Source organism: Peromyscus californicus, unplaced genomic scaffold, assembly GCF_007827085.1.
Source record: "Peromyscus californicus insignis strain IS unplaced genomic scaffold, ASM782708v3 Scaffold_4__1_contigs__length_199733344, whole genome shotgun sequence".
Taxonomy (NCBI): Eukaryota; Metazoa; Chordata; class Mammalia; order Rodentia; family Cricetidae; genus Peromyscus; species Peromyscus californicus.
In genome coordinates this window covers 74521768-74810125 of record NW_026294562.1, presented here as the reverse complement: position 1 = coordinate 74810125, position 288358 = coordinate 74521768, and the positions used below count along the sequence as shown (strand labels likewise).

Here is a 288358-nt window from a genome sequence, read left to right as displayed (position 1 = left end):
CATGTGTGGTCCAGGGATCAAACTCAGGAGGTCAGGCTTGGCGGCAAGTGCCTTTATCCACTGAGCCATCTTGCTGGCCCCAGGTGTTGATCCTTCTGCTTTGAATCTCAACTACAGATCCAGGCAGGCTCCAGGTCAGGAGCAACTTCACAGCACTCCAGTTTCTTCTCTTTCCTGCCATTACTACCCATCCGTGACTGCAGCCTTCCCTCTCCAGTCTAGAAGACATTTTTTTTTTTTGAGACAGTGTCTCATGTACCCCAGGCTGGCCTCAAATTACCTATGTAGTTGAGGATGACCTTAAACATAGGATGCCCCTGTGTTCTAGTTTGTTTTCTGTTCATGATTAAAAAAAATGGAGATTAAGGATAACCCTGAAGGTCACTGACCTCCATTTGTTAACAGTAGCATGCCAACTAAGCCTTTTCATTTTCACAATCCTCTTCAAGCTGGTGTAGTACCTACTTTTCAGGAGTGGCTCTGTGCAACATTTATTGGCCTCCTGAAATTCATTTAGCCCCCCTTTGAAGATACCTTAAAATTTATGAGCCTGAATGTAGCCATTATAAGACCATTAGTTATGCTCCTTATGAGCTGCCTGTTTTTTCTTTATGGTTCTTAGCTGTTCTTTTGCAGAGCTGCCAGCTTAAGTCATGCTGGGATCAAGAAAAATGGGCCTTGGCGGTTTGTGTTACTGGAGTTGTGTCCATGCCAGTGGATGTCCACATGCTCCAGAAGAGAATTTGACATTGGTGCTGCCGTTGTTGCTGTTATAGCAATGACGACCACCGCTGCTACTGTTTCTGGGATTACCATTTCATAATTGCTTACTACAGCTAGCACAGTGAAGACCCTGGCAGCAAAAGTAGCTACCACAGTTAGTTAATCTTTCGTTCTATTGGGCATGATAAATTTAATTCAATAGTTATATACATTTTGATTGGCTTTGAAAATTATAAATTTATAAACTCAAGTTCCATTTGCTTTTGGGATAACATCTTACAAGGACTCCAATTTGCAGTAAGGCTCGTTAAGGAAGGGAATGGCTCAGTTGCCTTTAGCCTACTGGCTATGGGTGGGATAGGACCTCTGTTGGTCTTTTCTGTGTCGAACACACAGATTGCAAGCCCAGTGACACTTTGAGATCTTTGGCAGCAGTTAACTCTGCAGCTCACACACGATTGAGCCTGTATGATAATGAGTATTCAGAGACAGGTAATTCCTGGGGGGTGCTCACCAACCTAAGACAGAGCACCTATGTGGCCTGGGCAGGTGTCTCCATGACGGGTAAGGTGACCTGCTGACGTCCTACACAACCTAAGTCAGAAGCTCATTTTTTAGTAAAAGGGGGACCTGTAGGATCCTGGCCCCTGTTTTGGGTAACTGTTGCCTTGCTTGCTGACCTTGATCTTGATATCCTCCCTATGCTAATTACCTGCCGGGTTCCACCCTCCTGAATTCTTAAGGGAAGTTCCTGGTCTGCATATCCTGCATAATGGGTGTTAACAGCTTAGATGCAAGATCGTAAAACATCGGTAGCGACCTTCTGCCCTCCAGGGTTCTCCCATTGTGCTGTAAGCCTGTATTTAAAACCTCCTCCCTCCTTCAATAAACAGCATTTGGCATTAAATTTAAAAAAAAGAAGAAGAAGAAGCAATTTGGGGATAAAAGGGATTATTTCATCTTACAAGTTAAAATTCCTTGGCAAAGGAAGCCAAGGCAAAGAACTGAAGTAACAACCACAAAGGAGATCCTTACTAGCTTCTCCCTGGGTCACGCTCAGTTATCATTCTTAAACATCTGGGCAGACCTGCCTAGGGATGACACCGCCCACAGTGGGCTGGACCCTCCCACATCAGTTAGCAATAAAATAAAAATGTCCTACAGATATGCTCATGGACCAAGCTGATAGAGGCAGTTCCTCAGCTGAGGCGCTCTCCTCTCAGGTGTCAAGTTGATAACCAAAATTAGTCACCACCGAGGTTCCACCTCCCAAATGCTGAGATTACAGGTATGTGTCATCATGCCCAATTTATGCAATGCTGGGGATTGAACCCAGGGCTTCATGCATACTAGACAAGCACTCTAACAACTGAGCTACAGCCCCAGCCCCCATGGTGTGTGTGTGTGTGTGTGTGTGTGTGTGTGTGTGTGTGTGTGTGTGTGTGTGTTTAATAAAACAGAGTCTCCGGTAGTCCAGGCCAACTTCAAACTTGCTAAGTAGCCGATGGAATGGTCTTCATTGGCTCATATATTTAAATGCTTGATCATCAGGGAATGGCACTACTTGACAGGGATTAGGAGGTGTGGCCTTGTTGGAGTGGGTGTGGCCTTTTATGAGGAAATGTGTCACTGGGGGGTGGGCTTTGGGGTTTCAAAGGCTCAAACCAGGTACAGTGTTTCTCTCTTCCTGCTGCCTATGGATCTGGATGTAGAGCTCTCAAACAACTTGTCCAGCAACATGTCTGCCAGCATGCTGCCATGCTTCCCACCATGATGACTAAAGATCAAAGCCTCTAAACTGTGAGCCAGTCCCAATTAAATGCTTTTCTTTATAAGAGCTGCCATGGTCATGATGTCTCTTCATATCAATAGGATACTAAGACACCAAGAAAGACCTCAAACTCCTAATTCTATTTCTCACTTCTAAGTGCTGGGATTACAGGTGTGCACGATCACACCTGGCTAGGCAGCTTTTCACAATGTGATCTAGGCAGGGATTTTGTAGAAACAAGAAACAGGGACAATGACCCCTCTAAAGCACCTAATGACATTAACTTTGGTCGAGTAGTGGTGGTGCATACCTTTTATGCCAGAACTGGGAGGCAGAGGCAGATCTACACAGAGAACCCTTGGCTCAGAAAACACACACACACACACACACACACACACACACACACACACACACACCAAAAAATCCGAAACAAAACAAAAAATCGTTTATTTTGAAGGTCTCAGCCATGGAGCCCAGGGAGCAGGCAGGCCAGGCCTTGAGAGGAGAAAGAGGTGGCCCTCTGGCTCCTCTGAAGCTATGCTTCTTTCTCTGCCAGTATTGAAGGCAAGAGAACAAGGGTGTGTGCATGATGCCATCAGGGAGGCACTCACGTCGGCACCACTGGCCATTTCAGAGAGGTGTCTTTTGGGAGAATGACCTCAGCAAAGAAAGCCTGGGAAGTGGTGGCTTCCAGGATCTGGAACCCACTACTGGTAAACAGAGGGCTATAGCAACAGGGGTTGAAAGAACACCAACCATGACACCCTTGCCAGGTGACCTCTAAACATGAGTCACTTGTGAGTTTTCATAACGTTTACACACAAAGGGTAACGATTCAAGGTGTCAGTTCAATGCCAAAGCCAGGGCACAAACATACCCCTCTTCATATTTCCAAATAAAATTTAAGCAAATCCAAACCCAAGTGGAAAGTTAAACTAAACGGAGAATAGCCAGCTCCTGCTCAAGGACCTTAAAAGTGTGTGTGTGTGTGTGTGTGTGTGTGTGATCCCTATACATCTTGGAGTGTAGATTTGACTGACAGCTCATTTCTTCAAAGATGCTGCTACAGTTTGCTGATTAACTCACGGATCATCTGTCTGCCTTGGGCCAGATACCTGCTCCCCCTGAAGACAGCTTTATATAGTACAACAGAATATAGCTCACTAATTTTTACCTGTGGACTAACGTCCATCCTTGTACCAGTATGTCCTCCCATGAATTCCCATTAACATCCTTGCCCTCTCCCCATCCCCACACTCCTCATGGTTCCCATTGAGATGCTTAGTAGTTTATTCTTTGACCATCCCAACAGGCTTTCTTAGAGTTCCAGAGAACAAGGGACTTTAGAGACTACCTACTCAAGTTTTCCAGACAGTAGACAGATACATTATCTTCTTCAGCAACTGACTTTGCTCACTCATTGAGTGGTACTGGGAATGGATGGGTTTCATCAACCTGTCAGAAAATTTGAATACTACTTTTTACCAGGAAAATGAGTATCTACTTTGCTATTTTCAAAACTGGATAAATCCATGCATCATTTAACTGAATCATACCTTTTTTTCATTTTAGTCTGGTATAGTGGCACACACGTTTAATCCCAGTCCTCAGGAGGCAGAGACAGGTGGATCTCTGTGAATTCAAGGCCAGCCTAGACTACAGAGTGAGTTCCAGGACAGCAAGAGCTACACAGTGAGACCCTGTCTCAATTTTTTTCTTTTTCTTTTTAAGATTTAATTTATTTTTAGTTATGTCTGTGTGAGTATTTGCCCACATGTTTGGGAGCCTATGGAGGTCAGAAGAAGGCACTAAGGGACAAATGATGCCATTTTTCTTCCTTTTCCTAGCTAAACATGATGTTAGTGTCTATGGGGGGAGGTTTATTTGTGTTGATTGCTCTGAGACCACCAATAGAGTCTGACTTCAGTTCGGAGGGCAGAGTCCACAGTCAGCTGGCTGGAGTGGACCATAGAGTTTCCTGGGGGACTCAGAGGGAGAGAGAAGGACACACGGAGGAAAAAAAAGGAGGAGCTGAGAGGTTGTACATGCTCTTCGATCCGGGAAGTAGGAAGAGGCATGTGTTGGTAGCTCCGTTGTGCCTTGGATTTATTCCCTAATATTTACTCCTGAGTTTTGTTTTTTAGTAAAATGAAAAAATGAAATAGCATTAAGTCTCTAATCACATCCTAAGCTGAAGGTCAACTTGTTTTTTGACTTGTTCTTCCTCTATAACCTTGTGATTCACACATCATAAATTGTTCCCATTGTTTCGTGATGTGCTCCAAGAATTGAATGGCTGTAAAATGTTTCATGGTATGTCCCAATAATTATCTGACCATAAACCATAACACGCACCTTTTTCATGATCATAAAAATAGCTGCAAAATTTCACTTTTGGTCAGGCAGTGGTGGCACACGCCTTTAATTCCAGCACTCGGGAGGCAGAGCCAGGCAGATCTCTGTGAATTCAAGGCTAGCCTGGTCCACAGAGCGAGATCCAGGACAGGCACCAACACTACACAGAGAAACCCTGTCTCGAAAAACAAAAACAAACAAACAAACAAACAAAAAATTCACTTTCATAATCACTTGCTTGCTTGGTATAAAGATGCTATTCTACCTTTTATCTGGGCCGCTTTCCATAGGAAACTGAAAGTCTGACCTGGCCGTAAATAAAGTTTTGCCTTGCAACATCTTGGTGTTAGCTTCTGGTTTTTGACACCGAAACATTCGGAGGACCCACCAAGAAGCAAGTGAACCACCATCTGGGGTAGGAACTGCCAGGGGATGGCCGCTAACAGAGGCTCCTTGCTCAGCCGCAGCAATTCCTCCCCACTACAGTCCTCGGTCTCCACTGGGTTGCAAGGAAAAAGGTGCCTCTGTGTCCCATCTGTGTGCTGTCTGTGTCATCGGTTCTGAGCTGGCAGCAAGGTTCTAGGTAGGAAGCTGGACAAAGCGATATTTCCTCTGTAGGTTGGTGGTGGGGACATCCTCCGAGACCATCTGGGCACTGGGTCTAATATTCATTTGGTTTTGGGGAATTTGGACTTGGTCGAACTGTTGCTGGTTAACTGGAATTCAGACAGAGCTACCCGGTTTTCTCTCTGACCTGACCTGGATCCCTGAGGGCCACCTGATGACACTAGGAGCCAAAGAACCCAGAGAGGCCCTCACCTTGGTACCCCTTAGCAGGGTTTCAATGCCTAATTTCTCTTGGTCAGACTGGTGGACCTCTGAAACAGAGGGTTCCAATTGTTTACGTTGTTGTCTTGTATTTTCCGTTGTTGTTTTGACTGTTTCTTGTCTTGAGGCTGCATCTGTCATTATGTTTTCTGACTCTGGGTGACTAGATAGACTAATACCCTAGGTTGCTCCTCAAACAGCGGAGCTTTGGGGACACGGGATTTGATGCCAGTATATCGCAGAGTGCAATGCCCAGAGTCACTCTTGAGGCTTGATGGGTAGCTTTGAAGACAAACCCCCCAGGCCCATGCAGAATCCCGAGGGCAGGCCCTGCTTTGGCTGGTGCAGCTGCAGCTCTGATGTGTATCATCTGCAACACTGATGCGCATGTTGCACTGGAACTTCAACCCCAGTGCCACACACTATAGCCACTGACTGCAGCAGTCCTTGAGGGCCCTCAGCTGCTGATCTTACAGCCCTGCACTGACCCTAAAGGTTAGTTTTGTCTTTCTGCTTTGTATACATGAATATATAGTGTGTTCTGGCTAGTCTTCCTTGAATGTGTGAACTTACCATGTGATTTTGTTGTCTGTTGTGTAAGGTTGGTCTTTCTTGAATGTGCAAGCTTGCTGTTTCTTCTGCGGCCAATTGCCTGGGCTTAGAATTTACCTCAGGGATTTCTGGCCACTGGATCTAATGTAATAGGGATTCAAATATCAATTGGGTATGGGTAATGTTAAAGGTGTTTTATGCTATTCTACTTTATTAAAAGGCTGGCCCTGGGATTGGGTTATGGCTCACCCCTTTTCAGACCCAGGCTTGCTTTTAAAGTCTCTATGTCTGGAGTCAAGAGCTGAGACAGGAAAAGAAAAAAAAAAAAGGAGAACAGATAAAGGGATTGTTGGCTTATAAATTTATTGGGTATGGTTAAAAATACTACATCTGTAGCAAAAAGTTAACTTAAAAACTTGTAACATGGGGTTGGTAATTGAAAGTCTGTGCATAGGTAATCTTAAAGGAGCCACGTGGCATGATTCTGTTCTGGGATATAAGCAACACATGACTTGCCACCCTCTTTAGGCAGCCACATGGCTGGTTGCCATCTGTGGTGGTTTGAAAGAAAATAGCCCCCAAAGGGAGTGGCACTATTTGGAGGTGTGGCCTTGTTGGAGGAAGTGTGTCACTGTGGGGGCAGGCTTTGAGGTCTCTTTTCTCAAACTTCAGTCAGTGTGATAGTCAGTCAACTTCCTGTTGCCTCTGAGTCAAGATGTGGGGCTCTCAGCTCCAGCACCACATCTGCCTGCACACCACCATGCTCCCTGCCATGATGATAATAGATTGAACCTCTGAAACTCTAAGTGAGCCCCCACAATTAAATGTTTCTTTTTAAGAGTTGCCATGGTCATGGTGTCTCTTCACAGCCAAAAAAAAAAAAAAAAAAAAAAAAATCTTAACTAAGACATAAGTTTGTACCATGAGTTGATTATTGCTGTGATAGTCCTGACCATGCTTTTGCTTGGAGTAATGTGGACTTTGGTACTTTGGGTTAGGAAAGCAGTGGAATGCTTTAAGCACTGCTTCATGGGGCATATGGGCATGGAAGACAGCGGTGCTGCTGAAGATTTGAAATGTGAGGAGCTGGCTCAAGAGGTTTCAGGGAAGAATTTGAGTATGTTACTTAGAAATCATTCATGCCATATTTTTTGTTGATGGAAGTGGCTGTCTTTTGCTCTTGTCAGAAGAGTCTGCCTGAGGCTAAAGTGAAGAGTTTTGGATTAATTCCATTGGCAGAAGAAATCTCAAAACAGCCCAGTATAGATTCTGTTATGTAGATATTAGTGGTCACTCTAATGAAGATTTATAATGAAGAGGAGCAAGTTGAGCAGGGTAAATTACATAATGTAAATTTTGAGGAGAAAAAGAGCACCAGGAAGTGGAATGGAGCTAAGTCATGTGTTCAAGGAGATAAATGGATTAGAAATGGAATAAAGGGAGTGGTGATCTCAGGACAATATCCCACCCAGTTAAGTTGCCAACTTGTGAAAAGGAACTAAAGAAAAGCTTGGAGCTGCGCAGTGGTGGTGCACACCTTTTAATCCCAGCAGTTGGGAGGCAAAGGTAGGAGGATCTCTGAGTTCAAGGCCAACCTGGTCTAAAGAGCGAGTTTCAGAACAAGCTTAGGCAGCAAAAGACAGAGAGTTGGGGAAGATGTAATTGAATGAGGGGCCATGTTCCAGCCCCAGCAGGCAGCAGAACTTGGCAGCTTTAGTCACATGCTTCTGACTTTAGAGTTAAGGATGGAAGAAATGGGTTATGGAAATTGCCTCAATGCCTAAAGAAAGTCACTGAGGCCAGGCATGTATCAGGGATGTCCCTGAATGGAGGCCTAGTAGAGAGGCCACTATGTGAAGCTGTGAAGGAGAAGTCTTGTAGAGCCTAAGGTGTTCAAGATGCCAGAGTTGTGGGATACCTGCCAACGAGAGCTGCTAACAGGGAGTGGAACCAGCCGCAAGGAAAGAATTGTGTTGCAGTCAACAATGCTGAACAGAGTTGGAGAGCTGAAGAGCATTTCAAAATCAGACATAGAGATACAGTGTTTGGAGTTTGTCCAGCTTGTTTTTTGGTCTTACTTTGGTCCAGTATTTCCTCACTATGCTCCCTTCCCTGTATTTTGGAATGGTAATGTATTTCCTGTGCCATTGTATGTTGGAAGTATGTGATCTGCTTTTTTGTTTTGATTTTTACAGGGGGATTATAGTTAAGAGATTGCCATGCGTCTCAGAAGAGACTTTGGATTTTGGACTTTGAAACAAGTTTGAGACTGTTATAGACTGCAGGGACTTTTGAAGTTGGACTGACTGTGTTTTGTTTGTTTGTTTTCCTTACAATATTGCTATAAGCCTTTGGGGGCCAGGGAAGGGAACGTGGTGGAAATGGTCCTCAAAAGAGCGGCACTATTTAGAGGCGTGGCCTTGTTGGAGGAAGTGTGCCACTGTGGGGGCAGGCTTTGAAGTCTCTTTTCTCAAGCTTCAGTCAGTGTGACAGTCAGTCAACTTCCTGTTGCCTCTGAGTCAAGATGTAGCACTCTCAGCTCCAGCAGCACCACATCTGCCTGCACACCGCCATGCTCCCCGCCATGATGATAATGGACTGAACCTCTGAAACTGTAAGTGAGCCCCGCCCCCCCTCCATTTAAATGTTTCTTTATAAGAGTTGCTGTGGTCATGGTGTCTCTTTACAGCAATTTAAAAAAACCTCACTAAGATATCATTTTTTCTAGGGTTGGGGAAGTTGGATGTCATGGATTCACCACCATCTTGACTAAGGGCAGCCATGTGGTATAGACCAACCAAGGAGACACCAGTTCTCCAAAGACACTTTTACACTGGGAAAGGATTTTGGTTTGATAATTCCTGTCATGTCTTAAAAACCTTAAAAAAAAAAAAGGTTTATAAAAGATATGATTTAGAAACAATGCTTGTTTAATGAGGTATTAAAGTTGCACCTCCATGCATTCAAAAGTATACCTTGCTGGCAGCCAAACTTTGTAACATAAGAATCACCCAGGTGGTATTGATTTTAGAGACAATGGATAATTTGCACTGTTGGAGCTTGGTTTTGCTGTGTGCAGATTATGCTGTGCCCTGAATCTTCTTCACTCTTGATATAAAAAAGGCACTTTATGTTGATATTACAGTAATACACAGTTAAGAGATTTTAAACTTCTTTAAAGGAAATTTTAGAATTTTACAGAAAATTTAAATAAAAAACTATATCTTTTAAGAAACTGCTTTTAAAAATATTTAAGTTTATAAGACTGTGGGACATTTTAAAATTTATAAGCATTTTATTATAATGTCTTTGCTAATATATGATCTTAATAACTAGGTAAATAAAAGGTTAAAAATTAGGGTCACAGCTATAAATACCAAACATTAAACACTAGAGACTGAAGTATTCCTATCTATGATGCAGCAAGATGATGATCTAAACAGTCTGGCAAAAGTCTCTCCTCAGGTCTATGTATGTCTAAGCTGGGCGTGGTGGAGCATGCCTTTAATTCCAGCATTCAGAGGCAGAGGCAGGTGGATCTCTGTGAGTTATAGGCCAGCCTGGTCTACAGAGTGAGTTCCAGAACAGCCAGGGCTACAAAGAGAAACCCTATCTTGAAAAACTAAAAACAAAAAAGTATGTCTAACCTCCTTGTTTTTGTTAACATTGTTAAGTTGTAGCTATTTGGTAAGCTGAGTCATATAAGAAACTTACATTCTGTGATGATGTACTATAAAAGGATCAAAGAAGGTTCTTAATCTTTTTATGGACTATATTTATGAGTTAAAAGTCTTGATACTAAAAGAGCTTCAATTCAGAATTTGTTATTTTTGTTATAAACTGTTAAAGATGATTAAGCTTTAAGAAGTTCAGAACTATACTTGTAGTCATGCTAAGTAGTAATGTAATCAATTGCAGGAAAAAGCTTTATTTTGCTTTTTGTATATGTTTTCAAGTTAAAGCCTAAAGCAAGTAACTAAAAACAAGCAAGGATTGTTTAGCTCAGATATACTTTGTAGCTGAAGTTTTCTCCAGTCCTGCCTGGCCCACAGTCAGGACAAATCTCTCTCACCCTCCAGTCCTGCAGCTGCTCAGACCCAACCAAGTGAACACAGAGAGACTTATATTGCTTACAAACTGTATGGCCGTGGCAGGCTTCTTGCTATCTAGTTCTTATATCTTAAATTAACCAATTTCTATTAATCTATAAGTTGCCATGTGGCTCGTGGCTTACCGGTATCTTAACATCTGCTTCTCATCGTGGCAGCTGGCAGTGTCTCTCTGCCTCCGCCTTCCACTTCCCAGAATTCTCTTCTCTCCTTGTCTCGCCTATACTTCCTGCCTGGCTACTGGCCAATCAGCATTTTATTTATACAGAGCGATATCCACAGCAATACTTGATAGATAATGGTCCTCAGACTTGTCACAGATCTGCTGAATACGGCATTTAAGATGTTTAAACTTACTGTGACAGACAGAGACTCCCAGATCCTAGCAGTGACCCCCAAGGTCTCCAAGAAGATAATGGGCACAGCAACAATGATTCCACCTAGATTGTGGTAACGCTAACCACTGGAAAAGACTTCCCCAGTGCCTCACCTGCTGCTAGGGCCTAGCCCAAACTATGGACAAGCAGGACACTGGAGTGTTGATTGCCCCATTTTGCCAAGACGAAGTAAGGTCAATCCCTCAGGTTCCTCTGCCACAGGGAATGTCTCTCATCTTCTGGACCCTGTGGCTGAAGACTGATGCTGTCCTAGTAAACTTTCTGTTATAATTTATCCTTCTCAGATCTCTGATGGCATTGACAGCTAGGCTAACTGTATCTTTGCTACTTTGGCAACATCAGGCAACCAGCTCTTTCTCCCAAGGCTACAACCACCTTGGTAGTTCATTGGTCAGTCTATTAGTTAGTTAAAGCTAGTAGTCTCTTGTTAAGAAAAGCAGACAGGTTTGCCTTGCTCACAGACTTCATATTAAAGGATAAATAGATTTCAGGTGCAACTTGCCACTGAAGATCCATGCTTTGCACTGACTGTTCTCAGTAACAACTACTCATGTCTCTGATAAATGATTAGATGGGGAAGGAAGGTTTCAAAGTCCATACAAGGTCTGAGGATGTAAAATCTTAAATAATTTCTGAGACCCTCAGAAATTATTTAAGATATATAAATACAGATTCTAAAGGTATATAAAAATAATTTAAGGTATATAAATAACAGGAGATGTTTTAGATTTCTCTTTCTCCTCCTATGTCATTGTTATACTCAGATTTCAAAGGTTCAGAGTTTTAACATTGGTCAATAGAGTTCTGATAAGCTGGTAGGGCCCTGACTACTTCCTATTCAGTCACAAGCTCAAGATTTTAAATTTCCTTTGGTTGTCTTCTAAGTATAGACTTAAAGGTGCCTTTTATTGGGCTAAAAACATCTCTGTCCAATCTATATACCTGTCTCTCTAAACAGGAAAAAAAAAGTTCATGCTTCATAACGCAAAGTCATAGCTTTTGCTATGATTCCAAGGTGTAAATCTGTTCCAGCTTTGTTACAGACACCTGTTAGCTGATTTTTTTTTTACAATGTAGATTTCAGTAAAATGGCAATGCTAGTCTATCTAAAACTTTTATCTCCTTTTGTAAACTAAAAATTCATGTAAGCTTCAGGAAGCTAAGGAAGTCACAAGACTTGGATCCACCTGTCACAGGTCAAATGGACTCCAGATAAGTACATCCTAAGTTTCCTCACCTGTCTGTTCCTGAGGATGGAATCTCTCTCTCTCTCCCCTGGTCTTGGGATTCCTCATGTCCCCCAATTACTAGGACTATGGACCTAGAAGTTCCAAATGTAAGATTTTCCTTTAAGTTCCTAAATTTTAACTTCTGTACCTAGTATATATTTGTCTCAGCATATTTTCACTTGACTGACAGACACCATCCAGGGATCACTTATGGACTGCAAATTGCTGAGTTCTGGTCTTGCTGAAAGCTAATGTGAACCTGTCTAGCTGATGTGATTGCTCCCTGTCTCTTCAGCTGGATTGGCTAACCAGATACTTCTGATAAATGCCCCCATTGCCCAGCCTTAGCCTCCCAGCCTTCCTGGACACTGATGATGCCCTAGTTTCATCAGGAAGTAGTTAAAGGTGAGAGTACATCATCCCTTGCCCCCCTAACTGGATGAAATGCTACACTAAGTCAAAAGGAAACTCCCTGGGATAGGGAACTAAACGGTGACCTATAATGCCAATTGGCATACCAGGAAAGTGGGCCCAGATTTATCAACTGGCAGATTCATTATAGTTCTACAATATGATAGGGCACTTGACTTGCTTTATTCAGAACAAAGAGATATTATATGGTTTAAAAAAATTGTTCCCAGGTGGTAGTGGCACTCACCGTTAATCTTAGCACTTGGGAGGCAGAGGCAAGTGGATCTCTATGAGTTCAAGGCCAGTCAAGTTCAAGGTCATTGAGTTCCATAACAGCCAAGGCTACACAGAAACTGTCTCAAAAAACAACGAAAAATTAATTACTGTTGGTTCTTGCATCATTGATGCCTTAACTAGATGATAATTCCTAGCTGGGTACCATTAAGATGATGGTTATTAGAGCCCTTCATTCTTACTGAGACTTCTAACTTCTAGTTCATCTGATTATTCAAGTGTATTACTACTCAGGAGGAGGTCGGGAACATTGGGGGCTTTTGCTCCGAACTCACTTAACCTAAGCAGTCCCTGTGTCGGATCTCCTCATAATCAGGTTGGGAATAGTAGGATCAGTAGGACTGGGGACTGCTGTACTTGCTCTTGAGCCAACAGATTGACCAAGACAGACGACGATGATGATGATGATGACGACGACGACGAGGACTCTGCATGGCTCTTGAAGAACAATGTTGCTTTTATGCTAATCACTTGGGAGTAGTCAGAAAAAGTTTGAATCTAGTTGGACAGAGAATTAAGGGGAAAAAAACAGTTATATTCAATCTGCCTCTAAATTGGTATGAGTCCCTGTTGTCCTGATCCCAGTGGTTAACTACCCTTCTTAGTGTCTTGGTAAGACCTTATTTTCCTCGCCCTCACTTTTGGACCATATCTTCTGAATGCAATTATAAAATTTGTAAATTAGCGACTCAATACTGCTAAATTAGTGGTTCTGAGGAGCCATTCCCTTTAAATTAATGGTTCTGAGGAGCAATTCCCTTTAAAGGTCATGATCTCTAATTATTTAGAGATATCCCAAACAGAAGTGGGGAATGTTAATGTTAATGGCTGGCTGACTCCATTTTTCTTTCTTTTCCTAACTAAACATAATGTTAGTCTCTAATCATATCCCAAATAGGTCAACTTGGTTTTTTTGACTTGTTCTTCCTCTACAATTTTGTGATTTACACATCATAAATTGTTTCTATTGTTTCATGGTATGTTCTGAGGAGGACTGGCCATAAAAAGTTTCATGATATGTTCCAATAATTATCTGACCATAAACCCATAACATGTACCTTTCCCATGATCATAAAAATAACTACAAAATTCTACTTTTGTAATCACTTGCTTGCCTGGTATAAAGAGGCTACTCTGCCTTGAATCTGGGCCACTTTGGTCTCTTATTATGGGAGACAGAAAGTTTTGCCCAACTGTAAATAAATTTTTGCCTTACAATATCTCAGTGTTAGCTCCTGATTTTTGACACCAAAACAGAAGGCACTGGATTCCCTGGAGCTGGAGTTACAGACAGTTGCGAGCTACCTGAGATGGATTCTGGGAACAAAACTCTGGTCCTCTGCAAAGGCAGCAATCAATTTTAACCACTGAGTCACCTCTCCAGCCCCCAAGGAATGAAAAGTTCCAAGATAGCTTTGCACCCACCCACCTGTATGAATCAAGGTTCTCTAGAAGGAACAGAACTGATAGACTGAATCTACACACACACACACACACACACACACACACACACACACACACACACACATGATCTCAGGATGTGGCCTGGCTATTTGAACAATGGCTATTTCCTAACGGAAAGGCCAAGAATCCAGTATTTCAGTTCCACTAGGATGGATATCATAGCTGATCTTCAGTATAAGTTGGAATCCTGAAGAAGTAGGTTCTAATACCTGAAGCATTTATCTAACTATTCTGATAAAAAATCAGGAGTCAGATATGGAAGTAAAAACCTGGATAATCAGAAAAGCCTCAGAGAAGCCACCAGTGCCTTCCTATTTCTTCCATTCCTCCACCTAAAAAAGGCTGAGCTCCTTTCTCAGCCCCGCCTTACCACTTCCTGTCACCTATCTGTCCTCAGTCCTCCAAAACCTTTATGATTAAAGTTGGTCAGCTAATGGCTAGCTCCACCCTCTGACTCAAAGCAAGCTTCATTATCAGAATGCAATCAAAATATCACACATTTCCCCCTTTTTGTCTAAGTAAAAAGGGAAGGTTTTAACTCTAACACAGTAAAACTATATACAATAAGAACAATTATCAGATAAGAATTACATTCTAGGCTGGGCAGTGGTAGTGCACGCCTTTAATCTCAGCACTCAGGAGGCAGAGCTAGGCAGATCTCTATGAGTTCAAGGCTAGCCTGGTCTACAGAGTGAGTTCCAGGAAAGGCGCCAAAGCTACACCGAGAAACACTGTCTCCAGAACAAAACCAAAAACAAACAAACAAACAAACAAACAAAAGAATTACATTCTAATAGTACATGAGTAAACAGGAAATGCAGAGCAAACAATTTCCAAAACTGAGAAATCATAGAAACATCTGGCCACCTGGACAGTCACCCAAGGTTCCTCTGTAATGTTGGGGCATCCATTTTTGGCCTAAAGGCCTAGCATATCTGACAGACTTTTCTGTGAAGCAGGACTTTTAAAAGACTATCCTGCATTGTCTTGGCAAAGTTTGACAGTCACTTTCTTTTGTGTCCTGCTTGTCCAATTTGGACAGCATACTGTCAGCAGTCAAGGCAAGGGCACTTTCTTTGCCTACATGGCTGGCTTTTGCCATGAAGAAAGCAAATTACATATGGAGTTTCTTCGATGCCCATCATCTTCTCTGAAGTAGGTTGGTGCTGCCATGAACAGACATGTCTTGTTATCATAAAAAGCCTTATGTTATTAAAACATCTTAAATGCCATATTCTGTAGATCTCTGAAGTGTTTGAAGACCATCTATCTAAAATATATCTCTGTTTGACCTTGAAAACATACCTAATGTGACTACAAGTTTGATTATAATGGGTGACTAACTACTAATGCATTTCTTTGCTATCCTAAGTACTTTGAAATAATAACTTTCCAAGACTAAAATTTTACATTACATTGTTAAATGAGCTGCATAGGTATAATACCTTAAACAAGAGTAGAAACATATGTACAATATAACAAAAATAAGCTCAAATTTGTATAAATATACAAAAAGCCTTACCAATGTAAAATATTTAAGACTTGTAGTTGCTTTTTTAGTTTAAAAGCGGAGTCAATAATCTACCCTTTCATCCTATCATTTCTGTATCCCCCTTTTTCTTTTCAGAATGAGATCCCTGAATCTAATCTCCTTTGTTTAGCTTTTTTCCTCACCAATACCAATAAAAACTTGTAACAATCCCCCTAAATGATGACAAATAGGACCATAACCACCTATCCCACCTCTGGGGAATGTGAGTGTCTTATTCTCTAGATTTTTTCCTGCTGTCTAGGGGGTGATGGCACCTTTAGGGGACCCTGATAAAATTGAAATAATGGTCAAGTCCTGGGAAAAATAGCTATATCATTTTTTTTTTTTTGCCAGTCTCTGTGTAATGGGAAAGTGTAGGATGTAGTAGTACATGAGGCTGGATCATTTCAACTAGCTACCTTGAAATTGTGCTGAGCAGTTTGTAATCCAAAGCTGATCTTTGGGTGGTGCTTGTTATCTTAATAGTGGTACCACAATCCAGGTGGTATCATTGTTGTGGGACCCCGTCATCTTTTGGAGGCTTCAAAGGTCACTGTTAGGAATGGTCACAGTTCACTGCAGAAAATGTAAATATTTAAAATGTCATATGCAGCAGATCTCAGAGAGGTTAAAGGACCACAAATTTTTATGTACATCTGAAGTACGCAAACTTAATTCCTAGTTGCCTGATAGAGACTAACCCAAAATCATGTACAGGAATGATTTCTACTTCTGATTATTTCTTGCAATTGAATAAATAACAAAGTTAATTCTGAATCATCTGGAATAAGTTCAGCAGTTTCAATATGTAAAACAACTCTTCCTGCATATCAAGAGTCAGTAACTATATTAAGAGGTTCTGGAAAATCTAATAATACCAAGAGAATATCATGTAATTCCAACTTTTGAACAGAATCATAAGGGCTTTGAGCCACTTTATTCAAATTTCCTGACTTATAACTTGCCTTTCCTGATTTGTTTGCATCAGTATAGAATGTAGGGGCTCCAGAAAATGGTGTCCCCCATACAATATGAGGAAGGACCCAATTAGTTCTTTTTATAAACTGAAGTCTCTTGCTTTTGGATATTTGTTGCTAATCTCTCCCAAGAAATTACTGCAAGCTCTTTGCCAGTGCTCATTTTCTGCCTATAATGAGGCAATTTCAAACATTAGTAAAAGGTACTACAATTTCTGTTGGGTCTATTTCTGCTAATTGACAAAACCTTAATTTTCCTTTCAGAATCAATTCAGAAAACTTTTCTACATAGGTCTTTAATTTTTTTCACTCTGTTTTTGTGGTATAAATATCCATTCTAAGATATTATCTTCTCTCTGCATTAGAATTCCTGTAGGAGAATGCAGAGAAGGTAAAATAACCAGAATACAATCAAGTCAAGGCTCCAAACAATTCACATGTGCATCCTATAATTTCTTTTCTACCAAAGCCAATTCTCTCTCAGCCTCAGCTGATAATTTTTGTGGAGTATTTAAGTCCTTATCACCTTGTAAGACTTGAAATAAATTACTTAGTTCTTCAATTGTTAATCCACTTGTGGCCCATAGCCAGTTAATCTCCCCAGCAACTTTTGAAAATCATTAAGAGTTCATAATTAATCTCTCCTGATTTGTACTTTCTGTGGTTGAACTTTTATAAACCTATTTTTATATCCTAGGTAATTAATAGAATCTCCTCTTTGTATTTTTCAGGAGCAATTTGTAATCCCCAACAAGGCAAAATTCTCTTTACTTCATTAAACATTTTCTCTAAGGTGTCTGCATCAGCTAGTAAGATATTATCCATGTAATGGTAAATTATAGATTGAGGAAACTGATTATGAATTATTTCCAATGGCTGTTGTACAAAATATTGACACAAGGTAGGGTTGTTTAACATTCCTTGTGGAAGAATTTCCCACTGATAATCTTTTAACTGGCTGGGAATTACTATAAGTAGGCACTGTGAAGGCAAAATTTTCTCTATGCTGTTCTTGCAAAGGTATAGTAAAAAAGCAGTCTTTTAAATCAATCACTATAATAGACCATCCTTTAGGTAATAGAGAAGGTAAGGGAATTCTAGGCTGTAAAGAGCCCATTAGCTGAATCACCTTTTTAATAGCTCTTAGATCTGTGACCATTCTCCATTTTTCATATTTCTTTTTAATGACAAATATGAGAGAATTCCAAGGACTGGTCGATTCCTCAATATGTTGAGCATTTAACTGCTCCTGTGCCAGCTGTTCTAATGCCTGTAATTTTTCTGATGTCAAAGGCCATTGTTCCACCCAAACATGTTTGTCAGTTAACCATTTTAAAGGTAGGGCTGTTGTGCCCTGCTTATGTACAACCTGAATGTTCAGTGACTGTTTTTTATAATACCTTTTAACATTTTTCTCAGAAATATATGTTATTTTATGGTTTGTTTCTGAGACTGAAGGAATGCTAGACTGGGTATTCCATTGTTGTAACAAACCCTGTCCCCATAAATTCATTGCTAGGTTAGCTAGATATGGCTTTAATTTCCTACCTGTCCTTCTGGCCCTATACATTCTACCCACCTTGTATTTTGTTTTACCCAAGATGAAGTTCCAATCCCTAAAAGCTGAATATTTACCTCCTGAAGAGGCCAGTTTGGATGCCAAGATTTTGGTGCAAGCATTGTTACATCTGCCCCTATGTCTACCAAACCTTCAATTACAATGCCATGTATTAATATTTTTTATTTTAGTTTTTGATCATTTATAGAAGTTTGCCAAAATATTTGCTTTATGATTTCTCCTGAAATTTTTGTTTTGTCTTATAAATCTGTTCTGTCATCCAGAGCAGTATGGCTTTCCATAACAGGCATTAAGTCTTTTAATTGCTCTATGAAGGAGTTTCCCCAATGCTGACAGGGAATGATTAAACCAAATTTGACATGGGGGCATGAGAGAGGCCCCCTATGGTGTTTCTCAATGGCAAAGGGTTACCTGGTCTGTCCCATGTTGACCTGCATTCATTAGTCTAATGTCAGCCTTTGCCATACCTTCTGCATATTCCAGAAGGCTGAGGCCTTCTGTTTGGATTCTCTCTAGAAAAAATATTATTCATAGGACTATCTTGCCCAAAATCCATTTTCAGATGACCTGGTTTACCACAATTAAAACAACTAACCTTTTTATTTTTCTTAAAATTTTTAGAAGTCACTTCTCCTATCTAAGTATCATCATAAGAGTGAGATCCAATATCAGCTGTATTTCTAACCCATTCATCTAGGGGTGCTGATCTTGCATTTAAAGGTCTGACCAGCTTGCTGTCTTACTTTGGTCCAGTGTTTCCTCAATATGCTCCCTTCCCTATGTTTTGGAATGGTAACATATGTTCTGTGCCACTGTATGTTGAAAGTATGTGATCTGCTTTTTATTTTGATTTTACAGGTGATTACAGTTAAGAGATTGCCATGAGTCTCAGAAGAGACTTTGGACTTTGAAACAAGCTTGAGACTGTTATAGACTATGGGGACTTTTGAAGTTGGACTGAATGCATTTTTGCAATATGATATGGCTACAAGCCTTGGGAGCCAGGGAGTGGAATATTGTGGTTTGAAAAAAATAGCCCCCAAAGGGAGTGGCTTATTAGGAGGTGTGGCTTTGTTGGAGTAGGTATCGCCTTGTTGGAGGAAGTGTGTCACTGTGGGGGTGGGCTTTGAAGTCTCCTATGCTTAAGATACCACCCTGTGTCACAGTCCACTTCCTGTTACCTTTTGATCAAGATGTAGCCAGCACCATGTCTGCCTGCACACTGCCATACTCCCCACCATGATGATAATGGACTGAACCTCTGAACTGTAAGCTGCCACCTCAATTAAATGTTTTCCTTTATAAGAGTTACTATTGAGGGGCCCTGGTCATGCTTGCCTTTAATCCCAGAACTTAGGAGGCAGAGGCAGGTAGAGCTCTGTGAGTTTGAGGCCAGCCTGGTCTACAGAGCTAGTTCCAGGACAGATAGAGCTGTTACACAGAGAAATCCTGTCTTGGAAAACCAAACCAAACCAAACAAACAAACAAACAAACAAACAAAAGGAGTTGCTGTGGCCATGGTGCTTCTTCACAGCAGTAGAAACCCTGACTAAGACAAGTGCTAACTGGGAATGGCATGGGTTTTTGAAACCTCAAAGCCCATCCCCATTGACATACCTCCTCCAATAAGGCCATACCTCCTAATCTTTCCCAAACACTTCTACCAACTGGGGATCAACTATTCAAATATATGAGGCTATGGGGGCCATAAACCACCATAGGTGTACTCAGCTGCTTGAATTTTATATGATTTGTGATGTAATTAAGTTGACAACTATGATTAGCCATCACCCTGGACCAGGCTTTTTCATTTGGGCCACCAACCAGCTTCCAAATCATGACACAGAGACTTATTAGTTTTGAATGCTCAGCCTAGCTTAGGCACGTTTCTAGCTAGTTCTTTTAACTTAAATGAACCTGTTTCTCTTTATCTACCTTGTGCCTTGGGGGTTATTGCCTTTCTTCCTTCTGTATATCTTACTCTCACTCTTCTCTTGTCTGGCTGGCTGGCTGGCTGGCTGGAGGCTGCCTGGCTTCTGGCCCCGGGCGTCTCCCTTGTTCTCTCCTCTCTTCTTCTCTCGTTCTTCCTTCTCTCCTTGAGCCTTGATTTCTCTTCTTGGTCTCTCTGCCTGACAGCCCTACCTATCCCGTCTCTGCCTAGCTATTGACCACTCAGCTCTTTATTAGACCAGTCAGGTGTCTCAGGCAGGCAAGGTGAAACAGATACAACATATCTTTACATAATTAAATACACATCCTTACATTGTTAAACAAATGCAGCATAAACAAAAGTAACACACCTTTACACAGTTAAGGCAATATTCTCTAGCAAAAACAAATGTGACACATCTTTACCTAGTTAAATTTACCTAGTTAAATAATATTCCACAACAGCACCCTCTGACATAGAAGCAGTTGGCATAATTTAAAATTATCTCCCAGTCCATTCCTAGCCACATTAAGTTTTTGGAGAGAATTTTGGTTAATTATCAAATCACAAAATTCCTTCAGCAAAAAAACAAAACAAAACAAAAAAGATAATTGTCTGTGGGGGTCCCTGCAAATGCTTTGGCCAGCAGAGGAATAATCCACATGAGGCAAGAAGGAAATCTCGTTCAACACAACTTAGTTAGCCGGTGTTGGGTCAAATTTCTAGAGTCTGACTCTGAGCAGCTTATGTTTGACATATTTAAATACAGTGTAACTTCAGGGAAAAGTTTCCTCATGACAATCATCCAATAAAACTTCAGGCACGGCTACATTGGAACTCCCTTGCAAAGTACATGCCTTTTGCAAAGTACCTGTGATTTCTTCCATAAGAATGGATTCTACTGACCAGGAAACAATGCTCAGGAATCTGGGATAAACAGTCTGGGAGACTTGGGTGACACCTGACTCTACAGATAGCCGAAGATCGCCAGGTTAACTACATCCAAACCCTGCTTTCTGGGCAGAAACAGGTGTAAACCATTTCCCCTGGAGAGAAGAGCCTGTGAGTTTAATGTTCCTGGTTTCCCGAGGGCCATCTGTGAGCCCGAGGACCTATGCCCTCTACAATTGTCCTAAATAGATACATTTTAAACCTTCAAAATGTGGGGCTGGAGAGATGGCTCAGTGGTTAAGAGTACTGACTGCTCTTCCATATTGGATCCGGGTTCATTTCCCAGCACCCACATGGCAGCTCACAGCTCTCTGTAACTCCTGTTCCAGGGGATCCAACACCCTCATGCAGGCATATACGCAGGCAAAGCACCAATGCAAATGAAATAAAAGTGAAAAAACAAAACCACATTGTTTTAAACCTTCAAAATGTGAAAACATTGTAACTCTTCCACTTTGATTTTTTCCTTATTGTATTTCACCTTAATAATCAAAATATCAGAAAACATAATTGTAAAATAAATGAAGCAGAGTGTGGTGGCTCCCTCCTGAAAACCAAGCAGGTAGATTGGAAGTTTGAAGCTATTCTAAGCTACATAGTGAGGTCTTGTCTCAAAATCTGTAAGTTGGGTATAGTGGTGCACGTGCCTTTAATCCCAGCACTCATTTTATGGACAATTTTAAAGGCCTTGGGGTGACAGAAAGTGTGTGTAAGAGATGCGAACTTAGGTCCCCAAAATAACATCAATTAGTATACAAGATAAATGGCTGCCTTTGGATAACTGTAATCTTTCTGTGATCCACTGGAACTAAAAATCTTTTTTTTTTTTTTCTTTCTTTTCCAAATAGCTAAGGCTTTACCAAAGCTATTTGAAGTCTTGAAGTCTTCAAGTGGACTGATTTAGGAAGGTAGATGAAAGCTCCTTGTGATCTTGATCAACCTTGACTCCTAAGTTAGCCCTTCTGTCCATCCAGCATCTCTAGGAACTCACTGAGTGGTTCAGCAAGCTGGCTTCCCCTTGGGTTCACGGAATCTCTTTAGTTCTGTGAGTCTGAATAAAGAACTGCGACCATCAAGATTGGAGGCCAGGGATTGCCACGTGCTGGCCAGTAGGGGGCGAATCCTGCCTGTGCCGTCCCTTTTCACCTTACCCCTGTGATGGTGGGCTCCATTTTAGACAGTCATCGAAACATTTTGTGTTTTTCACAAAGCAGGTGACCCAGGAGCAAGGACAGGGGCCTCACTGGAATCTCGAGCAGAGGAAGCAAGCCCAGGGTGTGGCGCTGACCCATCAGTCCATCAGAGTCTGATGGGCATCTTTTTCTCTTTCAGACCATGAATAAATGGTATAATCATCCTCAGAGGAACAAAGAGCGGCAGACACATCCCTTCAGCTATCTGACGACTGGAACAATGCCTCCTGTCCCCAAATAGATTTCCTGAGGAATCTCATGCTGGGAAAAGGAGGAGGCTGAAATATGGTGCCAGCCAGAGGGGCACCTTGTCTTCTGGAAGGAAATTTCACACAGTGCTGACAACTTGTCAGACCCCATTGCAGGAGAGACTGGAGCTGAGATGACAATCATGGGTGGAACGACACCTTGACCAGGAGCACTTGGCCGTGTAGACCTCCAGCTTTCTACTTAAACTGTAACCTGATGTTAGCACCTCTGGATATGGACTTGGTAGGGAGTTCACTGGGCCTCTTTGTTCCTTTTCCCATGGTGGCCACATTGACTAAAGCTCCTTTTTCTGCTTTTTGCCATTATTTTGTCTCTTTCAGTGGCCATCTGAGGACTGGTGGCTGAGCCTGGCTTTTGGGGGCTTTCAGGGCCCAGTAACAATGAGGAGTCAGGAATAGGAAGCATCCCGTATATATAACTCACATCTGATCCCGTACAGGTCTGCCAGGACCTCTAGCACAAAATAACGATGAGATTGATCAGTTGCTATAGGTAACATGCTAGAAGCCTCAAAATTTCATAAGAAACACCATGTAAATAACAAAGGTTTGAAGAAGGATTTCTCCATCACTTGGCAACAAGCCAAGGAAATTGAAAGAAAATGTCCTACTTGTTCCTTCTATAACTGCTGTGGGATGTTCTGTATGGCAAATGTGTTGCTGATTAGTCAATAAATAAAACACTGATTGGCCATTGGCTAGGCAGGAAGTGTAGGCGGGACAAGGAGGAGAATAAAGCTGGGAAGTGGAAGGCTGAGTCAGAGAGACACTGCCAGCCACCAGGATGACAAACAGCATGTGAAGATGCCGGTAAGCCACGAGCCATGTGGCAAGGTATAGATTAATGGAAATGGATTAATTTAAGCTGTAAGAACAGTTAGCAAGAAGCCTGCCACGGCCATACAGTTTGTAAGCAATATAAGTCTCTGTGTTTACTTGGTTGGGTCTGAGTGGCTGTGGGACTGGCAGGTGATAGAGATTTGTCCTGACTGTGGGCCAGGCAGGAAAACTTAAGCTACAATAACCAAACTCCATTACCTGCAGGGAGCAATCCAAAAGGTATACAAAAAAAAAAAATGAAATTTGGCAGATGGATGTGTTTCATTTTGCAGAATTTGGAAGATTAAAGTATGTACACGATACTATTGACACCTGTTCAGGATTTTAGTGGGCAACTCCTATGAGTTCTGAAAAGGCTGATTCTGTGATTACACACCTATTAGAAGTTATGGCCATAATGGGAATACCTGTACAAATTAAGACAGACAATGCCCCAATATATGTCTCCAGTAAAATGAGACAGTTTTTTTTTTTTTTTTTTTTTTTGCCTATTACAATATAAAGCATGTTACAGGTATACCACACAATTCCACAGGCCAAGCTGTCATAGAAAGATCCAACTGAACTTTAAATGAGATGCTAAATAAACAGCAACAGGTAACAATGACTCCTAGAAATAGATTGCATAGTGCTTTATTAACCTTGAATTTTCTCAATGCTGATGAGAAAGGAACAACAGCTGCGGAGAGACACTGGACAACAGAAAAGACTCCTGAGCTAAACCAACTGGTTTATTTCAAGGATGTGCTGACCTCGGAATGGAAACCAGGATATTGCTATGTTTGGGAAGGGGTTTTGCTTTTGTTTCTGCAGGAGAAGAAAAGCTATGGATACCAACAAAATTAATAAAAATTCGATCTGAACAGGAGAAACCCCTTGATGAGAAGTAAAAGCTCATCCACGGATGTGACATCTCTACAAGTTGTAAGAAAAACTTAACAAACAAGGGTTGGGGCAGGGTTCTGTTTTCTGTCTTTACAGGATAATAGAAATACCCATCTTCCAGAAATCATAAGGCCTTGGATATCCAAACATCTATAACTAAAGAAAAGAATCTATTGGTATCAGTCTACACAGGGTAAAATCTCACTGCCTAACATCTATATCTCTTTAAGTCTAGAAAAGTTATGGTTCCGACTCAATTATATATCCAAGCTGGCTTTGGAGTTGGAAGTTGGCTCCCTCCTTCTCTAAACCCAAGCATATTGCTAAAAGAAAAAATTAAGAGATTCTGTCTCATATCAGAAGAGCTGTCTGGTGTGGGATAGAAGAAAAAAAAGGGACCATTGTCACCAAGATTCTATTTCTCTCCATGCTTATTCTCGATTTCTCAGAATTCCTTTTTACATGTCATGTTATCTTTAAATCCAAACTTTCCATTTTGATATTAATAATGCTCAAGTTTTCCACAGTAAAAAATAAGTCTTCTCCAATAGCAATTTCTGAAGTCTCCAGAAGGAAGATGGGGCCCCACAACAACTCTACCCAGTCCAGAATGATGCCATTGTACCTAAGAACATTTCTCATGATCAGCTTTGGACTGAAAACTCTTCAGGACAGTTCCAAGATGAGATGATCCATCACACTACACTTTTAGCCAGAATATCAGACAATTTTATCCATTTCTGAGACTAGCTGCGTACTCTATGGATAGCCCTATTAAGGCCTAACAATCTAAGCTTTCTTACAGCACCCCACAGAGATACCGTCACCCCCTAAACAGCAGGAAGTAACTATAAGAGAATGATGCCCCTCTCCCAAATGTTTCATTTTTCTCAGGGTTATGAATGGATGGTTGTAGGGTTAGGGGTGGAACAATAAAATTTGGACTCAGTATTCTTTTTTAGAAAAGAAAAAGGGGAACAGATAGGTATAGGATATTAAGGTAGATTATTGTATTTGCTAGTAAACTAATTCAGTAAAATATCAGCCTTAGATAATTTGCACTGATGTGGATTCTTGTATATTGATACAAATGCAAACTATTTTTATATTCCTATTTAAGATAAATTGTATACTGATACAAATACAGAACTATATTTGTTATAATATACATATATTTCTACTCCTGTTTGAAATATTTTGTATATTGATACAAATGTAAAATTATATTTGTCATACTGTATGTATGTTCTACCTCTGTTTAGGATATTTTGTATATTGATATATATTTAGGATTATTGTCATATTGCATATTGTACTATATATACATTCCTACTTCTGTTATTTTGGTAGAGAAGACTTAGTGAGTTATAATCACTCACGATTGTCATTTCTATCGTTATGTTAGTTAGGTTCTTCAGACTTACAGAAACATATGTCAGATGGATAGGTAGTCTTCAAACACTTCATAGACCTAGAGAATATGGCATTTAAGTGTTTTAATAATTTAGAATTCCATTGACGTGAAACATGATTGCTCCTGACAACACCAATCTGATCCCAAGAGAATGTTGGGCTGCTGAGACATTTCCATTTGGAAGTTTGTCTTTTTCTTGGCACAAAAAATGGCCTATTGGGCAAAGAACTGCCCCTACGAATACTGTCCCTTTGGTGCAAGCAGGACACAAGAAAAAGTGACTATTGAATTCTACCAAGACAGGGTAGGATAGTCTTTCAAAAAAAAAACCTGCTTCTGAAAATGGTCTGACAGATACTCTAGGCCTGTAGCCAATTTGAATGTGCCAGTGATACTGAGACATTCTAGGTGGCTGTCCAGGCTGCCAGCTGTCTCTGTCTACTCTTGCAAGACTCTTGAAAGTTGCTTGCATCCTTCTCCCGTTTCTCAAGGATTATTTTATTCCTTCTCAGGTCTTTGATGGGAGACTAACAGTTATAATTACAATTTTCTTGTATCTTAGCTAGAACATATTAAGTATTAGATTCAGGTTCTTCAAGGTAGAACATCTTTTGGAATGATCTTTGTAATGTGTCATTTACCTATGCTCCAGACTTCTCTGGATTTTAGTATGTGTCTCTTGTTTGATATTGTTTGTGTTGGTTGTAGTTCCATCTTGTCTAGGTCATTATCCCTTATTCCTCCTGGATAATATTTGATAATCATTCCTATTGTATATAGGTTTATATTAGGTTAGAATTTTCTTATTTAGACAAAAAGGGGGAGATGTAGTGGGTAGCTGTTCCAGCTTTGACCTTGAAACACTGCCCCTCGAGTGACAGCAGGTAACTGCCACACCTGCCTATGACCTGTCCCTGGGGCTGACCTGCCCCTGGGACACGGCTGAGAGGGAGCCTCTTAAGGTGCGTATGTGTCTGGCCCTTCTGGGTATCTCATGGTCCTGGAAGCTGGATGGGACACCAAGCCAGAGTTCTCTGCTGGATGGTACCTCATCTCTCCCAGATCCTGTAACCAACCCCTATTGGATGTATGCAAGTTATCCCAGAAATAAACCTCTCTTGATTACCAGATAAATTACGTGGAATTGCCTCATTAATTACAGTAATAACTGTGTTAAAATAATAGACATCTGGAGTTCAGGGCCACCAAGGTAACCAACTTGGGTATTCAGCTGGGACTGCCAAAGGCCCCCCTTGTCAGGAGAGCAAGAGTAAACACCGAAACCTCACCAACATAGCAGCCTGGGTTCCAATCAGCATCATTTTTGATGCAGTTAAGACTACGCTTCCCTGCCTCAGTGCCACTAACCCTGACAGCGGCCTTGTCAAAGCGCAGGCAGGTTCCTTTGTAGGCCGTCCTTTGCATTGCAACTTAACAGCATCCCTGGCCACTAGATGCTGCAAAGTCCCCTTCCTTAAGTCAGTCTAACTCCAGACATTGCCAAATGTGTCCCCTGCTGGGCAAAGTGGCCTCTTAAACTCAAAAGTCATTTCTCCAGCCCTGCAGACTTCTTGAAGACTGAGTCTTGCCATATAGCACAGGCTGGCCTTTGACCTCTTATGGCTCTCCTGCCTTAACCTCCTGAGTGCTGGGATCACAGGCAGGAGCCACTGGACCTGGCTTTCAGTCATTCCATTTTTCACTTCCTTCAAAAACTATCCTGGCACTCTGTGAGATCCAGTCACGCTTTTGGTACAGGTACTGTTTGCTTTGGCAAAGACTAGTCCACCAGGCAGAGGGGAGAGCCTTTGCTAATTAACCTGGAAGTCTCCAGCACAGCTTTGTTCCTACACATTTGCCAGGGAAGTACTCCCAGGGCCTCCAGATTAAAGAGTCCTGTGGCTTGAGGGCGGTTTCCACATTGGAAGATAATAAAACCTACTATTCAATTACTGTCCCTACTTGCTTCCCAGAAGTAGTCCAGAATACAGAAGTGGGGACTCTTTCAGCTGGATTACCCAGGTATCTTTGATACCTACTATATGATAGACGTTACTCTTTTTTTTACAAGGTTTTTTTTTTTTCTCCTTTGAGATTATAATGAACATGGTCACACCACAAGTAAGGTCTGAAGTAGGACAGAGAACCAAACCAGCCTTCAGAGCGTTCTCTGTCCTACTTCAGACCTTACTTGTGGTGTGACCATGTTCATTATAATCTCAAAGGAGAAAAAAAAAACCTTGTAAAAAAAAACAAAAACAACAACAACAAAAAATCTTATTCCATTTTTAATGATAGACATTACTCTTAATTCTGCTAACAGATAGAAGGTCTGAGACTGCGAGGTAGTGATGGGTAAGTCTTATTCTTTGTAGTCAGAAAGTTTTCTTGGTTAGGTGGGAAGATGGGTGACTGTAAAACAATAAATAAACCAGTAGTTCAAAGGCAATGCCTTGGCATGCCAGAACACAATTGGTTAATAGGGGATGGATGTAATTGGGACTTTAGGAGAGGTTTGAAGGAGGGAGAGGAGGGAAGGGTAGGAGAGAGAAGGAGGACTAGGGAAATCTAGTTAAGACTTTGAAGTTGGGGAAGAGGGCCTTCTGCCCAGCAGCCGTATTGAACAAACCTTCAGCTGTATGTCGGAGATTTTCATTCAGCAGTTGTTACGTGGGCTCTGTACCAGGCACTGTACGTGAAGCTAGAAACAACTGAAACTCAGTTCTGGTCAGGTACGGTGGGGCATTACCTGTAATTCCAGAACTGGGAAGGCAGAGGCAGGAGGATCACAGCAGGTTGGAGGCCAGCCTGGTCTCTCTAGTGAATCTCAGGCTAGCCAGAGCTCCATAGGGAGGGCCTGTGTCAAAAACTCAAAACAGAAAACAGGTGAACTGGGCTCCAGTCAAGATGGAAGCACCTCTCTGTTCTCTGCCTTCCTGGATCCTGAAGAAACACTTCAAGATGGACCCTGATCCTAACGAGGAGCCTTGAAGGTCCTGGCCACCCGACTGAACCTGAAGAAGGAGGAAGTTGAGACTTGGTTCTTTTGGCTCAGGAACAAGCAGAAGCAGAAGAAGCGTGTATGCGGGAGCCTCGCCCTTCTAGCTAGCAGATGCTCATTGAACCCCCCCCCCCACACACACACACACGCACACACACACACCTCGGGAGTTCAGGAAGTGCTCCACCCTGCTCAGCCTCCTGTGCCACCACCACAAGGCCCCTTACTGCCCAGGCCTGCAACAAGGATGAAGAAACCAGCCATGCATGGCGGTCCTCCCAGGACCCCAGCACCCCCGGGCTCTTCACATGATTGGAAGCACAGAGGAGGCACACGCTCCCTACCTTCACATCTGGGTCTGAAAGCAGAGGTGGCATGTCACAGGATTCCTGAATCCATAGGGAGGGTGTCCTGTAGACTCCTCAGGGCCACGTCTGGCTGTAGCTTCCGTTTATGTTTTCTGAGTAGGGCTCACATGCCCCAGGTCTTCATCTCTGTGTAGCTGAGGATGACGACCATACCCATTTTGGGTTTTTTGTTTGTTTTTTTTATTTTATTATTTTATTTTATGGTTGTTTGGTTTCTGGCCTGGGATTTGGAGCTTGTACCTCCCAGGTACTATGCTGCCCGACCAGCGTTGTGTTGGAAGATTTTTGGTTGTTTTGCTGTTTTTGTTTGTTTGTTTCCTGTGTGTCATTTTGTTTGGTTTTTTGGTTTTGTTTTGTTTTATTTTTTCCCCGTTCTTTGAGGCAGTTTCATGTACCATCTCGCCCTGGAACTAGTTGTTTTTTTTAATTAATGCTTTTCAACTTGCTTGTTCGGGACATGTTGAGTTTTCATTTCTGTCAATGACAGATTGATAATAACATTATTCATAGAAACAAAAATTTTAAAAAAAGCCAGAAATGAAAAACCGAATCAACCAAACAACAAGCTTAAAATAGCCAGTAAGTAACAGCAACAGAACAAATGCACATGCCCTTCCCAGTCCTCCCCTGAGTCTCTTAGAGTCTGTCCAGTAGGGTAGGTTGCAAACAGGTAATTGCTTCCAATGGGGAGCATTCTGCAGGGAATAGCTGGAGCACAAAGCATATGGAAACACTTGTTTTGTGTGTGTATGTTGGGGGGTGTCGTATGGTTTTCATGGTCCTATGCTCCTGTGCAACCTGATTAATATGCCAGTCAGGTTACCTGAGAACCATACTGTGGCTTTTGGTCAATTTGGATTGGTAAAAAGAACATCTAAAAAGCTCTTCCTCAGGGAAGAGTCATGTTACACGGGCAAACACATTAAGACCCCGGTCTCTGGGGACTAGAGAGGTGGCTCAATGGTTAGGGACACTTGCTGCTCTTGTGAAAGACGTGGCTTTCCTTCCGCACTGAGGCTGGCAACTATCTGTAACTTCAGATCCAGAGCATCCAACACCTTCTTCCAGCCTACAGGCAACTACGTTCATGTGCACGGACCCATACAAGTGCGCAAAAAATCTTAAAAAATCAAACAAAACAAAACCCCCCACTGTCTTCACTAAATTAGGGGCCAAGGAGGAGTGACCATGCAGCAGCGTGTGTGATCAGGAGAATGGACACTGAGCCCTGAGGTTAAGCTTGGGGGTTTTGGGGGGTCCCTTGTTAGTATCATGCTATCCTTTGAACCCCACGACTTGTGAAGCCCAGACACCTGCCTGACAGAAAGCCAGGGTTCAGGCTGATATGATGCTCAGGGGGACTATGTCTTAGCTATGATATTTTGGGCTATTTTCCTCTAAATTCTTTCCCTTGCCACTAGTGCTCTATTTTTAATTTTCTTAAAACAAACAAACTTGTTTTTGTAAAAGCATAGTCACTGTAGCCCCCCCCCAAAAAAAAAACCCCAAACATTGACTGTGCATAGCTGGGAAGAACACTGGTGACATTTGGCATGGTTGTTTTGATGTGGACGTCAGTGTCCACAAGTTAAATGACTTCCCCACAAGGGATGGTAGGTCTCTGAATAACCCTGATCAATGCCATGGGTATACGACGTTGTGGTGGCTCACCATCGCCCCTTTGGCTAATAGAAGAGCCTCCTTTCAGTTTCAGGAAGCCTCTGGTCCTCTACCATCACCCCACATAACTCAGATGGGACTGTTCTTCTGTCTAGCTACCTTTTCTATTGCTGTGAAGTGGCACCATGACCAAGGCAACCTATACAGAAAACATTTAGTTAGGGGCTTGCTTACAGTTTCGGGGAGTGAGTCCATGACCAACAAAGCAGAAGCAAAGCAGTAAGCAGGCAGGCATGGCGGCGCTAAAGCAGTAACTGAGAGCTTATACCTAATCCGAAGGTTGGAGGCAGAGAGAGAGAGAGAGAGAGAGAGAGAGAGAGAGAGAGAGAGAGAGAGAGAGAGAGAGAGAGAGAGAGAGAGACTGGGCCTGGTGTGGGCTTTTGAAATCTCCAAGCCCACCCCCAGTGACTCATCTCCTCAGACAAGGCTAAACCTCCTAATCCTTTCCAAATCAGTTTCACCAACTAGGGACCAAGCTTTCACACATATGAGCTTATGGGGGCCGTTCTCACTCAAACTACCATGCCTTCCCTCCCCAGAGTACTTCTCAGGTGTGGCTAATCAGAGCCCCAGTAGCATTTGTGTGGCTTTTTTGTTTTGTTTTATTTTTGGTTTTTCAAGACAGGGTTTCTCTGTGTTACAGCTCTGACTGTCCTGGAACTCGCTCTGTAGACCCGGCTGGCCTTGAACTCACAGAGATCCACCTGCCTCTGCCTCCCAAGTGCTGGGATTAAAGGCATGTGCCACCACCATTTGGCCAGTTGTGTGGCTTTTGCTGCATCTAGGAGAAGCTGTCTTTTTCTGGAACTCTTCAGCTGGTAATAGCCCAGAACACCCAATGATCAATTATATAGAGAAAAATCTGTTACCAAAAATGGCAACCAGAAGAAAACAGATTCAAGAGGTAAAGAGTAAGCCTGAGACCTCACCGCATAACTTGAACTCCTGGGTCTAACAGGAGTTATGTTATGATGTAACAGGGATGAGTGATATCATAGTCTGTTTTCTGTTGCTATAACAAAATATGGAGTCCAAGCACTTCAAGGCTTTGGAAGCCGAAAGTCTGTGATCAGGCTGTGCCACCCCCTCACCCCCCCACCTCCACCCCCATCCCTGTCACCCAGTAATGTCACAATGTGGTAAAGAAGCAGAAAAGGGAAGCAGCCACATGCAAAAATGGTGGCCTCGCTCTTGTGATATGCTGTCACAGCTAACTTACTCTACCAGGCCAGCATTAATCTCTTCTGAGAACAAGGGCAATGACTGCATGGCTCAATTATCTTATACTAGGCTCGCCCTCCTAAGATTCCACCCCCTTTCGAGATGAACATGCTGGGAACCACGATTCCAGCACACAGATCTTTGAGGACAAACCACACCCCAAAATCATAACAGATGCTACTTACTCCTTTGCAGGGAACTTTGTGTGTGGGGGTGGGGGGGAGAGGGGAAACACAGGCATGCATGCATCCTTTGCTTGGCTTTATGCTGAGTTTCAGTTAAGATGGAAATTCCTGCAGGAATGCATTTCTAATTCTCCTTTTCTTTGCTTTCTGACCCACAAAAATGTTAATCTTTGGTTTGTGTAGCAGGATCAGTTAAGTCTGTAATGCAATTTTCTCCGGCTCTTCATCAGTGCCATTGGCTGTAGGGCCTCTTCTGGCAGGATGATGATGGCAATGTGTGAGAGAGGCCATGGAGGATCTCCGACACAGGGAAACACTTCTGAGACTGGGCCGTCCTCAAATACATCCCATGAGCCCAGGGCACTGGGACACAGGCCATGGCAAAGTGAGTCTTCCCTTATCTGCCTCTGTAGTTACCACCCCAGAGAAGGAGAGGAGCCGCACTGACCCCTGCTCCGGGACTTGTTAGTTGGCCCAGCTCTCCCAACTCCTCCCTGGATACTGATTATAACCAGCAGCATTAAGATGTGTTTAAGTGGGGGCGGGGGCTAGAGAGATGGCTCAGTGGTTAAAATCATTTACTATTCTTTCAAAGGTCTCGACTTTGGTTCCCAAGATCCACGTTGGGTGACACACAACCCCCCTGTAACTCCATCTCCAGGGGACCTAGTGCCTTTTTTTTTCTGGTCTCTGGGAGCACACCTCTCCCCCCCCCCCCCCCAAACATACATACACATAAATAAAAAATAAAAAAATCTTTTCTTAAAGTTATTGTTAAATGGCTCTCATCACTCTGTGCCCTCTACTTTCTCACTTCCTATTCTGCTGGAGTTCTTTTAGACCATAGACTTATCTGGCTGGATCCAAGGAGCTACGTCTTGTGGGATTATATTAGCAATCACATTGAAAGCATGGAGACAAGATGCTCACAGAAACTTGCTATAGAGAGTGCAAGCCTGTCAAGATCAGACACTCCTCAAACCTTCCCGCTCTTCCCATTTTTCTCCTCCCTCCCCTCTCCTCTCTTCTCTTTTGCTTTGCCCATCTCTAGTTTCTGCCCTCTCTCTACCCCTTCCTTCTACCCTCCATAATGGGCATTCCAATCTGTAGTCAACCTCAGGATTTGAGCGCAGCCGATCTGTCAGCCGGCAGACGCCAGAGAGGGGTGGAACCCGGTTAGCCCAGTCATTTCTTTGGATGGGGAGACAAGTCCGAGATCACTGGCCTCCAGTAACAGGCTAGGGCTATTTAGAGCTTCAGGATTAGGAAGGGGAGTGCGGGGGCGCCTGGCTTAGCAGGGGCTGTGGAAGGGGAGAACAAGCCCTGAAGAGCATCTTTGTATGCCTCTTCACTCTTACATCCAAAGCAACTGGCCCATGTGCTCAGCAGCCCGGAAGCTGCTCTCACTGTGGGCATAAGCGATGTCTTTGTTACTGTACCAAATGGGTGGTATTCATTGCTTTTTGAGGACAAGTGTTCTCAGCTTCTCCAAGTTGTTGACTCTTCCCTTGTAATCTCCATGCCTCCCTGCCCCTCCTACTCTTTAGCTGTCTCCTTCCAGGCCGTCCGGGGGCTTTTCTTCCTCTTTCTCTGCTTCAAAGCCAGGCTTCCTCTGCATGGGGTTTCACTCTCTTCTCCCCGGTCTTGTGTTTTGTTTTGTTTGTTTGTTTGCTTGTTTTGTTTTTGTTTTTGTTTTTCCCCAACTTCCTCCCCTGATAAGCTCATCTCCCACATGGCCTCAGTCGGTCACTTGCTCTGCACTGATAGGTTCCAACATTATGCATCTGCTTAGCCTCCCGGACTGCTAAACGGACTGGGCAGACAGTTTTGCCAAGCTCTCCCACAGGTCTCTACGGGCTGAGGCCAACTCAGCACCCTCTGCCTCACAGTGTCTCTTCCCCTGAGGGGCCAGACTTGAACGGGTGGTGCCACCCACTTCTTCAAACTGAGAATAGCATCAAACTCAAGGTCTACCTACAGCAAGCCCAATAACCACACATAAAATGAAGAGTGCCAGCACTTCCCTGTGTGCAACACTCCAGTCTGAGTATCTCTCTCTTTTGCCCTCCCACCACTCCCATAACTCCTGTGGTTCTTCAGACTCCTGACTAGGCTTCCAGCCTTCAGTTTTCCAGCTCCCAAGTTTAGTTACCTATCAGTGCTGATGGTTCTCTCCTTCATCCTTTTAATTTTTTAAGATGTATTTTTTTATTATTTTAACTGGGGTGGGAGTTGTTGTGTGCGGGTGCCTGAGGGGAGACCAGAGTTGTCCACCCTGTGAAGCTGAGATATCAAGGCAGTTGTGAGCCATCCAATATGGGTGCTGGGAACCGATCTCAGATCCTCTGCAAGAGCTGTGCACACTCTTAACCATGGAGCAGTCTCTCTAGCTCCCTACTCCTTCTTAAAACAAATGTAGTCATAGTACTTCAAACGTACAAAGAGACTCAAATCGCTACAAAATGGAGGCAGGCTTGCTCTAAGATTAGTATATGTTAGCTACTCTTAAGTGTTTGATTATTCAGAATTTTGAACATATGCTAAAGAAAACAGAATATTGGGAGCTGGATATGGTTCAGTGGTAGATCGTTTACCTAACAGCTACCTAACAGGCCTTGGGTTCAAGCTCTGAAATGACAAAAACAATAAAGAAGGCAAAATATTCTATATTACAGATTATAGCATTGTTATTCTCTCTCAGCCCCTACAGGCATCAATGATGTAGGCCAGTACTGCCCTGTCCCTATCCAAATCTCCTACTCTCACAAAATATTTGGAAACAAATGCAATATACCTGATCATTTTATTCATAAATATTTTAATATATGTTACTAAAAGATAAGTATTTACCTAAAAGAATGAACAATCATTCCTTAATATCATTAAATACCGCTTTCCAGTTGACTACTTAGAGACAATATTCCTTTTGTATAGGAATATTTCAAATAAAAATGTTAAAATGGCACTCGGGAAGCAGAGGCAGGCGGATGTTTGTGAGTTCGAGGCCAGCCTGGTCTACAGAGCGAGATCCAGGAAAGGCGCAAAACTACACAGAGAAACCCTGTCTCAAAAAAAACGAAAAAAAAAAAATGTTAAAATGCCTTTAATCTCAGCACTTGTTAGACAGAGGCAGGTGGATCTCAGTGAGTTCAAGGCCAGCCTCGAACAGAGTGAGTTCCAGGACAGCCAGAGCTACACACAGAAATCTTGTTTTGAGAGAAACAAAACAAAACAAAAAAAGTTAAAATGCCAGTGAACTATGATTAAATATAATGGCCTCACTTTTTCTCCAGGTGAAAACCTTCAGTTTTCTGGGACTCTCACAAACAAGACTATAAACTTCTCGTATAAAGACAAATCAAACAAAACCATGTCGTAGGCACACTTCATGGCACACACAGTTAAGCCCGGCCCTCGGGAGGCAGAGTCATGTAGATAGATCTCTGTGAGTTCCAGGCCAGCCTGATGGGCATAGTGAGTTCCAGAACAGCAAAGGCTACATAGTGAGACCCTATCTCAAAAACAAAACCAACCAAAGAAACCAACCTGTCGATTCCCATTGTACAACCTGATGGTTTTTTGTTTTGTTTTTTTGTTTTTGTGTTTTTTTGTTTATCAATGGTTTCACCTTACCAGCTGTAACTATCCAGTGAACTTCAGAAATGGCCCTACGACATTATTGTTCAAAACAAAACACAAAACAAAACAACAAAAAAACAGCAACAAAAAGTACCTTAGTAACCCTTTGAAAAGTAACTTCAGGCCGGGCGGTGGTGGCGCACGCCTTTAATCCCAGCACTCGGGAGGCAGAGCCAGGCGGATCTCTGTGAGTTCGAGGCCAGCCCGGGCTACCAAGTGAGTCTCAGGAAAGGCGCAAAGCTACACAGAGAAACCCTGTCTCGAAAAACCAAAAAAAAAAAAAAAAAAAAAAAAAAAAAAGTAACTTCAGAAGCCACCAAAATAGTGTATGTGACTCCTATAAAATAAATATAACTCTCTCAGGCCGGGCGGTGGTGGCGCACGCCTTTGATTCCAGCACTCGGGAGGCAGAGCCAGGTGGATCTCTGTGAGTTCGAGGTCAGCCTGGTCTACAGAGTGAGATCCAGGACAGGCACCAAAACTGTAAAACTGTCTCAAAAAAAACCAAACAAACATACATACATACATACATACATACATAAATAAATAAATATGACTCTCTTGACACTTGGGGTTCCCTAAGCACCTTTTTGTTTTGTTTTGTTTTTTTTAAATCTCTGTGCTGAAATCTATGTTCAAGCCTTTACTTAACGACCTCCTGCTGTGCTTAAGAGCAGTTCACCCTGAAACCCTTCTCCGTGGTGAAGTCAGGAACCTAAGATTCATTTGAGTAGAGCTGTCTGAAGAGAAGCCCCAAGGCTACTCCGGATTCCCACCGTGCCTCCAGCTCTGTCCTGCAGTTGCTGCCAAAAGTGAGGTCATAGGAGGACCGTGCTACAGCAGAGCCAGCATCCTTATAGAAAACAGAGAGGGTGTGCTGGAGAGGCGGCTCAGCAGGTAGGCGCTGCTCTGGCCGGGACCCAGGGGAAACAGCCTGTTTCACCCCGACTTTGGACCTCCAGCCTCTAGAACAGCACCCACTATGGGCTGGCCGTGTTCTGCACCGTACCCAGCTCCGCACTATTGTGGTTCTTTGTTCCGCTAATATGATCTCAGCCCCCATCTGCTCCCGCAACAAAGCAAGAGACCGTCTCTGTTCTCATTACTGTGCCTCCTAGCCTTTCTCCTCGTGCTATTACAGCGTCTGGTGAAAATGTTGAGTGCTCTGAGAAGCTTACATGTCATGTTCGCTCGCCTAATGAGAATGCCTGTGGCATTTCACAGATGAATACCGCCTTTGCTCCTAGGTCCTAATCAATACCTTTCTTCCAATTAATCAGTCTTGAAAAGGCCTTCCTGTTCCGCCCCTCCTGTCTGGATACCCATGCTCACGGCGCTGCAGAGAAAACAAACTGCAGGCTCCTTTGTGCTCTGTGTCTGTGTGTAGCTTCTTCTTTCTGCCAGAAAAGCCCTCCTCAGCTCTCAAACCTCTGACAGCTTAGAGAGAACACGGTGTAATGTCAGTTCCCTTTTCATCGCAGAATGGAGGAAAGAGGATTCCTGCTTATCCCCTTTTGGGAGAAATACTGTCATCCTTTAATTGCTGTCTTGGGAGGGGGGTCGGGGTCTGATTGTATTACTCCTATCGGTAGGTGGTCTTAGAGGTCAGGCCCCAGGCGCTGCCCTTCCTCCATGGTCTGAGTTCAGAATGGTGCTCCTGTGAGTTTACCACCCATGGCCAGGACCCCCTTCTGAGGGAGAGGGTAGTGTGAATCTATCACTCTCTTTATTCCATCCCTCCATCGTGACTGAATGGACAGGTGTTAAATTCCAGCCGTCACTACAGTTTTCGTCAAGAACTGTGTGCAGTCTCCCAGCCAGCCAGAGACTGGTGGCTGAATACATTTGCTGTTGATGTGAATCCTAGAACAAGACAGAGGACTCCCTGCATCATGAACTCTGGCACTGAGTGTGGCCTCTCATTAGACGTGGACTGGGTGCATGGACTTGCAGCTTCCACACCAGCCTGTCCTTCCTTTAATAAGAATAACGGCTGTTTACCATGTCCCTCCCACGAGCCAGGCAAGGGTCTCATGGTAGCCGCCTGTCAATGCCACTCATGAAGTGTTGGCGTCTTCATTCTCTAGAAGGAAACTGGATATGGATACCATGTTAACTGAACCAGAGTAGGAACTCCCATTTCTCACAGTCTGAGCTGGGTCTCTGGCTCACTCTTTGGCAACACAGAACCAGGTATGCCTCTGTGCTAATCGTGAGTTTGTCTGATCTTGGAAAACATGCACAAGCCCAAATATAGTTTCTGTATTCATTGTCTGTAGTGGCATTCCTGCTACAATTCTTTTTTCTTTTTTAAGACAAAGTCTCACGTAGTCAAAGGTGTCTTCAAATTCACTATGTAGCCAAGGATGATCTTGAATTTCTGATGTTCCTGCCTCTATCTCCTGAGTCATGGGATTACAGCTGTGTACTGGCATGCTGAGTTTATGTAGTGGTAGGGAGCAAATCCAGGGCATCGTACATACTGGGCAAGCACTCGGCCATCTGAGCTACATCCTCAGCCTATTCAAATTTTTCCTTACTTGTTGTAGAATAATCTTTTGGTACACTGTGAAGATGGGTCTTTGCCAAGGCGCCTTCTGATTGGTTTAATAAAGAGCTGAATGGCCAATAGCTACACAGGAAGAGGTTAGGTGAGACTTCTGGAGAGAGAGAGCTCCGGGAAGAAGAAAGGGGGGGGGGGTCACCAGCCAGATGCAGAGGGAGCAAGACATACAGGAGGAGAGGTAAAAGCCACGAGCCGCATGGCAGCACGTAGATGAATAGAAATGGGCTAATTTAAGTTATAAGAGCTAGTTAGAAGCAAGCCTAAGCTATAGGCCAAGCTTTCATAATTAACAATAAATCTTTATGTTGTTTGTTTTTTTTTGAGGTGGTAGCCCAAAGAAAAATCTGTCTACACTTTTTTGTTTGTTTGTTTGTTTGTTTTTGTTTTTCAAGACAGGGTTTCTCTGTGTAGCTTTGAAGCCTGTCCTGGAACTCACTCTGTGGACCAGGCTGGCCTCAAACTCACAGAGATCTGCCTGCCTCTGCCTTCCGAGTGCTGGGATTAAAGGAGTGTGCCACCACCGCCCGGCTCTGCCTACACTCATTTATTTGTTTGTTGTATGTGTGTATGTGCTTTTTGGCACACACATGCCAAGGTCCCCATGTGGAGATCACAGGATAATTTATAAGAATTGGTCCTCTCCTTCCACCATTGAGTCTCGGGGACAAAATTCAGGTTTTCAGGCTTAGCAGCAAGCACCTTTACCTGATGAGCCATTATCTTGCTTGGTTGCTTTTTTTTTTTTTTTTTAAAGACAGGGTCTCGTGTACTCCAGACAGCATTTCTTACTACGTATCTCTGGCTAGCTTGGAACTGTGGACCAGGCTGGCCTTGAACTCACAAAAATCTTCCTGGCCCTGCCTCCCAACTGTTGGATTTCAAGGCATGAACTACCATATCCAGGCCCCAAATAAGTCTTTTTTTCTTTTTAAATATGTATTTATTTTTATTTTATGTGTGTGTCTGAGTGTTTTGCCTACATGTATGTATGTGTACTATATGCATGTCTAGTGCCCACTGAGGCTAAAGGAGGGCTCTGGATTTCCTGAAACTGGAGTTACAGAAGGTTGTGAGCCACCATGTAGGTTCTGGGAACAGCCAATGCTCTTAACTGCTGAGCCATCTCTCCAGCCCCACAAATAAATCTTTTTTTTTTTTTTTTTTTAAATTATGGCATAGGGGCTGGTCTCCAGGCCTTACAACCTGATCCAATTATAATTCAACTTCCTATAGACAGTCTGTCTGCATTGGTTAACACTTGTCAAATGACAGGATGCTTGGGGAACACTGAGAACTGTTGAACCACACCACTGAAATTTGAATCCAATGAAATTTGGTCCCAATCTACTGTGCAGAAAGAGCCCTTTTCCTCCGTTGCCTCTGACTGCTTATTTGACCTATGCCCTAGATGTGCTGTTAATAGAAGGTGCTAGAAAGGAAATCTGAGCACGTCAGGACCAGGGCATTCTCTTGCAAGGTTTCACTTCCTTTTTCATTTTCAACACTTTTACTCTTGGCAACATTGCCTAAAAAATTCCCCTCTCTCCTGTCTTTGCATTTCTCTTTTTGTGTGGAGTTAAACAATAAGGTTGCCACATTTGAAAGACATTTATGAAATCTCCTGTTATCTACTCAGAAAGATGACTCTTCAAAAAATGTTAAACCACTAGTTAAGCCTTGCACAGCCCTGGAATTCCAACTACCAGAGAGGCAGAGGTAGGAGAGTTGCAAGTTCAAGGCCTGCCTGGGCTACAGAACAAGTTTAAGATCATTCTTGGTGACTTAGTGAGTTCCTGTCTCCAAATAACAAATAGAGAGCGGTGACCTCGTCAGGGGTGGACCGGTTTTCTCGGCACTCACAGGGCTTTGGGTTTGATCCCCAACACAGTAAACAACAAGAACAAAAACCAATCGGAAAAAAAAAGTTAAGAGAGGGCTGTGGCCAGGCGGTGGTGGCACACACCTTTAATCCCAGCACTCGGGAGGCAGAGGCAGGCAGATCTCTGTGAGTTCGAGGCCAGCCTGGTCTCCAAAACGAGTTCCAGGAAGGGTGCAAAGCTACACAGAGAAACCCTGTCTTGAAAAACAAAAACAAGCAAACAAGCAAACAAACAAAAAGAGGGCTGTGGATCTAGCTCAATGGTAGAGCACTTGCCTAGTAGTCCAAAAATAAATAAATGCATATATGAAACAATAATATTTCTAAATCTACCTGACCACCCGGAGTCTAGGACCTGGTGTTGCCATGCTCCACAAATTCCAGCGAGCACAGTGGTGATAGGAGGGTTTTTCTGTTGTTGATTTATGCAGATATTCGAAAGCAGCCAGTAGTGGACATGTGGAAGTCAGGGGACAGCTTGTAGGAGTTGATTCTCTCCTTCCATCACATGGGTCCTGTAGTTACCAAGTGAGTAAATGCTTTTGGAGGAGAAGCTGGAGAAGGTTGTGGGTGAAAAGAGACCTCAAAGTGTCACTTAATAATGACTCATCCAATTTTGCTGGTTTTCTTGCAGAAAATTCCAAAGAATGCTCACATTTCATGATTTCATTTATCCTCAAAACAATGGTTGGTTCTGATCAGGAAAATAATGCTCAGCTGGCAGTCACCTGACCTATGTGACAATGGGCCACTGTTGCAGGGTGCTACATGAGCGACTGGCTTATTCTGGTTCTGTTGGTTGGCTAGAAATTCGCTGAGGTTCTAGAGGCCACACGGCATGAGCAGAAACAGTCGCTCCCAAACAGACCAGGGCTTGGCGTGGAGGGAAGGAGGAAGCATCTATTTATTCCCAGCCTTTCCCTCCCCATCCTTCCGTTCCCACAACTGTCTCGTTCCTAGGGCTAGAAGTAGGAGCATCTCTGTGGCTTCCCCTTACTATTCTCAGGGCCCATGAGATCTTAGCAAGATCCTTCTGTGCTCTACTTCCTGTCTCCTACATCCTTGACAGGAAATGATCACGTATAATCATATCAAGCCGACTAACTGTGCTTTCTGCAAAGCCTTATACAGAAAGGAAGCTCAAACATGTTCATTACACTCATGGGTTTCCCTTTATGGACATTTTGATTTTCCTTCTAAAGAATGGCTGAGAAATGAGTGAAATGGCTCATTGAGTAAAGGCTCTTACTGCCAAGCCTGATGTTCTGAGTTCAAGTCCTGGGACCTACAAGGTAGAAGGAGAGAACCAAACTATCCTCTAACTTCCATGTGTACCCTCCCAATAGATAAATAAAGCATAATTAAAAATAACCCAGACTAGATGAGGTCCTGGGCATGCAGAGTCCCTGCCTATCATGTAAGAAGCCCTGGGTTCTATCCCTAACATTACATAAGCTAAGCATAGTGGTGTTTGTCTATAATGCCAGGACTACTCAGGTGGTAAAGGCTGGAGCGTCAGGAGTTCTAGCCCAGACTCTCAGCTGCATGAGACCTTTCTCAACACACACACACACACACACACACACACACACACACACACACACACACACCACATACACACACACCACACATACACACAACACACACACACACAACACACATACACACACACCACACATACACACACCACACACATATACACACACACACACACACACACACACACACACACATACTCACACTCACTCACATATGCAAAGATGGAGGAACTGGAGAGATGACTCAGAGGTTAAGAGCACTTAGTGCTCTTCTAGAGGACCCGAGTTTGGATTCCAGTACCCATGTTAGGTGACTCACAAGAGCCTGTAACCCAGGCTCCAGGAGATCCAACCCTTCTGGCCTCTTCAGGCCCCTGCACTCATGTGTATATATACCCACATATAGACACACACATATACACATAATTTTAAAAATAAAAATAAATTATTTTTTAAAAATAGATGAATTATTTAGAGTAGACAATCCTAATTCAGAAGTTTCCTCTGAAAAACTCTGTTAACAACTTTAAGCCAGACATATTTTGGAATGAAAAAGCCCTCCCTGATTTATAGGTAGAGCCCTTAGGATACTAGGCTCCAAGTTCTAGAATCTTGGGTCTTAGAGGCAGGGGAGATCTCCTAAAAAATTTATTCTGAAAAAGCTTCTGGATTATTCCATCAGAAAATACCAGGCCATCTACCCTTTTTTCTAATAAAAAAAAATTGTCCTTAATTTTATTCATGATTGATATTATTATTATTTTAGATCTTACTTTTATTTTTGAGATTATATTTATATCATTTCTCCCTTTCCTTCCTTCATATACCTCTCCATGCTCTCTTTCAAATTCATGACCTCTTTTTCATTAATGATTTTTACATATATATATATATATATATATATATATATATATATATATATATATATATACAGTCCTATGTATAACTGCTGCTGGGTCTGGGTCTGTATATTGTTACTCATATGTATGTTTTCAGGACTGATCATTTGGTATTGGATAACCAATTGGTGTGCTCTTCCCTGGGGAAGACTGTTTCTTCCACTCTCAACATTCCTTAGTTGCCTGTAGTTCTTCGTGCAGGGTGGAGGCCTCAAGGGCTTTTCCTCATTCATTTTGGCCTGTCTCTTGGTGTCCTCCGTTGATCTCTTGTGAGGTGTCCACCAGAGAAGACTACTCAGACATGACTTTAAGCCAATAGAAAGTCGGCTGGCAATTACACTTGGTGTCATTGGGATCCTATTGTAGGCTTGAGCCTTTCTTGGGGTGAGCTTTTAAGCACAAAAACCGTGTTCTGGGTTGGCATACTTCAGTTGACAAGAGCAGTTAGCCAGAAGCAAAACTACAGACGCCAAAAGGCAAGGTTAGTACATTTAGAGACTTTCCCAGGACTGTGGACTTTGATGGATTAGGTCTTTGCTTTTGTTTTGGCAGGTGGTGCTGTCTGCATGCTGAGTTTAAGGGCCTGAGTGGTATTTTCATCATGGAGTCAGTTCTGCTAAGGTCTGAGGACCTGTGACAGTCCTTGGTCAGCTCATGTTCGCGTTGGTGACACTTTATGGATGTGGCTGCTGACATTGGTAGGAGACAACGTCTCACAGCAAACCCCCTGATCCTCTGGCTCTTACAGTCTTTCCACCCTCTCTGGTACAATGTTCCCAGAGCCTCAGGGGTGGGAACTGTATTGTAGATGTCTCCACTGAGATTGGGCTTCATAACTGCATTTTGATTGGCTGTGGTTTTCTGTATCTGTCTCCCTGTGCTACAAAGAGAAGTTTCCTTGATGAGGGGTAAGGACTACACTTACCTGTGGATATAAGGACAAATAATATTTAGAGTGCAGTCAGGGATTATGCTGGTTTAGTAAAATGATGATTGTAGGTACTTCTCCAGGATCCAGGACTTGACTAGCCCTTTTATTCAATCCCAGTGCCAATAGACATGCACCGCAGTGCCAATAGACATGCACCGCAGTGCTCGGCTTTTACACAGGGGCTTGGGATATGATCTCAGGTCCGTAGGCTTGCACAGAAGGCACTTTACCCACTGAGTTATCTCTTCAGCGTGGGTGTGCGCTCGCACCTCTTATATCCCAGGTTAGCCTCCAGCTGGCTCTGTAGCTGAGGATGACCTTGAACTCTCATGCTCCCACTCCTACCTCCTGAATGTTGGGATATGCCATCACCTGTGTTTTGTGAGGTGCTGTGGTTGGAAACCAGGGTTTTGTACATTAGAGCTAAGCAAGCTAGCTCCTGAGTTACATCCTTAGCCCACGCATTCCATTTTCTTCTTAATCTATATGTGGCCTTGGAAAACCTTCTGGCTGACTTGAGGACTGGCAAGAGAGAGAAAGAGGCACATCACAGAACCCACCCAGGACAGCCGTAAGAAGCTGCAGGCCCCGTCATGGATTAGGACATGAGGACATGACGTCTATTACACCCTCTGGAAACACTGCCACTTACTTCTGTCAGGTCCAAAAGTAACGCAAGACAAATGGCTAACTGTGGTTCTATTAGCGTACCAAATGTCCGCTGGCCTCCAGGCCCACTCAGCAGCTATAGCTCCTCTCAGCTTTTCTCATCCTACCCCCTACCCTAAACTTCTCATGGGCTCATGGGCTTCCCTTCCTCCGGTTTCCCGGTCCTTCACAACCCTGCCACTTCAGCCATGCTCCCTCTGGGATTTCTCTCTCTCTCGGCCCCCTCTCTCGTGGTCCTACCCCCACCCCCACGGCCTGGTCCGTCCTGCTGGCCATGTTCAGTCTACTACTTTCTCCTCCTGTTCTAGACTCTTCCAAATGCCTCTGGCTGTACTCTTCCCTCATATCTACAATAAAAAATAAAAAGAAAAACACACCATCCCCTCAACTATACCTTTAATCAGTCATGTCCTCCCTTTATTCTTCTGGTGCTGAAACCCACATTTTTTTTTTTTTTTTTTTTTTTTTTTTTTTTTTTTGGTTTTTCGAGACAGGGTTTCTCTGTGTAGCTTTGCGCCTTTCCTGGGACTCACTTGGTAGTCCAGGCTGGCCTCGAACTCACAGAGATCCGCCTGGCTCTGCCTCCCGAGTGCTGGGATTAAAGGCGTGAGCCACCACCGCCCGGCAGAAACCCACATTTTATACAACTTCCTGTGCACTCAGAATGAAATACGTCTTGACTGTATTTTCAGCTCTGTGGAGGCTGCCAAGGAAATTAAAAGTATTGTTGCCTCCTTCTTCTCATCCCCTTTCTATCTGAACTGACTCTCTCTCATCCAAACCTGTTATTCATTTCACTTCTGCTCAGTACCTGACAGGACATCCTGTTCTGATTCATTGGTGCAAAGGTGTTATTTTTCCCATTCTATCGGAAACTCAATTATCCCTTTCAATCCACTGAAGGGCTTGGAGGAGAGGGACATTTCTGTTTAATGGATCCCTTTCTTGTTAGGTTATAAAGATGACTGCAAATGGGATGCATCCTGCTTTGCTCTTTTGATAATTTGTGAAATTGACGTCAACCCTGTGGCCTATGTGTTTTTTACACCTCCCACCACGATTATGAGTCACATAGAACCTAGAACTGACAATAGGCTGGTGACCTGAAAAAGAAAGCCACAGCTTAATGGCACCATCATTAACCAGACCTTCTGTGGCCTCCTACTTTCTGACTCAACAAAGCTCTTATTTCACTGGTTGAAAGAGGATTCATTTGTCATGGTGCTAGAGATGCTTCTATGCTTGCTTTCTGGGCTCAGTGTTAACCCTTTAATGGAATATTGTACATATTTTTTTTCTTCATGTCCTAAAGAAATATAGGAATAGTTTGATTTTTTTTTAAGGGTGTGTGTGTGTGTGTGTGTGTGTGTGTGTGTGTGTGTGTGCATACAACCCTTTGTCTTACATTTTGTTTTATTTTTTGCTTTGCATTATTTATATTTTGTTTTGTTTTGTTTTCTTATTTTTTTTTTTCTGGAGACAGGGTCTCATTTAGGCACATCAGGTTGGTCTTGAAGTTTCTATGTAGCCAAGGATAAACTTGAACTTCTGATCTTGCCGCCTCCACCTCCCGAGTGCTGAGATTTTAGGCATGTGCTACCTTTCCTAGTTTATCTGGTGCTAGAGATGGAGTCTAGAGCTTTGTGAATGTTAAGCTACATTCTGCTAACAGAGCTATACACCAGCCCATCTTTTCTCATTTTTCTTTTTCTTTTTTTTTTTCTGAGACAGGATCTCTCTGTGTAGCTTTGGAGTCTGTACTGGAACTTGCTCTGTAGACCAGGCTGGCCCCGAACTCACAGAGATCCACCTGCCTCTTATCCACCTGCCTCTGCCTCCCAAGTACTAGGATTAAAGATGTGCGCCACCATCGCCAGGCTCTTTTCTCATTTTAAAGTGACAATGATGTCGTCAAGTGGTGCATGTCTATACTAATACCAACACTGGGGAGCCTAAAACAGGAGCTTTTTAAATTTGAGGCCAGACAGGGCTTCAGAGTGAGACCTTGGCTCATTCTGGCTCACGGTTGGGGTAGAATCCTTCCTAACAGGGAAGGTATTGTTGTAGGAGCAGGACATGGCTCGCTACATGGAGTCCACAGTCAGGAAGCAGAGAGCAATGAATGAGAGCAAATGCTACTGACTTCCTTCTCTCCTCCCTTCTTACTGAGTCTGGGACCCTCAGCTATGGCATAGCATCACCCAAATCCAAGGTGGGTCTTCCCCCTTCAGTTATCCCTCTTCAGAAACACCGTCACAGGCACATCCAGAAGGGTGTCTGAGAGGCAATTCCAAATTCAGTCATATGGACAATGAGGATTAGCTGTCCCTAACTACAAGGATGGGTCAGGGCTGATGGGGAAGAAGCAAAGATTAGGCAAGCTGGCAGAGAGCTGATGGTGGGGTCGTGGGAATTGTGTACTATTGAGATCTGCTTGTTGAAGGGACTGCATTTGGAGATGGGACTCGGAAAAGGCTAGTTGAAATGAAATGAGGTCAGTGGGATGGACTCTGATTCCACATGATTCTTGTCCTTGTAAGCATAGGGGAGGAAGACACACAGAACATGTGAGACCACAGTGGGAAAGGCCCAGCTATAAGCTGGAGAGGGTGGACTCCAAAGAGATCAACCCCACAGACATCTTGATCTTGGCCTTCCGGGCTTCTGAACTTCCAGGAAGTGAATTTTTGTTGTCTCAGCCTCCCAGCCTCCCAACCTGTGGTACTTTGTGATGGAAGTGCCAGCAGGCTAACGAAGTGGGGTCCCAGCCACCTGCTCTGGAGATCAGCTTGACGGGCAGGAGAGGGGCAGAGTTGTTGGTTTGGACATCTGAGTACAGCTTTGAGAGATCTGAGTGAGTCCTCAGATGCAGGCTGGCTAAGGAGAAGGAAGCCCTTTGGAAGACAACTTACAGGAGAGCTGCAGATAACAGGAGCCACATTCACGTCAGCAGGGACAGAGGGAGATGGTTGCAAGTGTTCACAAAGCTGTGATTTGGTTGCAACATACTCTGCTTCCTGAGTGCTGGTGCTCTACTCTTCCTTGGGAATAAACAGGTTTGCAGAAGGAGCCATAAAAAGCTAGGCATGCTGGCACACCCTCCAATCCTAGCACTTGGGAGGGAGAAGCAGGATTATCAGGAATTCAAGGCTAGCCTCTGGTTACATAGTGAGTTTGAAGCCAGCCTGTGCTACGTGAGATCGTCCTTGTCTTTTAAAAAAAGGGGCGGGGGAGGGGGAGGGAGGGATACAAAGAGATAACTGAGCAGGTAAAAGTGTTTGCTGTGCTAGCCTTAGTACCTGAGTTTGGTTTCCAGAGCCACAGGGAAAGGAACTACCCCATAAGGCCATTCTCTGGCCTCTGTATGACATGGCATGTGCATGACCAGCCCCTCGTATCACACATGATGTACACGATTAATAATACAGCTCATTCATTTATTTAAAAGGGTGTAAGAAAGCCATGTATGGTGATGCACACCTTCAATCCCAGTCCTCTAGGGCCATTAGCAGTTTGAACCCTTCGAGTTCAAAGCCAGCCTGATCTACATAGCAAACTTCAGGCCAGCCAGAGCTACACAGTGTGACCCTGTCTCAAATACATAAATAAATAATGAATAGATGAATAAATTTTACAAAGGGTAAGGGAAGTGAAAGGAAATAAAGCCATCTAAAACAGAAGTTGAAAAGCTCCCTTGGAGAAGTGCTCTGCGTTTGTGGGTCCACCCCACTGTGGGTCCACCCCACTGTGTCAACCAGGGACAGCTGACTGTGACCGTACTTAGAAATAGGCTTTTCGCAGAGCGAAAAGGGGCACTACATTGGACGACTAGTGTCTGTGTAAGAAGTCAGTGAGAGGGCCGGAGAAATGGCTTAGCAGTTAGGAGCACTGGCTGCTCTTACAGAAGGGCCTGGGTTTGGTTCCCAGCACCCACATGGTGGCTCACAACTGTGTAATTTCAGTTCCAGAGGATCTGACGGCCTTGGTAGGCACCAAGCACGCATGGGATGCATGTCTGGGCAACGCTTATACACAAAAGATAAAAAACAAAAATAAATGTAAAAAAAAAAAAAAAAAAAGACAACGAGAAAAGGCCACGGGACAACAAAGGTTGGTGTGAGATACCTGCCAGTCAGGGGGCAGGGCAGATTGTGAGGAGCCACCAAAGAGAGAGGAGGGGGTTGTAAAAGGTGAAAGAGCAGGTTCCTATTGTCTCAAGCCACCTGGTTTTTACAGCGCTTTTGACCTGATACCCCTAAGGCATTGATTGCTAAGGGAGTGAACCGGGCCAGGGTCTAGCGGAGTGTTGCTGGATCCTGGGGCGGGAGGCAGTACAGCACATTCACAGAAATGTCAGACCTGTGCTGTGGATTATGCAAATGTGAAGTGTCCAGCACAGGCCCCCAGGAATAGTTCACCCCCTCGGTCTCACTCTTTCATACACATGGAAGTGGAAACTGCTGGCTGAGGTCCCAGGAGGAGAGCTCTTGAGAGACTTCATCAGCACAGAAAGATAACACACAGAGCTTTAGAATTACAGCGTGTGTCCCCAACTGTGGGGTGATTACGTTTCCTCTGGCGCACAGGACCTTCTATACAGTGTTCTCAACCATCTTAATAGCTGCCTGGCCATGTAAATAGGCTCACTGTTGAGAAATTTCCCTTTATGAGGCAGAATTATCATTTAATAACAGTACAGGAAGCTAAGCATTGGAACTGCAATGTTTTCTTTTTAAAAAAATAAATTATGTATGAGTCTCCCCCCTCCGCCCCCCGTGTGTGTGTTTGTGTACATGTACAAATGTGTCCAGGTGCCCGAGGAAGCCAGATGTGTTGGGTCTCCTGGAGCTGGAGTTCCAGCGGGTAGGAAGCCACACAGTGTGGGAGCAGCAAGCTCTTTTTACTGCTGCGTCATCCTCCATCCCTGGCCATGTTCCTGTAAATCTTTCAGAGATGAAGGATGACTTCCTGGTTTCCGTGTTTGGTGGTGGCATGCTGCATGCAGTATTTTCTTACAAAGGGACGGTGTGATTTAGTAAAGAAGAGATGTATAGCTGATTATAAATGAAGCAGCATCGTTCAGAATCTGAGCTCACCAGGAGGCTGGGGGTGTGGTGGGACGTGGGCTGGATCAGATGTTCTGAGGTTTCTAGGAGGTCTGATGTCATCACTGATTTACTCCCTGGAGGCAGGCAGGTAGCCAAAACTTGCTTGGGTCTTCATGAAGCTACATAGATATAGATGACTGCTGGAATTTTCTATCTTCCTTCTGTGGAAAGGGTAAATGAGGAGTCGGTTCCCATAATGAGTTGAATAGGATCCTCCAAAAGGGGCCCATGAATGTCACTTTATTGGTAAATAGGGCTGGGCACAGTGACACACACCGACAATCCTAACATTCTGGAGGAAGACGAAGGCAGTTCTCTGTGAATTCAAGACCAGCCAGGTCTACGTATTGAGTTCTAGGCCAGCCAGAGCTAAAGTGAGATCCTGTCCTTAAAAAAGGGTGGGGTAGGAGGGCTGGAGATAGGGCTGGCGGTTAAAAGCACACCCTGCTCTTATACTGAGCTCAGCCCCCAGCACCCACAGAAGGTGGCTGTCAATTGTCTGTAACTTCAGCCTCAGCGCGAGGGACTGTCATGGAATATTGGTTCACTGTGTGAAGATGTGTCACTGGGTCAGTAGAGATAGGTGGGAGTTCCAGGGAGAGAGGAAGAGGAGGAGGAATCTAGGCGTGAGGAGACACCCTTGAGACACAGGGAGTTGGACATACAGAATGAGAGAAAGGTAAAACGCCACATGGTAAAACATATATTTGACCCGTCCCGCGGGCCAGGTTATTGGGGAGACCCGAGGAGGCACCTCCTGAAAGATCAATGGGGGCGAGAGAGAAAGGAGACCAGGCGCATAAGAGAAGACAGAGTCAGTCTGAGTCGCGTCAAGGTCTCGTTTATTGACTGGGTATTGAGGCTTATAAGCAGGGCTTCAGGCAGGGAGGGGGAGTAGGGGAAGCAAAAGGAGAGAAGAATGGAAAATTCCTAAGGAAGGGTGAGGTCGCTTTGGTCCCAGGCCCCTGCAGCTGGCTGATTAGCACCTACTCCAGGAAGTTGTACAGCCCGCGGTTAGGCCAGGAACCTGTTTTTTGCAAGGTTTGATAAAGTAAGGAAGGTCACACAAAATTCAAGACACAGCTGTCCGGAGTCGGTCTCCAACATATATTAATATAAATGGGTTAATTTAAGTTATAAGAGCTACTGGGACAAGCCTAAAGCTGTAGGCCCAGCTTTCGTAATTAAGAATAAGTCTCTGTGTCGTTATCTGTGAGCTGGCGGTCCCAACAAAAAAATAATGCTACAAAGAATCCAGTTACAACTTCTGGCCTCCATAGGGACATACTTTCTCCTCCCCTAAATACACATAATTTTAAAAAATACACGAAAATAGGAACTTTTTTTTTTTTTTAATAAGGGACATGGAGGGAGAAGAGACACAGGAAGGGCAATGGGAAGCTCATGTGAGGACGAAGACACAGACTGGAACAATCCAAGCTAGGGAGTACATGGAACCAATGAATTCTTCAGAGACTGGCCTCAAATGCAGTCTCTTGGGGCCTCCAGGGGAGAGCCAACCTGGGGGCAATTTTCTCATTTTTGGACTCATTAAAATTGTGAGAGAATAAATGTGTGTTGCTGTTGTTGTTGTTTTAATATATTCATTTGTGGAGGAGGGAGAGAATATTGGGATGGTTCTGAGACTGACAAAGCTTTTCTCAGATTTGGGGTGGGCTTTTAACTGAGAATTGAGGGTGCTGGGTGCTCATAGACAAAATAACCTACAATGAGTTGATGGCCTTTGGGTTCTTGTCTCTTCAACTCAAAGAATGAAATTCATGGACCACAGCTGGTTTTGGAAAGAAGTATTTTTTTATAGGGAGCTAGAGAGAGAGAGAGAGAGAGAGAGAGAGAGAGAGAGAGAGAGAGAGAGAGAGAGAGAGAGAAGACAGAGCCCTTTTACAGCAGGAGGAGTCCCTGGGAGTGGTAACCCCACTGAAGGCCACTACCTTTGAGTGACTAAGACTTTATTGGATGGAGGCATGGACCAGGGCAAGGTACTGGTTAGTCCAGTTTTTATTCCAGGTGTTGGTGCCCCTCAGTTTTAATCATGTCCTTGTGAATGGTTTTCAGGAAATAGGTCCTCCTTTAGAAGAAAAGAAGAATGAAGAAAAGAAGAAAAGACAATGAAGAACCAGACTCCCCTTCCTGGCTTCTCTGGCCTGTGGCTAGAGCAGAACCAAAGATGTTGTGACTTACAAACTTCAGTCATCTCTTGCTTCTTTTCTGGCAAGGAAAAGCTGTCAAAGGCGTGTGCCACCGCCGCCCAGCATCTTAGCCAATTTTTATCTCCTAGTCTCATCAACGGCTTGGGTGGGGGGCGTGTCAAAGAACTACTTACAGGTGTCCTCTCCTACCACGTAGGTTGCAAGACTCAGACTCAGGTAGTTGGGCTTGGAGGCAAGCATGTTTCCCCATTGAGCCATTTCCTTGACCTCTAAATTTAAGTTTTAACACTCTCCCCCAAACTGGAAGTCACCTTCATGGCAGTCCTAGCAAATGAATATTGTCCCTCCAAGCAAGGAAGGCACTGGCACAAAGTCTTTCTACATAGTCACCCATAGGTAATCATCTCCACTGACTGTCGTAGCCAAGTCCAGCACATCTGGAATCTAGTAGAGGTCATAGTCCTTCCTATGGCTGGTATAGCAATTACTGTGCACCTGGCAGTGTCAACTCCTTCTGAAGCACAGAAGTCCAGGCTTACTGTCACAGTCACACCAGTCTCACTGAGCCAAGGTCAAGGTGACGAAAGGACCCTTGTCCGGGCTGTAAGGGAGAGTCGGCTCTTGCCGATTTCAGCTCAGGTGATGGTCAGTTTTCCTTGGGTTGTGGCTATACCATGTCTGTCTTCGAGGCTCACATCTTCTGTCTGAGCATTACTTTCCCTCTGTGTGTCATCTCCTTCTGCTTCTCTTATGTGGATGCATGTGGATGAATGTAACACCCATGTGGATAGTCCAGGGCGCTATATCTAATCACATCTACAGAGACTCCTTTCCATACAGTAACTGACCCCGTTTTATTTGTGCTGCCATGATAAAATGCTCTGACAAAAAAAAAAAAACAAACTCAGGGAGAAAATGCTTATTTTGTCCAGGCTACAGCTCAGCATTACAGGGAAATCAAGGCAAGAACCTGAAGCAGCTAGTCACATTGTGATGGGGCAAGAGAGTGCAGAGAGGTTCCTCCATCTTGTGTTCCTGCTGAAGCCGCTTCCAGGTTTAACTCCAATCTAATCTTGATGGAGAATCCGATGGAAAACTACCCAACTCTATTCTAGGGACCAAAGGTCAGGGTGTCCTAGCTAACTTACCTTAGCCTTTGTTAAAACTGTTTGTTTGTGTGGACCCTCCTCCAGCTAACCATTCACCTTAGCTAACTTATCTCAGCCTTTGTTAAAACTGTTTGTTTGTGTGGACCCTCCTCCAGCTAACCATTCACCTTAGCTGCCTGTTTGTGTGGACCCTCCTCCAGCTAACCATCCACCTTAGCTGCCTGTTTGTGCGGAACCTCCTCAGCCAGCTAAACACTAGCTAACTTTTGCTTCAGTCTGCATACTCTACGAAGCCCTGACTGCAGCTGCCGAGGGAAATGCCCGAATGAGGTCTCTACTCTTCAAAACCTGTGTTCTAGATACTCGGGGCCACACCTAGGTCCCCGAACACTTGGGCCTGGTCCCAGCCAGCTGGAATAAAGACTTTCAATTAGCTATACACTGTGTCTGAGTGGTCATCTCTGGTGGGCTGCCATGGTGGTTTGAAAGAAAGTGGCCCCCAAAGGGAGTGGCACTATTAGGAGGTGTGGCTTTTTTGGAGTAGGTGTGACCTTGTTGAGGAAGTGTGCCACTGTGGAGGTGGGCTTTGAGGTCTCATATATGCTCAAGTCATGCTCAGTGTCTCATACCATTTCCTGTTGCCTGTGAGTCAAGACGTAAGAACTCTCAGCTCCTTCTCCAGCGCTATGTCTGCCTGCATGCTGCCTTGCTTCCTGCCATGATGATAATGGACTGAACCCCCGAACTGTAAGCGAACCACCCCAATTAGATGTTTTCCTTTGTAAGAGTTGCCATGGTCACCGGGCAGTGGTGGCTCACGCCTTTAATCCCAGCACTCAGGAGGCAGAGCCAGGTGGATCTCTGTGAGTTCAAGGCTAGCCTGGTCTACAGAGCAAGATCCAGGACAGGCACCAAAACTACACAGAGAAACCCTATCTCGGGGGAAAAAAAAAAAAAAAGAAAAGAAAAGAAAAAGAAAAAAAAGTTACCATCGTCAAGGTGTCTCTTCACAGCAATAGAAACCCTATAACACAATCACATCCACAGTCAAGAGCAGAGAAAAATGAATGCATACATGTTTAGTGCTCAACTAGCTTTCTTGACTCTTAAGTAGTCCAGTGTCCAAAACCAAGGAATAGTGCTGCTCACTTTCAGGCTTAATCATCCCACATCAACTAATAATCAAGGCAATTCCCTACAGATATGCTCACAGGACAACCTGATCTAGACAATTCCTTATTAAGATTCTCTTCTCTGGTGATTCTAGATTGTGACAAGTTGATAAATAAAACAAGCCATAACAATAACCCAAGTTCTTAGCATCTTTGTGGATGATGGTGGTTCAGCTGACTACAGAGGTTTTGACGGTACATTTATTGAAATATCAGATAAGCAACTTTAAACCACTCAGTAATGGGACTAGACACAGTACTTTCATCTAATTGGTTCTTTTCCTCATATAATTTAGCATTGCTGGGACTGGCCTTACAGTTTAGTTTTTCAGACGACATTCTGAATGGAAACTACTTGTTACCTGAATTCTATTTCCTACCCTTCTGTAATTCTTCTCCCAGTGAGACTTTTCCTAATCCCTACCTTGGAAATACCCTTTCCCACAGGTGGGGACTTGATCTTTGTTTCCCCAAGTATCCTGCAATCTTTATACTATTATTTTTAAATTTTTATTTATTAGTGTGTCTATGGGTGCATATATTGAGTTCAAGAACCAACTTTGTAGAGTTGGTCCTGCCGTTTACTTGTTAGTGTGTCTATGGGTGCATATATCAAGGCGGTTCTTGCCTTCCAGCGTTGTGTGAGCCCTGGGAGGTTGAACTCAAGTCACCAGGTCTGCAAGGCAAGTGCCTTCACCGCTGAGCCATCTTGCCAGCCCTCCTAGACTCTTTAGATGCCTACCACTTCAGGCTTCTTTACCATTGAGCTCTTTCCTGGGGATGAGCAGAGTGACCTTGGACCCCACTGCTGGAGGAGGAGGACAGTGATACCACGCTGCTTCCAGACCTTGGACCCCACTGCTGGAGGAGGAGGACAGTGATACCACGCTGCTTCCAGGCCTGCTTTGTCCTCCATAGCTGTCACCAGGCTCCTGACTCACCCAAGGACAAGCTCACCTTTCCAGAGTATTTCATTTCCTCCTCAGGCAACCTAGTCCAACATCACACATGAAAACGCTTTCCTCCTCTTAATAGTGCTCTTGAATCCACCCATGGAGAACCTATAACCCTAGCATTATTGAATCAAATATTCTTCCCAGCTCTGTTTTCACTATCAGGGCTCCACATGAACCGGAAATAGCTGGTCTGAGTCACTGGGATAAGTGCTGCCGTCCTGGAACACTCAGTTTCCGACCTCTAAATGTATCTCCTAATAGAACTTGTGTGTGTGTGTGTGTGTGTGTGTGTGTGTGTGTGTGTGTGTGTGTTCACCCAGCTATATAATTATTAGTGCATTAGATAACTGCAGGGTAAGTCTGAACTCAGAAAAGGGGAGGGGCTAAAATGATACAGGAGAATGATTAAAGAGAGGAGGAGACACTGAGCAGGAACAAAGGCCTTCTAGGGCCAGAAGCACAGAAAATTGCTCGTGCTGGGACCGGGTTTGTGGCGCCCAGCTCTTTCAAATGGGGAGTAATAGTAATAATACAAAACAATAAACATAGAACCAGATGAAATTGAGACATTTCAAAGCTTTAGCTTTATTCTTCACAGGGCACATCCCCTATCTCTGGGAATCGAGGCTCTGATAATACACGTGGTAGATGAATGCCAAGTTTGCTCTTTTCATTTCCCAATGGTGCATTTTGAACTGACACGTTTGAGTCATATATACATATCTACATGTGTATGTGTATGCACACATAACCGCACACCAGTCTTAAGGATGGATGCTATGTTGAACACAAGGGTAGTCAATTAACTGTTACTCAGGAGGGAGAATAGATGGCCCAAGGTAATCTGACTCATCCCTTATATTCCAGATTACCATGATCACTACAACTTTAATCAATCAGCCTTGTAAGACCTTCAACACAGAGAAGCTGTTCATGGGGATTTCTGTTCATAGTTAAAATGTTAGAGATCTCTCAAAGGATGAATCTTGAAGAAGAAAATTTTAAACATATATCATATATATGTAATGTATAAAACTTGTATAAATATGTATATATTAGAGACAAGATCTTACTATGTAGCCTTGCCTGGTCTGGAACTCTCTGAATAGAACAGTCTGACCTTGAGTTCACAGAGATCCACTTGCCTCTTCCTCCTCAGTGCTGGGGTTTTGTTTTGTAAGATTTATACTTCCTTATTTATTTGTGTGTGTGTGTGTGTGTGTGTGTGTGTGTGTGTGTGTGTGTGTGCGCGCGCGCGCGCGTGTTTCTGACTTCAGTGCTGGGACTCAAATTCAGGTCCTCTAGAAGAGCAGCATACCTCAGCCTCTGAGACATCTCTTCAGCCTCTACATAAAGTAGATTAAAACAAAACAAAACAAAACTATAGGGGGTGGAGAGATGGCTCAGTGGTTAAGAGCACTGGCTGTTCTTCCAGAGGACCTGGGTTCAATTCCCAGCACCCATATGGCAGTTCACAACTGTCTGTTACTCCAGTTCCAGATCTTTTGACACACTCACACAGACATATAAGCAGGCAAAACACCAATGAACATAAAAATAAATTATTACACACACACACACATACACACACACACACATACACACACACACACACACAGCCAGGTGGTAGTTCATGCACTTGGGAGGCAGAGGCAGGCAGATCTCTGAGTGTGAGGTCAGCCTGGTTTACAGAGTGAGTTCCAGGACAGCCAGGCAACACAGAGAAACCCTGTCTCAAAACCACTACCACCCCCCAAAAAAGAAAACTATAAAATTAAAATTTTCTCTTTGAAAATAAGAATGTTTATTGAGGGCCTAGCTTATTGCTCTGTTGACGGAGTGCTTGTCTACTGCGCTCCCACACTCGAAGTCTGGGGTTCAGGTGGGCAGGTACACGTCTAAAAACTCAGCAACGGGAGACACAGGCAGGAGGATCCGAAATTTAAAGCCATTTTCAAGCTGGAGGCCAGTGTGAGAGACATCAGACCCTGTCTTGGAAAACAAAACAAACAAACAATCCCAGTGTACCATCAGCAACCATTAAAAAGTACATTTTTGTAACATCATAGTTTAGGAAGCTCCTTCAAAGATTTTACTTCATTTAATCCCAACAAGAACACTTTCTGTGTGTGAATTTTATGTATTTTTCTTTTCTTTTCTTTTTCTTTTTTTCTTCGATCCAGGCTTTGTGTAGGTTTGCGCCTTTCCTGGAACTCACTCTGTAGCCCAGGCTGGCCTCGAACTCACAGAGATAAGGCATATGCCACCACCGCCGGCGTGAATCATATTTTATTCTCAATTGACAGAGGAGAAACTGACCTTGGTGAGATGTGTTTAAGCACATCTGGCTGGCTAACAAGAGAGAGAGGTGGGCTGGGACTCAGGTGTCGGCGTTGACAGAGGGGAACTGTAGTGGGCAAGCACATCTATTTACCCAGACTGGGCAGAGGGGAGGGTGGAGAACAGGGCAGAGCTACTTGATGCGTTCACCTCAGCTGCCCCTCTCCCTTCCACCCTTCCTCCCCTGTTATTCAGTTCCACTCCTTGTCGGCAGAACAGAAAGTAATTTGCTCCAAATAGATGGGAATCAGCAATAAACAAGGATGGGTGAAACCCTGGGGAGCTGCTTCTGAGCTGGGTCTTGTCCATCTCTGTAGATGGCTCCCAGCTCCTGAGACAGCCAGAAAAACACCCTTTTCAGCTGTTCTTTTAGGAATTGAGCTGTGCTGCAGCCAGAAAATCACAGGGGAGGGAAAGTCCAGACACTGGTCTGCAGCCTTTTTTATAAGGATCCAAATTAAATGGTTTACAGTTCACATTGTGTTCCTGTTCTAAATGAAAATACCTTCCTGAGCCCTTACCAATCCTTCCCTCGGCGTGTGTGTGTGTGCTGAAGAGAAGAGAGATTTGGTTAAGGGCCGAGCAGCCCTCCCAGCCTTTCCTTTCTCTGCAGTACGGACACATTAGGTTTTATAACCGAGAGCAGGAGAAAGACAATGGTTAACAAGAAAACAAATATACAAAATAAGGTGTAAAGAAACCACACAGACAGGACGCTACAGAATTTAAGGATTATACTCATTTTCTTTAAATTATTTTTAACGATATAGAATGGGCTCTTTGGTTGTCTTTAACCCAGCCTGGACTGAATCCCTTCCACCGTAGCTTTATAGATACCATATCCACACAAGCTACACAGGCAAAATGGCGCATGCCTTTGGTCCCAGCCCTGGGGAGGAAAAGCCGGCGGAACTCCAGGTCTGCCTGGTCTATATAGTGAGTTCCAGGCCAGCCAGGACTACACAGCGGTGAGATCCTGTCTCAAGCAGAGAAAAGAAAGGCAGGAAAGACAAGTCTATTGGTCGAGCTTTTCAGCGGCTCCCTGGTTTCCCCCTCATAGTTAAAAAACGCCGCCTTGGAAACCTGGCAAGTCACATTTTGTTCTTCTTTCCCGTCCGCACTAGCAGCCCACCCCCAAGCCTTTGATCCTTCGGTCAGAGCCGTGCAAACACCCCACTCCAGCACAGGCTTATCCCACCCCAACTGCTTCAGTGTGCACATCAGGCTCATGGCAGGATGACTGTCAAATCACCGGGGGAAAGATTGGACAGAAACAGGAGAACCCGGGCCTTTCTAAGAGCTGCTCTCACAAGATGGCCGCGCATTGTGAGATGCTATTATTTTCTTGAAGCAGAAGAAACAACAGGTTCAAAATCAATCCACAGCACAGCTTTTCCGAGGATGTACAGAGCTCCCTAACCAGAGTCATTCCCCCCCTGCTGCTTCCCGAGCACTGCAAAGTATTGTTGGAAAAAAAAAAAAAACAACAAAACCCTGGGCCCGCAGAAGGCATTTTGACAGCTGTTATCGACTTGGGATGGTACCGGCCCTGACAGGCCATCAGTATGTGAGAATTACAGCCAGCAGAGGCAGAGGAAACCGTGCAATCTCTAGCTGAGAGCCGGGGGGAGGGGAGGCTCTGCTCCATCTATTCCATTTAAAAGCTTTGTGTACAGCTTAGAAGGAGCTGTAGCTCTCAAGCATTGTGAGGAATGAATAAAAAGAACTATGTCCTTCAGTTCCCCGTCTGCAAAGGCAAATGGTTCTAAAGCCTTAGGTGATACATTCAGTAAGAATATGTCTTTGTGTGTGCCAGGGAAGTGATACACATATGTACTTAACTAGGGAGGGGTGTGTTTCTTTGAAAAAAAGAAAAAAAAGTGAGCCAGTGCTGAGGACTGAAGCCGGAGCCTTGTATTTGCTAGGCAAAGCGTTCTCTACCCCTGAACTGATTTCCTAACCCATCTTTTTCACTTACAGGATTAAAAAGCCCATGGTTCAAAAATAAAAAAATGCTGGCTAGGGGTCTGGCAGTTGGTTCAGTGTTTGTCTCTCTACACAAGGATCAGGGTTTGACCACTAGCACCCCTTAAAATCGGGTATGCACATATAATCTTTATTTCCAGCACTGGGCAGATGGAGGCAGAAGGATCAGGAATTCAAGACCTGCTTCAGCAACAGTCAGTTTGAGGCTAGCCTGGGCTAAGGAGGCCCCAAGTCAACCATGGCACAACAAACCCCTAAACCACAAAAAAGTAAATATATAACAAAAAAAGAAGTAAGAATCATCTGTCTAATTTAGACAAATCTGAAATAATTCCCGTAAAAGCTATTTAGCAGCTGGAGAGGTAGGTGACCAGTCCAGAGCATGTGATGTTCTTCCAGAAGACTGGAGTCACAACCATCCATAACTCCAGCTCCAGGAGATCCAATACCCTCGTCAGGCCTTCATGGGCATATATATTCATATATTCACACACTCGCACGTATATGTAAATAAAAATAAAGGGACTGGAGAGATGGCTCAGCAGTTAGGAGCACTGGCTGCTCTTGCAGAGGCCCTGGGTTTGGTTCCCAGCACCCACATGGCAGCTCACAACTGTCTGTAACTCCAGTTCCAGTGAATCCAACAGGCCATGCATGTACATGGTGCATATACTTACATGCAAGCAAAGACTCATACAAAAAAAATACATCTTAAAACTAATTTAAGTTAGCTGGGCATGGTGGTGGTGCACGCCTTTAATCTCAGCACTCAGGAGGCAGAGGCAGGCAGATCTCTGTGAGTTAGAGGTTAGCCTGGTCTACAAAGCAATTTCCAGGACAGCTAGGGCTGTAATACAGAGAGAGAATCCCTGTGTTGAAAAAATAAATAAATAAATAAAAAATAAACACATCTTTTTTGAAAAAAGATGCTATCTTTTCTTTGTAATGGGAGAGGAAAAATATTAAACTCAGGAAAATCTGTTTCTCTTGCGAACACACACACACACACACACACACACACACACACACACACACACACACGTTGTGAAGCTGGGGCTGGCAAAATGGTTCAGCAGATAAAGATGCTTGTCCCTAAATTTCATCCCTGGGACCCATAGGATAGACGAAGAGTTGTTCTTTGTCTTCCACATATGCACACGCACAAGCACACAAACACACAATAAAAATGTTATGGGGTGGGGGGTGGAGAGGTGAGAATGAGTCAGCTGTCAAGAGCACTGGCCATGCCAGCCTTGATTGTGCACACCTTTAACCCCAGCACTCAGGAGGCAAAGACTGGCAGATCTCTGGGAGCTCTAGGCCAGCCTGGTCTACATAGTGAGTTCAAGGACAGCTGGGAGTACATAGAGAAACTCTGTCTCAAAAAAAAAAAGCACTGGCTGCTCTTTTTTTCGAGACAGGGTTTCTCTGTGTAGCTTTGCTGCCTGTCCTGTATCTCACTCTGTAGACCAGGCTGGCCTCCAACTCACAGAGATCTGCCTGGCTCCACCTCTCAGTCCTGGGAGCAAAGGTGTGCACCACCACTGCCCAGTGTGCTAGTTAGTTTTAATATCAAGGTGATACAAGCTAGAGTTATCTGAGAGGGGGGAAATCTCAATTGAAAAAAAACGCCACCATAAGATCAGGGTGTCAGCAATCCTGTTGGACATTTTCTTAATTACTGATTCATGTGGAGAGGGCCCAGCCCATTGTGGGTGGGGCCATGCCTGGACTGGTAGTTCTGAGTTCTTTTTTTTTGTTTTTGTTTTTGTTTTTACTTTTGGTGTGTGTGTGTGTGTGTGTGTGTGTGTGTGTGTGTGTGTGTGTGTGTGTGTGTTTTCAAGACAGGGTTTCTCTGTGTAACAGTCCTAGCTGTCCTGGAACTCGGTTTGCAGACCAGGCTGGCCTTGAACTCACAGAGATCTGCCTACCTCTGCTTCCCGAGTGCTGGGATTAAAGGCAGGTACAACCATGCTTGGCTTAATCCTGAATTCTGTAAGAAAGCAGACTGAACAAGCCAGTAGGTAGCATCTCCTGCCTCCTGTTTCCTGCCCTGCTTGAGTTCCTGTCCTGACTTCCTTTGATGATGAACAGTGATGTGGAAATGTGAGCCAAATAAACCCTCTTTTCCTCACCTTGGTCATGTTGGTTCATCACAGCCATAGTAACCCTAAAACAGTGGCTTACAACAACTGTACCTCAAGTTCTAGGAGACCTGACATCCTCTCTGGCTTGAAGGGTGCCAGGAATGCATGTGGTTCACAGACATACATGCAGGCAAAACACCCATATGCCCATATGTGTAAAATAAAATTGTAACAGGGTCCCAGACCTTAGTAGGCCCTTAGACCTTAGCACAACTGACTCCATGGTGTAAGTACCATTCAGACCATAAAACTCTGCACACAGACAACCTCACCTTCCAAAATAAGAACAAAGACGTAGTCCATCAAAGCCCATAGTTCTGGGAAAGTCCACTGGGATTCTGAACACCCAATGCAGTCACTGACCAGCTAAATAAAGACTTTGTATTAGCTTAAATCTGTGTCTGAGCAGTCTTTTCTGGTGGATACCCCACAAGAAAATAAAATTAAAAAAAAAAAAAACTATGAAGCTGGCTGAAATAACTTGACAATTTTATCAGGCCGTACAATAGAAAAGCCAGTACTTACACCTGAAGGATAGATAAGGAAAGGATAAGGAAAGAGAAGAAAAGACAGCCTTTTTTGTTAAACAAGGTGATACCCCCCCCCTTTCAAAAACCAATATGGCAGTCTCTTCATGAAGGACATTCTCCTTTGGGTCTATTTTTTCAAGTTTTTATTTTACTTTTTTAAAATTTTGCTTTTAAGACTCTCTCTGTCTCTCTGTCTCTCTGTCTCTGTCTCTGTCTCTCTGTCTCTCTCTCTCTCTCTCTCTCTCTCTCTCTCTCTCTCTCTCTCTGGTGTAGTGTGTGCATGTACAGGTGCCTGCAGAGGCCAGAAGCATTGGTTCCTTCTGGAGCTGGAACTACAGGAAAGTGGGAGCTGCCTGATGTGGGAGCTGGGAACTGAACTCCAGTCCCCCAGAGGAGCAGTGAATCCTCTTAACTGCTGAACTGTCTCTCCAGCCATATATGCTTTCTGAACAATTCTATATATATCAGAGGGCTACAGAATGGCCCTTAACAACTTCCTACTGTCCTTCAGGAGGTTATGCGCTGTGGGATAATCTTTTTGTACACTGTGAAGATGTGTTTGTGCCAAGGCACCTTCTGATTGGTTTAATAAAGAGCTGAATGGCCAGTAGCTAGGCAGGAGAGGAGAGGCAGGACTTCCGGGGAGAGAAAAGAGGAGATGAATCTAGGTGCACAGAGATGCTATGGAGACTTGGACCAAGTCGGACATACAGAATGGAGTAGAGGTTAAAAACAAAAAACAAAACAAAACAAAAAAACATGGCAAAAGGTAGATTAATAGATGCAGATTAACTTAAATTGTAAGAGCTAGTTGGGGACAAGCCTAAGCTAAAGGCTAAGTTTTCATAATTAATAAGAAGTCTCTGGGTTGATATTTGGGAGTTGGTGGTACGAAGAAAGACCCACTACATTTGGTGCCCAACATGTGGCGTGTAAATCCACAGAGGGCCTGAGAAAGCTGAAAATAAAGAGTTCTGAACACAGAGTCAGATGCTGCTTCTTGGTGATTCGGTCTTTTGGTGCTGGTGGTGGACAGAGGCAGCTCCTTTAAAAGGCCCTGCAGTGGGGCAACTGGCGTGCAGGTTAAATGGCTGCTGCACCAAGGACATAACAGCTTCCCAGAGCTGGGACAGATGGTTAGGTGCAGCTGGGACAGTTAGGAGTGGCTGGGAGCCTCTGGGATGGTTAGGCCAAAGCGGGCAGCCTCTTGGAGGTCAGAGAAATGTAGCAGATGCGCACACACACACACACACACACACACACACACACACACAAATTGTTGCTGAGGAAAGAAAAAAATGGGTACAGATAGTCATTAAAAAAATAAATGAGCCGGGCTGTGGTGGCGCACGCCTTTAATCCCAGCACTCGGGAGGCAGAGCCAGGCGGATCTCTGTGAGTTCCAGGCCAGCCTGGTCTCCAAAGCGAGTTCCAGGAAAGGCGCAAAGCTACACAGAGAAACCCTGTCTCGAAAAACCAAAAGAAAAAATAAAAATAAAAATAAAAAAATAAAAAAAATAAAAATAAATGAGATAAATAAAGATTTTAAAAATAGTCAAGTCTTTTAAAAAAAAGAGTGAAGTATAAGCCATGTATGCTGGTGGCCATTTCAAGGTATCAGCCCACCAGGAGGAAAATCCCTGATGGGTCAGTCTCATGCAAGACCCCAAGACCACAGACCCCAGAGTGTCTTTTGCTTCTGCTGTGCTTTACATGTTTGCTGCTGCTGTCTTTCTCTGGTGTCTGGCATGGTCTGATTGGATATGGGAAGATCCCCACTGCCTGTAATGTAGTGTGTTTATCTCATGGAAACATCTCGTTCTACTGGGCATTTGTATCTGTGGATTATTATGAAGACGATTCCTTCCTTAAGCTGTACTGTCTAATTGATAATAATATTATTATTTTAAATGGAGTTTTGGTGATAAAAAATAAAACAAGGAAGTGTCACACAGCTAGAACATATGAGTTTCTATTGAGGAGCCATATAGACTATGACTTAGGTTAATGATTCAGAAAAATAATTGGGTCCCAGTAGCCCAGCTAGTTTAAATTCTAGTATTAATGTTGGGAGATGTGTTCACAGGTTTCAGGGTGCAACATAGCTGAAACAAAGCTTTGAAAATAACTTAAAGTTATTTGTTAAGTAAAAGTTTTTGTTAAATAGCTTTGAGGTGAAAACCTAAGAAAGCAATCTAAAGTTTTAGAAAAGCACATAGTTGAATGAGGACCTTTAATAAAGGCACATAGTTGAATGAGGAACTTGTTAAGGTCAGGGAACAAGAACAAAGCAGCCCAATTTTTATTAGCTGACATACTTCTTGCTAGGATTGGTTGGTGACCAAAGGTGATGATTAATTAATTCCTTATACTCATTTCTGCCCTCAATATCCTGATATAAGAAACTATTGATGAGTGGGTATGCACCCTAAAGATTTAAAGTAGAGCTGACTGATTCTTCTTCACATATAAAAGTTTAGGTTTGTGATTCCTTTAAGACTCCTTATAAGATTACCTTTCAAATAAGTAACTGCAAAATGCAGCCTGCCAGTAAAAGACCTGACTGAGAAGAATATCTTGCTTGCCTACACAGTTAATCTATAATAAGTTGCTTGGGTATGAATGCAGTGGGTTCTTGGGATAATTTGTTTTTCACCTGTAATACGTAAAATGTTTAATCATGTAAGGGATATGGAAAGCATGCTGGTTTTTACTTGTATTCATTGCAATCATTCACTTGAAAAACATTCTTATATTGCCCAAAAGATTTTGCTGGGGTATATAAGCTGTAGGGAAAGAATAAAGATAGAGTTAAAATGGGTCAGAAGAAAAACATCAAGAAAGAGAGTTAGGAGGAGAACATCAAGAGAATTAGAAGGAGAAGGAAAACATCAAGAGAGAAGAGACATTTCTGGATAGAGATAAGAAAAGAGAATATAGAACACAGAAAGAAGAATACAGAAGAATAAAGAAGGAGACCATCAAGGGAGAGTGTGTGTCTTTTCCCTTTACCCTCTCAGATAAAAAAGTAATAGTATGTGCTGACTCTGTGGGTTTCCCTTTGAGCCCTGCACTGATGGGAGCGATCTGCCAGGCAGCAGTACACGTAAGGATAGGAAATACACAGGGAGACTGAATTCCATATGCTGCTTTGTTGACTGTGAATTTTTCAAATGTCAATGAACAAAGGACAAATGCTGCTGAGAGACTTTGGATTGTAGAAAAAAATGCTAAATTAAACCATTCTATGTATTTTAAGAATTTCTTAACTTCAGAATGGAAGTCAGGAAATATGTTGCATTGGGGGAGAGGTTATGCCTTTGTTTCCAAAGGAAACAAAAAGCTATGGATTTCTTCAAAATTAATAAAGATCAGATTTGATTGGGTACATTCATACCAAGATTCTTGAAAATCTTGGCTGCAAACATGAAGGAAGAAATCAAGAAAAACTACAAGACAGGTGATGTATATGCTGATCCCTTTACTATGAGAACAGCACTGAGACTGGATGAGATATGATAAATCTTGTTAGCTACGGAGTCCTCATGACTTATTATTACATGCCATCCTTTCATATGGCATGGATGGAGATTTATATTATAGTTTGGTTATGCAGTCCAAACAAACTTATAAAGTTGACAGATATCTTTTACCTATTCATACATAGAACAGAAAAAAATCTTTAGCTGATTTGTGCACACTACACTTGTGTTAATGCAGATATGTAAGTTACCTTTAAAAGTTTTGTTTTTTCAGGGGAAAAAAAACACCAGACACCAATGAAGACAAGTAGCCCAGGTGATCCAGCCTCTCAAAATGCCTCTGCTGTAGTTTTCTCAAAATTTTACATCCAGAATAACTTCAAAGCTGCTAGCTGAGATGTTCCAGCCTCACAGATTACTCTAGCCAGGACTTCATATGAGTCCTGTACTTTCCTACACTGAGACAGGACAACAGCTAGCTCCCCTAGGACTTGACCATTATCTCAATTTTCTCAGGGTCTTGTAAAGATGCTGTCACCCCTAGACAACAGGAAGTAATATTAAGAACATGACACCCATATTCTCAAGCAGTGATGTGGGCAGTTTTGGTGAGTCAATGGGTTATGGATGTTTATCATCATTTAGGGGTTTTGGTTGAAAGTTGTTATTGGTCATGGTCAGGGAGGAAACTAAGCAAGAGAGATTAGATTCAAGAATCTCTTTCTGAAGAGAAAAAGGGGAGATAAAGGAATGATAGGATAAAAGGGTAGATTATCAAATCTACTTTTAAACTAAAAAAGCAACTATTAGTCTTAACTATTTTACATTGGTATGTATTTTTGGATATTAATACAAATTTAAGGTTATTTCTGTTACACTGTATATCTGTTTCTACTCTTGTTTAAGGTTTTGTACCTATGCAGCTCATTTAGCAATGTAATGTAAATTTCTAGTCCTTGAAAGTTATTCTTACAAACTATTTAGGATAATTAAGAAATACAGGTTAGTAGTTAGTCATCTAACAATCAAATTTGTGGCCAGTTAGGCATGCTTTCAAGATCAAATAGAGATATATTTTAGATAGATAGATGATCTTCAAACACTTCAGAGACCTACAGAATATGGCATTTAAGATGTTTTAATAACATAAGGCTTTTCATGACAGTGCAACACATCTGCTCTTGGATGCACCAATCTACTTCAGAGAAGATGATGGTCATTGAAGAACCTCCATATAGAATTTGCTTTCTTTGTGGCAAAGTTAGCCACTGGGTAAAGAAACTGCCCTTGCCTCAACTGCTGACAGTATACTGTCCAAGCAGGACACAAAAGAAGGTACATGATAAACTTTGCCAAGACAAGGTAGGACAATCCTTCAAAAGTTCTGCTTCACAGAGAAGTCTATCAGATATTCTAGGCCTGTAGACCAAAGACGGATGCCTCAACATTGCAGAGGAATCTTGGGTGACTGTCCAGGCAGCCAGATGTCTCTGTTGCTTCTATAGTTTTGAAATTTGCTTGCTCTACACTTCCTGTTTAGTCAGGTAATATTTTATCCTTCTCAGGTCTCTGATGCAGTTGAAGAATAGTTATAGTTTTACAATTTTCTTTGTTATCAAATTCAAAAAAGAAACTTACAAAAGAGATATAAAGTTTATAAAGGTTGAGAGATATAAGAGCTTCAGTTGTTTATCTAAAAAATGTTTTAAGGTCTAAAAAGATATTTTTAGGTTGGTAATACAAGTTATGATAGAAAGTGGTTTAAGTATAAAACTTTGGACTCATCAAGATAGGATAGATAATAGAGTAATTTCTCCAAATTTGCCAAATACAAATGGACTGGACATTCTGAATGTAATCCTTACTTGGTAATTGTTCTTATTGTATATGGTTTTATTTTGTTAGAATTAAAATCTTTCCTTTTTATTTAGACAAAAAGGGGAAATGTTGTGGGATATTCAATCATACTGAGAACCCCAAGTTTGCATTTGCATTAATTAAATAAAATTAACCTTGGGTCAGGAGGTGGAGCCAGCAACTAGTTGACAAAAAGTAATCATAGAGAATCAGAGAGCATCTAGAAAACATTAGAGAGACTCACAGGAAGTAGTAGGGAGGGTTTTTGAGTGGCATGGTTTTTTGTTTTTGTTCTTTGCTTTGGTGAATCGGAAGGAAGGATGGATGCTCTCTTTCTGAGACTCCGGCAAAGAGAGGTCAACTAGTTGCCACTCAACCTCTCTGAGTTAGCAGGTTTTCATCCCAGCCTTTGATTCCCGAGTCTTACTGATAAATAGAATGATAGAGATTTAATTGAAAGCTATATTTGGCAGCATTGACATAGCTGGTGCCTTCGGGAACAGAATTCCCACCAGGCCACGGCCTGAGCTCTGGGCAACTGCCAGAGAAGCCGGCCAATAACCTCGGAGCCACATTTGCTGACTGATATAGCAGTAGATTAGGGCAGCCTTGTGTGTTTGTCTGTACGTGTGTCTGTCTTTTCATGTGTAGGCCAGAGGCAGATTTTCCTTCATTGCTTTATGCTTTAATTTTCTGAGGTAGGATCTCTCACCAAACCTGGACCTTACTGATTCGGCTAAACTTGCTGGCCAGAAAACCTCAAGTATCTCCCTGTCTCTGCCTCCCTAGTGTTCCCCTCTGCCAGGCTTTATTCATGGAGGTTTTGATTTGTGTGGAGAAACAGAACCAATAGTATTCATATATATATATATGGCCAGACGTGGCGGCACATGCCTTTAATCCTAGCACTCAGGAGACAGAGGTAGGGGGATCTCTGTGAGTGCAAGGCTAGCCCAGTCTACATAGCAAGTTTCAGCCCAGCCAGAGCTACCTAGTGAGACCTTGTCTCAAATAGGTATATAAAAATATTTGGGGCTAAAGACAGCTCAGTGGTTAAGAGCATTTCCAGAGGACCTGAGTTCAGTCCCCAGAACCCATGCCAGGCAGCTCAAAACCATCTGTAACTCCAGTTTTAAGGAATTTGACTCTCTTTTCTTGATTTCATGGGCACCATATACATGTGACATTCACACAGACACAGGTAAGTAATAGGGGAGGGGCTAACTAGTCTCAGTGGGAGGTCTCCCAGGGAGAGCAGTCTCAGACTATACACACCTGGGAAGAGGAAGCTGTGGCCAATAATAACTATATACTGGTCAATCTTTCATAACATACATGCTCTTACTTGGACTAGAGGAGTTTTGCTATCCCTCTGAGACTCACACAAACATTAGACATTTCCATGGGTCTGAGGCATTGGGGTCCTGGACATGGCTGGGCACATATCAATCAAATACGTTCACTCAGGGATTCCTCTGCTCCCTACACTCTGTCTCTGACTTTCTGGTCCTGATTCAGCCCCCAGTGAATTAGATATAACCATGTACAGTGATGAGGACAACTCCTCTTGGAATAGAAAACACTGTCACACCACCTCAAAGCTGAAATCATCCATCGCAGTTGTCTTGGGCCCTTAACCCTGAACTTCATCCACTCTGACTGCTTATCTAAGTAGGCATATAAGTTTAATTCTAGCACTCAGAGGTTAAGGATTGCTGCAAATTTTCATCCAGTCACAGCTACATAAACCCCCATCTCAAACAAACAAGAGAGAAATCATCAGGCCGCTGATCTAAAAAATTAGCCTCCTGTAAGTAGAAAAATTCTTGTAAAAAACAAAAACAAAAAAACAAAAACAAAACAAAAACTTCTTGCCAGGTGTAGCATCTCACCCCTGTCATCTTAGCACTTAGGAGGCTGAGGCAGGGGGACTGCTGCAATTGTGAGGCACTTGAGGAATATAATGAAATCCAGGGCAGCCTGGCCTATAGAGTAAGACACTGTCTCAAAACCCAAACCAAACAACCAAACAAAACCAATCTCTCCATTAAGCTATTTCTTACATAGAGAGAGAAGAAGACATAAAAGAGCTCTCATGGACACACCTGAACCAGTGCAGACAAAAGGTAGGAAATGACGCTAACGTCAGATTTCACCAGAGGATACCAAAGACTAATCAGACTTCCAAAACCTCAGTGCCAAATAATAACTCATATTGAGAAGCTGGGTTTGTAGCCCATGGGTAGAGTTCTCTGTTATGTGTGAAAGAGGCCTAGGGTTTGATTCTCTTTACCACAAAAACAAACAAACAAAAGGACCTGACCTTGAAGGTCAAAATTCTCAGCAGAGTTGGGTCATTTACCATTTCACTTGGGTAGGATTAAGCCTGTGCACACATTTGTGTACATCTGTTGGTTTCAGTGCTGCAGGGACTCTCTAGTGAGGGTCTTTTTAAATAAGAAAATGTTCGAGGCCAGCCTGGGCTTTTCGAGGCCAGCCTGGGCTACCAAGTGAGTCCCAGGAAAGGCGCAAAGCTACAGAGAAACCCTGTCTCGAAAAACCAAAAAAAAAAGAAAAAAAAAAAAGAAAATGGGGGACTGGAGAGATGGTTCAGCATTTATGAGCACATACCGCTCTTGCAGAGGATATGAATTTGGTCCTGAGTACCCACAATGGGGGAGGGGTACTCATAACCACTCCAGCTCCAGCTTTAGGGGATCTGACACCCTTTCTTGGCCTCTGTGGGCACTGGAGTCACATGCACACCCCCCTCCTCCCTGCACCACACACACAGGGACACAGTTAAAAATAAAAATAGAAGGCAGGGCATGGTGGTACACGCCTTCCATCCCAGCACTCGGTAGGCAGAGGCAGGCATAGAGGCATAGGTGAATCTTTGTGAGTTCAAGGCCAAGCCTGGTCTAGGTATTGAGTTCTAGGAGAGCTAAGACTATATAGTGAGACCCTGTCTCAAAATAAGCCGGGCGGTGGTGGCGAACACCTTTAAATCCCAGCACCCAGGAGGCAGAGGCAGGAGGATCTCTGAGTTTGAGGCCAGCCTGGTCTACAGAGCGAGATCCAGGACAGCCACGGCTGTGTAGAGAAACCCTGTCTTGAAAAGCAAACAAACAAACAAAAAAAACCCCCACCAAAATAAATAAACGAATAAATAAAATATAAACATACAGGTAAAAAAAGATGACGAACATCTAGTGGCCATCACCGTTCAGAACCTGGAACAGCAGCAGGACTTTCCCTTGTGTGACCTGGGTAACAAGCAGGGCAGGAGGATGCTGAATCAGTTGGAGGAGTGATGGAGGTAGGAAAGTAGCCATGGGCCAAGGACTGACAGGTCAGCCAGGGGTTGGGGACACTGCAGGATCCAAGGTGCACCAAGACAAAGTAGGGTAAAGGGAAGTGAGCTGTGGCCGAAGACTTGCCGAGGCCTGCCCCAGAAACAGACACTTTCTCTCTTCACTCACTCTGCTTTGCCTGGCGAGAGCTCTGCCCACCCAGGGACCGGCATGGATTTGGAGCCGAAAGGAGAGGACAGTATGCTTTTGAGTCAGACAGATAACAGGAGTGTCACTTCCCGAGCACTTCCTCTCTCTTAGTGAGTGAGGGTGAAGTCTGGATTTATAGGTAAGCAACCTCATACGATGGTGTTAAAGAGTGGCTGCTGTTTTTAACCAGCCTGTCAAGGCAGTTTTCTAATTAATTTTTTTCAAAACAGTGCTTTTTGACATTAGGGGCACATTAGACTCATTTGGTGGAGTTTGGAAAAAGTACCAGTGCCAGCGCCCTACACTAATTAAAGTCTTCAGTTGGTCTGAGGTCTAGGCATTGATCTGTTTTAGAAACTTCTCAGGTGATTCTAGTAGAGAGCCACAGGGTTGGAACCACTGGTTTAAAACATTTGGAAAAGTTTAATCAACTAATCTTTTTTGAGACATGGTCTCGTGTAGCCTAGGCTAGCTCTGAACTTCTGATCCTCTTCACCTTCATTTCCTGAGTGCTGGAGTTACAGGCGTGCACCATCATGCCGGGTGTAGTCAATTTTAAACAGGATTGTTTAATGTGATTCTTTAATAAATAATGAAATTATTTTCGGGGCCTACTGTCTTCATAGAATTTTCTCAGTATTTGTCTTTGTCAATATATGCCTGAATTCAATGGCGAATCTGCAGTTGATTTAATTGATCTAAGTTTCTGTTGAAACATTTTACTGTCTTTACCTTTGTCCAAGTCACATCATAACGATTTGGCAGGAGAATCCCAACCCCCTTTGGCCCTTCTGTTGTGTTGTCTGGGGCAGCCCATCAGGCACTGAGCTTATGGGGAAAGACTCCAGGACATCTTATTGTCATGAGACTTCTGTTGGTCTGTGGAAATTCAACAATGAAATCAGTGTGGGCTTTGCAATAGTTAGTAATGAGAACTCCTTCCTGTTTCATTTGAGCAAAAGGTTAAAAGTATTACATCCTTTGAGGTACCGGAGGCTTCTTTCTAAAAATACATTCATTGCATATTTATGTGCCTGTGTACCACGTGCATACAGGAGCCTGTGGAGACGTCAGAAGAGGTGTCCAACCACACAGATGGTTGTGAGCTGCCCTGGGAGTTCTGGAAACTGAACCCAGGTCCTCTGCAAGAGCAACAAGTACTCTTGACCCCGGAACCATCTCTCCAGCCCCTAAGGCCTCTTTTTTTAAAAAAAAAAATGCTTTTAAGACATTAAAGAAGATAGGAGAGGAAGAAGACGCATTGACGTACAGAATAGGGAGCCTCAGAGTGCAACTTAAGGTCACGAATTCAACCATTACTTGAGACTAAAATCTCCCCAAGATCACACAGCAGGACAGACCCGAAGACTGGGAGATGGGTCTAGAACTGCAAGCTTTATCCCCAAATCCTTTCTGATTGAGATAGCCACCTGGCCACTTTACTATCTCTGAGTGATGTCCCTTTTCTTTGACTTCATGCACGGACTTCCTGTAGTCAGGCTTCTCAGGCTGTCCTGTACTTCTCCTCACCTGCTAACTCTGGTGTATTTTCTGTTGATACATGCACCACCACTGATGTGTATTTACTAAATAATTGTTGGTGTCCAAGTCCTAATAGGAATCGCCCAAACAGAAGCGGCCTCTGCTCAGCGGACGGCCCACTTGGGATGTAGTCCAGGACCCAGCCTGTTGGGTTGCACTTCTGAGCTCGATTTTGTCTATGCTCAGACTGGGAGGAAATGTTCCCAGGGGAGAAGGGAATGTCAGGTGGGACTTGTCTAGGCTTTTCTAGGAGCTAATGGAAGGAAGGACCGGTTTGCATGTCAGGGAAAATTCGAGAAATGGGCCTCTAGCCCAAGGGCTGCACAGAGGGTGACTAGCCAGTCTAACCAGACTTAAGTCTAGCCCAGCGTCCTCCGCCCCAGGTCACAGTGGGTAGGATGCCCGCAGGACACAGGAGGGGCCAGTGGGAGAGGCGGAGAAGCAGAGGCGGGAGATTGAGAGGGAGGAGCTGCAGGAGCCGAGTTTGAAAGAAGAAAGGCTAGAGATGCAGATGGCGAGGGGGCGGAACCAGATACCCGTGGGCGGGACCAGGGCGGGGCCTAGGCGTCTTTCGGAGAACTACAGAGGGAGGCGGAGTCGGCGGGTCGGGGAAGGAACCTAAGGGGCGGAGCCTAGGGAGAAGCCCGGACAGACTACAGGAGGTGGAGTCGGCGGGCCGGGGGCGGAGCCTGGGCAAGGGCGGTGCCTAGGGGAGAGGGGAGGAACTATTGGAGGTGGAGTTGCACGGGCCAGGGGGAGGAACCTGGGAGGAGGTGGAGTCTAGGGAAGCCAGGATGAACTATAGGAGGTGGAGCCTCAGGGTAGGGGGCGGGGCCTGAGTAGGGGAGCTGCGGGGGGAGGGGGAGAGGCCTCTAGGGCCGCGGCCTCCCAAGCGTGATCTCTACCGGCAGGTCAGGCCCCCGGGGTGCTTCCCCTCCCAGTTCCTCCGGGCCGTGGGTCCTCGGCCTCTCCCCAAGGCGCGGACTCTGGTGGTCGCGGTGGGGGAGGACTCCTGCATCGCTCCCCCGCGGCTGCTGCTGGGGTACCCGGGCCGGGGAGGTGGGGGGGGGGGGGGAACCGCCGCCTCCCGGAGCGCGTGGGGCCGGCATGGAGCTCTTCCAAGCCAAGGACCACTACATCCTGCAGCAGGGCGAGCGCGCACTGTGGTGCAGCCGGCGCGACGGCGGCCTGCAGCTCCGACCGGGTGAGGCGCGCTGCGCGGGCTGGGTGGGGCGCGCGGGCCAGCTGGAGCGCGGGGGGGGGGGGCGCGGCCCGGCCCCCCCCGGAGCAGCGATCGGGAGGCTGGGCCGGCCGCTTGGAGATGTCAGCGCTGGTCCTGAGGGGCGCGGCCGCCGCCTCCTGTGCGGCGGGAAGGGCCGGTCACCCCCTTGAGTGCTCCTCCTCCAGTATCTGGGGCCTGGGGAGTGGGGACCGGGTCCCTTCTGAAGCCCCCCGCAGGCCTCCCCCTGCAGCGGTTTCGTACTGTCCAGCGTGGGAAGTTCTGGGTTCGAATTCCAAGTAGTTCAGTTGAACCCTTGACGGGACGTCCTGTTGACATCCTTGTGTTGTTCCCGGTCCCTTACTAAAAAGTGACTTCATGAGGGTTACCTCACAGCACTTGCCCGAAAACTCCGTGTGTGACTTGCCACTTTCGAGAAGAAACTGTGTTGGATGTCACTTAATCGGTTGGGAGAGGTCAAAGTCTCCAGCCGTCACTCACTTGCTTTAGGAAAGTTTGTTTGCAGTTGGGTTAAGCAGCAGCACCTGTCCTCAGACAGCTGCCGTCGTCGTCTACTTATCTCTCTGGGGAGTTTGGGTAACTTCTCCTTAGTTGGCCATTACTTTTTCTTAACCACTCTAGAGGTTTTTTTTTACTTTAGGAAAGTGGGACTGGGACTCCCGAAAGAGCCACCGCATTGGAAGTTTACCCGTGTTCCTGGAGTGCGTCTAGTGTAACAGCTCCCAAGGGGCTTTTCCGGTCCTCTTGTTACCACTTATGGGATGGTTTCCTAGGACAGGTCCTTTAGTGTGTGAGTCCCAATCACCATGGCAGCCGTAGGAGTAGGGTGAGCAGAGAGGTGTGAGGTCTCAGACAGTGGAGTTGGAACACCCATACGAAAGGCAGTTCTGTGACCTCCCGAGGAACACTTTCCGGCCGAATCTACTGTGCCCTCACGAAGGCCGGCTAAGTTGCTCTGCTCGAGTGGTGAAGAACTTTTTTTCGCCTCCAGAAATATGGTTCTGGTTGTATTTTCTTGCCACTGTATTTTATTTCCTCTTTTCAGAACGGAGACACTACCGTGTCCACAATAAGACTTTTGGTGACTTTGGGATAGTTTGGTGACCTTGGGATAGATGATGTAGGTAGGCTAGTTTCGGCTAGTCTCTTGTTTTCTTCGGTGTCCTAATTTGACTACTCTCCTAGCCTGCCACCCGTGTGAGGTTTAGAGCAGGGAGAATTAGACTGTAAAATTCCCAAGAGCCAATTTCTAGGAGCTGGAATGCATAAATGGATGGAACTTGAAGTCCTTATCAGGTCATCGGAGAGGACAAAATTTCCTGCACGTCGCCAGTTTCCTCAACCAGAAAGCTTACCCCGGGCCTTTTTTGGAATAAGCCATGTGGTTTGGGTTACTCTTTGTCCAAAGTCCATATCAGAAAGCAAACTTAAAACTTTCCCCATAATAAAAAGTTTGTTATAGCCATTGCAATTAAGTTTATCTTATTTATTAGATACACAGCCCAATACCCACAAACATAGACCACAAATCTAGAGGAAGGCAGAGGCCATTACATTTCAGAATTAATAGGCTGTTGTGAGCCTTAGGTGTTCAAGGTGAGCACATGAGCATCCTTGTAGTTACTGAATAGTTTAATCTGTCCAATATTCAAGATTTTACAGCTATTTTAGTAATAATATTTAGTTGGCTTGAATGCCCTTCAGGTCTTTTTACCTATACAGAGTGAGTTCAAATTCTGTTTATTCTATTGAACATTCTTTTCTCTGTTTTTATGGCCAGTTTCGCTGTTGTTTGACGTGACAGGAGTTAAAAGTCTTTAATTTTCCACCTTGGTTATTCAACAACTGAACAGACTGCTGACCAAGTTTGTTTGTTTTTACCACAGGTGGTATTATAGGACCAAACAGTGCTGCGAATTTCGACCTTTTAAAAAATAATTTACTTAACTTTATTTTATGTTCACTGGTGTGAGGGTGTCAGGTCCCCTGGAACTGGAGTTACAGGCGGTTGTGAGCTGCCATGTGTGTGCTGAGTATTGAACCCGGGTCCTCTGGAAGAGCAGCCTGTGCTCTTAACTGCTGAGCCATCTCTCTAGCACGCCCCCCCCCCCCCGCCCCCTTTTTTAAACATGTGGCCACTGAACAACCAGAAACAAAAAGTTTTCTTTTTCTTGGAGTCATCAGAAAAATAAGTGATAATGATATTTAAGGTTAGAATGACCGTTTCCATAGCTTGAAATCCCTGTTACTGCCAGTTCCTCCCTGCCTGGTACATTGTGTGAGACTTACACTCAAGGCCGCCCACCCCATCCTAGCCTGGCCCGAATCCATGGGGCAGAGTTACTGGTCACATTCGTTTTGTTGCTTGATGTTTTCCATACTTTGTAGATACTGCAGTTATAATCCTCCCTTTCTGCATATACCTGTGTCTTCTCCAGTGGATACTATTTCCTCAGCACAAGGCTTTGCTTTACTAATAATCTTGGTGTCTCTGGGCTTAAGAGTGTTTGTAATCCAGGACATACTTTATGATTGAGTTACCTGAATTAAATATAACTTCAAGTTTCCTCACATTTAAATCATTGCCGTAAAAATAAAATGATTTCTTATGTTCATGTTAGGCCCCATTTTGAATCCCCCATCTTGCTATGTACCTCAGGCTAGCCTGAAACTCACTGTGTAGCTGATCTCAAACTCTCTTTTGCCTCTGCCTCCTCCTGGGTTTTGAGATTACAGGTGTGACTTATGATTCCTAGTTGAGTGACTCTCTTTTTAAAGGATTTATAGGCTAGAGTGGTGGTGACCACCTCTAATCTCAGCATTCAGGAGGCAGAGGCAGGTGGATCTCTGTAAGTTCCAGGCTAGCCTGGTCTACATATTGAGTGGCAAGACAGACAGAGCTATGTGATAGAGAGACCCTGTCTCAAAAAACAAACAAAACCAAAACAAACAAAAAAAGATTTATGTAATTGGGTGGAAAATCTTTGTCCAGTTCACTGAAGAGTGAGAACTTACACTTGTGACTTTTTTGTGTGTGATACGATTCCTTATTTTTTTGACAGTTTGAATTTTTTCCAGCTAAAAATTTGAGTATAAATATTTGTCTGTTTTTATTTTCCTAACAGTAGTGAGTAGGCTATATTTTTGTAAGTCATTGGTTTTAGTTATTTCATGTGCACTAACACTGATGTCTGTGTGAGGTTGTCAGATCCCTTGGAACTGGAGTTACAGACAGCTGTGAGCTGCCATGTGGGTACTGATTGAACCCGGGTCCTCTGGAAGAACATCCAGTGCTCCTAACCACTGAGCCAACTCTCTAGTCTCGGTTTTATGGGTTTTTTTTTTTTTTTTTTTTTTTTTTTTTTTTTTTTTTTTTTTTTTTTTAAAGATGCTCATCACTATTGCAAGTTAATGGGCCACCAGAAAAAAAAAAAGCATTTAGGTTGTTTTAACATCTCCCAGGAAAGTGCTGTGTAAATATTCAGTAATCTCCAGAGAGTAGAGTTTAATGTCTGACACTAAGAATTACAGTTTAATCGAAAGGAAACCAGAAGAAGGGAAAAGAGGGGGTGAAGAAGCGGGAGGGTAATGGGACACCTGAGACAGAAAATAGCAAAGAGGTTATGGGGGTGGGTTAGAGGGTACAAGGGAAGACCAGGGGCATGGAGGAGATGAGGGAGGAGGAGAATCAATAGAAACATATTTTGCTTGAAAATGCTGTAAAAAAAACCCACAGAAAATCCAATACTGTGTATGTTAATTAAAAAGTAAATGTGTGTGTGTGTGTATTAAAGGATTGTAGTTTAAGAAATTAAAAAGTAACATACAGTCCACTTTTGGGAAAGTTAGGTAGTTTTTTTCTGTTTAAAATTGCTTCTACTCCTTCGGCTTTGTGTGGTGGGGCAGTGTTATGTAGTTTATTTCTATGTGTGACCTCATTCTATTCTGAGACTGAGTGACTGTGAAAGATCCCGAAGCACCCGATATACACACAGCATTTATAGGCATATAGTCCGTATACAGCGAAATGGTACTTTAAATGCTAAACAGTAGTGAACGATTATTTTTCTTTTTTTTGAGGGGATACTAGCTATCAGAGCTCACACCCAGTTTTCCTGCCCTTCTTACGGTTTTGACAATCTGGTTATTTTTCTTTTTAGAGGGAAGGGGCTTTTACATGTTGCTTTGTACTTGTGGAGGTCAGAGGACAACTCATGGGTCCATTCTTTCCTCTCCCATCTGGATCCTAGGAATCAAACTTAGTTGTCAGGCTTAGTGGCAAGCACCTGGATCATTTTGCCAGCCTGAGATTATTTTTCACTGTCAAATGAAGTTAACTTTTTAAAATGAGAAATTATTACAGAATTGAGATCCACATAGAATACTCACCTCTGGAGGACTGTTGTGTGAAACTGTATTCAGTTTATTTAGTATTTTGTGTCCTGTTGTTTTACTTATTATTATTATTATTTTGAAGCAGGATCTCATTTAGCGCACTCTGGCCCTGAACCCCTAACCCTCCTGCCTCAGTTTCATGAGTTCTGAGATCACAGGCATGAACCACCATGCCTGGCTTCCTAACTGTTTTTATTATTTGTAACCAGGTTTACTAGTGTCTTTAGTCTTTAATTTCTTTGAAAAAAGCACTAATTTTATATCCGGTACTGGTTTTGTGACCCTGTGTAGTGCAGTGTTAACACAGTAGCAGTTGGGCTGGGCGAGTCTTTACATTCTGTGGGTTACCTGCATCGTCGTCATCGTCACCCAAGATTAATAACAGCTTACAGTAGCAGCTTGTACTTGTGGAGCATTTCTGAGCCAGACAGTGTTCTAATTGTCTGTATCTGTTATTCCCTTTTCTTCCCACGGTATCACTCTGGAGGATAATTTTGTTATTAGTCTTCTATTACAGATGAGGAAGTTGAGACAATGAGGAATAATCTGTCCAAATTCCTGGAGAAAGAGGGAGATCCAAGGCTTCTACTCCAGTATATGGCTCCACAGCCGCATCTTCAGTACTGACAATGTTGTTTTATAAACCTCTCTACTGCCAGGCCGGGGTGGTGTACACCTTTAATCCCACCCAGCACTTGGGAGGCAGAGGCAGGTGAATCTCTGTGAGTTTGAGGCCAGCCTGGTCTACAGAGTGAGCTCTAGGAGAGCTCTAGGACAGCTCTAGGGCAATACAGAGAAACCCTGTCTTGAAAAAACAAATAAAACGGAATAAAATAAACCCCTGTACCTTGTTGACTACAAGGTTGTAAGATTTTTGTTTCATGGGCATCTAGAGCATTGTAACCTATAGGAGAATGAGAGGCCCCTCACATGTAAGGCCAGTGCACTCAGGAAAGGTCAGTACAGGCTGCACAGGCTGGTAATGGGGGCTTCTCATTTGTTTCTTGTCCCTGTGTCTGTCTTGCCTCATTTCCTGAAAAATTTGTTTATGTAGCTCTAAGGAACTCCATATTATGTGATAGACTGACAAATAGTCTTTCTGGCCGGCGTCAGTTTTTCAGGTCTTTCTGCTTGGGTTTTTAGAGCATCTGTAGAAGCGGGGGATGGATCATGGGGTAGATCTTGATATGTACTGATGGAAACTGTTTCCTCCAGCGATGAGCAACCTGAAACCCCTCTTAGTCTAGCTTTGCAAGAATCCTAGATCCTATTTCAGGGCAACTTTTCAGAGCACACAGAGCAGAGAGAGAATGGAAGAGAAAAAACTTTTAAGGCATTCGCCTTCAAAAATGGGAGGATTTTTTTTTTTAAACCCCTGATTCCTAAATCCTTGTGTTCTGGCTGGGTCTACCAAAGGAGAGTACCATCAAGCCAGCACATTGAGGAACGAGTGGCATAGGGTGAAAAGATTGACAGGGTAGAGCTGCCGGGTGCCAGACCTAGGTGACCTCAGTGTGGTTTTTCAGGAACCTGGCTATACTAGAGCTCTCCAAGGTGCCTGGCATCATTGGAGCTCACAGCTGGCACAGCTCTAGCATGGAGGAAGAATACATTTGTCTCCAGACCTCTGGTATATGGCCCTCAGAAGGTCATCTGCCAAAGCTATATTGAAATAATTATCGTCCTCTGTTCATCTTATAAAGTTTGAGCATCAGAGACTTGTTGGGAGGATTAAATAGAGGCTAGAAGGACCAAAGACCAGAACACTGTAGAACATTGTAGAACATTGCCTCTGGTGCTGTACTTGTTTCTTATTGACCTTCTTTTCCAGTCAAGGGGGAATCTATCTTAAAAACCTGTGGAGTTCAGTAGATCTGTTTTCTTTTTAAATGAAAATAAGTGGGACACATAGACATCTTTATTTTTCTACCAAAAAGGTTGCTCTTGCTAATTTTCTCTTTGGACTTTATGATGCAGTATGTCTTATGTCTTTGCATTCAGATACTAGACTATTGGAAAAATCAAACCAGTTCAGCTGTATTGTTGATTCATTATGTTCTCATTTTGGTTTGGCTTTATGGGGGTTTCAACATATTAGGTCTTTACAAACTGTGTTGCTATCTCTGTGTGTCTTTTTTATAGACTGTTCTGTTCCTGCTCAGATGTTTTAAAACATAACTCTGAAATCTGGCTTTGCATATACAAGTCTGAAAGGTGACAGTGACATCACAGAGCTTCAATAAATCATGACTTGTTAGCTGATCTAAGTTACAGTCATCGTGTGTCAGCTGGCCATAAATGAGCTGAGAACACTTGAATCAAAGTCTGTTTATCAAAATAGTGGGAAATGTTATTATTTCTGGCTGGTGGTGATATATAAGTAATAATGTACACATGGTGTTTTAAAAGTAAGGCTAAACATTGAGCATCCAGCATTACAGTACTCAGCACACACTGCTAGTGTCTTAATTCAGTTGCATGTTCTGTGGGATGGCTCATTTTGCAGATATTGAGAGATCCTTAAGGAAACTGCTTCCATTCATAAATAAAATAAAATAAAAAACCAGTCATGCTTTTTTTGGTAAAGCTAATTGAGAAATATAGGTGGATTTTAGGTCAGTGTTCCCTTGAATTTTTTTTTTTTTTTCTCCACATGCCTTAAACCTAGAATTTGGGAGGTGGAGGCGGGAATGTTAAAAGTTCAAGGTTATCTTCAGCTACATGAAACCCTGTCTGAAAACACCAAGTCATTAAGTGGAGGGTGATTATGATCAAAATACATTTTATTAAACTCTTAAATAATTAATAAAATTATAGCTGGGTGGTGATGGCATATGCCTTTAATCCCAGCACTCAAGAGACAGAGGCAGATGGATTGCTGTGAGTTGGAGGCCAGCCTGGTCTACTAATGGAATTTTCCCAAGTTCCAGCCCTGAGAAAATTCCTCCCAGAGGCCTGGGGAAGACGCTACAGCAGGCGTGGGGTAGCTGAGGGAAAGGAATCTACATACACCACACTCTTTTGTCCGTTTGCTTTATTCCTTTATGACAAAACTCTGTCTATACAGCTTCAGTTCTGTCCTGAGTCTCAGTTCCTCTTTGTATCCACTTTTCCTGTCCCCTCACAGCCCTGGTAATAACTAAGCCCTTAGGTTTTTGGTCTCATTTTCATCCTCTGTTCCTTCGTCCTCCATCTATTCTTCCTGGCGCCTTACCCCTGGCCCTGATAAACTCTGCAGGAGATCTGCCTTACCCTCTACAGAATCTCTGTCTTCCTCTCTTCTCTCTGGCCATGTGGTTCTGTGTCTGCCTCTGGAGTTCTGCTTTGGTCCTTACTGCACCTGGTTATGCGAAAACCTCCGTTGTTCTCAGTCAATTTCTCTGGAAAGCCACTAGGCCTGAAGGCAAGGGCTGATCTGAGCTTCGTGTATACAAGAAGCAAAGCTATGCATCTACAGCCTGCTTGTCTCCTGGGCTCAATGGGGGAGTTAGTTACCTACTGGTTCAGTAGGTCTGAGAAGCTGAACTGTTTGCCAAATGGTCTAGTAGTATATGGGCCCACAAGAAATTCATAGCAAGGCACAGCTGAATATTAAAACTGTATAACACCAAATATTCTGTGATAAATGGGTTCCCATTTGACAGATCCTTGGTCGGTCAAAGTATAGCTTTAATACACAACTGAGTCTCTATAATATATTCTCTTGGCCTGCAAAAGTCTACAGAACAAGTTCTAGGACAACCAGGGCTACACAAGGAGACCCTGTCTTGAAATCCCCCTCCAAATATATATATATATATATGAGTATAGTGATGGGCTGGAGAGATGGCTCAGAAGTTAAGAGCACCGACTGTTCTTCCAGAGGTCCTGAGTTCAATTCCCAGCAACCACATGGTGGCTCACAACCATCTGTAATGAGATCTGGCACCCTCTTCTGTATATATAATAAATAAATAAATCTTTTTAAAAAAAAGATGAATATAGTGACATACTTCTTTAATCCTAGTACTTGGGAGGCAGAGGGAGGCAGATCTCTCTGAGTTCCAGGCCAGCCAGGGCTACATAATGAGATCCTGTCTTTCATACACACATATATACATATATGTGAGATATTAAAAAAAAAACCCAAAGCTTATTTTGGTTTTAGTTTTTTTTCAAATTTACTCTTACATTTCCTTAACTTAATAGTAAGATACATCAAGATATACTAATTTGTTTAAGGAATTTCATTCTTTTCAAAAAGCATTTCACTTTCTTGTAAGTAATGCTCAGCTTTAAATTTCATAATTTATGCAATACTGTCATATCTCATTTAGACAGTTATAACATCTAACTATAACATTGTTTTTTTCCTTTTTTGTGAGTATAAGATTCCTGATATTTCACATCATTAAACATTTGATTTTATGCCTGATACAAACATTCGTCACCCTACTGTGAGCTCAGGGTACCCATCTTTGCCCGCGAAGGCCTTGGTGGACACACTAAGAGTCTCTGAGGATGGTGGTATGCTAGCCTGCCTTCTCAGGATCATTTCTAGAGCTGTGGCATTTTCCTAACTTTCAAGTACTCTCATTTCTTGAAGAAGTGCCCTCCCATTTAATTTAGCATTATATTTCTTTGGTCTTTTGAATTACATAGTGAAGTCATTTAGTCTTTCAAAAAAGAAAAAATACCGATTAGGGGCTGGAGATGTATGTAGCTCAGTTGGCAGCGTTTGTGTCTAGCATGCACAAAACCCTGGGTTCTGTCCTCAGTACTGCATAAAACCCAGTGTAAAATGGTGGTGCAAGCCTGAAGTCCCAGAACTTGGGAGGTAGAGGCAGGAGGATCAGGAATTCAATGTCATTCTCTGTTAGGGTTTCTATTGCTGTGAAGAGACACCATGACAATGGCAATTCATGTAAAGGAAACCATCTAATTGGGGCTGGCTTACAGTGTCAGAAGTTTAGTCTACTGTTATAAGGCAGGAGATATGGCAGCATGCAGGCAGATGTGGTGGGTGCTGGAGAAGGAGATGAGAGTTCTACATCTTACTACACAGGCAGCAAAAGAAGACTGCCACACTAGGTGTAGCTTGAGCATATGAGACCTCAAAACCCACCCCACAGTAACACACCTCCTCCAACAATGCCACACTTCCTCCAACAAGGCCACACCTACTCCAACAAAGCCACACCTCCTCCAACAAGGCCACACCTCCTCCAATAAGGCCACACCTCCTAATGGTGCAACCCCCTATGGGCCAAGCATTCAAACACATGAGTGTATGGGGGCCATACCTATTCAAACCACCACAATTACCTAGGGAGTTTGTGGATGATATGAAACCTTGTCTCAAACTAAACAAAAGCAAGTATTGATTGGAGACTGTCTACCTAGAATGTGCCAAAGTAAAAAGATGGATAACCCTGCTACCAGACTAGCAGGATGTGTGGTCCAGTGGAGGAGGCACACAGGGGTTCTAGAGACAGATACTAGCATAGAGCCTGGACACAAAATTATGTGCAAAATTTGAGCTGGGTCTTTTTGTTTTGAGACAGGGTGTCATGTGCCCTAGCTGTCCTTGAACTCAGTAGGTGGCAGAGGATAACACTGACTTTCTGGTCCCCTTGTCTCTACCTTCCCAGTGCTAGGGTTGATGTAAAATGGAGTGCTGGGAACACTATGCCTGCCTCATTAATCTGAGTCTTGAGGTTTGAGGTCTAAGTGGTTCTTACCCCTCCCATGTGAAAATCTGTTTCCTTTCTAGTTAAACAGGAAGGAAGGTGTTCCTTGGTTAAGTCCAAGGCCCCTTCAGCTATAAATAGCCAAGATCATATCACCCTATAAAAACGAAAAGATCTTTTGAAGGCACCAGCCTTGTGAGCTGCGGGAATTTAACTTATCAAAAATAATACCTTGTTTTTGTTTCTTGTGATAGGCTCTCTTTAGGTAGCCCTGGCTGGCCTGGAACTCCCTGTGTAGACCAGACTGGTCTTTGACTCACAGAAATGTGCTTCCCAAGTTCTGGGGTCAAAGGCGTGCACCACCATGTCCAGCTGAAATAACGCTTTTTAGGTATAATTCCTTCGTTCTAGTGGGATATCAAAGAGGATGGATGGGGGAGCCTAGGAGAGCAAACAGGGTCTGACTGGCCAGACTGTAAGATGGTGGCGTACCGCTTTCCTATTCTTTTTTTTTTTTTTTTTTTTTAAATTGGAAACCGTTCTTCACGTAAGGCCAGGTGAAACAGTGAATTCAAGATAATGATGGTGGGTTTGGTGGGTTTGAAGGCATAGCTTTGTGTGAGGGCTCGAAGTAGTATACACTGTACATGAAATCTTAGAACAAGATACAAAAGAGTAAATTAGTTTTAAATAAAATTTTCAGGGAAGAAGATGTAGTTATTTAAAAACCAGCTGAGAGAAAGTTTTCATCCATTTAATGTTAGAAGTGCTAGCTAGCTTTATACATCTTTAATAGCTCTGTCTAAAATGAGAAAAGGGAAATAACCAGTGTTCATCTATGTTTTGATTTATCTCTTAGAGTCCTCCCTCTCTCCCTCCCTCCCTCCCTCCCTCCCTCCCGCTGACCTTGAACTCACTGTATAGCCAGGTATAACTCTGACCTTTGATAACCTGTCTCCACCTCCCGAGTACTGGAGTTACAGGAGTACTTCACCTTATTTGGGTTATATAGCACTGAGTATTGAATCCAGGGCTTCATGGGTGCTAGGCAAATTCTCTGCCTGCTGGCCTACATCCCCATGCCTTGTTTTTGGGTGTCTGCTTCCTTTGGTACCTTCCTTAGACCAGCTTTTATGCCAACTCACTATATTAGGTAATACCTGTGCAGTTTGACCTTTACAATTTTCATGTGTTACATGTCCCATGCATCATTCGTGAATCACACTGATAGCATAAAACTAAGCTACTCAAATGGAGTCTTCCCAGGGATCTATAATCACTTAGGCAAGCTAATTCTAAACCTGCCTATATGTCAGAATCACCTAGAGGAGATTAAAAATTATCTCTCTGCTGGGCCCCAACCTTGGCCAGTTAAGCACACCTCTCCGAGGTGAGCCCAGCCATCAGTAGTCTACAAGGCGCCTTGATGATATTAATGAGCAGCCTGGGTTGATAGCTGTTGAGCTTGGTTTTACCCTGGGAAATCACCAGCTGCCAGAACTTCTGAATTGGATGAATTCTTCAGCTTGCTGCCTGGTAGAGAAATCCTTACCATTATGAAGGTTTAGGAAATGTGGCTCAAAGTTTGAACTTTAAGATGGTACCTGAATGAAGTTATTATTTAACCTGTTTTCCTGCCTCATTAAATTCTGAGAATTAAGGCATGACATGCTAACAATTGGAGCTTTCAGTTCCTCATCCCAAAGCTCTTTTCTTCCTCGGTTTGACTTTGCTTTGGTGACTGTCAGAGGAATAATAGCCTTTGTCTTTAGCAGGAAGTGAAACTGGGGTCTGATTAGATATGCAGAAACTCTCTGCCCCCCTTTTAAAGTCACAGATGAAATTTGCCTTTAAGCTGTATAAAACCTGTGGTCTCTTGGTTTGAGGGAGTGCCTTCACTCTGGGACCTTGGAATGAGTGACTCATGCTCTCTGCTGGCACACAGTGCTTAATCACTTGTTTTCTGTGTACCAGGAAGAGAAGGGCATATGAAAATAGAAGCTGTGTGCTACTGCCAGATGGACTTGAAATTAGTGGAAAGGCTGACTTAATGGGTGAATAGCTGAGCTTATTTCAATTACAGGATTTGGCTGTATGGTACTTTATTATTTTACAAATTAAAATTTGACATTATTTCTAAAATGCTATACTTGTGTATTTCTAAACAGCTCTTCTTCTTATGTAACTTTGATAGTATTAAGTTTTAAAACTTATTTGTGAATTTAAAATGTTTCTCTGAATTTGTTTGCCACTAGTTGAAGGACAGGTTAACTATGGTTGGAGCAGTTCAGTTCCATGGGTGTTCTTTGTGGAGGAATAGCACAAGGCAGGACAGCTTTCTCTGCCATTCTAATCCTTTCTGTTCCCAGCCTAGCCATTAAAAATGTCAACAGTGTCAAGTCCTTCGTTGTTGGATATGCCCAGACTAATACCATCTACACACATTATACATTAGGCTTTGCTGATACCAACTTGTTTTATTTCCTGAGTGAAGAATATGATTATAATGTATTTCATGTTTACCCAATATGTGCATATGTATATATGCACAATTCACATACACATATATTTTGTCCATTACGTACTGTACTAAACAATAAATTCCAGCAGCTCCCAAAACCCATGGATCCTCCATTCCCTGGTCAGTTACAGAGTCTGTTCAGGTCTCACTGTTTCCTGTCCCTTAGGCCATTGGTTTGAGAGGTTAGGTGCACTTGCTAGGGATTTTAAGATTCTTTTTTTGCTTAGAGTTTTTAGCGTAATGTTGATCACGTCTCATCATTAATTATTATTTTTATTGAGAGATCAATACTTTTTCTTTCTTTTCTCTTTCTTTTTTTAATTTTTTTTTTTTTTTTTTTTTTTTGAGAAAAAGTCTCATTAGGTAGCCCTGGCTGGCCTGGAATTCTCAGAGATCCTACTGCCTCTGCCTCCCGAGTGCTGAGATTAAAGGTGTGCACCTCCTTGTCTGACTTAATGCTTTTATAAATTTGTTTATTACTATTTCTTAAAGTTTTATTATTTTTATTTTATATGTATGAGTGTTTTGCCTGCATGTATGTGTATGTTCCATGTACATGCCTGGTGCCCTTGGAAGCCAGAAGAGGTTGCCTGATTCCCTGGAACTGGAGTTAAGTATGGTTGTAAGTTGCCATTTGGGTGTTAGGAACCAAACCTGGGCACCCTGCAAGAACAGCAAATGCTCTTGATGCTGAGCCATCAATGATTTATTTTTGAAAGTGCTAGTATAGCAAAGACTATTTTGCTTTGTCCTTAAAAATAATACAGCCTTGGATTGGGGTAATAGTTCAGTGTTACAATATTTGTGTAGCGTATTCGAAGTCCTGGGTCTGATCTCCAGCACTATGCAAAACAAACAAGCACCCTCAAAATGTTAGTTTTGCTGGTAGTTGATGGAAATAACCAATTGTTAGGAGAAATCCATGTTTATCCTTTGTATCTTTTTTATTTATTCATTTAGTTGAGTAATGTTGAATGACCGACCGCCTCTGTCCCAGAGTACTGTCCCAGGTCCCAGGTTCACACAGGTAAACAAAATAGGATTTGAGATTCAATAGCCTTTTATTTGGTTAGCTGAAAGTGTGTATATTTATCACAACTATTAATGTGCTGTTTCTGCCTCGGATGCCTTTAGTGATCGTGTTCTTTCCCCTCCCTGGTGTTTTCTCTGTCTCTCATAGGGTAGCTCAGATGTTGTCAGGTTTCTTTCTGTTGCTGACTAAAAGTGACACTTTGGGGCTGTCTGGGTGGCTCATTGGATAAAGGTGCTTGTGGCCAAGACTGATGACCTAATTTTCATCCTTAGAGTGGTAGGAAAGAACTGATTCCTGCAAGTTGTCCTCTGACCTCCACACAAGATTTTGCCTTTTTTGTTTGTTTTTGAAAACAGGGTTTCTCTCTGTGTAGCCCTGCTGCCCTGGAACTCGCTCTGTAGACCAGGCTAGCCTTGAGATCTGCCTGCCTCTGCCTCCTGAGTACTGGGATTAAAGGCCTGAGCTACCATGCCTGGCCTCTACATCAGATTTTTTAAAAGTAGGTTTAAAATGCCATGTCCTAAGGTCAAATATGGTAAGAGAATAGGTCAGTTAGAGTTACAGAGTAAAACCCTAGGCCAAGAGTATATTTTAGTGGTAGGGTGCTTGCCTAACTTGCTCAAGGCCCTGGTTTGATCCCAGCACCCCCTAAAAACAAACAGACAAACAAAATCATAGGGGGTGGTAGTACATGCCTTCAGTTCCAGCACTCAGACACAGAGGCCAGTGGATCTCATGAGTTTGAGGCCAGCCTAGTGAGACCCTGTCTCGAAAAAGAAACCAAACAAAACAACCCCTGCAGATTCTATTCACATTTCTTTGAGGTTTTATCAAACTGGGACCCAGTATTTATTTTGACATATGTAACTAACATCACCGATCTCCATGTGTCTCCCTTACACAGCTTCCCCTCTTTTTAGGCTGTGCTTCTGGATGCTCCCTTGCTCCCATGGAGGAGAGAGAGGAAGCTGGCAGTCACGCTTGGTTTGCTGTTTGGCTCCCAGTTGGCTTGCTGAGCCTGAGCTGGATGACCAATTGTCGCCAGCGTCAGAACCACAGCTCAGTGTTTCATATGCCGAGGAAATAGAATTCTGGGATAACTCTAGGCATTGTGATAGCTCCACAAAATAGCACTCTAAGAAGGCTTTAGGAATTTTGGCCTTACCCTAAGATTTAAAAATATAAAAGTTTTAAAATTAAAACTTTTTTTTTCTTGTATAGTTATTTTGTTGTAGTTGTTTTTAGACAGGGTCTTGCCATGTAGTCCTGGAACTCACTGTATGGACCAGACTGGCCTTAAACTTGTGGGGAATCCTCTTGCCTCTGCTTCCCAAGTGCTAAGATTACAGGTGCATGCCTCCCCTCTACCTGCTTTCTAAAAAACCTTTTGTAGGTTTGTAAAATTAAAATGTACAGGCAAATTATTGAGCTATGAAATCCCAGAGTCTTAAATATGTATACAGTTCCCAGCTTGAGCTGAAAGTTATTGACTGTATCATGTGACAGACCCTTGAGCACTTTCACATAATTCATTTAATCCTCATGGAAACCTCGTAAGTTAGAAAGAATTCCATTCAAAACAAATCAAACAAACAAAGGAACAGAAACAAACAATGAAGCTGAGAGGTGCTTCAAGGCTGTGGTCGAGCTAGGATCCTTTACCTGGAATACGGCACATCATGTAAGCTGTGGCCATGCCACATCCACATATCTTGACTCTGTCCAGTTTTTGAATGTTAGAGTCAACTCCAAGTCACCTTGGTACGTTCCTGGGTCACCCGGGTCTCTGATTTCAAGCTTGCTCTCTTGTGTGTCCTCTACATTCTTGTCCTAGCATTCTATCTCAACTGCAAATCTAACCTACTTGGAGGAAAAACAACTTCTGGATTTCCTGCCTGCAGTTAGTTGCCTGTGCTCCTAACTTGACCGCGCCTTTCTGCCTTCTGGCCCAACAGTTCTTAAAAGTGTTGAAGAGCCTTCTGTACATTCAGTACATCCAGTAACCTGGTATTTATTAAGAAACTTGTTGGCCTAGCATTCCATGCTACCAAAACATAAAAGAGTTAATCTAGTCAGACTGGCCAACTGCAGGGACCAGTACTAGGAAGGTAGGCCCACTTAAGTGATGCTACAGAGACAGGCCGAATCACTTTTGCCTTTCAGCCCCACTGGGTAATGCAGGCCCTAGGAGCTTCTGTGAGCTTCTGTGGGGTCTGCCCATCTGACTCTGATGCACCTTTCCCTTGCCTGTCTCTTTCAGAGGCTGGTCAGAACCCAAGTATGCCTTTTCTGGTACTTTGGTCTTCCTTACTCTCTCTAAAACTTAGTCCCTTGCAGCTGACCTCCATGCTGGTTAACTCAAATGGCATGGCTTTTTTCCTTCCCTTCTCCATTTACTTCAGCCAGGTAGCTACTGAGATTAGCAACTTGTCTGCCTGGGGGTTTTCTTTTAAACTCTAATAAACTGACCTTCCTTGAATAAACAGGCTTTGCTTGACTTTCAAAAAGAAAGGAAAGAGAGACAGATATAGACAGACAAGATTCAGTTCTTTGGAGGCTGACAAGTGATTTTAAATTTTATTTTGTTTATTTATCTTTAAGTGTGTGTGCCCGCGAGCACACATGTGTGCGTGCGCGTGCAGGTGCCTGTGGAGGCCAGAGACATAGGATTCCCTAGGAATTGGAAGTTGTGAGCTGTTTGGTGTGGATGCTGGGGACTGAGTTTCAGTCCTCTGCAAGACAGTGCCAGTAAGTGCTCTTAACTGCTGAGCCATCTCTCCAGTCCTGATAACAGCTCTTTCTAGGATCCACAGGGTGAAGGGCTTAACCCTAGACAAGGACAGTGGCGTTGGGTATGCAGAGATGTGTAGTGATAATCAAAATTGGAAGGGAGAGAATCGGTGGGTCTTGATGAGAAACAAAGGCATTCTGGATGCCTTGTAGGTTTTGGCGTGGGCAGCTGGAATGCTGATAGTGAGCTCACACCCCATGCAAATATGAGAGTATTACATCAGGGAGTATTTGGTAAGGAGACCTGTGGTGTTGGAGATGTGTTAGAGCTCCGATGGACTGAGAATGGGAAACTGTTCTGATGTTAACCAGCTGGATGATGGTGGCAGTCACTTTACCTGTCAGCCTTGATGGTTATAGCTGAAATAGACCACATGAATTCAGTTTCTGTCAGTTTAAATAGTGAACCTTTCCAATGTGGTTACTTAAATATTATCTGACCGCAGTTCACTCCTTTCCATATTGAGGTCGCCTGTCTAGTTCTGGAGCTACTGTGCCATGCACTGAACCTGCAAAGGTCTCAGCGAGCTTCCTGTTTTTCATGAGTTCCTGTGCAGTCAAGGACTTAGCCAAGTCAATAATTAGATACACTAAACCAAAGCAAGGTGCTGAGGTAGAAATTTGTTACACAAGTATGACCAGTTCTTAGAGTGGGAGGAGTGAGGAATGTGTCTTGAAGACCAGTGACCCTTGTTCTGAGGCTAGAATGAAGAGCAGGCAGAAGTGGGTGGGGAGCATTCCAGACCCATCCTGAAAGAGATGGAGAGTGACTTCAGGCCTGGATGCCGAGAGTGGAGAGGGCTTGAAAGGCTTCCTTCTAATGATTATTTATTTGTTTTGAGGCAGGGTTTCTCTATGTAGCCCTGGCTGTTCTGGAATTCACTCTGTAGACCAGGCTGGCCTGGGACTCAACAGAGATTTCCCTTCCTCTGCCTTGAATCCTGAGATTAAAATGTGCCACCAAGCCCATAACCCCTACCCCCACCATGCACTTAAAAGCCTCTCTAAGGAATTTGGACTTTATTTCCAAGGATGTGGGGTGTAGAAGTAATATGATTGGTCTAGCAGTGTTCGTATTTATCCTTTTGAATGCCTAATATGTTTCTTTCACATTAATGTTAAACCAGGCAAATAGTTTATTTGATGTAAGCAGTACATTTTGATAAACAGAAGTTTACCAGGAGATAGAATAACCCCAAATTTCTATATATCTGCTTGTCTCAAAAATATAAAGCAACGAGGCTGCAGAGAAGGCTCAGCAGTTAAGAGCACTTGCTGTTCTTGCAGAGGATCTGAGTTTGGCTCATAGCACCTGCCTGGAGGCTCACAACTGTCTATAACTTCAGTTTCAGGGAATTGGACTCCCTCTTCAGACCTCTGTGGGCACCAGGCACACATGTGGTAAACATACATACATGCAGGCAAGTACTCATATACATAAAATGAAATCAATAAAGCTTTAAAAATCATATAAAGCAGCCAGGCGGTGGTGGCGCACACCTTTAATCTCAGCACTTGGGAGGCAGAGCCAGGCGGATCCCTGTGAGTTCGAGGCCAGCCTGGGCTACCAAGTGAGTTCCAGGACAGGCACAAAGCTACACAGAAAAACCCTGTCTCAAAAAAAAAACAAACAAACAAAAAAAACAACAAAAAAAAGCACAAAAAAAATCATAGAAAGCAAAAATTATGAAGGAGCAAGTATACAAAGCATGAGATTAAAAAAAAGACCTCAATAATTAATTGGTCAAAACATTTAGTAACTACATAGATTTGAGCAAAATAACTTACAAGGTTGATATAATGACCCTTGTGCAAAAGCATTAGATGTTTTCTAGTTGTTTGAGGTACATGGTGAAAAGTACTTTTTTAATCCCCAAAATAGCTCTTTTATAATTTTTTTTTTTTTTGGTTTTTTCGAGACAGGCTTTCTCTGTGTAGCTTTGCGCCTTTTCCTGGAACTCACTTGGTAGCCCAGGCTGGCCTCGAACTCACAGAGATCCGCCTGCCTCTGCCTCCCGAGTGCTGGGATTAAAGGCGTGTGCCACCACCGCCCGGCTTAATTTTTTAATTAAAATATAATTACAACATTTTCCTCCCATGTACCGTGTAACTGCTTTGTTCCCTCTTGAAATGATGGCCTCTTTTTCTTTGTTTTTTTTTTGTTGTTGTTGTCTGTGTGTGTGTGTGTGTGTGTGTGTGTGTGTGTGTGTGTGTGTGTGTGTGTAAAAGTATATTTACAGCTTGCTTAGTCCAGTTGGTGTTGCTTGTATGCATATGATTTCAGGGCAGACCACTTGGTATTACTGGATGACTAATTAGGAGACTCATCCCTGAGAAAGGCTGTCTCTCCCACTCTTAGCATTCCTAAGTTGCCTGTGGTTCCTTTCCTATGGCTGGGACTCCATGATAGTTCCCTCTTCCGTATTATGTTAGTGTCTATAGTTGTTGTACTGTTTGGGACACGTATTTAGAATGCAGTTAGGAATTAGGCTGGTTTAGTAAAGAGGTGGTAGTACATTCTAAGATCCATGACCTTACTAGCTCTGCGTAGTTGGCTAGTACCAGACATGTATGCCTCCTGTTGAGCATGCCCGAAGTCCAGCTGTTGGTTCCTGCGAAGATATGAATGCCACTATGGCACCCTTAGGTGCCCACTGCCCACTGTGGGCCATAGGTATTCCAGCTGGGTAAGACTGGTTGCTTCCTCCCTTTGGAGGCTTGCATGGTACCTTCTGGTACTGTGAAAGCTAGTCCTCAGGGAGGAGACTTTCAAGTCAGAGCCAGCTCAGGTCCTCCAGGGATTGTGTCTAAAGTGCATGGTGTCTGCAGCAGCAGGACTTCCCTTCAGTGTCTGGGAGGTAACTATGGGCAACAGCCAAACTCACATTGTTTGAGGAGTCTCTTGGACTCCCCTGACCAACAATATGAAAGTTTTCACATGTCTGGTATGGGGTTTTTGTTAGTCTTTGCCTCTTGTGGGGAGCATTGTTAGCCCAAGTGGGACAACTTCATTTAGACCATATATGTATACACACAGCCTTATATGTATTGTATATAATTTTAGGTAAATAAATAACACGATTCATGTGGCTTTTTTCAGACACCCTTAGTGGCTTAGAGCATTAAAAGCAGTTGGCTGTACTGTCTCCTGTATGTGCCAGGCACCCACTCTGTCACTCAGCCATATCCCCAGCCCAAGCGGTACCTTCTGATGTCATGATCTGGTGACTATACAGATATGTGTGTGTTTACCAGAAATAAGCTTAATGAGTGATAACTCCTTCACCCCTCCCATCCCTTGCTCTTGTTTTTAAGAAAGGACCTTGCCGGGCGGTGGTGGCGCACGCCTTTAATCCCAGCACTCGGGAGGCAGAGGCAGGCGGATCTCTGTGAGTTCGAGGCCAGCCTGGTCTCCAAAGCGAGTACCAGGAAAGGCGCAAAGCTACACAGAGAAACCCTGTCTCGAAAAACCAAAAAAAAAAAAAAAAAAAAAAAAAAAAAAAAAAAAAGAAAGGACCTTGCTGTGTAGCCCTGGATAACCTGGTTCCTCTCTGCAGAGCTTAGTCTGATTTTGAACTTACATTAATTCTGTTTCCACCTCCTGCCACCATGCCTGGTTCCTGGTATTTCTCTTTATGTAGTGCTTTTTTCCCTGTTCTATTCTGTTTCACTGCTGTTAGTGTTTATTTCACCACACACAATTGATTTCATGATTTATTGGTGGATCGACACCATTTTTCTTCAAAACACTGAATTTAAAAACGCATGTAGGTCTGGAGAGATAGTGCAGCGGTTGAGGGCGTTTTGCTTTTGTAGAGGAACTGGGTTCAGTTTCCAGCACTCGCATTGTGTGGCTCACAACCTTCTGTAACTCCATCTCGAGAGGATCCAGAGCCCTCTTCTGGATCAGTGGGCACCCTTCTGCTTGTGCATAGATAATTTAAATAAATACTGAAACTAGTCTTAGAACATGCATGCACATAAGCGCACCTAGAACATTTACAAACAGGCTTCCCTGCGCCCTGTGCTGACCTTCCTCCTGCTTCCATGCTGCCCTCGCTGAAGCAGAGGACTTGGATTCCCGTTTTCACTAAGTCAGTGCATTTGATTCACGCATTGGCTTTTCTCGTTCTAGATTTAGCCGTTCATCTTTTTTTTTTTTTCCAGAAAAACATCTCTTTTCCTTCCCAAGGTTAACTTTTCTACCTGTACTTTGGATTTCATCATTTTCTACATTCTTTTTTCCCTTTATTGTGTCCTCTCACTGTTTTTTTGTAGTTTTGAGGCAGAGTCCTGAACTCGCTGCTACCTCTTGAGTACTGAGATCATAGGCATGCCTATTCGATGCCCTGTTAGGGATAAATGAACCCAGGGCCTTGTACGTGCTAGACAGATACTCTTCCAACTGAGCTGGATCCCCAGACCTCAATACAATCTTGAATGTACAACCATTACTCTTTCCTGTCCTTCCACAGTGTCCTTTGAGGTGTTATATATCATTTCCTTTTTTTTTTTTTTTGTTTTTTGTTTTTTGTTTTTTGGTTTTTGGTTTTTGGTTTTTTGAGACAGGTTTCAAGTCCACCGCCAACCCACTTCCTGAGCTCATTTGCCATTTCAAGTCACAATTTTGCAGTAACCTGGACGGTGACTCTGCCCCCAGTCTCTGTTCATGAGACTGTGTTTCTGACACTTGCATATTTGAATGTGTTCATCAAGTCATGGTGTGAACAGTATTGTTCACTGTGGACCTCAGACAGTTGAAAGCACTATTTAACTTTTGGGTGAACATCCATTATGTCAACTGAGATAAAGTCCACAGCTGTAATATTATTTCACTTCTGTCATTATCTGCCTGCCATAGACTCCAGGAAGTTCTGACTCATTGTCCTTTATTTAAGTCTCTCTTTAGCTGACCTCACTTTACTCCCAGTCCTATTCACATTTCCACTAAACCCACTGGTCTTACGTTACCTAAATATTACTCTATTGTTGTTTTAAATATTTATTGTTAATTTATGTGTTGTTTGTGTCTGTATGCACTTGTGGGGGGCGATTGCATGTAGAGACCAGAAGGGGGCCTTTGATGTATCCCTCTTTCTTGGTTGACCTATTTCATTGAGTCAGGGTCTCTCCCTGAACCTGGGCTGTGTTTTCTTAGCTAGGCTGGGAGCCAGCAAACCCTATAGATTCTTCTGTCTCCACCTCTACCCCTGAATTGGAGGCTGAACACCCAGCTTGTTATGTGGGTCCTAGGATTCAAACTGTAGACTTCATGATTGAGCAGCAAGTACTCTTAACCACCTAGTGATCCCTCCTGCCCCTATTTGAACCTAGGCAAATACTCTACCTTTGAATGATAATCCCCTGCCCTACTTCTTTATTTTTGTATCTTCTGAGCCTGAGTCCTTGCAAGTATTTGATAAGTATTTCCCTAACAATGGGACAGATTCCAGAACACATCTTAGATAGTCTCATTTCCTGTCCATAAAGCTCATTATAGTTATGACCTTTGGAGGTCAGAGTGGCTGGGTTAGGGAAACTGTTGGCTATTTCTTCAGCAGGAATATCTGTGTGAGACTCGACATGTGTAATATAGGGCTGACAAGCTCACTATTGGAGTAAAGGTTAAGCATTTAAAAGTAACAGAGATGAAAGCAATTAATCCTTAATTGATACTGGTTAAGAAATGAGTTTTTAAGTCCAAAGATAATGAAAACAGTAAATTTGTATAAACGTTAAAAACAAAGTATCTGTAAAACATATCAAAGATTTGAAGTCCTAAGTAGGCAAAGAACTTGTTATTCAACAAGAAATATAGAACTTGACATTTGCTAGGCAGGAAAAATTAAATAAAGATATAAACAAGAAGGGCAAGGTAGGGAGAAGGTATAAACAAGAAAATCATCATAGAAAAAGAAACACAAGTAGCTACTTTTATAGTTAAATATTTAATCTTACCAACAAAGAAAATAGACTAATTTTTTTTTGCAATGGATGCCATCAAATTAACAAGATTTGAAAATGCTGGTAATTTAAGACAGGCATAAATGTGCACACTTTTAATCTCAGCATTTAGGAGGCAGAGGGAGACAGATCTCTGTGAGTTTGAATCTAGCCTGGACTACATAGTGAGCTCCAGGACAGCCTGGAATACATAGAGACATTTTGTCTCAAAAAAAAAGTGTGTGTGTGTGTGTGTGTGTGTGTGTGTGTGTGTGTGTATGTATGAGATGCATTTATCTAAGTTATTCTAATAGCAATAAAAACTCAGGAGTCAGATATCAGACATTGGGGTAAAAACCTGATAGATCCAAAGAGCGGTGGAGGAGCGATTAGCTGATCCTAACTCTTCACGGTTCCTGGATTGAAAAGAAAGTGAATCTCTCCAAGTCCCTCCCTATATCTTCCTGTGCCCTCCTATCTGAGTCCTCCAAAACCTCTATGGCTAATTCTGGCCAGCCAATTGCTGGTTCTGCCCTCTGATTCCAGGTAAACATTATTGGCAGTCTTAGAGTGTCAATGTGAACAAATATTCCACAACATTTCCTCTTTTTTTTTTCTAAATAAAAAGGAAAGGTTTTTAACTCTAACACAGTAAAACTATACACAATATGAACAATTATCAAATAAGGATTACATTTACAATGCCCAGTCCATTTGTATTTGGCAAGTTCAGAAAATACTCTATTATCTATTCTATCTTGATGAGTCCAAAGTTTTGTGCTGAATTCACTTTCTATCATAACTTGTAATACCAACCTAGAAATAACCCTTTTAGACCTTAAAACATCAACCTTATACACTTTACAATTCTTTTGTGAGTTTCTTTTCTGAATTTGATAACAAGGAAAACTCTATCTAGTCTTCAACCCCATCAGAGACCCGAGAAGGATATAATATTACCTGAGTAAATAGGAAGTACAGAGCAAATAACTTCCAAAATTATAGAAACAGCAGAGACATCTGACTGCCTAGATAGTCACCCAAGTTTCCTCTGCAATGTTGGGGCATCCATCTTCGTCCTACAGGCCTAGAATATCTGACAGACTTTTCTGTGAAGCAGAAATTTTGAAGGACTGTCCTACTTTGTCTTGGCAGAGTTCAGCAGTCACCTTCTTTGGTGTCCTGCTTGTCCAGTTTGGACAGCATGCTGTCAGCAGTCGAGGCAAGGGCAGTTTCTTTACCCAGGGCTAACTTTGTGACAACAAAGCAAACTCCATGTGGAGGTTCTTTGATGCCCATCATCCTTTTTTGAAGTAAATTGGTGCTGCCAGGAGCAGATGTGTCTCACTGTCATGAAAAGCCATATAGTATTAAAACATCATAAATGTTATATTCTGTAGGTCTCTGAAGTGTTTGAAGACCATCTCTCTATCTAAAATATATCTCTGTTTGACCTTGAAAACATATCTAACATGGCCACAAACCTGCCCCAACTCTAACTTTGGAGAGTTCCCTTTTATTGAAGGTTATATCTGATCAAATGAAAGGTATTTGTTAGTCTTATACAAATTTAGATTAGTTTAGATTGAATGGCCATGCTGTTTGATGAACTATTGCCTCTCCTAATCAAGAGGTCTTCTCTTGTTCAAATCTAATTTTTATCAATCTTGATGGTATCCATAGCTTTTCTTCTCTTGTGGAAGCAAAACCAAAACCCCTTCTCCAACATAACACATATCCTGGTTTCCTTTCTGAGGTCAACACATCTTTAAAGTACACAGGCTGATTTAATATTCAGCAGTTTTTTTCTACTATCTATGTCTCTCCATAGCTGTCATTCCTTTCTCATTAGCATTTAAAAATTTTAAAGTTGATAAAGCATTGTGTAATTGATCTCTGGGGGGTCTTTATTACCTTTTTCTGTTTATTAAGCATATCTTCAAGTGTAATTAGATCTTTCCATAACTACTTGTCCTGTAGGATTGTGTGGTATACCTGTAATATACTTTGTGTTGTAATATGCAAAAAACTGTTTAATTTTACTGAAGACATATGCTGGAGCATAATCAGTCTTAATTTGTACAGGTATTCCCATAATAGCCATAGCTTTGAATAAATGTATGATTACAGAATTAGCATTTTCAGAACTTAAAACAGTTACCCATTGAAATCCCAAATATGTATCTATGGTATGATGCACATACTTTAATTTTCCAAACTCTGCAAAATGAAACACATCCATTTGCCAAATTTCATTTCTTTGAGTACCCTTTGGGTTATTTCCTGTAGGTAGTGGAGTTTGGTTATACAAGGAACAAGTAGGACATTTCCTTATAATTTCCTTTGCTTGTTGCCAAGTGATAGAAAAATCTTTCTTTAAACCTTTCTATTAACATGGTGTTTCTTATAAAATTCTGAGGCTTCTAGCACGTTTTCCTACCAATAGCTGATCAATTTTTATCATTACCTTGTGCTAGAGGGCCTGGTAGACCCATGTGGGATCTGATATGTATTATATACAAGGGATGATTTCTATTTCTGATTATTTATTGCAATTGAATAAATAACAAAGTTAATTCTGAATCATCTGGAATAAGTTCAGTGGTTTCAATATGTAAAACAACTCTTCCTGCATATTGAGAGTCAGTAAATATATTAAGAGGTTCTGGAAAATCTAATAATACCATGAGAATAGCATATAATTCTGACTTTTTATTTTTTTTTTATTTTTTTTTTTTTGGTTTTTCGAGACAGGGTTTCTCTGTGTAGCTTTGCGCCTGTCCTGGAACTCACTTGGTAGTCCAGGCTGGCCTCGAACTCACAGAGATCCGCCTGGCTCTGCCTCCCAAGTGCTGGGATTAAAGGCGTGCGCCACCACCGCCCGGCTAATTCTGACTTTTAAACAGAGTCATAAGGACTTAGAGCCACTTTTCTTAAATTTTCTGAGTTATAACTTGCCTTTCCTGATTTTTTTGTATCAGTATAGAATGTAGGGGCTCCAGAAATTGGTGTTCCCCATACAATGTGAGGAAGGACCCAATTAGTTCTTTATATAAACTGAAGTCTCTTGCTTTTGGGTATTTGTTGCTAATCTCTCCCAAGAAATTACTGCAAGCTCTTTGCCAGTGCTCATTTTCTGCCTATAATGAGGCAATTTCAAGCATTAGTAAAAGGTACTACAATTTCTGTTTTGTCTATTCCTGCTAATTGACAAAGTCTTAATTTGCCTTTTAAATCAATTCAGAAACCTTTTCTACATAGGTCTTTAATTTTTTTACTCTTTTTGTGAAGTAAAAATATCCATTCTAAAATATCTTCTTTCTGCATAAGAATTCCCATAGGAGCATGTACAGAAAGTGGTATGACCAGGATACAATCCAGTATGATCTGAATCCAAGCAATCCACACGTGCATCCTGTAATTTCTCTTTAGCCAAAGCCAATTCTCTCTAAGCCTTAGCTGATAATTTTTGTGGACTATTTAAGTTCTTATCACCTTGTAAGGTTTCAAATAAATTACTTAGTTCTTGAGTTGTTAATCCACTTGTGGACCATAGCCAGTTAATATCTCCCAGCAACTTTTGAAAATCATTAAGAGTTCATAATTGATCTCTCCTGATTTATACTTTCTGTGGTTTAATTTTCTGTAAACCTACCTTATTTCCTAGGTAATTAATAGAATCTACTCTTTGTCTTTTTTCAGGAGCAATTTGTAATCCCCAACAAGGCAAAATTTTCTTTATTTCATCAAGCATTTTTTTTCCTAAGGTATCTGTGTCTGAATCAGCTAGTAAGATATTATCCATGTAATGGTAAATTATAGATTGAGGAAACTGATTATGAATTATTTCCAATGGCTGTTGTACAAAATAATTGGCACAAGGTAGGGCTGTTTGACGTTCTTTGTGGAAGAACTTTTCACTGATACCTTTTAACAGGCTGGAAATTACTATAAGTAGGCACTGTGAAGGCAAAAGTAAGGATATAGTAAAAAAGCAGTCTTTTAAATCAATCACTGTAATAGACCATCCTTAAGGTAATAAAGAAGGTAAGGGAATTCCAGGCTGTAAAGAGCCCACTGGCTGGATCACCTTATTAACAGCTCTTGGATCTGTTACCATTCTCCATTTTCCAAATCTCTTTTTAATGACAAATATAGGAGAATTCCAAGAACTGGTCGATTATTTAATATGTTGAATGTTTAGCTGTTTCTGTAACAACTGTTCTAGTGCCTGTAATTTTTCTGATGTCAAAAGATCATTGTTCCACCTAGACAGGTTTGTCAGTTAACTATTTTAAAGGTAGGGCTGTTGGTACCAAGATCAACAGCTGTTGTGCCTTGCTTATGTACAGCCTGAATGGTCAGTGACTATTCTTGATAATACCTTTTAATGTTTATCTTAGAAGTATTCTTTATTTTAAGGTTTGTTTCTGAGATTGGAGGAATGTTAATCTGTGTTCTCCATAGTTGTAACAAATCCTGTCCCCATAAATTCATTGCTATGTTAGCCACATATGGCTTTAATTTCCTACTTGTCCTTCTGGCCCTATACATTCAACTTTGTTTTACCTGAGATACCTATACTTTGTTTTACCTGAGATAAAATTCCAATCTCTAGAAGTTGAATATTTACCTCCTGAAGAGGCCAATCTGCATGCCAAGATTTTGGTGAAATTATTGTTATATCTGCCCCTGTCTCAACCAAATCTTCAATTACAATGCCATTTATTCATATCTTTAGCTTTAGTCTTTGATCATTTATAAAAGTTTCCCAAAATATGGATTTTTGTGGTCTTTCCTGAAAATTTTGTTTTATCTAATGAAGCTGTTCTGTCATCCAGAGCAGTATGGTTTTAAACAATAGGCATTAAGTCTTTTAATTGCTCTGTGGATGAGTTTCTCCAATGCTAACAGGGAATGGTTGAACCAAATTTGATATCTGGGCCTGCGAGAAGCCCCCTAAGGTATTTCCTGATGTTGATCTGCATCATTGGTCCAATGCCATCCTTTGCCACACCTTCTGCATACTCCAGAAGGCCCAGTCTTCTGTTTGGATTATCTCTAGAAAAAAGATTGTTCCTTGGAATGCCTCACCTACAATCGCTTTTCAGATGACCTTGTTTACCACAATTAAAACATCTGACATTTTACTTTTTCTTAAAATTTCTAGAAATTACTTCTCCTATCAAAGCAGCATCGTAAGCATGAGATCCAATATCAGCTGTATTCATCAGTTGGTACTGGTCTTGCCTTTAAAGGCCTAATTATCCTTTTGCATTATGAATTAGCATTTCAAAAATTCAATTAATATTTGTCTAACTTCTGGATCTGATATTATTCTATTTACAGCAGAAGTCAATCTTTGCAAAAATACAGTGAAGGCTTCTTTTGGGCCTTGTACAATTTTAATGACTCAGTCCTCTTTCCTGATTCTTCAACCTTATCCCAAGCTTTCAAATCTGCTGTATGGCATAGAGCCAAGGTGTGATCATCAAATCCAAATTGTCTTTGCAAATCAGCATACTGACCTTTACTGAAAAACTGGCCTTGGGAAATATCAATCCCTCTAGCCCTGTTTCATTGTTCTACGGCCCTAGCTTCCTCTTTCCATCATGTTCTCCATTGTAACTGGTTGTAACTGAGGACCAGCTTCCCATATTGCTGTAGTATATCTTTCCAGTCTTGAGTGATGATTCTGTTCTGAGTTGTCCATTAATTTAACATTTGCTTCACATAGGGTGAATGCATACCATATGAAATGACTGCTTCCTTAAATCTCCTCAACTCTAACATTTTTACAGGAGTTCAGTTAACTTATGAATAACCTTGGGGATGCCTATTGTCTGCTGGTTGTTCTTGTATAGTAACTGGATAAACTAAGGTTGGTGTTCTAATAACCTTGGGCCCCTCCTCTTTAGTTTCATCCTACAATGGTACAGTAGGTTCTGCTCTAAATTCCTCTGTGTGTGAAAATTTTTTTAGTTTCATTAGTAGGTCTTTCTAAGTCAATTTTTCATATTTGTCACAGATATCAAATCACTTTTTAATGATAAAATATGAATTACCAAACTGTTCATAATTATAATCAACATTATGTCAATCCCAGCTAAGCTGGTTATCCCTTTATTTAATTTTTCCATTTTCAAACCATCCATTGTGGAACCATACAGAGTACTCTGCATCATGATATTCACCATTGTTAACGTGGGAAATATATCTAATGTGATATAATATTTATAGAAGTAATTTGATAATGCTTGAGAGCCTTAATTTTTTTAAATGTTATGACTACTAATTTCATTCCAAGGAATCTATCCTAAAGCTATTAAGGATAGAGACAGATGAAATATTTATATAAAACTCATCATTTGTATCACAGTGGTTTTTTTTTGAATTTTTTTTAAATTTATTTTAATTTATTTTGCAATACAATTCAGTTCTACATATCAGCCACGGATTCCCTTGTTCTCCCCCCCTCCCGTCCCCCTCACCTTCCCCCCAACCCCCCCCCCCCCCCCATTCCCATCTCCTCCAGGGCAAAGCCTTCCCCACAGACTGAGGTCAACCTGGTAGACTCAGTCCAGGTAGGTCTAGTCCCCTCCTCCCAGGCCGAGCCAAACAATCCTGCATAGGCCCCAGGTTTCAAACAGCCAACTCATGCAATGAGCACAAGATCTGGTCCCACTGCCTGGATGCCTCCCAAACAGATCAAGCCAATCAACTGTCTCACCCATTCGGAGGGCCTGATCCAGTGGGGACCCCTCAGCCATTGGTTCATAGTTCATGTGTTTCCATTCATTTGGCTATTTGTCCCTGTGCTTTATCCAACCTTGGTCTCAACAATTCTCGCTCATATAAACCCTCCTCATTCTCGCTAATTGGACTCCCAGAGATCCACCCGGGGCCTAGTCCTGGATCTCTGCATCCAGATCCCTCAGTAGTTGGATGAGGTTTCTAGCACAACAATTAGGGTGTTTGGCCATCCCATCACCAGAGTAGGTCAGTTCGGGCTGTCTCTCGACCATTGCCAGCAGTCTGTTGGTATCACAGTGTTTTTATAATAGAATAAAGTTTGATGTTTCAGTGAGGAAGTACTTACTTAAATGGAAAATTATGCCACCATGAGGTCATGATTTTAAGAATGTTTTATTTCTTTAAAAAAGAGTTTTTAAAAGATTTATTTTTAGTTTATGTGTCTTAAGTGTGCCCCACCTGCAGGGCTACAACGGGTACTCGACCACCCTAAGGAGGGAATGTAGGGACAGGAGATACAAGGAAATACACCAAGTCAAGATTCTGATCAAGGTGCAACTTTATTTTTCTCCAGGAGGGTTTATATAGTTCCTGCAGGGTTGGGGGAGCAAGAAGCTGTCATCTGCATAAGGTGGGGCAAGCTAACAGGATGTTTGTATAGGATGTTTACAGGGTGAAAGGGTCAAGGGCTCTGACTTAATGTCCTGTTGCTAGGCGACCTGACTGTAAGATGATCTAGTTCCCTGTCTTATGGGGGTCTGTATTTTTCCACTAATTAGAGATTCTGTCCTTGTCCCTGACATAAGTGTTTTGCTTGCATGTACGTAAGCAAGTACACCATAGTGTACAGTACCTGTGTGTCAGATGCCTTAGTTCCATCTTGTGGGTTCTGGGAACTGAACCCTGGTCCTCTGTATGAGCAGCAAGTGCTCTTAACAGTTTCACCGTTGACCTGGACCAACAGGTCATTCTTCAGGGATAGGTTCCTGAAAGGAAGGACCAGGAGATCAGAAGATAAAGAAGACGGGAAAGTTGAGACCCAGGAGGGGTCTCACAAGCTGTGTCTTATCCGCACAAGGTTATTAAGAAGTACAGCATTACACATACAGTTTGCAGGGAAAGGGGAACAGTAAGTAGAAACTGTCATACAGTGGGTCAAAGCCAGCCAGGTGCTAATCAAGCAATGTTGCACAAAGGGAACACAGACCAAGCATACAGTATCCATAACCCTTTAGGTTAGTGGTTCTCAACATGTGGGTTGCCTAAGACCATTAGAAAACACAGATATTTACATTACAATTCATACCAGTTGCAAAATTTCAGTTATGTTGTAGCACTGAAAATAATTTTATGGTTGGGGGTCACCACAACATGGGAAACTGAATAAAAGGGTTGCAGCTTTAGGAGGGTTGAGAATCATTGCTTTAGAGAGAAGAATTGGGTTCTCGGGATCCAAAGCTTATGCTACCCCAAGGTCCTAGCCCCAGGCCATTACTAGCCTTCCCCAGCAGGTTCCTTTTCCATACTTCAGGGTCTCAAGGAAAGCCAGAGCCAGCCTGGCTTCCACCACACCATCTCTCCAGCCCTAGAAAAAGACTTCAAACAAAAAATTTGTTCTCAGGAAATGTTGCTTTTAAGAGTAGGTAGTTCTGTGTGGCATTCAGTTAATGTGCCATTAACTGAAATGAAATGGAACAGAACCACCTTACCTCTGTGGTCCGTTTCCCTGTCGGCTTTGTAGTGATACTTTGTAATCACACATGGCATTTAAGACTTCCTGTTTCAGTGGTTCCCTGTGTAGTTTCTGAGGTAGGTGTCATGGCAGGTTGCTGAGGTATATAACCAGAGTCAGATGACAGACCTCTTTGGTTTTTTCTTTGGAGAACACAGGCTGTCCATTAGCCCAGGCTGGCCTCAAATTTACTGTGTATCCCAGGTTGGCCTGGAACTGAAGATCCTCTTGCCTTAGCTTAAATGCTAAGATTACAGGCATGCACCACCATTCCTGGCTCTAGACTTTTATTTACTTATTTTATTTTTTTAAATTTTGAGTCACGATCTCAAAACTCTGTTGTCCTGGCTGTCCTGGAACTCACTCTGTAGACCAGGCTGGCCTTGAGCTCACAGAGATCCGCCTGCTTCTGCCTCCCAAGTGTTGTTTAAAGGAGTGTGCCACTACACTTGTTTGTTTGTTTGTGTTTGTGTTTGTTTGTTTTGTTTTTCCCCTGGAGACAGGGTTTCTCTGTAACAGCCCTGGCTGTCCTGGAACTCACTTCATAGACCAGGTTGGACTCAAACTCTCACCTGTTTTGGACTTAATAGAAGTTTTTGAGTCAGAGCTTCGCTAGACTTCTCTTTTGTTTGCAGCCCTGCCTCCTGTCCTGTGGCTGATTCAACTGTTACTTTTCGAAGCATTTTTCTTTCACTTGTAAAATGGGACTCCTGATGTCAACCTTGGAGGGCCGGCAAGATGGCTCAGTGGGTAAAGGCTCTTGCCTCAAACACCTGGCAGCCTGAGTTTGATCCCTGGAACCCACATGGTGGAAGGACAGATCTGACTCCTATGAGTTATTCTCTGACCTCCACATGTGTGCCATGGCATTTGTGCCCCTACTTTCACACACATGCAAAACAAATAAAATAAAAAAGAGTAGAAATGATAATATATATAGGAGCCTTTACAATCTTTTTGTTGTTGTTAGTTTTTACAATAAAAACAATGAAGTTGGAGTGATTGTAGCTTGGTGGTAGCAGCTTGCCCGGCCTGTGTGAAACCCTGGCTTCTACCCCTGGCTCTGCAGAATAGCCACAACCAACCAACAAATCTATTGCTTTTGCTTTCTAGTGAAAATTCAGTAGCAAAGACATTCCAGAAATAACACTCCAGCTATGGAGCTGAAGCTGGAGTATCACCATGAGTTCGAGTCTAGCCATGGCTATATAGGAAGACCCTAACTCAAGAAATTAATACATAATAAAATCAAAATGTAAATGAATTTGAAAACTAAACTGTTAGTGTATAATTACCCTACTAGTAACAGATATTTCAGTAAAATAAAATTTAAGTGCTAATAATTAAAATTCACTTCTTATTAGCAACTGTGCCTCAGCACACATGTGGAGGTCAGAGGGCGGCTTTTGGGAGTTGGCTCTGGCCTTCCACCGTTGGTCCTGGGCGTGAACTGCTTCCGGGGTAAGCACTTCCACTCTCTGAGCTGCCTAGCCCCGCAGGACTGTTCGTTCTTGCTCCTCTTTCCAGCGGTTGAGCTCTTGGAAGCGTCACATCTGTCCCTGTGCTTGCAGCGGGCCCTCACAGCGCAGGTTGGAGAAGAGCTAAATTAGCCCCCCTGTCCTTAGATTTGCTTCTCTTTGGGATGTCCAGAATGGTGTTAGTTTACACGCAAATCACTGTAGCTGTTGTGTGGTTCAGGTGAGGGGCACCGACGCGGTGGTACACAGAAAATAAGCAGCCCTAGAAGTCATGGGTAAGGGAAGTGGCTTTCTGGCCCCCTTTGCCTAGTGTGTGACCCTTTGGGAGGAAGTGGACAGCTCCACGGCCATCTTCAGGCCTTGTCTGTGGGGCCCCGGGGATCTTTCCACTTACCTTCTTCTTAGTGCGGCAGCCTGTTTCCTCCACTGTAGGGCACCAAGGCACTGCCCCCTCAGCGGAGTTCCTCAACCCTTCTTACCCCGTAACTGCCCTGGTATCCAGAGGCCTCAGAGTTAGCGCTTTACCACAAAGTCCTTTATGGTAATATGTTCAGTGGGGGATGTTTAGAACTGCTTTTTGGGGGATGTTGATCCTTTTAAAATATGCTGCAAAAAGATAGTTTAACATTTTCTGGTGAATACGTTCTCACGATTGCTTCTTACTTTATTTTAGCCACAGATCTGCTTCTTGCCTGGAACCCCATTTGTTTGGGCTTGGTAGAAGGAGTTATTGGGAAAATTCAACTTCACTCAGGTATGTTTTTATAAGCTCCTTACACTTATAAAATTTAACATGATTTTCTGTGACATTGTCCTTTTTGAGGTTGTGTTCTATTATGACATTGGTTCCTTTGTCATCATTTGGGGCCTTCTTAAAGCAAGTATATTTCTATTTAAGTTTAATGAAATAAAAATAAACCTTTTGAAAAAAGAAGACACGGTATTACATTTGATTTTGCTCTTTTATTAAAAACAATTCTCACAAAATTCCTACTTGGTGCCAGGGATTGTGCTAACAGGCTTAGCACAATTGTGAGCCCACACTGACCCCTCTACCCTCCCAGAGCTCAGAGTTAGAAGAAAAGACAGAATGCATGACTGAATGGTACATGTGTAGTCCTTGGGCATGGATGTGCATTCTGTTAAGGAATGGTACAGCAAGTTCACAGACATGAGTGGAAGTTGCTGGAACAAAACTGGAAAGGTGGACAGGTGGCAACATGATTGCCTGGCTTTGGGTCAGCTGCCTAGTCCTGAGTCAGTCACTCCTGCCAGGAAAGGGTCTTTTAGTATGTGGTGTGGTACTGTCTGGGACCTCTGTCCAAGGCAGGCAAATGGATGGAAAGTCTAAGTCATTCACCTGGCTCCTGCCTGGGAGAGCAGACACCTCTTCTCCCAAGTGTATGAGTATGCATGCTGCATATATGTGTGTGTGTGTGTGTGTGTGTGTGTGTGTGTGTGTGTGTGTGTGTGTGTGTATGTATATGTATATGTGTAGATGTGGCTATCTCAGGCAGCCAGAAGAGAGCTGATCCTCCTGTAGCTGGCGTTCAGGCAGTTGTGAGCAGGCCCATGTGGGTGCTGGGAACTTGTAGCTAGAGTTTTCCTGCCTGGCCCACAGTCAGGACAAATCTCTCTCACCTGCCAGTCCCACAGCCGCTCAGACCCGACCAAGTAAACACAGAGACTTATATTGATTACAAACTGTATGGCCATAGCAGGCTTCTTGCTAACTGTTCTTACAGCTTAAATTAATCCATTTCCATGAATCTATACCTTGCCACATGGCTCGTGGCTTACCGGCATCTTCACATGCTGTTTCTCATCGTGGCGGCTGGCAGTGTCTCTCTGACTCAGCCTTCCACTTCCCAGCTTTATTCTCCTCCTTGTCCCGCCTACACTTCCTGCCTAGCCAATGGCCAATCAGTGTTTTATTTATTGACTAATTAGCAACACATTTGCCATACAGAACATCCCACAGCAGGAACTGAAAGAGCAGGAAGTATTCTTAACCACTAAGCCATTATTCCAGCTCCTTCATTTGATTTTCAGAGACAGGGTCTCACTCTAGCCCAGGCTGGCCTGGAGCTTGATATCCTTTGCCTGTGCCTGCTGAATGATGGGTTTACAGGCATGTACCATTATACCGGCCTCCTTTGATAGTAACTTTAGTATGACTTATGACTATAGGAGACTCTGAAGTCAGTTAATCTCTGCAACATGCCTGTTGTGGCTTTTGTTTATTTGCTCTCTTTCTTCTCTCTTATGATTATTGTGTGTGTACATGTGTGTATGATGTGTGTGTGTGTGTATGTGTGTGTGTGTGTGTGTGTGTGTGTGTGTGTGTGTGTGTGTGTGTGTGACAGAGAGAGAGAGGGAGAGGGAGGGAGACTGTTGGTGCCTGTGTGCCATAGTGCTCTTTTGGAGGTTGGATTCCTCTTTCCACTGTGGCTTCAGGGGATAGATCTCTGGTCTTCTGACTTGTGTTTACCCACTGAGCCCTCTCGCTGTTCTTTTCTTTGTATGACAGGGTCTCACTTTGTAGCCCAGGTTTATTTTGAACTCATGATGATTCTCCTGCCGTAGCCTCCCAGATGCTGGGATTATAGGTATGAGCCACCAACACAGATATACATATATACATATATACATATATATATATATATATATATATATATATATATATATATGTTTTTTGAGTCAGGGTTTCTCTGTGTAGCTGTGGCTGTTCTGGATCTCGCTCTGTAGCCCAGGCTGGCCTTGAACTCACAGAGATCCACCTGACTCTGCCTCCTGAGTGCTGGGTTTAAAGGTGTGCACCACCACAACCCAGATAGATTTTTTTTTAAGTTTAAAATATAATTATTGAGCATTTAGGCACTAGGTTGATTTTGTGAATTATAAAAACATATTGGTGGAGACAATTTGTAATTTTCTTTTGCTAGATTCTTTGATTATATTTTAAATAGTGTTCTTATTATGAATTTTTTTATGAGACTGCTTATCACAGCTAAATAGTATAAGGCATTCTAAAGTGTACATTTTTATCTCCTGTCCAGATTAAGAAGTGAAACATGACCAGTGACTTAGAGGTATTTTTGCCATTTTTTCCAAGCATGTCCTTCCCTTGAAGGGAATCAGCTCCAGTTTTGCTACTCCCTTGAAAATTATTGCTTTTCTTGGTATAAATTCCTAAATAGTATGTTGCTAAGATTTATATTTTGGAGGTTTTTATTTAAATTTCATTAAATTATTTGTGTTCTCTCTCTCTCTCTCTCTCTCTCTCTCTCTCTCTCGTGTGTGTGTGTGTGTGTGTGTGTGTGTGTGTGTGTGTGTGTGTGTGTGTGTGTGTTTATGTGGGTGGGTGTGCATGCATGTGCATGGGTGTTTGGAGGCCAGAGGTTGAGGTTGGGTGTCTCCCATGTGTTTCTCACTTTATTTTTGGGTGCAGGGAGCTGAACCTGGAGCTGATGGAGTCAGCTGGGCTGACTGGCCCATGGGCTCCAAGAGCCCCCCCAGAACGGGGATTACAGCTACATTACTCCTGGCTTTTGCATGAATGCTGGCGATTTGAATTCAGGCACATAACTGTTGAGCTATCTCCCTCGCCCATGTTCTGGGGTGATCATATTGTGAAAATATCTTTTACATTCTTTGGCAAGTTATTCCTGAACAGCTAATCTCTTGTTTTTAAATCTTTTCTTCTGTTTTTCTTGAGACATGGTCTTACAATGTATCCCTGGCTGGCTTGGAAGTTGCTATGTAGATCAGACTGATCTAGAACTGAGATCCGCCGGCCTCTGCATCTTGAGTGCTGGGATAAAAGGCGTGAGACACTATACTTGGAACTTTTTCTTCTTTGTATTATTTATTTTATTATTATTTTGAGACAGGGTCAAACTATGTGATGCTGGCTAGTCTGGAATTCACTGTGTGAATCAGGCTAGGCTGGCTGAGAATTTAGAGATCCACCTGCCTTTGCCTTTCAAGTGCTGGGATTAAAGGCATGCACTAGCATGCCTGGCAGTTTTATTTATTATTGATTTTTAAAGATGAAGTCTCATATATCCCACATGGGCTTCAAACTTGCTGTGTACCCAGGGGTGACCTTGAACTTCTGTTCTCCCTCCTCCTCCTGAGGGTCAGGATTACATGCATGTGCCACCATGCCGGCCATCTCTTCTTTTTATTGTTGATGTTTTGAGATTTACCTATGCTGATAGATGAAACTAGAGTTCCTTGTTCTTCCTTTATTTGAATATTTCATGATTTGTCTGTCTTCCCCTCACTGGGTTATTTAGTTTTCCTTCCTTTCTTTTTTTTCCCTGTTAGAAATAATATTGCTCTGAGTTTTGTTGTGTATTCTGCTTTTGGTAGGCTTTAGAAATGTCCTTCAGCACAGAGGAGAAGAGCATTTAGTCATTATGTAACCATGCTAAGTATTTTAATAACACTCTCCTACCTGTCCACATTTACATACATATATCTCTAATTCATTTACATACTGACAAGATAATTTCACAGCTGGATGTTCTGAGCTAAAATTCATTTTCTATTATGTAAATGACATGTATGAAACTTCTGAATTATTTTTCTCCAATTTCAGTCACATCTCAGAGCAGTGAATGAATTGCTGAAATCAGTCAGGAGCCCGAGAGTCACGCTCCGTTTGTTAGTATTTTTATTATTATTTATTAGAGATCTCGAGCGTCTGCTTCACTGTTGTGCAGTCAGCCGTCCTAAAGGCTGGCCGACTGGTCTAAGACAGCAGCAGTGCACAGTCCCCCAGGACCCTTCGTGCTGATGATATTCATTGCTCTGTTCCTCTCGTCGTCGGCCCTCGGGGTAGACCGGCAGCAGCATTTGCCTGAGTTGCCACACTGCCTTCATGTAGCCTTTCTGCTTTTCCCCGTGCCTCTCATCTCACAGGGCCTCTCTTCTGGGAGCCTCCTTGCTATTCTGGAGTCCTCTTCTTTCTCCTGAATAGTGGGGCCATCTTTTCAGGGAGCGCCTGGAAGCCAAGAAGATAAATCCCCAGGTCAAGGGCCTTACTTCTTCAGCTGTAAAGCAAGAGCCAGAGGAATTTGCCTCATTATGTGTTTGGGTATTGTGAGTCTCAAGTGAGATAGGCTCTTTTATCAAGACTCTTTTACTTATACAACTCTGCCAGCTTATGGTAAAGGGAAAAATCTATCAGCTTGTGCAAGAAACACTTTTTATAAGAACCCAGCATTCTGAAACCGAATGTGGATGTTATATGGGGTGTGAGCTCTCTCATCAGCATTTCTCTTTGCATATCTCCTTTACCTATTTCTCTTTGATTTTTTTTTTTCCTTTTTGGAGATGGAGGTCTCGTGTAGCCCAGGCTGGCCTCAAACTTCCTATGTAGCCAAGGATAGCCTTGAACTTTTGATCTTCCTGCCTCCCTCCTGAGAGATGAGATGACAGGTGTGCACCACCATACCAAGTTCATTGGTGCTGGGGAGGAGTTCAGTGGTGCTGGGGAGGAGTTCAGGAGTGCTGGGGAGGAGTTCAGGAGTGCTGGGGAGGAGTTCAGGTGGTGCTGGGGAGGAGTTCAGGAGTGCGGGGGAGGAGTTCAGTGGTGCTGGGGAGGAGTTCAGTAGTGCTGGGGAGGAGTTCAGGTGGTGCTGGGGAGGAGTTCAGGTGGTGCTGGGGAGGAGTTCAGTGGTGCTGGGGAGGAGTTCAGGAGTGCTGGGGAGGAGTTCAGGAGTGCTGGGGAGGAGTTCATTGGTGCTGGGGAGGAGTTCATTGGTGCTGGGGAGGAGTTCAGGTGGTGCTGGAGAGGAGTTCAGGTGGTGCTGGGGAGGAGTTCAGTGGTGCTGGGGAGGAGTTCAGGAGTGCTGGGGAGGAGTTCAGTGGTGCTGGGGAGGAGTTCAGTGGTGCTGGGGAGGAGTTCAGGAGTGCTGGGGAGGAGTTCAGGAGTGCTGGGGAGGAGTTCATTGGTGCTGGGGAGGAGTTCATTGGTGCTGGGGAGGAGTTCAGGTGGTGCTGGAGAGGAGTTCAGGAGTGCTGGGGAGGAGTTCAGTGGTGCTGGGGAGGAGTTCAGGTGGTGCTGGGGAGGAGTTCAGTGGTGCTGGGGAGGAGTTCAGGAGTGCTGGGGAGGAGTTCATTGGTGCTGGGGAGGAGTTCAGTGGTGCTGGGGAGGAGTTCAGGTGGTGCTGGGGAGGAGTTCAGGTGGTGCTGGGGAGGAGTTCAGTGGTGCTGGGGAGGAGTTCAGTGGTGCTGGGGAGGAGTTCAGTGGTGCTGGGGAGGAGTTCAGGTGGTGCTGGGGAGGAGTTCAGGAGTGCTGGGGAGGAGTTCAGGAGTGCTGGGGAGGAGTTCATTGGTGCTGGGGAGGAGTTCAGTGGTGCTGGGGAGGAGTTCAGGAGTGCTGGGGAGGAGTTCATTGGTGCTGGGGAGGAGTTCAGGTGGTGCTGGAGAGGAGTTCAGGTGGTGCTGGGGAGGAGTTCAGTGGTGCTGGAGAGGAGTTCAGGAGTGCTGGGGAGGAGTTCAGTGGTGCTGGGGAGGAGTTCAGTGGTGCTGGGGAGGAGTTCAGGAGTGCTGGGGAGGAGTTCAGGAGTGCTGGGGAGGAGTTCATTGGTGCTGGGGAGGAGTTCATTGGTGCTGGGGAGGAGTTCAGGTGGTGCTGGAGAGGAGTTCAGGAGTGCTGGGGAGGAGTTCAGTGGTGCTGGGGAGGAGTTCAGGTGGTGCTGGGGAGGAGTTCAGTGGTGCTGGGGAGGAGTTCAGGAGTGCTGGGGAGGAGTTCATTGGTGCTGGGGAGGAGTTCAGTGGTGCTGGGGAGGAGTTCAGGTGGTGCTGGGGAGGAGTTCAGGTGGTGCTGGGGAGGAGTTCAGTGGTGCTGGGGAGGAGTTCAGTGGTGCTGGGGAGGAGTTCAGTGGTGCTGGGGAGGAGTTCAGGTGGTGCTGGGGAGGAGTTCAGGAGTGCTGGGGAGGAGTTCAGGAGTGCTGGGGAGGAGTTCATTGGTGCTGGGGAGGAGTTCAGTGGTGCTGGGGAGGAGTTCAGGAGTGCTGGGGAGGAGTTCATTGGTGCTGGGGAGGAGTTCAGGTGGTGCTGGAGAGGAGTTCAGGTGGTGCTGGGGAGGAGTTCAGTGGTGCTGGGGAGGAGTTCAGTGGTGCTGGGGAGGAGTTCAGTGGTGCTGGGGAGGAGTTCAGGTGGTGCTGGGGAGGAGTTCAGAGGTGCTGGGGAGGAGTTCAGTGGTGCTGGGGAGGAGTTCAGGTGGTGCTGGGGAGGAGTTCAGGTGGTGCTGGGGAGGAGTTCAGGTGGTGCTGGGGAGGAGTTCAGGTGGTGCTGGGGAGGAGTTCAGGTGGTGCTGGGGAGGAGTTCAGGAGTGCTGGGGAGGAGTTCAGTGGTGCTGGGGAGGAGTTCAGTGGTGCTGGGGAGGAGTTCAGGTGGTGCTGGGGAGGAGTTCAGGTGGTGCTGGGGAGGAGTTCAGTGGTGCTGGGGAGGAGTTCAGTGGTGCTGGGGAGGAGTTCAGGTGGTGCTGGGGAGGAGTTCAGAGGTGCTGGGGAGGAGTTCAGTGGTGCTGGGGAGGAGTTCAGGTGGTGCTGGGGAGGAGTTCAGGTGGTGCTGGGGAGGAGTTCAGGTGGTGCTGGGGAGGAGTTCAGGTGGTGCTGGGGAGGAGTTCAGGTGGTGCTGGGGAGGAGTTCAGGAGTGCTGGGGAGGAGTTCAGGAGTGCTGGGGAGGAGTTCAGTGGTGCTGGGGAGGAGTTCAGTGGTGCTGGGGAGGAGTTCAGGTGGTGCTGGGGAGGAGTTCAGTGGTGCTGGGGAGGAGTTCAGTGGTGCTGGGGAGGAGTTCAGTGGTGCTGGGGAGGAGTTCAGGAGTGCTGGGGAGGAGTTCAGGGGTGCTGGGGAGGAGTTCAGGAGTGCTGGGGAGGAGTTCAGTGGTGCTGGGGAGGAGTTCAGGTGGTGCTGGGGAGGAGTTCAGGTGGTGCTGGGGAGGAGTTCAGTGGTGCTGGGGAGGAGTTCAGTAGTGCTGGGGAGGAGTTCAGTGGTGCTGGGGAGGAGTTCAGGTGGTGCTGGGGAGGAGTTCAGGAGTGCTGGGGAGGAGTTCAGGAGTGCTGGGGAGGAGTCGGGTGGTGCTGGGTATTGAACCCAGGCCTCATGCATCTTAGGCAAGCACTCTGCCAGCCAAGCTCCAGCCCTAGACCCTATTTATATTAGAAAAAGGATTCTGCTCAAAAGATGGCATTCTCATCTTTTAAGCCTACTCTGAGGTTCCCTGTAGTCAGTGGAGACTGACCAGCCATCAAAAAAGACTGGGTAGGGAGTCTGGTTCACATGTCTAGAGAAGAGGCTTATTGGTCCTGCTTGGCCAAGGACCTTCAAAGTCACCTAGTTCAAAGTGCATCACAGGGCCACTTTCCTAAATGAGGGGAGCAATCAGAGAAGCAGGGAGTGATGTTGGCAGACCACCTCAAGTTGGCTTTTTTTTATTTTTGACCATTCAACTCTTTATTAAACCAGTCAGAAGGCGTCTTGGCAAAGATACATCTTCATAGTGTACAAAAAGGTTATTCCACAACATTTCCCCCCTTTTGTGTAAATAAAAAGAAAAGGTTTTAACTGTAACAATAAAACTATATATAATAAGAACAATTTTCAAGTAAGAATTATATTCACAATGTCCAGTTCATACCTATTTGGCAAATTTGAAGAAAGTGCTGTATTATCTATCCTATCTTGGTGATAAATAAAAAGTTTTATGCCTAAACCATTTTTTAAACAAAGGTTATCTTTATTTTTTCATTTAATAACTATATTTATGATTCATTAATTATATTAATTATATTGATTTATTACATTCATGATATTATGTCCTGATACCTCTGTCCATTTGTGGGGCTTTTCTATCACACAAAACAGAAATTCTATACTTAGGAAATTATTGCTCTATATTACTTTCTTCTCCATCTTGAGATAATCTTTCTGTCTCTATAAATTTGCATATTCTATATATTTCATGTAATACAATTATATAGTATTTGTCCTTTTTTTAAAATGTAAAAACATTTTATGTATAACTGCAGGAGAAATAATACACAGATAGCTTGAACATAAAAACAGGTTATAATTCAAAAGTCCAGGGTTATTTGAAACTGGAAAGTATTTTCTCTGTAGAAAATAGTAAAAATGATAACATTTCCCAGTGAACCCTTTTAAGCCAAATAATAGCTGAATTACACATAAAAATAGTGTTGGCTTTTATCAGCACTGGCCAAATTGAAGTTAATGCCTACTGAACTTTGGTCCTCCATGCAGAAGGTCTACACATGTGTGGTTGTCTTGTTTATGTGTAAGCAGTATGAGAACTAGTGATTTAGGACATTTGGAAGAGGGGTGGGGCAGAGAGTGAGCTGGGGAAAGAAACTATAAAAAGGGAAAAGCAGGGCAGAAAAAGTCTCTTGATTGTCCGTCTCTTGTCATGGTCACCTAACAGGTTTGGTTTTGAAAGAAGGGAACCAGGAGAGAAGCAAATGGAGATCTCCTGGGGCCTCTGTTGCCCTTCTGCCCATAGCCTTTTCTTCTCTGTGTTGCTCCGCCCCCAGCTCCTGGCCTCGGAAGGTCCATCCTTCCCTCCCCTTCCCTTACATCCTCTGTCCCCCAGGCCTCACCCCTTCTCTCCCATGTATAGCTGAAGTTCTTGCTCAGAGTTCGACTGACCGGAAGGATCTGTGTTCCTGGTGTGTCAGAACTGAGCTGATACTTTGGGGGCATTTTCCCGAGGGAACGTCTTATCATTGTGGGGTAGGAGATGAGGGATAAAACATCTGTACTTAAGCTGTCGCTCTCTCCTGTTCCCTCCTACTGATCCTCTCCATATTAATGCACGCGTTTTTGTTCTTGCCTGGTGCACTGGGAACATGATTTGATTTGAACAGATGTCATTGTCATTCCAAAAACGGCGTGGGCGAGCTGTGCTGCTGCTCATGATTGTCACTGAACTCTGGACTCTGAGGAATAGAGCAGGCTTTCGTGACTTTCAGAACTATACTTGTTTGCTCGGGCAGTCAGAGCAGAATGTCACAGGTTGGAGGAGGCATTGAACACAGAATTTCATTTTCCTGTAATGCTTGAGACTACTGTGTGGGCAGGGCTCGTTTCTTCCACCCTCTTTCTTTGGCGTATAGATGGCTGTAATCCCTGTCTTGGGCTTCCCTTCCTTTGTACCTTTGTGTGCTTAAATTTTCTTATAATAAAACTAATTGTGGGGCTAGAGAGGTGCCTTAGCAGTTGAGAGCACATACTGCTCTTGCAGAGGGCCTGAGTTAGATTTCCAGCACCCATGTCAGGTAGCTCACAACACCCTGTAACTCCAGTTCCAGGGAAACCAATATTTCTGGCCTTTGGGGGCATTGGCATTCACATGTACATACACATACTGTACATAATTATGCATAACTAAAAATAATAAATCTTTTAAAAAATAGTAAATAAAACCAGTTATACTGGATTAAAGCCCCCCCAATAAATTCATTTTAATGTAATTCCTCTTTAGAGATTATCTCCAAATATGGTCACATCCCAAGGTCAAGACTTCAATATAAGCGATGGCTCAGCCCACAGTAGCAAGAACCTAACGCTCTGTTGAAACACTTATTACGAAGCTTTGCAGAGAGTTCTCTCCAGTCCCAGTGGTCTCTGTTGAGCAGTGACATGTTTTCTGAATGTGACTAACTAAGCAGTGAGGAGGTAGACTAGATGACATGATGGCCTGGGGTTAGGATTCTTCCTGAACCTTGGTTGCCAGATGGCCATTGCCTCCAAAGCAGTTGGACTGGCTAAGTAAGTTCTTGACCATAGAAAGCACTGAGTATAACTAATATTTCTCATTTCCTTTTCCTTCCTTCCTTCCTCCTCCTCCTCCTCCTCCTCCTCCTCTTCCTCTTCTTCACTTGCTTGCATGTGTTAGACTTGTGATTCTCTTGCCTCTGCCTCCTGTGCTGCGATTGTATGGACACGTACCGCCATGTACGCTTTGTTTGGATTTCTTTTTGTTTTCCTTTGAAGAACCTAAGTGATAGCCTACTACAGAACCTCCTAATTTCTACGTACATAGTTGTGAAAAAAAGAGGTAAACTTGGACTGTTCTCTTAAGTTAGTGTTTACTGAAACTGTAGTGACATTAGCAAGTTACCAGAAACTTCACTGTGAGACTGCAAAAGAGTTTTTAGTAGTAAAATATGAAAAAATTTAAAGTATGTTCAGTTGTGTGTTTTTTCCCCTTTGGACAAGGTCTCATTATTGCATCCCTTGGAAGTCTGGAATTTACCATATACTTACTTCATATATGAGTTCAGACTGGCTTTGAACTCATAGTGATCCACCTACTCCTGCCTCTTGAGTACTGGGATTAAAGGTGTGTGTCACCGAGCTCAGCTGTTCTCTCACTTTTACAAGGCCTACCAAAAACTGTCCTATTAGCCTTGGTGGCAAGACAGCATCTATGTAGAGCTGTTGTTTGTCATTTGAATGCTCGCTTCTGATGTGTGCAGGCAAGTGTACCTTCAGGGTTTAATGTACTGCACCTCTGACAGTTTGAATGTCTGGCTTTAGGCTGACCAGTTGAGATTTACTGACAGGAGGAACAGAATATAGAAGGAATGTCGATATGCTTGGCAAGTGGAAGAAAAGTAAAGCACCATGAAAAATATTTTTATTGGAGACCGGAGAGATGGCTAGCCGTTAAGAGTGCTTGCTGCTCTTGCAGAGGACTTGAATTCCCAGCTCACCACTGCCTGTAACTCCAGCTCTAGGGGATTTGATGCCCTCCTCTGTTCTCCCAGGCCACTGTCACACAGAAGGCATACACAGATAGACAAACATACACATCTGTAAAAATTTAAAAACAAGTCTTAAAAACAAAATACTTTTATTCATTGCAGTGTCCAGGTGGAAATAAAAGCTACAGTGAAATTCTTACTATACTTACATGTTAATTATTTGTTTCTTTTTATTTATTTGTCTGCCGCCTTTCTATATGATAAGCTCCAAAAGGATCGGGGCTGGAGTGCTGTGATTTTACTGTGTGTCTCTGTGTGCTGGCTCATAGTAGGGGCTGTTCCAAAATACTAAGCGAGTGCTTTTTGATTTAACAGATATTTATGGTGTGCCTACTGTGTGCCAAGGGCTGGAGGTGACACTAAAGGCTGTGGAAGGACCAAAACTTACAACTTTTAGGATAATAGACTTCAACCAATAGCATATATTAATTACCCAGCCATACAGTTTGTCCTCATAGACATAAGCTCCTGAAATATGGATGCTATGTGCCTGACTGGTTGGAGTTGGGGTCCCAGGATGGAAGGTATCTTTGAGGAAGTAATGTATGACTTAACGTTAGAAAAATGAGTATATAAGACATAGGCTAATGGAAAAGTCAGTGGGAGATAAGAGGCGAGGGATGAGAGGGGAGATGGTACATGGAGAGTAAGCAACTGCGCAAAGAAAATGTAGATGATGGATGTTCCTGTCATTTGTCTTCTGTATAAGATCTGCGATACAGTTATAGCTTCATGCAAGTGTCTATGAAAAGATTGCTTTAGGCTGGAGATTTAAAATGGGTCACAAAAGCTCTTTAAGCTAAAATACACTTTGAAGACCAAGAAGATAAGCTCAGTTAAGGCAAGAATTATCTAAATATAAAAAGTACAAAGATTCATTAGCAAAGATATATAACATCATGAAATATCAGAAATAGTTTGAAAATTGTCTTAATTTGGCAAGTCTCTTTGTTTAGTAACTGAATGAATTACTCCTCATAGTACTGAACAATCACAGACAGAATTCACTAATGTGGATCTCATTCATTAAAATAGTACTCCCCATCTGCTCTTCCCTGGTTTAGAATGGTGAATCCATCTCAGTCATTAAGATGGTAAAATATAGTATGCATGGGATTCTAAAACTGACTGTGTAGTCTTTCTATGGAGGGCTTCCTTGCTATGGGACTAATGACAAGAAATATTCCAAATGCTTTAGCATTGACTAAATTGCCTGTCATTAGCATTGCTTCAGTACTTACATGTACAGCTATTGAAAGCCCCGTTCTCAAGGGCATTAGAGACGGGCGCCTGTGCAGAGCTCTCAACTCCATGGCAACCTGGCTCCTAGGACATCGCTTTAGATAGTGCTTGTCTTAGCCAGTGTTATATTGCTGTGAAGAGATGCCATGACCACAGCACCTCTTATAAAAGAAAGCAGTGTTTAATTTCATCTTGTTTATAGTTTCAGAGGTATACTCCATTTTCTTCATGGTTGGGAGCATGGCAGCAGGCAAGCAGGCATGGTGTTGGAGAGGTAACTGAGAGTTCTGCATCTGGATGCATGGGCAGCAGGAAGAAACACGGGGCCTCTCGTGGGCCTTTGAAACCCCAAAGCCCAACCTCAGTGACATACTTCCTCCAAGGCCACACCTTCTCTAATAAGACAACACTCCTAATCCCTCTTAAACACTGCCACTCCCTAATGACCAAACATTCAAATATATGAGCCTATGGGGGCTGTTTTTTTTTTTCCCCAAGACAGGTTTCTCCTGTGTAGCTCTAGCTGTCCTGGAACTCCCTGTGTAGACAAGGCTGACCTCGAACTCACAGAGATCCTCCTGCCTCTGCCTCCTGAGTGCTGGGATTAAAGGCGTGCGCCACCACCCTGGGCTGTAGGGCCTATTCTTATTCAAACCACCACAGTACTCCAATTTGAATGTGTTTCATATCTGATTGTACCAAGCAGGAATAAATTCTTTATTGTCTACCAATAAGTCACATTATTACAATCTTGTAGGAAAACTGGCTGTGGCGCTCCATACCTGTGATCTCAGTACTCGGAGGGTAGGGAGGAAGATCAGAAATTCAAGGTCGTCATCTACAAAGTTGAATCTGGCTCAGTCAAGGCTGGTCTGGACTACATAAGACCTTGTCCCCAAAACAAACAAACCAAATAATAATAATAATAATAATAATAATAATAGCAATAAACCAAAAATCTGGATAGAGATTGTGATGGAAGTTCCACAGCCATGAGTTTATTAAGATCATTGAGTTATGTATTTACAAGCAGCTGGTTTTTGTTTGCTACTGGCCTGAAACTCGATATGCAGACGAGGCGGGCATCAAACTCACAGAGATCCACCAGCCTCTGCCTCCTGACTGCTGTATTTTTTAAATTTCTTTTAAATTTATTTTCATTTTTAAATTTAAAATTCTTATGCTTTTACTTTGAAAATGTATTTGTTTGTTTTAATTAGTTAATTTGATGCTGTGTTTTTGTATGTGTGTCGTTCATGTGCCTATGCTTGCATGCAAGTGTGCCATAGTCCGTGTAGAGAGGTCAGAGGACAGATCAGGTTTGGGTTTTCTCCTTCCTCCATGTAAGTGGGTTCTGAGATTCAACTGGTCAGGCTTGGTGGCAGGTGCCTTAATCTCTTGAGTCATTTCACTGTTCCCTAAATATATATTATAATATATATTATATAACATATTATATTTATATATTATATATAAATATATAATATATTATAAAATATATAATATAATATAATAAATATAGTGTATCATTTATACCTCATTAAAAGGCCTCAGAATCAGTAAAGCTGGGTGTTAAAGCATTAAACCTTTACTTCCAGCAACTGGGGTACAGAGGCAGGAGGATCATGAGTTCAAGGCTAGCCTGTGCTATATAATGAGTGAGTTACAGGCCAGTGGGGGCTACAGAGATCTTGACTCAAAACAAAACAATCCCTTCCCCTGTTGTGTGGGCATTTGAACTCTGTGGAAGTCAAAGGACAAGCGGTGGGAGCTGGGAGCTGGTACTTCCATTCCACCATGTGGATCCTAGGGTGTTGAACTCAGGTCATCAGGTTTGGTGGCAGCTACCTTCCTTGTTGAACCATCTCCCTGGCCCCTGATTTATTTTAACTAAAAATAAAACCAAGGGCCAGGGGTAGTGGTGCATATCTTTAATTCTAGCACCCAGGAGGCAGAAGTAGGTAGATCTCTGTGAGTTCGAGGCCAGCCTGATCTACATAGTAGGTTCTGGGACAGCCAGGGCCACATGGTGAGAGTCTTTCTCAAAAGCAGACAAACAGCTGCAACAGTAACTCAGGAGCCTGGGGATGTGGCTCACTGGTTAAGAGAACCTACACGGCCGCTCACAGCCGTCCCGAACTCCAGTCCAGGGCGTCTGATGCCCTCTCTGGTCTCCTCAGGCACTACATGCACATGGTGAACAGATACACATGCAGGCAAGACACTCACACCTTGAAAATAAAAACAATAGGGCTGATGAGGTGACTCAGAGAGAACACACACACACACACACACACACACACACACACACACACTTTCCCTCCTCCCGCCCCCCAGTGAAGTGTAAAAATCAGTGTTGGGCAGTGTTTAGCTGCTCCATTCTATTAGTAGCTCTGCTCTGGAAGTAGGCAGCTAATTGATGTTCAGTGATCAGATGATCAGGCCGTTCTTTTTTTTTTTTTTTTTTTTTTTTTTTTTTTTTTTTTTTTTGGTTTATCGAGACAGGGTTTCTCTGTGTAGCTTTGCGCCTGTCCTGGAACTCACTTGGTAGTCCAGGCTGGAACTCACAGAGATCCGCCTGGCTCTGCCTCCCGAGTGCTGGGATTAAAGGCGTGCGCCACCACTGCCCGGCTAAGGCCGTTCTTTTTGTTTCATCTGTCCCTCACGTTCCTCAGGTGTCTAGCCAGGGATGCTGAATGTCCTGTTCTTTTCTTTGCTCCTCTCAGCTTATTCTGTGATTTGATGTGTCAGAGTTTCTTGCCTCCCTTGAGACTGAACTCTGGTCTCCTTGGTGCAGATGGTTGCTCTTCCTCGGGAAAGCAATGCTTGATGCAACCACATGCATGTGACCCACCAATGGCTGCAAGCCCCCAAGAGGCTGCTTACTGTGCACACAGCTTATTTCTTCTTTGAAGGCAGAGCCAGCAAGCTTGCCTCATGATGCACTCTACTTTCATCCATTTTTCTGGCATGAACCCATTTTCCTTGAGCTCATTTTCCTCAGTGAATTCCTTTGGCATTGATAGTAATAGGTTGTTGTATACATCGACAGGATGGCTGCCACCAAGCCCGACCATCTGAATTTGATTCTTGGGGACCCAAGTGGTAGAAGGCGAGAGCTGACTTTCACAAGTTGTCCTCTGACCTCCACACACATGTTGTAACAGGAATGTACCCACACTTACAACACACACATAAATAAGTATGAAAAGATAAAAGATACCTTGGGCTATTGAGATGTTTCAGTGGGTAAAGGAGCTTGCCGCTATGCCTGACAACCAGAGTTAGATTCCTGGGACCTACATGGTGGAAGGTGAGAACTGACTCCACACTGGTTGTCCTCTGACTTCCACATGAGCACTCCACATAACATGAATGTCCGCCTCCCCCACCACACTAAATAAAATGTAAGAAAGTTTAAAAATGACAACTCTGATAATCAGGTTCTACTTCCCAGGTCTACTGAGATGGGGCCCTGCCCCAGCTCTCCTACTCAGAAAGGACTGTGGCCCTGGGATGCTGGGTGTCCCTGCTCATCAGGCTACCTGGCCTGGTGAAAGTGAGTCAGTCATGGTCTTCCTTTTTGAAACTGAAGAGACAGGTCTCTTGATGTCAGAACCATGCTTTGAAGAAGAGTGCTCGTTCTCACCAAACGTCTTTGTTTGCTCTGTGGAATCCCTAGAGTCAGTAGCCATTGTGATCCCCTCCTCTCTCACACTAGTGGTTTTCCCGCCAGGATAGCCAGGTCTGCTCACCTATACTCATTTTCTCTGTCAATCAGATGCTGGGCCTCAGCATTTTCTCCAGAATGCCTTTGCCTTTCTTGTAGTTTGCAGCAAAGACAGGCTGAGAAGTACTCAACTCTTTGAAAGTTCTGCTTTACTTTTTTTTTTCTTAACAATTGTGCCTTTGAGTCATATTTGTCTTCTTAAATTTTACCATAATCAGTCAGGTAGAGTTTAGCAATGACATTTGACTTAGAAATAGCTTCAGCTAAATACCCAGTTTAATTATTCTTCAGTTCTCCCTCTATAGAACAGTAGAGCGTGAACACGCTTCAGCCACGGTCTTTTCCCTCTTCGTAACAAAGCTGGCCTCCTCTCTGTTGTCCAGCAACATGTTCCTTATTTCTATCTAGGACTCCTTAGGATTGCCCTTCCCATATCTTCCCGTGTGTCGACACCTTGCTAGGGATACATAAGCATCCCCTGAGAAGACTGAAGCTCTCTCTTCAGGTTTTCGTTTCTAAGCTGTCAGTGGAATCACCTTTAAAGGGTCATTCATGACAGCGTGTATCTCCAAACTCCTGCTACAGCCATAACCCAGTCCTCCACAGTCACAGGTATCTGCTATAGCAACCTTTGCTTCCTTGTCTACCATCTGTGTGAGCTGGGACTCTAAAGAAACAAAGCAGGGGTAGGGAAGTGAAGGGAGAGGAAAGGTTCACTATGATGTGAACTGGATACAAGCTGGAGGACCAGCAAACCCTGTGGAATGGTTCCAGGTCAGGCACCAGTACCCCAAAACTGGAAGAACCAGTGCTATAAGACCTGGTCCAGACCCCAAAGTTCAAGAACCACTGTACCTATCTCTCAGGGCAGGAGATGACCCAGGGGGTGCATTAATTAGCCTTTCCTCTTTGTTCTGTTCTCTCTAGTCCTCAGCACACATTAGTGAGGGCACTGGTCTGCCGCTTTCAATGCGGATCCCGTCTTGAGACAGCCATGTACACACACCCAGAAATGTACCAGTGTAAGGAGTCTGCCCTGCCAGCCAGCTCCCAAATAATGACATGGAGACTTAGTCATTATGAAAACTAGGCCTTAGCTTAGGCTTGTCTCACTAGCTCTTATAACTTAAATTAACCCATTTATATTAATCCATGTTTTGCCTCATGGCTTTTTACCTTTCTTTCATCTTATACCCCCTGTTTCCTCTCTCTCTGGCTGGCGACTCTGCTTTTCTTCTTTCCAGAGTCCTTTCTGTCCCTGGAAGTCCTGACTAACCTCTTCCTGTCTAGCTATTGGCCATTCAGCCTTTTTATTACACCAATCACAGCAAATACATCTTCACACAGTGTACAAATATCCCACAACATACCAGCTATCACGATATCACTCAATTAAATTGACATATAAAAGTAACTATCAAAGAATCACTTAAAGGTATATCACAGAGGCAGGTGGACCTCTGTGAATTCAAGGCTAGCCTGGTCTACAGAGAGAGTTCCAGTACAGCCAGGACCACACAGAGAAACCCTGTCTCAAAAAAAAAAAAAAAAAGCCAGGTGATGGTGACACACACCTTTAATCCTAGCACTCAGGAGGCAGAGGCAGGCGGGCAGATCATTGTGATTTGCCTGGTCTATAGAGCCAGTTCCAGGACAGCCAGGGCTACACAGAGAAACCCTGTCTCTCAAAACCAAAATACCAAACCAAACCAAAACAAACAACAAAAAAGGTACATCATACAACACTAAAATTAAAAACTGGGTGCCATCGTTAGTGGTGGTGGTTTGTTGCCTGAGTCACAGTTCCACTTTGTTACCCATAACAGCCTGAGGTTGGGGGGTTCTTTTCAGAGAATTCTACTCACATGAGGTTGGGACTCGTGTGTGTGTGACTATGGATACATGTGTGTATGGTGTATGGGTGTGTGTATAACTATGGATGCATGTGTGTATGGTGTATGGGTGTGTGTGTGTGAGAGAGACTATGGATACATGTGTGTATGGTGTATAGGTGTGTATGTGACTATGGATGCATGGGTGTATGGTATGTGTGTGTGTGTGTGTGTGTGTGTGTGTGTGTGTGTGTGTGTGTGTGACTATGGATGCATGTGTATATGGTGTGTGTGTGTGTGTGTGTGTGTGTGTGTGTGTGACTATGGATGCATGTGTGTATCGCAAATTTAATTGGTCTTAATTAAAAACCCGGAGTCAGATATCAGGGTGAAAGCTGAAAGATCAGAGAAGTAGAGCAGCCAGCCACTAGAGAGGATGTTACCTCTACTGAGTCCTCAGACTGAAAGGAGCCGAGTTCCTGTCTCCACCTTACCTTATCACTTCCTCTCTCTGCCCAACCATACCACTTCCTGTTTCCTCCCCCCAAGTACTGGGATTAAAGGCGTGTGCCACCACTGCCTGGCCTCTAGTGGCTAGTTCTACACTCTGATCTCTAGGCAAGCTTTATTTGTTAGTGCACAAACAAAATATCACCACACATGTGTGTGGTATATGGGTGTGTGATTATGAATGCATGTGTGTATGGGTGCCTGTGCAAGTGTGTGTATGTGCCTATGGAGGTTGGAGATGGATGTTAGATGTCTTCCTAGATTGGTCTACTTTCTTTACTGAGGTAAGATGTAGGTGGAGTTTTTCATAAGGACTATTGGTTGGCTCTGTCTCATCAGTCAGCTCCCAAATACAGAGACTTAATATTAATTATAAATGCTCTGCTGATAGCTTAGCGTGCCACTAATTAGCTCTTACAACTTAAATTAACCCATTTCTACTAATCTATGTGCTTCCTCAAGACTTGTTTACCTCATCTATGAACTTCCCATGTTGCTTCTTCCACGTCTGGCTCAAGACTCCTCAGACTCTGCCCTTTTTCTTTCCAGCATTCTCTCTGCCTCAAAAATCCTGCCTAGATATTGGCCAATCAGCTTTTTATTAACAATGAGTGCAACATATTTTCACAATGTACAGAAGGATTATTCCATAGCATTTCCCCCTTTTTGTTTAAATAAAAAGGAAGGTTTTGACTTTAACATAGTAAAATTATATACAACAAAAATAGTTATCAAGTAAGAATTACAGTTACAATATGCAGTCCATTTGTATTTGGCAAATTTAGAGAAAATACTTTATTGTCTATCTTTGTGGGTCTAAAATTTTATACCTAATTTACTTTCTGTCATAACTAAGGAAAACTGTAAGTTTAATTATTTAGTCTTGAACTCTATCAAAGACTCCAAAAGCATGAAATGTTACCTAATGACAGGGACATCTAGCTTCTGTAATGTTGGGGCATTCAACTCTGGCCTACAGGCCTGGTATAGTTGATTGACATTTCTGAGAAGCAGGGAATTTTGAAGGACTGTCCTACCTGACCTTGGCAAAGTTTGGCAGTCGCTTTTATTTTGCATCCTGCTGGTCCAGTTTGGATAGTACCCTGTCAGCAATTGAGGCAAGGGCAGTTTTTTGCCCAAATGGCTAGCTTTTGCCATCAAGAAAGCAAACTCCGTATGGAGGTTCTTCAATGCCCATCATCTTCTCTGAAGTAAATAGATGTTGTAAATAGATGTTATCAGGAGTGCATGTCTCACTGTCAAGAAAAGTCTTATGTTATTAAAACATTTTAAATGTCATATTCTGTAGATCTTTGAAATGTTTGAAGACCATCTATCTATCTATCTATCTATCTATCTATCTATCTATCTAAATATATGTTTAACCTTGAAAACATACCTAATATGACTATAAGTTAGACTATTATAGATGACTATTAATCTGTATTTTTAAATTATACATTACATTTTTAACTGAGCTGTATAAACTCAATGCCCCAAACAAGAGCAGTATAGCAAAAATAACTTTAGATCTGTATTAATAAACCAAAATCCACACCAATGTAAAATATTTAAGACTAGCAGTTGCTGTTTTATTTTAAAAGTAGATTCAATAACCTACCTTATTCTGTTATTTCTATATCCCCTCTTTCCTTTTCAGAACAAGATCCCTGAATCTAATCTCCTTTGTTCAGCTTTTTTCTGACCACTACCAATAACAACTTGTAACCAACCCCCCCTTAAATGATAATAAACATCCATAACCCATCTTTTGGGAATGTGGGCATTGTTCTTTAGACTACTTCCTATTGTTTGTGGGCACTGGTATCTTTAGGGGAACCTTGAGAAAATTAAGATAATTGTTAGTCTTGACTGGAGTGGTTTGTGGGGCTAGATCATCTCAGCCAGCATCCTTGAAGCTGTTCTGGATGCAGAATTTGAGGAGATTGTAACAGAGGCATTTTGAGATGCTGGATCACCTGGACCATCTGTTTTCATTGGTGTCTGGTCCCCTTGTTCTGAAAATACATAAACTTTTAAAGATAACATACAAGTATGGAATATGTGGTGTGTACAAGTCAGTTAAAGATGATTTTTTGTTTTATGTTTGAGCAGGTAAAATACACATTACATATTTTGTAGGGTTTTTTTTTTTTTTAGGTTTATTTCTTTATGTCTGTAGTCAGGATTTTCAGGGGTCTTCCTTAATCAAACCTGATCATCTTTAACCTCATCTATGAATTTCCCATGTTGCTTCTTCCATATCTGGCTCTCGACTCCTCAGACTCTGCCCTCATTCTTCCCAGTGTTCTCTCTGCCACGAAAATCCTTCCTAGCTATCGGCTAGTCAGCTTTTTTATTAACAATGAGTGCAACACATTTTCACAGTGTACAGCAGTAAGGTCTTTTATTGAATCTAGCTAGCTAGTCTAGCTAGCCACTGTGCCCCAGGTCTTTGCCTCCCAATCTCTGGGATTACAGGAGAGCCACTATGCCAGCCTAGCTCTTTCAGAATTTCTTAATTCTGTGTTATGGTGTGTGAAACAGGCTGGGTGGCATGTGCCAGACCTGATGAGCCATCTCTCTGACCCTCTGCCTAGCTTTCTGTGTGGGCTCATGCTTGTAGCGCACACTACCCACTCAGCCATCTTCCTAGCTTCTCTACTGTGTAGCAGAGGCCAGGATGAAGCAGGGTCAGAGTTAGTTAAGAGGAGGTTTTAAACAGATCTAAATGTAGGGTTAATAGAAAATAAAGACGCTTAAGGAGAGTCCATTACCCAGGAGTGTTTGATGTGGGCTTTTCAAAAGAATTAGGATTACGTGTCTGTGTGGTACACACGCAATACTATTTTTCATGACTTCTGAAGTCATGTTTGGAGGGATAGCTAAGGGTTATTTTCTTTTCAGTCTGATGCACTTTAGATGGAGTTACAGCTGATAAGGAAGTGTAGCTCAGGGCTAGAGAGCTGGCCTACCATGAACTATAGCTCCAGACCCTTTTTTACCATTTTTTTTTTAGTACAGAGACATACTAGTGATATATATCTTAGTTTTTTCTATTTCATAATGTCTTTCTTTTCTAAAATAGGCTGCTGTGGTGAAGGCAGAACAGTAAGACAGGGGAATTAATAGGCTGTAGGAGGGAAAGAAGTCTGATCAAAGCCTCTGGCCAGCTGGGAAACAAGAATCCCAGCACAGTTATCTGTTATCAGCATTGGCTGTGAAGGCTGCTGGCAGAGACAAAATTGCTTTTATTTATTTTTTCCTTTGTGGTGTTTGTAGTGTATGTGTATGTACATGTCTGTGTCTCTCACACACAGTAATAATAGTAATACAAAAAGAGAATGATAAAACAGCAATGAACCATGCTTAAGGCCTAAGCCTATATGTCACAAATGAAACTGAACCTTTGTTTACAGTAAAAACATCCTAACTTCTCTACATCCCTGTGGCCCAAGATTTACCCTTCCAGGTTCAATCCCCAGCAATACAGAAAAAAAAGGAAAGTTCTCTAGTCAAAAGAAAAATGATTACTCCTGGAAGCATGGGGATGTAGGAAGGAGCGAAGGTCAGTGGGAAGGGAAATAAGTTGGTAAATATAAATGAATTTGGTTTTATATGGAGTTTAAATTTAATGAAGAATTAAAACACAACAGTAACAGCAACATTAGAGATTTTTTTTTTCAAGACAGGATTTCTCTGTGTAGCTTTGAAGCCTGTCCTGGAACTCGCTCTGTAGACCAGGCTGGCCTCGAACTCACAGAGATCCGCCTGCCTCTGCCTCCCCAGTGCCGGGATTAAAGGTGTGCGCTACCACCGCCCAGCAACATTAGAGAATTTAACAAGGAAAAACAGAAGAGGAGGAGGAGGAGGAAGAAGAAGACAAAATACAAAAAGAATTTTCAAGGTTACTATTCCAAGATCCTTTTGTTCTCTAGGAATTGGTAAAGATTCTAGTTTACATTAGGTTTAATAGATTAAGGTTCATTTCCTACTGTGTAAGGACAAACAGTAATAAAAGATTGTAAAAGCTGTCAGAGTAGGAAAATGAAATAATAGTTAAAGACTTAATTCAAAAGAAGTCAGGAAAGTAAAAGGTATACTTGGAATGGCTGAGAAAAGTAGTAACAAATGATAGATTTTGTCTAGACATTGGAAGTGGCATTTCATATAAAAACCAAAGATTTTTTCACACTGGAAAACCAAAATCTATTTACATGCCACTTTCAAGATAAATCCCTTACATAGCATGGATTATATGTACTGAGAAGCAGAAAGTAAAGAGTCCTGGAAAAGAAACTGCCAGGGTCAGACATGGTGGTGCACACCTTTGATCCTAACACTCGGGAGGAAGGGGCAGAGGTAGAGGTAGGCAGATCTTGAGTTCTGGGCTAGCCTGGTCTACATAGTGTTAGAGACAAATAATAATCTCAGCGTTGCACAAAGGAACATATGAAAAAGCAAAAGTAGCATGGCAGGGCAATTCTTTTTGGGAAAAGGATGCACCAAGACGCATCCAGTTGGCCAAGATGGCTTCTGTCTTCTGGGCCTGACGTAGGTAGGTATTCTTTGTCTCATCCCATTGGCGGGGGCGCGGCTTCACAATTTGACTTGGTTGTCTGGTCAGCACAGAGGAGAAGAGGAAAGTTTCTGCCTTTTACAGAAAACGTTTCTCACAATAGTGAGTTTTAGGCAGGCCAGGACTGCATGCTGAGACCCCCCCGTCTCAAGGGGAAAAGTATGAAAATTAACCTAATGAAAACTGATATAGCTGTGTTAATATCAAAGTAGGTTTAAGGCAAGAAGCATGGAGAGAAAACATTCAAAACCCATAGGATGTTCAAATCACCAGAAGATAATTAGAAGCTGTAGCTGGGTCAGGGGCTGCAGTTCGGTGGCAGACACTTGCCTAGCATGCACAAGGTCCTGAGTTAGCTCTTCAGCACTGGGGGGGACTGTGCATCTGATACAACCTTCAAGTCTATTAAGAGCAGTTAGTCACTTGGTTTACAATCTCCCTTTAGATGTCGGTTTGAAGTGACAGGGAAACAGGTAGATGTTCTTATTCTTAACTTCATAGAGAACAAAGGAAAAGTGAATAGATTTAATCTTTTTTTTTTTCCCTTTACCAGTACATTTCATCCTCTGAAATCACTGGTACAGTGTAGAGACCTTTCCGTGGCTGTCTGAGGTATAAACTGCAGAAGCCCTTCACGCCTTTGAGACTTTGGGCTGGCTATGGTGGCTCTCATGTTCAGTCCCAGCACTTGGGAAGTGGAGGCAGGAGGATCAGAAAGAGTTCAAGGTCATTCTTCGTGGTGAATTCCAGGCCTGTGTGGATTATGTGAAACCTTATCTCAGTAATAACAACATCAACAACAATAATTTGAATCTTTGTATTCAAATTTTATGTTATAAAAGAATAGCTAATCTCCACCCCATCTTTGGATTAGTGTGAGTGTAACTTGTGTGTCTGGTCCTTATAACCACACCACTGTGTGAGTGTTACGGCAGTGTTGTGCTCTCTGTTCCTAGGAGTGGACCTAGGAGAGGTAACTCTGGCCTGAGGAATCTTGCCTCCAGCACTAGGCCATCGGTATAAATAAACAATGGAGATCCAGCAGTATACCTAGTCTATTCATTTTCTTCATGAGTGGTTTTCACCATTTCACATGGACGATTATATGGAGAGATAAATTGGAAAGCATCTGAAAGAGCAGCCGAGTGATGCCTATAAAATCAGTAATTGTTATACTGGTTTTTTTTTTTTTTTTGGTTTTTCGAGACAGGGTTTCTCTGTGTAGCTTTGCGCCTTTCCTGGATCTCGCGCTGTAGACCAGGCTGGCCTCGAACTCACAGAGATCCGCCTGCCTCTGCCTCCCGAGTGCTGGGATTAAAGGCGTGCGCCACCACCGCCCGGCTGTTATACTGTTTTTAAAAAGCCCTCAAACAAAATTGAAAGGACTAGTGCCAAGCAATGGTAATCGTTTACTATCTCTGCTCTTCTCACAGGAGAGAACTAACCGAGTGGAGTTGGAGTTGAGCCGAGGACTTTGCGTAGACTAAGGGATGGCGGTCAAAGTGTGTCAAGAGAACTTTAGTTTTATCTGTAATGTTTAAATCTTCTTACAAAAAGGGACGGGGGAGTATATTGGAGCTGGAGATATGGCTCAGTAGTTCAAAGCACTGGTTGCTCTTGCAGAGGACCTGGGTTTATTTCCCAGAATGCACCTGGTGGCTCCAGTCCTTCCTAACTCCAGTTCTCGGGCTCTTTTTCTTCCCTGTGTCCTACAGTGTAGTGACGCTTTCAGTCTCCAGAGGAGGGCTCTCCACTTGTGTTAGCGTTGCATTCCCTCACATTTGGGCTGATGGAAGTGTTCCTGTTGTTCTAAGAATTGGAGCTAGACTCAGACCGTTCGTTCTTAAGAACGTGCCAGAACGGTCATCCCCTCTTCTTTTCTGTCCCATTCCCAATGCCCTTCTCCACCTCATCCCTACTTCCCCTCTTATCGTTAACCAATCACATTAACTTCCGGCTTAGTTCTCCTCTTGTTTTTGTATAAATGAATCTACGTATGTATATGAGCTTATCACACCTTCTTTTTTTGTTTTTTGTTTTGTTTTGTTTTTCGAGGCAGGTTTCTCTGTGTAGTCTTGGTTGTTCTGGAACTCAGCCAGGCTGGCCTGGAACGCACTTGCCTCTGCCTCCCAAGTGCTGGGATTAAAGGTATGCACTACCACTGCCCAGTCACACCTTCCTTCTTCTATGGAGGGTAGAGCAACAGAGGTTCAATATCTTCCTTTCTGGAGGGGGATGTTCCATCCCCAGTGGACGCCTGCAACAGCAGATAACAGCTGGCACTGTAGCAGCATTAGGATGCTCTGTAGGGCTGTCAGTCTGTAATCCAGCTGAGTATAAATGGGCAGGTAACATATACAGCATGGATGCTCTGGACAGAGGGGTGGTTCAGTGGTAAGACAGGGTGGAATGTCATGTGGTTTCATTACACTATTCAGAATGGCATGCAATTTATTTATTTTTGAGGTGCTAGAGATTAGACCTGGGATCTTGTACTTGCTGGGCAAGTGCTCTACCACTGAGCTATATTCCAGCCTCTTCCTACTTTATTTTAAAATTTATTTATTATTATTTGTGTGTGTGTGTGTGCGCGCGCGCGTGCACGCGCACCACAGTGGAAGTTGGAAGACAACATAAAGGAATCAGCTCCTTCTTCCACCATGGACTCCAGAAATCAAGCAGGCTGTCCGACTTTTGTGGCAAGTGCTTTTACCCACTCAGCTACCTCAGTGGTCCTTACTTAAATTTAAAAAAAGATTTATGTTATTTTTATTTTATATGTGTGTCTCGCCTACATACATGTCTGTTCGCCATGTGCATGCAGTGCCCATGAGGCCAGAAGAGGGTTTGGATCACATGAAACTGGAGTTCTGGATGGTCATTAGCTGCCGTGCAGATGCTGGACCTGGGTTTCTGGACTGCTCAGCTGTCTCTCCAGTCCTCCTGTCTCTACTTTTTTTTTTTTTTTTTTTTGTTTGGTTTTTCGAGACAGGGTTTCTCTGTGTAGCTTTGCGCCTTTCCTGGAACTCACTTGGTAGCCCAGGCTGGCCTCGAACTCACAGAGATCCGCCTGGCTCTGCCTCCCGAGTGCTGGGATTAAAGGCGTGCGCCACCACCGCCCGGCTCTACTTTATTTTGATATAAGAGTCTTTCTGAGATGCCCAGGCCTTACAATCCTCCTGCCTCATCCTCCTGAGCAACTGGAATTACAGACCACCATGTCCACCTTGACGACCTAGAATTGAAAACATCCTAATTGTTTATTTCTGAAATTTTCCGTTTGGTGCTTTTAGACTAGAATTGACCACAAGTGACTAAAACTGTAGAAAGTAGACCCACTGTGAAGAGGAACTGCTGCACTTTTGTGTACTTTGATTTAATAAAATATATCTTATATTATCATAATGGCAGTATGTGTTTCTTAATGACTGGGATATATTCCATAAGCAGTCATCATTGTAGGACTTCTTTGGGACATCATTAGGACACCAACCTCTTGATATAGATCAAATCACTTGACATAGCCTCCTGATTCAGTCCAGAACCGTGATAAATAGGACATAAGTATGACATAAGAGCCTGCTGCCAGCATTATCTTGATGTGATGTTTTATAGAAAACTTAAAAACAGTTTTGTTTTTAGATTATTTTGTTTTATGTTGTAGGCGTTTTGCCTGCCTGTATGTATATGTACCAGATACATGTCTGGTGTCTGTGGAGGTCAGAAGGGGTATCAGATCCTCTGGAACTAGAGTTACAGATAGTTGTAAGCTGCCGTGTGGGTACTGGGAACTGAACCTAGGTCCTGTGCAGAGCAGCAAGTGTGAGAAACAAAGGAAAATGATGGTAGGTCTGGTGATGCTGCTCAGTAAGAGTGTGTGCCTAGTGCACAGAGCCTGGACTCAGGGCTCAGTAAGCTCCGTAGGAGTGAGTGCCTAGTACACAGAGAGTGCCTAGTACACAGAGCCCTGGACTCAGGGCTCAGTAAGCTCCGTAGGAGTGAGTGCCTAGTGCACAGAGCCTGGACTCAGGGCTCAGTAAGCTCCGTAGGAGTGAGTGCCTAGTGCACAGAGCCCTGGACTCAGGGCTCAGTAAGCTCCGTAGGAGTGAGTGCCTAGTGCACAGAGCCCTGGACTCAGGGCTCAGTACCATCCCCCTCAAGCAAATACTCCATAGCAAACTGATGGCAAATGTAACACATTGTATATATTCAAATAAGTCCTGTCCACTGGCGGTACAGTGAGTTCCTTCCTACCAGCATTCCCCATCACTACAAACATGATACAGATCAAATCAAAATGAATGACACATTGAGGTGTGCCATTACATCATGAGGCAGTGGGAATTTCCCAGGTCCAGTATAATTTTATGGAAACCATGTCATTGGATGCATCTCATAGTGTGGCGCATGACTGCGCAGCTACATTACATACATTAGTAGCACAACTGAGCTTTTCACTTAATACACGCAAGATTCATTTCTTACCCTGGACTACTTGGGTGTTTTGCAGGCGTCGTGCGCTGCTTTTCGGTTGGGCTGTGTCCTTTGGCACCAGCACAATTGTGATAGCTCCTGTTTCCCCATAGCCTGGCCACAAGAGTTTGCTGTGTCACTCACATTTCTCTGAGTGAGACTGGGCATCTTCTGTCTAAGGGATTTCTTTATTGTGTATTTTACATTTTGTTACTGTTAGGTCATTCACTCCCAAGCCAGCAGCAATCTAGGAATACCATCCATTCATTAGATTTTTTTTTCTTTCTTTCAGATCTCCCATGGTGGCTTATTTTAATTCGGCAGAAAGCATTGGTGGGCAAACTCCCAGGAGACCATGAAGTCTGTAAAGTTACCAAAATTGCTGTTTTGTCTCTTTCTGAAATGGAACCTCAGGAGCTTGAGCTGGAGGTAAGGTGGCATCAGGGAACTGTCACAGAGACGCTAAGACGTGATAGCAGATATGAGGATTTGGTTCGGTAGACTCTGGATGCATGTGTCCAGAACTGCATGTTTAAAATAATTGATGTAGTCTTCAAACCTTGCAACAGACTCCTTCAGAACCTGTGAAATGCAGCATGTAAGACAGAAGCAGAGCTGCTTTGGTCGAGGTGATGTTGAGGGAAAGATATCTTCAAATAACATGAAAATGAAGCTTCCATCACGTGGCACAACTGGCTTTTGCATGTGCATGTGTGTGCACATGTGGAAGACAGGCCAACATCACATGTCTTCCTCTAGCACTTTTTTATTTAGTTTTTTTTTTTTTTTTTTTTTTTTTTTTTTTTAGGTGTAGAGGATTGGAGACAGGGTCTCATTATGTAGCATTATGTAGCTCTGGCTGTCCTAGAATTCCCTTTATAGACCAGGCTGGCCTTGAACTCACCGAGATCCTCTCCTGCGTCTGCTGGGATTAAAGGCGTATGCCACCATGATCAACTTGGCACTTGTTTTTTTGAGATAGAGTCTTTCACTGAACGTGGTGCTCACAGGTTGCCTAGACTTGTCTGGCCAACACATCTGCCTTTTCGACCTCTCAGTGGTGGGGTTGCAGGCACATGCCTCCTTGCCTGGCTTCCCACATGGGTGCTTGGGTCCAGCATGGGTGCACACACACACAGGTCCTCCAGCTTCTGTGACAGACACTTTACTCACTGAGCCATCTCCCCGTCAGAACTGGCTATTTTTAGAATGATCAGGCTGTTTGAACTATAGTGCTTATAGTCACCAAAGATTATGGTTCATGTTAGGAATGGAATCTATCTTATGACTTGTGCTAATCGGGGAAAGGGTAATGCTTCTCTGTTGGGGTCCTAAAACACCATGACCAGGGCAACTTAGAGAAGAAAGAGTTTATTTGGACCTGTGGTTCCAGAGGGAGAAGGGTCCATCACGACAGCGAGTGCAAACTTGGTTCGCATGAACAGAAGCAAAGGGCTCACGCCTTAAACTGCGGCATGAAGCAGAGAGTGAAGGAGGAATGGTGTGGATTTGAAACATCAAAGCCTGCCACTGTGATGTCCTCCAGCAAGGTCACATCTCCCAAACCTCCCCCAAACAGCGCCACCAACTGGGGATCAAGTATTCCAATGTGAGAGCTTACTGGGGGCAATTTTCGTTCCAACCACTGCAGTAACTGTAGAGAAAGTATTTCCATACATTGGGTGAATATTTTAGAAATTATTATTATGCCTTTTCCCTCTTACGGATGTATCACAGTAAAGGAACTTTCCAACTGAATAGCAGGAGAAGCAAGGATAGCTATCCTGATAATCATAAAATTTCTTCTAGTCTTCTAATATAGTCATTGAAATCTGTCATCTCCTCCTTTCTGTTCATGTAAACTCCATTAAAGGAGCTTCTAAAGCCAGGAGTGGTGGTGTGGGCTGCGGAGGCAGGACTAGCCGTTCAAGATGTCCTCAGCTACATAGTGAGTTTGAGACCAGACCGGGCTCTACAAGACCCTGACTCAAAAATTGAATTTAAATAAACAAAATAAGCTTTTAGAAGCTTTTTTTTTTGTCTGATTATAAAGGAAAAGGAAAAAATTGCCACCTTGGAATAATAATGGCTAGGAACTGGAGAGACAGCTATTAAAAGCACCTCCTGCTCTTTAAGAGGACCAGAGTTCAGTTCCCAGCATCCATGTTGGATGGCTCACCACTGCCTATAACTCTAGCTACAGAAAACCCAATGGGCTCTGTGACACCAGCACACACACACACACACACACACACACACACACACACACACACACACACGAATAAGATACATCTTAAAAAAGAAGTAATGCTGGATAATTGTGATTACAGCTGGCGCTTCAGTGTGTGTTTGCATCTGGCTGCATTCTCAGTGGGGACCTTCAGGAGAAGCTTCATGTTTTGCACTCTTTCCCCGTAACTCCTACTGTCTTTTATGGGCATACATATAAAAACTGCCTGTGAGGTGACGAGCTCATGTCTTCTCCTGCAGCATCCTTGCTGGTTTGAGGCCTGGTTAGTGCTCTGCATGACCCCCTGCTGTCATGCTTTCCAGCAGAGTCCTCCAGCTGTTTAGTGGGTCAGCTTCCTCAGATTTGCTGAAGCCCGGTTTGTCTTCTGTAATTGGAGCAGAAACAGTTTTCTTGCAGATTCTAATATTAGAATGTATAGTGTCTGCCTCAGTTGTGTTTTCACCTGAGGTGGGTGTGTGGCATGTTTGTCTGCCAGTGTATTTGTTGTGCATTTGCCGGATCTTCATTCCTTGTTGTTGTCAAATAATATTTCATTGTAGGAGTGTACTGTTTTGTCAACTTACCATCAGTCGGTGGACGTTTGAGCTGTTTTCTTTTTTAGACTACTAGGAATAATGCTGCTGTAAACAGTTTGAACCATACCAGGTTTTGAGATACATGGGTTTTCACTTCCCTTGAGTATAGAGTTCCTGGGTCATTTTGGTAATTCTGCTTAACTTCTTTAGGAATTGCCACACTGTTTTCCAATGTATAGTATCATATAAAATACATATATGTATGTATCTATGTATGTATATATATATGCATATGGATATGGATATGGGTGGAACTTTAGGGCTCAAACAAATGAGAAGACATGCATTATGCATTTTGAAAACGTACCCTTAAAGCATCAAAGGCTTATGTTCCATGCCTGCATGTCTTACGTGCTGTATCTCATTGCTGTAATAGAGAACAGCGTCATTTTCCATGCTTAGTTTCCCATCAGAAAGCTGTTTAAATTTTTATCTTAGGATGGATATAGATAACAAATTTGAAAGTTGAACCATTTGTTTTCCTTTTCTTTAACAACATCAGTTTTAGTCTTGGTTGTGAAATGTAAGTTTCAAAAAGAATAGAAAAAATGAGGGCATTTATGGTAGTGGGTAGGTTTTTTGTTTTAATGAGAATTGTAGTAAGGGCCTATTATACACTTTAGAGGACTCCTAGACCTCTGGAAAAGGGAAGATGATTCCACTGTCAATGCTGTGTGTTATGTAGGGTTGTGTCCACACAAAATATTTTATGATTGGAAGGGTTCCTAAGAAATAATTTTTCTTATCACTGTTCTCTGATAGGGCTGACTTTCAACCCTTTTGGAAAGATAGTAGTCTATACTTGTCTTTTCTAAAAGTAATTATATAGAAGATTCATTGGAATGACTTTTGATTAAGGTGTTCAGTGAGTTTATGCTTTATTATAGAGATCTGTAATTCTTATCCGAATTTTTTGAAGACTTTTTGTTTTTGTTTTTTGAGACAGGGTTTCTCTATGTAGTTTTTGGTGCCTGTCCTGTATTTTGCTCTGTAGACCAGGCTGGCCTCGAACTCACAGAGATCCACCTGGCTCTGCTTCCCGAGTGCTGGGATTAAAGGCGTGTGCTACCACTGCCCGACGACATATTTGTTTTATAGTTCAGTTTTTGTTTAGTTTTGTACACACACTTGCATGTGATTTCAAAGGAGTATTTTTTTTTTTTTTTTGGTTTTTCGAGACAGGGTTTCTCTGTGTAGCTTTGCGCCTTTCCTGGAACTCACTTGGTAGCCCAGGCTGGCCTCGAACTCACAGAGATCCGTCTGGCTCTGCCTCCCGAGTGCTGGGATTAAAGGCGTGCGCCACCACCGCCCGGCTTCAAATGAGTATTTTTTAAAAAAAGTGTATTAGCCAGGCATGGTGGCACACACGTTTAATCTCAGCCTTTGAGAGCAGAGACAGGTGGACTTCTTCAAGGTCAAGTCCAGTTTAATCTATATAACAAGTTCCAGGCCAGCCAGGGCTACATAGTGAGTCAGTCAGCCTGTCTGTCTGTCTTATCTGTCACCCCAACCTCAGAATGCACGCACGTGCACACAGTATATTAGTTGTTTGTCTATTGCTGTGATAAAATACCATAACCAAAAGCAAATTAGAAAAGGTCTTAAGTTGGCTATGGTTCCAGAGGACATTGTCCGTCATGTTGGGGAGGGTATGGCAACAGGCAGGTTAAACCTCTCAGCAGGATCATGGAAGCTGACTGCTCAGGTTTTCATCCTCACCCAGGAGAGTGTGGAGAGAAGACGAGGAGGAGACAGCAGGAATGGGGCAAGGCTAGAAAACCTCAAAGCCCGCTTGCCCTCAGTGGCATACTTCATCCATTAGTCTCCACCTCCCCGAAGCTTCATAACCTTCCCAAACAGTGCCACCAGTCGGGGATGAAGTATTCAAATCCATGAGCTTGTGGAGGGTGTTTCTCATTCAGACCACATCAGGAAGTTTATTCCATCTATTATCTATGTCCCAGCTGAATCTAAGCCATATCCCACAATACAAGACATTAATATTTCCTAACGAATCATGAGTATTTATGCTAAATACTCATAAATAAGTATTTATGCTAAACAGTAAATGATAAATGTCATGTAGTCTCAGGGCAAAGTTTATAAATGCACTCTTTTAATTAAAATTTTTTATGTGTATGGTTGTTTTGCATGTATGCCTGCGTTCCATAAGAGACCAAAAGAAGGTGTTGGATCCCCTGGGACTGGAGTTCCCAACAGCTATGTGGGTGCTGGGAATTGAACGTGGGTCCTCTGGAAGTGCTCTTAAGTGCTGAGCCATCTCTCCAGCCACTGTTAACCGATTTCTTTTTTTTTTTTTTTTTTTGGTTTTTCGAGACAGGGTTTCTCTGTGTAGCTTTGCACCTTTCCTGGAACTTGCTTTGGAGACCAGGCTGGCTTCGAACTCACAGCGATCCGCCTGGCTCTACCTCCCGAGTGCTGGGATTAAAGGCGTGCACCACGACCGCCTGGATGTTAACTGAATTTTTAATAAAGTTTAAAAATAAATGCTCAGTTCTCAGAATTCTTGGGTTTTTGATAAGAAGCTAGAGGATAGTGGGCCCAAGTCAATGCTCCTCCATCCTCAGATAAAAGCAGATGAAGGAAATGAAAACAAAGACAGTTGTCTTTAGTTACTGTTGTAGTGACCTGTTGGTCACCATGACCAAAGCAGCTTATAAAATAAAGCATTTAATTGACTCTCAGCCCTTCCTTTGTTGGAGCTGTCTGTCCCCTGTTCTTGTCCGAACACATCCATATTCATGTCCCCTCCTCTTAACTTGCCAGTTGGATTGCACCTTTTTTTTAATAACCCCTAATTACTGCTCTTTAAATTTGACTAATCTCTGAACCCAAATCCTGTTATTTGCCGATTTCATTATTGTATGTAAAGACAGGAGGAGAGAGTTTTGAAAGGTCCAGCTTTTAAGAGTCCCTGTAGAGCCAACTAAGGACATTTTTTTCAATCAAAACACTCAGGTAATTAGCATAAATGAATATTTAACACAGATGTTTGTAATGACCTCAAGGCATAGCAGATGTGTATTTTGCAATGTTTTGTTCTTAGATGCCAGTTTTGAAAATATTAATAACCTCAACCAGAACATTGTATCCTTTGGACATGTTAGACAAGAGTAAACTGTGCTCTGAACCTGGGTTTGTTGCCTTTAATTCCTAAGTATATTCTTACCTGTATTCTTACGTTTTATTTGTAGTGTGGCTTCTAATTACTGAAAGCATAGCTATATTCTACCTGCTTAGTTGCTTCGCTAACTCTTGGGGTCTGCTTTTAACCAAATGTGTGAGCAGTAGCATTGACTTCCAGACTCCTACTTGAACGTCTAAAGCATATAATAATTAATTATGAGTCATCCTTTTTAAAAATTATTTAGCTCTGTAAGAAGCATCATTTTGGAATTAACAAGCCAGAGAAGATTATACCATCTCCTGATGACTCCAAGTTTCTACTGAAGACGTTTACAAATATCAAATCCAACGTGTCTGCTCCCAACAAAAAAAAAGTAAGAGTTTGATTGACATGAATTTTGAATCCATCTTTGATTAGTCATAAATTGTGGGTAATTAAATTAATCTGGAAGCTTTTTTTTTTTTCTGGTATCAGAAGACTGTTGTGTTTTTGGAGTTGTCCTTACTTGAAGTCTTGCATTATCTATAAACTTTACGTCTGACTCCTGTACTGACAGATTGACTTCTTACAGGTTAAGGAAAGTAAAGAGAAGGAGAAGTTGGAGAGGCGATTACTTGAGGAGTTGCTGAAGATGTTCATGGACTCAGAGTCCTTCTACTACAGCTTGACCTATGACCTGACCAACTCCGTGCAGAGACAGAGCACTGGGGAGAGGGATGGCCGTCCCCTCTGGCAGAAGGTACAGCTCACAGCACAGTGCAGAGCAGTGTTGGCTCCAGGAACACTGTTTGCCTTTTATAGGAAATGGAAGGAATGGATCCTGAACTGATTCTTTCCCTCCACTTTTTCTAGGTTGACGACCGGTTTTTTTGGAATAAGTACATGATCCAAGATCTCACTGAGATTGGTGTGAGTAGATGCTTCTAAGACCCCCCGTTGGTTGCTGTTGTTAAGCAAATATCCCTTCCATTAAGGTGAGCTTTGAGCTCTTAGTAGGATGTTCCCCGCACTGAAGAGAATCATTTACCTAAGGACCATGAAGGCACCGCTCTCAGGCGCGCTACAGTTCCACCGCTTCTGCAGACAGCCCGTCTCTCCTGCAGTTGTTAGCTGAGTGTGATGTCACACACCTGTAATCCCAGCACTTGGGAGGCTAAGGCAAGAGACTTGTCCCAAGTTTGAGGTCCTCTGGGTTCTCTAAGTATGTTCAACTCCATACGAGGTAATATGGCAAGAGCCTATCTCCCGAAAAGGAGGGGTTTGGGAGCACTAAGCCCATGGACCCAGTAATGTCCACAGAGTTCCTGTAAAGATGAGTGTGTTTGTTTTTACATCCATTGGGAATGCAGAAGCCCACTTTTCTGTAATGGTACCACTCTGCTTTGTCTTCTGGTGTGGAGTAAATGGATCCTTAAGGCCTGACCAGTACTGCAAGGGATTATTGTAAGAGGTGTTTAGGGGAGACCACAGGAACGGTGAGATGATTGCATGGAGCTCTCTCTGGACTGTTCACATTTTTTTACATATTTTTATTGGTGTGTGTGTGTGTGCGCGTGCGCGTGCATATGTGTGTGCACACACATGCACATACCATAATATATGTGTAGGGGTCAGAGAACAGCTATTTGGAGTTGGGCCTCTCTCTTCACTGTGGGGTCCTGGAATTGAACTCAGGTCGTTGGATCGCGTGGCAGTGTTTTCCCCTCTGAGCCGTCTTGCCTGTTCTTTCACTGTGATCAGGATGGGCAGATTAAGGGAGGAGGGGTTGGTTCTGGCTGATGGTTTCAGAGAACTCAGTACATCATCATGTCAGGACAGCATCTTGTCATGAGCCAGGACGTAGGGAGAGAGGAATACTGACATTCATTTTCCCCTTCATACTGTCTGGGCCTCACGGCGTGGGATGATTGCCTCCCACACTCAAGGTGCTCATTTCCTCTGCAGTTAATTCTTTCTGGAAGCATCCAGAGATGCAGCCAGAGGCATGACTCATCTCCTAGGTGATTCAGCCCAGTGAAGTTGACTGAAGATTAACCATTAGAGCCTGTCACATATATTGGAGAATTACGCCTGAGGGCTACTGTATGCTATGGGTTTTGGACGCTGAGCACTAGACAAAGTAATGGAATGTGGTCATCTGTTATTTTTTCTTAATCTTTCAGTTATTTTCTTTCTTCTCATTTCCTCTTTGCTGGTGATTCATAACAGCTACTGACATTTTATCCAGTGGCGTCTTCAGACAGATCCCTAGTGTGTCTCTACTGAGGCCGAAGCGTGGCTTGTTCTCAGCTCTCTGATGCTGATCATACTGTGACCCTCACAATTAAGTGACAGGGGATGAATAAGGGTGTTTATAACGAGTATTTATTTGTTTTTATGCTGCAATGTAGAATTCTGTGTTTGGAGAGCTTCTGCTGGGCACTTTCACGTCATTATTTAAAGCTGGTGACTCAGGGTAAAGATGACATTTGGCAACTTATATTTCTATGTTCCTGTCAAGAATCTTGGATTCATTGCTAGAACAAAAGTACAAGTAGTGAGGAATAGTGGTAAATGATGAATGCGGGTCAATGCAGGCAGCCCTGTCCTCAATGTTTCCAACCCTAACCTTCTGAAGACCCATAAAGAGAACCCAGAACAAAATGAAGCTGTGAAATGGGTGGGGCCCGAAGAGCACTGTGAAGAGAGGAAGGTAGACTTGAAACTGATGTTGAACAATGGGTATGATGAGGCATGTCTGTAATCCCAGCACTCTGGAAGCTGAGACAGGAGGATTGTGAGTGCCAGGCCAACTTGGGTGACACAGGGAGACCCCATCTCAAAACAAACAATGTTTTGAGTATTCGTTTTGTTTTATTATTATTATTATTTTGGCATTGTATATTTGTATGTGTGCACACATGTGTGTATGAATGCACATTTATGTGTGTACCTGTGGAGGTCAGAAGACAACCTCAGATGTCATTTCTTAGGCACCTGGTTTATTTAGAGACAAGGGCTCTCACTGGCCTGGGGTGCACCAAGTAGGCTAGACTGTCTGATCACTGAGGCCCAGGGAGCCACCTGTCCACCTTCCCGGTGCTAGGATTCCAAACGTGTGCCCCATGCCTGCCTTCACCTTGACCAGAAGCTCTTTGCTGACTAGGCTTCTGGGTCTTATTGTGGTATTTCTGAGACAGGGGTTTCATGGCTTCAAACTTTATACGTAGACGAGGATGGCACTGTGCTTCTGGTCCTGTTTCCACCACCTCCAGGCCTCAGCTTAAAATCTGAATGTGTTTAGTTTGAAAGACACGGGAGAAGGGAGCTCTGACTTTGAACGGTGCTCTCCTAATTACATTACAGGGCATCTTAAATGAGACATTTATGGAAATACTTTTTATTGTTCATTTACTGTTTGAATTTTAGGCTGGTGAAGCAAGTGAGTCTCTAAAGCAGGACGTGAAGTAAAGCTGGGGCTGAGGCAGAGCTCAGCTGCAGAGTTTCTTGTTATGCACAAGGCCCTGGGTTTGATTCCCAGCACCACAAATGACGAGGATGGAACTGAGCCTGGTAGTAGGTACCTGCTGTCCCAGTGCCTGGGAGGCCGAGGCAAAGGGAACCGCCTAAGGTTCTCCGCCTGCTGAGCTGCACAGTGAAGCTGCACACTGCCTCCCAAACCAAAGATGTAGGGGTCTGGAGAGATGGCTCAGTGGTTAAAAGCACTGTGTGCTCTTGAAGAGGATCTGGCTTTGGTTCCTAGCACCTGCAGGATGGCTCACCATCCCCTGTAGCTGCAGTTTCAGGGGATCTGACACCCTCTTTTTGGCCTTTGCAGGTACTGTCTGCACCTGGTGTACATACAGACAAGCAGGCACATATACATAAAAATAAACAAGTAGTTTTTTTATTTTTTAAGAGTAAACTGTGTTTTGTAATGAAATGATCAGGATTGATTTCATTTTGTTATAGGCTAATGCAATTGAGAATTGAAAATCAACTTTAAAGCTTTGCTTTCCTGTACCAAGAGGAATACTTATAAGAGCTACATTTGTTAACTCCTCTGTGGTAGGCACTGTGCTTTATTTTACATGTACTGTTCATTATTCACAACAGCCTTATGAGGCAGTAGTAGTCCCATTTCACAGAGGAGGACATTGAGGCCTAGTGAGGTGAGTGAGCTTCTGTCAGTGAGTTTGTGGGTGGTGGAGCTTGAATTTGTATGGAGCAGTCTGGGACCTGGGCTGTGTTCCCTGTCCATCAGCTCTTAGGAAAATCGTTGTAAGAAAAGGGAAGGCCCTTTCGCCCTCACCCTCCCCTTTGTCAGGAAGTAGAAAATGGCGCTGAGAAAGGGCTTGTGCTTGGAGCAGGCTGAGGCCGTATGTGCTGACTGTTAACTTGGGTTTGAGCAAGTAGCGGTGCTGTGCAGAATATAAACAACATGGCATTCATTTTCATTCTAGACTCCGGATGTGGACTTTTGGATCATCCCCATTATCCAGGGCTTTGTGCAGATTGAAGAACTCGTGGTTAATTACAACGAGTCATCTGATGAGGAGAAGAGCAGCCCAGAGACCCCCCTTCAGGAGTCCACCTGTGTAGATGACATTCACCCGCGCTTTCTAGTGGCTCTCATATCTCGCAGAAGTAGGCATAGAGCTGGTGAGTGGGGGGCTGGGAGAGCATGCAAATCCAGTGCAGGCGAGATGTGTGGAAATGCAAATGACAATCACGGACTTGAAAGCACAGTGAGCTCCAAACTCCAAGTACCGTGATGCAATTAGAGACTGATTTCTGCAGGAGAGGAGCAGGAAGAGCTAGCAAATCAGACAGAACAGCGGCGTGCATGCAGAAGATAAGAAAGTCACGTGGACGTGTCTGAGTACAGGGTTCCAGCCTGGGTCACAGTGATAAAGCCTTCCAGAGCTAACCCCTGGGGGGAAAGCATTGTCTTTCAGTCAGAGGAGTCAACTTAGCAGTGATGGGTACAGCTGTGATCTTGGATATGCTGTTGTTTGCCTGTCTGTTATGTGTAGGCTTCCAAGGCTCTCCCGTACACATTCAATTAGGAAGCATAATCTAGTCAGACTAAGTGCAGGGCTCTTTTGTTTTGTTTTGAGAGTTTTGCTATATAGCCCAGGCTTGCCTCGAACTTGCAATTCTCTTGCCTCGGCCTCCAGAGCACTGGAATATCAAGTGTATGCCACAGCTTGGCACTCAGCCAAGCTAAGCACATTTTTATAACTGTTGCTGCTTTCTGTTTAATTTTCCTTCAGGAATGCGTTATAAACGAAGAGGAGTGGATAAAAACGGAAATGTGGCGAATTATGTGGAGACTGAGCAGTTAATTCACGTTCATAATCACACCCTGTCATTTATTCAAACTCGAGGCTCTGTGCCTGTCTTTTGGAGCCAGGTTGGGTATCGCTATAATCCAAGACCTCGGCTAGACAAAAGTAAGCACACATCAATCATTTGGTTTGCAAATGAAGATTTCTATGAGAATTTTTAAAAGAAAAATCACGTTCCAGAATGGTGTCAATTTGTTCCATTTCCAAACAGTAATTCTCAGGACTGGGATGGCTGAGGTATGGTTTCCCGACCAGCCTGCTGGAGGCCCCGTTCAATCTCCTGTGCTAAAATAACAGCAACAGAAGCCACAGCTCCCACTGTGGCGATGTGTCCTCATAGGGGACGGAGGGGAGGCCGTAGACTCGGGACTAAGTCCTCACTGGATGCTGCGGTTTCTCCAGCTGTGCAGGAGAGCTCCTCACTCCTCAGCTTGGGAGCTGCTGTTGCTTTGAAGCTCATCTTCCAGAACAGTTAGCTTCAGGAAAGGATGACTGGAGCCAGTGTCTGCTTCTGCAGGGGGTGGGCTGACCAAAGGGCCGTGCACCGGAAGTCAGTGAGAGAGATGCCTTTAAGATGGCTCTTCTGAAAGCTTTTAAACAACTCTTTTGAGACATTTAAAATTTAATTTCTTGGAATATTTTAACTTTATCATTTTCATTTTATTTTATTTTTTTATGTCACATGAAACCTTTCCTGAAAGGTAGGGTGTGCATAAGTGCATGTATGTACCTGTACATGAGTGTTTATAATTTCACAGATGGCACTTTCTGATATATTTTAGCTCAGTCTAAGTGGAAAGAAAGAAATTTTGTTTAAAATGGTGGTTAGATAGTCTTACATTTAAACTGTTAATAAATTATTAAAAAGTAAGTGTGAAGATGGAGTGTCACAACTCCGGAAGGAGAAACGGATCTCATGTTGCTTCTTTGCAGGCGAGAAGGAGACGGTTGACTACTTCTGTGCCCACTTTGAAGAACAACTGAAAATTTACAAAAAACAGGTGGGCTTTGATATGTAGTAAGGAAAATTCCCTTATCTGTAAAATTACATGAACAAAGCCAAGGTACTGTTCATAATTAAACAGTCACATTTAGCATGAAGGTTAAGCACAAGTTCCCTTAGGTTGTTCGGAGAGGGTAGATCAGATACTGTCAGTCACTGAGACTAAGAAAGGCATCTCAGTAATACTCTCGTCCATTAGGAATGACCAGTCTGACTGTGTAATGAGGTGGGAGTCATTTTTAAAGGCCAGCCTGGTCAACATAGAGAATTCCAGGCCAGCTAGCCCGGCAATATAGTGAGACCCTGTCTCAAAGGCAGAATACTGTACTGAAGGGAGAGAAAACCCTGAGTTCCTGGTTTGTGGATGGAAAGACTCAGTGGTGAGTGACTTCAGTTCTTCCCAGTTAGTATTTAGATTTCCTATGTTTCAACCATAGTCTCCTAGGGGATAGGAAGAAAGAAATTAGGAAAGAACTAACTATTATTATTTAATAATCATATTAAAATTTAGAAAGTTTTATAATAGTTAAAGGCAGATATTTGCTTTTAAAAATGGAAACTCAAATATTGTTAGCAGCAGCATAAGTTGGTACAGGCATTTTGGATGTTACTATCAGTTAAAATAAAACACTCTAGTATGCAACTGTACTTTTCTTTTTGGTACCCACTATCTATTTAGCATATATAAAAATAATTTTGAGGCTGGAGAGATAGCTCAGTGCTTAAGAGCACTGGCTGTTCTTCCAGAGGACCCAGGTTCAATTCCCAGCACCCACATGGCAGCTCACAACTGTCTGTAACTCCTGTTCTAGGAGATCTGACACCCTCACACAGACATGCAGGCATATAAAATAAAAATAAATAAATCATTTAAAAAATAATTTTGAGAAAGATTCTGGACCCTAGTGGGAAGGGTCAGAGGACAGCATAGTGTGTCTTTGACTTTGAGTCATAAGCAGGATTTCCAAAAGCTGTTACCTTCGCTACTGGTGTTTCAAATCTGTGATTGTCTATCACATTTAGTAAGGGGCAGTAGAAAATAGTTATTTTGGGGTTGGAGAGAGATCCAGTGATTAAGAGTGTGTACTGCTCTGCAGAGGACCTGAATTGGATCCCAGCACTCACATCAGGTGGCTCACAACCCTGTTACTCCAGCTCCAAGAGGGATCTGACACCTCCTTGTGCAATTGTGCTCACATGCACAGACCCCACAGACATACACAAAAACACATCATTTAGAAAAAAAGAAAGAACTGTGGTAGCACATGTCTTTAATCCCAGCACTCAGGAGCCAGAGGAAAGAGGATCTCAGTGAGTTTGAGGCTAACCTGGTCTACTTAGTGAGTTCTAGGACTAAATAGGGAAACCTTGTCTCGATAAACAAAACAAAAAAAGAAATAATTACCATAAAGATAAAAGTAATGCTTGGGAGATGGCTCCATGGGTAAGTACACGATGTGCAGGTATGACATGGACCTGGGTGTGGTCCCCAGAGCTCACGTGCAGCTAGGCATAGTGTCACGTGCCTGTAATCTCTGTAATACCCATGTGATAACACATGGATACATGTAGGCAAAACACTCACATAAAATAAATCTTTAATAGTTAGGATTTGGTCTTATATCTTACAGTGTGTTTAAGTATCTTCCAAACCCATTAAAAACAATGTACAGTCCAAAAGAAAGCTGGACAAAAGAATTGAACAGAGTCTTTATGTAAAAGGATAGTTTATAAGGTCAAAAACACATGTGAGAAGGTGCGTCAGCTCACCAGTCATCAGGGAAATGCAAATTAAAGCCATGACTCACACACTGGGGTGGCTGAAGGAAAAAAGATGAAAAACATCAAATCCGGGAAAGGATGGAGAGCAATTAGCACTTAAATAGGAAAACAAGTCTACAAATGTGTTCAGTCAAGGGTGCTTATGCAAGAACACTCACTGCGCCATCAGAACATCAGAACAAGGCGACTGTTCGGGAAGGCACGTGGGATTGGATGTGGTCAGGAATGATTTGGTTTTATTCTGCATTTGAGTTCCTTAATAATGTGAGTATGATTCATGCATGAATCATAGTCCTAATTGTAAGTAGCATTAAAAAGAATAAGCCATATTTCAATGTAACACAAAATTGTAAAAAGGAGCCATACTGAGGTGCGCAAGCTGAGGAAATTACATCTTCCCACACTCGTCCTCTGCTCCCTGTTGACTCTCACATCAATTGCTAGGTGTGTGTACTGAGCAGACACTTCCTGGTTTCCAGCAGTAGCCCGGCAGTGTTCATTTGTCTCTGTCCTTCTCCTGGGTAATTGCTTTCTGGGGTGCTGGGCCCGAGGTCAGCGTGACTCAGCCGTGGGGCGGCACTGCTGCCCGGAACTGGTTTGGGCTGGGGCTGTTTGACAGCTGATGTATGATGGGGAGAAGCTTCCTGCTCTAATAAACGGTATACCAGAACCAACAATGCCCCTGCGGTTGTTGTGTCTGGATTTGATGGAGGACTTTTGCAGCCATCTCAGGACTGTGAATGAACCAGCAGGACATTTATCCAGTGTGTTGCTAGGAAACAGACAATGGAGGAAATGGCAGAATAGAAAGGTGGAAAGAACCGGTGTACCCACCCACCCAACATAGACAATAGTAAATTAAAAAACATTTTCCAAGAGATCACACAATTTATACTCCCACACACAGTGTGAACCTGTTCCTGTTTTCCCGTGTTCACCAATGCTTTCTTTGTTTAGTATTTAAATCCACCTGGATGGAAGGTGAAAGCTTTTGTAGCTTAACATTTACATTTGACTATTAACAGGGCTGTAGTATCAGGTTTACTGTTTTGTTTACTGAACATGTTTCTTTTTTCTTATTTTTTATGGTACTCGAAATTGTTGATTTTGTGTGGCAGGTATGTTCTCATGAGCGTTCCTTGTTGTTGCTTTTTTTGGGGTTTTTTTTTTTTGTTTGTTTTGTTTTGTTTTTTAACCCTTGATTATAATGTCACTTGCATACAGATTTAAATTTTTCTGTTATCACATCCGTCTGTCTTTTCCTTTGTCTTCTGAATTTTATATTATGCTTAGAAGGTCATGCTCCCACCTACAGCTGTGAAAAATTACTCTTAAAGTCTTCCTGAGGCTCTTTTTTATCTTGAAGAAAAACATTTAGGTCATGGATGCATCTAGAATTTATTGTGCGTTTCACTAAAGGGATGCAGGGAGCTGCTGTAAATCTCTCTTCCTTGTAGACATAGTTCTCCCAGTGCCCCGGACATAGTCATGTGTGCTTGCCCACAGTGGGGTGCTTAGCATACCCTTCACTGCTCAGTGGACCCAGGTCTTAGGCCCACCAGCCGTGTTCTCTGGAGTCAGTTGCCTGTTTCTAGTTCCACAGACTTGTCTGCTGTGTAGAGTCTACAGAACTGCTCCAGATGGGGAAATTCCTCTGTGTTTATTGCTTTCCAGATTTTTTTTTTTTCCAAATATTGACTCTTTCAGATGAACTTTAGAATTAACTGTCTTGTCCCATAAGAAGATCCTGGTTGAATTTTGATTGGGATTGTTGAGTATATAGATTAATTTGGGGAGACTTGATATTTTTACAATATTGGACCTTGAGATTCAGCAACATGGTACATATTCCATCTATTCAGATTTTCTTTTACATATTTCAGTAGTTTTAAAATATTTAGTTTGCAGATTTTTTTAAAAAAGTTATTCTACCTATTTAAAATACCTGCTGTTTGGACTGGAGAGATGGTTCAGCAGTCAAGACCATGGAGGTCCAGAAGGATCCAAGTTCTGTTCCCAGTACCCAAATAAGGAAGCTCCCAACTGCCTGTAACTTCTGCTCCATGGAGATCTGATGCTTTTGGCCCATGGGGGTACAAACACATGCATATATACACATGATTAAAAATCTTAAAAAAGAAATACTTACTATTAAAAAGAAGCATGTTTTACTTTGTGTTTTTGTTGGTTATTGCAAATATATAGAACTATTACCATTGATGTCAACAGTTCTCAAAAGGCTAAATTTACATAACAAATAATTTAAATTTATGGAAAAATTGATGCTTGAGTGGATTGGTTTCTAAGCCAGATATAAGATATTTATAAATTGTAATTTCAAATGAATTGTTAGACTCACAATATGAGTCTGAGGTCTAGTTGAACTTGGCTTTTCCTTGCTCTTCATTCTCGCAGGTTATTATTAACTTGGTAGACCAGGCTGGACGGGAGAAGATTATTGGCGATGCCTACCTGAGGCAGGTGCTGCTCTTCAACAACTCACAGCTCACCTACGTCTCCTTCGACTTCCACGAACACTGGTAAGGCGTCTTCCTGAGAGGCAACAGCTGCTAAAGGAACTTCACCTTCTCTGCTCTTACCCCTTCCTCCCTGCTCAGAAGGAAAAGATGTAATGTTTGCTTGCTGTTAAGTGTTCGGGAGCTTTGGCTAGGCCTTTGAGTAAGCTGTTGCTGAAGTATTTACAGTCTTTCTGTTCCAAAATGTATCAGGAACTCGTTCTGGTTTTGGCTTTGATCACAGCCGCCGAAGGACGTACAGAACATTCATGTCCTTCTCCTGCTGGCCATCTTCACTGTGAGCTGCGCTCCTGTCCCTCTGGATAAACTCCTAGCGTGCTCTGGTTGATCAGCGATAAGTGAATCCTGTTGCTGACGCCTTTCACTTACATGTATTCTGAAGGCAGGTGCTGCAGACCTCATTCTGCTTGTGAATTTACCTGGGATGTAAAGAGTTGTGGAGAAAGAGGCATCTGTGTGTAATGCTTCCGTGTGTTTGTATGTGTGCTTTCAAGTGCAGATTTGCTATAGAATTCCCTAATATACAGTAGTACTAAAATCATATATATGTGGTAACAGTTCTTTTTAAGATTTCTGAGCTACTTTAAAGATCCTAAGGGGCTGGCGAGGTGGCTCAGTGGGTAAAGATGCCTGCTGCTGCCAAGGCTGTTGATTTGAATTTGATCCCTAAAAAAGTCTGTATGGTAGAGAGAACCAGCTCCTGAAAATTGTCCCCTGACCTCCACATGTGCGCACCATGGCTTGTGTGCTCCACACCCCAAGCATACATACACACAGAATAAATGAATAAAATGTGATTTAAATATAAAAAGCAAATATCTTAAGGGTGGTGGTTTTTTGTTTTGTTTTGTTGTTGTTGTTTTGAGATAGGGTCTCACTTTATAGTCCTGGCTGGCCTCAAACTCACAGAGTTGTTTCTGCCTCTCAAATGCTGGGATGAAGGGTGTGTCTCCCCATTCTCAGCTTTTGTTTGTTTTAATGGTGCTGGAGATCAAAGCCTGAGCATGCTACGCGAGTGTTCTACCACTGAGCTACACCTCCAACCCCTTTTATCCTAAGTCAATTAAAAAATAATTCTGTTATAATACTAAAGATTGGTTTTTGTTTGTTTTTTGGGGAATGGGTTTTAGCCGAGGAATGAAGTTTGAGAATGTTCAAACCCTAACGGATGCCATTTACGACATTATTCTTGACATGAAGTGGTGTTGGTATGTATTTGTATTTGTTACTTTCCTGTACCTCTGAAGAGACACTGTGACCAAGGCAACTTATTAAAAACAAACAACAACAACAAAAAAACCCACTTAATTTGAAGCTCATGGTTCCAGAGGGTTAGAGTCCATGACCATCATAGCAGGAAGCATGGCAGCAGGCAGGCATGCGGTACTGGAGCAGTAGCTGAGAGTTCACATCAGAGCCACAAGCACAAGGCAGAGAGAGGGGGCAGCTGACTGGGAACTTTTGGCATGGGCTTTTGAAACCTTAAAGCCCACCTAGTGACACACCTCTTCTAATAAGACCACACCTCCTCATCCTTCCCAAAAAGTTCCACTAACTGGGAACCAAATATTCAAATATATGAGCCTGTGGGGCCATTCTCATTCAAACCACCTCAGTATGTCATGATAAGTTGTTTTGATCTTGGTCTGTGAAATCATGTGTTCATCTAGTACAACTAAACATCAACACAGCAGCATTATGCTGACAGCTCAGTTTCCTTCCTTCTCGTGAGGGTCACCATTAGGTAGTAAGTACTGCCCGTGGGCAGGGAACAGCGTCAGGTGGTTGGGAAATGAAGTAGCATGTTCCTGCCATGCTGAAAGGACTTGAGCTTGTCCCTCTTACTGTGTGGCTTCCATTTTGTTTTCCTCTTTTGCCACCTCATATGGGAAGGAAAGCTTAAAGGTATTCAGCTTTTAGGCATTTTGAAATTACCAGAGAAGGGAAAGATGCCAGGCTCCAGGAGGTAGATGTAAGGAGGAGGGGAAGGTCTTAAAGGCCAGGAGAGAACACTTGATTAGATGTTAAGACTACACGGGTGGCCTGAGAAATTAGAGGGCAGAGGCTTGCTGCACGACTCCATGGCAGGTGGAAAGCCGATTAGTGGGTTTTAGTGGTCCCGTTTGGAGTTAGGAAGGCAGGAACAAGATGGTGTTTAAAGTGTCTCCCGGTTTATAATCGTGTGCAGACGCACTGCCTGTGGTCGTGGGAGCTCTGCCATCCTTAGAGGGAGGGAAGCCGCTCGTTCTGTCAGTTGCTCGTATCTTGGCTTTTGAGATCTCAGATGAGTGTGATAATCCTTCACTGAGTTATTCTGTAACTCCACAGTGAAGTCTGCGGAGCACTCAGTACTGCCTGCCGTATAAGGCTGAGCCCACACAGGTGCCCGCTAATGCTGCCACCACCGCCGCCGCCGCCGCCGCCATATTTTTAAGAGTTGTGTTTCTTGAAAACATGTTTGAAGTTGTAAATTAATCCCATGCTTCTTTTAACAAGGGTTGATCAAGCCGGGGTAATCTGTAAACAAGAAGGAATTTTCCGAGTTAATTGTATGGACTGCCTGGATCGCACCAACGTGGTCCAAGCTGCCATCGCCCGAGTGGTCATGGAGCATCAGGTAACCTGGAGTCCATTTGATTCTCAAGACTCACTTTAAAATGGTTTACACTTCGTGTGTGAGGAAATAGTGAAACATCTTTACAAAGTTCAAATACTTTGTGATGGGATTGAAGATGTGTACCACCACATCTGCCAGTTCTCTATGTTTTAAACAGTGTCTGAGCTGGGCATGGTGGCACACTTCTCTCATCTCAGCACTCATGAGCCTGAGTCAAGAGGATTCAGAACTCCAGGCAAGCCTGTCATAAAAATAAAGTCTGAGGGAACCCGTGAGGTGGCTCAGTGGGTAAAGCATTTGCCGCCAAGTCTGAAAACGGGAGTTTGATCTCTGGGACACAGATGGGGAAGGAGAGAACTGACTCCTGAAAGTCGTCCTCTGAGCTCCTGACACACACACACACACACACACACACACACACACACACACACACACACACGCGCACGCGCGCGCGCCTATAGTTAAAGAAATAAAGTCTGAAAATACTTCTTTTATACAAGGGTCCTAAGTTATAGGTCAGCTTTTCTTTTTCTATAGTGACATTTCATGCTATTGTTTTTCATACATCATTTACCCACCCATGTGTTTACTTTAGCTTAAAAAACTAGGTGTGATGCCCCCAGAGCAGCCACTGCCCGTGAAATGTCATCGGATCTACCAGATAATGTGGGCTAACAATGGCGACTCCATCAGCAGACAGTATGCTGGGACAGCTGCTCTGAAGGTAACTCTCTGTGGCAGGCATTGTGGATCATTTTCTCTCAGGTTCAAAACCAACTTTGTTTTTGATTAAAAAGGCACCTGGGCTCAGATGATAAGTCTGTGTACTAGATTTCTTTCTGGAACGTCGGACTCTTGCAGGAGCCCACCGTTAGAGCAGGGCAGAGGTGCCCTGCTCTGGAGAAGGCTGCTCTTTCTGAGGTCCCATGTTGCTACATCTTCCAATTTTTCAAGGGAATCTGGAAATCTGAAATTTTATGTGCATTTATTTTATTGTATTTTGAGACAGGGTCTTGCTGTGTAGCCCTGGTTGTCTTCGAATTCACTATGTAGTCCTAGCCGCCCTCAAACAGAGATCCTCCTGTTTCTGCTTCCCTGTGCACAGCTAGGCTGTGCATTTATCTTAAAACTATATACAAACAAAACGTGTCTACAATCCTGGAATACTTATGTCTTCTCTGAGTGTGACTCTTAAGCCTGCCTCTTACGAAGAATGACCTTGGGCAAGTCATTTATCTGTTTGGTCCCACTAGTTATCCAGTGGAAATACTAGGCCAGCTGTGACAGATCATTATCGGATATGTGGGCTTGGACTGTTCCCTGACACACAGTATGTGCTGAGGAATACTTTATTAGTTTTTCTTGTTATAAATTGAGTTTTTTTGAAGAGGCTACAGAACTATTCTTCATAGAATCTTAAATGTAAATACAATTGCTGGCAACCAAATTCTCAGTGTGTGGGTATGCTTTATGGGCAGTAGAAAGTGGTTGAGTGTTTAAATGAGGTTTATGTTGACGTCCCTTCAAGATACTATTTCATCTAGGACCATATCGCTTCTAACAAAGTGTAGCTTGCTTGGTAGAGCACTGGCCTAGATTGTGTGAGGCCTGGAGTTGATTCCTAGCAAAACCCAAGCCAAACAAAGTAAGCTAGACCAAGGGCTCAACAGACATCAGCTTGTCTAGGTTCTAGTTGAGTAATAAATATAAAAGTTTGTTTTGTTTTTATGACAGGGCCTCTGTGTAGGCCATACTGGTGCTGTCACCCTCAGCAGAAATGACAGAAGTGAGCCATTTCCTCTGGCTCCATGTATGTCTGTGTGACTTTATGTGCATCACATACATTTAGGGACCTGAGGAAGCCATGGATGTCAGATCCCCTGGTACTGGAGTTACAGACAGTTGGGAGCCATCTGAATTAGGTATTAGGAACTAAACCCAGGTCCTCTGCAAGTTCTCTTCACTACTGAGCCAGCCTCCAGAGAGCATTTTTAATAATTAAGGAAAACAAGCTTTAGAATTCCTTCCCCAGGCACTCCCTCATTTTCTCCCTTTGGGTTCCAATGCTTTGGAGTCCACGTGCACGCCTTCCTCTCTGTACTTGGTGCTGAACTGCAGAGACTGCTTGAACATGGGCGGGTGTTGGCAGCAAAATTGTCAGTTTTAGGAAATGGCCTGTGTCCTAAAACTTGCTGTGAAGAGGCACCAGGGCCAAGGCAATTCTGATAAAAGGAAGTATTTGTTGGGGCTGGCTTACAGTTTTAGAAGGTTGCTCTGTTACCATCATGGCGGGAAGCATGGCAGCAGGCATGGTGCTGGAGAGAAGTAGCCGAGAGTTACATCCTGATCCACAGGCAGAGAGAGACTGGGCCTGGCGTGGGCTTTCGAAATCTCAAAGCCCACTCTGAGCGGCATACCTTCTCCAGCAAGGCTGGCAGAGCACCGCCTTTTCAGAGATGGTCTTGTATAAGAACAGAGGGCTGGGACAGGGCAAGAGGTTGTGCCTCCTTTGTCTGTGAGTCAGTTTAAGTCACTACCTCTCTATTCATGGGTATGGTGGTGCCTGCCTCTAATCCTAGTTCTTGGGATGTGGAGGCAGGAGGATCAAGAATTCAAGGTTACTCTTGGCTACAGAGTAAGGCCAATCTGGGCTACATGAGGCTGTCTCAAATCCCTTCCCCTCCCCTCAAAATTTTAGTTTTGATTTTATACTAGTATGAGCCTTGAAAACCATTTATCTTTTTAGTATTTGTTATATAATTGGTTTTGACTTAGAAGTTCTACAAGTGGCCAGGAATGGCTTTGTGCTAGAGGCCATCTAACTGAAGGCTTGATGCCATAAATAAATACTACATATAGCTATTTAGCATGCTTAGATCAGAGGCAATTACTAGTGCATAGTTTAATTTAACTACAATATTTATGATGTTTTAAAGTCATGATTTGAAAGCCTATAGAGTTCTTGAGCTGAAAGTCCCAAATGAATTTTGAGAGCATTCTTCCATTTGAATAAATGTCCACAACTGCCTTTTCTTTGCTAGGGTGACTTTACCAGGACTGGAGAAAGGAAGTTGGCAGGAGTTATGAAAGATGGAGTTAACTCGGCAAATAGGTACTACCTCAGTCGCTTCAAGGATGCCTATAGGCAAGCCGTGATAGGTAAGGAGCAGAAAGGCCCTCTTTCCTCAAGACTACAGTTCCTTCTGAGAGGGATGTTTTGCAGAATTCAGCTTCTTGCATTTACCGTGTTTCTGTATTGAGCATCTTATCTAATATGTCAAATTCAAATTTTCACAGGCTTAGCACTTGACAGTGTTTTTGGCTGGAGCAACAAAGGAAACATCTAATTCCATATGTATTATTCAGTTTGTTACTCAAGTAATAGAAAAACAGGATTGAAGCTCACAGTGTGTGGGATGCAGTACCCCAAAACTTCAACATATAGAATCTTCATAATGAAGCCCCTGGTGTGTGGGATGCAGTACCCCCAAACCTCAACATATAGAATCTTCATAATGAAGCCCCTGGTGTGTGGGATGCAGTACCCCCAAACCTCAACATGTAGAATCTTCATAATGAAGCCCTGGTGTGTGGGACGCAGTACCCCCAAACCTCAACATATAGAATCTTCATAATGAAGCCCTGGTGTGTGGGACGCAGTACCCCCAAACCTCAACATGCAGCTGTCCATAATGTGTTGTTTTCCTGCTGCTCAAACCATGTAAACAGATGGCTTCCTTCCCCTGTTAGTCATGTATCATATAACTACACCATCGTTTTCCATAAGCATGATTTAACAGAGTGCTAAGGTACCACATTTACAGGTTACCCCAACCAACTCGCTACTTTGTAGAAGAGAAAATGGGAAAGTAGATTACCCATAAGAGTCCTGCACTAACGCGTTCATTTAATTTTTAAGAAAATGTCAGTTTACGGGATGAAAGTGCAAGCAGCGTGTTCTGGGTTGGAAACAAATATGACATGGATGATCTGTGGTCATCTATGTCTTTCATCTGAGTGTTTTAGCACATGTAAAATAACCCTAGCCATATACCAAGTAGGAATTGGAGAAATCTAGTGTAAAGAAGTTTGATTCAGAACTGGGTTGTAACTCAGTTGGCAAATAGGAGGCCCTGGGTTTAATCTCCATAAACAAAACAAAAACGTTTGATTTATTTGCCAGAAATGAGAAGTACGTGGTGTGATTAGAGTTGGATCTTTTAAGACAAGATCTCACCCTGTAGTCCTGGCTGTCCTGGAACTCACTATATAGATCAGGCTGGTCTCAAACTCAGAGATCCATACCCCTGCCTATGTCTGAGTGCTGGGATTAAAGGCGTGCACCACATCCGGCTGAGATTTGGATTTTAGTAGTATATTCAAAGGGAAAAGAGGTCTCTTCCTGTCACTGGTTAATGTACCTGTACCTGTTTGTTATGTCACTAGAACCTGGGCTCTGTGCTGGCCTCAGTTCAGCTGTCTATCTTGGTCTCCTCACAGTTGAGAGACAGGCCAGTAGTAATAGAAGCTTATTGAGTTGTTGGATGAGGTCAGTAGCTGGCAGATCTTCTTTCCCATAAGCTGCCTTAGATCTCGGTGTCCAAGACATCTTCATAGGGAATGGACTCATAATGGTTTATTAACGCTTTAGCTACATACCCCATCAGAAGGAAGTTAGCTCATTTATTAAGATTTTTGCTTGTTTTAAAGTTGGATTGGCTTTGTATTGCTGAGTGGTTAGGAGTTCTTTATGTATTAAGTATGCAAAGCCCCACAATGTGTTTGTGGACTTTTTCACTCTCATGATGATGCATTTTGAAATGCAATTTGTTTTTAATTTGAAAAATTCAAATTTTATTGGAAAAAAATCACATACACAGAATAACTTCTGATTCATTTTAAGATTTCTTCCACTTAGCCTTATCCCTGCTCATCAATTTCCACTGAGTCCACACTAACTAAAGATGCATTCCCAGTAGGCAGAAAGCTAGCCCCTCATGAACAGGTGGGCAGCAGCTTCCACTCAGGACTAGGTGATGCCTATGACTTCAGCAGCCAAGCTGGCTTCTCACGAGACCTAGAAGGCCAGTTCCTTCATCATCAAGCACAGCCTAGGATCTGCATTAGGTCCATGCAGCCTGTTGACCTCACCTGCAGCCTCATGAGCAGCACCCTCCTCCATCAGATGCGTCAGCAGAGGGGCATGCTGTTGTGTCAGTAAGCTTCACCTTCCTTCGTCCCACATACTCTCCACATGTTATCTATTCCAACTGGTCTGTGCCCTGTGGGATGACATTCCTTGTCACCCAGAGTACCATCTTCCTATTAGATACTAGTGTGACCAATCAGAACCTATCACCCAAGTCTACAGGGTACGTAACGTTCATATCTGAGATGAGGTCCAGCTTGAAAGATTCATCTTCATGTGCAATAGAGAGACTCCCAGGAGCTGGGGAGCAATAAATACGGCAGAGCCTGTGAGAAAAGCGCACAGTACTACACACAGTGCAGAGTTGGAGGTGGTTGGTTAGGAAGATGCCCCAGGTCACCAGGCCCTGGGAGGACGTGTATGAAGCCAGGAAAAGCCCAGTCTTCTCACCCATGAAATGTTTCCAAAAACACAAAACTTGGCAATTTTGATGACATCCAATTTATTTTTGCTTTTGTTGCTTATACTTTTGGTTTCCAGTCTAAAAAATTGAACCTACATTCAGGTGGGAAAGATTTATGCTTCTACTTTCTTTTATGCTCTCTATTGTTGTAGGTCGTCGATTCTCTTTTGTTTTCTAAAAGATTGTTAGTAAAGCTAAGATGATGATAGTATTAACACTTCTGTCCTAGATTTGATGCAAGGCATTCCAGTGACAGAAGATCTTTATTCCATATTTACCAAGGAGAAAGAACATGAAGCTTTGCACAAGGAAAACCAGAGAAGCCACCAAGAACTCATCAGCCAGCTCTTACAGAGTTACATGAAGTTGCTGCTGCCGGGCGATGAGAAGTTCCATGGGGGCTGGGCCCTGATTGACTGTGACCCCAGGTGAGCTGGAGTGGGGGGTCTAAGGACTCACCTTGCTTAATGTTCTGGTTGATAAATTTGTTACCATCAACACTGGCAGTTGTCCATAACATGTGGGCCTGAATACATCAAACATAGCAGTTTTAGTGCAAGGCACACTCACATTTGGTGCAGAGTTAAGGGGGTGCTGAAAAAAATCACCCACGAAAAGAAACAAATATGATACTTGAGTTTAAAATTCAGGCCTGAAATGGTGGCCCATGCATATAATTCCAGCACTTGGGGGGCTGAAGCAGGGAGATTGCTTGAGTTCCAGGACAGCCTGGGCTATAGAATGAAGTCTTGTCTCAAAAAGTGAAATAAAACAGAACAATATTCAAATGGATCAGCTGCATCAACACTTTAAAGAACACTCGAAACTGGGTGTTTTGTTTTAAAAAAAAAAATCAAGTAGGAATTGGCCTATTTATTCTATGAAAGTCCGGGACCACTTTATACCAATAAAAATTACAAGCATCATTGTACCTCTGAACAAAAAACATATGTGTGCCTCAATATAGGAAGCTGGACTCTCAAGATAAAGGATACAAGAGGACCCATGAGGTTAGCTGCACACCGACCAGCTGCATTTGTTAAATACTCTATGGCAGTAACTGTACCCGTGTGCTCACAGACATACATGCAGGCAGCACACACATATACACAAAACTAAATCTTGAAAAAAATTTGGTAGTAACTGTGCTACTCAATGCCTGTAACAAAATTAGGGTAAGCATGCTTTGTGAAGAGTCATTAAAACCTCTTGCAAAGATTCACGAAAATACTGATCACTGGCTTAGTGAAAACAGTGGTAGCACAAGGTAGTGTTTGGTGTTAGGTCTTTAAGAAGCTGCTCAAGTCTGGGCCAGTAGTTCAGTTGGTAGAGGCTTCCCTCACACACAGGAAGCCCTGGGTTCACTCACTTGTACCTCATGCCTATGATCCCAGCACTTGGAAGATGGAGGCAGGAGGGTCAGAAGCTGTTTCTGCTTTGTTAGAAACTTTTCTTTGAAGTTCTGGCATAGAAAGACTGATGGAGGACATGGTGGGGCTGTTTGGAACCAGTAGCTTCTTAGGTCACATTTTGACTGTTGGCTTGAATCGGGTGAATGCTTTTCTTCCTCTTTGAGATAGGACCTTAAGTAACCCAAGCTGGTCTCCAACTCGTTTTCTAGCAGATGACTGAATTTCTGACTCTCCTGCCTCCCATTTCCCAGGGGCTGGGACTATAGACATGTATAACCTAAATGCATTGAACTAAGGGCTTCATGGATGTTCGGCAAGCATCTGCCACCTGGGCTAGATACAGCCCAGCCCTGTGTTGTTCTTCCCCTCCCCCTCCCGTCCTCTCTCTTTCCCAGACAGGGTCTTTCTGTGTAGCCCTGGCGTTCTGACCCGCCTCTCTGCCTCCCCAGTGCTGGGATTAAAGGTGTGTGCCGCCCCTGCCTGGCTTTTCTGTTTTTATGGGAGGTGTTCATTCACTTTGGGGCTCACCACAGTCAGGGCTTCTTTGCAGGCTCAGGTTTTCCAGATGAGTGTGGGCTTAGGAAGGAGTCCTGTGGTGGTTTCCAGTTCTCTCTTCTGCCTGTTCTTCTGGTGGCACTTCTTCAGACAGAAGACCATTAATACCTTCACATCTTATTCTGGTGGATCACTCTCCATGGAGATGCCGATTGGAGGCTTCAGTCGCTACCATCTTACTAGACAAGCCTTTTGAATACTCTTCTCTGCTATCTTGTGGCTGTCAGTTGTAATTTTTTCAGTTCCTTTAAATATGCCACTGGTATTTTTCTTTCATCTAAGGGTGTACATGTGTGGTTTCCCCGTTCTCTCCACGAGAAACATGCTCTGGGCATCTTTCTGTAGAATCATTGTATATTTGCTACCTGAATGCAGCTAGGGATCCAAAACCGTTGGGTGCCTGGTGGAGGATCAGGTAGCTCTGGGCGCGCTGGCACAATGCTTTAATTCCAGCTCTGAGAGGCAGAGGCAGGCAGATCTTGGTGATTTTGAGAGCAGCCTGATTCACCTAGCGAGTTTGTTACACAGTGTGATGCCACCAAAAATGTATTTATTAATTGTCTCTGTGTGTGTGTGTGTGTGTGTGTGTGTGTGTGTGTGTGTGTGTGAAAAAGAGAGCTAGAGCGCGCGCGCGAGAGAGAGCGAGAGCGAGAGCGAGCGAGCGAGCCAGAGAGAGAGAGAGAGAGAGAGAGAGAGAGAGAGAGAGAGAGAGAGAGAGAGAGAGAGAGAGAGAGAGCTAGAGCGCGTGAGCGAGAGCGAGAGCGCGCGAGCACGCGCGCGCCCAAATACGACTGTTTCTGTGTGAAGGAGCTTTAGATGGATCAGGTCTCCAGGCTTGTGTGGCAAGTGCCTGTTCCAATGAATTCACTGCCAGACCGTTTGTCATTTTCTCCTTGAGCTACATTAGGTTTTTCTCAAGACCAGGGCTAGAATTCGGGTCTGGGGAGTAAGGCAGGACTGCAAATCCAGGAGTGAGTTGTCTTTATATAAATATTGGATGTTTTATTCTTTATGCTACTGTGTTTTTATTTTTAAAATACTGTAGTAGCGCGTTACCCTGAAGACTGTTTCGGCAGCTCCTCCGATGTTGCCGCATTCACTGCCGTGTCAGTAGCGTCAACTGTTCGGGAAAGCCGTGTACCAGAGCCTTCTGCAGAGGAGGCGAGACGCGGCCGGCCGGGGGACTTGTCCAGCGCAGCGCAGCGCAGCGCAGCGCGGCACCGTGCCGCGCGCGGCCTCAGGTGCCGCGCACCGCATCCGCTCTGTGCATCCGCTCTGTGCATCCGCTCTGTGCGCAGTGCGGCAGCGCTCCGCTCAGTCGGCCTCCCAGTCCGTCCCTGCAGACAGCAGACTGGAGCAGCTCTCCTGGACTTCGTCTCCGGCCTGCCCGCGCTCTGCCCGACAGCCAGACTTTGGTGACTGCAGAGAGGAGACTTAGATTTGGAAGGAACTCGGAGACCTGCGGACGCATCCCCGAGCACCTGCGGACCTGCTGAGACTGCCCTCTGCACCCTGCTCCGCTGCCCTCGGCAGGGTATTGCTGGTCAGCTGGGTGTTGCTGGTCGGCAGGAGCGGGACAACGGCAACAGTAGGAACGCTCCGGCAGGTTGCAGCCGAGGCACGAGCCGAAAGCCCCCTCACCCCCATATCCACAGGCCGGGCCGGGGTCCGTGCTCTAGCCGAGGGCGCGAGATGCGCAAGATGCAATGCGCACGCTCACTGGCCAGCCGCAGCGGAAGTGGGCGTGCCTGGAGAAAGCTTCACAGCGCCATTCTCTGCAGACGCGAGGTGCGGTACAGACAGAAGATGCCGCGCTCTCACCGGCCGCCGCCCCCTGCGCCTCGCGCACCAGCTGCCAACGCTGCGGAGCCCAAGTCCGATGGTGTTCTCGCCATGACTTTCAAGATTTTCCTCCTTTTTGCAGGACTTATGGTTAAAGTACCTGTGGGGCTGTATTTTTCTTGCAAATTACTTCTTTTCCAAAGCCTGATGCTAATGTCCCCGGAAGACAGCGCCTTTTATGCGACCATTGTCTCCGTGGTTGGGCTGCATGTGGTTTTGGCAATTTTTGTTTTTATAGTTTGGAAGGAAGGTTTGCCACAGTGGCGGGAAAACAAAAATGATTAGGGCAGCAGCGAGGAGCTGCGATGCTTGGGGGGGGGGGGTTATAAATAAGGGTTTTTTTCTTTTTCTTTCTTGTTCGTATCAAACGTGCTGTTTCTTTTTCTTTTTTTTTTTAAGGGTGGGGGTGGGTGTATGGGCAGGGGGATTATATACTGCACCAAAGACTGCAGTAAAAACGGGGTGGGAGGGGAAAAAAGGCCGACAACATTCGACCGCTTGTTTCGTGCCAAATGCTTTTAGATAAGGACATAATGTTTTTGACTGATGTAAATACTAACTCTAGAATAGGCAGCCAAGATGGAAGTAACACTGTAATTAGATGTTTTTTTCCGTGTAAAAATTGTGTCGTGGTGTAATTTTTGTGGTGTGGCGTGGCGTGGCTCAGCTCAAGCATCAGTTTTCACAATGCAGTAAGTATCCATGCAAAAAAGCTCAGTTCCTTTCACTGTATCATTCTGCGTCATTTTTTGCGAAGCCGCCAGGATCTCTGAATTTAATGTTCTCGTACTCAGATATTGGCTGCCAGAATCAGTCCGTGTTTTATTAGGTGCTTCCGCGCTGGTTCATTCACTGAGGTCTTAAGTGTAGGTGAGAACTGAGGAATTCATTTAAAAATTAAAGCCGTTGGATTTAGGTTGCAGCAAGGTGGTGCTGCTGCGGAAAACCGTAGTGAAGGCTTTGGAAAAGCTGTCTTTCTCTGCAGTACTCTAACAATGACCTCATTCGTGGGCAGATTGATTAGTGGCTCAAGTTCCAGCTACAATAGATATTTCTTATTTGGTTTTGTTTGTTTTGTGCTACTGCTTTGATAGAACTAGCAGATGGGTTTGAAATCCTAAAGCAGGAATAGCTTGCTGTGGGATCTAAAAATCAGCCATCAGAGTGCAGGTTTATCAATTTGGCTGGAAAAGGCTTCTCATGCCAGATTAGAAATTAGGTTAAAATTTTCATTTGAGTTTGGATTATGCCTGCTTGTTGACTATTTGTATTAGTCCTTGGCCATTTCCTTATTAGAAAACTTGCAAGATGTGCATTTTACTGATGTCTATAATGGTTTAATAGTGGTTTAAAGGTTCAACACTTACCTGAATTATATTCTGTTTTGGTATTTGGAATGGGGGAAATGCGACAAAATGGCCTTGGGCAGTGTTTACTGATTCCTTGAAAGCCAAGTGAAATCTATACAGAGAAAAATGGAGTGTCTTGCCTTACTCCATGTTCACAACTGTTTCATTTATCTAAGACGCTTTCAAAATAGCTGTTTTCTAGTAGTGCAAAAATATCCTTGGTGTCTAGTATGCTATTTTGAACACTGGCAAATGTGAATTAACATGATTTCTCCTTCTGGGCATCACGTTTTCTTTTCTTCTTCCCAGTAACCACCTCTCTATCACTGCCCAAGTCCCGCTCTTACATTATCCCTTTTCCTTTGAAGACTGCGCCCCCTTCTGGCCATGTCTAGGAACAGGCCGTCTTTCGGCTCTGGTCCTTTCTTCTATTCGTTATCCAAATCTACCCCACTCAAAGGTGGGGGTGGGGAGAGGTGCTTTAAGATTTTTTACTTTTCCCCAAATGGATAGATGTTTTTGTATTAAATTTAACTTCAAAAGTAGAACTATTTCATTTTCATTTGTTTCCCTGGGCAATCTTTTGTCGTAAGTAGGAATGTGCTTGCAAAAAAAAAAAATGTGGATGAAAATAATTTGGGTATCATGTCTGTTCAGCCTCATTGATGCTGCTCACAGAGATGTGGACGTGCTACTACTGCTTTCTAACTCTGCCTACTACGTGGCCTAGTAAGTTGTCATTGATTTAAAGCTTTTAGTTTGTTTTTTTTTGGCAAATAATTTGATTTTGAGAATTCTTAACATTTTTTTTTAATTTTCATGTCTGTGAAATTTCATTGAGCTCTTTAAATCATCATGTATGAAAATTTGAGTTACTTATCACTGTTTTAGCTTAGCATTACTTGGTGTTCATCAAAACCTGGGCACTACGCACATTTTTTTTTTTTATCATGGACGGCCATGTATCATGGCTTGTTTTACTGTATTTTTCCATTGTTAGACACTCCTTGCAGCTTTTTGCCACTGAATGATGCAGCTCTGCAGATGCACGGCTTGTGTGTGCGCATGCGCACGTCAGTGTCTCCATGGTTACAAGAATATGATTATGCGACTTTCAGTGTCTCCATGGTTACAAGCATATGATTATGCGACTTTCAGTGTCTCCTTGGTTACAAGCATATGATCAATTATGTGACTTTGGTGGTTAGCGCCATCTCAAAAAGACTATTAACCATGTCACTACCGAAGCTGAAGTGCCTGTCTCTGGAGCTGCCCAGGACACAGGTTGAACGTGGATTTCCTAAGTAAATGCCCCCTTACTTTTAGGCTTGGTTTGGGCGGCCATTTTCCTGCCATTTCACAAGCCTTTTAGCACAGCTCATGACCCCTTTCTCCCTTGACTCGGGTATCAGACCCATTATTCCTTATTAGTATCTCTTAACTAAGGTGTTCCAGCAGTGGATATTGCCTTTGTTTTAATTAGGTTTGTTTTCATTTTCATTTTGTTTATAAAACTGAAATTATTTTTGCCTTGTAATTGATTTCCTTTTTATATGTAAAATTCTCCATTAGTTGTTAAACTACAGGTGTTACCATTTTTTAAGACAGGGTCTTCTGTTAGGTAGCCCTGGCTGTCCTGGACCTTGATATGTAGAACAGGGCTGGTCTGGAACTCACAAAGATCCACCAGCTTCTGCCTCCTGAGTGCTGGGCTGTTACTCTTCGTTCTAGAATGCATGCTGGGAAGATTTTAACTGCATGTGGTAGCTTGTTACATTGTACCTCAGCTTTGGAGTCAACGCCAAATAGACATTTACTTTTAACCCTCTTTACTCCCTTTCCCTAGTTATGATGATGAAGTTGATAAAGTAAACCAGTATCAACGGCTGAGCCTAGAAGATCTGGAGAAGATAGAAATAGGTAAATGCAAACACATTCACTCACTCACTCCAAGCCCCCTGTGGCGGCGGACTTCCCTTTTCTTCTGTAGAGACTAGTGATGGCTATGGCTGCTTTCATCTTGTGCTTGTAAAGATAACTCCAGTGACCCAAAAGCTTAAGCAATTACTACTGAAAAAGTGTACTTTCAGCCTCATTAAATCATGTTTGTGACAGAGCAGAGGGCCTACAGGGGTGCTGTCATGGCTGGAAGACATGTACATGCATGAAATGTAATGATGAAACCCATGCTATAAAAACATTTTAAAAAAAGGGGTGGGGGGGGGGCTAGAAAGATGGCCCAGAGGGTTAAGAGCACTGGCTCCTCTTCCAGAGATCCTGAGTTCAATTCTCAGAAATCACGTGGTGGCTCACAGCCATCTATAAGGAGTTCTGGTGCCCTCTACTGGCCTGCAGGCATACATGCAGGCAGAACACTGCATACGTAATCAATCAATCAATCAATCAAAGACATTTTTACACTGGGTGGTGGTGGCCCACATCTTTAATCCTAGCATTTGGGAGGCAGAGGCAGGCGGATGGATCTCTGAGTTTGAGGACAGCCTGGTCTACAGAGTTCCAGGACAGCCAGGCCTACACAGAGAAACCCTGTCTCGGAAAACAAAAACAAAAACAACCCATTTTTACAAGCTGTCATAAGTTTATACCTTATTTTTATTTAGATTATGAAAAGAAATATGCACATAATTGACATATATGTGTGTTTGAAGTAAAGGAAGAGAATGTTATGTGAAAAAACAAAACTTTAAACATCCTCATTTGTGTCAGGTCCTGAACCTACTCTCTTTGGCAAACCGAAGTTCTCATGCATGCGACTGCACTACAGGCGTAAAGAATCGAGTGGTTACTTCCACACACTGAGAGCTGTGATACGCAGTCCAGAAGAAGACGGCAAAGGTAAAGAAGAGGAAAGGGGAAATTATTCAGAGATAAATTTAGTAACAGCTTTGTGTCTGTTCCAAGTCCATTGCTTGGGACACTGGGTAGAAGCCCTGACCTCTTGGGATTCAGATCTCTGTTCTATTTGAGTGGATGGAGTGTTTGGTCCCGAAGGGAGTCAGTCATATGGGTTCTGTGGCTTTTCTCACTTACTCTTAGGGGCAGCAGACATGGCCCGTCCTTGCTCATGGGTGCTGTCTCCATACCTCACACAGTGATCAGACCCCTGTGGGCTCCAACTTTAATTGCTGTTCATTTAGCGCTCTTGTTCTTGACTTAAATCATCATTTAGAACATTGTGAATTAGTAGGATGGAGGGTAGTGAACAAGAAAGTTTTCTGTGAGTGGTAGGCAATAAAAACTAGTATTTAAATCTGTGGCCATAAGTTGAATTCAAGCTGGGATTATACTCTAGTGTTCGGTGATTAGTAAGGGCTGTGTTTGGATTTCAGATACTCTCCAGTGCATTGCAGAGATGCTGCAGATCACCAAGCAAGCGTTGGGGCTGGATGTTCCCATAGTTGAGAAGAAGCTTGAGAGGTCAGTGTCAAGAGAAGATATCATTTAGAGCCAGACACAGCAGTGGACACCTGAAATCCCACCGTCTGCAAGGTGCAAGAGTTCAAGGCCAGACTGGGTAGAGAGCGCCTGTCTTAAAACAGGAAAGCCCTGAAGTAGAAAACCAGCCGAGTAACAGCAAAGGACCTCACACTGTCTTAAGTGCACCAATATATCCCTGCTCCTAAGTAATACAATTTAAAACACCTATGCCACCAGACCCAGTTTATACTGTGCTGGAGACTGACTACATGGTTTCATGCATGCTAGGGAAGTCTACCAACAGCTCAAAGGCCCTTGGTTTGGGTGAGACAGGGTCTAGCTTCATTCTTGATCTTGCCTCAGCCCTAGAGTGCAGGGATTGGAGTGCACACCATGGCCAGCTGTGGTAATAAGGTTAGCCCTCTGTTGACTGGAGATTCTGTCACTCACCCTGGAACCCTGAGGAAGATACTCCACAGTCTTTCTATGTCTCTGTTGAGGTGTAGTACTTAGTATGAAGTAAAACTTTAACTCCACCTGCTTCAATGTAGCTGCTACATAGTTTTAGTTACATTCTTATCTTTCTATTATGTGGTGTGTTTTATTTGGATTATCAGTTAGCAGTGCCCTGCTTCCAGGAAATCTGAGCTACTTACAAAGCATTTCTACTGATATTAGTTGGTGTGGGTACTTTGGATTCTATAAGGAATTAACTTTTTTTTCTTTTCTAACTTATAGGAAAAGCAGTAAGCCTCACGAAGACATCATTGGTATCAGATCTCAAAACCAAGGATCTCTGGCCCAGGGGAAAAGTTTTTTAATGAGCAAATTTTCATCTCTAAATCAAAAAGTAAAACAGACCAAATCCAATGTGAACATTGGCAACCTACGCAAATTAGGAAACTTTACCAAGCCTGAAATGAAAGTTAACTTTCTAAAACCAAACTTAAAAGTCAATCTTTGGAAATCAGACAGTAGTCTTGAGACCATGGAAAACTCGGGAGTGATGGATAATAAGGTCCAAGGGGAGTCTGACGGGGACGTGTCTTCAGATAATGATTCGTACCACTCTGATGAATTCCTTACAAATTCCAAGTCTGAGGAAGACAGGCAGCGAGCCAATTCTTTAGAGAGTGTAGGGCCAATAGATTATATTCTCCCAAGCTGTGGTATTATTGCTTCAGCACCTCGACTAGGCAGTCGATCCCAGTCTGCCAGCAGCACTGATATTAGCATTCATGCTCCCTCAGAGGCTGCTGTTGGTCACAGAAATGGGCTTGGAAAAGGCCAGGAGTCTCCCTTGAAGAAAAGTCCTTCTGCTGACAGCATACGCATACCGACTGGCTTTGCCAAGCCAGTGGATGTTTACTGCCACAGATTCGTAAAGGACGCACAGAACAAAATGACTGAGCTCTCAGAAACCAAGTCTGTGTCTCAGAATAGTGAGGAAGGAAACCAAAAGACTAACAATGTTTCTAATGAAGAAAATCAGTCAGAATCAATGGGACAGATGCCTTCTCGACCATCCCAGTTAAATGTCTGTTCTTTGACAGGCCCACAGTTTTTATCAGTTGAACCAGTCCATTCAGTGGCATCTCAGAAGAGCCCCAGCTCTGGGTCCAGCCTGCTGGAACTGGAGGCAGGGCTTGGTGTGACTCCTTCTTCAGAGAGCAGCGGCAGAGTGGTCTCTCCCTTTGCAAAGATCCGTAGCTCCATGGTCCAAGTTGCTAGCATTACCCAAGCTGGGCTAACTCATGGGATAAACTTGGCAGTGGCCAAAGTTCAAAAGAGTCCAGCAGAACCTGAAGTGGTTAATGAAATTCAGCAAAATGAACTTAAAAATATGTTTACACAATGCCAGACACGAATAATTCAGATTTAGATTTTAGTCACAATCTTACAGTCTTTATTTAAAAATTCAAAATGAAGTTTTCACCTGTGAGACTTTTTTTTTTTTTTTGTCTTTTTGAAACAATTTCTCTGTGTAGCCCTGGCTGTCCTGGAACTTGCTTTGTAGACCAGGCTGGCCTTGAACTCAGAGATCCACCTGCCTCCCGAGTGCTGGGATTAAAGGTGTCCCCCACCACTGCCTGGCCCTATCAGGCTATTTTAATCTGTACTGAGTTTAGGGATTACAAATTCTAATTATGTTCATTGGTGATTGTTTTACAAGGAGTCCGAACCTGAGCAAATTTTCAGATGTATAGCCTACAAGTGATCATCCTAGACTGTAGGCTGGAGTAGCAAATACACAGCAGAGTGCTTTGTTGATCTCACTCGGGAAGGTTCAGGAAAGAACCAAGCTAATGTTTGGAGGGAGGAGGGAGATAGTCTGTGAAGCAGAGGCAGTGTGGATACACCCGTTGAAGAATTAGCATTTTTCTGCTAGTCTATCAGGTTCATTCCTGTACACTGCCTCTGTAAGGGAAATTATACATTTAGAGTTTAGTGACTTTTAGAAGTGTGCGGAAGTATCTAAATTTTAAAAAAGAAGTACTCTTACCAGCTTAAGCATTCTCTGTGAAGTTGAGAATCAACAATGTCTTTCATTTGATTCCAATTTCTCCCGTATTTTTTCTCTCCCAAATTCCTGAACAAACACAGGCTTGCCTGTCAAAGTACACCTGCTTCAGGAAGAGATCATGTATACTGATTGACTCTAGGAATCTCTAGAAGAAATGTCAAGTTTTAACTCTTAAGGGGGACATTTAGCATCTCTGGTAGGTTCAGGAAGTATGGAAAACATAGCTAAAGTACAGGTTAGTACTGGTTTTATGCAGTAATGGACCACCAAGAACACTGGCCTCCTCTACATCCTCTGCATCCCAGAGTAAGAAAGCTGTATGGCACATTCCACCAAGTATCAATGTCTCTGGGGCCCTTAGAGCCTTCCTCCGTGGAAGTGACTCTCAGTTGAACATTATGTCTGTTGTAACTCTGATAAGCATTCCGCTTTTGTTATTTATTAGAAGTGTCAAGTCTTGTGACTATTAAAGTACTACTGTAATTCAAAGCATCAATGTGTATGAGAATTTCTTGTATAACATCTAATAGTCGTTTGGTTTTCAATCAAAGAATTCGTAATGGCAAGTTTGCTACAACCAAACACTTGTTTTCAACTTTTTCAATTAATGTGTTCGTATTTAAAAAGTAAGAACTGTATTTTAAATCCCAAACATTAAAAACTGGATGCCGCAGTCTGTTCTTTTCCCATCTTTTTCTTCAGGCTCTTCAGAGTAGTTAAGTGCTCACCAGCTGAGTCAGGTGGGCAAATAACAGACGTGTGGGTTTCCACAGACGTGGCCCACAGAGATCTGACAACAGCAGTGAACGGGGTGGTTATTTCCCAAGAGGCATAGAGCTACGAACATGAACACCCACTGTGCAGGCAAGGGAGAGATGGTGCCTCAAAAGGCTGAAGGTTCCAGTCTCTTCTAGTTTGACTTGGGTAGATGACTTCCTGTGCTTCTAATTCATGAAAAAATGCCCACGGTACTGGTGATTTGGAAGTTTTATTTACTAGACAAGGTTACTCAAGGGAACTTTTCTGTAAGATCAAGCAAAATTATGACTTCTCTTTGGCAAATTAGTTTACATTGGTACCGTTGGACACGATAAACTAAAACTTTGTTCTAGGACAAAGAAAATGCATTTTCAAAAATCTATGTGAACATTTTATTTTCAAAGGTTGAAGGAAGATCTTATCTACCAGTTATAAAAATGAAAACCAGTTAGAATTCTAATATGAACATTATTTACATTAGCTTATAAAAATAGATTTGAGGTTAGGAAAAAAATGCTGAACAACTAGTAGTTTGTACTTCCTTTCATTAGGCTAACTCCTTGATTTATCAAGGCTGACCCTGTTTCCTTGGTTAACAATGTCGATGTAAGCCTCTTTAATAGGAAAAAGATAAGGGACCACTGAATTCATCTGTTTCAAATGAATCCATCTTCATGTACATCACAAATAGCTTAAAAGCAATGTTCTAACCTTTCTGAAGATTATTGTTGCCACAATTACCATTATACGGCCGGGCGGTGGTGGCGCACGCCTTTAATCCCAGCACTCGGGAGGCAGAGCCAGGCGGATCTCTGTGAGTTCAAGGCCAGCCTGGGCTACCAAGTGAGTTCCAGGAAAGGTACAAAGCTACACAGAGAAACCCTGTCTCGAAAAATCAAAAAAACAACAACAACAACAAAAAAAAACCAATTACCGCCGGGCGGTGGTGGCGCACGCCTTTAATCCCAGCACTCGGGAGGCAGAGCCAGGCGGATCTCTGTGAGTTCGAGGCCAGCCTGGGCTACCAAGTGAGTCCCAGGAGAGGCGCAAAGCTACACAGAGAAACCCTGTCTCGAAAAAACCAAAAAAAAAAAAAAAAAAAAAAAAAAAAACCAATTACCATTATACTATATTAATTTGCAAATTATAAGTAATAACTTTTGCTTATTTGAAAATACACATCTCAAAATGAATAGATCTGAGGAAAACCTACCTATTAACTTTGGGCCTTTACTGCACTAGCAAATGATGTTACCCATCTAACACACTTGGAAACTATCTGATAAACTCACATTAAAAGTTCAAAATGCAGTACAATCATCAAATCAGCTAAATAATGAGGAAAATGACCAAAAGTCCCCACCCCCCACAGGCTGGGGATGTGGTTTAGTGGTATAGTACTTCTCTAGCATGTACGAGGGGCCAGGGTTCAATACACAGCACCATAGAAAGATTCTAACCCCCCTCAAAGTTTACAATTTAAATCGACCTTTTCATGTTTGGACAAGGTTCCGTGGGGAAGCATTCCCTTCAGAGTCCATTAAAATGATAGTTCCCAAATGCAGGGTATGAGAAAAGCTAAGGACAATGGAGTGACCTTCACAAAGCTGCATTTATTCCATCAAAAGAGTCTCTTGTCAGAGTGTCCTTGTATGAAAACAAAACGGTGATCACAGTGATTTTTTTTTTTTTTCCAAATGACTTGGCAAAATCAATTGGCAACTCTACACCAGAAATTTTTGGAGGTATACTAGTCTATGAAATCCAAAAGTTGGGAACTCCTGCCGTGGAAAAGCCTAATTCTGCAGTTGTTAATAGCTGGTAAGTGAGAAAGAGTTCCTGTGGCCAGATATGTGGAAAATGACACTAGAGAGTTCCCAGGAGTCAATGGCAAGTCCATCCCCTAGACACACACAGACCAGACCGAAATGAGTGCACAGCTCTTCCAGTAACTCCTCAGGTGAAGCTGGCACTTCAAGAGTCTGGCCCAAGATGCATTCATGGCTAAGGAAATGGTGTATGATCAGCAACATTATCATTACCAAACCTTTAATATCAAATACATCTTTGTACATCATAACTAATTATAAAACAAACTCCAAAACTCCATAAAACCAGTAAGGTAAAAGCCCTTACAGAGAATCATATAAACTTTGGACATCATCAGGCTTGATTTCAGGAAGTCATTGTTTGTGGATACAAATTATTTATAAAACAATATGGTATAAACGAATCTGAATTGTACAACCCAGAGGCTACAGATGGCCCATCCATCCTCTTCTAAAGTTCATTCCCGTTCACACACTTGTGCTGCTGGAGCCTGTGCTTCCTGGAAGACTCCAGCTGCTTTGCTCTTAGCCACCGTTCTCTGGACAGTGTCGTCTGACCGGCACTCAGGGACAGAAACCTGGTTTGAAATTTAAAAATTACCCAGTTAGTCAGGATTAGCTTCAAGTCTGAAGAACTAGGAAAGCTCTGAAAGCCCATCAGGAGACAAGATCATATGGTTGCTACACATGAGCAAAGCTGAGTGTGACCTTGCAAAGAAATCCCCCAAGAGACAGAATTAGAGGGTGGCTCGCTCTCAAAAGCTTAGAAAACAAGCCTGTTCTGCTGAGATCACCGGTAAATGTGAACCCCTCAATAAGCACTTTTTTAAATTGGGTGTTCTTTTTATAAATTCTTTTTATTATTATTTTTAATATCCCGATGGCAGTTTCCTCCCAGCCTCTCCCCGTCACTTTCCCTCCGCACCCCCACCACCACTTCTTTTCCAGTCAGGAAAGGGCAGGCCTCCCATGGATATCAACCAAACATGGCATGTCAAGCTGCAGTGAGACAAAAGCCTCAGCGGCACTGTTAGGAGTCCCACAAGAAGACCAAGCTACACATCTGTAACATGTATGCAGCGGGCCTAGGTCAGTTCCCTAGCTGTCAGTTCGGTCTCTGTGAGCTCCTAGGAGCCCAGGTTAGTTGGTTCTGTGGGATTTTCTTACGGTGTCCTTGAGCCCTCTGGCTCCTAAAGTCTTTCCTCCCCATCTTCTACAGCATTCCCAGAGCTCCACCTAGTGGCTTTTCTTTTTATTTGACTTTTTCATGTCTGCATGTGTTTGTGGGAAGCCCAAGGCTGACATCAGGACTTCTCCTCCAGCACTCCGTGCCTTATTCCTTGAGGAAGGGTCTCTTAATTGAACCCAGGGCTGGGTGGTATAACTAGGCAAGTCAGTTTGCTCTGGTAGTCCTCATGGCCACGCATACCCAGATTTTAGGTGGGATCTGAACTTTGGTCCTTAGGCAAAAGCTTTAGCCATCTGCTCAATCCTAGAAGGTGTCTTTGAAGGAAAAGTTCCTTTGTTTTTAAAATTCTGCCTCAGATACTGTTGAATAAATCAGAACTGCACACAGCCAACAGAAAAGGGGATTATGAGGCTGGGTGGTATCGACACACACCTTTAATCCCAGAGGCAGGCAGATCTCTGTGACCCAGCCTGGTCTACAAAGTGAGTTCCAGGACAGCCAGAGCTGTTACACGAAGAAACCCTGTGTCAACAACCACAAGGGAAAAGAAAAGGGGATTATGGATGAGTACTACTTACCGAGCCACCACGAGCAACTGGTGGAGATCATCAGCTGTGATACTCTGAGGATCATTTTTACGCATTTCCACAAAATCATCTTCAACCGCCTTTATCAAAAGAGTAATATATTTGTAAAAGTATTCCTTCAAAAAGTGCATTTCAAACTATTTCCTTATTTTTGTAATGAAAAAGAAACCTAGTCCTTGACTGAAGTAAAAATAGATGGACAAATGGAGCGAGATAGGTAAAAAAAGGAACAAAAACAAAATTTAACCCCATTACAAAATGCAGCATAGAACACTTTCTACATGCAGCTCAGCCCCGTTTGAGAACGCAAACAAGCACAGAAGCCAGCATCTTCTGGAGTGTGATGCCATCAGACTCCAGAGAAGACGGCACAACCAGAGTTGCCATAGTGCACACCTGTGATCCAGTATTCAGATAGCTGAGGGACAAGGACCGCAAGTTACAGGCCTGCCTGGGACCTTACAGCAGAAGACAATGGCTGGAGTCGGCTCCAGCCAACTCTGGAAACTTCCAGTAACGTAAGGATCATTTATGCAAGAAACCAAGTGGCTCCTGTAAGAATGCTGAGTTCTGTAACAATTCAAATTGTTTTGTTTTCACACTCCACACCCCCACCTCAGGTGTTGTCCTTGAAAACCAACAGCCTGGCAGCCACTGGAACAGCAGAATAGGCAGGGCTGACGTTCCTTTAATGTACCATTCACAAAGAACTGCTACTCAGATCTGCAAGGCTGTCTTTACCCAATCAAACTTGAAGCCCATTATAAATGTTCTACTATTGTTACCATTAATAGCTTGCTGTGCTTGCTATATAAATTAAGCTCTGGAAAGGGTTATATACATGCACAATTATGTGCCGCTCCATAGCGCATGCAAAATCTGGTACTGGCCAGTTCCAAGCACCTACTGGGGCTCTCGAGCATGCATCACTCTTGGATAAGGAGGGACCACTGTTATAAAGAACTAGAGGAGGATATGTATACAATGCCTCACCAAGTAGAGACTATCAATAAGAAGAAAACAATGTTTAAAAAGAAGCAAATAGGAAATCCTATACATAAAAAATAAGGTAACTAACAGCAATAACAAATTGCTAGGTATAGAAGATTTGAGTAGGCACAAAAATCAACCAACCAACTCCAAGACAGGTAAACAAAGAAAATAAGGGAAAGTGATCAGAGCTCCAAAGACCTGAGGTTCACACTAAGGTTCACACTGACCAAGTGACATGAGAGCGAGGGGGAGACAGGAAGCAGCAGGGGAGCTGAAAGAAACCACGGCCCTAATCCGGAAGAGGGTTAAGACGTCGTCGTCGTCAACATCAAGGGCACATCGAGCTCAGCACACTGCAGTCGGACAACCAATAGCAATCCAGACTTGGAGGTGTGCTCCTTAAGGAGACCGACTGCTCACAGTGGGAAAGGCAGAGCACCTGGGAACGGGACAGACGGTGGCATGGGGTGAGAGCTTTAAACCCAGCGCTTAGGAGGCAGGGGCAGGCAGAGCCCTTTTTTTGTTTTTTAAATGGGAGCTCAGTAGCAGGTGCTTAACTCCGAGAAGGCCCTGGGTTTGAAACTCAGCATCATAAATCAACTAATAAACAGAAGGGGGGGGGGGCACAGTCCCTGATAAAAGCTTGAAGAAGCTGTCACAGAAGACACACCCTCAAGTGACACTAAAGGGTCCTTCCGGGGGGACAGAAAGCCTTGGTAGAGGCGACATACAGGGATATGCCGGCCAGTGTAAAACTAAGCATGGCTGTGTCTGCCCATAAGCCCACGTCCCTAAGTCTAAAGCCAGCTTGGGCTACATGGTAAAACCACAGATGACTCAGAAATGCAACAAAATCGCATTTTCTTGCTTAACCTTTCCCCTCTGGTTTGAAAGACAATTGCACAATGTGATAATTATGTGTTATGGGTATACAACATACAAGGATATAATCTGTGAAATAACATGAAAGAGGCAATGAAGAACTGATTGGAAAGGAGCACATTTTCATGCATTAATGTAGTTAAATCATCTGCTAATCCTAAACAGACCAAAGCAACTGCTCATTCCAAGGCTCAAAAACTAATTTGATGAGGTAGGAGCAAGAGACAGAATGCCTGCTGCACTGATATACAAAGGAACTGGTTTTGATCCCCAGTGCTGAAATAATTAAACCAACCAAAAAAAAAAAAACAAAAAAAAACAAAAGCAATTCAAATGCAGAAAGGCAGGAGGAGGTAGCTGAGTAAAAGGACAGAGAATGAATCCCTTTTCAACAGAAGATAACCATAACAAAGACTAGAGACAGCAAACACCAACTTTACCTTACAGGTAACTGCAGTAAAGTCACATTGCGTGAACCCCAAAACTCAGCACAGGATTTCGGGCTGCGACTAAGGCATACCTTGGTGACGTCATCTGATATGCTGTAGTCCAGAAACCTCAAGAGGGTCAGGTAGATGCGGAACTTGTTGAGCACAGCCGGCAGCACGGCCGCCAGAAGACCGTTCATGTACTCCTCCATGTTGGGTGGGATCAGCTGGGGCTGTAAGTGAATCTGGCAGTCTGCCTGGAAGAGGAAGATGAACTGATTTCCAAGTTCCTACATTCCATAGCCTACATTCTAGAGGATGCAGCTCTCAACTTGTCAGGGAATTAGAAAACACCATGTTTAAGGAGGGGGATATTTTTAAAATCTTAATGTACTCAATGTCTGACTAGATCATAAAAGACATGAAACCAGTGCAACGTGACAAGATCTTCTTCTTGAAGTCAGGCTAGCCTTGAACTCAGCAGAGGGACATCTGAGATGGGGAGGGCTCAACCAGTAGGGAGGCTTGCTGCCAAGCCTGATGTGAGGACCTGAGCTTGATCCCCAAGACCCACATGGTGGGTGGAGAGAACCGACTCCTCTCAAGTTGTCCTCCAACCTTGACAAAACAGCCACTGCACACGTACGCATGCATCACATGACCAGCAGGGGGAAAGGGACAAAGGAAGTAAGAACAGCAGTCTGGATTATTAAGGGGAATTAGCTTCTCTTTATTTCTAGATATGAGAGGTTCTCCTACCAGTAGCTTTGGTTATCTTGTGATTTCCTGGTTCGTAATAGTTATAAATTTTTACATTGAGGTAAAAAGAAATAACAGATTCCCTTGTTAATAATTAGCAGCTACAATCTCCTTTTTTGTAATCTGCTGATAGATTCAGAGCCCTATATAAGACAGGTAAGTGCTTTCCCACTGAGCTGCACTGAGGTGGGAGGGAGGTCTTGCTATGCTGCCCAGGAAGGATGTGACTTGACCTTTCAACCTCAGTCTCCTCCGTGTACAGATCACAGGCATGGACTGATACTCCAGGCTACCCACAATTCATAAACAAATGCAACTGACTGAAATGGCACGCAGTGCTGGGCTAAGGGGATGGCTCAGGCTGTAGAAGCAGACAGACATGGAGTGCACACCTTTGTGGGGCTGAGGAGATGGTGCGGCGATTGAGAGCGCTGACTGCTCCACAGAGGACAGAGTTTGCACCCTGGCACACACCCTGCGGGGCTTACAAATGCACTTCACTTGGGCTCCAAGCCAAACTTCCAACCCCCAGTTCTGGTTTCCGTGGGTATGAATGAGCACAGGCACACACCCACACTGATAAAACAGCACCACTTGGCGCTGAAGAGCTGGCGCCGTGGTGAGGAGCACGTGCCGTGTGCTTGCAGAAGATGGAGGCCTGGTTTCTAGCACCCACATGGTGATTCTCAGCCAACCCTAAATCCAGTTCCAGGGGATCAAATGCCCTCTTCTGTCCTCCATGGGTACCAGGGCACAAAATGGTGAGCATACAGACATACATGCACATAAAACATTCACACACATAAAATAAAATATTAAAAAAAATAAAATGTGTGACACACACATAAAACGTGTGTTTTGGGTTTTTTGTTTGTTTGTTTGTTTAAGACAAGGTCTCTCTCTCTATGTAGTCCTGGCTGTCCTGGAGCTCACTATGTAGAACAGCTGATCTCCAACTCACAGAGATCTGCCTGCCTCTGCCTCCCGAGTACTGAGAGAAGCATACCACACACCTGGCCCAAAAAATAAATCTTTTAAGACAAAAAAAAAAGAAAGAAAAAGAAAAGCACACAGCATTAAATCCCTAGAATCTATATAGAAATGATGGGTGTGGTGGTTTACCCTTGCAATCCCAGTGACTGGAGGCAGAGACAGGTGAATCTGGGGCCTGCTGGACAGTCAGACTAGCCTACTTGGCTAGGTGCAGGCCAGTAAGAGACCCTGTCTCAAAATGCAAGGGGTATGGTTCCCGAGAAACAACACTGGCCTCGACACACACAGACAATGTAAGAAATCAAAGGGGACAAAGTGACAAGAATCTTGGCACTGTAACCTCCCTCCACTCAACCATGAGCCATCATACCGGGAGTAGTGACCTCCCCTCAGATGTGATGAGAACGTTGATGTTGCACGGGAACTCCATCTGGTGGTAACTGAAGTCATAATCCACCTTCTGCCAGGTGATCAGGTTGCTCAGGGCAGTCACATTATGAACACCTGGAAGAGCAAGACTGTCACTGGCAGTGACATGATTTCAATCACCTACGCAAATCAGCTCGGCTGACACGGACCCTAAGACATGGGGTTTTCTGCTGCTTAAATAAAGGGACGGTGGCTGACAATTTAACAAGTGCTATGTCAGTAAGCCAGATGTTAACTAGATTTACTAAGCACCACAGGATAGCATTAGGTCAACTTGAACTTTCTGGAGCCAAAACTCACCAAATCTAATGCCAGACACAGAGTGGGACTCTGGCAAGTTCATTACTTCCTAGGTTATGGCTGTGATAAGATGGTTGTTGAGTTTTCCCAATTTATATATATTTGGGGACAGGATTTAATGAAGCCCAGGCTAGCCTTGAACTCCTAGTTCTCCTGCTGCTCAAGTGACAGGAATGCAGGTGGGTGCCACCGCCCTGGATACCCTGGCCTTACAGATTCCCAGGCCTCCCTTTTCACCTACTTTTAATGCCTCACCCTCACCCCAGCAGCGTCACCTGCATTCTGTCACGTGGACACGATCTAGCATGCTTTCTTGTCATTTTTTAACGTGTTCCATCATTGAGCTTCGTTTAAACCATATGATTTTTTCTCCAGAAATGATAAAAACTGTTTATGGGATGTATAATTTTTTTATTTATTTATTTTTTTTTTTGGTTTTTCGAGACAGGGTTTCTCTGTGTAGTTTTGCGCCTTTCCTGGAACTCACACTGTAGCCCAGGCTGGCCTGGAACTCACAGAGATCCGCCCGGCTCTGCCTCCTGAGTGCTGGGATTAAAGGCGTGCTCCACCACCACCCGGCTGTATAAAATATTACATTAAATCCTTTCTATCCTTTTTTGAGCTGAAAGGCAACTAACAGAATGTCACAATAAAACAGTTGGTGTACACAGTTTGTAGTACATGCCTTAGTTAAGTGCATATTTTAGAAGTATCTGTTAAATGTAAGTTTGCCTTAGAAGCCACTGCTAGATCTGGCTAAACAGTGAAGCCACAAGAGGACAGGAAGTGTCTGCATGCGTACCTGGGGTATCCAACTGCCCTTGTTCTAGAAGAGTTTCATCAATGACCAGCGACGTGTTGTTGGGCAGCTGGAGGAGACCACTGACCAATCGATTGGCTGTATAGTCTTTGTGGGGAATGAATTTCAACTGGTTCATGTTTTCTATCGTCATCTGCAGACGAAAAGACTGAAACAGAAATTGTAATGAGCAACGATCCAAGTTTCTCTATGAAAAAAATACACAAAGACACATATTTGGAGTCAAAACATTTGTGTTTCACATGGTATGATCTCATTTCTAAGGAAAACAAAATGGTCTCTGCAGCTCTTAAAAACTGGCCACAGTACAATCCATGCTTCTTATAGCTGCTTGGTCTCCGTTTTCAGCTGGACCTGGTGCATGCTGGAGAGATAAGGCCAGCCACAAACACAAAGAAAAGACATTTTTTTCGAGTCTTGATGAATAATTTTTACTCTGAAACAAGTGCTAGACAGCCAAGATTCAAACATCAGATACTCAGAAGCTGAACTTCATTAAGGCACAGGAGCTAGTAAAACACAAGAATTGTTGACCCTATTCACTGAGGCCAGAGAAAAGGCTCTGTGAATTGAAACGCCACTCCTTTAGCCTAGACCACTGCATGACACTGCAGCCCTCACTACCAACACTCCAGCCGGAGCATGGACCCTCCACATCCCTGCCCCCAGCCTCCACCACACTCAACACTCTCCTAGATCCTTCTACTCATGTATGTTCCAGCCTTCAGAAAAGCACAGGGTGGGAAAGTCTGTGGAAGAAGGAAGATTACAGCTGAAATTTAAGAGAATTTTAAATACTTTGGCTTAATTATTCTTAGAAAGGAGGGCAGGAATTCTTTACAGATATAGATGAAATCCCAGAAGAGGCAAGGCTTGTCCAAAAAGGTAGCTGGCTGCTGAGTTACTGTCCATAACTCCAGTTCCAGGGGACCGAACACCCTCTTTTGACCACCATGGGCACCAGGCATGTGCGTGCTGCACAGACATACATGCAAGGTAAACACTCATATACATCAAAGTTTTAACTCTTTAAACAAACAAAACAAAGGAGTGGCCATGTGCTGGGGATAAGGCCGACTCTGCCACAGAACCACAAGCAGGACAGTAACTAGCAGTAAAAGATGAATGCTCCTTAGAGAGAAGCGCATTGACAAAGGGCCTGGTGCCAGGATGCTAGAGTGATGACAGAGGGGACGGGTCAGTGAAGAGCTAAACAAGGAAAAGTGACCAGAACAAGATGCAAACACCTGCCACACTGGCTCCTCTAAGACCCTTGCTCCACCCTCTCCCATGTCAAAAAGTAGCCTGTGTCCTCAGTGTGCCAAGAACCTCTGGCCTCACAACTGAGCTCTGGACGGCCTTTGGCACCACCTTGTGTCTGAGGGCTGGTACTACACCAGCGTCTTTGCTGGCGGCATCCCTTATAAGCCATGCTGTTCATTACTGCCCGCTGTCCTCCATGTAGGAAGACATGACCCCAGGCAGCCACCAGGTCTGCTCCAGAAACATCCATGGTGTCTCAGACCCTTCTGGGTAGATGGGCATATAGGCACCGCCAGTGTCTAGTATCCCATTTCAAGAGCTTCATTGTTCCGCCGTGAATCTTTAAAGCACAGACCAACAGTTACTTTCTTGGTCTTGTACCACAAAAACATAAAACTCAGAGAACCTATTTCAGGAATTGTGGGCTTAGAAAGCTGCTAAGACCCTATTACAGAGTTTATGAATGAAAGTCACACACTTACCCTCATTCTTTCAAAACGGAAGACAGAATGATTTTTACCATAGAGACTGTGCAAACTCCAACAGGCTTTCAGATACTACCCCAGCTATCACCTAAGAAACACACCAGATCAAAACACACCACCACAGGTGCAAATGTGGAAACGGACTAGAAAAATCTAGGGTTCTCCTATTAATTTAGAAATCCAAGAGCTTGGCAAAATGCAATACAATGTCAGTTCTATCACTGTTTTGATAAATATATCAAATCATTCAACAGGTCTTCAGTTTTAATCACTAATGTCAGAAATTCGTGAAAGCATAGCAAGATGAATAAGTGGTCCTAGGTCCTCAGGACTCTGCTGCTTCTGCAAGGCCTGAAGTACAGACTGAACAGGCTGCTCAGTGAAGAATCTGGCTTCACTTTTTTCTTTTTCAAGACAGGGTTTCTCTGTGTAGTTTTGGTGCCTGTCCTGGAACTCACTCTGTAGACCAAGCTGGCCTTGAACTCACAGAGATCCGCCTGGCTCTGCCTCCCGAGGCTGGGATTAAAGGTGTGCATCACCACCGCCCGGCCTGGCTTCACTTTTTAAGTCCCAAAGAAGTGGCCAGCATTTTTAGTTACACAACTCATCAGAGCAATTCCCCTATCCCCGAGATCCCGACACACAAATGGTGCGTTCCAGATGCTTCCAAACAGTAACTAAACCTAGGGCATGAAGATGGTCTCCTTTATTACTTCAGTTGAGAAAACTGAGCTCATATAATTTAGGCTTATTTAGATTTCAAGTTTAATATGCACACAAAGGACCAAACTGAAGGACCAAACTGGCAGCGGCAGGAAGCATGATCTTAAGGGAGTCACTGGCATTGCATTAATTTTTAGATTTACAAATCTGTGCTGGGCCAATCAGTGTGAACACTGAGAGTACATTTTAAATTATGTCAATTGGCAGGTATCGTCCTTTGTAAATGAGATCCACCAGGAACACAAAGTACTTGACATAAAATAATTGGATTTGTTGTTCATAGTACTTCATAATATTATCTTACTGCTGGAACAAGGTGTTGAATGATCCGATATAGGTGTTCTGTGAAGGTACTATTTTGTGGGCAGCCACTCAGGTTAACTGTAAATTTTCCTAGTGGAAGAACATCTCTTCTTGTATATCTAGAAAAGGGGAAAAGAAAAAGAAAAAACAAAAACAAAGGTAAGATATTGAAATATCATCATTAGACATTTTGCAGAAGCAGGAAGAAATGGCTCAGCGGTTAAGAGCACTGGCTGCTCTTCCAGAAGACCAGGGTTCAATTCCCAGACCCCACATGACAGCTCCCAACCATCTGTAACTCCAGTTCCAGGGAGAATAAGATGCCCTCTTCTGGCCGCCACCGGCACTGCATGCACAGATATGCAGGCAACAGTCACACACATAAAATAAAAGTACATTTAATTTTTTTTTTTGCAGAACATAGGCTATTTTATCTATCAGAACAGCAGCAGTTAAAAATAAAAGTCAATACTTAAACTACTGCGCACTCTTCACCCCTCTCCAAACATTTCGAGGTGGGCTCTATTAAGAACTCTGAAGTACAAGTAGAGTAACCCTTATCCAAAATGCTGAGACTTGAAATGCTTCAGAATGTTTGCAGACTTCCCTGGCTAAGCATGCATACTATAAGCTCGTAGTTACTGCTTCACAGTTTGACTGAAGCAGGATGCCTGTGGCTCTGTTTACTCAGACTTACCAGTATTTCAGGCTTTTCCATTAGGGATGGAATAGTCTAACACAGGCAGAGCTCTGATGTGAACCCTGCTTTCAAGCATTACATATTGTCTTAGATGCCACCAGAAGAAAGGGAAGATTTACAATGGAAAGATGTTTACTACAACAGCATTTACTATATGTATGTGCGCACACACACACAAAGTGCGAAGATCTAACGTTTTGGGAAATGGTTACAGTATGGCACAAATTTATAATGAAATAGAATACAGTCATTAGAAAGCTTGTGAAGAAGGCAGGGTGTGGTGGCATGTCCTCAATCCCAGCACTCAGGAAACAGAGGCAAAAGGATCTCTATATGAGTTCCAGGCCAGGTCCATAGTGATACCCTACTTCAAAAAAGTATTATGGTGGGAAAATGGAGCTAACTAAATACTGAATGTGAAAAGCAAGATAAGGATCTGTGCTTCAACCACAACTGACAAATCCACATTAGTAAACACAACACACGGACCTAAACCAAAGAACAGGCACAGGTGGTAAAGGGAAGAGGCTGTCTGTCAAGTGAGAGCAGGCAACATCCTTTCTGTTAGCAGGACACATTATTTTGTAAGCAAAACAAAAAACCTGTCGGGTGGTGGTGGTGCACACCTGTACTACACTCAGGAGGCAGAGACAGGCAGATCTCTGAGTTTGAGGCCAGTCTGGTCTATAGAGCAAGTTCCAGGACAGCCAGGGCTACACAGAGAAACCCTGTCTCAAAAAGCCAAAAACTAAAAAGGAAAGGGGTGGGGGGGATTAAAGTCAATACAAATTAAATACAATGTAAATTAAAGTTAATTTACAAATTAAATACACACAAAGACAGGCATCACCATTTTACAAGCAGAGCCAGGAGAAGTAGAATACAAACAGTCCGCGGCTGCCACTCCATGGTAAAGCACATGCCTAGTGTGTACAAGAAAAGATGGGATAGCTCACTTCACTCATCAAGCAGGCCCTGTCTGGTCTTGCCTCTAATGTTTACTAAGAGGACATAATCAAAATGTTCTGTGTGAAAGGTGAAAAAGGAAACTGTATTTGGTGCAATATCTGTATTTGGAACAAAAAATTCCCCTTGAAGATGAACTGATAAACAAGTGAACCCCCAGCTGTTCCCATCCACTCTTTACCCACACCTCAGCTGTAGTAGAATATGATTTTAAGGTGTGTTACTTTGTTTTAACTCTGTGAAGCTGTGTTACTGTGCCTGTGTAAAACACCTGATGGTCTAATAAAGAGTTGAATAGCCAATAGCAAGGCAGGAGAAAGGATAGGTTGGGCTGGCAGGCAGAGAGACTATATAGGAGAAATCTGGGAGAAAAAAAAAAAAAGAGACAGAGGAGTGAAAAGATCTAGAAGGAACCAGAGAAGGGGAGGACATCAGGGGCCAGCCACCCCGCTACACAACCAGCAAGTCATGGAGTAAGAGTAAGATTTACAGAAGTAAGAGAATGGGAAAAGCCCAGAGGCAAAAACTAGGCAGGATAACTTAAGAGAAGGAAAGCTGGCTAGAAACTAAGCCAAGCTAAGGCCAGGCATTCATAATTAAGAATAAGCCTCCATGTGTGATTTATCTGGGAGCTGGGTAGCACCCCCCGCTCCCCCCAAAGAGCAGAAACAATACTCCTCAGTCCCCACAAAGAGCACAGCACTTACACTGTTGAGATGAGATGCAGGATAAGGTACTCAGCGGCCAAACTATCTCCCAAGAGCGCGTGAGTGAGGAATCCAAGCAGCTCTGCTCTGACCGGAGACAACTCGGACATGAAACTGGACACAACTGCGGAAGGAAGCAGGCGGGCGGCAGGTGAGTGTGCACACAGCTCTGCACCAGCTCTCAGTGCAAGAACAGCAAGGGACGCTACAGGTCTAGAGACGATGAGCAAGAACTTAGACTAATGGCCAACAGATGATGCCAATGTTAGGGTGGGCAAGATGGCTCCCGGAATAAAGGCACTTGCCACCAAGTCTGTTGACCTGATGAGCTAAGTTTGATTCCCAAGGACACACACAGCACAAGGAGAGAACTGACTCCTTTAAGATCCCCTCTTCCCTCCACATGCATGCCTTGGCACATGCATGTTCTATCCCCCCCATAAATAAACGTAATCTAAAAAAATTAAAAAGTGATGTCAATATTGGAACAAAGACATAAACCCTTTGTTCTTGTTTAGGTCTCATTTCAATGACAAGAATCAATGGAAGAGGAAATGGGGCAAAGCCACAGACGTTACTAGAAAACTCACTCTGCTGAGCAGGGGCTATGGCCCACATGGAGGTGAACTGCCGGTCATGGGCTCCAACACTTACACTTACAGGTTCTGCTCTCTTCCTTGTTAAGGCAAGTGGGTAACAAAGGATTGATGTGCTGCAACTTCTGGGCTAAAATCACATGAATTCTTGGCACTAACGAAGCTGGAGGACTATGTACCCTCTGCTCTTCTGCCATGTCTGTGCACTCCATGGGGTCCAGGAGTGCAGAGGCATCCCTGTGGAGAGAGGGATATGCTGGTTTAGAGATGCCCAATAGCAAAGGTGTAAAAACAACATGCACTCTGAAGACAGACTCAGACTCCTACTCAAGGATTCTCCATCGCCCAATTGCAGAACGTGGTCCCTCAATCTAAAGTGCTGGGTCGTGATACTGCACAGCGGGTTTATTCTACTGCCCAGGACCAATGTGTTTAGTAACTCAGTGAGCTAACAGCGCCATGCACATGACAGAGGATGCCATTTCACATCAGTGCTCCTTGACTCCTCAGCACATCACAACACTGGAATCGTTTTCACAACTGTTTATTACTGAGTGTGGAAAATCATTCACCTCTATCTTGCTAATGGTCTTTGCTAAATTTTATTCTTGCGTAATGCTCCATCTCTCTTGAAAGTATGGACAAATGATTAAAACAGTGTGAACATTCAGGTTTGCTAAACAATTTGAATATGATAGACTCACAAAGAAATAACTGAGCAAATGACTAAATGTGTCAAGTCTTCATCTATACTATGCACAACGGCCAACACCACACACACAAACTCCATCAGATCTCACAAGTTCACAAATCCACCCAAGTCTGCTCCAGTCTGTGCTCCTCCCCCTGAATCCAGAAGCCTCAATAATCAAGTAATTTAGAAGGAAAGTTGTTGGATGTGGTGGCACGTGCCTTTAATTAAAGAATACTTTAATTCTCAATACTCAGGACGCAAATGCAGGCAGATCAATGTGAGTTGAGTTCAAGGCCAGCCTGGTCTACAGAGACCTAGACAGCCTGGTCTACAGAGACCTAGACAGCCTGGTCTACAGAGACCTAGACAGCCTGGTCTATAGAGACCTAGACAGCCAGGATACACAGAAAGACCTTGTGGGGGGCGGGGGGATTATTTGCCAACATTTTTGTATTGTTTTCTTTTTCCTTTCTTTTTTTTTTTGGAGACTAGTCCTGGCTATAGTGGAACTTACTATGTAGAACCAGGTTAGCCTTGAACTCAGAGGTCCACCTGCCTGTGCCTTCTGAGTGCTGACATTAAAGGCTTGCGCCACCATGCCTGGCTTTTTCCAATATTTTTAAGTGTGTATAGAAAGCCAATGACCACCCAGCATCCAACAAGTCCCACAGGTGTGATGGGGCCAGTCCTTCCTTCTCTTTGGCAAAAGGAAAGACTGAACAAGGTCTAGATGTCCACATTTTGCTATACAATTAAAAAAATAAAAAATAAAAAACACACAAATATAGCATCCCTTATTGAAGAAAAAAAAGGGTGGGAATGAAATATATGTAGCTACACTCTTTCCCAAAGGGTAAATACAGGAGGTACAGTCAGAGACTAAGATTCTGGTTCCCAGTGGAGCGGGACCAAAAGAGAAGGGATGGAGACACACAAAGGTACTCCTGGGCACTTTTGGGATAACACAGTCCTTCTAGTTCTGTAGTAATGGAGAAAGCTGGGAAATGAAATGGAGCCACAAATGAATCTACCTGAAACAAACACCAGAATCAAAATGGCCACTGTGGAGTATTGTATTTTAAAAATGGCAGGAAGGAATCACACCATACAACAGGGCCCACGCAGGAGGTTTACTGAGAGGATGGGAGAGAAGGGGGCAGAGACTGGTCCCTGGGGATGAGGAAGAGAAAGAGAAAGGTGTACAAGGCCCGCCTTTTATAAGGAAACTAGCGGATGCGCACAGGGGGTGCTCTTAGTGGCTGCAGCTGAGGTCTATCCTGTCAGGACCCTCAGGGCAGGCCAGTACAGACGCCTGAGTGCTAACAGAGAGGAGCACTCTGAATACAAAGCCCCACTCTAAAACAAAGGGGTGCTGGCTGCTGGTGCTGGCCTACGCCTGTAATCTGCCTGTAATCCTAGCATTCTGCAGCGGTGGAGGACTTAACCCGAGTCTGAGGCCAGCCTGGTCCACACAGTGACACGCTGTCTTAAAAGACAAGACATGAAAACAAAGACATTGGACACAGACACTGAACGCTCAATCCTGAGGCTCTGCCTAGAGAGGCCCTGCTCACCAATTCTGTAAATAACTTCTGTGTGCACTGTAGACCTGAGCAGGACACACTGAGGACAGTGAGCATCCACTTACAGAAGAAGAGAGGGCAGTGACAGGGCCTGTGCTGAGGAGTGTGAACGCAGGGCTTTTTCCACGTTAGGTAGCCCACGCTGGTCTAGAATTCAATTCTTTCTATCTCAGCCTTCCAAGTGCCGGGATTATACATGTGTATCACCATGCACAGCAAATTCATGGCTTTTCATGGAAAATACAGAAATACATTTTAAAATTTTAGTATGCGTGTGGGGGAGGATCCCTATCTGTTACCCTCTACAAAACTCAACTCCAAATGAATCACGTAGGGTATGCACTTGAACTTAAAGGCTCAGGACGACTTTCTAAACAGGACCCCAGAGGACAGGCATTAAAACTAACAATTGACAAATGCGATCACGTGGAAGTCCTTAGAGATGGCACAATCTTGAAGAAGCAGAAGTAGAGGTCCCTAGAGAATTGGAGTTAAGGAACTGGGTTTTTCTTCTCCCTATCTTTCATACCCTAGCCACTAGATGAGTATTTTCTTCTCAGCCACACTTCCCACTATGATACAATACCTCCATACGGAGCAAAAGGGCCCAGTGCATGTGATGGGAACTCCACAATCGTGAGCCACACACTGACTCTCTTTGTAAGTGGATGATCTCAGGTATAAGGACAGAAAGCTAACTAACAGTCTCCTAGCTCCATTCATCACTTAGGATCCAAAAATGAACCAACCCAGTATCAATTAGTACTTATTCTTGACTTAAATAAAATTCCTCACTAGAAGAAAATGCTTTCCTGGAAAAACTAGACAGTAATAAGCTGGTACATACAAAGTGCAAGTTGCTTAATGTGACAGAAAATAAATACTGAAAATGGTGAGGTCATCTTAAGGACCTAGAGTTGTGGAATATTATTTTAATTGGGCAGAGATATGCTGCATATGTTTAACTATGTAAAGCCGTGTTAGAAAAAGTTGAACAGCCAATAACTAGGCAGAGGAGGGATAGGTGGGGCTGGCGGGCAGAGAGAATAAGTAGGAGAAGGATTCTGGGCTTGAGGGAAAAGGAATCAAGGAGAACAAGAGAGACGGGGAGAGAGCCAGGATCAGCTAACCAGGGAGAGAGGAGACAGCCAGGATCAGCTAACCAGGGAGAGGGGAGACAGCCAGGATCAGCTAACCAGGGAGAGAGGAGACAGCCAGGATCAGCTAAGCAGGGAGAGAGGAGACACCCAGGATCAGCTAACTGCCAGTCAGACATGGAGTAGACCATACAGAATGCGAGAAAAGTAAAAAGCCCAGAGGCAAAACATAGATGAAGAGAAACAGGTTAAATTAAGTTTAAGAGTTAGTGGGACAAGCATGAGCTAAAGGACGAGCATTCATAACTAATAATTCACCTCTGTGTCATGATTTGGGAGCTGGTTGGTGACCAAAAGAAAGTATGCTGTGGGCTGGAGAGACTAGCTGCTCTTGCAGAGGTCCTGAGTTCAATTCCCAGCAACCACATGGTGGCTCACAACCATCCGTAATGACATCTGGTGCCCTCTTCTGGCATGCAGGCATGCATGCATGCAGAACATTGTATACATAATAAATAAATAAATATTAAAAAAAAGAAAAAAAAGAAAGTATGCTGCATACAGTTTGATCACTGTGGCTCCTACTAGCTGAATCTGGGAAAATCTGAGTCTCAAATGACAGACTAATATTGAATAAAATGAAATTCCAGTGGTCCATACTGACATAAAGAAATTTCTTGACTACTGTAGGAGGGATACAGTACAAAATGACTACTGTGGCAGAGACAAAGTTAATGAAGAGCCTCTGAGAGACACAAGTCAACAGGTGCCAGACATTTGTATCTTCACATAAACAAAAGTATCTTTCAAATTATTAATGATGCTGGTTGTGGTGGCGCTGGTAGGATTTGCTGAAAGAGGCGGAGGCAGGAGGATCACGAGTTGGATCACGAGTTCGAGGCCAGCCTGGGCTACACATTTTGCCAGGCGGTGGTGGCACACACCTTTAATCCCAGCACTTAGGAGTAGGAAACAAGAAGTGAAATGGCTAGGCAGAGAGAAAGTGAAGAGAGAAAGTGCTAAGGCGGGTGGAGACAGGAGCGTGGCCCCTTTCAGGCTGAGGATTTGGTAGAGGTAAGAAGACTCTCTAGTGGCTGGCTCCTTTATAGATCTTTCAACATTTACCCTGATATCTGGCTCTGGGCTTTTATTCGCGCTACCAAAGTGAAAGGCACTAACAGGACAGGAGACACCATCTTAACTGAGCAATGGATATTAATGACACTCTCAAGCATCAGTGGCACAGCACTGGGAAGACTGATGTAGCCTGGCTAATTCCCATATCAAGAGGTTGCAGGGATGGAGTGACAGTGGTACATAAAGAGCAGTAATGACAAGCACATGGGGCATGGGTGGTGGCAACTGGTAAATCTGAAGACAGGAAAGGAAGTTCTTTGTAACCATCCTCTACCACTGTTCTGAAATTATATCCAACGAAAAAGTAACAAAGAAAAACCTAGCAGACAGACTCACCTTTCTTCATTATTCAGTATGCTCAGGACAGGGTCCACAGACAGCACACCATATAACTCAAGAACATCGTTGACTTTGAAGCAATCCCAATCTTCATAGACCTGAGGACAACACAAAATCAGGTTAACACTGAATGACATAACCAAGAGCAGCCAAGTACTCGCCAGCCAGACAGAGAAATCAGCAAGCATGTGAACAACCATGCTCCCACAGAGGCTGGCCATCAGTCAAAGCCAACCCAGAGCCAGGGATGTCCACAGAGCCTACCTGGCTGGTCCAATACTTGCTCTATGGCACACACTGACCTTAGACTCAAAGCAATCCTCAGGTCTCTACCTCCCAAGTGTGGGAACTGATGGTATATGACACTACAATCAGTTTAATTTAGTTTTTGCATCGGGGCCATGTTACTGTAGCTCAGGCTAGCCTTGAATTCTTGATCTTCCTATCTCAGCTTCTAGAATGGTGGGATTACAGGCATGTGATGCAACACCCTTTATTTTAAATACAAGTGAGAAGTGGGTTTTGAAAAGAAAGGCAAAATAGCAGAAAAAAATTATAAAGTCAGAAATGACACAGGAAGGAAATAGGCATGAATTTTAAAGTTGTTCCACTTTTGAATATGACTTTTCCCCTTTGGTTTTGTGAAATGGTGCACTAGCTAGTTTTATGTCAACTTGACACAAACTAGAGTCATCAGTGAGGAAGGAGCCTCAATTGAGAAAATGCTTCCATAGGACTGGGCTCTAGGCAAGCCTGTAGGGCATTTTCTTAATTAGTGTTTGATGTGGGAGGGTCCAATCTATTGTGGGTGGAGCCATCCCTGGGCTGGTGGCCCTGGGTGCTATAAGAAAGCAGCAAGCCATGAGGAGCAAGCTGGTAAATAGCACTTCTCGCATGGCCTCTGCATCAGCTCCTACCTCCAGGTTTCTTGTAGAGACCCACAGAGGTTTCCTAGTGAGAACTTACTCAGGGTCCGAGAATTCGAGCTTGCTTCACCCAGCAGGGCTGCATAAAGGAGATGATTTGACCACTGGCGCGGTTACGCGGTGTTTGGAAGGGTCTACACTTGGCTGTAATGGTGTGCTTTGATCTAGCCAGGGGGAGGTCTTTTTGCCCTGCCCCTTGGCATTGTTATAAAAAGCCCCTTTTGAAGAGGCTGAAGGGGCTGTTGGGTTTTGACCCAGGTCCTCCCAAAGCTATCCTGTGTTTCTGTCTTTCTCCTCTTCGCTATCTTTCTATCTAAAAGTTTCTTATCCCTCTTCTCCTCCTCATAGGAACCCTTTTAAAAGGTAGGAGCTGGCCTCCCCACAGTTTCTGCCCTACTTAAGTTCCTGTCCCGACTTCCTTTGATGATGAACTAATTGCAAGTGTAAGCTAAATAAATCCTTTCCTACCTAACTTGCTTTTGGTCATGGTGTTTATCACGGTAATAGTGACCCTGACTAGGACATGGGGTCTCACTATGTAGCTCGGACTGGGTTTGAATTCTCCACCCTTCTTCCTCTATTATAGGCATATGCTATCACCCAATTGGCTCCACATTGGCCAATTCTTTAACAATGTTGTGGTAGCCAAACTAAGGAGTCCCCAAAGATGGTTATAGCCCAACCACTGGAATGCTAAGTATGTTACTTCACATGCAAAAGGAACTTGGTGTGGTGATCAAGGACCCTGAGGTGGTGATATCCTGGATCATCTAAGTGGGCTCAGTGTCAAAGTTCTGATAGAAATGCGGTATAAAAAAATATGGTCAGGAAGATGTAGTGTTGCTGTCTTAAAGATGAAATGTAGGCAGCCTCTCAAAGCTGGAAGAGGCAAAGGACAACCAGATCCTGTCCTCCCTCTGCTCCTGTAGACCTCCAGAAGAGAACATGGCCTCCGGGTACCTGGTTTTATCCAGTTCTCATGTCAGACTGATGGCCTTAAAGTGTAAAATAACTTTCATTGTTGTAAATGTCTAAATCTGGAATAATCTGTTATAGTGGCAAAAGAAAGTTCAGGCAAATGCTGAGGCTTTTCTAACGCTTCATTTCTGAGGTAGTAACATCTGTGGATAGAGCTAGGAAAGGCTGTACCTTAACGAGGCAGGCAGGGCCCTTCTCTCCTGGCAAGGGGAAATTCAGATCGAAGGGGGAAGGGAGGTTCAAGGAGTTCAGCTGCTGCCCAGTAGAAGCTTCAGTTTCTAAGCGTTTCGGCTCTCCGCACCAGTGAAGGCCCCCAAGGCCCCCTAGACTCAAACAGCATTGCATGAGGTCACTTCTAAGCCCTCCAAAAAAGAACATTCCAAAAGTGCTTTTCAAGTTTGACATAAATCATGTTTGTGAGTTGAAAAAGGCTCATGTCCAGTTTTAATAACATTGTTTGACTTATCCCAGAACAAAGATAGATACACACCTAAAATATTTAATTCCTTTCTTACTATGAAATGGCAACAAACTACTGCATCAAATATAATGGAAGTATTTTGTTTCTTTTCTTTTTTGAGACAGGGTCTCACTCTGGAGTACAGGCTGGCACTGAACTCTACAGGTCATCCTCCTGTCTTAGTCTCCTTAGTATTAGGATTTCAGATAAAAGCAGATGTAGGTACTCATGTAAGTACTTTTAAAAGTTAATTTCATCCCACCCAACTATGACACTTAGGAAGCCCATCAATGACCAGGACAACATGATATCCCTAAGGGTGCAGCAGTGGCACACACACCTTGGTGTAACCAACAGCTCTCTGATTGGACTTGAGACCCACTCAACAAGAGGGAGACCATGCCTGGAAACCTAGCTAACTGCTCAGTGCTGGTGAAGTTAAGGTTACTAAAGGAGAATCTACAACCTAATTTACTAAACCAGCACAATCCCTAATGACAATCTATAAAGAGTTATCCTTACACCCACAAGTGTAGTCTCTCTTTTGTAACAGATGAAGACCACTACAGAAAATCACAACCAATCAAACACAATGGATGCATCTACAAAACAACTCCTGCACCCAAGGCTCAGGAACTTGTAGACAAGGCGGCAGAAAGGTTGTAAGAGACAGAGAATCAGCGACTTTGCAGTGAGATTGTGTCTCCCAGTAACACTGGAAATTCCACCTGTGAAGTCTCTCCAACATGACTGCCTAAATGTGAGCTGAACAAGGACACCAACAAACATGCCGGATTGCATGGGAAAAAGCCCCTAAGTCTGCAATAAGAAGTACATGAAACTGAGTAAAGCTGGGAACAGGAAAGACAAATTGGTTGTCTAATGCCAAACAGTCATGCCTGAAAACATATATACAATTAACATTATATGCACTCAACAGGTTATATTTAGGAATATATATATATATATATATATATATATATATATATGCACAAAATAACAGTTGATTGAAAGAAGCCATAAATTTGAAGGAGAGCAGGGAGGGGTACACAAGAGGGTTTGGAGGGAGGAAAAGGAAGGGAGAAATGTAATTAAAATACAATCTTAGCCAGGCATGGTGGCACAAGCCTTTAATCCTGGCACTGTGGAGGCAAAGGCGTGAGGATCTGAGTCTGAGATCAGCCTCTTCTACATAATAAGCTAAGACAGCCAGGGCTGCACCTGTCAAAAACCTTAAAAATAAATGACAAAAATATATATTTATATTTTAATAAAAAAGTTAATTTCAGGGTCTGGAGACAGTTCAAGGGTTAAAGCACTGGCTGCTCTTGCGGAGGACCCAGGTTCAGTTCCCAGCACCCACAAGGTGACTCACAATCACCCCTAACTCCAGTTCCAGGGATCTCATACCTTCTTCTAACCTGTGTGAGTATTCATGTGGTGCACAGACATACAGGCAGGCAAAAATTCACAAAGAGAAAATAAATTTAAAAAAATTCTGAATTAATTTCAATGTTGTTACTTGGGTACTGCTGACAGCCAGGAATAGATACACAGAATGAATAACTGGTTCTGAGGATGGCAAACTCGGGTGGTCAGGTCCTCATCAACCCCGACTCTGTCTGAATATCTGGTAAATGGATTTCTTTTTATGTGACTTTATCATACTTAAAAATAGGAAAAGACTACGTCTCCCAACGTTTTCTGTTGTCAGTACAGCATCTGTTCTTTAGATATCAAAGATACCCACATATATACAGAGAATTAATAAATGTAAAAATAAAAACTAACGCCTTTAATCAATCCCAGCACTCGAAGGCAGAGGCAGATGGATCTCTGAGTTCAAGGCCCATCTGGTCTACAGAGCTCCAGGAGAGCCAGGGATACACAGAGAAACCCAGTCTCGAAAACTAAAATGAATGAATGAATGAATGAATAAATAAATATTAAACCAGGTGTGGTGGCACACGCCTTTAATCCAATACTTGGGAGGCAGAGGCAGGCAGATCTCTGTGAGTTTGAGGCTAGCCTGGTCTACAAAGTGAGTTCCAGGACAGCTAGGGCTATTACACAGAGAAACTCTGTTGTTACACATAGAAACCCTGTCTTAAAAAACCAAAAACCAAAAAGAAAAAAAAACAAAACCAAAAACCCTGGGTGTCACTATTAAAGTTATGGGATTTCTCTGTATCACTTCTCACAATGCTGCCTTACTCTACTGATCTCAAGAGAGGAAGTTTAAAAAGTCTACATAGCCTGAAAGAAAAACCTCGAAATTAACAAGCAGCACACTGCATCAGTGTACAAAACTTTGCAGTCCTCAACACTCAGACAAATGGAAGAAACAGAAGCAGCACCTGCATGAGTGAACAGAAAGAAAACTACCACATTCCCTGGATTCAGTGGTCACTTATAACACACTGTTAACCTGAGTGAACTTTAAGGATAAAGAATACTACCCCTTCTGTGTTCACCACCTATAAAAATTCCAATTTTAAAAACATTAAAATGCTAACTAGCATTAGCCTGGTGGTAGTGGCACATGTCTTTAATCCCAGCACTCAGGAGGCAGAGGCAGGGGATCTCTGTGAGTTGGAGGCCAGCCTGGTCTACAGAATGAGTTCAGAACAGCCAGGGCTACACAGAGAAACCTGGTCTCAAAAAACAAAAACAAACGAAATCAGTATTCTAACCCTATAAAACACAATTACAAATGCCAATCCACAATACAGTCAAATGAAATTTATCAGTATAGCTTTATATTCTTGACTGTTCAATAAGCTCTCTCAACCCTACCTTAAAGACAGAGATTCTCACTTTTGAGGGGAAGTGACCAGCGCAAAAAGAAGAAAGAAGGCAAACTTGTCTACTCGCCATATGACGAAAGTCACTGCTCATTAAGTCCAAGAATGAAAGAAATAACACATGGAGATTCAGAATTCTTAAGCTCTTGGACATCAACTGCTGTCTCCAGGGTACATTAGAATTAGCTGTACTTGAACCTAGGGTGGTGGTGCACACCTTTAATCCCAGCATTCTGGAGGCAGAGGCAGGCAGATCTCTGAGTCTGAGGCTAGCCTGGACTACAGAGTGAGTTCCAAGACAGCCAGAGCTACACAGAGAAACCCTATCTAGAAAAACAAAACAATAACACTTCCCCACCCCCAAAATAAAAGAATTAGCTGTACTTAAGAAAAAATGAATTACAAATTCATCTTGCAAATTGCATTTTTTTCCTTTGATATTTCTGGCCTTAAAAAATTCAACAGAAGCGTGGTGGTGGTGGTGGCGTATGCAGGAGGCAAGTGGATTTCTGTGAGTTTAAGAGTTCAAGGCCAGCCTGGTCAACGGAGCTATTTCCAGGACAGCCAGAGCTGTTACACAGAGAAACTCTGTCTTGAAAAACAAAACAAAACAAACAACAACAACAACAACAACAAAAATCAACAGAAATATCATGGTTCTAAAAATAAAGCAAGAAAGGATGTTTTCAGCTAAGTCACTTTCAGGGTGACTAAAAAGTACGACTATGCATTCTATTGTTCAAGAATTGGGACAACAATTATGAAGACAGAAAAAGACCTTTTTTCCAGTCAACCACTTGAAACTAAAAGCATCCATTAGAGCAGCTTTCCAAAGAGTACTCACTGTAAAAATGCTCAAAAGTATCTACAATACACCCACCCCAGTTGCTAGGAACGGAATCAGGGCCTCATTCCTTCAAGGCCGAAGTTCTCCTACCCAGCTTCACTATGACCAACACCATCCAGTTATGATGAATGTGAACTGAGGTTATCATACCACACCAGTTCCCAGTCTAGAACTACATTAGGGAGCATCCCTGAAAACAAACCCAGATGTCAGGAGGAAGCTGAGGGCATACATTACCTGCCTGCCGGGCACCTGCATGCTGGTCTTTCTGTTTATTGGGCTGTAGGTCCATATCTTCATCATCTTCATAACTCCTCTTGTGCCGACTGGGAGTATAGGAAGTTGAGGGACTGACTCGAGCTTGGTTTGCATTGACATAGGCGTTAAATAAAAGGTTAAGAAGGCAATCACCTTGAACCAGATTATAATCCTAATGCTAATCGTGCTAATCACATGGTTATAAAACATCACCAGTTTGACAATTCAGTTAAAAGGAAGTACTTTTTAAAGATTTATTTATTTTTATTTTATGAGTTTTGCTTACAAGTATGTTTGTATACCACATGCACGCATTGCCCTTGGAAGCCAGAAGAGGGTGTCAAGACTCCCTGGACCTGGAATTACAAGCCATTCTGAGCAGCTATGTGGACACTGTGAACCAAACCCAGGTCCTCTGCAAGAGCAGCCAGTGTTCTGACTAGCTGAGTCATCTCTCTGCTCCTAAAGACTTTTGAAAGGAGGCTAGACTGCCAGTTTTTGTCATGAAAGTAAGAGGGTGTCGTCCACCTCCTCTCAGTAAAAACAACAAGACCGGACAGCACAGAGGAAGTATCTGTCCGCAGGCACTGGACAACAGTGAAGGGAAGATCCTTGAATAAGGAGACACAGCCCAAGGAAAAACTTCACATCCTTCACATCCAAACTATAGCTAAGATGAGTAGAATTCTATCTCTTGCTGGATGGAGGAAACAAAGGCCAGAGCTCAGAGTCACAGAAACAGCAGAAATTTGCAAAAGGGTACCCAGAGGAAGCAGCGGTACACAGCAGACCCAGGAAACTTTCTCTCTAGCCAAGCACCAAGCTGCAGCTTCTAACTCAAGTTTCTCGTTCCTGAAGGCCTAGCAGAGAAATTAAATGGAGACTGCACGCAAGCATCACACATGAACCTGACAGAACATCCCAGGCATTTAAGAGCTAACCAGCCCACGTTGTTGTTGAGGGGCTATGTCTTGTGGAACAGGAGTAACTCTATAACCCATCTTGATAAATTCCTAAACCACTCCTTGACAAGAAAAACGTGATCCAACATACCAACTGCTAAAACCAAATTCAACCTCTTAGAAGACAGGAAACTCAACTCTACAATACTGCTTTTTAGCAGATAATAAAACAGTAGTTAAGTAAAGAAACAGAAAATCTGACCTAGTATCAGATTTTTAAATCAGTGCAAGTAAACCCAGAGATAAGAGACTCTGGAATTAGTGGGTAAGGATTTAACAGAAAGGTAACTTGAAATATTAAAGGACAGAGCTGGAGATGTAGCTCAGTTGTTAGAACAGTTGCCTAGCTGCATAAGCCCTGAGTTAACCCCTACCACTCCATAAGCAGGTGTGGAGGTGCATGCCTGTAATCCCAGCACTCTAGAGGTGGAGACAGGATGATCAGAAATTCAACGTTATCCTCGGAGATAAGGCAAATTCAAGCCCAGTTTAGGATACGTGAAACACTATCTCAAAAACCAAAAGATGATGAGTAAACAGACGAGGAATATTCACAGAGAAATAGAAACACAGAAATAACCAGATGGAAAATGAATCTGAAAATAGACGATGTGAAATGAGGGACACAACAATAACCCCCAAAATACCACCTGTTGACCCTGCCCCACCCCAGACCACTCAGAACACACAGGCACCAGTGGCCTGATCATAGACAGAGATGGAGGGAAAACAAACCAACCAGAAACGAGGGAACCTGAACACAGGTTAACATTAACAATCCAACTAAAGCAGAATGAGGCAAAAAAAAAAAAAAAAAAAAAAAAACCCAACCCATCAAACAACAAAACTCCAATAAGTGGGTGTGCTCGGTGGGAGAATGCTTTGCCTTCTTCTAAGGAATTGGGCTCAACTTCTAGCAAGAAGAGGATTTAAAACACAAACAAGCAAAAATGAACAAAAGATGACTTTGAAAAGAAAAGATCAGGCAGTCTTATAATTATGTGACTGACATTCCAAAAAAGGGCTGGGAAGAGAGCTCAGACCATAGAGCTTGCCTCCCCAGGGCACGCATTGCCAAACAACAAACAAACCCCAGCGCTCACTCGCTCGCGCTCTCTCTCTCTCTCTCTCTCTCTCTCTCTCACACACACACACACACACACACACACACACACACACACACACTCATACAGTCTAATCCGTGTTTCACATACTGAGATTAGGACAGAAAAAATATTTGAAGAAATGCCTAAATTTGTTGCTGAAAAATATCCACAAACTGGAAAGCTCAACAAAACCCAATTAAGAGAAGCATGTTTCCCAAGAAAAAGGGCAAGGAGACCCTCAAACTCCCAAACCAAAAAATCCACACCCGGGCACCCCATAGTTAAAAGGCTGCCAACAAAAGAGAAAGAGGGTCTGAGAAGCAGCAAAAGGAGCACAAAAGACACACTCTACAAAAGGATAATGAGAATGATAGCTAACCTTTCAGCGGAAAGGAGCGGAGGCCGAGAGAGCGGCACTCTATCATTAAAACACGACTGAACAAAGTGCGTGTCAGTCAAGAACTTTACATTTAATGAAAATCTCCGTCAAAAATGGAAGCTGAAAAGAGTTGAACTTTCATGAAGGAATTCACCACCCTCAGACCTGTTCTTAAAAAAAATAAAAAAGGAGGGGGGAGGGCCTAAGGGAAATAATTTCACACAAAGAGAATCAGAGATAGTGAATATGTTCTCAAGTATAAATAATGTAGCTTTTTCTCAGTTTATACAGAAGACAGGTGACTGTTAAAACAAAGGGCCGGAGAGATGGCTCAGCAGTTAAGAGTACTACTGTGTTTTCTCCAGAGGGCCAGAGTTCAGTTCCTATACTAACGTCAGACGACTCACAACTGCCTGTAACTCTAGCTCCAGGGTAGTCAATGCCCTCTCCTAAATATTTCCTTATAAATAAATGAGGAAGGAACAAATGAATTAATTTAAAGCAGGCTGGGAAGATGACTCAATGGTTAAGAGCACTGGCTGCTCTTCGAGAGGGCCTCGGTTCCATCCCCAGCATCCATGCAGTGGCCGATAACTGTCCTTAACTCCAACTCCAGTCCCAGGGGATCTAATATCCCCTTCTAGCCTGAGAGCACAAGGCAAGCCCTTGGTGCACAGACACAATGTAGGCAAAAAAAAAAAAAAAAAAAAACCTACACATAAACAAACAAATAAATACCAGTAACATGGACTCTACAGTTTATAGACAAATGAAATACATGATGACAGTAACACAAAGAAAGAGAGGGAGACCACAGAATGACACTGCTGAGACATCAGAGATCAAAGAGATCACAAGGAAGCGGTGACTAGAGGGATTTATTGCTCTACTATTAAAAGCATTTATTTATTCTAACTGTCAGTACCAGAGAACCTGAAATCGGTAACTGAGTGTTTCACTCAAGAAGCCAGAAAAACAAACTCTGAGGTTGAAGATGTAGGTCAGGGGCAGAGTGCTTACCTACCATGCAAAAGGGGCTGGGTTCAAGCCTCAGCTCTATAAAAAGGAAAAGAAAGAAAAGCTAAACACAGACAGAATGAGATAAAAGGAAAGGGTAGGACTCAAAGGAGGCAGAAATCAGAGAACACTAGAGAGGGCATTTGGCAAACTCCTGGCAACATTTGTCTTCAGGGGAAGAAAAATAAAGTAAGCACCGAGGACGAAAGAACCAAAACCAGAGAACCCATTCGCACTAAAGGAGACAGAAAACACTATGCATAGGTTTAAAAGGTCCAAGATTGGCCAGGCTTGGAGGCGCAGGATGTAATCCCAGCAGTTGGAAGAGGATCAGGAGCTGAAGGCCAGCACTGAGCTGTATTAGACCTTGCCTCAAAACAGAACCACTGATTAAAAGTACTGGCTGCTCTTCCAAAGGACCCGGATTCAATTCCCAGCACCCACACAGCAGCTCACAACGGTCTGTAACTCCAGTTCCAAAGGATCCAACACCCTCATACATGCAGGCAAAAACTCAATGTACACTAAATAAATAAATCTTTAAAACAAAATAGAAAACATAACCACCAACAAAACAAAACAAACCACCCCCCCAAACTCAACAGTTTTAATTAAATGATTGAAACATGTATTCGAAGATACAGCTTACTAGGGCTGGAGAGATGGCTCAGGAGTTATGAACACTGACTGCTCTTGAAGAGGACCCAGGTTCTGTTCCCAGTACCCACTCAACCACCTATAACTCCAGTTCAAAACGGTGTGAAATTCTCTTTTGGCTTCTCCATGGGCTCCTGTGAGCATGTAGCACACATAAACTCATGCAGAAACACACACATACAAAACAAAAAACTTGAAAAATTAGAATGCATTCTAATTCAAAATTGTACTCTTTTCTTATTATCATAATACTTAAGTACCTATAAACCTATCTCAATATATTTTAATAGTATTTCACTATAGGGATGTATCATAATTTAGGTATTTCTCTGTGATGGATACTTAAATTTATGTCTTACTAAAGAACACATATTTTCCTAACTAAAGTCACCAAGGTAAAAAGATTACAACTCTAGTCTGAACAGTGATCATTTAAATTAAGAAAAAAAATTAAGACTCATTCAGCAGATAGTAAGGTTGAGATGAAGGATATCTCTTTGACCCATGAAGATTCCCCAGGCACTGGGACACAGTAGAAGGTCTGTCTTTCTGCAGTGGTACAGCGTGGAGAGCTTAAGTCAAGCTCTTGTTGAGGCTGTAATATACAGAAAAACATTTTTAATTTTGTTAAGAAAAATAATTTTTAGATAATAAAATCAAAATAAATGTTGTTACCTCAAGTTAATGTAATTAACAAGCAATTGATTTCAATTTTATTTATTATTGTTATTATTTTGTTGAGCCAGCACCTCCATACGTAGCTCTGGCTCCATGGAATTTGCAGTCCTCCATCTCAGACTCCCAAGTACTGGGAAGCACAGTAAAGGCAGACGTTGCCACCACAACACGCTATGCTTCCCAAACTACCTTCTTTCCTTTCTTTTTTTTCTGGGGTGGGGTGGGGGTGGGTTGTCTCTCTAGCTCATGTTGGGCTCTAACATTTAGCAATCCTCCTGCATCAGCCTCCCAAGTTCAGGGATTCCAGGAGTAAGCCACTACATCCAGCTTTCCAACTTTCACTTTTACTGTATTTATTCAATTCTTTCCTTGTGTGTGTGGGTAGGAGGGACATGTGCATGCCATGGCTTACATATGGAAGGGAGAGGACAGCCTGCAGGAGCTGGTCTTCTCCTTCTACCTGTGGATTTCAAGGACTGAACTCACGTCCTCAGGCTTGGCAGAAATTGCTTTTACCCAGTGTCTCCCAAGCCCTCAAGCTATTGTTTTAAAAAACAAAACCAAGGGAAATCTTTTCAAACACAACAGCCAAAACAATGCCTCCCTCAAAGCCATGATACACAGTACCCTAGTTATGAAATAAAATCCTTTCAAAACAGAGCATGAGCTCCATGCCAAGAGTCCTTGCTTACTGTGTATGATGCCCTGGGTTTGATTCCCAGCACTTTGGAGGCAGAAGCCAGCAGATTTCTGTGAGTTCGAGGTCAGCCTGGTCTACTGAGCAGGTTCCAGGACAGCCAGGGCTACACAGAGAAACCCTGTCTGGAAAACAAGCCCCCGCCCCATAAAATCAACAGTTTCATTACATCAATTTCACACATGTATCATATATCTTACTCATATTTAAGCTAGAAATTTTTTTGTTTTTGTTTTTTGTTTTGCTTTTGAAACAAGGTCTTATGTACCCCAGGTTGGCCTCAAACTCACTTTGTACTGAGGATGACCCTGAATTTCTGATCCGTTTCCTAGGTACTAGGAACTGAACCCAGTGCTCATGCATGTTAGGCAAGCATTCCATTATCTCAGCCATGTTCTCCACCTTCAAACTAAGTTTTTTGCCTTTTTTTTTTCTTTCTAGGGGCAAGATCTCATTCATTGGAATGGGCTCTCATTTTAAGACTTTATTTGGCGACACAAACTCTGAGTCTGTGGCTGTGTCGTGCCAAGATTACTACTGAGGAGGAAACCTTAAATAGTAATATAATCACCATGCATTAGGACCCCTTAAGGAAGCATCAATAAAGTCAATCCATTAGCTTGGCATCACATTTATCTTATGAAAAAAAGAAACACAAACAAAGCCTGAAGCTCTTCACGTGTGCGTAATCAAGAGAGTCCATGACTCTGGGTCACCATCAGAAGCTGTTGCAGCTCCCCAGTTAGAGTGGGTTCTGTCTCATCAGCCCACTAAACCAGAGCACTGATTCACTAGGTAGGACAATTCTTCAGAATTGTACTAATACTTATAAGTAGCTGTATTAATTAGCATCAGCCATCAACTCTTGGGAGATCTGAGTAAACAAAAAGTAAAAAGCCCCCCAAAAAGTTGATGGAGTGAAGGTTCTGGATCCATAAAGCAGAGAGTTAGACCCCCAAAAGGTAACAACAGAGGCCTCATCTTCCTACTGACCTGCCTGGAATCCTTATTTTCTTCCCAACAACTGACTATTATATTAGGGTCTGTGTTTCAACAGAAAACACAGGAAAAACATAGCAAATGACAGAAGACATTATTAACTGCCTGACTTATTTAGCTATGCTATGGTCTGTGAAAATAAAATAAATTTCACAGCCCCAGCTAAGACACCACATGCTGACCAGGTGTCAAAATGAAGTTCAACTGACTTTCACAGCTACATGACACCCAATACTATGTGCTTTCCCTGTTACTGATAGGGAACAGGGCTTTCCTTACTTCTTTCCATCAGTGAAAAGTTTGTTTTAACACTCACATGTAGAGCCAAGTGTGCAGTAACACCCCTGCAGACCCAACCTGGGAGGGACAAGTAAGAGGATACAAATTCCAGGCCAGGCCAGGCAGGCTACAGAGCGAGATCTTCACACAAAAAGGTGTATTTTTAAGTTGAGGATACTGCTCAACTCAGTAAAGTTCGTGCTTCACTTTAGGAGGCCTATGCTTCTTTAATCTCTATACTACCACCACCCCACAAACCCCCACCACCCCCAAATAACCTCCCCCTAGAAAAACAGGGTGAGATTTCACTGTATTTCACTGAGGGAGTGACAGGATAGCTGAGTGGGCAGAGGCACTTTCTGTCTAGCCTGATTAGCTGAGTTTGAGCCCCAGGACCCATGAATGTCCTCTGACCTCCATGGTGTGTGCCCTCTGCCCCACAAAACAAAACAAGAACAACAACAAAAAAACCCACAAATATTTAATTATATCTACTTGAGAAAATGTTAAGTCTAAATTAATCTTTCACTTTCATTTAAACAACCATGGACAGATACCTTGTCATTTACAATCTTGATAAAAATCTTTAAAGGACAAATAAGAAAACTATGTCAGAAAAACTCTTAAAGACAAATTAAAAAAATATTCTGCCTGATTTTTAAGAACTCATTCACACACAAGACAGATACATTGGGGGCTGGAGAGATGGCTCAGAGGTTAAGAGCACTGACTGCTCTTCCAGAGGTCCTGAGTTCAATTCCCAGCAACCACATGGTGGCTCACAACCATCTGTAATGAGATCTGGTGCCCTCTTCTGGCCTGCAGTCACATATGCTGTATACATAATAAATAAATGAATTTAAAAACAAAAAACAACAACAACAAAAAAAAAACAAGACAGATACATTGAAGACCAACCAAAGAAAAATGAATTTTCTTTTTAGGTGAAAAAAAAAATCATGCTAAAAAAAGTTTCAAATATCATAAAAGATACATACCCCACATTCTGCTATATCCCTGTATTTTCCAAAATGAAGAACCTATAACCAAAACAAAAGACAAAGTATTCTATAAATATAATTAATATTACAAATTATAAATAGAGCTCCAGAAGAAAGCAATACATACTCGTGCTTTTGTGTTCTGGTTAACCGTCTCATAAACTCCCATGTAAAACTCAGGGTCAAACATATCCTGAATCATGCAACGGAACTTGACAAAGCTGTTAGGTTTCAAATAATGAAGAGGAACTTCATTCAGTGATGGTACCTTCAAAGAAAACAAACAAGCAAATTAGCAAAGTTGTCATCCTTAAATGTTAAGCACATACATATTCAAAATCTAGCCCTATCCGGAAGCTATATGCTCTCAATGCTTAACATAACTGCTGAGGAAGGAAAACCTTTCCTCTGAATTCTTCCCCGTTCCTGTGATAACACTTGACCACCTGCCTTCTTTATGTTCTGTTTCTTATTTCCTTTCTTTTAAGACAAGGTCTCACTTTGTAGCTCAGAATGGTCTGGAATTCACTAATAGCTGAGGGTGGCCCCAAACTTGTCATGATCCTCTAGTGTCAGTCTCCCAGACTGTAGACATCACCTACTACAAAGAATTCCTGAACCGTTTCAATCAACAGAAAGGCATGCACTTTGATGAGTTCTCTGAGCATTAACACATGCCAATTCTTTGAGGAGGGAACAAAACATAGGTGACAGCTGCTTTTGGAACCACGGTTTACCATAAAGGAACAGTCATTTACTGCCACCTAGAGGCAACACAGAATCAGACCAAAGCCTTTCAATGCCTTTGTATTGGGAACAAAAGTCCGCTCTCACTTCTCTACTTCTAGTCACATGGGGGTCTCCACTCTGCTGAGAGAAACTACAGCCAGCCAACTCCTTCCCTGTAAACAGCAGTAAGCTCACCCATTTAGGAGCATTGTTTTCCTTCAGCTTTTCCTTGAAGTATTCAACAACTTTCTTCTCCCAGTCAGGATTAACTCCATTTTGGGCTGAAAGAGAAACATGGTCATCAAAGCACATGGACCAACAGATTACGTTCAGGTCAGTAACGTAAGCTAACAGTTAATACAAGCGCAACTGGGACAGTCACAGGTATTCAAGGAGCTTTGCTGCTGGGTGCTGGGTACCACAAACAAAAGGCTGCTGGCCACATGGCTCTCTGGCATTAACAACTGGGAGGCAACACCTGTGGACTGGTATATGGTTCACCTAGACCAGCACAAGCTACAGTAGATAAAGCACTCAGCTCAAAATACTTTTATGTATAGTAATACACCCCGAAATGGAAAGTGGTGAGTTTTTTCAAATCACATTTATTTACTTAGTGTGTGTATGCGCATGCACACTTGCAAGGAGACCAGAGAACAACTTGCAGGAGTTGTTTCCTGGGGCTCTAACTAAGGTAATCTGGCAATAATTTGAAGCTTTTAATCTACATAAACAGCATCAAGAACACCTGTATCTTTGCTCCCTTTGTCTTATTATTTGTTGGATCACTCATAATAGTCTTTTCTAACCCGTTACAGTTGCATGCATTATGTACATCTGCCTTCTAAATATTTTACTGCTTTTTTAAAGATTTATTTATTTATTATGTATACAGTGTTCTGCCTGCATGTATGCCTACGTGCCAGAAGAGGGCACCCAGATCTCATTACAGATGGTTATGAGCCACCATGTGGTTGCTGGGAATTGAACTCAGGACCTCTGGAAGAGCAGTCAGTGCTCTTAACCACTGAACCATCTCCCCAGCCCTATTTTACTGTTTCTTAAGAATACCATAAGTCTAAACAATCTTAAGACTATCATAAGTCTAAAAACAGCTGTTATATATATATATAATACTTAAAATACTTTTTTAAAAAGACTTATTGTATGTGTATTGAGCACAGGTAACAAAAGAGTCCAGAAGAGGGCGTCATATCTCCTTGAGCTAGAATTTCAAGCACTGGAAACTAAATTTGGATCCTCTGCAAGAGCAGTAAGTGCTCTTAACCACTGAGCCAGCTTTACAGGTCCTGATACAACCAACCATCTATGTGGCAATGTCAGTTAAGAATACTTTCCTGCCGGGCGGTGGTGGTGCACACCTTTAATCCCAGCATTCGGGAGGCAGAGGCAGGAGGATCTCTGTTAGTTCGAGGTCAGCCTGGTCTACAGAGTGAGTTTCAGGGCAGCCAGGGCTACACAGAGAAACCCTGTGTTTAAAAAATACATAAAAACTAAAACCAACTGGTTTGAAAGAAAATGGCCCCCAAGTGGCATTATTAGGAGGTGTGGCCTTGTTGGAGTGGGTATGGTCTTGTTGGAGAAATGTGTCACTGTGGAGTTGGCTTTGAGGTCTCATGTATGTTCAAGATACTGTCCAGAGTCACAGTCCACTTCCTGTTGCCTTCTGATCAAGATGTAGCCAGCACTATGTCTGCCTGCATGCTGCCATGCTCCCTGCCATGATGATAATGGACTGAACCTCTGAACTGTAAGCTGCCACCTCAATTAAATGTTTTCCTTTATAAGAGTTCCTTTATAAGGTCACGGTGTCTCTTCACAGCAATAGAAATCCTAAGACAGCAAACAAATAAACAAAAAAAAAACCCAAACAAACAAAATAACCCCCCCCCCAAGTGCTTTAAATAAAAATTCTCCTGAGCATGGTGGTGCATGTGTCTGTGATCCCAGCTTGGGCTCTGCAGCAAGACCCCCTACTCCAAATTAATTTTGGATTTGTGTGATGTTTCCTTATAATTAGATTTCAGTCAAATATGACCATTGTTAAGATTCCAGGTCATTGGGCTGGAGAGATGGCTCAGAGGTTAAGAGCACTGACTGTTCTTGCAGAGGTTCCGAGTTCAATTCCCAGCAACCACATGGTGGCTCACAGCCATCTATAATGAGATCTGGTGCCCTCTTCTGGTATGCAGACATACATACAAAACAGAACACTGTATACATAATAAATAAATAAATCTTAAAAAAAAAAAAAAAAAAAGATTCCAGGTCATTGTTTTAGAAGAGGCAAATGTAGTTACCATGCTAAAAACTAAAGTTCTATGTCATCTAAACACCAGGAAACTAAGCTTCTACCCGATCTTCAAAGAAGCCAGGAGAAAAGCACAGGCAAATTCTCCAATCACGCAGTCTGAACTGGCCTGGCAATCTGCTTTTCTCATCGTGGCCTTAGTCATCCGAACACTAACCAGTTGTTTCTCAGTTGTTCAGTCCTGCTGCCCGCCTGCCAAGGACAGTCCCTGGGAAATGAACAATCTGTTTCCCCTTTGTTTCTGCTTTCTTCAGGCTTTGTGTAAAAGTCAACAAATTCTTCTCCTCAGCTATCAAAATCTTAACTATCTCATGGAATAAAATGCTGCCCAATTCTAGAATTCTAAACATAACAACAAAACAAAAACTAAGAGCAATAAACTAAACCTGTATTCTTGTGTTGACTGACTCTAGAATCAAGACTAAGGCCAGATAAGATCCTTGAAGTGGGCTGTGGGTGTGGGTCAGTGGCACAGTGGTTGTCTAACACACACAAGCTCTTGGGTCTAACTCCCAACACTAAAAATGGGGGGAAATCTTATGAGGGTGTAAATGACACAGCTGTGACCTCAGCATTTGGGAGGTAGAGGCAGGAGGATCAGGAGTTCAGGGTTCCTCAGTTAGATAGGTAAACGGCGCTGGTGATGGAGGCGAGTCTGTCAGAAACACACAAATCTTCTTTAGCAATTTCCAAACATTTTCCCTTAAGTGGGCCAAGGCTGACAACCATAGTTCAATCCCCAGGACCCACATGATGGAAGGAGAGAAGTGATCCCCCAAGGTGTCTTCTGACCTCCACACATGCACAACCCCATTCTCATTCTCATTCTCATTCTCATTCTCATTCTCTCTCTCTCTCTCTCTCTCTCTCTCTCTCTCTCTCTCTCTCTCTCTCACACACACACACACACACACACACACACACACACACACACACACACACACACGCACACACACACAATCAATTAAAAACTGAAGAACAGAAACAACTTTAGTGCCATACTCCAGGTTTTGTTCTTAGATCTATGACCAACTGAGTTAGTTTCTATGTAAAATATGAGATTTAGGTTGAGATTTCTATTTTTGCATATGAATGTTTAGTTTTGCTTCAAAAAATATCCTTAGGCCTGGTGGCGGTGGCACACACCTTTAATCCCAGCACTTGAGAGGAAGAGGTAGGCTGTTGGGATAATCTTCTTGTATACTGTGTGAAGATGTATCTCTGTCCTTCCTTGCCTGCTTAAGGCACGTTCTGATTGGTTTAATAAAGAGTCGAACTGCCAATAGCTAGGCAGAAGAGGATAGATAGGCAAGACTTCCGGGGAAAGACAGGAACTCTGGGAAGAAACCTGGGAAGGGGGAAGATTTGCCAGCAAGACGCAGAGGAAGTTCGATGTACAGTACTAAGCCATGTGGCAGAATGTAGATTAATATAAATGGGTTAATTTAAGGTTTTTTTTTTTTTGGTTTTTTCGAGACAGGGTTTCTCTGTGTAGCTTTGCGCCTTTTCCTGGAACTCACTTGGTAGTCCAGGCTGGCCTTGAACTCACAGAGATCCGCCTGGCTCTGCCTCCTGAGTGCTGGGATTAAAGGCGTGCGCCACCACTGCCCGGCTAATTTAAGTTTTAAGAGCTAGCTGGGAACAAGCCTATGCTAAGGCCAAGTTTTCATAATGCATAAAGTCTCCTTGCCTTATTTGGGAGCTGGTGGTCCAAAGAAAGCTTGGCTATAGTAGGTGGATCTCTGTGAGTTCAAGGCCAGCCTGGTCTACAAAGCAAGTTCCAGGACAGCTACCCAGAGAAACCCTGTATTAACCCCCTCCCCCCAAATATCCTTTATCCATTGGATTACCCTGTGCTCCTTTGTGAAAGAAAGAAAGGAAGGAAGGAAGGAAGGAAGGAAGGAAGGAAGGAAGGAAGGAAGGAAGGAAGGAAGAAAGAAAGAAAGAAAGAAAGAAAGAGAAAAGAAGGAAGGAAGAAAGAAAGAAGAGGGCTGGAGAGATGGCTCAGAGGTTAAGAGCACTGGCTGTTCTTCCAGAGGTCCTGAGTTCAATTCCCAGCAACCACATGGTGGCTCACAACCATCTATAATGAGATGTGGTGCCCTCTTCTGGCATTCGGGCAAACATGCAAGCAGAACACTGTATACATAATAAATAAATTTAAAAAAAGAAAGAAAAAAGAAGGAAGGAAGGAAGGGAGAGGTAGATAGATAGAGATAGAAAGAAATAAGAAAAGTAAGAAGAGTAGCAGAGATAGACTCTAAAAACATTTTGTTAAGGGAGACTTAACAAGACAAATAGGATGGCTCCACTTAGTACGGGAATAGAGCAGGCCAGTTCATCCAGACAGACAGCACAGTGCAGACTCTGGAAGAGGCTGGAAGAAGGCAAGCTGGGTAGTTCATGGTTATGGGACACGGAATGCCCTGGCAGTGCTCAGTCCCCGTAACTGAAGTCTAAAACTAGTCACCTTGAAACAAGGAAACTACCCAGGAGGGAGACTGAGGAAGAGCTGTGTGACGAGCTAGCTAGGTATCCAGTGGAGGAGGAGGTGGCCCAGTGGAGTTCCAGCCCAGCCAGACGACACAGTAAGAACCTGTGACAAACAAGTCAGAGCGATCGGAAAATGGCACAATTGGTCGGTTTTAAAGGCTGAAGAGGTCCAAGCCATTTTAATGTAGGCAGACTCTTATGAGACACGTGAGGGGGCAGGCAATATGCTCACGCGTTCACACGTGTATGCACATATGTGCAAGGGACAAACGAGATGCTAGGGTGCTATTTGTCAGGCAATGGCCACTTTTTGGATAGGATCTCTCACTGGCTTAGAACTTGCCCAGTAGGTAGGCTGGCTAGCCAGCAAACCACAGAGGTTTGCCTATCTCCACCTCCCCAGTGCTGGGATTAAGAGCATGCATTCTAAACCCAGCTTTCATTCGTGAGTTCTGGGGATTGAACTCAGGTCATCATGCTTGTAAACCAAGCATTTTACCAACTGAGCTGTTTCCCAGTCTGGAAGCCAGGCTCTTTAAAACTCAGAGAGACGAGATCGGGCGCGTTCAGGGTGGTATGACACACAAATCTGTGAAGCGTTCCATATTTAAAAAAAAAAAAAAAAACTCAGAGAGACAAGGATCAGTCTCTCTCAGAACCTCCAGGTAGGGATGCAAGTCTGCTGACAACTTGACTTTTATTCCAATGATACTCATGTGTCACACTTCTGGCCTCTAGGGCTGTAAAGTAATGAATCTATATTGTTTCAAGCCACTGAGCTTGGTATATTACTGCAGGAACAGGACGTTAAGTAAGTTGCTGAATATGTGTCTCCAGAGGTCTTCTGTTATCATCCTTCTATCTGTACAGTCTACAGCGGTATTGCCTCATTCCTGGTATGGGTAATTCTTTCTTCTTTGGGTTATCAATTTTGATAATAAGAAGGAAGTAAAATATTAGGGATGTAGTTCAGTGGTTCAATCCCCAAGACCCCCAAGACCCATCAACACATACTTAAAGAAAAAGCAAAGAGGGGCTGCAGATGTAGCTCAGTTGGTAGTGCCCAGCATGCATGACAACCTGGGTCACTTGCATAAACCAGGTGATCTTAGCAGTCAGGAGGTGGAGGCGGGAGGAGCAGACTGCATAACTGAATTCCCTGAAATGACTCGTAGAGCAGAGGTGCACACTACCAAAGGATCGACTGAGCTCAACGCCTCAGGGAAGGAGAGATGCTAGCCCCGAAAGCTGTCCTCTGATACCACATGCACACTGCAACAGCATGCGCAAGCTTCCCACAGTAGTAAGAATGTTGGAAGAAAGAAGGTTTAAGACCACCTTCACCTACTAGTGCGTTCAAAGGTAGCCTGTACTACATGAAGCTGCCTCAAAGGAAAAAAAAGTGTTGGGCTGGAGAGATGGCTCAGTGGTTAAAAGCACTGGCTGCTCTTCCAGAGGACCCTGGTTCAATTCCCAGCAACCACCTGGTGGCTCACAATCATCTATAGTGGGACAAAGTTGTACACGCAGAGAGAACACTCATATTCATAAAACAAATAAATCTTCTTTAAAAAGTTTCACTGATTTGCCTTTTTGTTTTTGTTTTCAGTCCTTGATTTCTGTTCAATCATTTCCTTTTCTTCTGTGTGACTCAGTGGGTTTTAGTCTTCATTTCTGATTTTATATATGGAAACAATGCTTGAAGCCTCCTTTTCAAATACACACAGCAATGTCTCTGGTTGTGCTTAGAGAATGTTCTTTACGTTTCCATTTTTTGTTTGGATGAAAATAATTTTCATAAGGACTTCTTTTTGATCCATTGACTGTTTATAAGTGTTCTACAAGTGTGAGTTTTTCTGTCAACTTTCTGATTTCCAATCCCTTCTTATTGCTGAATACACATGATTTCCCTTCTTTGAAGTTTGTTGATACTTGTTCATGACTCAGAATGATCTCTCTTGACCAAAGTCCCATGTGCTCTTGGACGGTGCTTGTGCTGAGGCTGGAGTTGAGCACACTAAAGGAGCCTGCTCAGTTGATGGGCACTCTCAGAGCGTCAGGAGCTCTCCTAACTTCCCAGCTGCTGTAAGAAGCAGCAGACTCTTCAACTGTGGCTGCATGTTTCCACACCCTCCAGCTCATCAGTATCTGCATGAGTTCTGAAGTGTTCCCACTGGTTGCATGTATGGTCATATCTTCTTGGTGAACAGACCTACTGTAAAGCTACGTGTCTCTTATTCTTGTCTTAAGACAGTTTTAAAAACTATTTTAAAATGAGGCTGCTGGGTGATGGTGGCGCATGACTTTGGTCCTAGCACTCAGGAGGCAGAGGTAGGTGGATCTCTGTGAGTTCTAGCCAGCCTGGTCTACAGAGTAAGTTCCAGGACAGCCAGGGCCGTTACACAAAGAAACCCTTTTGGGGTTGTGTGTGTGTGTGTGTTCAGAGGACAATTTTCAAGGGTCAATTTTCTCCTACTAAGTGGGCCCCAGGAATTGAACTCAGGTCTCACCTATATCCACCAAGCCATCTTGCTAGCCAAAAGACCATTCCTTTTTTTCTTTTCTTCATTTTAAAGAGAAAGGGTCTCAGTGTATAGTCCTGGCTGGCTTGGAACTTGCAATGTAGACCAGGCTGGCCTTAAACTCAGAGATCCACCTGTCTCTGCTTCCCGAGTGCTGGGATTAAAATTGTTCACCATCAAACTTGGCTTTTTTTTTTCTTTTCTGTCCCCCCCCCCCCCCCCCAGACTAGGTTTCTCTGTATAGCTTTGGAGCCTGTCCTGGAACTCACTCTGTAGACCAGGCTGACCTCAAACTCAGAGAGATTCACCTGCCTCTGCCTCCCGAGTGCTGGGATTAAAGGTGTGTGCCACTACCACTCAACAATGCTTGGCTTTTTCTATTTTTAAATTTTATTAAAATATACTGGGTGGTGGTGGTGAACACCTTTACACACCTGTAATCACAGCACTAAGCAGAGAGAGACAGGAGGGTCAAATTCAAGGCCATCCTAGGCTATTAACAAGTTCAAGGCAAGCTTGCATTCCACGACACCCAGTCTCAGAAAATGGAAAAACAAAACAAAAAACCCCAAGTATAGTATCAGCAAAAGGACAGCTCAATGAAAGGAAATAAATAGCCTATAAGTTTATCAACATCAATGTTGCCAACTGAACTTCCAAAGGAGCAAAAGCAATATGGCAATACACAAAGGAGAGAGCACTGTAACAATGCTGGAACAAAGGAGTCGTCACTGCAAAACTGCAAGCTAGGCCCAAACCGCAAGTCCGTCACAAAATTAACTTACAAGACATCGCAGAAGTAAACAAACCAACAAATTGTACCATTATAAAATTCGTAAAGTATCACACAGAAGAAAACCTAGATGGCCAAAAAAACGGCTAAAACTGTTCAAATAAAAATTCAAAGGCATACTCCACACACAAAAAAATTAAAGATAAGCTAGACTTACTACTTTTCTGTTCCATGAAGGAAACTGTCAGAAAAAAAGGGACACACGCACTCACGTGCGCACACTCACACAGCGAGAGCAAGCACTCTAGCGTAGTGATAATACAGAACACTGACCACACTACATGCAGATGAGGAGAAAGAGTCCCAACTACTCTGTAAAAAGAACAAGTCCTGGGATGCAGGTCAGCAGAGTGCTTTGCCCAGGCAGCACGAGCTGTCAAGAGCAGCGGTTTCCATTCACTGCTGCCGGAAAGCAAAATCCACAGCAGCTGTAGAAGACAGCCTGGCACTCTGTCACTAAGCTAAATGTACCCTATCACTCGAGCCTGGCAATGCAAAGGACTATGGACTTTGGACGGTAACAGGTTAATGTAGGGAGATATATGTATGTGAGGCAGGGCCTTGTGTGCAGAGGTCATGGGACAACTTTTTAAATAACTTCATTTTATTTTCTATGTAGGTGTGGTGCTTGGATGTATGTATGTGTACCATATGGGGGCTGGCAGTGGTCAGAAGAGGGCATTAGAACCCATGGAACTGGAGTCACAGGCAGTTACAGTTACCATGTGGTTACTGGGACTCTAATCTGGGTCCAGGGGACACCTCTGGAATTCATTCTCTCCTTCCACCTTTAGCCTGGGTTCCAGGGATGGAGCTCAGGTCATCAAGTTAGCACACTGAGCCATCTCATCGGCCCAGTGAGGATTTCTTCACTGTGACAAATACACTTCTCTTTAGGAAATGTTACCATTTGGATGAAGGGGAGGTCTTACACAGGAAATCTCTACCTTTCAATCCTCCTGTGAACTTAAAACAGCTCTAAATAAATTGTTCAAAATATATATAAGTAACAAAAACTAAAATGGGGGGGAAATTTTTAAATACTGCAAAAGCAAGTACTCTTTAGAATAATGGTGTTCAGCCTTTAATCCTAGCACTCAGGAGGCAGAGCCTGGCAGGTCTCTTTGAGTTTGAGGCCAGCCTGGTCTACAGAGCAAGATCCAGGACAGGCACCAAAACTACACAGAGAAACCCTGTCTCAACAAAAAAAAAAAAAAAAAAAAAAAAAAAGAATAATGGTGTTCTAAATTATAATAGCCAATGCTTAGCTGCCCCTCCCCAGAATGAACTTAGGGTCTCAAACACAGTGAGCATATGCTCCACTAAGTCACAGCCCTCTCTCACACCCAACTTTTTATTGATTTAGAAAGTCTCATTATGTTGTCGAGGCTGGCTGTGAAATTGGCGCTCTTTCTACTTCCATCCTGAGTGTTGGGATTCCAGGTATAGGTGTATGAACCCAGAGGACAACAGGTGTTATTTTTGAGACAGGAGCTTTTGCTGACCCAGAGCTCACCAAGTAGCCAAGATCTGAATTCAAATCACAAGCACACAGAAAAGCTGGGTATGGCCATGGGAGCCTATAACCCTAGTACAGGGAATGGACACAGGTAGATTCCAGAACTGGCTAGCCAGCCCCCATAGCCAAAGCTGTAAGCTTTGGGTCTAGCGAGACCCTGCTTCAAGAGAATAAAATGGAGAATGATAGGGCAGGATATCCAGTCCTCTGATGTCTACTGGACATGTACATGCATGCACGTATGCACGCACGCATGCCACCCCTCAACAACAAAACAGCACAACCCCATAATGTCAAGAAGTACTGCATGGAGAAAGATCACAGAGACCACAGAGTAGATATTGAGTTCAGAAATAAAGCCACAACTGCAATCAACTGATTTTTCAACCAAGGTGCCAAAGCTATAATAAGGAAAGGAAAGTCTCTTTAACAAACGGGACTGGGAAAGCTGGACAGCTAAAGAATGACTTTAGACCCTAACTCACACACTATTTTAAAAAGGGATGGGCAAATATAAGGACATCCCAAAATATGAGCAACCAAAAGGAAAATAAGTTGAACTTATGGAATAAATTCATAGTGGCATTGCTAAGGGGGGACAGAATCCTCTGTATCAAGCAGAAAGACTTTGAGTTCAATCCCTGGCTATGCTTGTGGACTGGAGAGAAGGAGACAAAAATCTCATAATTCAACAAGAAAAAGGCTAATTTAAAAACTCTGCCCACATGGTGGGTATAAGGCTGGCCAGGACCGCATGAGACTTGGTTTAAAAAGAAGGAAGGGAGAGGCTGGGACCAGCTCGGCTGGTAGAATGGTTGCCTAGCATGCACACAGCCAGCCTGGGATACATGACATACTCACTGCCTCACCTACTCTGACTGCAAAGGACTTGAACAGATAGTCTAGAAGGCACTGTTATGTAGCTCAGGCTGGCCTCAGACAGACCTGCAGCAAACCAAACTTTCTCCCTTGGCCTTTCACGTTTTGAGATTACAGGCATAAGACACCACACCCAGATTTTCAACATTCATATCCTCAAAGAGTATACCCAAATGCCAATATATACACATAAGATGTTAGTTATTATTGGAGAAATTAAAATAAAAACCTCAACAGCATGTTCACTTCACCAGCACATATACTAAAATTGGAACAAATCAGAGAAGATTGGCATGACCCCTGTACAAGGATGGCATTCAAAATTGTTAAGTGTTCCATATTTAAAGAAAAAAAAAACCAGCAGCATACAACTTTACTTCCACCCAAATGGCTATAACAAACAAGAAACTAAGTGGTAGGAAAAGATCTGGAGAAATCAGAATGCATGTGTCTTGGTTAGGGTTTCTCTTGCTGTGATAAAACATCATGACCAAAAGTAACTTGGGGAGGAAAGGATTTAATTAATCTTACTGATTGCAGTCCAGGAAGTCAGGGCAGACACTCAAGGCAGGAAATGATACAGAGCCCATTAAAGAGTGAATGAGCCGGGCGGTGGTGGCGCACGCCTTTAATCCCAGCACTCGGGAGGCAGAGCCAGGCGGATCTCTGTGAGTTCGAGGCCAGCCTGGGCTACCAAGTGAGTTCCACGAAAGGCGCAAAGCTACACAGAGAAACCCTGTCTCGAAAAACCAAAAAAAAAAAAAAAAAAAAAAAAAAGAGTGAATGAATAAACAAAAATCTTTCATATTATGTATTATTTTGTGTGAGTGTTTTGCTTGCATATATGTTTCTGCACCATGTGTGCTTAGTGTTGTGGAACCTAAAAGAGAGCATCTCAAGGCCCAGAACTGGAGTTACAGACAGGTGTGAACTGCCATGTGAGTGCTGGGGATCCAGCTTGGGTCCTCTAGAAGAGCATCTAGTCATCAGTCCCTAAACAAAATACTTTACAACCACACACAGAGGAATATTATTTTCAGTCATAAAAAGAAATGTAGTAAAATGCATGTTGCAACATGGATGAAGGCTGAAAATATTCTAAATGAAAGAAAGCAGCCCCTAAAGGCTATGTTATGTGACTCTACTTAAACTATATATATATATATATATATACACACACACACGTATATATGTATACGTATATATATATATATATGTGTGTGTGTGTATATATATATAAAGTCCAGAATATGTTTCAGGTGGTAGTTGTTAGAGCACTGGAGGGCTTGGGGTTTCTTTAGGGGATGATGGAAATGATAATGCTGTTGGTTGTACATCATAAAAATACCAAAATCAAAACAAAACCACAAATGTTGTGGATATTATTTTAACTAGGCAAAGGAGTGTTACATTTGTTCATGCTGCATTTGTTTAATTATGGAAAGATGTGTTGCATTTGTTCACCTTGCCTGCCTAAGGCACCTGGTTGATAGCTAGAGCCGAATGACTAATAGCTAGGCAGGAGAGTTTGGAAAGGCGGGGCTGGCAGGAAGAGAGAATGAGGAGGAGGAGAGAACCAGGGAGAAAGGGAGGGACGCACCCTGGGCCAGAAGTCAAGCAGCCGCCAGCCAGACTCCGAGAAGAGTGAAAGGAAAACAGGTTAAGTTGTAAGAGCTTAAAAAAAAAAAAAAGAGCCTAAGCTAAGGCCAAGCGTTCATAACTAATAATACGTCACGAGTTGGGAGCTGCTTGGTGGCCCAAAAGAAAGTCTGCTACACCCAAACAAACCAAACAGGCTAGAGAGATGGCTCTGTGGGTAAGGGGTTTGCTGCTACCAAGCCCGCGACCTGAGTCTGATCACTGGGACCCACGGAGAAGGAAAAGAACTCTCAAAAGTTGTCCTCTGACCTCTACACATGTACTGTGGCACTCCTGTGCCCATATCTCCTACACACACACACACACACACACACACACACACACACACACACACACACACACACGAATGCACACACATAGAGTCTCTAAATATAATTTTGTTTTGGTTTTAGTTTTGGTTTTTCAAGACAGAGTTTCTCTGTGTAGCTTTGTGCCTTTCCTAGATCTCGCTCTGTAGACCAGGCTGGCCTTGAACTCACAAAGATCCGCCTGCCTCTGCCTCCTGAGTGCTGGGATTAAAGGCGTGCACTCTAAATATAATTTTAAAATACTAAAAATCATTGAATATTTATTTATATAATTTAGTAGTTATTGAACCTAAGGCTCCACATAATACCCAATAACCAGCTATATTCCCAGACTTCTTTTTATTTTGAGACATTTTTTCATTAGTTGTCCAGGGAGGCCTTGAACTCACAATCCCCTAGTTCAACTCCCAAATACCTAGGGCTCCATCCAGGCTTACATTATCAAGTCAAACATACATTCTTAAATTGCAAATTTTATGTGAATATATCTGAATGAAAATGTTTTTGCCACCCCCAAAAGCCACACACAAAAACAATGGAAAGCAGGAACAGTTGAAAGTGTTTTGACCTGGGCCAGGTTTGGTACCACAAATCTTCAATCCCAGCACTTGGGGGGGCAGAGGCAAGTATATGGATCTCTTGTGAGTTTGAGGGCTGCCTGGTCTACATAGTGAGACCTTGTCCAAACAAACAAACAAACAAACAAACAAAAACCCAAATAATAAAAGGAGTTTCCCTCAACGGGAGAACATTCTGTAACTTACTTAACAGGTCTGCATTGACCTTATAACCACAAGATTTTACTTACAACTTAAATACTCATGCATTTGCCATGGCTGCTCAATTCACTCCTTCGAGACCCTCCCCACTGTTAAGGCATGCCTCAACAGCCATGACTATCCTACATAACCCTCACAGCCATGAGAGCTAGCCAACCATCAGGTGACTGTAGAATCTATGCTGGGCCAAGTAGATTTTCTATCCGTAGAATTTGGGACAAAGTCAAGTGTGGGCTGGAACTGAAAACAAGTGAATTTGTGGGCTACAGAGAAGAAAAACAGCAAGCTAATAGAGCTGCGTCCTTGAGAGAGCTGCCTGGACTTCCTCTTCCTTCCTAACCCCGACCTCATTCTACTCAGTTCCTCAAAACACCCAGGTGCCTTCCCACTGACTTGGGGCTCTAGCCTTATCATAAATTACATTTTAGTGCCTACCAAGAGCAGACAGAAGATAGAAGAGCTCCAAGCTGGGCTCGAACAGTGAGATGGTGAACTGCCTGTTTTCACGGTGATGGCAAAAACAGACCAACTTTCACTGGATCTTATTATTGCTTTGAATTCTTGAAAACACTAGTCAGTAGATACTCAAACTTCCCCTCTTTACACACTTGCCAGCCTTGTCCATCAGATTCAACCAAGGAACCAAACTAAGCCAAAACTAAAACACCCTCAAGTGAAGGGGCAGTTATAAGCAGCCTGAAATGAACAACAGTTCTGTGGCCAGGGAGATGGTTAAGTGAGTAAGACCATTTGCTGCCAAGCCTGATGCCCTAAGTCCAATCACCGGAACCACATGGGACAGAAAGAACTGATTCCCAAAGCTGTCCTCTGGTGTTCACATGCATGTGTGTGTGCACAGTCTTTCCCCCCACATAGTTATGGAAAGGATTGGTGGCACATGCCTTTAGTCCCAGCTACTTAGAAGCTGAAGGAGGATCACTTGAACCCAGGAGCTGGATGCCAGCCTGGGTAAAATGACAAGATCTGGTCTCAAAGTAAATGAATAGTTATTAAGCCACATTATCAATACAGTGGTCAGGCATGGCGACTGCCTTGGGGGAGCCAGAGACATCTTTGGTTAGAGGGAGTTGGAGGCCAATCTGGGGCTCCAGAAAACAATCTCAAAAAAAAAAAAAACAAAAACAAAAACAAAACAAAACAAAAAACAATGGGGCTGGAGAGATGGCTCAGTGGTTAAGAGCACCGACTGCTCTTCCAGAAGACTCGGGTTCAATTCCCAGCAACCACATGGCAGCTCACAACTGTCTGTAACTCCAAAATCATGACAAAGATGTACATGCAGGCAAAATGCCAATGCACATAAAATAAAAATAAATTATTTAAAGAAAACAAATGAAAAATAAGAGGAAGACTAAAGTAAATGTTTCCTAGCACCCAGAGAGAAAGGCTCACAACTGCTTCTAACTTCTGGTATCCAAGGGCACCTATACATGTACATATAACCTCACAGAGAAACACGCAAGTAGATATAAAAACCTCTCAGAAGACATGCAGATAAAAGCCAGAAGTGATGGTGCATGCCTGTAATCCCAGAACCTGGAAGGCTCAAGACCAGCCTAGGTGAGATAGTGGGTACCAGAGGAGGAAAAAAGGATAGATCAGATACTAAAGCACATACAAGGTCAACAGGAGTTGGGTGCAGTGAGGTATGCCTGTCATTTCTGCACTAGAGGCTGAGGTAGAAGGACGGAGAATTCAAGGTCAGCCTGGGGCTACCCAAGAAACTAAAACCCGCTGGTGAAGTCTCTAGAAGCAACTGAAATCCCCTGGTTCCAGCACAGAAAGTGCAGGAGAAAAGCTACACTGGAAACAAGGAGAGCGCCACAGACATCCAAAACACCACCACAGGTCCTAGACCACGACAACAGTCTTGAAGATGAAGTTTCTGGACAGGATCGAGGGACATTTAATAAATCTAAAGCTGATACAATTCACTGACAGCAGCTGGGTGTGGTGGCACAAGAAATACCTACTAACTAAAGCTGGTACAATGTGCTGACAGAAACTGGGTGTGGAGGCACATGCCAGTAATACCAGCATTTAGGTGGTGAGGCAGAAGATGAAGTCTGAGGTCAGCCTGAGCTACACAGTGAATTCAGGGCCAGCCTAGACCACACAGCAAGATCCTACCAAGCACAGGCATGGGGCTAGGGAGACGTCGCTGCAGTTAAGGTGGAGAACTGCTCTTTCAGAGGACCTGAGTTTGGTCCCTAACACCCATGTCTGGAGGTTCCCAACAGCGTGTAACTCTAGTCTGTTTTGTGTGTGTGTGTGTGTGGTGTCCAACACCTCTAGCTTCTAAGGGCAACTCCACTAAAATGTACATACCCACACTCTAGCACACACACACACACACACACACACACACACACACACACACACACACGCAGTTAAAAATAAGTCTCTTAATATTCTCCAACTCTGCTACCTCTTACAGTCTCTACCCACATGCAGCTAATGAGCATTTGAAACTTAGTAACAACAAGGAGTTTAACCTTTAATTTTGTGTCATTTTAACTAATTTAAATAAGTGGCTGCTGTATCAGACAACACAGTTCTAGCTTAGTCATCTAACTTAAAATATATGACAGGATAACAAACTTGTGTAACAATATACAACAGGGACATTCAGAATGGGGAAATAAATTCCCATCGATGCGAAGATGTTCAAAGCATATTAAGAAACATGTATTTTAGGATAATATGAATAACATCACAGTTTTCAGTTTTTAGAAACTACAGAACAGGGTATATATAATGGCCCACAACTGTAGTCCCAGAATCTGGAGACTGACAAGCTCAGAACTCGAGACTACAAAGGAAGCACTATCTCAAAAGCCAAGGACTAGATCCGACTCAGTAATAGAGCCCTTGTCTAGCGTGTGAGAATTTCTGGAGTTCTTTATCTAGTACTGTAACAAACTAACTCCATGCAAAGAAAATAAGTCCAGTGCTAGGAGTATGGCTCACCGGTGGAGTGCTTACCTAGCACACTTGAGGCCCTAGGTTCAATCCCAACACAGCCAAAATAAATAAAGACAACCATAATAAATCAAACAGTGGTTACCCTAAACATGGCAGGGACCTTCCTATTTTCTTTCTTACTTAGAGTCCCGGTTTAAAACAAAACAAAGCAAACCAAAACAAAAGACACCAATTATCTTTCTATCGGAAGAGAAAACACAGGAGTTAAAACAACTCCCTGGGCAGAGGGTACAGCTTCAGTGGTGGAGTATGTGCCTGTGCCTGGTTCAATCCCCAGCACCAGAAACACAAATCAAACACAAACCAAACACTGTTTCCAAGCTTAACCCATACAATGTCTTCAATGCTTTTACTACACGGGTGCTTAACGTGATCACAACGGCAGGAAAATAGGAGCAACACGGAGAAGAGCAGATTACACTCCGAGGACAACAATGACGACCTTTCCAAAACATTCCACAAGATTTATGTTAAGTCTCAAACCCAGGACAAATGGCTGAGGTGCCTATTTAAGGTATCAAAGTGGACCTGGCTACCAGGTTCTCCCTGCATCCTTCAGTACCTACCTGTTACAGAGTATGCTTGGCACATCCCACCCCCTATCCTAAACTTCTCTAGCCCAGGGGCTGGGCTGCCCTTCCTATATAATCCAACCATTTTGGTTACTTGGTCTCTTTTGTCTACTCTTTACCCTCCTGGCCTCTTGGTCAGGCTCCCCCCTTCCTCCCAGGCCCAGCTCAGTCTGGTCATGTCCACTCTGGACTCTCCATGATGTCCCTGCTTCTGGTTACATTCCCCTTTTATCTACAATAAACTTTCTCCTCCACTGTACAAAGGACCAGTCACATCCTTTCCTTATTTCTTTTTTCATTCAATATATAAAATACTGTAGTACCAAATTATTTTTTCCTGTACTAATACGAGATGTATGTGTGCCTTAGGATCACACTTAAAGAACAAAATATGACAAAAATATATTCAATCGTATTATATTTAAAACCACTTTATTCCTACAGCAAGTCCAGGGTACTGGGGCATTTTTCACAAATGGATATCCTGGCTGGGCAAGGTGGCACAGGCCTGTGAGCCCAGCACTCCATAGGCTGAGTGAGGTGCGAGGATTTCCATGAGCCCCAAGCCAGCCTGGGCTGAGATCTTGTCTCAAAAAAATGGGAAAAGAATTCTAATATCAGTCATGAGAACTTAACCCTTTAAAGTCCCAAACTTTAGTCTTTAACTCTGGGAGGATTTTCCCTGAAATGTAACTATGCATTTGCACCTTCAACCAGTATGGAATTGAATCCTCACTTGACATTTGGGAGTCATCATTATTCCCAACACCAACTGTTGGGTCCAATATTTTGAACTTCAATCACTAGCATTTAGTGAAGGAACACAGCCCTTTTAGAGTCTCAGCATATAGGCTAGTCTCAAACTGGCAATCATGCCTCAGCCTTCTAGGTGATCGAATCACAGGCAAGCTGCCTATTCCCTTTGAAAACCACCCTAGATTGCTACATACGAATCTGCTTCTCTCCACCTGCATCGTACCCAGACCATTCAGCAGGCCAGGTGTGCATTCTCCTACTGAGCTATAGCCAAAGCCCACGTTTTATTCTTTTGTGTGCATCAGCTGTGTTCACTGACTAGGGCACTTCTATCTGCTGCCTTTAGTTTCACCCTGGGAAACAACATAATTAGTTAGAATTCTAGGCAAAATGAGTAGTTACTATGGGAGCATTAAGGCCCTCCTACAGGAAATACATTCCACGGAGAGTGGTGGCTCATGCCTGTGACCCCAGCACTTAGGGAGACTGAGGCAGGAGAAATGACACGAGTTCAACTAGCCTGGGCTACACAATGAGTCCCAGGCTAGCCTGCATCAGTCTAGGAACCAAAAAGAATGTTTCATGACATCGGTTATGGGCTGCTGAGGACTCTAGCCTCTTACTAACTCCTTCCTAATACCATCTCTCTCTCTCTCTCTCTCTCTCTCTCTCTCTCTCTGTGTGTGTGTGTGTGTGTGTGTGTGTGTGTGTGTGTGAGGGAAGAGATTGAACCCAGGGCCTTGCACATGCTAACTATTATGGACACTACAATGAAATATCCCTCTGCCCCCTCACTGTTTCACACGAGATGGGAGAATTCCACAACCCTTTAATTCCATGCCAGTCAGGTGCTGCGGCTCTATCAGTCCTTTCTAATAAGGTCCGATTTCCGTCGTCACTAAGCGCAACGAAATTAGGGATGCGAGTGGGAATCGGAAGGTCTAGTTAACTAAAGAAGTAACGATGGCAATGACAACTAAAATTCACGCAGCTTGCCCGGCTCGCGCTCTGTCAGAAACGCATGTCAACAGCTGAGTGTTTCTCGCTAGCCCCGGCACGGGAGCAGGTAACAAAAGCAGGCGGGTTCTGAAGTCAACAGAGCAGAAAAACGAGGCGCTGCCACCGATCTCAAGGGGGACGTGTGGAAACGCGGGCAGAGTGAACTTCTGTTGAGATGGATCGAGCACCCCCTCCACCCTCCACGCACACCGGAAGTTTTGAAATATCCTGCAGGCTCCCACAGGCAGAGTGGCTTCCCTCCGCCGCCGCGCAGGGCCCTGGGTGGGCAAGGGGAGCTCTCCGTGTCTGCAGCACCGGGGCTCGGCGGGCCACCAGCCAGGAGCCAGGCCGTCAATCACAGCCCGCGCTGGCAGCCGCGTCCCCGCCGCCCGCGAGCCGGAGCCGGAGCCGGGCAGCGGGCAGGTGGCGGCACCTGCGGCCGCGACCCAATCGGGCTGTTCCGGCTCGGCGGGCCAGGCCCGGAGCCGCGCGAGCCCTGGGGCGGTGAAGCCCTCGGACCGTCGTCGTCCCGAGGGAGGCCAAGCGACAGGCCCGGCCACGCCAACTCCGCTCCCCTCCCGGGGCCCGGCTCGGCGCGCGCCGCTCACCGAAGAAGCCCTGCACGATCCCGAGCGGGTGGCTCAGCCAGTCTTCTCCACAGGGCATGGCGCTGATGAGAGCCGGGGCCAGCGCGGCCCGTGCGGCGCTGCTCCTCCGTGGGCCGAGCGCGCGCGGCACCCGGCGGCTCCTCGGGGGGCTCGTCCGCGCCCTCCCACGCGCGGGGGGCGTCGCGAGCCGCCGGCCTCCGGGAGAGGCGGCCGCGGGGACGAGCGCCTCCGAGCTGCTGGCCAGCGGCGGGAGCGGCGCGATGGCCCCTGCCTCCACTTCTCACAATGGCGGGAAATCGCGGCCACCGACCGCGCTGCCAGCGACCTGGGTGGAGCTCGAGAGGGAGGGGCGGCGGGAGCGTGCTGCGCAGTCCCGGAGGGGAGGGAGTGGGCGGGGCGGGGCGGGGCGGGGCGGCCATTTTGGAGACGGGTAGAGACCCGGCAGTCGCGCGGCCGCCATCTTGGAGATGGGCAGAGGAAAGAGACCGTGTGCTCTGTGTGGCGTAGTCGAAGTCACCGTGGGAGCGCGTTGATGGGAAAACTCCATCAGGCTGCCTCATTGGCTCAAAGTTTGCGTCCTTGCCCAAGGACCAAGAGGCGCAAGCTCACCCAGGCCTTGGCGTCAGCTCTGAACAAAATTAAGGGGTGAAACTCCGTTTGGTGTCCCCCGCAACCTGATCTGTTTGTGACTTTTTTTTTCTTGTAGTTCTGGTGCTAGAACTCTTCTATGGCACCCTGCCCAAATGCCTGTGTAAGAACTTGTCCCAGACTCAATGAGTTCTTCCTGAACGATTTAATTAAGGAGCCTTTTAAATCAAGGGTGCATTGCGGCCTTTATGGGCATCTCAGTATTGCAGAGGAACTGGTTCCTCCCTCATGGAGAAGCAAGCACTCAGAACTCTCTTCTGGCCCAGCCTTTAGTTTCTGACCTGGAAAACACTCAGGCGCGCTTCTTCCTCCAACCTGGTAACTAGGGAGCTGTGGCAAGATACCCACGCACCATAGCGATCGGGATACTCTAAGAGGGGAGACCCAGAAGGGCAACTCACAAAAACTTTTAGCCTAGGGAATTTAGGAATTGTACAAGTTTTCATAAAGAAACCATTTCCCCACTGTATGGGAGGTACCTCAGAAAACCCTAGTTTCATCATCGATACCTACTTGGCAAAAAAAAAAAAAAAAAAAAAAAGAACGGTGATCTAAATGGAATCTAGAAAGTAGATAGCTGAAGAGTAAGAACTGCTCAGTGGTAGAGCACTTGCCTGGCATGCAAGAAGTCCTGGGTTTAATCCCTAGCAAGGGATAAAAGGGGAAGAGAGGACAGCAGGTAAGCAGCTGGACTGAGCCCCGAGACTGCCCTCCGGAGGGCAGTAGGGAAAGGGAACAAAACCTGCCCCTCTTGGTCCCCTGTTCTTCACTGCACACCCGTTGATGAGGGAGAGCTGACAGGCGTTGTCTCTAAACCCCAGCACCTGGGAGATACAGGCAAGGAAGGTCAGGTGTTCACAGTCTGCCTTGGCTACATACCCAGTTTGGGGCTAGCCTGAGCTATATATGACCCCGTCTCATAAAAAAAAAAAAGTTTAGGAACATGTATGCCACAGGTTTATGAACAACCGAGGAAGAATAACTTAAAGTGCCTTATAATTGGGGGCTGTGTAGCTGTCCTCCGCAGAGAACAATACATCTGTAGAGAAACGACAGAAGAAAGTAGTTCTCAGTTCTCAAAGGCAACAGGTTGCAGGACATCAAAATGTGAAAGGTTCATGCTAGACACAGTTGAGTAGTGTGTAAAGCCTTTCAATCTCTGGCTGGGTGGTGGTGGCCACGCCTTTAATCCCAGCACTCAGGAGCCAGAGACAGGTGGATCTCAGTGAGTTCGAGGCCAGCCTGGGCTACAGAGTGAGTTCCAGGACAGGTACCAAAACAACACGGAGAAACCCTGTCTCAGGAAAAAAAAAAAAAAAGAAGAAGAAGAAAGATAAAGAAAAAAGAAAAATCAAAGCTAAAGCTATGTGCTAGGATATCTAGCTTTAGGGATTTTATTTATTTATTTATTTATTTATTTATTTATTTATTTATTTATTTATTTATTTATATTGTTGTAGCTTTAGGGATTTTATTTATTTATTTATTTATTTATTTATTTATTTATTTATTTATTTATTTATATTGTTGTAGCCTAGGTTTCCTTGACTCACTATGTAGTCCAGGCTGAGCTACATCTCCAGTCCCCATCAATAGACCCTTTTTTTGTGTGTGAGAAGGTGGGCACTTTTTCAAGACAAGTGTAGCCCTGGCTGTCCTGGAACTCACTCTGTAGACCAGGCTGACCTTGAACTCAGAGATCCGCTTGTCTCTGTCTCCTGAGTGCTGGGATTAAAGGCGTGTGCCACCACCGCCTGGCTTCCCCATTAATGGACTATCTATCTATCTATCTGATGGTGTTATTGGGAGTGGAGTCCATGAAGGGAACTGATTAGAAGGCCACTGAGGGCATGACTTTGAAGGGTATATCTTGTTCTGGGCCCTTTTCGGTCCTTTTTCTCTCCTTACTGTTCAGCTTTCTTTTCTTCCTGTTGTGGTCTAAAATGAAAAAATACCGTATGTTGAAGTTAATTACTCAAGGTGACAGTTTTGGAATTTGGGCTTTTCCGAGGTGACTGCACAGGCGAGCTGTCAGGAAAGTTGTCCCTGCACTTAGAAAGAGGCCAAGGAGCTGTTTTTCAGCTTTCAGTTTTAGTTTTTCTTTCTCAGGGAAGCTTTTTATCACTTCAGACTGAGTCGGTTCTTTGCTAATGGTCTGATGGAGAGAGATACATGTTCTCTCCTCATGGAATGTTTAGACCTCTGTCCCCTGATAATGACAGTGTTACAGGAAACACACTTAAGGAAAGTCTGCAGGTAATTGTCAGTATGTATTTAGTCGATTGTTTTGCCAGACTGTAAACTCCAAAAAAGGAGGGCTCTCAGGTCTGTTTCATACATCACTCTCTGCCTTGGCCAATCGCTAGAACTCATTCTGTGGACCAGGCTGCCTTCGAACTCAGAGATTCACTGGCCTCTGCCTCCTGAGTGCTGAGTTTAAAGGCGTGAGCCATCATCCGCACACATTCAAGGAGATAGTATGCTGGAGTGGCGGCACATGCCTTTAAAGCACTTGGAAGAGGCAATCGGATCTCTGAGAATTCCAGGCGACATGAGACCCTGTCTCCAAATAAATAAATAAATAAAGATAGAAGAATTGCTGCGTGTGGTAGTATTAATCTCAGGACTGGAAGAGCTGAGGTAGGAGGACGAAGACCAGTCTGGGCTACATAGCGAGATCCTGCCTCGCATGCAAGCAAGCAAACAAACAAAAGCCCAGATAGCCCATGAGAAACTCAGGCAGTCCAGCGCCACCGAGGACCTGCGACTTTCAGCGTCCACTAGTGCTTGGATTCAGAACCCGCAGCGGCCACGCCCCTCTACGCTGTGGTTCCGGCATCCGACCTAGTCTCGAGAAGCCGCAGGTGTCACGTGATAGGCCCGGGCCTGAAGCCGGTTCCGCCTTATTGCTTTTGGGCGGCTCCAGCTTCCGGAAGAAAAACGGGTCCCTCAGTAGCTCCCCGGCCTGTGGCCCCCGTGCGCAAGTGCGGAAGTGCGGTGGCACCCTGGGTGATCGGTTTCCGGTCTGCGGTGCAGGACCGGGCTCCTAGAGCCACGTAACGGCCGGGGGTCTGCAGCCATGGCGGAGAGGAAGGCTAACGGTGGCGGAGCGTCCGTCTCCTCGTCGGGCACTAACTTACTCTTCTCCTCCTCGGCCACGGAGCTCAGCTTCAACGTGCCCTTCATCCCCGTCACGCAGGCCGCCGCCTCCCCGGCTTCCCTGCTCTTGCCCGGAGGTAGTGAGCCGAGGGCGCTTGGGGGCCAGTGTGTGCTCGGAGGAGGGTGGGACAGGAGCGTCGCCTTCTCTGGGCCGCCTTTTCGGGCCACCAGTGACCAGCTTCCAGAGGGTCAGGGACTGTGCGATCCTGGAGGAGGGGCCCCGGTGATGGGGCTTGCTCTCGGTCCAAGGAACCCCTGTCGTTGCACAAGCTTTTGGTGAACACCCACTGGTGTGCACAAGTTTTTGTTGAACACCCACTGGTGTGCTGGGTGCTGGCAGAGAATGCCGCTAAATTAGTTACCCTCTGCTAGAATACCGCAAGCTACCTTACTGGGGAACCCCCGTGATAGGGGCAGGGCATCACCTAGGAGACAGTAAGCTGTCGCCACTGGGGACAGTGCCCCTCTTTGTAGTATAAACTCTCTCCTAGAAGACGACTCCGGGTTTCAGGAGGATACCTCCTAGGATAGACAGCGCTTCCTATTAGGATTGATAAGTAATATCCGAAATGGAAGTACAGAATGCGTTTCTCATTTTTTCAAGGTATCACTTCCTCCGAGTTTTTCCTTGTTAGGCTCCCACACCTGCTTTCACCTCCTTTTGTGTATTGTCTGGGAAGATTGATTTTTGGATGAAACTGTAGTGGTTAGGAGCACAGACTGTGTTCCACACCAGGCCCTGCCACTAACTTGCTGGGTGGCCTCAGGCATGACATTTTACCCATCTACTTAAATTTCATGTTTTCAGCCCTCCCACCCCCACACACACCCCTTTGAGACAGGGTCTCTACGTTGTCCTGGTTCTCCTGGAACTCACTATGTAAAGGAGGTTGGCCTCAAACTCACAGAGATCCTACTGCTTCTACCTCTGAGTGCTGAGATTAAAGGTGTGTGCCGCCATGGCCGGCCTCGTTTCTGTAAATATTTGTGAGCTAAGTACCTCTGCCTCTCCATTTGGACTGTGAACTTCTTTGCTCTTCGATTTGCAGGGTCTTGTTTAGTGCCTAGCACATAGGTCCTAACCAAATGCTGACCTTTTTCCCCTAAATAATTCCTGCTTGGAAGACTAGGGCCGTTTGCTGGAGAAGGGAAGGAAGGCACACTGCATATGAAGGTTCCCCTTTCTGTCCTTTCTTCTTGGTGCTCGTAACTCTCTGTGCACACACACCTTTTTATCCTACCTGGCCAGAGTGCAGGCTTCATTAGTTCTAGCCACAGCTATAGCCTACTGCCTAGAGTGCAGAATCCGTAATATCCCGTGGCTTTGTTGAGTGTGTGTGTGTACGTGAGCACAGTTGCCCTCAGAGGCCAGAGACTTTGAATCTCCCTGGAGCTGGAGCTCAGGTGCTCATGAGTTGCCTGTTGTGGGTGCTGGGAATGGGTCCCTCTGTGAGAACAGCACATTCTCAGAATCACTGAGCCATCTCTCCAACCCCATCTTGAAAACTGTTGCTTCTTAGATGCAAACTTATTTTTGTGAGAACACATAAATAGTCTTTAGAACTATAATTCCATAACAAGTATGTTCTGTTTTTGTTTTTTTGAGATAGAATCCCTTTGTTATGTATCTCTGGCTGTCCTGGAATTCCCTATGCAAACCAGGCCGACCTTGCCCTCACAGAGATCCACCTTCCTCCGCCTCTTTAGTGCATAACAAGTACTTTCTACATTTAAAACATTTCATGTTTAGAGATCTCTTCAGAGCATTTCTGAAGACAAAGGAGATCCCACCTCCTTGAGAACAACAGTTAATCTCCTCAGTGGAAGAGACAGAGGAAGCAGCTTTATACATCCAGCAGATAGAAACTGAGCAGCCTCTCTGTCAGGCCCCGTTGCAGAGGTCAGGGTAGCACAGAGCAGACTGTTCTGCTCTCTTCCCCCAGCCAGTGTGTCCATACACACCAACACTGCTGTCATAAGCTGTTGGAGTACAGCTTTAAACAGCTGGGGACGGGATGGGCAGGCTGCTTTGACCACAGTGAGTCTCAGCTGGTGGAGTGGCGGGATGATGTTCCTTGAGGCCTCAGGGTCTCACAGGAAGTGATCCGAGCAGAGTTTGAAGGAGCGTAGAAATGAGGGAGTCTGGAGGTATGAGGAAAACCTGCACGTTTGGCAGGAGGTGGTGGTGGATGATCTGGGGCAGTATGGATCTCTTTCCTGGTTCCTGTCCTTCCACTCTGCACTCTCCTTCAAGCAGATCACTGACTGGAGTGTGTACAGGGGAGTGGCCTAGTGGGCTGTGGGGCTCATGCTGTGTGAAAACGTTTGTACTGCATTGAATTCTGTGGAGACCCTCAAGGGTTTTGTTGAGAGTCTCACTATGTAGCTCTGACTGGCCTAGAACATAGAAGTTTCTATGTTGACCAAGTTGGCCTCAATGTCACTGATATTCTCCTGCCTCTTCCCTCCTGAATGCTGGGATTAAAGTTGGGTACCAACAGCTGATCTCCTTTGAAGGGTTTTTACAAGACAATGAAATTAGAAGTGTGCTTTAGAAAGGCTTGGGTTTTCCAAGATTGCACTGGACTAGGGTTGCCTGTCACAAATGTGGTCAGTTGATATCCCCTGTATGTCAGGCGGAGTAGATGGTACCCTACGCCAAGTGAGCCACATTGAGTATCCAGGGTAGGGGACAGATGGGAGACTTTTATGATGCTGAGGAACAGATAGAGCCTTGCACATTCTAGGCAAGCAGTCTGCTACTGAGGTGCATCCCATGGCAGAGGTGTTTATATTATAAAGTGACAGAGGCCTTGTGACTCATTGGAGGCCAGCTCTGTGTCAGTGTCAAGGTCCATTCCCCTTCATTATAGTTCTGAGTCCAAGCTCTGCAGCTGGCATGTAGTAGGTACTGCATTCATGGTTCTTTTTTTGTTTTTGTTTTTGTTTTCAAGACAGAGTTTCTCTGTGAAACAGTCCTGGCTGTCCTGGAATTTACTGTATAGACCAGGCTGGCCTCGAACTCAGAGATCCACCTGCCTCTGCCTCCTGAGTGCTGGGACTAAAAGCATGTGCCACCACCGCCTGGCACATTCATGGTTCTTTAATGAATATCTGAAGGACTGCACAAAAGGTCTGAGAGATGTGAGGTTCACATTGAAATCTAGATAGTTGGTGAACTTCTGTTTGAGATGGGAATGATTAAGATAATAAATTCACAAAGTGCTTCTAGGGTGAAGCCAGAGGTATGCTGAATTTTTTCTTCTTCCTCTTTATTATTATTATTATTATTTTAGATTGGCTTCATGTCTTAGGGTTTCTATTGCTGTGAAGACACACCATGACCACGGCACTCTTACACTCTTAAAAAGAAAACATTTTAATTGGAGTGGTTGGCTTACAGTTTCAGATATTCAGTCCATTATTATCATGATGGAGAGCATGGCAGCACGTAGGCAGATGGTGCTGGAGCTGAGACTGCTACCTATTGCAGGCAACAGGAAGTCACTGAGACACTGGGTGATATCCTGAGCATAGGAAACCTCAAAGCCCAGTGATACACTTCCTCCAACCAGGCCATACCCACTCCAACAAAGCCACACCTCCTAACAGTGCCACTCCCTATCAGATTCCCAGGGCCAATTACATTCAAACTGCCACACTTTGTGTTGCCCAATATGTTTTGGAACTTTTAGGCTCAAGTGTTCTGTTTTCCTCAGTCTCTGAGAAGCTGGGATAGTAGGCATGTCTTTTTGAGTAGTGTGGTTCCATTGTAGGCCAGAAAGACAGCCATGGACTCTGTACTCTGATTGGAATTGTGTTTTGGGCACTGTGGCCAAACCTGTGGAGTGGAGTCTCTTCACTAAACTGGTGTGTGAAGTATAATTGGAACAGCCTGGAAACTGAAGACAGAATCACCATGAGGTCACAGAGATCCCAGAGCTTTGGCAGTTCTCCAAGGGCAGGGACCATAGTGTGCCTGTGTGCTGGGAGTGGTTCCACACATCTGATGGACTGTAGCCCTCCAGCAGTGGCAGATAAAGGTGACCAAAGCAAAAGGAAAGAGTAGGAGGGAAAAGCTGAAAGCTGTTCATAAAAAGAACAAGCAAGAGTAGGGTGAGGGTCTTGAGGTTGGTTAGTGGGAAAATGATTCCTTGTGAATTACTGGATAGCAGAATAGAAAAAAAAATGATTTCTTGTAAATTGTTTTTTCTTTTTCTTTTTTCTTTTTCGAGACAGTGTTTCTCTGTGTAGCCCTTGCTGTCCTGGAACTCAGTATCTCTGCCTCCTGGGTGCTGGGATTAAAGGCGTGGGCTTCTACACCTGGCGTGAATTACTTGATAGCAGAACAGAAGTGGTGTTGTTTTAAGCTGAGAACACAGTGAAAATGAAGTTGTCTAGAGAGAAGTCAGGAGACCTTCCCTTAGAAAAATGATTTTCTAGTGACTTGCTGTTTTGTTAATTTTTTTTTCATTCATTTACTTATTGTGTGTGAATATGTGGAGGATCAGAGAATAATTTGTGAGAGTTGGTTCTCTCCTTCCATCCTGTTGGTTCTGGGGCAGCCAGCTTTACCTGCTGAGCCATCTTACCAGCCTGTGAGTTGGTGTTCTGTAATGTCTGAACATCTAATTATGACGACTGCTTACATTTTAGGGATTGCAGTTAATGGATAACCTACTTTGCCTTGGGAACACAAAGAACACATGCTTGTAGGCAGAATTTTTCACCAGGACCACCGGCTCCCAAATAACCACATAGAGACTAATTAATTATGAAAGCTTGGCTGATAGCTTAGGCTTGTTTCTAACTAGCTCTTAAAACTCAACCCATTTCTATTAATCTGTGTGCTGCCCCAAGGCTTGTTTACTTCATCTATGTACTTTCCATGCTTCTTCTGCATCTGGCTCGAGACTCCTCAGACTCTGCCCTTCTTCCTGTCATTCTCTCTGCCTCGAAAATCCTGCCTAGCTACTGGCCATTTAGCTTTTTATTAAACCAATCACAGTGACATATATTCACACAGTGTAAAGAAATATTCCACATATGCTCATTTGTACAATAGTGACTTTGTAATTGAGACCCCTGACCTACCTCTACTTGTCAACACAGCTAATGCCTGTGCTTCAGTTTCTCATTATGATTGTAGAAATAAAAATAGATTTGAATTATATCAGGAAAAAAAGATTTAACATATATAAAAGTAAGTACAAAATTGCTTCTTTTAAAAAAAAAACCCTTTATGTAAATATGAACTTTTTTGTTGTTGTTTTGGTTTGGTTTGGTTTTTCGTGACAGGGTTTCCCTGTGCAACAGCCCTGACTGTCCTGGAATCTCTTTGTAGACCAGGCTGACCTCGAACTAACAGAGATCCACCAACCTCTGCCTCCTGAGTGTTGGAATTAAAGGCATGTGCCGCCTCACCTGGCTGTAAACATGAACGTTTACAAAAGAAATTATTTATATTTACATAGAAAGTAAAAAGGGCACATACCAAAATGTTTTTCTTTTCTTCTTTTTCTTTTTCTTCTTTTTTTTTGAGACAAGGTTTCTCTGTGTATTCCTGGTTGTCCTGGAACTCACTCTATAGACCAGGCTGGCCTCAAACTCAATATTTCTGCCTCCTGAGTGCAGGGATTAAGGTCATGGACAGCCATGCCTGGCTTCCTAAAAGTTAATGTTAACAGTGTCTATCTCTAGTGGAGAAATTCATACCTTTTCTGTACTTTTTAGCTTTTCTTATTCAAATGAAGTTTTTTCTTTTCAAATAAAAATTTTTTAAAAAGAAAACAATTTTAAAGATTTATCTGTTATATATACAGTGTTCTGCCTGCATGTATGACTCCAGGCCAGAAGACGGCACCAGATATTATTACAGATGGTTGTGAGCTACCATGTAGTTTCTGGGAATTGAACTCAGGACCTCTGGAAGAACAGTCAGTGCTCTTAACCTCTGAGCCATCTCTCCAGCCCTGAGAAAAACTTTTTCTTTTAACTCTTTATTTATTCTTTGTCTCTTTCACATCATGCATCTCTATCCCATTCATCTCCCTATCCCTTCCTATCTGCCCTTTGCCCTGGCACCCTCCCTGCCAAAATAAAATGAAATAAAATTTAATAAAAAAAAAAAAGGAAAAATCTTGTGGAAACTGTAGCGTGACACAGTGAGTCACACAGTATATCCTTTTGTCCATATATCTTTACCTGCAAGTGTTCATTGCAAAGAGTCATTGGTCTGGTTTGAGGCCTCTGGTTAAGAGAAGAGATTGAAGGGAAAGATTTTCTTTCCTCCCTCCAATGCAGAAAATACAAGTAGGAATACCAAAGCAAGCGATCTGCTTGCTCGGTCGTGGGTACAGAGCCTCCTGCTCCAGAGGGGTTGCTGCTTCTAAGCCATTGTTCTCCATTGCTCTTCTGTTGTGTTGCAGAGGACTCCACAGATGTTGGCGAGGAGGATAGTTTCCTTGGTCAGACTTCTGTGCACACCTCCACCCCACAGACATTCAGTTACTTCTCTCAGGGATCAAGCAATAGTGACCCTTTTGGGAACATTGGACAGTCGCCCTCAACAACTCCCGCAATGTCGGCCCGACAGTCAGCGTTTTCCAAGCCCCCAGCCACACTCCCTTTTACAACAGGATCCCAAGATGTGTTGAATGCATTTCCACCGTCTGTTTCCAAGGCTCATGGTGCTGCACCTTCCTCACAGATGGGAATGAATACCTATTTGCCTTCTCAGCCGAGTAGTCTCCCTCCAAATTTTGGGAGCCCTCCCCAAGGGATTCCTCAACAAGGACATAACCCATATCGCCACACTCCTGTCAGCAGCAGGGCGAACCCCTATATCACACCCCCACAGCTGCAGCCATGCCAGACGCCAGGCCATCCCTCCTACCCTCCGCCTTCTGGACCCCCTGTGCAGACGTACCAAATGCCGCCAGGACCCATGCCACCGGTACGTGGACGTCATACCAGTTTTCTCTCTTAGTGAAAGTTTTAAAAAAACTTTGTATGTTAAAAAACCTTTTTTTGAGATTTGTTTATTTTTATATTATGTGTATAGTTGTCTGCATGTGCGTTTGTGTACCAAGGGCATACAATGCCCTTGGAGGCCAGAAGGAGGCATCAGGTCCCCTGGAACTAGAGTTACAGGTGTTAGCCATCATATGGGTACTGGGATTTGAACCTGGGTCCTCTGGAAGAATAGTCAATGCCCTTAACTGCTCAACTATCTCTCCAGTCAACTTTATACATTTTAGTATACACTGAGGATAAAATATATATATTTTATAAATATATATATATTTTATAAATATATATATATTGAGCTGAGGATCGAACCCAGGGCCTTGCGCTTGCTAGGCAAACGCTCTACCACTGAGCTAAATCCCCAACCCTAAAATATATTTTTAACTTATTTTATTTTATATGTATGGGTGTTTTACCTGAATGTGTGTCTGTGCACCACATATGTGTCTGGTGTCCCAGGAGGCCAGAAAAGACTGTCTGAGTCCCTAGAACTGGGATTATAGGTGTCCGTGAGTCACCATTTGGTTTCTAGAACCAAACCTAGGTTCTCTGCAAGTACAACAAGTATTTTTAACCACTGGGCCATCTCTCCAACACCCGACAGAATTTTTTTTTTTTTTTGAGACAGGGTTTTATTGTGTAGCCCTGGCTGTCCTAGAACTTGCTGTGTAGACCAGGCTGGCTTTTAACAGAGGGGTGTGGTGTATTACTGGTGATCAAAACCAGGGCAATAAATATGGTAGGAAAGAATTCCCATTGAGCTATACCGCCAGTTCACCTTTTAATTTTGAGACAGGATCTTGCTAAATTGCTTTGTTTGGCCTCAAACTCTTAATCCTCCTACCTCAGCCCTAAGTAATTGGTATTATAGGTGTATGTCACAAAGGCTATTCTTTGTAAACTGCATGCTTCGGAGTAAACCATCTTTTAAAAGTAGCTAATTGGAGGCTAGCAAGATGGCTCAGGGTAAAGGCACTTGCCACGAAGCCTGAGGACCTGATTTAGATCCCCAGGGCCCATACAGTGGAAGGAGAGAACTGACTCCTACAAATTGTCCCCTGACTTCCACACTTGGCTATGGTGCAAGCATGCCCACACAAATAAGTAAATTAAAAAATACATACATTTGTTTTGAGGCAGCTATCAAATGGTTCATATTCAAGTTTATATCACCTATTTACTGGAGTCATGGTTGATTTTTAATTGCCTAGGTACATGCTAGTATTCTCAGATTTTAGTGTATAATATCAGTTAAGGTTATCTATGGACATGTGAGAATTGAGGCAATGTAGTCTTTTTTTTTTGAGACAGGGTTTCTCTGTGTAGCCCTGGCTGTCCTGGAACTCACTCTGTAGACCAGGTTGGCTTCGAACTCACAGAGATCCGCCTGCCTCTGCCTCCCGAGTGCTGGGATTAAAAGTGTGCGCCACCATGCCCAGCGAGGCCGTTTTAATAGACTGCCAGCTTCTAGTCTTATTTATACTAGTTAGTGAACACGCTCAGTTACAGGGACTAAAACTGATTCTTCCACTATTTAATGTTTATAGAGTTTGGTTGTAGGCAATCAAATTTGTGTGTGCGTGCGTTTGTTAGATTAACATTTGCATATTTACATACTTAGAAATGGAATTGCTGGGTCAAGAAGTATGGGTGTTGTAAAGATTTAAAAAATTATGGGACCCATGCAGGTCTTGTGCATGCTGCACAAGTTCAAGCCACACAAAATCCCAGCACTGAGAAGAAGTGGGCACAAAATTCCACCCCTGACCAAGAAGCTGTTTGTGCTTGATAGCTGCTGGGAGAGGGAAAGGCAGTTTTCTTCAGTGGAGTGACACTGGGTATATATATATCAGCTACACTCCAGGGCAGGCCTCGTGCTCAGGAGTAGCTGGCCAACACAAAGTGAACTCCATGGTTTTTTGTGTGTGCTTTTTTTTTGTTGTTGTTGTTTATTTGGGGATTTTTTTTTTTTTTTAAGAGAGAAAGGCTATGAAGTTGGGTGATTGGGGACTTGGGAGGACCCAGGAAAGGGAAAGAATATGATAATATATTGTGTGAAAAAAATTTAAAAACAAATTTATTAAAAATTTAGAAGTTTCCAGGCAGTGGTGTCGCATGCCTTTTATCCCAGCACTCAGGAGGCAGAGGCAGGTGGATCTCTGTGAGGTCAAGGCCAGCCTGGTCTACAGAGTTGAGTTCCAGGACAGCCAAGGCTACATAGAGAAACCCTGTCTCAAAAACAAACAAACAAAACCAAAAAACAGCAAAAAAATTTAAAAAATATGGGAGACATTGGTGGGTGTCAGTTTGCCATTAGTGTGCAGAAGTCTAGTGTACTTTGCAACTAATTTGAGGTTTTATTACACTAGATATGACATTAGTTACCTAGAAATACATGTCGGGCAGTTATTATTGATGTCAGTTGGAGTTCGAAGCAGTTACAGAATGTCTTTTGGGCACATGTGATGGTTTTAACCTTGTTCCCTTCAGCTCCCTCCATCAATGCAGTCACCAGCACAGCAGCAGGTACCTGCCAGACCAGCAGGACCCCATGTCCAGGGGCCAGCTCCTTTTGTACTTCAGAATCAGTATGAACCTGTTCAGCCTCACTGGTTTTACTGCAAGGAGGTGGAATATAAACAACTATGGATGCCTTTTAGTGTGCTTGACTCTTTGAATCTTGAAGAGATCTATAATTCAGGTAAGTACCCACCCATCTTGCATTATTTCATCTCATTTGAGGAAGAGAAAAGATGAAGAGTTTCCATGGCTTACTTTTTGCACCTGTCAGATTCCTTAATCTGTGTAGGTCTACAGACCCCACTTTAAGATGGTAGTACTAATTCATGTGTATCCCCAATTATTGAACAAAGAATTTAAATAAATAGTTTAGCAATTTCTTTTGTTTTTGCTGGGCACAGTGCCACACGCTTTTCATCCCAGCACTTAGGACTGCAGATCTCTGTTAGTTTGAGGCCAGCCTGGTCTCCCTAGTGAGGTCTAGACCAGCCAAGGCTACATGGTTAGACCCTGTCTCAGTGAAACAAAACAACCAAAAAGTTGTTTTAAATCAGAGAAGTACAGTTCTTACATCATTCAGGTTTTAGCTTTATTTCCCCTATTCATTTGTAGTTATAGGACATCAAATATTTCCTGTGGAACTCAGTTTATGAAATGCTCTGTGAAAAAACTGTCCTGAGGTCAGATGAGTTTTGGAAATAATTATTCTCATGTGTACCCCTTGAGAGAGATGCTACACAGGTGTATCTTAAGGCCCTGAGAAGTCTTGCAGCATACAAATATGATTCTTTATCTTGATATTTTTGATTATGAGACTTAAATATCAGTCAGTATTTTCTAGCAATGTACCTCATGGAACATTGCGGTACATTGATGTTATTGCTTTGTTTTACTTTTGAAATGAGATCTCATTCAGCCCAGGCTGGCCAAAATTAGCCAGGAACTCATAATCCTCCTGACTCCATACCCAAGTGCTGAGATTACAGGTGAATGGCAGTACATCTGGTTTGATTAAAAAAAAAAAAAAAAATCGTGAACTATTTCAGTTATTTCATGATTGTGTTTTTAAAGCCTGCCCTGGCTCTTTCTTTCTACTCAAGAAGAGCCGTGCTGCATGGAGGCTCACTGTGTGATCTCAGTACATGGAGACTGGAGAGCCATGCTGCATGGAGGCTCACCGTGTGATCTCAGTGCATGGGAGACAGGAGAGCCGTGCTGCATGGAGGCTCACCGTGTGATCTCAGTGCATGGGAGACAGGAGAGCCGTGCTGCATGGAGGCTCACTGTGTGATCTCAGTACATGGAGACTGGAGAGCCATGCTGCATGGAGGCTCACCCCTGTGATCTCAGTGCATGGGAGACAGGAGAGCCGTGCTGCATGGAGGCTCACCCCTGTGATCTCAGTACATGGGAGACAGGAGAGCCGTGCTGCATGGCGGCTCACCCCTGTGATCTCAGTGCATGGGAGACAGGAGAGCCGTGCTGCATGGAGGCTCACCCCTGTGATCTCAGTGCATGGGAGACAGGAGAGCCGTGCTGCATGGAGGCTCACCCCTGTGATCTCAGTGCATGGGAGACAGGAGAGCCGTGCTGCATGGAGGCTCACCGTGTGATCTCAGTGCATGGGAGACAGGAGAGCCATGCTGCATGGAGGCTCACCCCTGTGATCTCAGTGCATGGGAGACTGGAGAGCCGTGCTGCATGGAGGCTCACCGTGTGATCTCAGTGCATGGGAGACAGGAGAGCCATGCTGCATGGAGGCTCACCCCTGTGATCTCAGTGCATGGGAGACAGGAGAGCCGTGCTGCATGGAGGCTCACCCCTGTGATCTCAGTACATGGGAGACAGGAGAGCCGTGCTGCATGCAGGCTCACCCCTGTGATCTCAGTGCATGGGAGACAGGAGAGCCATGCTGCATGCAGGCTCACCCCTGTGATCTCGGTACTTGGGAGACTGGAGCAGGAGGGCTTTTGGGAGGTTGAGGTCAGCCTGGGCTACAGAGTGAGACTCTGCCTCAAAAATAAACAAATAAATATATGTCATAATTTTGAGTAATACAGATTATCTTGTGTTTTTATTTGACTAATAGCATCATGAATGTTATTGTTAATGTTATTTGCATCTTCAAATGTGCCTGGTAACATTAGGGCAAAATGTCCTCTTTGGTTCCTAGTGCAGCCAGATCCTGAAAGTGTGGTTCTGGGCACGGATGGAGGGCGTTATGATGTCTACCTCTATGACCGCATGAGGAAGTCTGTGTACTGGGAAGAGGAGCCAGCTGAAGTGAGACGCTGTACTTGGTTTTACAAGGGGGACACAGATAGCAGATTCATTCCCTATACAGAGGAGTTCAGTGAAAAACTAGAGGTATGAACGTTTTACTTCTTTATACTTTTTTTTTTTTATGAAACATAGGCATGTATGCAGGAGGCTTCTGTGACACCACTCACAGTGGAGATGGCTTTATTTACACGGTGGCCTCTCTTGATCCTGGTCACAAAAGAGATTGTCTCATCATTCAGGAAGTGCTGCATGCAGCACAACCCAGTGTCAAGATTAAGACTGTATGGGGTGGGGGCACTCCACATCTACTGAGGTGCTCATATCAAGCCTTCAAACAAATTTAGGTGGAGACCAGGCATGGCAGCAATTGACTGTAATCTCATCATTCATGAGTTTGAGGACTGCCTGGGCTGGAACCAGAACCAGTCTATAAAGACAATCTCTCTCTCTCTTTTTTTCTTTTCTTTTTTGTTTTTGTTTTTCAAGACAGGGTTTCTCTGTATAGCTTTGGAGCCTTTCCTGGAACTTGCTCTGTAGCCCAAGCTGGCCTCAAACTCACAGAGATCCGCCTGGCTCTGCCTCCCGAGTGCTGGGATTAAAGGCGTGCGCCACCACCGCCTGGCTAACAATCTCTTAAATCATAATTTTTGAAACAGTTTTATGGCATTTATGTGTGTGTGTGTGTGTTCTCACTGTGGTATGTGACTGGAGGTCAGAGAACATGCTGGAGTTGGTTCTTTTCCTTCTACCATGTGGGTCCTGGGATTGAACTCAGGTCTTTAGGCTTGACAGCAAGTGCCTTTGCCCACTGAGCTTTCTGGATGGCCCTTGAAGTATAATTTTAGTTAGTCGAATAAGGGGAAATATGTAAAAGGGTGCTAATTCCTAGAGCTTAATTTTGAATCTAAACAAGCAAGTAACTAAAGATATACTATAATTGTTGGTAATTTCAGGTATGGTCCTACTGTAGTTGTAATATCCCAAAGTCAAATGTTTCAGGCTTTTTAGTTTGAAGCTAAAAGTGCAGTGTTCAAGTATGAGCATCTGAAAGCAGAGTAAGCACTTTCTTTTAACTGTGATGATGATATTGTGTGTGGGTGACATGGGCTCCAGGCTGGGGAGCTATCCAAGTCCTGCCCGTCAGCATGAGGCCACGCTTCCACGGCATTGGAGGAGGCAAAGGAGGGTGGGAAGTAAGAGACAGGTGATGCATATGACTCTGTGGTGTAGATGACCCTGTCCCATCTGAGTACCAGGACAAGGACAGCGGTGTCGGTTGATTTGGTAATGACACTATCTGTAGAAAACCAGGTGAACCAGCCGGGCGGCGGTGGCGCACACCTTTAATCCCAGCACTCGGGAGGCAGAGGCAGGCAGATCTCTGAGTTTGAGGCCAGCCTGGGCTACATATCAAGTTCTAGGAAAAGCACCAAAGCCACACAGAGAAACCCTGTCTCGAAACCCACCCCCCCCAAAAAAAACAGAACCCCCCCCCCCAAAAAAGAAAAGAAAACCAGGTGAACCTTTAGAAATACCATTAGCCCAATATAAAAACTGAGAGTGACTGTGTAAAATCAGCCAGTGTAAATTAGCAGCATTACTGTGCAATAGTTAGAAACAGTAATAGATGATACTTTTTGTAATGCCAAGAAAACTACAAGGTTTGTAGAAGAAAATCCAGTAAAAGATATTCGTTGAGGGTTAGGGCTTGTAATTGAGTGTAGAATGTCTGCCTAGTATGTGCAAGGGCCCTGGATTTGATTTCCAGTATTTTGAGGAGGGAAAAGATAAGTTGGACACAGTGATATGAGCTGCTAGGCCCAGGAATTCAAGGTTATAGCAAGATTATTTCCCACCCATCCCAAAGTGACCTTCATGGAGGAAAATTATAAAAAAAGAGCTTAAAAATTGACTGGGTATGGTAGCCTGTGCCTTTAATTCCATCAACTGGGAGGTAGAGGCAAGTAGATCTCTTGAGTGAGAGGCCAGCCTGGTCTATATAGCAAGCTTGAGACCCGCCCCCCCCCCCCCAAAAAAAAAAGATGCAGAGATTGCTGTAGAGGTGGCTCAGTGGTTAAGAGCTCTGGCTGCTAGAGGACTCAGGGTTGGTTTCCAGCACTCACATGGCAGCTAATAACTATTGGTAACTCCAGTTCCAGGGCTTCTGACACCTTCTTCTGACTTCTGAGGACATCAGGTGTGCACATGGTACACATACATACACACAGGCAAAACACTCACACACATTAAAAACAAAAGTGCCCTCAGGAGTAGAGCTAAATGCCATGTGTGTACATTCCCAGTCTCAGCGTCAGAGCTGTCTTCTCAGAGTCCTTGAGAGATTTACTGTGTCCCCTTCCCCTCTACCACAAAATACTGATGAAGTACTAACCCCCAGTACCCATGAGTGCACCTTTGTGAGGAACTAGGTTGTTGCAGATGAAATTGGTTAAGGTGAAGTTACTTGAGTTGGGTGGGCCCTCACCCCATATAGTGGGTGTCTTCATGTATAATAAACAAGACAGATAGTTCAGATAGATTGCTGGGGTTTGATAGAGGCAGAGTTAGGCTTATGACAAGGAGTGCCCTTGATTGTAGCACCACGGGTAGTTAGGAGGGCGTCCAGTGCAGGTTTCATAGGGATTGGTGTCCTGCTGTCCCTTGATTTTGGAGTGGTAGCCTCAAGAACCATGAGACAGTAAGTTAATTTTATGGCACTCAGCTTGTTCAGCCCTAGGAAACAGATACTCTGTCTCCACCTCCTTTATCTTCCCCATGGAGTGGAGATGTCACTTAGGAGTGTGAGAGCAAATACAGGAGCAGTTTTTGTCAGAGGCTAGAAAGTACGGTACCCAGTAAGCCAGACGTGCTCTTGCGGCTGCCTTGGCAGCAGAGTTCCCCTCCTCCTCCTCACACGTGTCTTGATGTGATGAGATTGACTGACTGGATTATGTGTTGTTTTGTCACTGCAGGCCGAGTATAAAAAAGCTGTCACCACGAATCAGTGGCACCGCAGATTGGAGTTTCCAAGTGGAGAGACCATCGTTATGCACAACCCAAAGGTGAGGGAGACGCTGTCTGAGATGGTGGGAGGCCTCCCTGAAAGGGTATGCTGCTGTATGTGTGATAACATTTCATTTTAGTGGTTTTGCAGGGATTTCTTTGTAAGAAATGTATTACTTTTAATTTTAGTTTTTAATCTATTTATTTTTTGAGATGGGGTCTCTATGTAGCCCTGCTGTCCTGGAACTCACTATGCAGAACAGGCTGGTTTCAAACTCACGGAGACCCACCTGCCTTTGCTATCTTAAAGGCCCAAACCAACATGCCTGGCGAGTGTATTTGGAATGATTTAATTATGAATCGTGGAAATTCAACTTTTTCTCATGAAATTTCTGTTTGGTGACATGTTACTGACACTGAGAATCACCTTAGAAGAAGCTTGGTGCGTCTTTTCACTTGTTGATGAAGCCGACTCTGTACACAGGGCCAGAGAAAATAGTCAAGGCTTCGCATGCTGTCTGCTCTCTGTTGCTCTGCCCTTGGTTGTGAGAGCAGCTGGGGGAAGCAATTTGTAAGCCAATAGGTGTGTAGAAATGTTGTTGTTGTTATTATTTTGTTTCGTGTTTTTGAGACAGAGTTTCTCTGTGTAGCTCTGGCTAGACCAGGCTGGGCTTGAACTCAGAGATTGACCTGCCTCTGCCTTCCTGCTGGGATTCTTATTTTTTTAATTTTAATTTTTATCTTTTCTTAGACAGGGCTTCTCTGTGTAACAGTCCTAGCTGCCTTGGAACTCTCTTTGTAGATCAGGCTAGCCTCAAACTCACAGAGATCCACCTGCCTCTGCCTCTGGAGTGCTGGGATTAAAGACATGTGCCACCACAATGACTTTACCACAATTAAACAAAATTTTTTTTTTTGTTTTTTGTTTGTGTTTTTGTTTTTAAGTAGTTAAGTTTTTGGAGAGTCAAAGTTATATGTGGATTTTTTTCCTCTTTATTTATTTTTGTTTTTGTGTCCCAACCATAGTTTCCCCTCCCTCCTCTTCTTCCAGCCCCTCTCCACCCCCAGTCCACTCCTCTTCCTCTGTTACTCTTCAGAAAAGGGAAGGCCCCCCATGGCTATCAGCCAGTCATGGTATATCAAGTTACAGTAAGACTAGTCACCTCCTCTGCTATTAAGGCTGGATGAGGTAATCCAGTGGGAGGAAAGGGTCTTAAAAGCAGGCAACAGAGTCAGAGACAGCCCCTGCTACTACTGTTGGGAGTCCTACAGGAAGGTCAAGCTGCACACTTGTAATTTATATGCAGCGGGCCTAGGTCAGTCCCATGCAGGGCCTCTAGTTGTAGGTTTAGTCTCTGTGAGTTCCTATGAGCTCAGGTAAGTTGATGCTGTGGGTTTTCTTGTGGTGTCCTTGACCAAAGAGGCTCCTACAGTCATTCCTCCCCCATTTCTGCAGGATTCCCCAAGCTATGCCTAATGTTTGGCTATGGGTCTCTGTATCTGTTTCTATCAGTTGCTGGGTAATGCCTCTCTGATAACAGCTGGGCCAGGCATCAGTCTATGAGTATAGCCGAATATCATTAGTAATCATTTCAGTGACTTTTTTTTTTTTTTTTTTTTGGGCCAGTCATGTTTGGTTCTATCCTAGGTCTCTGGACTGTCCCGCCTCTGGGTCCTGGCCCTCAGGGGTTAGCTCACTCTCATGGCATGGGTCTCAAGTTGGGCCAGTCATTGGTTGATCACTCTTAAAATTTCTATGCCACCTTTAACCCCAGCACATCTTGTAGGCAGGACAAATTGTAGATCGAAGGTTTTATGGCTGGGCTGGTATCCCAGTTCCTCCACTGGAAGTCTTGCCTGTTATAGGAGATGGCCGGTTCAGGTTCTGTATCCCCCATTGCTAGGAGTCTTAGTTAGGGTCATCATCCTCATAGATTGCTGGGAATTTCCATTGCACTAGGTTTCTAGCTTATCCCAGAGATGCTCCCTGATTCTAGTTGTCTCTCCCAGTACTCTATCCCTCCATCCTCCCCCACCTGATCCCTCCTGTTCCTATCCCCACCCCCTCATCCAGACCCCTACCCCCATCCAATGGTGATGTCTATTCTATTAAATCTTGTATCTATACACAGGTGCATGCATGCATGCATGCATACACACACACACACACACACACACACACACACACACACACACACACACACATTTATAACTCCCTCCCATTCTCGTGATACTGAGAATCAAACTCAAGGAAAAAAAAAAATCAATATATACTACTTTTGATTTCTGCGTATGATTTTCTAGCATAAGCATTGGAAGTAATGATATGTTTAGTTTTGATAGTTTATAGAAGCAGGACCTTTACGGAATTTGCTTGGGGAACAGTTCTACTTCATTTATAACCATTTATACTGTGAAGCACAGAAGTGTTCATGTTAAACACATTAGTTTGAAGTAGGCTTAGTGGTACATGCCTGTAATCCCAGCACATGGGAGGCAGAGGCAGGAGGATGGCTGCAGGTTCTGGTTTAACTTTGTCTAGATAACAAGTTCCAGGCCAGTCAGGGGATGTGTAGTGAGACCCCACCCCCCAAATACTGCTTAGCGTACAGTGGGAAATAATTTTGTTAATGAGCCTTGTCTTGTGTCTTGAAGGTTATTGTCCAGTTCCAGCCTTCTTCAGTACCAGATGAGTGGGGGACGACACAAGACGGACAGACAAGGCCTAGAGTTGTAAAGCGTGGAATTGACGACAGCCTCGATGAAATTCCTGATGGTATGTTTAGTTTGCTTAGGAGAAGGTCTGTTGGGGCTGCTCTGTTAGTGTCATCGTTCACTACGAAAAGAAGCAATTACTAGAACTACTGCCAGAGTGCGCAGAATTCAGCCAAATATGTTAGTCACATTTCTATCTTTTTTCTTATTATTGTTCCGTTTTTAATTTTAGATTTATTTATCTTTACAAGTGTGAGTGTTTAGCCTGCATATATGTTCATGTGCCATGTGTGTGCCTGGTGCCCACAGAGGTCAGAAGAAGAAGAAGTCAGATCCCCTGGGAGTTAGGGTTGGTTGTGAGCTGCCATGTGGTGTTGGGAACCGAACCTGGGTCCTCTTCCAGAGTGACAAGCACTTTGAACCACCGAGCTATCAGCCTTACATTTCTCCCTCTTTGTTTTGAGACAGGTCTCACTATGTAGTCCTGACTGTCCTGGAATTCTGAGCTCTGCCTGCCTCTGCCTCCCAAGTGCTGGGATTAAAAGTGTGAACCACCATGTTCGGCTCATTTTTATCTTTGTATGAAAAGGTTTTGAATTATTTATGGGGGCTTGCTTTCAGTTTCAGAGGGTTAGCCCATTGTCATCATGATGAGGAACATGACAGCGGGCAGGCGGGTAGGCGGGCGTGGAGCTGGAGAAGTAGCTGAGAGCTTTAGCTCCTATTCCAGAGGTCAAGAGAGTGACTGGGCTTGGTGTGTGCTTTTGAAACCTCAGAGTCCACTCTCAGTGACACCACCTCCTCCATCCCCTCACCCCTGCCAAAGCCATACCTCCCAATCAATCCTTCCTAAAGAGTTCCACTCCTGGTGACTAAACATTTAAATATATGAGTCTATGGTGGCCATTCTCATTCAAACCATACTCCCAGAGGTTTTTGTTTTGTTTTGTTTGGAGACAGGGTCACAATGCATAGCCCCGATTGGCTTTGAACTTGCTATGTAGACCAGGCAAGCCTCCAACTCAGAGATCTACCTGCTTCTGCCTCCAGAGTAATGGGACTGAAGGTATGCAGGACCATGCCTGGCCCTCCTAGAACATTTTTGAATTAAAGAGAAGGACTTTGGGAACAAAGATTTTAAGGTTTCATATTGGCAGATTGCTTATCCATGTCAGGCTTAGGGCTCTGGAGAGGGTTTTATTCTTTGAGACAAGGTTTCTCCATGTAGCCCTGGCTGTACTGGAACTCATTCTGTAGACCAGACTGGCCTCAATCTCACAGAGATCCACCTGCCTCTGTCTCCTGAGTACTAGGATTAAAGGTTTGCGCCGTCAGACAAGGGAGGTTTTTGTTTTTGTTTGCCTGAGCTCAGGACCATGTTCATGCACACACTATAGTACTGAGCTACATCTTCATCCCATTCCTGTGGAATTCTGAAAAGATCACACATTATGGTGGGTCCATAGGTTTGTGAAGAACATCCTGTTTCCTTGACCTTTCCATTTAGTTTACTGTTATTTGGTAAGGTAGACAAATTATTCTAATTTGATACAGGGCAACGAGGGATATTTGCTTGGAAGGATAATGGATTTCTTTGGCTAGGTTTTGTTTTGTTTTGTTTTTTGAGACAGGTTTTCTCTTGTGCAGCCTGGCTGTCCTAGAACTCACTCTGTAGACTAGGCTAGCCTTGAACTCACAGAGATTCGCCTGCCTCTGCCTCCAAATTCTTTTGCTAGTTTATGATAAAAGGGGTATCGAGAATTTAGCAATTTAATTAACAATACCAAATTCTCAGCTTTGTGTGTGTGTGTGTGTGTGTGTGTGTGTGTGTGTGTGAGAGAGAGAGAGAGAGAGAGAGAGAGAGACAGAGAGACAGAGACAGAGACAGAGACAGAGAGGAGATGATGATGATAATTTTGACCATTTGTTTATTTTTACTAGGGGAAATGCCTCAAGTTGACCACTTGGTGTTCATGGTGCATGGCATTGGACCGGTGTGTGACTTGCGCTTTAGAAGCATTATTGAGTGTGGTAAGTGCAAGTCACATTTCACAGAAGAATCTGGGTACTGATAGAGGCTCTTTAGGATTCATTTTTATGATAGTTCCTAGCTGTGTACTTGTGGCTGAGAGGTATAAGAGGATATTTCTGTGGTCAGGAGGAAGTATTAGTTTGTGTTTGATCCGCTCTTATGGCATACAATCCTGGATCCTGAGGAATTAGAAGGTATTATGAGAATCATTTCACCGTTTTGGCAGACAGCCTTCCTGCCTGAGCACTTGCAGCAGCATGGAGCTCCTGTGCACTGAGCTGACACATGGGGAGTCCTCTGAGAAGCTGTTTAAGGACCTGTGAACGACCGACCATTCTTAGTTGGGCTGGGAATGTAAAGACTTTTGTCTGTAATAATAGTTTGCATTTACCGGATACTTGGTATTGCATGTGTTGTGTCCCTCACAAATATACCTCTGGGCGTGGCTGTGCCACTGTTCTGTCCAGTGCTAGCTGAGTTAAGTGCTCTACTGTCACAATTAGTTGGTTCTGGAACCTGATGCTGAGGAGGGAGTTTGATTCCAGTCTTCTGGCCTTACGCTATAGAGGTGGTTAAACTAATTTTTTTAGGCCTCAAAAATAATGAAATTTAAAAGACTTTCTAACAGTTGAGTGTTTGCTCATTTACTATCTCATCATCATTTAAAAGTGTATATCTATGTATCTTTATACAAATGCCAGCACACTTCAGTTAATTAATTAGCTACCAAGCTAAGATAATTTACCTCTTGATTTTTCTTTTTTTTTAGTGGATGATTTTAGGGTGGTTTCTCTCAAGTTGCTGCAGACACACTTCAAGAAGTCTGTAGACGATGGGAAAGTGAGCAGAGTGGAGTTCCTTCCAGTTCACTGGCATAGTGCCCTGGGTGGGCACGCCACAGGTGTTGACAGGTTTGTAGATTTTGATAGCACGTTTTTTCAGAGTAGTTAAAATTAGAGGCAAATTGAAACTGTAATGCAAACTGGCTTATTCCAACTTGAGCAGATAAGGTTCTTTATGTTAATGCTATCTTGCTCTGATGTGATGAAATGCTAGCTGTACTATAAATATGTTAAGAGGATCTAGGAAATTTTAGACAGCTTATTTTTGGTGTTAGAAATTGAACTCAGATTCCCAGGTGTGGTGAAACACTCTGGCTCTGCAGCTGGCTTTAAAACGCCCTCTTGATCTGCTGTGGTTAGGGGGCCTGTTGTGAATGCTCAGCGGCATTCTTGTCTAGTTAACAACCGCGTGATAGCCAAACATGTGACCAGAATTTGCCAAATGTCTGCCATGGGGCAAAAAATGACCTATTTGGGATTTAGATTTGTAGTTTCTTGGTGGGGAATACAGAAAGCTGTTAATGGTAGGCCATTGAACACCCTAGTGTCAAGCCACTGAGTGCTAGCAGCACTCTCCAGGCACTGTGACAGAATGCTCCCATTTCAGAACCACAGGTCCAAATAATATTTATGCTGCCATACATGGTTAAAACATGCTTCCAGTTAGTGATTACTGTGATGTGTTGGGGCACATGCTTTAACAAAGCTAGCCCTATGGTCAGCGTTCGGCCACATTGGACTGTGCTGTGAGGTGCTTGCTTCCTCTGTGAATGCTTAAGAGTTTTTGTTTCAGGTAACTCCTTCCATATTCTAACTGTGTCTCTGCCAGCCCCAGTTTTTGTCAGGCATCCAGATTTTCAGTTAGTCAAAAGAAAATGGGACAGTAGGCTTTTCTATGTAAAAATTAGCCTGTGACATGTTCAAGTTGATTGTACTAATTAATATATAATCTATACCTTTGTACTGTTTTTTTTTTTCAGAAATAAAAAAATCTAAACTGTTAAAAATCCGGAGGTTGAAGGTAAATACTGACAGTAACTTTGTTTTTCCTTTCAAAACAGGAATATCAAGAAAATCACTTTGCCAAGTATTGGTCGGTTTCGGCACTTTACTAATGAGACTCTGCTAGATGTTCTGTTTTACAACAGTCCTACCTACTGCCAGTCAATCGTGGAGAAAGTGGGAGTGGAGATAAACAGACTGCACTCGCTCTTTTTGAGTCGCAACCCAAACTTCAAAGGAAAGGTCTCCGTTGCTGGTCACAGTTTAGGTAAAGCTGTCACATAATTTCAGATGTGCCTGTCTGTTTGTCCTGATGTTGCTTTGTGTTTGTCTGTCTGCAAAATTTTGAGAGCTTGGGTTTGTGAATAGAAGACTGATGTTTTGTGTTGAGACTTCCTTTGTTCTTCATGTCCAGTAGCAGAGCAAGGCTGTACATTTTCATTGTTGTTTTAAGACTTTATCTTATTTATGTGTGTGTGTGTGTGTGTGTGTGTGTGTGTGTGTGTGTGTGTGTGAGAGAGAGAGAGAGAGAGAGAGAGAGAGAGAGTGAGAGTTTCTGTTGAATGTATGCTGTGTGTATGTGGGTGTCCTTGCAGGCCAGAAGAGGGTATCTCATCCCTGAAGCTGGAGTTAGAGGTGCTTGTATAACTGCTGGATATGGGTGCTAGGAACCAAGCTTAGATCCTCTGGAAGAACAGGATGCAGTCGACCTCTGAGCCATTACTCTAGCTGTTAGCCTGTATATGTTATTTTGTCGTTAGATGAAAAAGGAATATTATTATATCTAAAAGATGTAGGCAAAGCTGTCCTGTGTAATTTCAGATTTGCTTGTTTGGTTTGTTCAGAAGTTGGTTTGTGTTTTTCTGGCTGCAAAACTTAGAGCATATACAAACACACATGTCCACGCATGGACATATTTACTGTAGTATCTGTAGGGTCAGTTCTCTTCCACTTTTACATTGTGCCTTACTTTGTTTTTTATTGCTTTGATACACACCATGATTAAAAGCAATTTGGGGAGGGGAGATTTTATTTCAGCTTACAGGTGTAGTCCATCATGAAAGGAAGTCAGGGCAGGACTTCCTGAGTACACAAGAACCTGGAAGCAGGAACTGAAGCAGAGACCATGGAGGAATGCTGCTTACTCACTTGCTCCCCCTGGCCTGCTCAGTACACCCCAGGATCTCCTGCCCAGAGGTGGTACCACCCAGAGCAGGATGGGTCTTTCTGCTTGAATCATTGCTAGTCTGATGGGAGTGTTTCCTCAGTTGAGGTTTCCTGTTTTCTGATGACTCTGGCTTCTGGCAAGTTGACAAAAATCTAAGAACCAACACAAATGGGCTCTGGAGATCAAAGTCAGGTTGCTAAGCTTGCATGGCAAATACCTTTACTGACTGAGCTGTCTTGCTGGTTCTGATTATCAGATTTTAATCAGCTGCTCATCTTTGTATGACTTCTGCTTGAGACTGAAAAAAAGCAGGAGGATTTATTTAGTGTTGAAAAATACCCAGGGTAGGTAACTTTGTTATAAAGCACAATGTATCTTTTTCTTAGGTTCTTTGATACTGTTTGACATCTTGTCTAATCAAAAAGATATGAGTATCTCTAAGTCTCCGGGGTCTATGGCTGTTTCTAATGGAGTTATGAAACAACCAAATTTTCAGGAAAAGCAGGTAAGTCTGTAGTTACCCTGTTGATGTTGAGATTTAGAGCTGGACCTGAGCTGTTCTCCAAAACCTGTACTGTTTCCTGTAACTGTTTTTAGTTGTCAAAATACACTGAGGCTCAGAAGTACAGTAAAAGAGTTGGGATGCACATCTGTCGTCCTGGCTGCTTTGTAGGCTGAGATGGGAGGATGATGAGTTCAAAGCCAGCCTGGGCAACACCGTAAGAGACCCTCTCTAAAAATAGGAGTTTTTCATTCTTTTTCCTTATGGATTATAAAGTAATTGTGAAGGCTTAGGATTTTAAAAAGTAAATTATTGTTATCATTTATTTATCTCTTTATTTTTTAGTCAGGGATTCTCTGTGTAATAGCCCTAGCCGTCCTGGAACTCGCTTTTGTAGACCAGGTCTGAGATCTGCCTGCCTCTGCCTCCCGAGTGCTAGGATCAAAGGTGTGCACTACCACTGCCCAGATTTAAAAGTGAATTATTATAGGAAATGGAAGCATGAGTGGTTTACTAAAGGAATATGCCTTAAAATTCAGGTGAAGGATGGGAGAGTGCTAACATTACATTTATTTATAGAGCAAAGTCATTTAGATTTTGTGTAGATCAGAAAACATTTTATGGGAGTTTTCTGAGCTTTTTAATGTTTTCTTCTCCTTTTTATTAAGATACCTGAAGAGTCAAAGCTGATGTCAGATGAATCATGTGACCTTGATGTTGAAAATGAAGAACCCCTAACTTTGCATGGAACCCTGGAAGCACTCAGCCTCTTTGATTATATTAGCACTTTTGAAAAGGAAAAGATTGATATGGAATCTCTGGTACTGATGATAACCTGATTCATTTTGTTTCAAATTATTCTTCCTTTGTGTAAGCTTGAAAATTGAAGAATGATTTAAGTGCTCTTACATCAGAATTTATTCCACAATAAGCCAAAAATTTAAATGTTTAAAAATAGAGAAAAGCGGCTAAGGAGAGAGTTGTCTCAGTGGTAAGAACACTTGCTGCTCTTGCCGAGGACTGAGGTTTGGTTTCCAGCACCCACCTTGTGGCTCACAACTGTCTGTAACTCCATTCCAGGATCCAGTGCCCTCTTCTGGCTGCTGTGGGCACCAGCACACACATGGTGCACATATATACACCCAAGGAACACATACATATAAAATACATTTTTTCCTGGTTTTTCAAGTCAGGTTTCTCTGTGTAGCTCTGGCTGTCCTGGAAATCATTCTGTAGACCAGGCTGACGTTGAACCCACAGGGATATACCTGCCTCTGCCTCCTGAGTCCTGGAATCAGAGGCATGTGCCACCACCACCACCACCCAGCCCTAAATACAGCTTCTTTAAAATTTGAGAAAAAAATAATTAACGGTGTGAAGCTTTTTTAAAGCTTGAGACAAAACCCAGAAGCCGTACATAGACGAGAATTTCAAAGTAGTGAACAGCATGACAGTACCTAATGGCCAGAGATAGATTAGGAAAAACACCTGGACACAGACAGAGGAGACTTTTATGGTCAGAGCTGATACAGAACTATTGATAAGGAAGTAGCAAGCAAACGAAAACAAGAGCATGATTTATGGGAAAGAAAGTAACAGGTGACCTCGTGCCTTGAGAGAACAAGTACAGAATGCCAACCAAGAGTAACATGAGACTGGTTTTAGCCCATCAGTGCTAACAGTGATCCTGTGTGGCCAGGATGAGGAGTTGGCACTGTTGTCTTTGGTTGCTGAGAGTGTGAATGGGCACAGTCTGCAGAGCTTTCTGATGTCTTCCAAAATAAGATTGGGGGCCCTTTGCCCTGCCGGTTTCACTGCTGGGAATGTTTTCTGTAAAGAAGGCCCTGGGAATACCTGCAGTGTGGGGCCTTAGCACCCACAGTGCGCACGCACCGACAGGGTGTTGGTGGAGTCGTTTGTGCAGCCCTGCAGTAGGACTCGGCAGCACTTGAATGACAGACCTTGTCATCGGATTGACCTGGTAGGCCCTCGGGTGAAGAGAGAGAAGCTGAGGCTGGCTCACACACTGAAGAGCGTGTTGGGTTGTGTGCACATGAGGGATTCCTAAAGAGAGGGCAGATTGCGACAGTTATCACCAAGAGAACTGGATGGTTGGGGCCAGAATGGACAGGAAAGGTCTAAAGGGAGAGATTCATTGTATGTTTAACAGTATAGCTGCAGAATTTTGCATGACGTAATATATTTTCTATTGAAAATAGAATTTTTTTTAAAGATTTACTTATTCATGTATTTTATGTATACACCAGAGGAAGGAATCTAATCCCACTACAGATGGTTGTGAGCCACCATGTGGTTGCTGGGAATTGAACTCAGGACCTCTGGAAGAGCAGTCAGTGCTCTTAACCACTGAGTCATCTCTCCACCCCCCCCCCCCCCCAAATAATAGAATTTTTAATGGAGAGGCTAATCAAAAAAAATTTTTTTTATAGTGCTAGGTACTGAAGTCAGGGCCTCACATGTGCTAGGCAAGTGCTGTACCAGTAAGTAAACTGAGACTAACCATTTTAAAGTTTAAGATACTCTATTACTTTTTTTGGTTTTTCGAGACAGGGTTTCTCTGTAGCTTTGCGCCTTTCCTGGAACTCACTTGGTAGCCCAGGCTGGCCTCGAACTCACAGAGATCCGCCTGGCTCTGCCTCCCGAGTGCTGGGATTAAAGGCGTGTGCCACCACCACCCGGCATGAGATAATCTATTATTTAAAGCAAAAAGCCCTAGCTGTTTTGAAAGTTGGCTGACTTTTTGGTTGGTTTAGTTGATTCTTTTTTTTTGGTTTTTCGAGACAGGGTTTCTCTGTAACTTTGGAGCCTGACTTGGAACTCACTCTGTAGACCAGGCTGGCCTTGAACTCACAGAGATCCGCCTGCCTCTGCCTCCTGATTGCTGGGACTAAAGGCGTGCGCCACCACCGCCTAGCTAGTTGATGTTTTAGCGTTCTTTGTAACCCACTTTTAGCTCGTCTGTCTCTAGATTGGTTGATTAATGTGCTTTTGCTTCCCTTTAAAGCTTATGTGTACAGTTGATGACCTGAAGGAGATGGGGATACCCCTTGGGCCCAGGAAGAAGATAGCCAATTTCGTAAAACTCAAAGCAGCCAAACTGGTAAGGTTCATCTCTGCCCTCCAGAAAAATTAACACATTTGGTAACCTCCCCTTTTTATTTGTTTGTTTTCATTTTTTTAGAAATTTATTTATTATGTGTACAGTGTTCTGCCTGCATGTATGTCTGCACGCCAGAAGAGGGCACCAGATCTCATTACAGATAGTTGTGAGCCACCATGTGGTTGCTGGGAATTGAACTCAGGACCTCTGGAAGAGCTGCCAGTGATCTTAACCTCGGAGCCATCTCTCCAGCCCCCTGTTTTCATTTTTTAAGGCCTGGTCTCGCACTATAGCCCAGGCTTAGCTTACAACTTACCTGTAGTGTTATTTTGCTTCAGTCTGAGCACTGGGATTATAGGTGTTAGCCACTATGCCTGGGTCTCATTTTGTTTTAGACGCTTGCAATACCCCTTTGCTTGGGCAAAACTAGTTTACTTCCACCTGGAGCACAAAAATAGAAGCCCAGGCTCCAGAGTCAGTTGGGGCTGGGTTTATATCCACATTTGTATCAACTGGACAACTTGGTATTCCTGGGACAGAGAATTCTCAGGAAAAGGGGCTTTTCATTTTTACTAGTTTATTTAAAAATTCTTTAAAAGACTTATGTGTATCCATGTTTTATCTGCATGTATGTATGAGTACTCTGTGCATGTCTGGTACTCATAGAAGTCAGAAGAAGGTGTTGGATCCCTTGGATCCTGAACTGGAGTTACAGATGACTATGAACCACCATGTGGGTCCTGGGAATTGAACCAGAATCTTCTGCAAGAGCACCAAGTGCTCTTCTTAACTGCTAAGCCATCTCTCCAGCCCCAGCTTTCATTTTAAAAACTGGTATTTGAGGATTTCCAGGTGCAAGAACTTGTCAAGTTCTGGACAGATGTATGAATGAGAGGGTCTAATTCCCAGGGAAACCACTTACTAACAGCACATTCATGAGCATTGACTTAATTTCTCTGATCCATGATTTTTTTTCTTTTTCATTGCTAAAGTGGGAGGCAAGTGCTGGCGGATGGCTCAGCATTTGTCACCAAGCCTCACTTCCTGATCTTGTTTGATCTCACAAGTTATCTTCTGACCTCCATGTGCATGCTTTGGCATGTGCATATCCGTTTCTCTTTCACACACACACAGACACAGACAGACAGACAGACAGACAGACACACACACACACACACACACACACACAGAGAGAGAGAGAGAGAGAGAGAGAGAGAGAGAGATAAAGTTGAAATAAAAATGATTAAAATGGGAACTAATTTCTTCACTCAGGTTAGAATGAGCATGAAATAGTGTATATGACTTGTTTATTAATCTGCCATATTATAGTTTAGCACATATTCTTCTCTTTAGTCTAAATTTTATAGTATTATTGATACAGGGTGTCAGGTAGCCCAGGCTGACCTCAGACTCACTATGTAGCCGAGGATGACCTTAGCTTCTAATTCTCCTGCAGTCCCCTGCCAGTGCTGGGATGACAGTCACGTACAACCATGCCTGGTTTCTGTGGTGCTGGGGTCACACCCAGGGCTTTGTGCATACCAGACATGCTGGTCGACATTCTACCAATTGAGCTACATACATCCCCATAGTTTTAACTTGTTCAGAAAACTAAAAACTTTAAAATATATTTCATAAGTCACATTTAAACTTTCATGAACTTGTATTTTCTATAATGAATGAACTGTTAAATATGTTGACTCTTCCCTGATTATTTTGTTTTTCACTGGTGGATAGGGCCTAACTGGTGATAAGAAGTACTAAAGACAAAACAAACAAAAACGGCCTTACAGACCCTAAAGTTGAGACAAATCCGTTAGCCACTGTCTTGTTTTCCCCCTGTACATTGAATCACACTTTTACCGTAATAGCGGTAAATCCCACAGTTTGGTGTCTAAGGACATGGCTGGAGAACCTGCCCAGGCCAGGGAGTAACCCCAGAGTGCAGCTGGGTGTAGTACACAGAGCAGAGAAAGGAGAGCTAGAGGCTGTGCAAGAACTGTAAAAGCAGTAATTGCAATTTCTCAGTTGCTGTGCGAGATGTTAGTGGTATGAATTTGGGATGGAATGAGACAACTCACAAGGCTTTAGATAAAGCCAACTGTTTGATTGTTGAGAAAAGCCGTGAGATTCTGAGGTGTCCGTTCCCCTGCATGTTAAATAAGTCATTTTCTTCATCTCCTCTGAGTCTCTCAGCAATCTGTGGGCAGAGCCCCAGAAGTTAATCTCCATGCATGATCTTATCCAAAAGATGAGCAGGTGGTCCAGTACATATTGTTTCAGGAGTGTGCTGGGGTGCTCCTGTACATAGGCACAGTTGGTTTTCTGCACACAGCAGTGAGGCCAGGCCCATGGGCAACAGACAAGGATCGAGGAGTGACATCTTCCGGCTGTCTGCTTCATGTCCTTAGTTTCTTTCTGCAATAAAAGATTAAAAAGTAGAGAAGTTCTTTCGTAAACTCCTAGAAGGGTTCTGTTTATAGATTGCACTGGCTTAGATATATAAGCTATGGCATTTTAAGCATGCTTGGAAATGGATAAAGATCTATAGTATAATCTCACTTTTTAAATTAAAATATAATTGCTTTCAGATGAACCATGAAACTTTGCCAGCCACTTTGCATTGATTACTCTGTATTGTTCACAGGTAAATTGTTGACAGATGAAAATAATACGTACTGTGTCTTAGTGATTTACTGTCCCTGAAATAATGGGACTAAAATGAGCCAATTGTTATTTAGCAAGGATATCAGATATGCATGGTCCGTGTTCTTCCCCTCTGTGATCTCCTTTGTCGTTTTCATTTGAAAAGGAGCAGTTCTTACTGCTGGGAATATTGTTGGCTGCCTCTGTGTGTGTTGGTTCATTGTCCATCAGACTGGTGCCGGTGACCCCAGGGGGACAAGACAGCTCTTGGCAGTAAGTCAGTGCAGGGTTTCTTTAGGCAGCTCTCTCAGCATCCCGAATACTAAGTTCTGTGAATATAGTGAAAGGTATTGCTGAACAAGAAAGCAAATTGTAGCTGGAAGAACTGTGAAGATCTGAGATTGTAGGTTTCAGGTGGTGCCACCTCGTATAGATAGACAAGGAGTGAGAATCAAGATGTCCAAAATACCAGTGGTGGAATCAGTTACCCAAGCTGGCCAACTGAGTTTTCTTTGATTTTACTGTCCTTTATAATAACCAGTTGGACTGCTTTCCTGTGTTCATAGTATTTTGGAATTAATCGATAGAAAAGAACAGCTTGATCAAGTGTTTTGTTTAGCTGCTATGAAACAGAGACTAACATAATCCTCCCCAGCCCAGGGAGCAAGGGGCTCTGACCCTGTGGATAAAGAGGTCCACCTTGGCAAGTGTGTGCCTTCTCTTGATGTGGTGTGCAGTCAGGGTGTACTACCAGCCATCGGACATGGACTTCACCCCATTAGCAATCGCATCGTTTATATATTTGCCCCGTTGCTTTTGTTGTTTGCTTGTAGAAATGCATAGCTTTCGAAGTGTTCTGGGTAGTGAATTTGACATCTAAGCACCTACAGTCAGAACCTACAAGTGGAATGTGCCTGTCTCAGGGCCACTGTGCTTCTTACCAACTCCCTCCTCTCAGCCGTCACCACTGTGCTTCTTACCAACTCCCCCCCCCAGCCGTCACCACTGTGCCTCTTCCAACCCCCCCCCCCCTCAGCCGTCACCACTGTGCCTCTTCCAACTCCCCCCTCTCAGCCTTCACCACTGTGCCTCTTCCAACTCCCCCCTCTCTGCCACTCAACTGTCCTAAGTTAATCAAATTGAAAAGGCCAAGCAGTCAACCTCGTTCGTTCAATCAATCAATCAATCGACAGACAGACAGACAGACAGACAGACACATGCATACATACATACATACATACGAACAAACAAACAAACGAACAAAGGCCAACTGTGCTTCTTCCCACTCCCCCCTCTCAGCCGTCACCACTCTGCTTGCTTTTGGGACAGACAGTCAGGTTTCTGCCTAGACAGTCCTGAGTATAGTAGTAGAGTGTGCTGTTTTGTACCTACCCTCCCGTACTTAATAATTCTGAGATTCATGTGAGATAGCCACTATTAGATTGAATTTTAGCTATTTTACTGTATTTTGCCTTTTGTAATTTTTATTTTTCTAAGAATTAATACAGTTTATTATAGCTGTCATGGAATGTCTTTCCTGATGATAGTATGTGTGTAAAAAGTGTATTTTCCTGGGAGGCTGGAGAGATTGCTCAGCCGCGGAGAGAGCTTGGCTGCTCTTGTAGAAGAATCAGGTCGGATTCCCAGCACGCGCACGGTGGCTGCAGCTTCTGTCACTTCAGCTCCAAGGGATGTAGTGCCCTTCTCAGGCCTCCATGGGAATCAGCACATGTGTGCCCTTCACTCACACAGCAGAGCATACACACACGCACACGTCAGAGAAAGGCAGAGCTAGAGGCTGTGCAAGAACTGTAAAAGCAGTAATTGCAATTTCTCAGTTGCTGTGCGAGATTTTTTTTCTCTTTTATACAGGGTTTCTCAGTGTCAGTGTATCTCCAGTTGTCCTGGAACTCACTCTGTAGTCCAGGCTGGCTCAAATTAAGAGATCCGCCTGCCTCTGTCTCCCTAGTGCTAAGATTAAAGGTGTGCACCACTATGCTCAGCTCAAAAAATAAATGTTTTTAAAAAGTAGCTTTTCCCAATAACCCCAATGTTGTTCCTATGTCGAAGTAAGAAGTCCTTAATTGCATGACAGTGTATCTTATAGTGATAGCTAAGAACTGGACTGCTCCTCAAGATTGTCTTACACTGTTCTGGTGTCTCATAGGAGCAGAAAAAAGCAGCATCAGAAAAGAAGGCAGTGCTGGCCGCCATGACAAAAGGCCAGGATGACAGTGCCCTGAAGACTAAGGAGATGGCGTCTCCATCTTCAGAGTCGGATGAGTCAAGGAGGAAGCTTTCAGTGGGGGCTTCTGTGTCTTCTGTGCGAGTTGATTATGAGTCTTTTGAAGTTGGCACAGGACAGGTGAGTGTGTACTGATGAGCTAACGTTTTAGGTTGCTTGTTTGTTTGTTTGTTTGTTTTTCTTGAGTCAGGGTTTCTCTGTGTAGCCCTGGCTCTCCTGGAACTTTCTCTGTAGACCAGGCTGGCTCAGAGATCCACCCGCCTCTCCCTCTTTAGTGCTGGGATTAAAGGTGTGCACCACCACTGCCCAGCTTAAAGCTATTGAATTTTCAGAGGTAAAGGCAAATGTAAGAATATGAAGTGTAGATTCTTAGGAGGACGGCCTAGTAGTGTATATAGAAGGACGGTTGTTTTGAGATTAAGGGTCTAAATCTGCATGTGTCTCTTACTAACTGCATTCTTGGTGAGGGATGATGTCACTTCTCTGGCTTTCACTGTCTCCACCTGTGAGTGGGCATGATGCTCTTGCCTCATCTGGTCTGTTAGTGGACCTCCGTCCTTGGATCAGGCCATTTGTTATTCTTTGTTCCCCAAATACTAACACGGCACAGACATTTTCTTAATCCTGAAATAAAAAGGAAGAACTTTGTAAACATATTATATTGTCACACAGATGTCTGCTCTTCCCTTGAGAGACTTTGTGTAGGCTATCCCAAGTAAGCTCCTTTGGATAAATCATTTTTCTGACAGATAACTTGCCTTAAGTGGATTTTTTTTTCTTCTTTATTTTTGGAGACAGAGTCGGATGTAGCCTGGCTGATTTTTAAATCACTGTGTATCCAAGGATGACCCTGAGCTTTCTTATTCTGCCGCCTCCAGCTCTCTATGGAGAAGACAGAATTACAATAGAATTAGCATAGAACACTCTAGACTAGACCCCTTCTTTGTGTTGATAAGTGCCTTCTGTGGCCTTAGTTATTTATTCTTCTCTGTGTTGAGTTTGGTGTTGTGGAAATCCCATGTCATAACTGAAGCAGAGGCAAACGGCAGTGAGAGAGAGTAGAAGCAGCCCCAGCAGGGGAGCTGACCGTCGGTTCTGCTGTGTGACCCACAGTTGACGTCACACTCCAGTGCCTGCCGTATTGGTTATCTTAGACAGTAGAAATAGAGCAGGGGACGCGGCAGACTCCAAAGATTGAACGAGGAATTCTCATCTTTCTCAGCTCACAGCAGCTGTCTCTGAGCTAGTGCAGGTTCAAGAACATTTAAAAATTCAAGGGGTTCATGTATGTGACTGCGGAAAGGTGGTTTTTATTGTTGTCTCTTCCTAGGTTTCTGTCACTTACAACTCTTTAGACTTTGAACCGGAGATTTTCTTTGCCTTGGGCTCTCCAATCGGCATGTTTCTCACTATCCGAGGTGTGGACAGGATTGATGAGAACTATCGCCTCCCTACCTGCAAAGGCTTCTTCAATATTTACCATCCGGTGAGTGGCTTGAGTTTACTTTATGCTTTAAAAAGATGAAAGCTCTGTCCTCTTCATCCAAGTAGATTCTCAGGTTCTTGTTACTTGGAAATTAAAAGCAGTCATGAGTTGCAAAGCTCAGCCACCCATCGCAGGAGTCTGGTGACACTTTTCAATAAGTATTTCTACCAGAAAGCTTATACTTGAAGGAAAAAAATGTGTTTATTGCTTTGTTGGCAAAGTAATTTCACCTACAAATTGAAAATCTTGTAATTGCCAGCAGCTGAGTAAGGTGTGGAAAAGTCAGTCTCTTAGCTTCCCTAACTGTGGCATGTAACTCCAAATAAGCAGTCACGGGTTTCTGCTTTTCCTCCTCACAGCTTGATCCAGTGGCATACAGATTAGAACCCATGGTCGTTCCGGATTTGGACTTAAAAGCGGTTCTCATTCCACATCATAAAGGCAGAAAGAGACTACACTTAGGTAAGAAGAAAATGCTTTGTACAATGCAGGCACAAGATTAGGAATTCAAGGTTGTACATGGCTACAAAATGAGTTGCAAGCAGTCTGAGTCACATGAGACCCTGTCACACAAAACACAAAAAACTCACACAGTTGTCCTTCCCTGTTGATATTATAAACTGTAGTGAATTATGAAAAATTTAAAAATGTATTATTATGTGTGACGTCTTTGTATGAGTGTAGGTACATGCATGCCACTGTGGACATGTGGAGATGAGAGGATAGCTTTTAGGAACCAGCTCACTCTCCAATTATGGGTTCCAATGGAGGTCAGAAGAGGGAGTTGGATCCCCTGGACTGAAGTTATAGATGGCTGTGAACCACTGTGTGGGTGCTGGCATTGAATGTAGATCCTCTGCCATGTGGGAGGCCAGTTCCCACCCTTTGAAGGGTTCTTAGGAGGAGAGAGGGATAAGAAAATATTAGATAGAAAGAGAGACGTAGCCTACAGGTAGAAAGACAGAAACACAGGAAAGCTGTGGGAGGGCCTGAATCAATACCCAGTGACCTCGAAGGTTTATTGAAAAGGCTTTCTATAACATGCCAGGGGGAGAGGCAAAAGATCTCCCTGTTGCTAGATCAAAGTACAGACCAAGTATAGACCCTTCCAAATACCTGGTGACCACGCCCATGGAAAATCATCTCCATATGCAGCCCTGCTGGGTAAAGCAAGCTCAGATTCTCAGACACTGAGTGAGTTCTCACTAGGAAACCTCTGTGTGCTCCCACACTGCCAGAGCATCAAGTTCTCTAAATTACTGAGTCATCTCTCCATCCCTCTTGTAATTAGATTTTGCTAATCTAACATTTTTGGAAAGGAGAAGACTAACATTAATATATTTATTATGTGAATATTTACATGTAAAAATAAATGTAAAAAAATAAAAATTTAAATCTTTAGAATTTAAAATTAGAGATTTGTTAGCTTGCAGAGTGATTTAAATATGATTATTAGACAAACAGGTGGCAAAGGGTGGGGTTTGTCTTCTAAATTGGAAGTTTAAGTTGTGGTCATCATAATGTGTGTGTGTGTGTGTGTGTGTGTGTGTGTGTGTGTGTGTGGTGTGTGTTCATGAATAGAATGAGGTCAGAGAATACCTTTGGTTATCTGTTCTCTCCTTCTACCTGGTTGAAACATGGTCTCTGGTTTTTCTCCACTGTATGTGCTGAACTAGTTGGCCTATAAGTTTCCAGGAATTCTCTTGTCACCAGCTTCCACATCCCTCACAGGAGCTATGGCATTACAAGATAGATGCTACTCTGTCTGGGTTTGCACGGATTCCGGGGCTTCCAGCTGAGGTCTTCATGCTTCACGGCAGGCACTTCCCTGAGCTGGCTCCTCAGTGCCTTTATCCCATTTGTTGTTGTTGTTTTTCTGAGACGGGGCTTCTCTGTGTTGTTGTTGTTGTTTTTGCTCTTCTGGGGGCCTGCCACCCAGCTCCCAAATAGATCACACATGGAGGCTTATTTTTACCTATAAATGTCTGGCTTTGGGTTGGGGATTTAGCTCAGTGGTAGAGCAGAGCACTTGCCTAGCAAGCGCAAGGCCCTGGGTTCGGCCCTCAGCTCTGAGGGGAAAAAATGTCTGGCTTTAGCTTGGCTTGTTTCTTGCTAGCTTTTCTTAACTTTAAATTATCCTATCTACCTTTTGCCTCTGGGCTTTTTCCTTTTTCTATTTCTTTAATCTTACTTTCACTCTTACTTTGTGGCTGGCTGGGTGACTGGCTCCTGATAGCCTCCTCCTTCTCTGGCTACTTTTTCCCTCTTTCCAGATTTCCCCTCCTATTTATTCTCTCTGCCTGCCAGCCCCACCTATCCTTTCTCCTGCCTCACTATTAGCCATTCAGCTCTTTATTGGACCATCAGGTGTTTTAGACAGGCACAGTAACACAGCTTCACAGAGTTAAACAAATGCAACATAAATAAAAGTAACACACCTTAAAATAATATTCTACAACATTCTGTCACAGCTCTGGCTGTCCTGGAACTTGCTTTATAGACCAGGCTGGCCTTGAACTCCCAGAGATCTGCCTGCCTCTGCCTCCTGAGTACTGGGATTAAAGACATGTGCCCTGGGCTCCTTTATCTGGATTTAAAAAAAAAAAATACAGGGGTTAGAGTGATGCCTCAGTGGTTAGAAGCACTGGCTGCCCTTCCAGAGGACTCAGATTCTATCCCTAGCACCCACGTGGTGTATCACAACCTTCTGTAACCCCAGTCTCACAGGATCTAGTACCTTCTTTTGGCCTCTGAGGACACTGCATGCATGTAGTGCATAGACATACACAAAGCCAAAACACCCATACACACGACATGAAAAAGCAGTCTAAAAATTAATTTTATTTTTAAAATTACACTTGAGTGTGCAGGTGTGTGTGCCATCGTGCGGCTGTGGAAGTCAGAGGACAGTTTGTAGAAGTCAATTCTCTCCTTCCCATATGGGTCCCTAGGATCTCTTGGGTTGTGAGGCTTGCCTTACTTAGTCATTTTGCCAGCCTAGAATCTTACATTTTCAAAATTATCTCACTATTACAAATTAGAAGAATTGACTTTTAAAGTCTTACAGGCTTTTTGTTTGTTTGTTTGTTTTTGATTTTGTTTTTTGAGACAGGGTCTCTCTCTTCATAGCCCTGGCTGTCCTGGAACTCACTGTGTAGACCAGGGCTGGTCTTAAACTCACAGAGATCCATCTATCTGCCTCTGCCTCCTGAATCCTGGGATTTAAAGATGTGCACCCCCATACCCAGCTGCTACAGGCCTGTTTTAAAAATTTCTAATAAAAATATACAGGATTATGTTTATGTTATGGTGCTTGAACTTCTTTTTGAGAAAAAATTTGTAGGTTTGGGATGGATCAAATTGTTTGTTTATTTATTTAATTTTTTGGTTTTTTGAGACAGGGTTTCTCTGTGTAGTTTTGGTGCCTGTCCTGGATCTCGCTCTGTAGCCCAGGCTGGCCTCAAATTCACAGAGATCTGCCTGTCTCTGCCTCCCAAGTGCTGGGATTAAAGGCATGTGCCACCACCATTGCCCAGCAGATCAAATTGTTAAAAACAAAAACAAAAATAACTGGTTGGGCGGCACATGCCTGTAATCCTAGTGCTCAGGAGTCTGAGGTGTGAGGGGCTCCCTAAGACGCTGTCAAAACAAACAAACAAAAAGACAGGTGAGGTAGTGCACACCTCTAATTTTAGTGCTTAGAGGCCAAAAAAAACCCAATGTAAATCACCATTTTACCCTGTTGAGAGTTCTTGGTTCCAAGAGGCTCCCATGAAATGTCAGGAGGAGGAGGAGGAGGAGGTCCTTACTTGTCTGGGGGCATCATTGACTTTTCATTTCTGTGGCACAGAATTCCAATAGCTAATTAACTTGGTGTGCCATCTGAATCTGTTTAGAGTTGAAAGAAAGCCTTTCTCGAATGGGATCCGATTTGAAGCAGGGCTTTATCAGCTCTCTGAAAAGTGCGTGGCAGACACTCAATGAATTTGCACGTGCTCACACCTCTTCAACTCAATTGCAAGAAGAATTGGAAAAGGTGGCCAATCAAATCAAAGAGGAAGAAGAAAAGCAGGTAGTCGAAGGTACGTTTATATTGGAGCGTTTTCCCTGGTGGATGATGTTGAAGAGTAATGCTTGTAAATTGTTGGAGACAGGTTTCCTTTCTAGACCTCGTCAGATTGGATGACTCCTGTCAAGGAGATGTGCCCTGATAACTGTGCTCTCAGACTCTGTCCTCCAGAGTCCACGTCACCCTTCAGTAACTTAACCAAGCTTTCCCCTGCAGTTCTCCGACTCTTCTCTGCAGTTTTAAGATTTTGTTCAGGTTTCAGGCTGGGGTGGAGTGGGAGTTGAGGGCTAAGTTTATGAAGGCTCCACGAGGCTCCCAGCCTCTGCTCCTGCTGAGCTGTGGTTTTAGAGGCTTCCTATGCTTTGTGACTTTCAGATTCTAATTCGGTTTCTTTTTTTTCTGCAATGCTCTCTCAACCCTTCACAACTTCTTCACAACTTCTGCCGCTGTTGGCTCTCTGTCCTCTCTCGGGGAACCAACCCCTCCCCCATGTTCTCTGGAGGAGTGGGGGTGGGGGGAGCCTGGCAGCTCCTCAGTTGCTGCGAGTGTCAAGTGATGTTCATTGAACCCCGAGAGTCAGCTAAAGTAGAGGATAATGATTAAGTGATTGACTTTGATATTGAAATGGTTTAAATTCCAGCAGAAAAGATTGTTGAAAGTCCAGAACTTTCCAAGGATGAGGACTACCTAGGAAAGGTTGGAATGTTAAATGGAGGCCGCCGGATCGATTATGTTCTTCAGGAAAAGCCAATCGAGAGTTTTAATGAATATCTTTTCGCTCTTCAGAGTCACTTATGCTACTGGTAAGTATTTTTCACTTTGATTCTCCTTGAATGGCTTTATCTAGAACAGTGTTCTCACTGTAGTGGGGTCTCCTACTAATCACCATTTGTGATGGACTTCATAGATTCACCCGTTGAACTCATACATTCACAAACATTTCCCCCGGGTTAGCTGTTTGTTGTTGCTGGCTGGCTGAGAAGAGACTTGGTCAGCAGTTGACATTTCTGACTTGTTAACAGCCTTTCTAAGTCTGCAGAGAACTTGCTTATCCACAAGGTGGCAGTGTGGCAGTGTGTCATCTGCCCTTGACCAGAGACCATTGGGACTCGCAGTGTTTTTATAGAGGCATCTTTAATGGCAGGTGTTTAAGGCCTTTAAAAACGTTCTTCCATATGTCCCCAGCACCGAGGAGATTCCCAGCTTCTTAAGTATTGTTTTCTTTCTGCTAGGGAATCTGAAGATACTGCCCTCTTGTTACTTAAAGAAATTTATCGAACAATGAACATTAGTCCGGAGCAGCCCCAGCATTGAGCAGACTTGCATTTTACTGGGTGAGTTAATCCTTATTAAATGTGTAAGTGCAGATGTTTGTGTTGCTGGAATTTTGGGGTTCCTTTGTGATCGATGATAGAGGGAAATCAGATCCTCTCTTGGAATTTAGTCTCATTAATAAGAGAATGTAGGAATGGACTCAAATGGAAGCTCAAGGACAGTTGTACTAGTGTTTAAAAGGAAAACCAGCGTGGAGGAGAGAAGGAGGAAAGAAGAAAAACAGGCCGTTTAAGCTGGCACAGTGGTGGCTTGGACTCTGGCCACAGGAGACGGCTGATGAGAGATGACTGCATTTGGGTCTGTTACGGAGTCTTGAGTTGCTCACCACTCGCTGATGAAGTCACTGTGGATGTAGAGGAACATAGAGTTAAGGATGACCCCGTGTACTGCTGGGTACATGATGGTGCTTTTTCCTGGCTGGGCCCATCGAGGGAGCAGGGGTTTGGTGGTGGAGTGGTGGGTAGTGATTTCTGTTTTGTTGAGTCTGTAGTTGATAAGGTTGGTCTGAAGGGCAAAAGAACTCTCAGCACTAACTGACTTTAGAGGCATCAGCTGAGATTTGCCATCCAAGGACTCAGTTAGTTGAGGTCACCTTGAAGGAGTGTGAGGGACGAGGAGGAGTCCTTGGAGTAAAAAGACTCCAGGACTTGAGCTCAAGCGAGGGACGGTTGCTGCAGCATTGGTCAGAGGAGGACCAATTGGAGGAACGGCCTTTGGCTTCAGGCAGACACAGACCGTTACTGGTGACCTGGATCAGAGTTGCTTTAATGTCAGGCCAGAGGTCAAAGGTGAGAAGAAGGAGCTTTGTCATGAAGGGTGATAGAAGTAAGGCAGTGGGGATGGGTGGGTAGGAAGGTGTTAGCTTGCCGTTAGGGATGTCCTAGAATTGAGGAGAATGAGAATTGTGGATGAAGGGGATACTGGGGTGTGGGCATTTGGAAAGGCAGGGAGCATGCAGCCAAGTGTGGTCAAGAGCTGAACTGTGGGAAAGGAGCAAGGAAGTGATGTGGGTACAGGTATGGGCTGGGAGGGGGAGGGGAGGTGTTCTTGACAGGCTCTGCCTTCTCTGGAGTGTATCAGAAGGTCATCAGCTGAAAGTCAGGCAAGGGGCCTGCTGGGACAGTTGGAGAGAGAAGAGCAGATGGATACCTCAGTGTGGGAGAAAGGAATTCACCAGCCCAGTGTGACTGGATTTTATTGCAGGTTGGAATGCCTGCTGATGCTCTGATCATGAATATGAAGTTAATTACTTTGTTACAGTGGCCTGCCTTCTCTGGCCGTGTTCTGCTACCTGGCAAGGTTTCAAGTCGGCAAATACTTGTGTTTATCAGGATAGGCAAGATAGGATGGGGGTGGAGACTCACTATAGTGGGGTACCAGGACATTGACCTCATATGGAGGATGGAGGCTTTGGGCAGAGAAGAATGGTGTGTGTGGAGTAGCGATTGCCTAGGCTCTGGTTTGCCCTGTGACAGGGTCCATTGGAACTGTCATACAACAAATACTTAATGTGCTTGGAAGCAGTTTCTTCAAACTTTTTCTTTAGATTTGTTTTATGTGTATGCTTGAGAGAGAGAGAGAGAGAGAGAGAGAGAGAGAGAGAGAGAGAGAGAGAGAGAGAGTGTGTGTGTGTGTGTGTGTGTATACACCATGTGCATGCGGGAGCCAGTGGAGGCCTGAAGAGGGTACTGGATCCCCTGGAGCTGGAATTATAGGTGGTTGTGAGCTGCCTGAATGTGGGAGCCCACAAAGGCTTTCTAGTGAGATCTGAGCTTGCTTTACACAGCAGGGCTGCATTAGGAGATGGCTGGACCATGTGCATGGTCACCAGGTGTTTGGGATGGTCAGCAGTTGGCTGTGCTGGGGGAGGTCTTTTGTTCCACCCCTTGGCATTCCTTTAAAATCCCATTAGTAGAGACTGAAGGGGCTGGTGGGTTTGGACCCAGGCCCTCCTGAGGCTCTCCTGTGTTTCTGTCTCTCTCCTCTGTATTTTTATCTACATATTCTTCATTTCTCCCTGCTCAAGAGTACCCTGGGGAAATAGTGGGGGTAGGCCCCCCACACTTGATGTGGGTGCTGGGAATAGAACTGCTGGTTGCCTGCAAGAGCGGCAGGTGTTTTTAATGGCTGAGCTCTCTGTCCAGCCTCAGCTTCTCTTCAGTTTATGTATTTCATGGTGTTTGCTATCTTACAGCCTGTCTTTCTATGTCAGATATTATGTTATTTTCCCATTGGGGTGTATATTTATATAGACATGTTTGTTGTACCAGAGATTGAACATAGTACCTTGCACATGCTGTACCACTGAGCTACATGCTCAGCCCTGTTTACAATTTTTGTTTGTCATCTTAAATGGATTATACATACATGTGGTTCAAACTTTTTCGTTTTATTTTATTTAGATATTTTAAAGCTTTTAAATTAACATTTATTTATTTATAGTTTGGGTGTATGTGTGTGTGCCATGTGTGGTGCGTATGTGGAGGCCACTGGACAGCCTGCTGGAGTAAATGTTCTCTTTGCAGTATGGGGTCCCAGAACTCAAACTCAGGCTGTCGGGTTGTGTCATAAGCATCTTTACCCATCTGAGTCATCTCACTAGCCCTTTTTGATCAGGTTTATTGAATTTCATTCCATGGTTTTGTAATTGATTAATTTATCCTCCATTGTTCAGTATGTCCCCTCATTTCACTGTTACACATAATTTTGACTTGTAGCTTTACGTGCTTATTGCCTGTCTCTGACTTGAGATAAACCTGTGAGTGGCACTGTGAGATCTGGAATATTACACAGTTTGAAAGGCTTTCTAATCTGTTCTTACTGTTCAGTTGCTTTCTAGAGAAGCCCCTCAGTTTTCATATTTACTGTTAATGTGTAATTGCCAGTTTCTGTTCCCCCTTGCCAACACTAATTGTTGCTGCATTTGAATTCTGGCCGGTTGAGCACCAGGAATTACCGAGTCATCATTTTTTTTTTTTTCATTACTAGTGAACTTGAGTAGCTTTGATGTATTTACTCTCCCATTTCCATTGCTTTGTCAATTGCCTCTTGACCTTCCTGCATTTTTCTGGTGGGATGGGGTAGGACTGTTGGATGGGTGCATGTGTGCATGTGGGTGTGCCTGTTTGAATATTTTTGCTTAATGAAACTGATGGGTGATAGTGAGTTTAAGGATATCCTGCAGTTCCCTCCAGTTTGTTACTTGTCTTTATTTTTTAGGTTAGATTGGGAGTGTGCTTTAAAACTAATGACTACTTAGGTTTTTACTTCTGCTTGCTCTTAGTTCTTCATTTAACTCTAGAAATGTGTGGTCTTGAGAGGGACTTGACTTTCTTAAATAACTAGTCATTATTCCAGTGCTGTAGTTGAATGTTGTGTCCTTTTTACTTGATGCCTTTATCATTTGCCTAGTATCTGTTTTCTGGGCATTCTGATCTACTTATTTATCATTCTTCATTGATGGCAAGGGTGACACTTTAGCATCTTTTTGTTGTTGTTGTTGTTGTTTTTTGAAAACAGGGTTTTTCTGTGTTGCCTTGGCTGTCCTGAAATTCACTCTGTAGACCAGGCTGACCTCGAACTCACAGAGATCCACCTGCCTCCCAAGTGCTGGGATTAATGGCGTGCACCACTACCATCCAGCTTGTTTCTTTTCAAAGACAAGGTCTCACTATGTAGCCTAGGCTGGCCTTGAACTCACAGAGATTCACCTGCCTCTACCCAGCGCTGGTACTAAAGGTGGTCACCACCATGCCCAGCTTTGTTGTGCTTCTTGACCTTATCGAATGGGTCTTTGGCACAAAGCTCCCAGATCTACCTCCCCCCCACCTCCCCCCCCCCCCCCCCACATTCCCATCCCTGCCCCAGCCTTTTGGAAGGTGTGTCTGAGGACATGTGCTTGCAGCTGAGCTCGGCAGTTGCATGCAGTGTTGGTTAGTAAAGTTGAATGTGTAGCTGACTCCATGATAGAAGGGAGCAGTTATTACTGAGACTGTGAAGTTCACCGAGGGTTTTTAAGACTCTCTTTGTCTTTACAGGAAGTTCCAGTATGAGTGCCATGGCTGAGAGGCCCCGTGGCCGACCCCTCTTTGCTCCTGTGATGATGACAGAAAAGTGACTCAGCAACAGTTGCTAACATAGGCTTCTCAGATGTAGGAATTCATTGCACAGAACGGAAAGAAAAATACCAGAAAAAAATCAGTACCGCATTTGGACAGTATAGATGAAAAACTGCAACCATAAAATGACGCTGTGGAAAATTCTCAAATCTGTTTAGTTGTGTAGTTACCAAAATTAAGTATGTCCTAATGAAGAGATATTTGTAGCATGCAAACAGTTATTTCTATTTCTTGAAACTATTGTCAATGGGCTATTAAACTTATATTTTTCTTTGTATTAATGCAATATGTTATTTTTATTTAAATATGGACTTCTTAAGAAACTATAGTAACATGATTTTTAAGAAACTTAGGTTAGGTTGGGCGTGGTGGTTCACGCCTTTTTTTTTTTTTTTTTTTTTTTTTTGGTTTTTCGAGACAGGGTTTCTCTGTGTAGCTTTGCGCCTCTCCTGGAACTCACTTGGTAGCCCAGACTGGCCTCGAACTCACAGAGATCCGCCTGGCTCTGCCTCCCAAGTGCTGGGATTAAAGGCGTGCGCCACCACCGCCCGGCGGTTCACGCCTTTAATCCTAGCACTTGAGAGGCAGAGGCAGGTGGATCTCTGTGGTCTACATAGCAAGTTCCAGGACAGCCAGGACTACATAGAGAGACCCTTCACAACAAAAAAAGGAAAAGAAAAGAAACTTATGCCGTGCTTTAAATGTGACTTGCTCTGAGCTGCTGATGCAGAGTTGTTTCTGCTTGTGACAAGGCAGTACCCAGGGTCTCCTCAGCCCAAGCTGACCTGAGTGTTTATGAAGCCGAACGCCACTGCTGAGAGCCTGGTTGCAGGATGTGACGCACTCGTGATGACCTGACCTCCCCTGGCTTGTCCACATCCCCTGGGAGATGCGCAGGTGGCAGGCACTCACTGTGAGCTCAGGTGTCTGTGCCAGCACCCACGGCGGAGGTGCCAGCAATGCGAGAACCAGAGTGGAAGGTTTTGTTCTTCGGGGTAATTGACTTGTACCAAAGGGTTTGAAAGGATGGATTCGCTGCTTCTGGGATGTAGAGCTGCTTGGTGAAGACTGTTCTATAACATCATTGTGTTTACTATAAACTCTTTATCTGAATATTTCCTAACAGACACTGGGAATGCTGAGTTCCTTCTTTTGTTACATAGCAGAAACATTTTATGTCATACATAGTTCTCATGGAACATGTAAATTTTTTGAAAGCAACATATAATACACATTTTTGTGTATGTATTCTAATTGGTGTGAATAAAACAGTAACATCGATGCTCTTTTTCAAACTGCAAACTGTTGTTTCTCACCCTTCTTAAGTGTTCCCTTGTCAGCCTGCAGCCTCTGTGTGGTTAATTCATAACTTGATGGGATTAGAACAGGAGGGTTTAGAGCAGTGGTTCTCAACCCCTTTGGGGTCCAATGACCTTTTCACAGGGGTCACATATTAGATATCCTTCATATCAGATATTTACATGGTGATTCATAACAGTAGCAAAATTACAGTTATGAAGAAGCAATGAAAATAATCTTATGGTTTGGGGTCACCACAACACGAGGAACTGTCTTAAAAGGTCGCAGCACTGGGAAGGCTGAGAACCACTGCTCGAGAGCTTCCTTTGACCCCAGGCAACACATTTCCAGTCACCTCATTGTCTAGTTGAGGGCACATTATCCCCACTGGGGCGGCACATAGCCAAGTCGGGTTCTCTAGATTCCCTTTGACCTTTGCTTCTCTCCACCAGGACAATTACTGTTCACTTGGTTTCCATATGACTTCTAATATGTCAGAATAAGGGACAAATAGAGGTTGCTCATGTGTATTTTAATCAAATCTACTTAGCTTTTTCAACTTGTAACAAGTTTGAGTTGTATCATTCTGCTTGTGTCTTGTGAGTTTTGGCAGAGAAGGGACATTTGGAGCAAGAAGTCCATGCCAGCTGAGTGCCCCTTGTTACCACTTCATTTTAATAGTTGGGGAGCATAAAATAGACTATTTCAGTGAACTTGCCTATAGACACATTTTCTATCACTGTCACCTCTCTGTCTTTTTTTTTAACTCCTCTAAGACATGTAGCCTAGGCTGGCCTTGAACTCGATGTGTGTTTGAGGATGACCTTGAACCTCTGATTTCTCTGCCTCTCCCAAATGCTCGGATTACAGGTGTGTGTTTCCACGCCTGGTTTATGCAGTACTGGCTATCAAAGGACCTGATGATACTGCACAGGTACCAAACCATCTGAACTACATCCCACCCTGTCACTGTGGTCCCTGTGTCTCGGAGTAAGCATCTGGTTACATTGAGCCCCAGAATCTCACCACAGAGTCAGGTGCTTATCAAACACTTGTTGATTAGGGGAATTTAAAAATCAAAACTGTGAAGTGAAGTGGCACTGGAAGAGACCTTGGAGGATCACCTAAATCAGTGGTTTGCCAACTACAAAGGCATGGAACCAACCGCAGACAACAGAGAGACTTGCTGTGCCTGCAGAAGCCTTTGAGGGCCTAGGCCTGTGCAGCATGTGGGGTGAAGGGAAGGTAAAGTGGGTGGAACTGGGTGGGATGGGGTTTGTCTTTATGTGCTCACCTTGATGCAGGTCAGAACGACTCTTAGAAAACACCTTTGGGGAGGAATTTAGTGTGCCCTGATGCTTTAGACTCATTTTGGGGTAAGGATCAAGAGGGGATTTTATTTTCTTTCTTAAAATTCTGTCGTCTTTTCCTGGGCAAAATCTCTTGTAGTTTCCTGCCGCCGCTGCCGCTGCTGCCGCCGCCTGCCCCCCAACCTTGACTCCACAGAGCACTTTGAAATAACTTCATGTTGTTACCACCAGTGGGAGCTAGTGAGAGAATGTGGACTTGATTCTTCATGTCTCAATTCAAGCCGAGAGTACGTGTTCAATACTACAGTGAATCTTAAACCATCCCAGCACATCTTCTGTCTATGACATCATAGGACTGCATCAAATAGACCAGCGTCTGTTAAGGACACATCCCTGGGATGGTGGGCACATGCACTTAGTGGTAAGCTGCCATTCAGGTTCATGGATGGGAACTATAACAGCATTTGTACACATACTCAAAAGTGTGGGACTGTATAATGAATCCCCACATGTCCTCCCAGTTTTAGTGGTAGTCAGGCCTTTAAAAGAGGGAAGGAGAGTGCATTCCAGAGCTGCACAAGAGTCCAGGGGGAGGCAAAAGCAGCAGCATCTGAAGGAATAAGGTGTGTGAAATGTAAAAGGTGACTCATCTCCCCAGCCCCGAGAGCTGTTACTTCTGTGGCCGCATTCCATCTTGTTGAAAGAGCACAGCCTGAACTCTGGTAGGAGCTTGCTGCCAGACAAGATGCGTTACTTCTCTGAGCCTCCCCAGACTTACGTCCAGCCATCTCCCCGGAACCTCCATCTTTTCTCCCGGAGTTGACTGACAAGTCAGAAGTTGCAAGCTTCCATATTCTGAAAAGCTCTTGTGATGCTTGGGCAGTGTCGGGTGAATGAGGCTGCTGCTGTTCTGTGAGTGTTTGCTCCCTGGAGTAGAGATGGGGAAGAGACTGTTTTGGGGTACTCATTGTGTCTCAGACCCTGCCAGCTCAAGTCCTTTATAATGTTTACAGAAATCCAGATGAGGTGGGCAGTGTCTTCTAGAGGAGGTATAGAGTCTGTACTGGCTAAATTTATGACTCAAACTGTAGTCCTCTGAGAGGAGGGAACCTCAATTAAGAAAATGCCTTCATAAGATCAGACTGTGGGCCAGCCCAGGGAGCATTTTCCTAATTAGTGATTGTTGGGGGAGGGCTCAGCCCATTGTGGGTGGTGCCATCCCTGGGTTGGCGGTTTTGGGTTCTATGAGAAAGCAGGTTGAATAAGCCACATGTAGCAAGCCAGTAAGCAGCATCCTTCCATGGCCTCTGCATCAGCTCCTGCCTCCAGGTTCCTGCCCTATTTGGGTTCTTGCCGTGACTTCCCTCAGCAATGTACTATGCTGTGAAACTGTAAGCTGAAATAAACCCTTTCCTCCCCAACTTACTTTTTGGTCATGGTGTTTCATCATAGCAATAGAAACCCTAACTAAGACTGCAGGAGCTGGCTGTTGTGCCCAGGGCCACTCTTGTGATTATAGGTAGAAGATGTGCTTACACCTTAAAAATCAGAATAAAGGGAAACTCTACTACAAACATGTCTTTCAAGTACTTGCAAATTGCCTGCTTCAGATTTTACGAGCACCTAGGCAGTCAGAGCCCATTTCTTTCTTCATAAGCAAAAACATTTTCAAAGGAAAACTTTGGAATAGAAGGTTAGGAGGTGTGAATTATAATTTGTTTTTGCCTGAATGCTTTTTTTTCTTGTGGAGATTGAAAGCCTTGTGTTAATGGAGATACTCCAATACTGTACTGAATAGGATGCAACTATTTCTACAAATACCCTTTGAACTGAAGAAAAGGAATAAATACAAGAAGTTCTATTTGTCCTTAGGGTATAGGAAGTATAGGAAGTATTCACAATAACCAAGATATGCCATCAGCCTAAGTGACCATCAATGAGTGCATAAGTTACACACACACACACACACACACACACACACACACACGCGCGTGCGCGCGCGCGTGTGTGCACGTATGCACATGTCATGGAGTTTACTTAGCCATAATGACTAAAAAATGTTATTTGAAGGAAAATGGAGGGAACTAAGTGAAATAAGCCAGACTTGGACAAATATTGCATGCTCTCTTCCATAGGCAGAATCTATATTTTAAAAAGTAGAAAGGGTTGGATCTGGTCTTGCAGAGGACCCTAATTCAGTTCCCAACATCTACATTGGGCAGTTCACAACCACCTGTAGCTCCATCTCCATGGTATCCAATGCCCTCTTCTGGTCTCTGTGGGCAACTATACTCACATGCACACACCTCTACATGGATATACACATAATAGAAATGAATCTTAAAAAAACAAGATGCCGGGCGGTGGTGGAGCACGCCTTTAATCCCAGCACTCGGGAGGCAGAGCCAGGTGGATCTCTGTGAGTTCGAGGCCAGCCTGGTCTACAAAGTGAGTTCCAGGAAAGGCGCAAAGCTACACAGAGAAACCCTGTCTCGAAAAAACAAACAAAACAAAACAACAACAACAAAAAAAACAGAAGATGGACTACTGGGGAAGAGGACAAGAACCATAGTGAGGGAAGGGGAGGACAAGAATAAGAAGTGGGGTACACATGATTCAAGCACATAGTGCTACAACAAAGCCTGCTATTTTGTGCCATCACACGTGCTAATAAAAATGCCTTTAAAGGGGCTGGGGAGATGACCCAGTCCATAAAATGTTTGCTCTGCAAACAAGAGGACTTGGCTTTGATCCCCAGTAGGTATGGTGCTGAGAATTCCAGCACTGGGGAGGCAGAGATAGGCAGATCCTTGGGACTTGCTGACTAACCGGCCTAGCCTAACTGGTGAGTCCTTGGTGGCAGTGAGAGATCCTGCCTTAACGAACAAGGTGGGTGGCATTTATGAGGAAGGACACCAGAGGTTGACCTTGGCCTCCACATTCGTGCACACAGAGGAAACATTCTCGTGCACACACAGGAATAGGCATTGTTGTGGGATATTTGTACACTGTGTTGTGAAGATGTGTGCCATGCTTTTTCTTTTGGGTCGCTGACCAGCTCCCAAATCATGACACGGAGACTTCTTATTATTTATAAATGCTTGGCCTACCTTAGCCTCATTTCTTTTAATGTAACCTAACCTGTTTCGCTTTACCTTTTGCCTCAGAGCTTTTTACTTTTCTTTCCTCTGTATATCTTACTTTCACGGCTTCTCACGTCTGGCTGCCTGGCTTCTTGTCCTGGGTGTGTCCCTCTCTTTCTACTCCTTCTCTTCTCACTTCTTCTCTTGTTCTTCTCTTTTCTCTTCTTTCCTCCTATTTATTCTCTCTGCCTGCCAGCATTACCTATCCCTCTTCTGCCTAGCTGTTGGCCATTCAACTTTTTATTAGCCCAATCAGGTGCCTTGGGCAGGCAAGGCGAAACAAATGCAATACATCTTTGCATAATTAAACAAATTATTTGCCTAGTTAAAGTAACATTATACAACAAAGATTCATTTGCTGTAACTGGTGTAATAAAAAGTTGAATGGCCAATAGCTAGGTAGGAAGTATAGGTGGGATTTCCGGGGAGAGAAAGGAAGAGGAGAGAATCTAGGTGCACAGGAGATGCCAGGAGACATGGAGAGGAAACAGGAGGTGCAAGATGAAGGAGAGGTAACACCATGTGTTAGAACTAGATTAATATAAATGGGTTAATTTAAGTTATAAGAACTAATTAGGAACAAGCCTAAGCTATAGGACGAGCTTTCATAATAACAAATCTCCTTGTCATTATTTGGGAGCTGGCTGGCAGGACAGAGAAAGACTCGTTTCATATGACATCCAATATGGTGGCATGTATTCTCACATAGGACTTGAGAAAGCTTAAAAAAAAAAGAGTTCCAAAAATGTAAACACAGAGCCAGACACAGCTCCCTAGTCCTGCATTCTCTCAGGTTGGCCACATCATACAGAGATGTGACTCTTGGCCACTGCCTGAGGGCTGGAGTCAGCTGCCAGTGCCATGCACCAGCACCATGTGCAAAGCTGAGCTGTGCGGTGGCTGACATGGCAGTTTAAGATTTGTCTCACATTGTCAGAGAATGCTGCAGCACTTAGTAAAGCCAGGTCTAGACACAGAAAACCTCTAAAAAGGTACAGTATGTTTAAAAATGTGCTTAGATGCTGAAAAAGAAATGAAAATTGGTATACACAGTCATAGAAAAAAATAAATAGTTTAAAAATAATAAAGTCTTTAAAAAAAAGCCACATAAAGATGGAAAATCCACAGTATGTCTGGATCCTATGTGGTGCTTTGTTGACTTTGAATTTTTTAAATGTTGATGAGCAAATGACAGCTGCTGAGAGATACTGGATTATGGAAACTGCTGAATTAGACCAATTTATATATTTTAAGAATGTCTTAACTTCAGAGTGGAAGTCAGAAAATATGTTGCATTGAGGGAGAGGTTATGCCTTTGCTTCCACAGGAAACAAAAAGTTATGGTTTTCTTTAAAATTAATAAAGGTCAGATTTGATCAGGGGAGACCTCCTGAGGATCTTGGCTACAGACATGAGGGGAAAAGCCAAGAAAGACTACAAGACAGATGATGTATATGTTGATTCCTTGTCATGAGAACAGCTCTAAGACTGGATGAGACATGATAAATCTTGTTGGCTACGGAGTCCTCATGACTTATTATTACATGCCATCCTTTCATATGGCATGGATAGAGGTTTGGTTATATAGTCCAAACAAACATAAAGTTAACAGATGCCTTTTACCTGCTCAAATATAGAACAAAAAATCTTCTCTAGCCGACTTATGCACACTGCACATTCCATACTTGTGTTAATACAGATGTATGTTGCCTTTAAAAGTTTGTGTGTTTTCAGAAAGAACAAAAGGACCAAACACCAATAAAGGCAAGAGCCTTTCAAAATCCTCTGTTGCAGTTTCTTCAAAATTCTCCATCCAGAACAACTTCAAAGCTTCTAGCTGAGATGGCCCAGCCTCACAGACTATCCAGCTGACACTTCAGATAAGCTCCATGCTTTCCCATCATACAGAGGCTAAACAAAAAACAATATAGCTGGCTTTCTCAGGACTTGACCATTTCCCTAATTTTCTCAGGATCCCCTAAAGATGCTCTCACCCCCAGACAACAAGAAGCAGTCTAGAGAACACAATGCCCACATTTCCAAGAGTTGGAGTTGGTGCTTTTTGGTCATTTGGTGGGTTATGGATGCTAGTCATTATTTAGGGGTTTGGTTACAAGTTGTTATTGGTCATGGTCAGGAAAAAAGCTGAACAAAGGAGATTAGATTCAGGAATCTCTTTCTGAAGGGAAAAGTATATAGTATATATAGAATAGAAATGATGGGCTAAGGAAATGAGGGGCTATAGTATAGAAATGATGGGATAAAAGGGTGGATTGTTGGGGCTGGAGCAATGGCTCAGAGGTTAAGAGCACTGACTGCTCTTCCAGAGGTCCTGAGTTCAATTCCCAGCAACCACATGGTGGCTCACAACCATCTGTAACAAGATCTGGTGCCCTCTTCTGGCCTGCAGTTATACATGCTGTATACATAATAAATAAATAAATCTTAAAAAAAAAAAAAAAAGGTGGATTGTTGAGTCTACTTTTGAACAAGCACTAGTCTCATATTTTTCATTAGTATGGATTTTTGTTTATTGATACAAATTTAAGGTTATTTTTGTTATACTGTATATATGTTTATACTCTGGTTTAAGGTATTGTACCTATGCAACTCATTTAAAAATGTAATGCCATTCTAGTCCTTGAAAGCTATTTAGGATAATAAAGAAATACAGGTTAATAGTCATCTATAACAACCGAACTTATAGTCATATTGGGTATGTTTTTAAGGTCAAACAGAGATATATTTTAAATAGATAGATTGTCTTCGCACATTTCAAAGACTTACAGAATATGGCATTTAAAATGTTTTAATAATATAAGGCCTTTCATGACAGTGAGATGTGTGTGCTCCTGACAGCACCAGTTTACTTCAAAAAAGGATGATGGGCATCAAAGAACTTCCATATGGAGTTCACTTTTATTGTGGCAAAGTTAGCCAGTGGGTAAAGAAACTTCCTTTGCCTCAACTGCTGACAGTATGCTGTTCAAATTGGACAAGCAGGACATAAAAGAAGGTGACTGCTGAACTTTGCCAAGACAAGATAGAATAGTCCTTAAAAATTCCTGCTTTACAGAAAAGTCTATCAGATATTCTAGGCCTGTAGGCCAAAAATGGGTAACATTGCAGAGGAACCTTGGGTGACTGTCCAGGCAGCCAGATGTTTCTGTTATTTCTATAGTTTTTGAAGTTGTTTGTTCTGCACTTCCTGTTTACTCAGGTATATTATATTCTTCTTGGGTCTCTGATGGAGTTGAAGACTAGATAGTTATAGTTAGAGTTTTCCTTGTTACCAAATTCAGAAAAGAAACTCACGGAAGAGGTAGAAAGTGTATAAGGTAGAGAGATATAAAAGCTTCATGCTTGTTTGAAGTCATGAGCTCTTAGCTTTCTGCTCTCCGTGTCATGCCTACTGCTTGCTATCATGCCTCCTGCCTGTGACAGACTCTTACCCCTATGGAACACTACACCAAAGTAAACTCACCCTTCCATTAAAGTTGCCTTTGGTCATGGTGTTTTATCACAGAAACAGAAAAGTAACTAATACATCTTTGTAGTAGAATATTATTTAAGATTTTAAATGTTGCATTTGTTCAACTCTGTGAAGCTGTGTTACAGTGCCTGTCAAGAACACCTGATGGTCTAATAACAATCTGGATGGCCAATAACAAGCCAGGAAAGAGGATAGGTGGGGCTGGCAAGTAGAGAGGGTATATAGAAGGAGAAATCTGGAAGGAAGAAGGATCCAGAGAAGGAGGAGGACTTCAGGGACCAGCCACCCAGCTACACATCAAGCTATGATTTACAGAAGTAAGAGAATGGGAAAGCCCAGAGTCCAAAGATAGATGGGATAATTTAAGATAAGGAAAGCTGGCAAGAAAGAAGCCAAGCTAAGGCCAGGTATTTGTAAAATTAAGAATAAGCCTCCATTTGGGAGGTGGGTGGTGGGCCCCCCCAAAAGAAAAGAGCCAAAAAGCAACCAACAACATTTTGGCATCCAACGTGGTGCTCGAATATCCCCAGGGTCTGAGAAAGCTAGGGGGGAAAAAAGGTATGACTCCTTTAAGAGGCGCTGCTGTTCAGCTGGCAGCGCTAAATAAAAACAGCAAGCTAAGTAAAAACCGCCTGTGGCAACACAGGTACTGGCTTCCACAGCTAGGAAGGTTGGATGCATTCCTGGTCAGACAAACCTCCAACCGGCCGGCCGTGAGTTTCATGCTTTGATTTCAGGACCAGAGAGGCGGGCAGAGCCAGCTGAGAGCTGCACATGGGGAATCTAACTGTAGGTTAGCAGTTTCAAAGTTTGCTCATGTGGTCAAAAAAGAGTGGAGATCCGCAGTAAAAGAGGTCCAGATGAAAAACCTTTAAACAGGCTACAATGTGTTTAACAATGTGTGTAGGAGTAAGAAAATAAAAAGGGTGTAGTCACAGAAAAAAATGAATAATTTATAAAGTCTTTAAAGAGAGAGTAAAAGGAAAAAAGCCAATAAGATGGGAAATACACAGATAGTCTCGATCCTGTATGTTATTTTGTTGATTTTGAATTTTTTTCATTGTTGAAAAGCAAAGGAGAGCTGCAAGAAGACCTGGAATTGAAAGTGGGACTGTTGAAATAAATCAGTCTATACAATTTAGGAATGCCTTAACTTTTAAAAAGTCAAAAAATATGTTTGTCAAATGAAAATAAAAAATGCTTTTGAGTTTTGTCCCCATAGGAGATGAGAAGCTGTGGATTCCTTCAGGGTTAATATGGATCAGGTTTGATTAAGGGAGACCTCCTGAATCTTGACAGGTGATATCTATCAGCAAAGGTTACGGCTAGTCTTCCCAGGACTTGGTCATTATCTCAAAATTTTCTTTCTGGGACCCTAAAGATACTTCATCCACAGACAGCAGGAAGAAGTCTAGAGAAAACTATATCCACATTCCCAAGAGTTTGGGGGTGTGGGTGGCCTTTGGTTAGTTGGTGGGCTATGGATGTTTATTATCATTTAGGGAAATATAGTATATTGATACAAGTTTAAAGTTATTTTTATTACACTATATATATATATATACATATATATATATATTTCTACTCTTGTTTAAAGGATTTTGGAAAAAAATTAAAGGATTTTTGTATATTGATAAAAATTTAAGGTTATTTTTGTTACAACATATTGTTTGTATGTTTCTATTTTTGTTTGAGGTATTGTACCTATGCAGTTTATTTAACAATGTAGGTTGAAGTTTTAGTTTTTGAAAGCCATTATTATAAACTATATAAGATAACCAGGAAACATAGGTTAGTGGTTAGTCATTTATAACAATCAAATTTGTAGATACGTTAGGTATGCTTTCCAGATCATACAGAGATATATTTTAGGTAGACAGATTGTCTTCAAACCTTTCAAAGACTTACAGAATATGGCATTTAAGATGTTTTGTTAACTTAAGATTTTTCACGACAATGAGACACATTTGCTCTTGGCAGAACTAATTTACTTCAGAGATATGGGCATTGAAGAAACTCCTTATCCAGTTTGCTTTCATTGTGGCAAGATTAGCCACTGGGCAAAGAAACTGTTCTCACCTTTGAATGCTGACAACGTGCTGTGCAGACTGGACATGCAGGACATACATGAAAAAGACTGTTGGACTTTGTTAAAATAAGGCAGGACAGTCCTTCAAAATTCCTGCTTCACAGAAGAGTCTGCCAGATATTCTGCAGGACACAGCGGAAAGTGACTGATGAATTTTGCCAAAACAAGGCAGGACAGTTCAAAATTCCTGCTTCATAGAAAAGTCTACCAGATACTCTAGGCCTGTAGGCTGAAGATGGATCCCCCAACATTGCAGAGGAACTTTGGGTGACTCTCCAGGCAGCCAAATGTCTCTGTTGTTACATAATATTACATCCTTCTGGGTCTTTGATGGAGTTGAAGACTAGACAGAGCTTCAGTTTTCCTTAGTTATGATAGAAAGTAAATTATGTATAAAACTTTGGATTCACTAAGATAGGATAGATAATGCATTATATTCTTGAATATGCTAACTACAAATGGACAGAATATTGTAAATGTAATTCTTATTTGATAATTGTTTTTGTTGTATGTAGTTATACTATGTTAAAGTTAAAACCTTTATTTTTATTTAGGCAAAAAGGGGGGAATGTAGTAGAATATTATTTTAAGGTGTCTTACTTTTGTTTATGCTGCATTTGTTTAATTCTATGAAACTGTGTTACTTTGCCTGTGTAAAACACCTGATGGTCTAATAAAGATCTGAACAGCCAATGGTAAGGCAGGAGAAATGATGGGCAGGGCTGGCAGGCAGAGAGGATGTATAGAAGGAGAAATCTGGAAGGAAGAAGGAGCCAGAGAAGGAGGTAGACTCCAGGGGCCAGCCACCCAGCTACACATCAAGTTATGGAGTAAGAGTAAGATTTACAGAAGTAAGAGAATGGGGAAAGCCCAGAGTCCAAAGATAGATGGGATAATTTAAGATAAGGAAAGCTGGCAAGAAAGAAGCCAAGCTAAGGCCGGGTATTTGTAATTAAGAATAAGCCTCCGTGTGTGATTTATTTGGGAATGGGTGGTGGCCCCCCAAAAAAAGAGTAAAAAACCCCCAACAACATCTCTTCCCTCCAAATTATTTTGGGTTAAATACTCATTTGACTTTCTTCAAATGATGCCCACCAAAGCTTTTCTGGATGACTTCCTGGCTGGCACCCATGTTGAAGTGTCCCTTCTCTGCCGTTCACATAATTCTTACAGGTCCTGCCTGACGAGGCCTTGATGTTTTCCTCCAGTCGTTTTTATTCTGAACATGTAGCAGAGACAGCGGAGATTTTATTTCATTTGGCACTGCAGCCGATGACCTCAGAGTTACTTCTGAAATACAATTATAGTACAAATTTGTTAATTTTCCCCTTTCTCTCTCCCTTCTTCCCTCCCTCTCTCCCTTTCCTTCCTTTCGTTTTCACCCCCTCCCTTTCTTTTGAGGCAGAGCATATCTTTTGTAGTGTAAGCTGTCCTCAAACTCTCAGAGATCATCCTGCCTAAGGTGTGTAGAGCCACGCCCAGACTTTTTGTTTGTTTGTTTTCTTTTCTTTTTTTTTTTTTTTCAGAGCTGAGGACTGAACCCAGGACCTTGTGCTTGCTAGGCAAGTGCTCTACCACTGAGCTAAATCCCCAACCCCGTTTGTTTGTTTTCTTTCTTGATGCTTTGTCTCATTTTAGATCAGAAAACCTTTCATCCAACTTGTTTGGAAACAGATTTTCTGGGCTGGGGATACAACTCAGTGGTGTGCACTTGCCTAGCATGTGCAGTCTGCAGCACTGGAAAACGTTATTTTCTTATGCTACTTCATTTACTAGTAGATTTTGGACTCAAGCTTACACTATTCCTAATACCCTACCACCTTTCCAAATCATCCAAGTCCAGTTTGTTTGAGACTGTGTAGGAATGTTTGGCCATCTCCTGGTTTTCATTTTCATTGCCTGACAATCTTTTTTTTTTTTTTTTTTTTAATTTTTTTCCAAGATAGGGTTTCTCTGTGTAGTTTTGGTGCCTGTCCTGGATCTCGCTCTGTAGACCAGGCTGGCCTCGAACTCACAGAGATCTGCCTGGCTCTGCCTCCTGGGTGCTGGGATTAAAGGTGTGCGCCACCGCCACCTGGCTTGCCTGACAATCTTAACTTCTGCATAATGACAGTAATTTTGTTCATTGAAAATAAGTTGCCGGGCGGTGGTGGCACACCCCTTTAATCCCAGCTCTCGAGAGGCAGAGGCAAACAGATCTCTGTGTGTTAGAGACCACCTAACAAGTTCCATGACAGCCAGGGCTACACAGAGAAACCCTACCTTGAAAAACAAAAAAAAAAAAAGCAAAAAAAACCTCCAAAACCAACAAAAAAAGAAAAAGAGAAAAAAAAAAAAAAGAATACAAGTCCATTTGAGCTTTGAGTTGGTGTGAGAGTTTGTTTTCTGTTGCTGTGACAAATACCATGACCAACCTGGGGAGGAAAGTTTGTTTGTTTGTTGTTTGTTTGCTTTTTAATTTTACAGATTCATCAAGGCAAGCCAAGGCAGAACCCATGGAGGACGGCTGCTCGCTGACTTGCTACCTGACTCACTTTCAGCTACCTTTCTCACTTGCGAGGTCCACCTGCTTAGGGATCAGGTAACGCCTATGATGGGCTGGACGCCCCTGCATCAATCAGCAATCAAGAAAATCCTGTGCAGACATGGCCCATAGCCCAATCTGATAGAGGCAATTTCTAAATTGAGGTTCCTTCTTCCCAAGTGTGTCAAGTTAACACCCAAGATTAACCGTCACAATTGGTGACCTGAGACTCAAGGTACACCTGTCTCCTCAGAGGAAACATGATCAGATGAACAGCTCAGAGTCCTGTGGTTGGGCATGTGCAGCTGAGTCTACACAGAGAAACAAGTGCAGTTTGCCCACTGTGTGGTGGTGACCCACCTATTGTTGCTATCTTAAAGGCCAAGAGAAGAACCTCAACTTCTACCTGTTGGCAAATCTGAAAGATGAGGAAAGGTTCTGAACTTTCTGCCTTGTACTGATTTGCAAGAGTAGTCATGTTTGGTAATTGGAACTAAATTTCCATTTTCCAAGACCCAGAGGGAAATGAGTATTTAAGACTTTTATTTTAGAGCTGCTATTGAGATTTGCGAAGAGAAAATGCTTCCATCAGATTGCCTGTAGGCAAGTCTGTAGGATATTTTCTTGATTACTGATTGATGTGGAAGGACCCAACCGCTGTGAGTGGTACCACACCTAGGCAGATGGTCCTGGAGTGTATAAGAAAGCAGGCTGAGCAAGGCTTGGGGAGCAAACTAGTAAGCAGCGTTCCTCCATGGCCTCAGCTTCAGTTCCTGTCTCCAGGTTCCTGCCTTGAGTTCCTGCCCTGACTTCCCTTCAGGATGGACTGTATTATATATACTGTATGCTGAAATAAATCCTTTCCTCCCCAAATTGTTCCTGGACTTGATGCTTTATCACAAAAATAGAAACCCCAGTTAAGACAGGAGTGGAGTCATGATTGGATCTGAGGTCCCTTCAATTGGGAGGGAATACATGTACTATATATCTGGTTCTGTGACTAGGGATGTCAGAGTCTCTGAAGAGGACTCTTCTACTTATGTTTTGCCAGATGGACATGTCGTTAAACTGCCTTCTAAATATTTATACCAACACCCATAGACTAGTGTAGCTGTTGGCTTTGGTCAGAGAAGCCTCTTTAGCATTGGACAGCACTCTAAACAGACCCGTAGCTAGTCAAAGGGCTGAGAATAAGAGATTGCTGGATGCTTGGCCCCAAATGGGATCTCTCTCTCACTCCCTCTGAGGCCCAGGGGACATCACAGAGAAGGGGCTAAAAGGGCCATGGGAAGGGAAGGATGAGAGGGATGTGGTGGAGTACTGCCTTGTGGGTACGGCATAGCTGTTACAGTCCTGAATACACAGTAGCTTCAACTGCCTGCCTACATCTTTTTAAAATGACATTTCTAGACTTGGTCACCAGAGTCACGGGACAGGTCAGGACAAGTCTGTTCCTGCCTGTAGGGAAACAACCCGAGTGCTAGTGTGAGTGGCAGGTGGCAGCACCGTCTCTCTGAAGTCAGCACTCTGGGTCTGGGTATTTGCCCAGTATGCAGGAGACCCTTGGCTTGAGCCCCCTCAGCATTTAATAAGTGGTACAAGCCTGTAATCCTAACATTCGGGAGGCAGAGGGAGAAGGATCAGAAGTTCAAGGTCATTCTAGGCTCACAGCAAGATGGAGGTTAGCCTTGGATGCAGAAGACACTGGCTCAAACAACAAAACATAAAAAAAGCCAGCACTCCAAACTGACGCAGAAAACCATCACAAGGCCAAGAGTCACCTGGAACACCAGGCCACCACTTGCATGTAAGCAGATCAACCCAGGAGGACAATTCATATTTCTAGCCTAAACTCTTACTGAAGTGGGACCAGGAATCTTCATAACCAGTTCTGGGCAATCAAAGGGAAGCGGGTGTGGTTACCATAAAACAGTTTCAGGACCATAGGGACACTCTCTTCTGAGCACAAGTTCATTCATGGCTTTTGAACATCTTGTGTCTAAAACTGGTGAGCAACTTCATTTGGGCTTACAGTCCAGGGGTGGCTCAGGCCTGCTTTATAGAGGAATAGGTCAGAAAAGTCAGGTGACTGCAGTATGGCCCTCTGTATTAGATCATGGCATCCGTTAACAAACACCTGCTGGAGCATCTTTCAGTTCTGATTCAGTCAGAGGAGTTTGCCAAAAAGGAACACCCAGTTGTACAAATGGCCTGCCTATGACTCATACACATGCTCTAGTAAACCGAAGGGTTTGTTTCTGAACCATTCTGAATCTTCTGGAGAGGCCCTAGGTTTTGGGAAGTTTTGAATTATAATCTCTTGTGTTTGCCGTATTGTGATTTATACCATATTTATTTGTTCTATTCCAATGCATGTGTCTTACTTTCATATTCAGTCTGATTCATAGTTAGTGTCAGCAATATTTTAAAATCTTTTCACAGTGTCTCTGACATTTCATTGATTTCCTCTCTTATTAAAATGAAATCTACTCTCAAACATAAAACTTACTTTTAGAAAATGCAACAATAAAACTGGGTATGGCAGCTGCTACCTGTAATCCTGGCACTGGGAAGTAGAGGCAGGAGGATTATTGTAACTTCAAGAATAGACTGGGCTATAGACTGACTCTCAAAAGCAAGCAACAAGAAGCTAACAAGAGGAAAATCTAATTATTATGAGCTATAGGCATTGGTCATATTTGGGGTGTACGATTCCCCTGCCAGGTTCACGTGTTTGAGCGCTTGGTTCCCATCTGGTGGCATCGTTCTGGGAGATTGTGGACCCACTGGGAGGTGGAAGCATTGATGTGGGAAGTGGTTCCCTCAGAGTGCCAACTTGGAGGCTTACAGCCCATCTGGTTCCATCTTCCAGGTCCCCCAAAATGTCAAAGCCTTGCAGCAAGGTCTTCCCACCACAGCCTGGAGCTATTCCTCCCAACCCTGCCTTCCACACTGTAGTGGACTTTTCTCAAGTCACAAACCAAAATGTTTTCTTCCTTAGGTTGGTTTTTATAAATGTTTGGTTGCAGGATAACCAAAGTGACCAACATACTATTATTCCCTGACATATCTGCTCAGAACTTCCGGTTTCCCTTCCTCAAGATCTGAAGTCCAAGTCATGCATCTAATAGGAGAGGGATCAGAATCATTCACCCAGTGTTCCCCCTTGCTGAGGAATCTTGTCCTTCAGGTTACATCTTGGCTGGCCCTCTCCCCATCCATGTGAGTACCCTACTCTGCGTTTCCCCATTGCGGTACTCCAAGGGGGTTTCCATGTTCAGTGAACTAGCTTATTTATTGCATATGAGGTTGCCACTAAAACCAACCACAAAGTATGGTGTGGAAGAAAAACTAAAGAAGTGGGGACACAACGGGCCCCAGTGGTGACGCTGCAGATGCACGTCGGGGTGTGTCTATGACACTGCTTCCAGACAAGTTCAACCGAGGACTGAAGACCTAACCTAGTGCTGGCAGCATCATCTCACAGGCTTGAATTCCAGACAGAATAAAAAGACATAAGGATGTTAAGAGCATCCATGGCTCTTGCAGAGGACCTGAGTTCAGTTTTCAGCACCCATGTGAGTAACTGTCATAACTATAACTCCAGCTCCAGGGAATCTGATACCTCTGGCCTCCAAGGGCACCTGCACTTGCATACAGGAATGGGGTTGTGGAATCTTCCTCTTCAGTGAAGGAAAAACTCTGAGGCCAGGTGTGTGGCAGGGGTGTCTGTGTATGGAGATGCAAAGAGGCCATTGCATGAAGCTCTGAAGGTTCAAGCCTGGATTGCATTGGAGACTCCAAGATGTTGGAGATATCAGAGTTGCGGGATACCTGTCAAGGAGAACTGCAGACCAGGTGTGGAACCAGCCTGAGAATAAGAAGTATGTTGCAGTCAGCAAAGCTGAAAGCGAAGAGCGATCTAATAAACCCTTTATCATCGGACATAGAGTTACAGAATTCGGAGTTTGACCTGTTGGTTTTCATTCTTCCTTGGGTCCAAGGTTTCCTCACTAGGTGCCTTTCCCTCCCTTTTGGAATGGTAGTGTATATTCGGTGCCCCTGTGTGTTGGAAGTATGTGATCTGCTTTTTGATTTGGATTTTATAGGGGTTTATAGCTTAAGAGATTACTTTGA

General features: G+C 43.5%; 3 protein-coding genes and 1 non-coding gene across 11 annotated transcripts; 3 read left to right on the top strand and 1 right to left on the bottom strand.

Annotated features, from left to right (window-relative positions):
• The first annotated feature begins 73106 nt into the window (after positions 1 to 73106).
• On the top strand, positions 73107 to 170369 carry Inpp5f (inositol polyphosphate-5-phosphatase F). Of its 6 annotated transcripts, none has more exons than XM_052712745.1 (20): positions 73259 to 73386; positions 106410 to 106490; positions 134195 to 134331; positions 140121 to 140249; positions 140448 to 140615; positions 140729 to 140785; positions 144319 to 144517; positions 145132 to 145311; positions 146140 to 146207; positions 150407 to 150531; positions 151659 to 151736; positions 153025 to 153145; positions 153741 to 153869; positions 156187 to 156304; positions 158987 to 159185; positions 164573 to 164644; positions 165762 to 165835; positions 166643 to 166771; positions 167266 to 167353; positions 168092 to 170369. In XM_052712745.1, exons 1-20 carry the CDS (start codon positions 73290 to 73292, stop codon positions 169233 to 169235), a joined length of 3393 nt encoding a protein of 1130 aa, XP_052568705.1. In that variant the 5' UTR covers positions 73259 to 73289; the 3' UTR covers positions 169236 to 170369. The 6 variants fall into 6 exon arrangements, 5 of the variants coding, with proteins under 5 accessions (XP_052568708.1, XP_052568707.1, XP_052568705.1 ...); XM_052712746.1 differs by lacking the exon at positions 73259 to 73386 and adding an exon at positions 87012 to 87034; XM_052712747.1 differs by lacking the exons at positions 165762 to 165835; positions 167266 to 167353; positions 168092 to 170369 and having other exon boundaries at positions 73115 to 73386; positions 166643 to 166758.
• A 480-nt stretch (positions 170370 to 170849) lies between these two features.
• Positions 170850 to 224616, bottom strand: Mcmbp (minichromosome maintenance complex binding protein). 2 transcript variants are annotated; one of them, XM_052712750.1, is made up of 16 exons: positions 224441 to 224616; positions 205411 to 205496; positions 204614 to 204754; positions 204484 to 204525; positions 201326 to 201427; positions 196691 to 196835; positions 192514 to 192665; positions 190436 to 190536; positions 185647 to 185825; positions 184993 to 185116; positions 182621 to 182738; positions 179828 to 179993; positions 178667 to 178800; positions 176637 to 176801; positions 174233 to 174321; positions 170850 to 173043 (listed from the first exon to the last, which is right to left on the bottom strand). In XM_052712750.1, the coding sequence occupies exons 1-16, from the start codon at positions 224496 to 224498 to the stop codon at positions 172917 to 172919; spliced, it is 1929 nt and encodes a 642-aa protein (XP_052568710.1). In that variant the 5' UTR covers positions 224499 to 224616; the 3' UTR covers positions 170850 to 172916. The 2 variants fall into 2 exon arrangements, with proteins under 2 accessions (XP_052568710.1, XP_052568711.1); XM_052712751.1 differs by having other exon boundaries at positions 185653 to 185825.
• LOC128095750 (U6 spliceosomal RNA) lies at positions 215994 to 216098 on the top strand. The gene has a single exon (XR_008213361.1). It is a non-coding gene; the product is annotated as a U6 spliceosomal RNA (small nuclear RNA).
• Positions 224617 to 228088: 3472 nt separating the features above from the next.
• On the top strand, positions 228089 to 270644 carry Sec23ip (SEC23 interacting protein). Of its 2 annotated transcripts, none has more exons than XM_052762970.1 (19): positions 228089 to 228324; positions 234676 to 235202; positions 237767 to 237977; positions 239970 to 240163; positions 243052 to 243141; positions 245738 to 245858; positions 247739 to 247828; positions 248599 to 248740; positions 249733 to 249941; positions 251228 to 251346; positions 252012 to 252164; positions 254369 to 254464; positions 259278 to 259475; positions 260686 to 260841; positions 261201 to 261303; positions 264738 to 264923; positions 265554 to 265713; positions 266143 to 266244; positions 270283 to 270644. In XM_052762970.1, exons 1-18 carry the CDS (start codon positions 228168 to 228170, stop codon positions 266222 to 266224), a joined length of 2994 nt encoding a protein of 997 aa, XP_052618930.1. In that variant the 5' UTR covers positions 228089 to 228167; the 3' UTR covers positions 266225 to 266244; positions 270283 to 270644. The 2 variants fall into 2 exon arrangements, with proteins under 2 accessions (XP_052618930.1, XP_052618929.1); XM_052762969.1 differs by having other exon boundaries at positions 265551 to 265713.
• The last annotated feature ends 17714 nt before the right edge of the window (positions 270645 to 288358 follow it).

What these genes read in the sequence shown, in the direction of transcription:
- Inpp5f (XM_052712745.1), top strand. Translation starts at nt 73,290, where the DNA reads ATGGAGCTCTTCCAAGCCAAGGACCACTACATCCTGCAGCAGGGCGAG. An exon ending in CTTGACATGAAGTGGTGTTG is followed by an intron (nt 151,737 to 153,024) that starts GTATGTATTTGT and finishes TCTTTTAACAAG; the next exon opens with GGTTGATCAAGCCGGGGTAA. An exon ending in CTATAGGCAAGCCGTGATAG is followed by an intron (nt 156,305 to 158,986) that starts GTAAGGAGCAGA and finishes CTTCTGTCCTAG; the next exon opens with ATTTGATGCAAGGCATTCCA.
- Mcmbp (XM_052712750.1), bottom strand. Translation starts at nt 224,498, where the DNA reads ATGCCCTGTGGAGAAGACTGGCTGAGCCACCCGCTCGGGATCGTGCAG. An exon ending in TGCAGGTGCCCGGCAGGCAG is followed by an intron (nt 192,666 to 196,690) that starts GTAATGTATGCC and finishes GTTTGAGTCTAG; the next exon opens with GGGGCCTTGGGGGCCTTCAC. An exon ending in CTGCATCTCATCTCAACAGT is followed by an intron (nt 182,739 to 184,992) that starts GTAAGTGCTGTG and finishes CCCCTTTTCTAG; the next exon opens with ATATACAAGAAGAGATGTTC.
- Sec23ip (XM_052762969.1), top strand. Translation starts at nt 228,168, where the DNA reads ATGGCGGAGAGGAAGGCTAACGGTGGCGGAGCGTCCGTCTCCTCGTCG. An exon ending in CAAATTTTCAGGAAAAGCAG is followed by an intron (nt 251,347 to 252,011) that starts GTAAGTCTGTAG and finishes CTTTTTATTAAG; the next exon opens with ATACCTGAAGAGTCAAAGCT. An exon ending in TCTTCAATATTTACCATCCG is followed by an intron (nt 260,842 to 261,200) that starts GTGAGTGGCTTG and finishes TCCTCCTCACAG; the next exon opens with CTTGATCCAGTGGCATACAG.